The sequence below is a fragment of the Harpia harpyja genome, chromosome 22, assembly GCF_026419915.1.
Source record: "Harpia harpyja isolate bHarHar1 chromosome 22, bHarHar1 primary haplotype, whole genome shotgun sequence".
Taxonomy (NCBI): Eukaryota; Metazoa; Chordata; class Aves; order Accipitriformes; family Accipitridae; genus Harpia; species Harpia harpyja.
In genome coordinates, this window is record NC_068961.1 from 15,441,588 (window position 1) to 15,729,309 (window position 287,722).

At 44.3% G+C, this 287,722-nt stretch overlaps 2 protein-coding genes across 13 annotated transcripts; both read left to right on the forward strand.

The window, feature by feature from the left end:
• Window positions 1–39,587: 39,587 nt before the first annotated feature.
• MAP4K4 (mitogen-activated protein kinase kinase kinase kinase 4) lies at window positions 39,588–211,148 on the forward strand. Of its 9 annotated transcripts, none has more exons than XM_052773596.1 (32): window positions 39,588–40,561; window positions 40,959–41,024; window positions 120,626–120,682; window positions 148,504–148,629; window positions 149,431–149,541; window positions 152,411–152,501; window positions 154,048–154,178; window positions 158,365–158,419; window positions 160,840–160,918; window positions 162,884–163,059; window positions 163,746–163,818; window positions 164,286–164,496; window positions 171,848–172,009; window positions 174,133–174,219; window positions 174,889–175,116; window positions 178,492–178,653; window positions 180,682–180,912; window positions 181,838–181,944; window positions 182,903–183,054; window positions 183,758–183,855; window positions 185,170–185,345; window positions 185,760–185,880; window positions 187,062–187,253; window positions 189,653–189,770; window positions 190,039–190,209; window positions 194,293–194,436; window positions 199,933–200,067; window positions 203,023–203,123; window positions 203,874–204,023; window positions 204,837–204,996; window positions 207,002–207,141; window positions 207,893–211,148. In XM_052773596.1, the coding sequence occupies exons 1-32, from the start codon at window positions 40,505–40,507 to the stop codon at window positions 207,974–207,976; spliced, it is 4,152 nt and encodes a 1,383-aa protein (XP_052629556.1). In that variant the 5' UTR covers window positions 39,588–40,504; the 3' UTR covers window positions 207,977–211,148. The 9 variants fall into 9 exon arrangements, with proteins under 9 accessions (XP_052629556.1, XP_052629557.1, XP_052629558.1 ...); XM_052773597.1 differs by having other exon boundaries at window positions 190,042–190,209; XM_052773598.1 differs by having other exon boundaries at window positions 180,688–180,912.
• An 11,859-nt stretch (window positions 211,149–223,007) lies between these two features.
• Window positions 223,008–248,818, forward strand: IL1R2 (interleukin 1 receptor type 2). 4 transcript variants are annotated; one of them, XM_052773511.1, is made up of 10 exons: window positions 223,008–226,029; window positions 226,115–226,274; window positions 236,786–236,916; window positions 237,015–237,273; window positions 239,426–239,600; window positions 241,050–241,224; window positions 241,883–241,948; window positions 243,186–243,321; window positions 245,675–245,820; window positions 247,131–248,818. In XM_052773511.1, the coding sequence occupies exons 2-10, from the start codon at window positions 226,198–226,200 to the stop codon at window positions 247,256–247,258; spliced, it is 1,293 nt and encodes a 430-aa protein (XP_052629471.1). In that variant the 5' UTR covers window positions 223,008–226,029; window positions 226,115–226,197; the 3' UTR covers window positions 247,259–248,818. The 4 variants fall into 4 exon arrangements, with proteins under 4 accessions (XP_052629471.1, XP_052629470.1, XP_052629473.1 ...); XM_052773510.1 differs by having other exon boundaries at window positions 223,008–226,274; XM_052773513.1 differs by having other exon boundaries at window positions 223,013–226,242.
• Window positions 248,819–287,722: the final 38,904 nt, after the last annotated feature.

A 287,722-nucleotide genomic window follows, 5' to 3' on the forward strand; every position in this document is an offset into this window, starting at 1 on the left:
ACGCTTCCCACAGGGCTCTGCCGGTCGCCCTTGGTGCTCCCCGTACAGGCAGTGTCTCTAGGAGGGTGACCATGGACCTGAGGACTGTGGTCTCCACCACGTGCTGATGACACCTGCTCTTTATATTTCTCCCTCTTCAGACCCGCTCAGGGCAGCCAAACAATTTATATGGTGACTCATGAAGATGGAGATATGGATAAAAGCCTATCTGTCCAGAAGTGGCTGAGGTAATGCTTGCAGGAGAAAGCAACTGCTTCATTTCTGCTTGGCAGAAGATGCTGTGTTTGCTCCTCCGAGTCTAAGTAGTATTTTATTGTGCTTCCCCCACTCATTCTTTTTGTGTTTTTTGTTTTGTTTTCTACATCCTGGATGTATACTGAAGTTAACTTTCTGTTTAATAGGACAATCTATTATTAAGGACTCTGCTATAAACTCCGAAATAGTGATGCTGGTTTTGCACATTACAGTAATTTGAACAGAAACAAAATATTTTTTTCTTTACAATAAAAGCAGTGGTGAGTCATACAGAAAAGCTTAATCTGTCTCAGAGGCTGGTGGATCAAACAGCAGCTCTGACATTAGCTCCTGTACCTGATTTGCAGACCACATGCAAACGACCCTTGTCTGTGCATCAGGAATGTTTACACAGTGAATCAATTAGTTTTGATGGAAGGAATGGCATTAAGGGCAGCTTTGAAATATGCTCAAGGTAAAGTCCAGCTACAAAAGTTTTGAAAAGAGAGAAAACACCTCCCTCCTCCCCCAGAATAAACACAGACTTTACTGTGAAAACAGATGCTTTTTTTTTTTTTTTAAACTAAAAATGACAGGTAAAAGTGTTTCACTTAGATAGCTAGATTAAGCAATAACTTTCTTGAAAGTGTTTGTTGAAAGCTTCAGCATAACAAGTTTGACATAATTGAATGACAATGCAGTTAACAGTTAATCTCCTCTGAGAATGATGATTTTTATAACAAATAAAAATCCTGCCTCAATAGTTCTTTGAAGGTAAGGCATGTATTACATCAGTGATGTAGTTTTATCTTCCCACCTTTTGAATGTCTTAGACCAAAGTGGCACATCAAAGAAATATTGTGTGCATGTAGTGTCAGAGGTGATGTGATTAAAACTGTATACAGTTGTATAACTGTTCTCCAAATTTCATATTTGCAAGCCCTTTATTCCTATTATTATTTTACAAATCTTGTTTTATCCTCCAGGCTAGAAAATGTAGCAGGAGATAGCATGATTTATGCCTTGCTTATAGTTACATAAATGATATTTTCAGTTAATACTTGCATCTGAGACTACCAATAAATTAGAGAGAGAGAAAACACCCTAACAGACTTAATAAGCATGACCACATAACCACTGTAGGAACAACAAATCCTGAATGTGCCATCTGAGTTGTTCAGATTCACCAGGACCCCGCTTTGAGCAGGGAGGTGGACGAGACAACCTCCAGACATCCCTGGCAACGTAATTTATTCCATGATTGCTGCACGGTCTCTTTCTTAATTTCATCTGAAGCATTTGTGACTTGTCTATGTTTGGCTTTTGTTCAGATAAGTAGAATATTCATTTACGTTGCTAGCAGTAGCATTGCTGTAGCTGCAGCAGTATAAAGATATAGTCAAGACAAACTTTATAAAGAGAAATAGTATCTTTTTCTTAAGCCAGCTGACGCAGCTAGAATAGATATAGCTATTGTGGGCTCACACAGATTGTGTTGGATCTGAAGCAAGCAGCAAACACGAAGCCGAATAAAGGTTGGGAACAATTCCTCTGGCAGAATGAGAGTGTGTTTCTTTTTCCCAATTTGGCAAATTAGATTAGGCTGATATGGTTTAGGATGAGAAGATGTCTTCTATATTAATTTAGACTCTCTGTTTCCATTGGAATACATTACAGAATCAACCTTTGTGAAACATTTGATATGAAATCCCCCTCTGAGCAGCTTGCCTGTTTATATGCTGGCCCCATAGCTTTGCATCGACATGAAGGAGCTCTGGGGGTGTTGGGGGTATGAGCGGCCGTGGTGGGTCTCTGGACCGGTCCACGTCCTCGATTTATGGTCCTGATTTGTGATCCTGATCTTGAACTGCACTCCATCATTCCTGACACTTACAAATACATTCCTTTATTGCTAAGCGTTCCTCAGATGGCTTACATAAAACATTTCCACCACCGCAAACTTCTTATTTCGACCGTGTGCTGTTTGTAACATGGGACTGGCCCTCTGGTTGGTACTGGTGGAGTTTTGCATGAGCAAGGACTAGAGTTGAGTGAATACGTACCCTAAATATTAATTTGCATTCAAAAGTGAACTTCTAATTAACTGTGGTTGTAAACCTTTCATATTTATTTTCTATGAATATGCGATCATGCGAGCATTACTAGCATAATACTCGTCTGTGAGAATTCCCATGTGACTTACTCATGGGAAACAAACATTTAATTCAAGTGTTGGGTCACCAAAAGGCAGTTCAGAATTTTCTATTGACTTCGTTTTGATTACTTATTCAAATTAAATGTTACGAACCTTGCGGATAAAGCAAAACAAAACTTGGCAACATTACAGTCAGTGGGACAATTAATATTCACATTCTACCTGTTAATTTAAAAAACTGTACCAATATATATCAAAATATGTACGGGGCATAAATTAATGTTACTTGATTTATCGCAGAAAATACATTCCCAGTTGAAAATTTCAATCTGCATTACAAAATTCATAAATGAGATGATCTGCAGACCTACAATTATTCACTGAAGTAATTCATTCACAATTTTATAACAAGCATATTCCAGACGTGAACCGCAGACCTACAACTGATTCAACGTAAAATCTGCCAAAGAAAAACCTCCGGTAAGATTAGCGCATGTGAGTTAGAGATGCAGGATGTAGTTGCTTAATTACTAAGCAGGAGTCCACCTGGAAAGCACGGTACCTCTGCACTTCAGAGTATGGAGAGGGGTTTTGCCCTTTACTTTTGAACGACATTACTGCCGAATGTTAATATCTAAAATGTGGAACCAGGCAACTTTAGTAAATGGCCACTCTGCTCTGGCAGCCTCATTGCAACTGCAGCCAGTGGTAGTGTGATCATCCTTCCATCACGGAAGACAGAGCCATGGGAAAAATAATAGACAAAACTTCATTTTAAGAGGCACCTTAGAGTATGTACCTCCTATGTTTTTCTCTCAAATGCACTCCTCAGATAGACAATTCACAGTGCTTTGTTATCTGTTTTAATATTTTCGATATATCATTAGATTATTTTTTAATAAAATTTTTATAAATTTTTAAAATAAAAAAAATTATAAAATCATTAACCTGTAGTAGCTGAACTTCATTTTCCTTTCAAGCTCAGTCTTGACAGAAACAGTATTTAACAAGTTTCTGCAATTTGCCAAAATTTGCTTATAAAAAAAAATATACGTTCTACTGCTGCTTTCGAGTTCAGACCAGCTTAGTAACTTCCAGAAGATGTGAAAATGGGAAACAGCTAGTATGTGAGGGTGGGACGTCAGATTAATCTTAATAAAATCTTTCTGGGAATGTGAGATGGTTCTTCAGAACTTCTTCGTCTTCAGTATTCCTCATGCAAGTGACAGATATTTAGCCTTGCAGCATGTTTCAAAACCTGCAGTAATGCTTACTGTTTTCCCAAAAGGCAGCCTTTTTCTTTTGAGAAAATAATTGAATCATGTTTGCTGAAATAAAAATGTGGAGATAAATATTTAAGAGCAAAAGCATACCACTGATGGATTTTTTTTCTGTTTTGCTGGAATGAGTTTTTACACAACTATACCTAGGACCAAATAATTTCTCTCATTACTTGTCTTAATTTACCTTTTTGTGAATGAAGAAATGTTGTAAACTTCAATCCGTACAAAATAATTTGGTTCTGAATTTGAAACTTTTTAAGTTTTGAAACTTTTAGAACTGATTAGAATAAACTTTTAGGATACAGTGCAAGTCAAGTCATGCCTCTTCGTCATCCTCCTATTTGTCACCTTTAACAAGTTTAAAATTTCAAATGGGGAATCTAGCCTGCTGTACAAAAGAAACTTCTTTTTCCAAATATGCTGTATATAAAAAAAACCAACCTAGTCAACGTTTAAAGATTTTTTCACTTTTAAGCTACAGAGGCCAGTATCTTGTGGATACATGCCTCACAATTTCAAATATGATAAAATAAAATCTCTCTTGTAATTCCAAAATGTTTTTGACAGATGAGGAAAATCAGTTGAAAAACCTCAGCTATACAACTTTCAAGATGAAATGATAATTTATCTGTGAAGTTCTTTTTTATGTTATGCAGTGAATTGGGTAATTACTCATCCATTAGAGTTTCCTATTATTGCGTAGCATAGCCTCTAAATTAAAATTCATAAACTATGTTATATTTTAAAAATTCAAATGTTCAGTTTTAGTATATCTTTAAAATTTTCAAATATTTATAATGGATTTTCACTGCTGTCTTGAAAATAATCAAAAAGACAATGGATTATTTCCCTTTCAACTGTGCAACAATAAGTTAGAATCAGAAATATTTCCATCATTTGAAGCCTTAGGGGCCACAGAGAAAAATAGTTTATAATCAAATCTTTAATTGTTTTCTTAATTGAAAGAGATGCTAAAATATTGTTGGCGATGCACAAAGCTTTTGTTTTGGAAGATACACAATTTTAACTGTGAGTCACTCTTGGAAAACAGCATGATTTAATTTGCCATCACAGTCAAGTAATCTGTATGACTGACTTCAGATAATCTTATGGCATTCTTTTTTATGCTTCTGCAGCTTTCATCTTGTCTTTTTCTAATTTTCATACTTCTTAGCTTTAAAACAGATTTCAAATATTTTGTAGAAGTTACGGTGCAATTATTTTATCACTCGCCATTTATACGCATTGGTGTATTTAAGCATTCAAGTAGTTAAGAAACTTCTGCACAAACTGCAGTAAGTACTGTACTGATCTATGCACAGTAATTTCTTAACAAATTCTAGAAAGGACAGAACATCATCTTTTTAGAGGTTGCATCTTAATGGTGGGTTACCATCACGGTTATGACCACAGTCTGTGTAGAAATGTAGCTTGACCGAGTAGAAATACATCAATAATACGTAGAGCCAACCTTACTGTGGTATTACTTGCCTACGAACACCCATTTCATACCTAAAACACTGTTTTCCACGCAGCTAATATTTACCCACGTGAAATGCATGGGAAGGAGCTCCAGCCGTAGTCGGACTCCGTTCTGGCACGAGACGCGGAGGGGTGCACCAGCGTCCCCCCCGTTCCTCCCCGCCGCGGGGAGCGGACGGAGGCTGGCCGGGAGCGGTGCACGCCGGCAGCTGAACCATTAAGGGACCGCAAAGTCCCTTGCAGGTGAGCCTCGGTGGCTCCAGAGGGGTGAAAATGCACAAGTTTGGCTCGTTCTCATGGGTTCTTTAATTTTAATTTTAATTGGAGGCCACGGTGAAGGGGGATATCCAGCCCACTTTTTCTGAAGGAATCTCTCGTCTCTGAAACCCTCAACCACCCCTTGCCATTCAAATGACTTTTTTCCCCCCTCTTTCCCATTCCATCTTGGGGCTTCCTTCAGCTGCCCTCCTTCATTAACAAGTCCTAGCACACGAGCAGTATGATACAACAAAACCATATCAAGATGAAGCCTCCTTTCCCACAGGTTTCAGAAGCCTGGCTGGGAATTACCAAGCACCTCCAGTAAGGGTTCTCCTGAGCAACTCCTATAAATGGTGGACTACCCGTCTCAGTCGAGACACTAAAACATCACAGTAAAAAACACCAGAAGCCACTGGCAAAGTTTTGTAGTGTTATTCCTTGTACGTCACCTCCTTAGCTGGGTTAAAAGTGTACAAGCGGTGGCCGGGGTAATGTCATATTTTAACAGGCAAAAAACAAAGCCACATCTACAGCTTTTATTTCAGGTGAGCCATTCAGTGCAGTCTTAGAGCTACATAAAAAGACAAGCTGGTTTTTTTAATGCTGTGATTAATTATTATTGAAATGATAACTTTCTTTGGGCCGAATTCTACTCTGAAAATGAGGTTTAATCAAGAGTTACTGTGCTTAGTGTTGCTTTGCACAGGTTTGATTGATTGATTCAGTTTTCTTCTTGCTTATGCAAAAATGAATGCAGTAAGAAAGACAGGACTCTTAAATTAAAGAGTGGATTATCACCTTCAGGGAGAAGTCAAAGGAATTAGGAAGAACCTCAAATAAGGGATGGATGAACACATTAATGACAGAGGGGTTAGTGTTCACTGTCTGCTAGTTTGAAAGAAAGGAAGATCATCTGAGCGTATGCATGACAAAGCTTTTTCAGTCTCCTGAAGCCCAATTTGTTAACTATTAGTGCATGCTAAAAACCCTTAGCCCTTTGATAAAAGGTTGGGAAATAAGATGTGCATGGTTAAATCTAAAGTAATTTTTCATTATTAGTAATATTATTAAATGTGGTATTTTGCCCTATCAGTTTTTGTTGGGTAGGCAGCCACTCATGTTCTGCCAGTTAATCCTGTTCCTTTGTGTATTTGAATTATGAAACACCCAATAATGTGGATGGCTGCTTCTAATAAACTAAAAATATGTGGATAAATAGAGAGGTGGTGGTGCCTATTAGGTGCAATATCCAGGTTTGGTTAAAAACAGGAAAGTCTGCTGGAGCTCTTAAAGTAGAAAGACTTTTCTGCAGTTTAACTCAGATTTAAAAGACTTGCTCTCAACTCTAGCAGAGATGCCTGAAGCATAAGGGCCTGGGAAGTTTTGTTCAAGGGCAGAAATAACCAGCGCACACAACATCAGATTTTGCCTGTTCAGCCCTCCTCATAAACACTCTTGCTAATTCTACATGTGACAGTGAAAAGCATTTTGCAGGCTTGTGAGATTTTTACCTTTTCAGCTCAGTGTGGTTTAACCACAAGCTTTGTAGCTCGGAGAAAAACCACCTATTTGTGCGTTTCCCCAAAAGCAATGGTTCATATGCCTCTGAAGCAGAGAGGGTAAAATGCCTGTGCTGTGACCAGTTTCAATGCTTGCCTCATCGGTGGTGCTGCTAGTCATCCTGCAAAGCCAACGTAGCTTTTAATCACAGTTGCCTTACACTAACTTCTGGTAGTCTGAAACAACTGGGACTTGCCATGTTTTTTTAATCAGGCCCTTCTAGTTGTCCTTTTGTTAGTACACAGAACTTGGCAACTCTTAGAGACTGGGTTTAGCCAGTGTTTCTGGGTGAGGTCTCAGCAAAATTTGGATTGTTTCATGTATGAGTCCATACGGAAACTGAGCTCTTTGGAAAGCTTCATCATCCTTATCTAAGTGTGACTTTATCACTCTACATCAGCGTAACTTTTCTCGGAACCTCACCATGGGTGAAAGTACTGAGCTGAGGAGAAAAACCAATCAGGAGAAAACGTACTACAGTAACCCCTTATTAATGAATGAAAGCATACTCACACATACTTCAGCTATCTGCTTTGATATCCAAATACATTATCAGTATTGTAGACTAGGCTCACAATTCGACCTTCAGTATCTTACCGCCAGGGCATTTATTTGTCAACTGGTTTCTTTAGGCTTAGGTTGTTTTCCTAACCTGTGCTAAGTAGTGAAGGAGCCTGTTAACCCCTGCTGTGCTGGAGAAGATTGTCCCCAGCCAGCGACGATGGTATAAGACCGGCAAACCTGAGCCTGACACGTGGCGACATTTCCTGCCAATCCTTCTTCATCAACAGAATTCAAGCTTTACTAAACAGCTTTAGTTATGGGATAATGTAACTTCTGTCTGTTAAGGCCTCTTTTTCAATGGAGGTACGGGAGGGATCTGAATAAAATCTAGCCCCTCTTGGTCAAGAAATACTACGTCATGTTGTGAAGCACAGGTTGTACAGCTGAGAGTATAACAATTTGTGGATAGAACTACCCCTGGAAAAGCCATTTCTGCTGCTCTTCTGCATGTCCCTATCTGCCTTTTATATCACTGTTTATCTTTTATATTATGAAATATATCTTCCTGCATGGTGCTCATAGTTCAAAGATTATTTGCAGGGAGTGACACTTGACTGCTATTTTGCTTGCTCAAGCCTACAAAGCTCTTAAAATGCAAAGATTTATTTTTTTTTGGCTCTGTTTGTCTCTCACACACACATGTATGTATCAAATTGGCTGATTAAAGTAACTAGTAGGGAGGAATCCCCATCCTAAGAACAGTACCTTCAGCTACACTTGTGGCTTCAGTCAACGTTTGTCTTTTGAGACTGTGGAGGAAAAATACACAATACAAACACAAAATCAAGGAGCAGGAAGTATTTTTTTTCGTTGATCAAAATTGTGCTGACCTTTATTCCTTTGCTACATATTAAAAGCCCGTCCACTGATAGAACATGATACTATAGCTTTAACTAGGGGAAATTAATTCAGCAAACACAAGGCCCTGATGACTCTATGATCAATTCTCAGAACTGCCCCTTCCCCTTTAATAGTAGGGATAATATGAGGACATATTTTGGGAGTCTCCATAGGACTGGGCCATATATTCATGGTTTTAGAAAGAGAAAAGAGCACTTCCCTTTTAGGTAACAATCTAAAACTCTTTTAACATGCCTGAATGGGTTCTCCTTCTTGCGGCAAACAATTTTCAGATTGTAAAAGTGCTTACCTTTGCTTGTGCCTTTCGGTCATAGCTGCATTGACATATGCAGGAGCACACACGAAAAAAGCTTTGTGACCACACTTTAACATTACAAGTACTTGAGTATGGATCAGAATAGCCGGGGTCTAAATCAGAAGGGTTGCTACCACTTATGAACAAAGGAAGTTAACACCATGCTCTTACTTGCTTTTAATCCATGGAGAGGCTGCTGGATACTGGAGGTCTGCTGACTTCTGACTGCCTGAGCCCTGCTTGGAACAACACTGACCACTGCTAAGGTTAGCTTTCCATGTAGATAAGGCTGCTGTGCATTTACCTACAGCAGATGAAGGCAGGGAGGACCCCCTTGGCTTACCAAAATAATTGTTCGACCTTCAAGCATTCTCATATCAAGCTCACGAGAGGCAATGTGATAACCACGAATGCTTATAAACAGCAAAAACTAGGCTCTTATAAACAGCAAAGCATAGGCTGCATGGGCACCCGCTGTGCTCTCTAGCGTGTTTTATTGAGAGGGCAGTTTGGTAGTGTGCTGGTCTTGGCTGGGGTAGTGTTAATTTTCTTCATAGTAGCTGGTATGGGGCTATGTTTTGGATTTGTACTGGAAACAGTGTTGGTAATTCAGGGATGTTTTCGTCACTGCTGAGCAGTGCTTACACTGAGTCAAGGCCTTTTCTGCTTCTCAGCCCACCCCACCAGCAAGTAAGTAGCCTGGGGGTGCACAAGAAGTTGGGAGGGGACAGAGCTGGGACTGTGACCAAAGGGATATTCCAGACCATATGATGTCATGCTCAGTGTATAAAGCTGGGGGAAGAAGAAGAGGGGGGGGATGTTTGGAGTGATGGCATTTGTCTTCCCAAGCCACCGTTAGGCGTGATGGAGCCCTGCTTTCCTGGAGATGGCTGAACACCTGCCTGCCCATGGGAAGTGGTGAATGAATTCCTTGTTTTGCTTTGCTTCACTTATTAAACTGTCTTCATCTCAATCCACAAGTTTTCTCACTTTTACCCTTCCACCTCTCTCCCCCATCCCACTGTGGGGGGAGTGGGCAAGCGGCTGCGTGGGGCTGAGCTGCCGGCTGGGGTTAAACCACGACAGGTAGTCGTGGGCTTTCCAGCCACGCGCTGAACATCGTGACAACCGCACCATGAGTGACGTGCTCTCTCTCCTGTCCCTTCCCCAAGGTGAGAGTTACACCTGCAGTGCACTACTTTGTTTTGGCAGAAGTTTTGTTTTAAATGCACGTGCTGCTGTTTGCGTACAGTAGAAAAAGTAAAGCTTAAAGCAGAGGTCTTGTGCTTGGCACAAAAGATGCAGGCTTGTACTGTTCATAGTTTCTGGGGGAGTTCATTCCCCCTAAGGTGAAGTTTGTCATTATGGGAAGTTCTCTTTCAAGTGAGGAGCAAAGCTGGTTGTCACAGCCTTTACACAGGAATTTTAGGTGAATTTGGGACCCAGGCCACTGAGCGCTTTGGAGACGAGAGACTTGGGCTGGACTCAGCATTGTATGAAAACACTAAAAGAAGGTGCTTGTCCTAGTCTGTGCTGGTGAGGAGTGTCACAGCCTTCTGTACTTGCTAGACTTTCCTAAGGGCTCATAACTTCTTACTCATATACACGGCATTGCTCTAGTTTAGAAAAGAGTTGACAAAAATTTGTATGATGAGGAACAGGTCATCATCTGTCAGAAGAGGGAGGAGATGCCCTGGAAGCGGAACCGGTGGGGTGTGGTAGGAAGCGAGAGTTTGGCATCTGCCAGGAGCCCCTGCAGCTCTGCAAGCGGCTGACCCAGTGTGCCAGTTGTGGTTTGGTAACTTCAACCAAAGTCTACGGGCAGGTCCCTGGAGTTCTTCCCTTCATGCAATAGCATAACATCTTTCTGTTGTAGGACTCACTTGTAACTATCTCCATCTGCTCTTCTGAAGACTCGGGAATAAGCTGATGGCAATGATACTGTTGTAGCGAGTTAGAATTATTTTATGTAAATGCGCTGCTGACATACAAGTCCAATTTGGTAATATCCACATATGGAGCTGGATAAAGCTGTAAAGTGCACCGGCTTTTGGCAGAACGCAAGAAAATGGAGGGCCGAATGACAGAAGTGTGGTTTCACACCAATACGCAGTTGATGCATCTCGCAGGGAACAGCTTACACTATTTTGGTGCAACCAGGACTCTTGCTACTTCCCTGAGTAACAGCATCTCATTGCTGACAGTATCAGCACAGACTCCTCGAGGAGGGGGATGAATGTCTGCTCAAAAGGCACTGATGGAAACCGATGTATCTAAGCCGAGGTGGCCAGCCTGTGACTCTTGTGAACAGCCTGACACTGTTCCAGTGCTGGGCTATATCATATGACAGACTTCAAGGCTGCTGAGTAATTGACTCCTCAGCTGCAGGAGGAATGCTGCTAGCTGGGGCTTCTTAGGTTATGCTGACTTAAAATCTAAACTGTTTCTATCCTATGTCTTGTCCTGAATCCAGATTGGGACACAGTTAGGATCCAGCTTCTATTAGATGAGCCTGTAGATGGCTTCTGACTAACTTCTTTAATTCTTTCATGTGTGAAACTCTTGATGCTCTGCATTAGCTGGATAGAAAGCATGTACCCAGAGCTGACTACATTACTATGTGCTTGAAGGGCAAAGGCAAGATTTCTTCTCCAATACCGCATTGCCAGTCTTGGTTGTCAGTAATGTCAGTTCTCCTTCACCCGTGGGAAGAAGAGACAGGGACAAGGACCAAAGCTTTGCAAAACTACCAGGCTTCACTACTGCTTCCAGGTGGGGCTGGTGGTGTGCAAGGCTGGCCAGAATTGGTTCCCGTAGCTCCAGTACCCCGAGGAGCAGGGCAAGAGAAAAGCTGGTCCTAAAAAGAAGTCACACAAAGAGAGCAAATCAGTAGGAGCCACACAATGACTGCTACTACAAAGTAGAAAGTTTTGAAAGCAAACTTCAGCAGGCTTGTTGTGCCTGGGAGCCATCCTTGAGGGAAAAAATGCATTCACACATTATATTGAACATTTTCAAGCTGGATTTGTCACTGCACCCATAAAGTAAAGTGGCACTGCTTGTCGAACATGTCCCTCCCCTTCCCCACACATCAGAAATATAACGGATAAGCAATCAAAACTCGTGCGGCATACAGAAAAATGCATTAGTTAAGCTGTGCTTTCTGAAGGAATCAAATGATCATGTGGTTACAACACGAGGGTGTAATCAAAGGGGTACAAATGGTGGTACTGCTACACAGCCATCTTCAGAGAGAGCTTTTTCGGCTGGGATTTCAACCTCAGTCTCAACTTTTATTACTTCCCCAAAGGGATGACAGCTAATAGCAGCACTGCAGGATGCTGAGTGATGTCCTGTGACCATTAAATGCCATTATTTTTTCTGATACTTATCATAAATAACATTTATTATTAAAACACAGGACAAAATCTCTATTACGATTTTTGTTCTGTTTTGAAAGAAATGAATTGCTATAATTCACGATCAAATCTGGCTAAAAGATTCTGGGATGGAACCTTTGTGATCAGACTGTTTTGCTGTAAACAAAAAAGAAGTAAAACTTCTTTGTCAAGGGGGTTTAAAGTTGCTCCAATCAAAAGTTAAAACTTCCACATAATCTGAAATGAACAAGAATATTTTTACAATGTAATGTCTGGTGATAAAAGCACTTCAGAAAAGTCATGTCACCAGACAAAATTAATTCAAAAGTGATCACGTCATAATTTTTCTTTTATTCTAGATGTCAGCATCTCTCATAAATAAACAAATATGTAACTTGCTGGATGAATACACCAAGTCCTGCAAGTTCTAAAAATAGGCAGTAAATCAATGAAGTAAAGATTTAAAAAAAAAAAATACAATATTTGGCTGACACTGTGTAATTTGCCCCTCTGCTTCAGCCCTCACCTGCACCACCACACTTCAGGTCACTGCCCTCTGGGGTGTGCCATCACATGTGCTTATTGTGATCAGTGCTGGCCAGTGAAATGATCCAATTTAGACCCCAAACGGTGTCAGCAATTGAACTGGCGCAGAGGAGAAGGCGCTAACCTGTAAGGAAGGGATGAGAACAAGCCCCGTGCACATATATAACGTTGTATAACGCCCCAGCCCAGTGCACGGTTGAGGCTGGTGTTTTGTGGAATTCCCCCCTCCTCCTGTATTAATTAATTAGATGGTGACAAGGACACTCCCAGCCGCTGGCTCCTGGTCATCAACACTGCTCGCTCGTTAAACGGTGCCTGGCCCAAGGGTTTGGCCCAGGGTGACTAACGCTCTTCCAAGGGATTTGGGAGCTAGCACAGTCGAGGTCCGCTTCCCAGTAGACACCCTGCTTTAGAAGTTAAGAGGGTTTGAATACGATGGGTGTGGGCTGCTCCGTCCCAGCTGGCCTTACTGACAGAGAATGGTCCTGGGGGGTGCTCATTTGTGAGGATGTCTGCCTACATACTCGCTCATCCATCTGTTGCCCATACCACGTGGTTTATAAAGGCAAAAACTATTATCCCCTGACCTTCTGCATACTGTCACTGGAGCTTGATCACCTCTGGAGAGGACATGGAAGCCCTCAGCAGCCCTAATAGGTTTAAATTTGGTCACTCTTCAGCATCAGGCTGAATTTGACCCTCAGCCATTGAATGCAATTGAAATGGAAGCTGCAAAATAATCAGTTCTGGGGTTGGAAAAAGATTTTCTGGGCAGTATTTCTGAATCATTTTGATGCAGTATTGCCATCTTTGTTAGTTAATACTGCTTTTAGCAATGAAACTGCTTTGCTTTGGGTAGAACTCAGAACTTCTCCGCTTTCTTAGAAAAACAAAATTGTGCTGATTTGTATTTTTTCCTTATGCAGGCTGCATTTGTTTGCACACAAGATGTGAGTAATGAAGGAGTCTACAAAATTCAGTTGGTGAAATTCTATTGGAATTTGCAAGAAACAAAACAAACACAAAAACAGCCCATCAAGTAAAAATGGCTGATTGATGCAAAAGGCAACACAGATGGAGGTAATGGGGTTTCAAAAGAGGAATTAGAGAAGATCTGAACAGAGCCTCATAAATCTGCCACGATTCAGTTTTGCCAAGAATTGCAGTAGGAAATCCTCATTACGGGAGATATTTCTGCACTGTACTCACCCGTGAGAGCTTTGCTAGGGCAACCACGGGGAAAGCATGATCTAGTGGTGACGGCAAGACCCAGCAATCAGCATTCCTGAGCCCTGCCAGGCTGCGCTGCTGACTCACGCGGCAGCCTTGAGTTAGTCACTCATCGCCAGATGCTTCGACCTGACCTTGTCAAGGTGCCGCAAACAAGGAAGCAAAACAGACTTACCTTTGGCAACTCCGGCAAACAAGTTTTATCGTGTCGTACTTCGGCTTCCCCCCCCGCCACCAGACGAGCAGCGTGGCCAAGGAAGAAGCTTTGGGCCACACCAGGCCGTTTTTGGGGCTGGGGGCTGTCGCCCCGGTGTGGCAGAGCCCCAAAGCTGTCGTTTGTAGCAGAGGAGGACGAGGGAGGCTCGACTGTCGCAAAGGAAACATGAAGACTGGTGGAAAGCTCTTTGTACGTAGGCAGTGGAAAGCCTGGTTGGTGGAAAGCTCTTTGTACGTAGGTAGTGGAGAAGTTGGTGGCTCAGCAGATCCCGTGGGAAAGACCGATGAGAGAGGAGGATGCAGAGCCCCAGGGAGGGAGTGACGTGGACATACGAAATAGCCTTGTGCCACGCCAGCTCAGCTGAAGGGCTTGTCTCCCTCTAGGTAGAGGCTGGCCTTAAGTCTTCCACCAAATGGGAAGAAGATCACTGGTCCTAACAGTGGGCTGATGAATCTGGGAAGCCTGCAAAATTTGGGGATTTTTCTGTTTTATTCCACCAGTTTCTCACCAGAGCTCAGGTCGCATTGCTAGTCTGGGAATGGCTGTCCTTGTGACAGTGTCTCTGTCGAGGCAATTGCTGTGACATCCTCTTTCTCTGCTATGGGATCAGATGTGAGGAGCCTGATCTATGTCAGAAAAAGTTCATCAGGAGTTTCTGAAACCCTTCACTTGGAGTTAGGTTATTCCTGAGTGTTTCTCTCTGTAGTGCCTCTCCGTAGCCTCTCTTGTACCACCACCTCCAACCACTAACGCTGGGCTGGACTAACAGAGATTTGACTTAAACCTGACTGGCAAAGCCTAAAAAAAGAGCTGAGTGGTGCTTGGTCAGACCTGCAAGCTCAGAAGAGAAGAAGCCGTAGTCACCCTTCTCCCTGCCTGAGCTTCAGCTCCCCTCACCTCCCAGCGCTGGCTCTGGACCAAACTTTCCTGTTTCAACACAGGAGATAACTTTGTCATTAATCACATTGCTGCATCCAGTATTTATACATAGAAAACTCAGTCTGTATTCCAAATTATTGAAAATTCCTCCTAAGTGCCAGCAGAGGGTTAGTTTTTGGCTGCAGCTGCCCAGATCCCATTGCGATCCTTACCTATCAGCTGTGGGGGAAGATTTTCAAGGAGGGGCAAATGAGAGGCTACGCTGCGGAGCTGTAATGTGGGGTTTGGAGTCAGCCCACATCTCGTACAGAGCCATACGTAAGTGCCATTAAAGTCAGTCCAGGAGGTCCTGGGGTGACAAGCTGTGTCCTGAGCCCCCCCCCCCCCGCCCAGCTCCCCCCAGGCTCTATGAGGGCTGTGAAATGCTGGAGGGTTTTGGGGGGGTCTCAGCTCTGCTCTTCTGGGCTGAGGAGGGTAAGCTGTTGTGAGTAAGCCATGTGGTCCCTATTTTCTGTTACCGTGACCCTTCAGTGACATCCAGAAATCTTCAGGGAGTGATTCATAAAACTGCATTTACAACACATTAGCTGCGCTAATGGGGCTGTAAGAAGAGGTGGCTAGAAATCTTTGTAGGTGCGGGCTAAGCCTGGCTACCTACGACAGGCAACACAGAAAGCTGTCCTGAACCGTTTGTACTAACCCACAAGTCAGGTTTTATTTTAGGAGGTAGGTCTCTACCAGACCGTAGAGCCTCCTGGGCACTCTGGCAGCCGCCCAGGGAGGTGGTGGATGTCCCTCTACGGGAGAGCTCACCCCGACACCACGAAGCACCCTGTAAGGAGCAAGCCTTCATTCAGAGAGGGAGATACCTCGATGCAGTAAGTGCCTCTTTTGTTTCTGCTCTGTGACTGTTGGAAAAGCGGGCTAGTGAAACACGTTTGCCAATTTTAATCCCCAGATAGCACAGCAAAGCCTTATGTCCTTTGTGCTGCTTCCAGCTACAGCATTGCTTTGCTAAACATATTAAGTGTTAGAATTTTTGTACTCTCTTGGTAGAAACAGATAAAAATAATACTTATGCTGGAGCTGGCCCATTTGAGCTAGTGAAATGTCGAAAACTCCCAGTTGTCTTTGAATAGATACATTTCAAAGTATTGCCCAAATACTTTGGAACAATATTCAAACTACATTTTTGTTTTTGAAATATTTTATTTGATGTTTGCAAAATATTTGATATCTGCAAGCTATTGGATTTGACTCTCAGCTCATGTTGAGAGCTAAGCAACATGCTTCACGACTGCAGGACTAAAGCTTCCCTCCTGATAACCGGTGACTTGCACATTACTGTGCTGCTTTTTTGACTTTTCTGCAGGTAATTCATGCTAAATTCATGAAGCATTTGCAGAATGGCTTCTAATCACCAACAGATAGACCATTATGTTATCACAGAGGTTGCAGTAAATGAAATTATGAGGTTTTATTTGCTGTGCACCTAAATGTTTTGTTTACTTTTTGAAAAGGGCTATAAGCTAATTTCCTCTTTCTGAAACTATTAACAGGTATATTTTCTGTCACAGCCGGAGCTGCATCTGTATTACATGACAAGCTGTCTTGTTGAATTCCTTTGAGCAAATCTTCATTTAGTACCGCACGTGCAAATTCTTCTGGAGCCAGTGGGAGCCATGAGTGCATACCCGAAAGCTGCATTTGCTCTGTTGAATCAAATTGCCCAGACCGTCAGGTGACCAAAGGGGATGAGGAGAACGATGCGAGTGATAAATTGCGGTACTAGTAATGCACTGGTGTGCTGGAAGGATATAAAGGCACATGCCTTTCTGGACACATAACCACTTTCCAGTGATGAGGAAAGCTGGGAAAAGTGAGGACATTTGAGAAGCTGGGAAAGAGATGTAGCAACTGAAGCTAGTGGGAGAGCATGACTGTACCCACTGTCAGAGTTTCAGTGCACCAAAGCCAGGGTGCCTCACCCCATAATGACACAGCTAAATGGAAAGATTTTGTTTCTTTTGTGCCTCCACCCAGTTAGATAAAAGTATAGCTAACGAAAGCCAGGTCACACCTGTCTACTGGCACCTTTTCCTCTCTCATTACGCGTGTTACCTTCACAGATAGATTTATCTCGGAATAGAGATAAAGGGGGTTCTTTTTGTTTGTTTTCTGTTTTCTTTTTAATTTCAGAGGAAGTGTTTCATATCTGAAAGGTACAGATTACAGCTGCTTTTACTTTCTCTAAGCTTGACTCCGGTAGCAGGATGGGAGCTGCTGAATCTGTTATGTTTGATCAACTAGAGAATAAATATGTAAATAAAAGTTGGGGCTGCACAGATTATAGCCCTCTGACAATAGTCCATTAAAAGCCATGAAGTAAAACCACGGATATTTTAAGTGATTTCATGGAATGAAAAAGATATATGCTTTTGTTTTTAATATTTTCACATATCTTTTTATCTTTTTGCATATCATGATTTGAAGGAATTTTGATTCACCTCAATGCAATGGAAACACTTCATTGTCTAGTGTAGTTGGTTCTAGACCTGCATCTTTCATCAATACCTTCTCTGGGGAAATTCTCCTTGTTTCTAGCAGACAACCCAAATCAGGATAACAGAATTTGACCTACAGTGAATTAGGGATGCAGACATGGCTCAGCTGAGAAAGCACAGGCTTCAATTAATCATGGAATTATCTGTCCTGAAGCAAAAATCCTCCTTGAATGTACTGTGCATTCTGGTGATAGAATATTTTCTCAACTTCAAGCCTCTAGCAGAATGATAAAAGTCCTCATGTTGAAACTTTTACAGGTGCTTCATGCAACTCCGGAGTGAGTTTGGCTGAGGAGAAGTGACAGTACTTTTATTCATTGCACAAGCACCTCAGTCAGTCTGTCTGCTCAGGTTTCTGGAAACCTCTGTGGTCTGATTCACTATTTCCTTACTGTTTGTTTCGGGACTGGGAGTAACTATGCAAACATGATGTTGATGCAATATTGTAGGGAGTATCTAGGCTAATCCCTGCATTCAGCTTTTGAACATATTTGTTGAGAGCGAGGGGTTGGATTCCTTACTGTCTTCTAGCCTGTGCTGTCTGTAAGCCTATGGAGCTATAGCCACACACAAAAGAGTTTTACACTTACTTTCTAACTGTAAATGACCATGTGCAAGCCAGTGAAAGAGACCATTTCTAGTATACAGCGGACATGTTCTGACAGTTGGCATAAGGACATAGCTAGCACAAGAAATGTATTACCACACTCAAAACCTTTTTACAAATTGTCGGTTTCTGAGAAATCATCTTTGTCTTCAAAAACATCTAAGGTAGTCAAGTTAACACCTTGGTTTTGGTATTGATGGCTAGGCACTTTCAGGGAACAATTAGAATTTGCTTCCCTCCAGATTTGCTCAAATACATCCAAAGATTTAGTTGTTCTACCAGGACTCTTCTGGTGACTCAGAGTTCAGCTGGAGGGCCAGTATAGGAGCCAGGAACATGCTTTTAGAGATCTGTGCCACTTTTTAATATGCATTTCAGGCAGCATCCATCTCAACTAACACTGACCACCTTCAGTGTAGACATCTACAGCTGAGCTGGTCCTGTATGTCCCATTCCAGTAACTGTGAGAAACATCTGAACTGTTTTAGATATCTACCTTATGAGGAAAGGTAGGAAAGCCTGCTTCCCTCCATCAGCTGTGAAGGGATCCATGCAACGCACTCAGATGTGGAAGTCTGCAGCCACTTTGGCCACGGGACATCCCACCCTTTGCAGCTGAGCAAGAAGCAGGATTTGATACAAGGGGTAGCTTATTTACAGTAGCAGAATGTGTGAAGGAAGAAAAACCAGCACACCTTCCAGACCTGCTTTCCAGTTCCTGATTCTCCAGGGAGTGTTGTGTTGTTTTTGGAGACATTTATGAGGGAGGAGGATTTAACTTTTCCTTTAAGGACTGCAAAGTTTCTAAGAGCAGGGTGGATGGTGGTTGCAAGCCTTTTTAGGAAAGAAAAGCTAGACTTCTGTCTCTCTGCAGACACTCCCACTTTTAGTTGCAAAGCAGTGGTACAGAGATCAGAAAGGTTTTCTGTTTAATCTCCCAGCCGGAACTACAAAGATGTGAATGATTCTCTAGAAAAACACAGCTAGAAGGTTGCGCTTCTTGGCACTGGCTGCATAGCATCGAATTGTAGGTGGACATGGTGTTTTGATATTGTAAAGTGTGTGTGGCCTGCAGACAGGTAGGACAGAAGTCCATGGGACTTGGGATGCATCCAAGGGTGCTGAGGGAGACAGCTATGGCTTTCTGCCATCTTTGAAAGGCTGTGGTCATCGGGGAAGATCTCCAATGACTGGAAAAAGGCAAATATCACATCTGAAGGGTGATAAAGGATCCAGGGAACTGCAGGCTGGTTGGCCTAACCTGGAAAGGTTATGAGCATATCTTCTGGAAGCTGTGACTGGACGCATGAAGAATAGGCAGGTAACTGGGAACAGCCAGCATGGGCTTAGCAAGGACAAATCACGCCAGACCACCATACCTGCCTTCTGTGCTGAGATGACTGGCTCTGTGAACAAGGGGAGAGCAATGCTCATTAACAAAGATGTTAAGAAGTGGTACTGGCCTCAGTACTGACCCCTGGGGAAGACCACTAGCAACCAGCTGCCAGTGGGGCTTTGTATCTCTGACCACAAACCTTTAAGCCCACCGATCCAGCCAGCTTTCCACCCACCATACAGTCCACTCATCTGTTTCAGCAGTTTGGCTCTAAGGATGCTATGAGAGGCTACAGTGAAAGCCAAGCTCAAGTCAAGAGGCAACTGGCACAGGTTGCAACAAAGGTAATCCCGATCAGATAAAGGAAAACCAAACCTCACGGGGGTGAGGGGGAGACTCTGGAACCCCCATCCTTGGAGATGCTCACAACACAGCTACCCAAGGCCCTGAGCAACCTGACCTGAGAAAGCCCTGTTCTAGTGAAGGGATGGACCTGATGGATGAGAGGCACCCAGACATGTCCCTTCCAAAGCGAGTTCTTCTACGATCTATTCTGTGGTGTATGTGTTTATACGTAGGTGTGCAGGAGACTTTCAGCACCATCCTTGGCCTTCTGTGGGAGGCTGTTTTGTACCTTAATTCAAAACAGTCATGTCTAGCTTTCTCCGAGAGAAGACACAACCTTCTGAGAGCTGATATTTTTGTTTTCGCTTCTGTTATGGAGGTGTCAGGATCACCAAAGCTACCACTGTGTGCAGGACTAATTACCGCCTATTTGAGAAAAGGAATATGGGGCTGTATTGCCCTCTTACCAGTTGAGCTGTGGAAGCTGTCTGGGCAATGGGAGGGGGCCTGGGCTATCCGACAGAGGAAGGGCTCCAGGACAGAGCTGTCAGTCTACTGCTTATCACCCCCAGCACACGTTTTGTGTGCGAGTTTGTTGTTTGTTCCCCACTGCTCTAAAATTAAAGGTATTAGAAATCTGTAACAATATTTCAACACGGCCTTGCCACGCAGAGGCAGCTAAAGAGAAATAGCAGCAAGGATAGACCCAAGGGAACAGTGGTGAGGGGCAGTACGTACGTTCTCTGTCCTCTGGATAGGAAACGGAATAACCTTTAAGGGCTCAGCCAACAGTAACCATTTCCATGACATCATCAGTGTTTATTCTAAGAAATTTATGTTAATATTGCCTCCAGTATCATGATAGAGATAATGCCTGTGAATGGATAGGAAGGCTCCACACCACGGGGCTACATCCATCTATACTTACTGACATCTGTGCTCATTCTGGATCTTCTCAAAGGTATATCAGGCAGGACTCCTCTGACTCATTCTACAGCAAACCCATCTACACTGAGATTCCCCTGCTTAGAGGAGAGATATAGGTATTTCCAGGGAGTAATTTCTGTCTTTCGATAGCATATCTTCAGAATAGATGATAGACCTTCCTGGCAGCACCTGCTTCTTTCCAGCTACTGGAGAGGAAGCGTGGGTGACGGGCTCAAATGCAGATATCTGCACTGTAAACATCAAGGGCGAGGATTCAGCTCACCTTGATTTTAAGGTGTTAGGGTCCCAGATGCACTATAGGAGGTTTTAATTGCCCTGAGCAGCCTCCCACAGGACCCCCAGCCATGCACCCTGTACCCCTTGTGCCGGGAGCTGCACGTGAGCTCCGAGCCTGGTGCCCAGTCCTTGCTCCAGCTATGTTGCAGGTGTACTTTTGCTGATCCTGACTTGCTCCTTGGACTCCCAAATTGACTTCACACCTGACTCCTTGCCTGCTGCTCCCCTCCGAAGGGCACGGTTCGCTCACCTCAGCTCCGCTGCCGTTTGGTGTTGGATAGCCCGTTTAGTCTTGAGCTGCTGCTCCAGGAGTCTCCCGCAGGTCCTCCGCCAGTCCCGTGGGGATGTCACAGCCCCCCAAAGGGGTCTGAAACGGTGTCAGACACCGATGGGCAGGCAGCTGGACTGGGCCTCAGGTGTCTAAAGCATAAGTGTCTGCATGGGAGCAAGGTGTCTCAGCTCTTGGTACAGTCAGTAAGGGTCTAGACCATATAGTTAGAAGAGTCTGGAGAGCAATTTGGCTGACCAAGTGTTGGGGTCTACTTAGGCTCCACTGACCGCATGGGCTCAGTGTTCCTTGGCTGCTGTGGGAGTTCAGGCTGTATCTCACAACCAGCCACTACAATTTAGGCAAGCTAAATCCCACCCATGGTGACTAAAAAGAGAAGAAATAAATATATTTATGAGAAAAATATGAAAATGACCACTCTTTATGTTAAACATTATGATTTTCATCTGAGAAGTATAGAAAAGCAAAAGCTTTGTGGATATTTAAGGTTCAGTCGCTGTGTCTGTACATGCAATCACACATTCCCAGTATGCTGTATTATACACACTCTCACAAAACATATCCTTTGTTTATAGTCATATGGATTTACAAACACTCCCTGGAAGCACAAAGATACACTCATTGTATACAATATATTTTTTGCTTCTGTAAACTGTAAATGTGGAATGATAAATAATAATTTTGGATATTTTGCATATGGTTTCCTGCATTTTGTGATTTTATCTCTACAACGAGTAAATGAAAATATTGGTAGTATATAATGATGATCTCTTTTTTTCCCAGTTTCCTCTGCTCAGTTCTACAGTATTGTTATAACCTCCTCTGTTGCCATAGAAATGATTGATATGTCCAATCACAGCATTCTTGCCATACCCTTGCCTCTACATATTATGTATCTTGCTCTTCAAACCAGACTCTCACTTGGCTTTTTGATATTTTGGGTTATGTTCTGCAGAGAAAAAAAAAAAAAAAAAGGAAGGAACCTTTGGCTTTCAGAATGCTGAAACTAATCCAAAAGACAAAGTTACATATATTAATATTGTGAATCTCCATGATTTTACTGTAAGCCTTGTGACATTTGGTGCTTTTATTAACCCTTGACTCTGGCAAGAGATGACTTTGTGAGAATCTTAGCATCTTCTGATGCAAAACAAGTATTTGCATTGTTTAAAGCTTCCTAGCTATGGAACTTGAAAATGCAAAAGCCAATTTAAAGAGCTGCCTTTTTGGGGGTGTGCTGATTTTAGGGGGGAATGAATTATGATTTTTGCAGATTTGGGTTTCCCTCTCGAGAAAGCAGGAGGGAAAAATAACTACTCAAGCTATTCTTTGACATGATGCAATGAGTAGCGGTCAGACTGACCAATTTAATTTTGCTTCACATGTTTCAAAACTTAGTAATGCAGGCCGGTTACATCCAGACTCGGATGTCCATTCCACAGCAGTTTATCACCCTAAGAAATACCCTGGGGCTGCCTGGGCTTCCTTTCCGCTGGCTTCCCCCTCCCCGGCAGCAGTGCCTGGAGGGATATGGCACCAGACAGACCTCCCCTTCCCCTGCCTCTGGACAATAAGCCTTTTTTTTTTTTTTCCCCCCTATTCCTTTGCCCAGAGCCCCATGAAGGCCCCTACGCAGTCCCCCATACATCCTCTATACAGGAGAGAGGGCTTTCTGTTCATCTAAGGCAACACGTAAGTGCTTTCCGCTCGCAGCAAAGGAAACCAGTGCAAAGGAACCCAACACAAACCAGGTCTTGGGAAAGGGGGTGCATAGCTTTGCACCCCCTGCTACCTCCCACCGAGATACTCAGCGTTTGGTCCATCCCCCAAAGGATCCTCTAGGAACAGGGTGGCCCAGCAGCAACAAAAAGGGCTTTCAGAGCAATTTGGGCAAGGCATGGGTGGACCACAGAGCTGCCACTAACCTTCTTTCTCAACCTCTTGCCTTTTTGGGGGGCTCTGTAGCCTGCTGTTGCCTGGAATACCGATTTCTAGCAAATGCCACTAGGTGGCTCAAGATGGAATCCGCTCCAGGCAGCAGCTCTCAGTGGGTCCTGCTGAGGGGGGGAAGGAATTTGGGAATTATCCTTGGGCGGTGAGCACCACCCTCATCGCTTCTGTAATTTTCAGATCTTGGTTGCAGATGCTGGAGGAGGGAAAGGGGCATCCCAGCAAACCTTCTGAAATGGGAACCAGCTCATGCTTATTTCTCACGTGAAACAATGAAACAATGAAACACCGGGAGTTTTCTCTTGATTTATTCCTTGAGAATCAGGACAAGTCATAGCCTGGAGCCTAGTAGTCCCCCCTGGAATACCAGCCACGCTCCCCCCCGCCCCCCCCCCCCCGTAAAAGAAAAATGTGTATTATTCTTCTCTTTTAAGCTTTATCAAAAAGGCAATCGTTACCATCATCGAGGGCTTCTTTTGACCTGAGTTTGCCTTGAGAACACACCATGGATGAGAGGACCGAGTCCAATATACTGAAGGTGAGAATGGCTTTCGCAGGCCCCGCACATGGCAAGGATGATCCCCACAAGGATCACGTTTATGACTGTCACCCTTCTGACCTCTTTCCCAGGGGTGCCTTGAAGGAATTGATTACTCCCCGTTTCTTGCTTCCCTCCATACCAAACCTCTGTGTTTTCTGCCCATTCCTGTTCACTCTTATTCCAGGATGCTCCTTGGGTCGCCCTTCCCTCCGCGCGCAGGGCTTTACGTGTTCTCCTGCAGCAGGAGCTCTGCCGGCATCTCTTTTCCTCCTCTCCCAGGCAGTGCAATTCCACATCCCAGGAGGGCTGTATCCCCTCTCCCCTTTCCCTCACTGACATTTATCCAGGCATCAAACCTGCGGTTTGGCGCAGAGCCCCTGCGACGGCGGTGGTGGCATCCCGGGCATCTCCCGCTGCTCTGTCCCACCTGCCGCCCTGAGCTGCTCCAGCTGCCTGGGGGGGGACATGGGAGAGGATGCTGGGGGGCAAGGGCTGGGAGGAGCAGGGAAGCTGGGATACACAGCTAAACCCTCCCTGGAAACCTAAACCCTCCCTGGGGAGGCCAGGGCTGAATTTGTCAGGGTGTCAACACCTCAAAGGCAAGGAGGAGGAGGGGAGAAGAGGAGGTAGAGGCATTGTTGAGCAAGAAGGTGCAAGTGGGTGCCATCAGCCCGTTGTTTGAACTATAAACAACTGCAGAGATGCTGGAAGCTGTAGCTATGCTAAACAGTTGGCCCATCCCCCCCCGTGGTGTTTCCATTCCCCTTTCCCTCCCCCCCAGTCAACAGGGTTTTGGCCAGCGATACCTTCCCTGACATTTTGCATTTGTTTAGAATGCAACATATATCCTATGACATGCAGGCGGGCGAGCGCTGAAATGCTATCGAGTCAAGTGTGTGGTCTCACAAGCCCCGACAGCAAGTCAAATATCCCCCCTGCCCCCTTATGGGCCTTAAAAATTCCTCATTTAAGGGCCTGAGACAGCAAAGGTGAGTAACACCAAAGCGCTCGCCCAGCTCTGCAGTAAAGCGTGGGGAGATTTCATTTGGCTTCTGGACAGCAGCTACTGGAGCTCCCGCTAACCATCGACAAATTAGATGCTTGTTTTCAAGTGTAATAATATATTTCTTCTGAACTTTGCTTTTATTGAGAGAAAAGGGATGAAAAATGAATTCATAAGCCCCACCTAAAGCCTCTTCCCCAGAGTTGGCTCTGCCTCAGCTTCTCTCCCCACAAACACTACCTGCCTCCCCCCAAAGGGCTCCTCTTGTCTTCCTCGTTTTTAGGGTGGAGGCTAATAAGCCTCCCCAACCCTCATAAGTCAGGATTAATTAACCTGCAGATCCCTGCAGGCTTCCAACACCTGCTAACTGAGAGAATCCAGCCAGTCTCTCACGGTGCTTTTTTTGCACACAGCAAGCTTTAGCACCTGGAATAAGGGAAGGAAGGTTACAAGCTCTCGCTTTGCCTGGGTGGTTTACAATGAAGGGGGAGGAAAAAAGAAAAAAATACTTTGTACAGTCTGTTTTCTTTCTTTTTTTTTTTTTTTTAATTTAGACCAGCAACCTCTTTTGCATGGGAGGGGCATCTGCTAGCAAGCAACTCTGTTTCATGCCATTATCACCTTTCCGAGGCTGAGGGAAGCCCTTTTAGCTGAGTTCTGCCTCTCAGCTAATGGGCACCCCTCTCTCCTGGCTGGTGGCTGCCATCTGTGGCAAATGTTGTAGAGCGAGTAGTCAGCCACTGCGGGATGCAGTTATCTGATGCAACGGCTCTCTAGGGACTGATTTAGGACCACTATAGTAAGGACAGTTGGAACTAATTGGATTTTTTTCTTTCCCCAACCTGGGTTTCCAGATGTGACAGGGCAGCATTGCTTTATTAACCCAGCCGTGTTCATCCACGGTCCCTGTTACAGAGGAAGGGTTTTCTTTTTTTTCCTCTTGGTGTTGAATCACAGCTTAGTGGGGGTTGTTTCCTGATGGTTCCTGAACAAGAGCCAAGCGGCCTTCCTTGCCTGCTGGAATTTTACAGCATGCACTGAGCAGGGGTGCCACCCTGCTGAATGCTGGCATTTGTTATTTCAGTGAACGCTTTTCGTTATCTCCACCAGTTCCTGACTCATTTCAGTGGACCGGGCAAACCAGGAAAAAAAAAAAATCCCTTCCCGCCCCCACAACGTTCTTCAGTGACTCATTCAGGTGGATAAAGCTTTTACAAATGTCCCCACATAGCTAACAGGACACTGGCAATCAGCTTGTGTGCAGAATTAAGACGGTGTTTTGCTGGCTCCTCTCCCGCCAGAGCTTTGGCCACTTTGCCCGTGAATTGCCACCACCCAGCCCGTCGCTGCCCAGGCACTCGGCTCTGTCGGTGCCAGCTCTGGTGCTTTTTGGATCCTCTCTGCAGCCATCGCATCACCCTCACCGGATGAAAACACCGGGCTGTCTTCTGCTAGTGCTTCGGCCCAACACCCACCAGGCCATGAATGAGGAGATGGACCCACCTGGTTGGGAAGACGTTGGATCGCTGTGGAGCAGCAGCCTCGGTTCATCTGCCCGTGCCGCTCACCGGCCGTGCGTTCCCTTCCACAGTGCCTTTCTGACAGAGATGAGAAATAAAGGCCCAAGGGGAGATGAAATGACCTGCTGAAGGTCGCAATACAACAAACCTAGCTTCTCTCACAAGTTTTGCTGGAGTGTTGTACCAAGGCATCAAAAAAATTACTCGTATGCTGTATTTGTTTAGATAATCCTGTGCTTTAGATAATGGACAGCTTGGCCCCTATGAACTGTAGTCCCCTCATAGGGCAAAGGAGTGTGTTTCACGGTGTCATGGCCATTGATCCTTTATATTCTGCAGTTTTTCCCTGAGGATCTCTGCAGGAATAAGTGCTCCATCTTTATCTGTCCTGAAGATCTTTAAGAGAGGCTGAAGGGTTGCTAGTACCGTGCACAATATCACTTCAAAGCCAGAATGGAGCACACCCTTCAGATCAGCATGGTAAATCTGTGTTCTTCACAGTCCAGGCAAGGGTGGTGGGCACCCAAGTGCCTCCGGCAGGATCCTGTGCTTGAAAGGACTCTCCAGCCACCTGCAAACAGCCATGGCAGCAGCCTTGATAAATGTGGCTCTGGGTCAAGAGGGACCACAGGCAATGCCATGTGCATAAAAGTCAGAGGCTTCATGCCCTTGGACACCCTATACCTGTGGACATACCTGCCTGGGCCTGGCCACCACCTTCTCCCCTCTTCACAGTTTACCTCTCTTCTTTTTTTTGTACCCCATCTCCCAGCAACAGGGCAAAATCTCCTTTTGGAGATGGAGAGCAGCTGCCCCTTCCTTACCACCCACCCATCCACCACAAGATCTTTTCCAACCTAAATGATTCTATGATTCTATATAGCTCTTCTTTCAGTAGCAACTGAAGGCTAGCACCAGAACAGTGGTTCTCCTTATGAACTCCCTACCTGCCCTCCCACACATACGGTTTCTCCATGAAGCATTCTCCCTAGCGTGCTGTACTTGGCTTGCCTAAAGGCTGCAGCTCTTTAACTAGAAGACATGCTCCTGGCATTCCTGGGAAGTGAATTACAGTCAGGCTGGCAGCTGCCCTCTGCCCTTGTCTACTGCAATAGCTCAAGATGATGCCAGCAGCCCCTGGGCTGCATTAGGAAGAGGGTCACCAGCAGGTCGAGGGAGGCGATTATTCCCAGCTGTTCAGCACTGGTAGACATATCAGGGGTGCTGGGTCCAGTTCTGGGCTCCCCAGTACAACACAGACAGGAGCTTACTGCAGCAAGTCAGTGAAGGGCCATGAAGATGATGAAGGGACTGGAGCGTCTGACATACGAAGAAAGGCTGAGAGAGATGGGATTATTCAGCCTGGAGACGAGAAGGCTCGGGTGGGATCTGATCCATGTGTATGAACACCCAATGGGGCGGCTAAAGAAGATGAAGTCAGACTCTAAGTGGTGTCCAGTAAAAGGACAAGAGGCATTTGGCATAAATGGAAATACAAGAAATACCATTTCAACATTAAAAAACCCCACACTTCTTTACTAAAAGGGTGACCACCCAGACAGGTTGTGGAGTCTCCATCCTTGGAGATACTCAAAACCCGACTGTATGTGGTCCTGAGCAACCTGCACTAGCTGACCCTACTCTAAGCAGGGGTCAGACTAGACCATTCCCAGAGGTGCCTCCCAGCCTTAACCATTCTGTGATCCTACTTGCTGATCCTGCAGTCAAGTCCCACTACCCTTATTTGTATTTTCCCTCAACCACTTCGATGGAGTGGCGTTTGGCACTCCTGGGTGAAGGGACAAATTAGCTCATCTGCAGCATTATTCAGAGACACCTGAGCAGCTGACAAATGCACACCTGATAGGGGAGTAGATGAGGAAAAAAGTCTTTCCATAGGGTGTTAAGTCCAGACAAGGCATGTGGGATTCATCCCATCTAACTCTGGACATTTGCAATATAACCATTTATGCCTGAGTTATGTGTCTAGCCTCCCTTCAGAGTCAATAGAGAGAAATAGGCATTTCTAGAAAGTGATTCATGTGACCTATTTTACATGAGATGAATCATGCCCAAGAAGTGCCTCTCTTTCTCTGCTGACTATCATGAAGAAAGAGAGATGTGAAGAAGTCAGGTGTGGACTTCTACACTGTAGACATCTTACGGCATTTAGGATGATTCCCACCTCTGATACTTGTGCAGAAGTCTATCTGTTATTGCCTAGAGTAAATTCTTACACACCATAAAATGCAGTCAAATTTGATGAACGTCTCTTCGCCTACAAATAGGACTAAACAAACAGACAACTGAAAAGGACGGGCAAACCCCAGAGCGCTGGAGATTAAAAATTCATACAAACAATCTAGGGGCAGCTTTATTATTCCAACAGCGCGTATTCTAGGGGTACAGCTCAGGGACACTTTGAGTAATGTATTACACTGGCCCAAAGTCAAGGGCCCCAAACCCTACAGAGTCCTTGTGTGGCTGGGCTCCTCAGCCCTGAGCCCAGGGGAGTCCAGGGAACTGGTGGCTTGATCAGTCCATGCTACCATCTCTGGGGTGAACAGAGGAGAGCTGTGGAAAACTGCAGTCAGGACAAGATGGCTCAGAAAGGAGATACCTCAGATCCTCCGTTGCAGTTGTTAGTCCAGAATCCTTTGCATACATCCATCAACAGGATCTTACCGGGGCAGAAGATCTTCACCTCATCACGCTGTTGATTGAACTTTCTTACTCACAAATGATCCTTGGCCTGCAATGACAAGCAGCAAGGAGGTAATGTACGTCCTTGGCGGTGATAGGCCCTATGCTGGCGTGTCAAATGCTTGAAGGGCACCGCAGGATGACACGACCTGTCTTGTTTTGTCTTTTGAAATATGATTAGGCAACATAGCATAAAACTGTTATCCCTTTTTGCACTGGCTGGTACACATCTGGACAGCATCTGGACAGAAGACTGATCAAACTTGGCAGAGGTGGTTTGGCTATGCACCATGATGCCTGCACATGCTCTAGGAAGCCAGAAGGCATAACCACACTATGGTGGTATGGGTGTTGGGGTGCAGTGTGGTCCTCGATGCCTTAGACAGTCAGTCTAGGAGCTTGACCCTAATGTTGCTGCGAGGGTTCTGTGAAAAGGCAGTATAGCCGCAGATTTCATCAGGCGAGTCATCTTTGGGCAAGATGCTTAGCTCCAGGATTTTTCAAGGGAAGCCACAACTTTTAGAGATCTGCAGGCATTTGGGGACATTAGGATTGTAGAAAAAGAAAGGATTGAGGAAGAGTATATAAAGTCAACTGCCAAGAAAAATGATGTGTAAAGTGTGAATGAAAATAGTTTGTCTCAAGTTAGGTACCCCAAATCCCAAATTAATTCCTGGTATAAAAGAACTTGTGACCTCCAATTTCTCAGCATTTTGATAAAGACAATAATCTTTTTTTCTCTAAAGTGCTCAGACATGTCAGATAACTATATAAGATTTAAGTGATATTAAGTGTAGATATTAGCTATTGTCCTGGAAAATGTAGTATGCAAACGTGTTGGAAACTGCTGTGTGAGGCAGGGAGAAAGTTGATACTCTACACCTTGCCAGTGTAAAATTTCATCATCAAAAAATCGTAAAATGTTTCCATCCTATGATATTTTGGTGGTGAGAGGAAAGTGACTAACTCTTACCAAATGCTTGGAATGCCTGATGCTAAGGTGACTGGCCCTTATTTAAAACTCAGTAATATTTCACCCACTTGGTATTGCATTTTCAATGGTATGAAAACATATCTACATGTTATTTCCCAGCAGAGCTGAGTGAACACCAAGACTGGGCCTTTTTTTCTCTGCTGCACAAGTGTCCACATCATGTACCTCCACCACTTGTTGTGCTGGCGTGATTCCACAGAGGTCCAGAGCGTTCCAGCTGCAGAGGTTTTTACCCCCAACCTTGTCAAGCTTCAAGTGCAAGGGAAAACTAGTATGGTGGGCTCACATCCTCAGTGAGAAGAATTTCAGATCCCGACACTAGTGTAAAGATATCCTTTCTCTCCTGGAGGAAATCTTGATCAGCAAGGGAACTGCAGGCAGGGTTTGAGTGCAGCTGGCAGCGTCCTGGGGAACTCTGCAAAGCGCTCTTGCCAAGTACTTAGGATCTGCTCTGGGGGAACGCCCTTATTCAGAAGCGCACATTTGCATGCCATTAACGTCCCACCGCCTTCAGTACTTAGGCTGTCTTCTGAACTTGGACTTTATCATGTGGCGTACACCTTCATCTCATCATTTGTCCCTATGCACTTACACCTAGCCCAAGTAACGGCTCCAGTCTGGGCTTGTGAGAGAAGGGAACAATAACAATCAAAGCAGCAGAAAAAGTTTTCAAGTGCTGTTGGGAAATCATGTTCTGTTTTTCTATTCTTTGTATAAATTTCCTGCTTTTTCCATTTCAGAGCTAATGGCAAATTGCCTATTCACCATTGCCTAACGGCATACTTGTTTCTGATGATGACTGCTTATAGTAAATACTCTAGTCTTAAATGGGAGAAGTTGGTCAGCAGAGCTTCTGTTCAGTTTCACAAGAAGAGTTACACTAATTCACAGTAGTTAAATATCTGTCCCTTTATCTTCACTTTGCTAGTCAAATGGGTAAACAACTTCCGAAGCATGCAGGACTGCACAGCTGAAAATCTTAAAAACTGGCATTGCATGAAAGAGCATTGACCGGCTGCATGGGATTCATCGCACCAGCACGAGATGGCTTCAGCGTCCAAACTCACCATGTCTTCTTCGTAGTCAGTGCTAAGGGACCGTTCCTCTGAGCCACTTCAGCTGTCTCAGGATGAGATGAGCTGTACCCTGGAGGTGCTTACTTCTTTCACTCAGCTGTTAAAGGAAGCTTAGGTGATCAGTTTAGGTACAGGCATGCAAAATGGACAGGTGAATCCCGCATGTTTTATCTGGAGATGATAGCTCTCTGTAGACCCTCTTTATTCAAAGTGTTTCTGGTATGACCAGAAGACCCCTAAAAGCCTCCACATTTCAGAAGATAAAATAATTGTATTGATTAGGAAATTCTTCACTGACAGTTACACTGAGGACCTTTACCAAACTGCTGTGTCACAGCAGCCCTGATATTTGGCTTACTTAAAACCAGATCACAGAGGGTAAATGTATCATACAGAAGAGCCACCTGGTATATCAACAAGATCTAGAAGAAAAGCACAGCACAGAAAATGCCCTTTCAAGCCAAACCGTAGCTAAAACACTTTGCCTCACATCAAAACCCAGCGATGCCTCATAACATTCAACCTTTTACTATATTTTGATGGCAACGTTTTGTTTAAAAAAACAATACCTGGAGGATTACATTGTGTCAATCACCGGCCCAAGGGTGACTAATACTTTTCATTTCAACCATCTATTATGACCAGTGGGTGTCTTTCGTTAAATTATATGCTGCATGGTGATGCCTAAAGGCTTTGTCTCTTCCCACGGACCTTTCCCTGGCATTTCTATTGACGTGTCAGCAGCAGCTCCGTGAGATCTTGGCTTTGCTGTCGGAGCTAACTTGAGTTGCCAATGCCATTCCACCATTTCGGTCTCCCCTGCGCTCCTCTTTGCCAGCACGGCCTCCTTGGGGATGCCACTGCCAGAAATCAGAACCCATTCACTTCTTCTGGGGGAATGTTATTTTTAACCTGGTGTGCGGCTCAGCCCTGCAAACCCTCGTTCTGGCAACAGGAGCTGCCCGTGGAGAGGGCAGTGCGCTGCGGTGTGAAACCAGGTACGAGGCGCCGGGGAAGGGAGGAGAGGGAACACTGTAAGTTAGCTTCACTGACAAAGCCAGAGTTTCATGAAATTATGGCCTCTGTGGACTTCATGCTGGATAAAATGAAAAGGAAACTTAAACCAATTAAGCCTGTGTATTAATTGTGGAAATCCTGACGTGGTTCTACATTTCCTTCAACAGCACTGGGGTTCTAATTTTTCATTTGAAAGGGCAGTTAATTCTCACCTATGCTTTTTTTCCCCCTTTCTTTTGCATTTTGGTGATAATTCACTCTTCAGTTTTAGAGTTACTTTCAAAACATAACTCCCTACTCATTGTAAAATATAACACAAAATGAAAATCCCTTCAACATTCAAATAAAAGTAATTTGGAGACTGAAGAAGAAAGCTTTCAAAGGGCAGACTTCAGTGGCCTTAATGTTTGTTTAAAATATATGCCTTACACTTTAATTTTGATTTCTGTAATTTACCTCACTTAAGCCACAGTCCTCAAAGATTTATGAATTCACAGGGAGTTTGCACAATGCATGAAGTTCAACACGGGGATAAATTTGCAGGATTAAAGGCAGCTGTACTCAGACCAGGGGCACTGGGGGAATTTATGCTCTCACAGCTTTCTTGCAGAATCCACTGTTGGTAGAAGTGCATTGGCTTCATTCTGGTAACTCGATGACTTCTGTAGCAACTCAGGCCATGGTTACAGGTTGGTTATTACCAGATCTGTGGGCTTTTTGGGATCAGCTTGCTCTGGATCAGATGTGAGCACACAACAACCTTCTTTTCGTTCAGTTAGCCCAAGCATACAGAACTATTTCTGTGCCGGCTTTATGCTCTTTTACCAGGTTTAAGCTGGCTACAGTACCTGCTCTGTTGGATGTTCTGGGACAAAATGACTCCTTCAGAATATTTTGAACACATTTGAATTGACGGAGTAATTTCATACAGTTTCAGTGCTTTGCCTCCTGTCGTTGTGGCACTTCTCATTCAGTACATGGCACATCAAGACTATGTTCAGGGCTATGCCAAAACAAGGCCTAAGTTCTTGAGAACTAATCCCCGCCTATCTCCTCAAGAGCCTGGTAGGCTTGCAGACTCAACTTGAACTGTGTTTATATAAGCTGGAGGCCTATGGAAGAGCAACCCAACCACCTCTGTGCTCACTGCTTTGCTTGTTTCTGCTCTTTCGCCACACTGTGAGCGCAACTGAGCTGGACAAAACAAAACAAACCCAAATCTGAAAACAGGGGTTATTTCCAATGCTGATCTGTTTGATCACATGGCCCTGCAACTAAAGGCACCAGCACAACAACAAGGACAGTGCAGTGACAGGAACCAAAGACGAGGAGGAAAAGCGTAGGATACATGCCCATGTGCTTGGTGGAGAAGGCTTGGGGGATCCTTACACAAGCACTGCCTGTAGAGAAGTGCCTGCAGAGCCACAGCCATCACCACCACGTTGGTAGAGCAGCTTTTCTTATTCCAGAGCATAAATGTGGCGTGAGCAGGTTGTCTCTCTGCCTTGCTCATCATCCCAAAGCACGGATCTCAGAAACTCCAGGTGAGCATCCCCAGGTGCTGCCGGGTGAGATAAGGCACATCAAGACAAACGTGAGGAGGGACAATACTCCCCAAGGAGTTCTGACTCAGGCGGGGAGGAAAAAAGTTTGCTCATAGCCACTACAGATATGGCTCAGGGCCCCGTATAAGAGGTGAAATAAGCGTCACATTGGGTCATGGGAAGATAACTACAAGCCAGCCTAGCTGCAAGCAGAGATAGCCTGTGACAGCCAGCCACGCTCGGTAATTGCATGCTTTGTGTGATAGATAGCAGGACCAGAAACAGCCAGCTTGTTAAAACTTAGAGCATGGGCAGTGTCTGAAAATATACCCGGGATCTTCTCAATTAGCCCAAGCATGCAACAGTATTTTTAGGTCAGGTTTATGCATTTTTGCCAACTTTAAGCCTGGCTGCAGGACTGACAATTTCCAGTCTGATGTGAAGTGCGAGATCCTGGGCTGTGCTGTGAATTCAGTCTGGGTAGATCAATTAGGGATGTGGAGTCAGTGAAAGACTGTGGCAGCATGAAATCACCCTTCTTGTCCTGTTCTGTTCCAGGGACGGGAGCATCCATGGATGTAAACCCTGCGTGGGCACATTCAGAACCAGATTCAAAATGCCCCAGCTAGGTGATGCAAATTGCTGAACTTCACTCTGCTGATTTGGATTTGTTCACAGATTTCTCTGGGAGCACTTCATCCTGGCAAACTTCATACCATTTCAGCTATCAGCTTCTCATGTCCTACAGCTTTAGACGGACCAGGTACCATCTTTCTTCACCACATCCAGCATAAAAGCATAAAGATGATATAAACACCCTATTATGTTATTTTCTTAAGAACATTGTCATATGCTCATTTGTGATCTGGATAAAGTTAGAACTGCTGGGTGCTCCGGAACTGCACAGGTGTGGTATTAATTATTACAGGACTAAGGTTAATTTGTCATCTTAGGCTATACTGCAATGCCATTTGAGGTAACTCTTTTACCCCCAAACGACTTTTAGGACAGTTTTCATGCTACCTAGATCTCTGTGCAATAACAACTTGAATTCCTGCTCTCACATTACTGCCCACCACTCCTTCAAAGCTGGGCGTTAATAAGAGGTAAAGCAAAGCCTGCAAACACTAAAGAAAAAAGGCGTTTTCTTTTTTGCTAAGATCAGCCCAGCTACCTGACCACAACACAGGGGAGCTGTACTGGCACAGCTGAAAGAACAGCAAAGATGTGGAGCCTGGCAAGGGATGGGGAAAAGTGGGCACCTCTGCAGTGCTGACAGCACTGTGCCTTCCCGCTTGGTACCGAGCAGCCGTGGAAAGTGCTCTGCCACTCTTCCTGCGCTAGCGGGATTGCTATATTTAGGCAGCCCCTGTGTTTCAGGAGTCCTTTCAATCCAGTCCCTGATCTGCTAACAGATGAAGCCGGGGGTGGACAGTGATGGCCTTGAAGCGTGCAGCTGGTGGAAAGCTGTTCCTTTTGGGCCCTGCGCGACTCGGTGTCACCTACGCTGACATCTATGCGTGCTTCCCTGGGCTCGGGTCCAGCTAGGTGCCTGAGCCTTGCCTGCATGTCAGGATGAGGGTAACCCATCGGTCCGGGAGGCAATGCAGTATCCTGGGGAGGGGGGAAGCAGCAGGATGTCACCAGCAGCAGTGCGTGCACAACTAACTGGGCAACCAGAGCTGCAGGAACATGCCCACCCATACGACATTCAGATGCAGCATATAAGAACCTGGGTGTGCCGGCAGTGCTCACACGGCGCGGTCCTCACGTGGAGGTGTGAGGTAGCGGTGGTGGAAGCAGCAGAGGAGGAGAGGAGCGTAAGCTGGAGGAAGGCTGACTGCGTGGCATCCTTCTGTATACGGTCTGCTCCCAGCGTGTGGTGTAATCACCAGCACGAGGAGAACTCACCAGCATGGGGAGAACAGGCAGTCTTTAAAGCCTCCTGACCTCCCTCTGGTCTTGGGAGCCCACTTGCAGCAGGAGAGCTGAACTGTGCAAAGCCTCACTCAGCCTCGCTCGCTACTCTGTCCCCTGGTATTTCTCACCCCAGCGTGAGCCTCCCTCATGGACTTTCCTGGCCAAGGCGAGAACCATTTCCCCAGACAGTACAACCCGGCACATGTCTAACACTTCACACTATCAAGTAGGTCAAAATCTACTCCCATTTTCCACATTGGGAACGGGAGTGGAGGCAGGAAATGTGATGCCCCAAGGCTACGGGATGAATCACTAGCAGGAACAAAATGAAAATTCAGAACTTCCTGTCTCTTTACTCATCTCCTTGAATACTGTTGATGATTAAGCTATTAAAAAGTTAGTGCAGTTGATGACCTCTACATCTCTGGTCAGTGACTAGGGCCCCAGCGTATTAAATGCGGAAAAGAATAAAACAAAGACAATTTCAAAGAACTGGGAAAAAAAAAAAAAAAGACGGCAAGGAATTTCTTTTGTGGCTGGAACATAAATGTTGGGTTCCCATACTCCCACAGTGCCTCTTCCAGTAAGGAAGGAAGTTTCTCTAGTTCTAACCCTGCGGGTCCACCGAGAGTTGAAATTGGCTTAAGCCACAGCTACCACCAAGAGGCAATGCTATGGTGACACTTCCTCCCCTGCACGCAGTTTCTGACCCCCCTCCCTCTTGTCAACACAACCGCTCATGCAGGCACACGATGAACCAGCCCAGGGAACTGCAACCGTAACAATTCTTTTCCTTTCCTGCGCTAGCTTTGCTACGAGTCCTGGCTCACTGCACAGCTGTAGGAACCGCTCATGCTGACACAAGGGACGGGGTGCCGGAGGATAGGAACAAATGGCCGGAGGAAGGGAGGCTCAGCCTCCCTCCTTCAGGGATGCTGAAACTGCTCAGGAAACTACAGCTCCTCTGTTCCCTCCGCTGCTGCGAGCAGAGCGAGCAGGAACGGGTACAACTGTGTCTGAGGGTGACAGAAAGCAGCACGCTGGCCCTGCAGCTTTCTCCTCCTTTGTTCCCGAACAGATGGAGCTGACTCAGATTTTTTGATGCTTGTACTTAGTTTGTCATTAGAAGACACAGTCATTTACTGCTCTGCGTGTGGGGTGACTATCCACAGGGCTGAAATTGCTTTTCCTTGCATTTCATCTGCATTATGATTCCCGATGGCCGTCTCACTCCGTCTCCTTCAGGGGTGCTGGTTTCACCCTGTGAGGAAGAGTTCAAACAGACCGCTCATCATCTTCCCAGTGGTTTTAGGTTTGGTCTTTTAACCTTTAGACTTTCCAAACTGGGTAAGTATGCTGCGCTGGTGAAGAGCATGATGAACATGTGAACAGAGTGGTTTTGGCCGCAGCCAGAGAGACTTCTTCCTCAAGAAAGCAACCCTTTCATCCCTCCGCTTGTGTAGGAAGGAAAAGGACGGTGAGGCGGTGCGGTGCTTCACCCCGGGGACTAGCAGGAAGCTCTCCTGTGGCATTTACTGCTTTATGAAAACTATTTTTTCCCCTAAAGTTAAGGGATGTGCCAATTTTCAAGGATTTACAATCTTGTCCTTAGCATTTTTGCTTCTTTAGTGGCCTTCTGGTATAATACTAAAACAAACCAAAGAACAAAACTCACTATAATAAAATACAAGCTCAAAGCAGAAAGGGGACACTACGGTGGAGCCACATCAGAGCTATAATGGTAAAAATGTATTTGGGCTCAGAGCCCCAGCTCTATAAAACTCAGACTGTATTTTTTAGGGGCACAAGAAAGGTGTTACATACAGGGTTTGGAAAACTTGCAGTTCAGGGTTTGGGCTTGAAAATCTCTGCAGCATCCAGAAGCACACAGCAACAGTCTCTGAGGTAGTATTACCACTATGGAAAGGGACTGTGGAGTTATAATAGTCATGTTCCACAGAAATGGCATTTTCATACTCAACAACAGTGAAAAAAGGGAGTATCAGGAGAGGACTGGAAACCAGGATATCGCCATGACGCTGCATGGGGAACCCATTGTGAACACGATATGGAAATCCATTCCCCTGTCTTAAAAAAAAAGGCCTTAGAAGCAGAAATGGTTCAATGAAGGGCAAGTATGGAATGGCTTCCATTCCTGGTATCACTAAAAAGACTCGCTAGCTGGCAAAACTGAGGGGCAACACAACAGAAGTCTATAAAAAAAATGAATGTAATGGAGAAAATGAATATGAAAGGATTATTGTCTCTTCCAACACGAGACCCGGCAAACGGTTCTTGCAATCTAGCAGATGTTGGTTCAAAGCCAATGAACAAAGGTGGGCTCCACATGACAAGCAGCTAGTTCATCTTTGGAACTCCCTGCCACAGGACACTGTAAGAGCCAGAAGCATGTACGAGTCCACAAAGTAAACGGGCAATCTAATGGAAGGAAAAAATCATCAGAGACCATGAAATGCAGTGACACCAAGCGCTGCTGAAGAACCCCCTGAGCTGCAGAGAGCTGGGAGGATGCCGCAGGGAAGTATCACTGGGTGGTTAAAGTATCCCTGTGCTCTTCCCTCAGCATGCACCACTGGCTGCATCTGGAGATGGGACACTGGGCTAGATGGGCAACGGGTCTGACCCACCAAGGCTGCTCTTCTGCATAAAAAGGCAGAGTTAAATAAGCCACGTAATGCAAACCAGGCCGTTGATAATAAATCTTTGCGGAAATCCACTTTTCAAAACTTATTGCGTCTAGACCTGATCCTACTACTGTGTGCATGCACTCAGGTGGACCCAGCACTGAGCCCATTTGAAATCATTTGCCTTCTTACAACTATAGGTTCCTGTACAGAGAAAAACAGTTGCCTGGTCGAGGCCCCAGTTTCCTTTCTTTGTAACTACACTTTAAGTGAAAATGAAGTACACCATTAAACTGTTATGGTAATTTATCCTTACACTTTCTGCTCAACAGGTTTGCTTTGTTTTAAAAGTATGTTTCTGCGATACTTATAGCTATGTATATGTAATTTTGTGGTTCAAGTAGAAGAAACAGGAAAACCTTGGTTCCCACAGGAAACGTAACTCGACCTCTTGCAGGCAGGTAACATTTTTGCCATATCAGTGTGATAAAGAACTTCAATGAGAGACAAATCCTGCCAAGGTTTACACCTGCGTGCAACTGCCTGACGTGACTAGCTCGAGAGAGGTTAATGAGATTTTTCCACGGTTCAGATTCTGCTGGAGGATGCTTCTGGGCGGGAACGGGGCCTGAGACAGTTCTGGCTGTCAGCAAACGATGAGTTAAAATGCCACCTTATGAGCGTTGGATCTGGTTCTGGAGGCTAGGATTTGTCTCCGTTTCTGCGAAGGTCTCCCATGGGGCAGGAACGTTTTTCCTGTGGGCCTGGGGTCTTGGCAAGGGGGGGAAGAGAAAATCAGATTTTGCTGATCATCTCACCGGGGACGGGAAGGGAATATACCCTACCCCCCCCCCGGGTAGCACCAACCACCCTTGTGCACCTTTTGTTGTTATTATTTCCAACAAGTGCCTCGCAATACCGGTGGCGACAGTCTAACACTGACCGTGCTGTGTCCCCCCCCACCCGCGTCGCGGTGGGAGCAGCAGGGCGGCAAGCAGCCCCCCCCCCCCCTTGCCCACCCCGCGGGGCAGAGGCAGGGTGGGCTCCCCACAGAGCACAACCCACCCCGTCCAGCCGCCTAACCCCACGGCCCCACCGCGGACACGCGTGGGCCTCCCCACCGGCCGGGCCCGGGCGCGTTGGCGGCGGCGGCGGGGGGGGGGGGAGACGACCACCCTCGCCCCGTCGGGGCTATTGTTGGGCGGCGGGGGGGCGGGCAGGGCTGCCGGGGCCGCCCCCCTCCCCGTCCTCCCTCGCTCGTTCTCTCCCCCGCGAGTTTACCCAGCAGTGCTTTGGGGCGGGCGCGTTTCCGCCGGTTTTTCCTGTTGGAGAAGGGAAGGGGGAGCTGTTTTCTCTCTCTCTCTCTTTCTCTCCCCCCCCCCCCCCCCTTGCTCGCAGTATATTTTGTATCCCTTTTCTCCTCCTCCTCCTCCTCCTCCTCCCCGGCTATCTTTGTCTGGCTCGCAGCACCCCGCTCCAGCCCCGCCGCCGGGACGCGCAGCCCCGACCCGCCGGTGCCCGGGGCCGTTTCATGCGAGGGCAGCGCCGCGGGAAGGGCTCGGAGGCGGCGGGGGCTCCGCCGCGGCGCTGGGCGTGAACCCCCCTTTCCCCCCCACCCCTTCTCCCTTCCCTTCCCTCCCTCCCTCCCTCCATGCGAGAGCGGGGCCGCGGTTGCCGTTGCCGGCTCCCGGCGTGATCGCCGGGCCGTGCCGTGCCATGCCCGGGCGAGGGGAGCACCGAGAGGCTGCCAGAGGCTGCCGGCCCCGGCGCCGCTCCTGCCGCCGCCGCCGCGACATGGTGTGAGCCCGCTGCCGCCGGGGACGCGCGGGCACCCACCCACCCATCCATCCATCCACCCACCCACCCACCCACCCACCCATCGACCGGCCGGCCAGGGCACCGCCGCCCGCCTCGGGGAGGGGGGTTCCAGCCCCGCACTGCACCGCGGGGAGACAGACGGACCGCAGCACCCCCTCTCCTTCCTTCCTTCCTTCCTTCCTCCTTCCCTTCCTTCACCTCCCTCTCCCCCCTCCTCCTCCTCCCACCATCCATCTATCTATCCATCATCCCCCCCCCCCCCCGCCAACCCCTCCCAATGCTGAAGAGTTTCAACCCGGCGGGGCTGGAGTGAAGAAGGGAAGGGCGGAAGGGAGCAGAGGAGCGGAGCTCCGCGCAATTCACAGCTGCTTCGGGGAGCGGGGGGGCGGCCTCGCTATTATTTAACAGAGAAGAAAAAATACAAAAAAAAGGAAGAAAAAAAAACAAAACCCGACGGGAAAATGGCGAACGATTCTCCTGCAAAAAGTCTGGTGGATATCGACCTTTCCTCCCTGCGGGTGAGTGCCGGGGCGGCGGGCACCCCCCACCCCGTTCCTTCTCCGGGGGCGGGCGCGCCCCTTGCCGGGGCTGCCGGGGGTGGGAGCGGCCGGGCCGGGGCCGGAGCCGGGGCCGGGGCCGTTGTCGGGGTGCGGGGGACCGGTGGGGGCGTGGGGGGAGCCCCCGCGGGGGCGGGCGGGGGGGAGCGCGGCCCTGGGCTGCTTTTTCCTTTGTTTGCATGTATTGGCATGTGCGTGGAAAAACAGGGCGCAACAGCTGCACGCCGCCAGCAGCCGGGCTCGTTCGCTGGGCTCTGCCAGCAGCCATCGCCTGACAAAAATGTAACCCCCCCTTCTCTTCTTCCCCCCCCCCCCCCGCCCCTTTTGCCCCTTCTTCCTCCCCCCTCCCCTTCCCCAGGACCCCGCTGGGATTTTTGAGCTGGTGGAAGTGGTTGGCAATGGCACGTACGGGCAAGTCTACAAGGTTTGTGGCAGAATTTCTTCTCCTTTTATTATTGCCATTTTTCTAGAGGTGTAGCCGGTGTCTCTGCCGGGCTGAGCGCAGGGCTGAAGGCGAGTCACCCGCTGTGGCAGGCGGAACAGTTAGGGATGATAAAAACGTTGTCCTTGTCATTGTTGCTGCCCGTGACAAGTTTGTCAGCCTCTTGGCTTCTCTTTTTCCAGAGGGGCATAAATTACTCTCCCAAGTACCCCTCCTGAAATGATGAAATAGTGCCTTATCGTCCTTTTTGCCCCCTACTCCCCCCCCTCCAGTGAAATGACCAAACCGAGCGGACCCTGTCAGAGGGTGTCCGGGCTGTACAAATAGGTCCACGGGCTTATTCAAAATTGCTGCTGGAAGTCCTCATGGAAGTTACTGCTGCTGCTGCTGCGGTGACTTTAGACAAAGGCATTGGCCTTCATTAAAATTGTCACCCGGTTTCCTTGTTGGAAAACCTTCAAAGTGCTGAAGCTGTCGAGTCGGGGGTGAGTGGTGCTGCATCCGATCCCACTGCGCTGTGCAGCGCAGCGATGGGGCGGGCAGACTGACAATAATAAGCGATCGAAGCAGGGAAGCTTATTTTGTGAAAATCAGAATTCCCAGAATAACCTGTTTGACAAGTGTATGACTTTAAAAAAAATAGAAATCAGAGAGTGCCCATGTGGGTGTGAAACTAGCCTACTTTTTTTTTTTTTTTTTCCCCTCCAGTGTGCAGTCAGTGGAACAAACAAATCTTGAGATTGCATGACTTTGCAGTGAGTGCTAGCTACCAGGATGACTAATTATTCACACAGTCTTAATACTTGGCTAAAGACTGAAGGCTCTAGCCTTAAACTGTGTAGAAATGCGAGGCACATTTGCAGAAGGAAGGAGAGATAACTGAAAGTAAGCGAGTATGCCTTGTTGCTTGGGGTTTTTTGTTGGGTTGGGGGTTTTTTTTTTTTTTTTTTTTTTTTTGCTTATAAACAAGGCAGTATAGTTGGTGAGTTTCCCTGATGACAAGATGCTGCTGCTTGCAGCTCCAGTAACTAAATAAAGCACTTTGGTGCCTCTTCTGCAAATGAAACACATGTCGGTTTGTTTTGAGGGCGTGAACCTCAGCCTTCGTGGTGGTGAAGTACTCTGTCTGCGCAGCGTGCGGGTTGCATTTTTAGACCAGAAGTGGAATAACCAGGCTGCTGCTGTTGGCAGAAAGCTGGAAAAAAGGATGTGGGTCAAAAAGCCGAGGGGGGGGGGGATGAGTGAGAAGCTGCACTTTGACACCACCTTGACCATTTAATTTTTTTCTGACATTTTTTTCTGACAAATTAAATGACACCATTTAGTTTTTTTCTGTAATCCTTCTGCTCCCAGAGCTTGCATCACCTGAACCCTTCTTACAAAAAAAAAAAAGTAGGGCGTGAATGTGTGACTTGAAACTCTCCTGTTAATTATTGCAATTTGGTGCATTGTTTCTCGGCTTACTTGTTAATGCTTTGACTTAATGAGCGAAGTCGTCGGTGGTTTAACAGTCTTGACAGTAGAAATTTTAGATTTAATTTTCCTTAAGGATGCTAGAACTCTCCTGGAATAGTTAGCGTTAGAGATGAAACTCAGCATGTGCATTTATTGTCTTGGGAGAGTGGACGAACACCTGAGGTCTAAGGGCATCGGTGTCACTCTGTAAGAGGGGGAGCAGCAGGCAGTTTCTGTCAGGGCACTAGGTTTAGTGTGTCTGACGAGATTTCCCCTGCCCTTCCTCACTGGTTAGACAACGGTGGCCTGCCTGGTAACAGAGGGCATGGTGGTTTGGGTGCCAGGAATAAAAGAAATAGGTAAATGCTGCTTTGCTATAGAGCCTGTCAGTAGTAGTTTGACAGGTGTGTAAGTTTGGATTGGCACTGCTACTTCTTAAGCATTTGTCCACATTTGTGTACATAGTCTTATAATGTGGATGCCTAACAGGGTTGTATGTAAACAAAAAATATCAAAACAAAAAACTTCCTTGCTGTGATTAAACCTCGGGATTCTTTTTAAAAGAATGCAGTAATGTTAAAAAAAAAAAATCAGTGCAATAGCAGTGCAGTAGTATCTAACTTTTCTCAGCTGCTTTTTTTGTTAGGAAAAATGCTCTCGGGACACCCAAAGATGAAGCTGTGTGTGTATGTTTTGAGGGCGTTTGAAGGAACTGCATAACCGAGGGAAAAACGTGGTTACGCTGTGTTTGCTTGTCGCCTTCCGCTTTCCTCCTACCCAGCAACCTCTCCTTGAAATCCCTCTTCCCAGACGGTTTTATTTCCCTTTTAACCAGTCTGTCATCCCAAGGGACTGGCAGGGGTTAGGTTGTCTTTGAAGAGCCATGTCCCGGAGATCTCTGGGGTACTGCTAGTTTGATGTACTTCCACATTTGTGTATCGGCATCAGCGATGATGTCACCGGGACGCGGGGAGTGGGATTGGCTGGCTACCTGCCACTGCGGGGAGGACGGAGGGAGCGGGAGAGGGCATGACGTTATCTCTTTGTCTAGCTCATACACCCCGGCGATGATACCCCGGCGATGATACCGAAGGTCGTTTGCCTCGCTGGGGAGTCTGCTTTCCAGCGGTGGTGGGAAGGAGACCGCGCCGACCTGTTGAAAAGCAGGAAAGAGTCCTGGTTTTCTCCTCTTTGCCTTCGCTGAGCTTGCTGGAAATAGCTTTGAGCCATCCAGCTAGTGATATTTCTATAGATAGTTCTGCCTTAGGTATTTATTTAGCTATATATAGGTGCAGAGATGAATATAAGCTCATGAAATAGGAGGGCAGCCCTTAGTTGTTTGGCACCTAAATGCAAGTGAAGTTACTCCCTGTCACAGAGCAGTGTGGATCCTCCTGGGATTTTATGCCATTAAATGGGTTGGCTGATGTGGAGCGTACCGGGGGCCTGGGACCTCGGCGGTGAAGTGTTAAAAATACAAAGTTTTCAGCCGCTCTGCTTAAAGCCTATAGAGTTTACATTATTTTCATCTTCACAACCTCGCTTACGCCTCTCCTGTGTGAAGGAGCCTCGTGTTTCAAGAGGAGCTTGTTACACAGCAGTGCATCGGGGAAAAAACTGAGCCCCGGGTTCCCCGGCCCTGGGTGCCCAAAAGGAATGGGCTGTTTTGGGGAAGTCTTTGCCCGGCGCAGGGGAAGGAGCAGCGGTGGGGCTGGCTCGTTCGTCCTGGGGTAAAGCAGAGCTCCTCTGCTGCTTATCTGAAATCCTGGGGAATGAAAGGCCAGCCTGGAAGTTGTTCGCCCTTTGGTAGTTAGTTCGAAATCCAAGGATGATGGCACGGAAGGAAGAAGGAAGCTTCTGCAAGTTAGAAAGCAAAGGGTTAAACGTCGCAAAGTACAGCAAGCGGAGTTCCCTCCGAGCCGGTGCAGAAATGACTGGCCGAGGAACCCCCTCAGCCTCTAGCTTAACACTTTTAAGGAGCCCCACGCCTCTGCTGGAGTTTGGGAAGAGAAATTTCCCTTCCACCAGGTTGGTATCAGCTGCTGGGAGCCGAGAGGCGAGTGCGGGCTTGCCCGCAGCAGGCAGAGCTGGCAGAGGAGCCCACCCGCCCCTAAGCCCTCTTGTAAGCCCGGGAGTAGCGATGTACCACCTTTAAGCAGCAGAGGTGCGAGCAGGGGATGATGGGGATGGCACAGAATTCAGCAGAAAAGTGGTGTGAGCCTGTAGGTGTGCTTTTTGTGCCCTGCTGCTGTGTTGTGGGATGGCTGTGCCGCTGCTCTCCTTTCCTCCTGAGCTCAGTCCCGCTTTATCAGAGCACTTCAGCGTAACTGGAACTTGTAGCCGGCTTACCAAATGATTAGCTGCCTTAAGGACTTTTTTTTGATCTTTTGCAAATAGTGGAGAAGCATTTTTAGCATTGCTGCGGTTAGATTTTAGTTTTTCGCATCCAGTAGTAAGCTTAATTTGAAGTTTGGCTCACATGAAATGAAAACACTCTCGAAATTTGCCTCGAGATAAGATTCGAACTGGGTGTTTGTTCCCTTCTTGTTTTAATGCAAAAATGACCTGTGAACTAAAGGCATTGGTTAATATTTTGCAGATTTTAAAATCGCTACCGTCTGATCGTTCATAGAGGCATAAGGCTTATTAATTTTGCTCTTGAGACTGAACTGTTAACTTGCTTAGTCACTTTCTCTTTTTTTTTTTGTGTGTGTGTACGTGTTTTTAAAGACAGGTAACACTTTAAAATAGCTGTTGTGAGTGTGCTGTTACCTCTCACAGATAGACATCGTAATTCTCTTGTAGCAGCAATGACTGGGGGGAAGGATGTTTTTGTGTGAGTTCTGAGGCATAACAGGAGTGCACCAGAAAGCTGAGAATTAGGGATGATACTGCTAATTGCCCTCAACGCAGGCTGGTGTGGCTTTCTAAGAGCCTTGTAATAGTTAATTCATAGTGAAGGCTTCTTTTGTTGATTTATGTTGCAGCCTTCCAAAACTGCATGTAAATGATGTGTATTGTCTAACTGCTGGCTCATAAAAGGAAATGATGTAAGATGTGATCGTTTAAATGCTGATTTGAAAATAAATTAAAACTTGGATAAATGTTTTCCCACGCTAAGGATACTCTATTTTTGTCTTAATGGACTTTCTATTTTACAAGGTGACTGTTAGGGGGTAGGAAGAGAGGACAGTGCTTGGTATTCTCTACTAACTCAGTTGAATTTTTTTTTCCCCTCCCTCTCCCCTTTCTTTCTCTCGCTGCTAAAGGGACATCATTGTGGATTCAAATGATTTTGTTAAACATGAATACATTTCTAGTCTTATCGCTATAAAGACAAACTGTACTGAGGATCAGTGAGGTCACTGGCTTTCAGGAACTAGTCCAGACCAGCTCTCTTAAGTATGAACTGCCCTTCTTCCCTTCCTCCTCTGATTTTTCATGGATTGTGTTGCAAAGGGAGAGTTTGGCGTTGGAGAAATCGGGAAGGACCAGGCAGCAGCTGGAGTACTGGCATTTCTCTGGGTCCTGCGGCTAGATGTTTGCCCCCCTGTCCTCCCCCAAATTGGCTGAACTTTTGACCAGTTCTCCATCACCCAAATCCTTCTTAATTAAATATACAAAAGCTAGGCAGGTGGCCAGTGGGGATTACTGATATTTATTTTTATTAAAAAAAAAAAAAAGAAAAAGAGAAAAGAAAGCAACCTGCCAATTGTGGGTAACCACATGTCCCTTTTGTTCTTCCTCCCCAAGTCCATCTGTCTGTCTGTCAAAACGTCTTTTTTTTTTGTATCTTGTCTTAAATCAAATTGCAGGCTGCTGGGGCAGGGACTCCTTATTCCTGGAGTAACGAGAAGAGGGCCTGGCGCTCTGGGACCTGGCTGTGTGCAGGGCTTCGAGGTGATGGATGTAACAAAATACAGTCCAGACTCTTATGCTGACTCTTAGGAAATTTTTTCAGCTTTCTGTAGGAAGATTTTTCAACTGATGTGGATAAAATTTCAGTTGAAATCGTCTTGTACTCTCTCCTTGCTTTTTGTGCACGTGTGCTCTCTCCCCGTTGGCAATGGCAGGGGTCATTTCCCCTGGTTTGCGAAGGCTGATGGTTTTCCCCATGAAGGTCTCTGCACCTTGCTCCAGGCATGGGGAAGGTGAGCTTTATTCATACAGCCTGGGATAGGGATTTTTATTAGTTTAGGGATATTAAAGAAAGAAGGGGAGAAAAAGAGGAACGTGCACCTTCCATTTCCTTGCTTTCTTTTTGCTCTCTCCTGGTAATGGAAATTTTGGTGACATGTTATCAACTTCCAGGCACCAAAGCCTCAGCGGCAGTGTGCAGAAATGCTTTTTTTGGCCTCTGTGATGATGGCAGGTCCGCACCTCCCACCCTAGGGGATGATGTAGAGGAATGTCCCCAAAGGGAATCCAGCATTACAAGAGGTGTTCACCCTTTGCATTTCCCTGCCTTCAGCGTATACATTTTTTAGTATAAATTTTTGGACTAGAATGCTAGCTGACTTTTCTCATGTGGTCTAGCGTGTGTTTGTGTATACACATTATGTTCTAGTCATCTTCTTTTCAAGTGGTACTTTCTGTTGCAAGAGTGATTTCAGCCGGGTAGGTTGTGTACCTACCTTCTCAAGTTCTGTTTTCCTTGGAGGAAGGGGGTATTTTTGTTTTTTCCCGTTTCACATTTCTGACTGTACACTCTGGCTCCGCCAGAAGTATTTCTGCCTGCCTTTGGATGACGTTGATATCTAAGCTCAATAGCATTGACTTGCACAATGTGAGCTTGACTGTTCAAAAGTTACAGTAAGATCCTTATCTGCGGCGTTATTTTAGGTCCCAGTCCAACTCCCACTGGAGCTGGTGGAAAGAATTCAACTTGCTTGAACGAGAGGTGTGTTTGGGAGGCGATCTCATAGCTTTGTATGAGAGTTTTCTTATCACATACCTTGCATTTGTAGCATTATGGGTCCCTGATTGTTTCTCAGGTCAGCACAGGCTCAAGAAAAGAGACCGTTGGCTCTAAAATTGGGCAACTATGGGAAGGGGGAGGAAAAAACCCACAACTGTGCATGCTTCTTGGGAACCTTGAGGAGCTTTGAATGTAGAGGACTTGGAGATTTTGACACTGCGTCTCAGTATTACTTTCGAAGTGTATTTTCTGCCTTGGACATGGTGTGAAACACTTGCATAGAGGCACAAAATGACACTGATTATGAACTGCAGAGTGCTGCCAAATGGTCAATACGCTGTTGTGAAGTTCATGATGCCTCCACCTAACCCTCATTCCTGGTCCCCTGTCCTGTCCCGAGCAAGGCTTGATGTATCTCCTCCTGGATGGCCACCGCGCTCAGCAGTCCTAACTTCTGTGGGATGTATTTCAGTGTTAGAAAAAGGACAGAGCAGCTTTCTCAAAGAGAAGCGAGTACAGACTGGAGACACAATAGTCCTGCAGGCAGAGCAGTCCCTTGCTGTGCTGGGCTTTGCTGTCCTGCAGCAGAGTGAAATCTGCTGTTCTGAATGTAATGAAGAGCTACAATTTGACCTCAGTGGTGTTGGTTTTAATTTGCTGCTGATTGGGAAACCTGTGAGAAGCACCACTGAAGAAGGATGAAATCCCAGAGACTGGGGAATGGAGGTGCTCAGCCTTGCAGAGGTCTTGCACTTCTGAGGCACATAGAGACCAGATGGATGTATGAATGCAATAGGCTTCTCTTCACTTGAGAAATTGGTGCTACGATCTCCTATCTCAAGTGCCCTGTGCAGCTCACTGTGGCAGGCATGAAGGGTGTTGACTTCTCCCTGGGGTTTTCCCATGCCGCCCTCCTTCTCAGTCTTGCATCATACTGACAAGTGCAGGACCAAGTCTACAGGAAGATATGGAGTTAGAACGAGAGTAGGACAGCTCAGAGAGAAGCAGTCTACTGAAGGTGAATTTACAGTGGGAATCAGAGGGTGAAGAAGGGGAAGCTGGCTTAAAGGTTGAAGATGAATTAGTGGGCTACTCATAGTTGTGGGAGACAAAAAGTAGTGTGGAGTCGGGGAAGTGCTTAATATAAGAAAAAGTAAGGGACAGCTTAATTGTCAGTAGAAATACATTAGCATATATAGTTTATATTAAAAAAAATATATATTTATATATTATGAAAGAGATTAGCTTTTACCCGTGGCAGTTCGCTAGCTTTCACTAGCCAGCCAAGCTTTGGGCTTATGCACACCAGGGGAAGGTTTATTGACACAGGGTTTTGTGCTGATTTCAGAATGGCTGGGGTTGACAAGACCTCCCTCAGCCCACCTAGCTGTGTTATGACCATGTGCCAGAATAAGTGATGTCTTTTGAGGGAGATTGTTTAACACTCCTGGCAAAATGCTTCTTTGCCACTGAAGCTGCGCCTCCCTGGGTTGCTCTGCCACTGTAGCTGTCATTATCGCTATACAAACAGGACACTGCAAGTGCCAACAGGTCCTGATCAGCCTGTCTAGTAATAAAACAGCTAATGTGGTAAAACTCCCAACGTGGATGCAGTTATACTGGTATTGTAGTGCTTATCTGGTATGTCTCCGTCCCCTCCCTTTGGAGCTGTCCCATGGCGCGTAGGTAAGAGCTCTCTGTGCAGGCATCACAGTGACTCACGGGTTTGTACCTGTGGCTGAAGGAGCTACATGGGCTGTAGGCACACTCTCCCTGGAGCAGAGCAGCACTGCCCCTGGAGAAGGTCTGCTGTGGGCTGCGATCAGCAATGTGGCTGCTGGGGCTTTGGTGGTACACCACGGCCCCTCGTCTGCTTCCCCCCCTGCCCCTGTGTGCCTCGAGAGCCCCAGCAACTCCCTGGCTTTGGGGCTGCTGGTGAGGTCCGCTTGCTTAATGCTTTTCCCACCACCCTGGCCGGGGAAGTCCTAAAAGATCCCTGTGGGCACTTTGTATTTGCAGCTTTGGAGGCATGGGTGCTGCCCTGCTCCTTACCTCCTTCCGAAGGCTTTGCTTCTTCCAGTGCCGCTCTCCGCATGGAAATGCTGGTCCTCACGTCCATGCGTAACACCCGTCTGCCTGGTCTTTGGCTCCTCACTCTGTGTTGTATTATCCCCAAAAGTGGCTTTCTTTTCAGTGTGCCTGTGGAGTTCACCTTAGCTTCACTGGACGTTTTAGGGCTCTGAAAATTGGACTCATTTTAGGTTTGAATGTTTGGGTTATCATCTTCTTATGTTGTACCAGTCCATGCTATGGACTTGTTGGCTCTGGTTCCTGCACCTGGCAGCTTCACCAGAGGACAGGGGTGAAATGGGAGGACATTACTTAGGTAGGTGAAAGAACGGCAGCAGCTTGAAACACTCAGTTGCACCAAATCTGAGTTTTTATTAACTTCCCGAGGACTAGCAAGGCAATAGTTTACTCCTGCTGGTTTACCTCAAAGCTGATGCACTTTTTTGGAGATTTTTGCATTTGAAACTGTTAAAAATTACTTGAAGTCTTAAAAATACAGCAGTCAATTCCAGTTAAGCTCTGGTAGTTTCAGTTGCTTCTTCCCAGGATTTTGTGAGAGTAGCTGTAGGGGATGACAGTGGGCAAGAGTTCATGGTTCTAATTTAGGCAGTAAGCTCAAACCAAAATAAACTTGTCTCAAAACCTGCCCCCTACACTTCGAGCTATCTAATGGTATTAGGTTGTTTTGTTTTCAAACCCAGGAAAGAAAAGCTTAAGGTCCATGGGCCTTAATGTGTTATAGTAAAGTATACTGTGGCGTACTTGGGTTTATGTATCTTAAAGTCTGGTGGCCCCCCAACCTTATTGGAATTCATTATTTTTCTTCATTTTTGTGCTTCATAAGGAAAATTCAATAGAATACCTAAAAGGTAGCACAACTGTACCCATCTTGCAAGGCTGTTGTAAAGAGAGAATACTTGTAGCTGAATTATAAACCCTTGCAGTAGGGGTACATAAAGAAAATCAAAATGCTGATGGACCCTTAGCTGTAGTCCACTAGCCTGTGCTACTGCAACAATCAAAATAATTCTTGGGGGAACTGGCACAGCAGTGTTTGCCTATAATGATGAGTTGTTTGCTGACTGGAAGCCCTAACTGAGTTTCTTTTGTGCTTCTCCAAAAAACTGATAGTGCTGTGTATCTCCAGTTTTTTTATGGTGGCCTGATAGGTGAAAAATGCATTTTGTAGTGAGAGCTGCAGATATGCACGTCTTGGTCAGTAATTTACAGCTTGTTTCTGCGCAGTGGGCTTGGCTAGTACTTCTGAAAGGTGCTTAAGTAGGTGGGCAGCCTACTGTCCTTTCACTGTCTAAATCTGAGCTATGTGCTCTAGGACTCACAGTGGAGAGAAATAGGACAGGGAATGGCCTCTGGAGATAACTACCCTAGGATGAGATAAATTGCTCTTTACCTGAGTCTTTGTCTGTTAATTATAATGGGAACTTAGGATGAATGTCTCAATTGTATGTCTTCTAGATGTCTAAGGTTGGACAGGTTGACCCCACTCTGTACCATGCATGTAGTAGGTCCTACAGTCCATCTTCTTTGTGGGATATATAGTAGGAGTGAAGATGCCTTTGTAAGTGGATGTGTGAATGACATGTAAAACCCCTCTTGCCCATCACTGGAAGGGAAGCATCCCTTTTCCGAGAAGACTCATAAATAAGTGACCTGGTTTTGCCTGCGTTTTCCAAGAGGTGAGTGTGTTTGCCCTCAGCTAGTATCTCTGCACTCTTATGTGAAGGCTGGGAAATTAGATATAGACAAATTTTATTTCTGCAGAACTTCTGAGGGATCTGGTTGAGAAGAACTATCAGTGTGAAAAGCAGTCAATGCCTTGTGTCTCCTCTCTGTGCCCTCACCAGTAAGCGCTGGGGTCTTTCCTGTTCAGATAAATTATACTTCTACAGAGAACGTGTTTATTCTAGGTTACTGTTTTTCAGGAGAGAACTATAGAAATACTTTAACTCTTTTGATGATGCTGATAAGGGTTGTAATTAAGTGCCTGACATTCAAGCTGTTTTTTCAAAGGTGTGCTTCTCTGCAAGGTATCCTTTCCCATCAAACCTGTTTGGGGTTTTTGTTTTGTTTTTCTTTTTTTCCCCCAGCCATGTCATTATATTGCTTCTCCGTAGCTGTAAGCTCAGCTAGTAGAATTCAATCTGGTTGTGAATCTTATTTTTAAATCTCAATCTGTTGTAAATCTGAGTATCTTTTCTCTAATTAACACTTGGGTTTTTTTGAGGCAATATACTGCATGTTCCTTCAGCAGCTACAGCGGACATTCCTGAAGTACTTGAAGTTTCATATTCCACAGCATTTGTTAAACTGAACTGTCAATTGCATGGAAATCTCCCGTATAAACACAGAAGGAAGGGGAGCTCTGGTGTGCTTCTCCTCCGATACTCAAGTTATCCACTGTGCTTTACTTCAGGGTGAGGATATGGGAGGGAAGTACAGCGGGGAACTGGAATTTATTCCCAGCCACCCAGGAAATATGTGACAAAAGTACAATCCAAATCTCTGGACGCAAAGTTCTGTGCTTTAATCAAAAGAGATCCCTTCTTTGCCTTAGTGATAGCTGGGATCAGCTGTCACGCTTACCCAAGCCAAAGAGGAGGACGAGTTTGCATATTGACCCTCCGGTCTCTTAAGAGCTGTCCAAAGGAAAGGGCTAAATTTCTTGGGTGACTGGGCAGGTGGGTGTTGTAGGACGAGCCTTGTGGTACCCCTCCTTGTTTTACTTGTGTTTGCGGTGGAGTTGTTGTGTGCTGTCTTGCAGTTGGTGAGGTTTCTGTTCAAATGAGTTTTGCAGAAAGGCCTGCACTGTATTGCTCACGTTTAACTGTCTTGCTCTCTGTAGCAGAGGTGAGGCAGGTATTAGGATATTTTACCATGACTAAACAGCAGCGTTAATACCTTTAAAATTGGTATATTGACGTTTATGGGCAGATATCACATTACAGTGATAGCTTCAGGGGCCTTCTGCTGCATATGAGAGGTCTTGGTTGATTTAGAAAGCAAATAAATAAAATTTTAAAGCTACCCTAACACCATCAAGCATGTTAAACCGAAAATGCAAGGTGATGCTACATCCTTAGCTTACCCTGCAATCCGCTGTTATTTCAGCAGATCAAGTTAACGATGTACTGTCGCAGGAGAAGGAACAAAAGGCACAGCGTTGAGAACTATGGGGAAGTCTCGGATGTAAAGGACCTCCCTGATTTCAGGGCAGGTGTTTTGTACACCAGCGCCATACCTCACACCTGATGCGCTCGTCCCGGGGCGCGTTCGGAGGAGTCCCTGTGCCGCAGGGGTTGGGGCTTTGGCTTTGGCAGAGCTGGCACACCTCCAGGCTTCCTTAAATTGTCGCCTTCGCCTGTGTTTCTGGTGTGGTCTCGCGGGGGAAGAAAGAATGTCAGCCTATTAATAGTGACAGCACAGGCTTTCTCCTCTGCATCTGTTAAAAATCGCTGGAATGCTTTGAATAACAAATTACCGAAAAATCTTTTTTTTTTTTTTTTTTAATCTGAGTGTTAGGAAAGGTGCGCTTTGGTCCTTTCTTTCCCCCATGTGAAATGCAATGAAATTCTCTGATCTGACTTGTCCTTGGGGGCTATGGAGAATGCTTTATGCAGCTCCCTCTGCATGTTTTAGGTTCTCGCCAAGAGTTAAATTCTGGAGCGATGACAAGTGAATATGGAGAAAATGTTTCAAGTCATGTGAAAGAAATGTTACTTGCTAAATAACTTGAGTGTTAAAAGAAGGGATGGGAAAACCTTTTCTTAGCCTTTGTGGAAGTCTTATATGGCAAGGAATGAAAATCTTTAATATTGACCTAATTTTATTTGTATTTAAGATCAAAGAGCTCTTGTGAATGAGTTGCTTGTCTTATATGTCACTGGCTTTATGGTTCTCTGAATGGCTTGAGGCAGTAAATCAGTCCTGAGTAATGCTACCTTTCCTTAGGTTTCCTCTGAGGTAATGGAAGAGTGCTCTGGTTTCCTCTTCAGGAATAAAAATATATTAGTTATTGAGCAGACTTCTTTCCAGCTGAGTTGCTGAGTTTGGAGGTGCCTTCTCATGGACCGAGTGTTGGGGCAGTGCTTGTGTTGGGTTTTGGGGAAGGAAGAGAGAAAGGGGCAATGAAACCGCTGTAAGTGACACTGCTGCTTTGGTCACAGATCAAGTCCTTGCTGCGATCGGGGTTTGACTTTGGAGCGTCTTCTTCTGCTGCTGCTCTGCACCTCTTAGTTTTTTGATAACAAAGCATGTAGTCAGCATGTGCTGTTGTTGTAAGGAAATATGTTTTGTATACATACGGTGCGGTTGCACTGGGCTGTATGGGAAAGGGGAAGGTTTTATTTTGTGTTCCCCACCAGTAGGATTTCCTATTGCAGAAAGGAGAAGGGAAGGTTAAGCAGGCAGCTGAAATGCCTTGGGTGGTATCTGGTTACTTTATTCCAGCAGGGACAGGGGTCCTGCTTGCTTGTACGGTACAGGGCTGTGCTGAAAGCACCGGGTCTTGGAGATACCTCGACTCGCTGGAGAATCTACTGAGCTGGTAGCACCATAACGTGGGTTTTAGTCTGTCTCTGTAACTCAGATTGGAGAAGATGGGAAAAGGCAATGCGAACAGCATTTCAAATCTGTAAAGATGTCATCAACTTAGTTTGTAGATCCTTGGGAGTTTGGAAACAAAGCCAGTAGCCTTGGGTATTGAAGTGTAGCGTTACTGTTAATATCTGTTCATGCCGCAGGATCAGTACGCTTCGGAGAAGAGGAGATGAAGTTCTTTTTGCGGGTGCCATCATCTGAACTGTTGACTGATGTGAAATGGCACATGTACATGAAAACCCACTGAAGAGGGTGTGGGTGGTACAGTACCTCTGAGGTGGTAGTTTGGTCTGGTGAGCTTTGACTGCTGTGGGTCTGTGTCAGTGGTGGTGCATGGTGCTGACTCGGCAGAGCCTCTTCTCACCCCCTCTGCTCGGAGCCGGTGGTTGTTGTGAGAGTGAGAGGTGCCCAATAAACAGGGAATCTCATAAAGCCACTTCTGTTGCTGAACTTTACCAAAACCTGGCTTTTTGTCAAGGTTAGCTGAAAAGTTGGGAGTGCGTTTTCCTTCCAAGAACTCTTGGTTTAAAGCTCCATTAATTGTGTGTCAGTTACCATATGTGTTATGATAATAACCGAGAGTGGAAAGGACTAGATTTATTTTGGTAAACATTTCGCCTAGCAAAAATTTAATAGCTTGTCTGCCTTCAAAGGCCATTCCTTTTTTTCCTGTGCAGATTGTGCACCGTGCACCCAGCAGCAGTACAGAGTGTTTCCCAGAGAGCCGTGCTTATAACCTGACCTTGAGATGCTGCGCTTCCCCGGAGAAGGACGGGGCTGTTCCGAGGATGCTCAGTCCTAGGTTTTCTTTGCAGGGTGCAGATTGGGTTCGCCTCTGCTGCGCTGAATTCTGCGGGTTTCTTTTAATAGTGACTATGGACAGCTTTGAAAGATGATAAAAACAACACGCTGAAATGACTAGGGACTTGCGTCTGAATCACAGTCGTCAGCAAAACCACCTAGTTTCGGGAACCGTTCTGTGTGACGGCAGAAAAAGTCTTGTGAGCGCCCGAGCCAAACTTCTCTTCAACAGATACATGATTTCATGATTTGAATGTTGCGAGGGAAATGTTTTGAATGTCGTTGCTGTCTTAGGCTGGCAGGAATAATATCCTTAACAGATTATGCAGAATGCCTGTATATTTATAATTTGAGGCGTAAATGTCATTTGAGAGAAGAAGTGCGGTGGAATAAGAGCATGGTAGAGGTAGTCCTTCTTACTGCAGTGTTCAGGTGTATATTGGTTTAGTTTAGGTTATTTTTCTAAAGCTAGAAGTACTTTGCCTGTCCAGGATCCAGGCCCCATCTGCTGAAGTCAGTGGAAGTAAACTGAGTATCAGCTTGGCTCTGCAGCTTGGGGTTACCGCCATGGGCAAAGGCTTGCACATTTTTGGTTCGAGACAATGTTCCCTCGTCAGACTTGAGAGAAAAAAGTATTGTTTCTAGAAATACCACTTTTTGGAAGTGCCTTACATCTTAAACTTCTTTGACTTATTCTTTAATCTTTTCTCATAGAAAGAATTTTCTATTTTTGCCCTTTTTTTTAGTGGTGGCAGGTTTTTCTCCCTTTCTGTGGTTTGTTTTGTCCTTCTTGCTCTCTTCCCTCATACTCATCTGATGTGGGTGAATTTCTCCTGCCGCTCTCCCTTCCTCTAAACTCTACACTCATCATCCTTTGCATTTCTTCCTCTAGGCTTGTCTGTGGCTTTTTTTCTTTTTTTGGTATAAAAGTAAGTAACAAATAGAAAGGATATGGTTAAATCCGCATGACCTCTGGTATTGGCTGTAGTTCTGCCAAGGTGAGTGAGGTTTGTTTGTTTGTTTTTTCATTAATGTGTTTCTCCATGCGCGTTCTGTACCTTCTTTAGATCTTTTTTTGTGGTCTCTTTTTAGCCTGGCTTTCTGAAGAAATGAGGCTCCGTCCGTTTTACCCTGTCTTCAACACTTTTTCAACCTCAGGGCCGACTTCAGCTGTGTTTTGGTTTGGGGTATGGATCTAAAATCCTTACAAGTTTCGTGAAAAATAAATGACTAGGTAGATGGAGTGAGAGAACCTGTCTGCTATTCTCCTCCTAGCCCCTGCTTCCCCGTGGAGAAAGCCTATTAAACCCCCTCTTTATTGGGCATTGAGAAGATCTGTGCCCAAGATGAAGGCTTCAGGCTTACCTCTGCTTGCAGTGCTGTCTGTTTGGAACGTGGAGGCAGAGGGGTCACAGTTGTTACCTGTCAGCAGAGCAAAAAAGAGAAGGAAAATGGTCTCGGGTCTGTCTTTTGCTCCACTGGGGTAATTTATTATTCTTTTTCCCCATCTTTTGGACGAAACTGTGGTGCCGTCTCCCAAAGTTAGGGGGTTCGCTGCCGGGGGAGGCAGCAGTCGGAGGAGCTCTGCAGGGATGCTCTCTCCCAGGGCTCCTCTCTCTGCTGGGATTGAAGGTGTGAGGTTTGTATATGCTAACTAAAGCGCATCGAAAGTCTTTGTCTAGACAAGGCACGCTGCCCTTGACACATGCTAAGTCTGTATGTTTAAAGCCTCGGGTACTTGGTGTGTGCTAACCTCGGGTGGTAAATCCAGGGCTAGACAAGCCCCCTGAGGAGGTGGGGTGGACAAGGTGGGGATTTCTTTGCATTAGTCTTTGCTGCAACCTCAGCTGGTGCCTGAATGCAAAACTGCTAATAAACAGTCATAAACCCTGGATGCTTTTTCTCTTGTCAGCTCCTGTCTGAATAGGGGCTTTTTCATGACACATGCTTGTTTGCTCATGTTTCTCTTTTAAGGAAAGCAGTTAAACTAGGCAATAACCACCAGTAATTCAGTGCTCTGTTAAGCATGTAATAAACCAAGCCCCAGATCCCTCAGTCTCGAGCCATTAGAGACTGCTGCCCTTTGTTTCTCTCTTTGGGGGGAGGAGGGAAGAAATGGGGCACAACTGACTTGTTTGGTGTGGGAAGGATAAAAGGGTGGCCAGACAGGGGAGAGGTGCGATGGTGTGGTGCTCCCAGGACAGGCATCGCCATCCTTCCCAAAAAGAGCAAGATCAAAACCCAGCCTTTGCTCTGTGCCTGTGATGGCAAACCATCGTGGATGCTGCTGCAAATTTGGTTAAAAAAAGAATTGCAGCTCCTCGGGGTTGGTGCTGGACGAAGCGCCGGGTCTCAGCTCATCCTCCTGTGCAAAGCTGGCACCTCTTGTTGACTACAAGGCTTGGAATCGTTTTCTGACTTTTGGTTAATCCAGGTGCAGCCCAGCTGTGGGATAGGCAGTAGCTGATTCAAATCTGCACTGTTTGTATCCGTTGCTGAAATACAGCCTTCTACTGAGTTACCAAGTGGACTTTGTTGGGATTTTTTTTGTTTGGGATTGTTTTTTTTTGTTTGTTTTTTTTTTTTCACAAAGCTACTTGATGCAAGTGTTGGTGCAGAGTGGAAACAAAGCAAAGGCTTTAACCAATGTGTAGATAAATGTTTAGGACAGGTGTCTTAACAGAGTTCTGGGAAACTCTTCATGTAAAAACACAATTGAAGTGCCGCCTTATCTCTGAATTGCCCCTTTAAGCCTCAAACCCAGCCTCTGCAAATCAGTTTGCTCTTTTACAAAGAGAATGGCTTCATGCTATTTCTCTGCATGATTTTGCGAAATGCATTTCCAGAGGGGAGCTTTCTTACACATATGCAGAACAAATTTTAGCAAAACATTTCACTTTCTTCTGTCTTCCGACTTATGAAAATGAACTCCGTCATGACTTTTCAAAGTGTGGGTTTAAGCAGAAACTCTCAAGGCATTTCAGTGCTGATTCTGATGCAGCTGTTAGTTTAAGGAATCTCTTTTTAAACTGGAGGTGGCTGTTAATTATATTCGGGAGAGGAAAATGCAGTACTGAGCTGGATAAACTGTAGTTTAGCTGATACTTATTTTGAGGTTGGGTGTGGCAGGTAAAAAAGACATTCCCTCAGAAAGATAAAAGGAGAAGAACTGGTTTAAATTTTAATACAACCTTTTCTAAAAATTTCTCCTTCTGCAACATAATTTACCAGCATTGCCATCTGGGAAAGCACCATCGCTCCCTGCCACCCCGCTTCAACTGCTTCGTTGCAATGCTTCTGGTTTTTCAGAATTTGATGCGACTTTTAGATGCTCACTGCAATTCACTGTAGAACATTTAGTATACATGAATTTTGTTTCCTGGTCCTTTAGGTATAAGGAGGTGCCTAGTGGCTCTGTAAACACAGTGTGTAAGACTGTAAGTGTTAGGCAACTGGTGGAGAGGGAGGGGGGGAATCAAGAATGGAGAGCAGGTCGTCCCTGTGGGTCTGACTTCAGCTTGTTGGCTTGCAGCTTCCACGTGGACTGTCACCGCATCCCGTCTCTGGTTCTGTGGCTTAGCCTGGGCGATTGTCCCCCTGAGACTGTGTGGGCAACACGGCCTTAAGAGATGGTTCATTTAATTCGTCAGGATGGTAATAACATTTGGTGGGGGAAGCTTTAAGTGTGGAGTGACTGCCCTTGGAGCCTGGAGCTTAGTCACTGTTTTCCTTGCCGCTTGCACTTCTCCTCCCTGAATGCGGCCGGGGCCATCCGCCCCCTATGCAGGAGGGATGCTCTCCCCTTGGGAGCTGCCTGCCCTCTGCTTCGATTGGGACCGTATTGCCCAGGAACTGCTTTTCCTGCCCTCCCCGGGAGTGGAGTGGGTGGGAGAGCTGCGGGACACACCGGGCTTATTATACTCACGGTTTCCAAGCCTGCCAGGTTTACCAGGTGAAGTAAAATTAGTTATCTATTCAGATTTTTCTCACCTTGTGGGTGAATTGAGGCATGCGTAAGGGTGTCTGTGGCCTTATGCCATATTGGGAGCAGCGGGGGATGAAGAAGAAGCTGACGTACATCTCCTCTCCAGCATTATGCACGCTGGTTGCCGCTGTATCCTTATTCAGTCTTTCAGGTGCTGGATAATGATGCAGTAGTCTCTCTGGTAGTGGCAGGCAACAAATAATAAAGACCAAAGCTCTTCCACTTAGATATCTGGAATTTTGAATGTACTCACTCAGCCTTTCTTCCAGGAAAACCACAACTGCATCTATCGCTCAAGCTGTTTTTTAAGATTCCCTCCTTCCCCCTCCCCCGACTACCCTTGATCTGCAAGGAGCTGACAGTTGCAGAAGGATTGAGCCAAGTCTGTTTTTTAGGTATTAGGAGGTACTTGAGTTTCTGTTGAGACCACCATCTGGTCAGAGATTCATTTGCTGAGGAGCTGCGCTGGTTCCAGGGGAAAACTGTTCAGATGTGGTGTGTACGTGTAAGGTACTAGCAGGCTGAAAAGGCATTAAGGGAAGGTATAGGCTGCTGTATGGTTACTTCAGGACTGTGTATTTCTTGAAGATTTAACTGGACGAAAAATAGCAGCAAGTCCAGGCAAATGGGCAGATCTGTTTCTTAGAGGGATTGGTGCCGACCTCTGTAATGCACTGGGTAGGCAAAGGGCTCTAATCATTGTTACTTGCTCCTATATGGCAAATTCAATAATAATATAGGTGCCTGAGTACTTGGGAATCGCTTACTTCCCTCCATTGATCTGGACCCATCCCATGCAGGAATTGCTGAAAGTGGGTTACGTTCTTGGGAAGAGTTTAAATTGCAGCAGATTTCCAGCTAGACCCCTTGAAGTGTTCAGATTGCTAGAACAAACTCAGGAGAGAGATGCTCTTGCCCTCGGACATGGATTCTGTTTGTTCTGCTCTGCTGAATTTAACCTGTTGTGTTTCATGCTCTCCTTCCTGGAATTGATTGAAGATTAGAGCCAGGGGGACACGACACACACGTCCTGCTCTGGGGGCATTGCACTGCTGGAGCTTCACATTTAGGCACCAGAAGGATTAAAGGGCGCACTTTGAAAAGATACTCCTTCATCTCACTGATAAGCGGCACTGAACAGGCGGAGGGAGAGGAGGTTAATGCCCCTTTTACCCAGGGTCTGTTTAAAGAAAGGCAGTCGTTTAGCTAAAATATACATCCACAGTTCATTTCTGTTTAAACTGAAATTACTGAGTAAAGAAATGCATCCTGGGAACAGATTAAGCCATATGCTAGGAAAGGAGCACATTTCTCTCAAGCTGAGTTGACAGCAGCATGCTTAAGGGTTTTCTGTATTAAATATTTGATAAATCTGTAGTAGACTTGAATTCTGTGTGGTTTTAATTACTTCTGATTTTTTTAAGCCTGCAGGATTCTGACATTTTTCTTCATCTTCCCTTTTTTCTGCCCCTCCCTGGCCCCCCCCAATGATCCTGTTTCATTGTGGAATGAGCACTTGGGTATAATTGGCCATAGCTATGTCCTGGTGATGAGCAGAGCGATCCCTGCGGAGCTGGCCATAAGGCTACGTTTCCAACTCTGGGAGGTCCAGGAAGCTCTGGTCCTGAAATTTGTTGCTTCAGAAAGATTTGATTATTGTATTAGCATGAGGTTGGTTTTATTGCTACTTTCTATACTTTATTAAAAATCTATTATTAAAAGTGCAAGCATGTGTATTTGTTTCTAATGAACTCTTTCTCTGCTATTGGCAGCAATTTGCTATAGTGTTGTTAGCAGCCGGTGCTTCCAGGGATGGTGGGGTGGGGAGGGAGGAGTGGTAGGGAGGCATTCGCTCCTCCTATTTTCTTTGAAATATTTTATTTTATTTTATTTTATGTCAGAAAATACTTAGGTTTTTTTTTTTTTTCAGGCTGGAGAGAGGCTGATTCTCCCTGTGCATTTTAAAGCAGGGTTCTGGATCTTCCTCTCCCGTTGAGTTATATTTGGAGGATATTTGCCCGTCTGTGGGCTGTAAGCATGTAAGTGCCACTGGCTGCCGTGCCTGTTTGCTTTCTTCCCCCCACTCCCAGCTGAGCAAAGGTTGGACCTTTCACCTGATCCCCGCTTTGCATTTCCAGCGTTTGGGTAAACTTGTCTTGCCGGGGAGCCATGGGCACAGGTGATTTCTGCTGAGCAGATGCACCCGCATTATCTCCCCATGCGATTTATGTCGGACAGTGTGGTGGTGTTCTCAAAACACTGACTGGAGAAGCAGGTCAAGGGGAAAAAAAACCCGAGCCATAAGCAGTTGCTTGTAGCTGTTTCAGACAGTCTATTCTTGCTGCTGCTTTATCACTCACGTGCTTTGGGACGGCAGACTCTGGACTGCAGAGGGTAAGAAAAAAAAAAAATAAATCCACCCCAGAGAGAACTTGGTTTGCTTATTCACAGTGCGGGTATCTTTCCTAGCAAGAACCCAAATTTTTAAGGGAAAAGCACTGATCCCACGTGAGCAATTGTGATGTTTTGTTGTGAGGAATCAACACATTCCTGTGCAATGCAGGGCTGTTAAAAATACTTTCACCAGGGTAGGGGTGCAGGCCGGTGGCTAAGTTGTCAGTCTTTCCCCATTTCTCCTTATTTTGACCAGGTCTGTGGCTGTTTGTCTCTTGAGAGACCCTTTCCAGAGACATTTTCTGTGATTTTTATAGGTGTTTTTTTTTTTTTTTCCCCCTCCCCTAATGGTATCTTCTTGGTCTCTGAGTTTTGCATTCTCCATCCTTCAGAATATTCAATACTTGGGAAATTAATCTTTCTTCAGTCTGTTTTCCATAAGGTTGTAGGTATTTAAGAAATGCTGGAGACAGCTAAAACAAAAGACCTTCCCAGACAAAAAATATAATACAAGCCACCTGAGTAGCTTGGCCTTCTCCCGCCGCCTGCCAGCAGCCCTCCTTCTCCCTCAGCCTCAGGGCCTCCGCGAAGTCCCTCCCCTCCGGATTTGCCAAGCGCTCAGTTGCGTGTTAATCACCGGTAATAAAAAGCATGTTTAAGATCAGACGAGTGTCTAACGATACTTGTGAAGACTACATGTCTCCTCAGTCTCTGCAGCTCTTCCCGACAGCGAGCGTGGAGGGAGTGATTCATAGCCCTCAGCCGCAGCTGAGCGAGTGGCTCACCTGAGGGCACTGGCTCCGCCATTTCCCTCTCACCTCCCGCCTCAGGCCGAGACAGGTATGGGGCAGATCCTCATTTCTCAGGAAACATCAGGCGGGTTATGTGTGACTGGGTAGAGGATGTGTTTGCTGTGTGCAAAACACTGGTAAAACTCCTACTGAAGGGCTCCGGCTCGCCCTGCTCCTTACTCTGAGACCAGGTGTGTTTTAAGAGGACTCTGCTACTATGGACAGCCGTGGTAAAGATGCTCCCAGTGTGGGTACGGGTCACAGGGGCTGATGAGGGCTGATCTGCGTCAGGGCTTGTGTTAGCCACGGATGACCCTCTGGCTGACTGCAGGTTTGAAAGCTTAAGCTCAGGCGGGAGAGCCCAGTGGTGCCACCTTCCTCCGTCACCCGCCTCTGCCGATGCTCGTCAGCACCTTGGCGTTTCCCAATGCCGGTTTAACTCCTTGTCAATTCATCTCTGTTATACAAGTCATCTGCTGACAAAACAAAGATCTGGGTCACTGCTCTTAAAATAGATTCAGCATTAGGCAAATTGCTCAAGCAAGCTCTCCTTTCCTCTGAGAAGGCAATGTCAACCCAACCTCATAGGGATACCCCTAACAAGCACAGCATCCTTCCGCAGAGGCCCCGTCAATTTAGCGACGCGGCTTTTAAAATGCAATGTCCAGCTGTTTGCACAATGTTTGACTTGTGCTTGAGGGAATAAGGGGTTTTTTTCTTTATATTAATGCATATATATGCATCAATATGAACTTTTTTTGAGGTGGGCTTTGCAAGTCTTCTCTTTCTTTGTGCTTTGGTGCCTGGAAGTGTCAGTTGGCACGTTAACTTTCATCCATAAGACCTATGATAAATGATATCTGTACAAGCTGATTGTTGCCCTTGCTTATAGGCAGAGTTTAGTGCTGCCAGTTTCATCTTGATAATAGTCTTCTAGTAACTGCCTTGAACACACTGTGCCAAGCCCACATATGGGTGTGCAACCGGTCAAGGTTGAATTACTCATGAAATTCATTTTTAAGGTCACGGCTGGGCCTCTGCGGACTCTGATCCCAAGCTTACAGGACTTGCTGCACCATGTGCCCTTCTGCCAAAGTCCTGCGGACTTCCAGGGCCTGGGCTGCAAAATGTGCTGCCGGGCGGTTTCTTCTGCTTGTCCAGGGGATTTCTTCTACTCTGAAGAGGGCTACTGTCACTGGGCACGGGGCTGGAAAACACACTGGTTGAAAAAGGGGAACTGGAAAGTAGGATGCTGGTTCTTCTTGTTCATTGGAGTCCACCTCTCCCTGTGTGTATTGACTTTACTGTGGGCATGGAAAGCACGGTAGCCAGTGATTTGATAAATTGGGAAGTCTGGGTGGAGTTTCCAGTTATGAAGCAAATGGAGTGAAATATGGTTTGGCATCCCATGAATGGGTTCCCCACTTGACCCCATACCAACCTGGGTCGGCAGTAGCAGAGAAGTCCCTCTAATGATAGGGGAGGTGGCAGTTTTCTACTAATTATGCCATAGAAAACATGGTATGTTTTTAAGAGAGGGGTGGTTGGGCAACTTGAGCCCTCATAGTTCTTTCCCCACCCTTTTCCTAATGTTATGTTCATAATACCTGCTCCATTTTTGGGTTATACCCTAAGTAGACTCCAGGCAAGGTTGTGGGCAATGCCTTGCTATCGTGTGAAACCATGAGCACAAATTGTGTACCCCCACAAGGCTCTGGGAGAGCAGATGCCTTATAGATGGAGCTAACAAAACCAGCCTGCTGACCTTTTAATTATTTAATTAATTTAATTTTAATACTTTACATGAATAAATGTTTGATTGGTTTGGGAGGGAGATGATACGATGCATACGGCTTTGTGTGAGATGTCATCACATACAGTGCTTTCTAAGAAGTCCTAAATCTGCACGTCTAAGAATATGGAAGTACTGTTTGCGTGAAAGAGAGGATGAAGGGTTGGTTGTTAATGGTAGTTCTTCCACCTGGAAGAGGGGAGTCGGGGGTGCTAGTACCCACTCCAGTCCCCTCCCAACAGTGTACTTTCAGAAGAAAAGAGTGCCTAAGCACTGCCAAGGGGTGAGAGGGGAGGGCAGACTGAACGGAGGAGCTGCTGTTGATAGGTGCCAGTTTTACTCCCAGTGAGGGACTGAGGAATGGAGGGAGTCGATTACTTCTGTAGATACTGTGCTCCATGGGAACAGAAAGCTCCCTCCTTTATCAGGCCTGTACGTCGCCAGTGGTTTGTAAGTCCAAACCATCTCTTGCCTGTCAGCTAAGAACAAACCATTTCCTTTCATGGACTAGAGGAAAAATCAAGGAACACTGTGGTAACTATTAATAATGTTTCTCTACTTTCCCGTGATGAAGTGTTGCTTTCTTTTTTCCTTGATGATGAGAAAGCAGAAGTGCCAGGCAGTGATTTTAAACTGCCTGCTCCAAGGGACATCGCTACTTTGGAAATTAACTCCTTTACCTTGCCGCGCTGCCATTGGGGTTAATCCTGACCTGGAGCCTAGCGTTTGCCTTTTCATTTTGGATGCTTCTCACTCCCAAATCACAAATCTAATCAACTTAAAAAGAAATTAAAGATGCTAAACTGGGAGAAGGCTTTGTAACTGTTTTCCGAAGGAGACTGGTGCTTGCCCCAGCATAGCCTTTGTCGGTGATGCGTTGGGAGCAGAAAACTGTTAGTTGTTGTTTGCCCCAAAGCACTATGTCAGGAAGATGGACTGAATGAGGACCAAAAATTGTTTTAGGTGATTGCCACTCTTTTTATTTCAGCTGTTCTCAAGTTTTGCTGTACTGAGCCCAGCACTAAACCAGAGTGACCTTCAGCTGCTGCTAAACCTTCATTGGGGAGCTGAACTCTGGGCTTGACTTTACGCTTGAACGTTTGGTTCAGAAAGGTTGAGGGTTTGGACATAGAACGGTTTGCTGGCACGTGGGTGTACTTATGAGGTCAGGCCCAAAGTCATTCACGTGACTGTTGAAGTACTAGGATGCACAGAGTAGGATTTTTCAGCAGGGCGATGCTGAGTTGCTGTACACTTCAGTTTCTTGCTGTATCTTTAGAAAATAATTATCTATATCTATCTAGCTATCTATCAATCTCTGTTCAGCATTGCTTTTGAAAAATTACAGTACAGTTGGGCCCAGAACTATTTCTTTCTATATCTGGGGGTGAAGTATTCATGTGGGCTGGAAAATAGCATAAAGCAAATAGAATTTTGCTGGAATGGTCTTGTAGCTTGTGCTGTGCTTTTAGCTATTCTTCTCTATGCTGGAAACGGTGAGCTTAATCTTAACCAGAGTTTGAATGGTGAAACCACATTAAGTGCTAATTTTGACTCAAAAGGTAAGACAACAAAAGGAAGATGAATAGAAGGGTGGATGTAATGCAAAGAGGTTGAATTAGTATGTTGAGTTAAAGTCATGTGTGGAATATTCCTATTCAAGCGTTTCATGCGACTTCTGACGAAGAGCTCTCACTGCTGTGTTGTTGCTTGGTCTCCTCTGTGTCGTTACCATGAATTTTTCAGTGTATGAGAGAACTGTGTGTGTACTGCACATCAGAATAATATAAATCATGCATGTTAACATACTAAAGAGATAATGTAACTGCTGTGGCAGGCTGCCAGCATCTTTAAAATCAGGACTTCTAAATCAATGCCCTCCCCTCAATGTATGGAGCTGTGAGAGCTGTCCCTTGGACGTACATGTACATATATTAATTTTTAGTTCCTATATCAATCAGTAGCTTTATGCAAGGCTTGATCAGATTGATAAAAGGCAGAAACGGATCCTGTCTAATACAGTTTACAGTGAAAGTGGCACAGTAAGTTCCTCCTGCATGAACAGTAGTCCCCTGATGTATCAAGGAGACCTGATTATACAACAGGACTAATCAGCTCTGGATGCTGCCATGAATTATGGGTTGGCTTAAGTGCTGCGATACACATTTCTGCCTTAAATTGACAGCAGAAGCAAAACAGAAAACCAGAACAGAAAGCCCAAATGTCGACAAGGCTTATCTTCTTTAGGTCTCTATCAGGGTTAAAGAAGAAGTTTCTTAATGTAATTATAACCTGTCTCTTCTATCCAGGCTAGCAAGAATAAACCAGGTTATATTGGAACTTTACTGCATAATGTTACACAACTGTGCTTATTTAAATGTGGCTATTTTTGTAATATGCACTGTGCCTTAATGGGAGTCATGGATAAAGAGTGTTGACCCACAGAAACATAGCTGAATATAGAGGTACAACGTTTATAGAAGTTACAGTGAAATCTGGCAATTTTCTGGTGTGTTTGCACTTAGGGCAGAAAGAAAAGTGGAAAAATAATGAGTATTAAAAAAACCCCAAAACATATCTGCCTGGTGTATTTGTATGCCTTTTCATCCTATGAAAAGCCAATGCGTTATTTCCCCCTCTCTTTCTTTCTTTGACCGCTTTCCATTTTTATTTTGCTAAATACGGTGGTGTAATTTTGGCACCTTACGCACAGAGCCTCCTCACTTTTGAATTTCGGACACTTGCAATTAATGTCTAAGGCTTACCTATTTACTCAGACTTGGTTGCATCTATGGTTGAGAGAGAAGTAGGCACTTCCAGGTGATTCATCTGACCTGTCTTAGACCCTGATCAAAAGGTGACTAGCTGAAACTAGCAGTTAGTTGCCCTGAATTAGGACAGATGTGTTCCTTCCCTCCACCCCCAGATCGCTTTGTGAAGAGGATGAGGAGGGTGACTTTGGTCTACCCCTGGTAATTCCTGAACCAAATCCACAGCTGTTAGGTGAGTTTGGAGGGGAACTGTGCTCGGGAGGTGGTGGTTCAGACCAAGTGGCTTTCGGAAATGTGGTACAATACTGGCTCTTGAGTACTCAGCTGTTTCTCAGATATGCAAATCCGCTCCCTCTGATTTGGCTGGGAGAGCTGGGTGTCTGCGTCTCCTCATGATGAGATTGTTTGTTTGTTTATCTGTATGGGGTTTTCAACATTACAAATTCCGAGTATAATTATAATAATAGATGGCATGGTTATTTCACAAACAGTGTGCCCTCTGCTGTGATCAGCTACTGCATTCGAGAGCCTACGTGCCCATCCACAGCTTCCTGCCCTCTCACCATCTTTGTATTCCAGTTGTTCCAGCTTTCCCCTCCTTGGAAACAGCAGAAGTTTTCAAACATGAAAAAAAACCAAAGGAACACTAAGAACATGATATAGTAAGGAGGAAATTATCAACACATTCGTAAGAAGGAGCACTCTGTTGCCTTATTTTTGTGCAGGCTGGGAGTAGTGAGTGACACAGCCCCTGTGACGTGCTAGGTGCGTCTGTGGAGGAAAGCTGGCACTTACCTTGCAAATAATTACAGTCTAAGCAAGCTTAGAAAAGGGGCGGAGTGCAGGGAGTAGTTCAGTTTGTGAGGGATTTATTGTACAACGAGGTTGGTTTCACTTGGGTTCACATTTAGTTTTTCTAGTTCTAGGGTTTTCCCCTTGCAGCATTCAAGTCACAAAGTAAGGGGATGCTGCCACCCTTATGCTCTTCTTTGGAGAGGAGTCTCAAAATTTAACCCCCCAAATTTAAATGCAGCTGTTTCTCAGGCATCTCTTTCAGCAGAAGCATCAGCTGGGAAAGCTCGGCCCTTCCCCGCCGCCGTCCCCGCAGCCGGGCTGCAACCTGAACGGCAGCTGCGCAAAGCAGCACCAGCCGGAGCGGCAGGGAGGGAAGGAGGGAGGGCAGGAGGGAGGAGGGATGCTGGGCTTGGCCCCGCTGTCGAAACGAGCATTTGGGAAACTGTGGCTGGAGATTGACAGTTTGCAAAAGCTGGTTTTAGGGCCTTTTAATGACAGATCAGAAGTGCTGAATCCTCACAATGCAAACTCTGCTGGTGCAAATATGTTTGCATTTGTTTATTTATTTATTTAAAACAGGTTATCTTCCCACTGATGGGGCTTTGTGCCGGTTTGGGTATCCCTCTCCTCCTGCAGCCAGCACAAAGCTGGCAGGGAGTCCAAACTCTGGCTAATGCAAGAGAAACGTGGCCGGCTGGCCACCGGCTTCTCGCCGGCATTTTGGGGCGGGGAGGCGGCAGGCTTTGCCTGCCCCACGGGTGCCTGCTGGCTGGTTTGTGCTGGCAGGCCTGTGGGGGAAAAGGTACGGTCCCCAGCTGGCACGGGCGTGCTGGCAAAGCCTCTGCCACGTAGCACTGCTTGCACGGCTCGCCTTGCCCGGGGACAGCCGCGATGGTGTGTACCCAGCTGAAAAAGGGTTTTACCCGCCTCGGCGAGCGTGCTGGGGGTGCGGCGTGTGGGGCTGGCTGCCCTGGCAAAATGCTGCTTGGGCAGATGGGGCCCCTATCATCCTCACCGGGGCTCCTGGTCGGCTGGAAACTGTTAGCTTTGGAGTCAGAGCGCTTGCAGGTACACAAAACCTGGACTAAAAATGTCAGGCTGCAGTGTTGAAGGGAGGTCCCTCAAGTCTCACCTATGCCATGAAGATAAAACATCTAGGCCACTTTTCCCTGGAGTACGCCTCAGCCTGAATAAATGGTTCTTGATATTGCTGATCAGGAACACCCCGCAGCCATCTTGTCTGCCTCGAATGGGCTCGTGGGGCTGCGCTCACAGACGCTTTCAGCTTTGTCTTGAAAAGCTTCAGTTGTATGCTGCTGCTCCTGAGGAAATGTCGCATGGGCCCTGTCAGAGTGAGGCAAACCCAAAATCCTGTGTAGTTGGTAGCTTCTCTAGCTCCTGCCCAAAGAACAGTAGGAAAACCTGCTACCCCTTCTCTTCCTTCTTCCTCCCATTCCCTGTGTCTGTGGGGGAGTGGATGTACAGGCCAGTGCAATACCAAATTCACTTTTCTTCATTTGTTACTGTTGTTGCATCTTGATGGGAGATTAAATCAAGATGCAAACCCCACATCAGAAAACTGATACATCGTTTAGTTTTACCCAGAGGCTATAGTAAGGGTGTGCAACTTTCTTGATAGGTTTTTCCCTGAGATTGTATTTTGGCTGCGCAGCCCATTTATTTGTTTGAACCAGGGATCCTCCATCCTTATGTTTGCTGTTTTTTCCCTTTGCCAGCCAAACGTCCCTCAGGTGCGCAGCTGAGCCAGCCTCAGGTGGGTGGGACTGAAGGCAAGAGGAGGACAAGCGTATGCAGGAAAAGACATATTCTGGATTCCTGCTGTGGAGATGAGTAATCGCTGGAGGTTAAAGCAAAACAGGGGAGTTACAGATACGGTTTTGTCTTTTCCTCATCCCTTTTCCCCACCCGAGAGCTACGTACCTTTTCGTGATTAAGGTCTAAACAGCTGAGCCCCAGGAGTGCAGAAAAAGATGTGGGCTGTCATTTTTGATGGTATTGGAAAAACCTTGCAAATTATCTTATTCTTTTTTTCTTTTTGCTGTGAACTTTGAAAAGATGATGTATAGCCAAATGTCAAATACTGGATTATCTACGAAAGGGATTGTGTAACTGTTACACAGGAGGTGAGGGTACTTGTGTACCATCTAATCATTATTTGTTTTTGTAGAACTAAGTTTGACTATATAGTGCTTTGGGGAACACAAGGCAGAACTGGACCCTACCGGCACAATTGCCCAGCCTGGCAGTGGTAAAGGTTTTGTGTACAACACCGTGAACAATGGCTCTAAATGTGATGCTATTGATTTCCTTCCCCGCAGTGTTTCATAAATACTGTGCAGTTTAACTCAGCTTTTAACCTTGCACGCAGGTTGAAGCGTGAGGCTTCTCACCCGGTGTCAGATAGCTCACCCAGTGAAAAATAACAAATCCTGTCGGTATGTGAAAATGTGCCCATTTTGCTGTCCGATTCCCAGCGAAAGCGCCTGAGTGGTGCCAGCCTTCCAGGGTGGTCCCTGGGAGGTCTTGCACAGCTCACCGAGAAGCAGCACAAACGCTGCAGGCTCGGCGCTGCGTGGAGCCTCAGGCTGCGATCTTAGATGCCTTAGTTTCTTGCCTGGATCAGTATAGCATCTGTTTGGACCTAACAGGGCTTTGTGGTATGGCCTGACTCTGCTTGCTGAGTTTTAGACTGCATGTGGTACTCAGCGCTGGCCTTGAAAAGGTGGCCGTAGAGTGCTCTAAATAGAAATCTTACAGCCAACCAAAACTTGGTTTTCACCAAGTGGTTATTCTTTCACTGAATACTGCATTGCATATTCACTAAAAAAAACTTCAAAATTCCAGTGGGGGAGCTTCATACTTTCTCCATATTTTTGTAATGTTCCCATTTTTCTGAATGCGCAGGTGTCTCATTTACATTCCTAGAAACACAGCCTTCATGTTTCCTTTAAAGTCAAGGTTTCTGATCTGTTGTACTTAGTTAGCTTAAGGCATCCTTGGCATTGCTCAGTAACACCTTTGAGAGGGGATTGTTTCACAACACAGTAACTGCAGGCGGTGATGTCATAGCGATACGAGCAAAAGAACGATCAGAAGTGTCACCATGTGAGTTGGGTTTCTCCTATGCTGTGTCATCTGTTAATGTGTTTTCTTGTATGTTGAGTTTCTGTCACAGCATGTCTTGATTTGCGCCCACGTGTTGTACTGTGCCTCTTGTACAGCCAACCTTTTGTGGAGGTTATTGTGCAGTTTCTGCTCCCAGTTGCACAGATCTGGATTTGGTTAGTGCTGCACTCCCCTGTCTGTCTTATTAATTGCTGTTTCATATGGTCGATCAGTGAATACTGTTAAAAGACGAGCTTGATAGCAATAGTAGGAGAAAAGCCAGCGCCGATCTTGTCTGTAGGTGGAGTGACTACCCCTCGTAAATAAGATGATTAACACGCACGCACACACCGGAAAAAAGCCCCAACCACAAAAAAGGTCTTGAAATGTTTCCTTTTTCCTTTAGACATCACTTTTGACTTGCTTGGGGCGATGACCCTGTGCTGCGAGTCTCAGATGGTGACTTGGAAGGAGAGCTGAAGACAAAACACCTGCTTGGAGTTTCTGGTTACCAGAGGAGCATCCTGGCTGCTTCTCGCCTGCCTAGCCATCCGGCAGCTGGAGATGTTGCGTGTATCTGCTCTAATAAATGCTCTGAAGTTACCCTAAAAATGAATTTTGTGCTGGACAAGCAGGGGAAATGTAAATGTAGTTTTTATTTCCTGGAGTAGCCCTCTTTCAACTTCGGTGAAGAAGAAGGAGTAGTGGAAAAGGGACTGGAGGCTCTCACAGAGGTAATACAGGGAAGGTTTCACTGTAGGATCAGCTGAAGGTGGAAAGGTCTGACCTATAGCTGGTTGAAATGAATGTTGGCTAAAATTAATGGCTGGAGGTTTGCTTTGCTGTGTTTGGTAATAACTGGCCCCAGTGCAGCATTGGAAGAGATAACATTTTTTAAAGAAAAGTTTTGGGTTGCTGAATCCTCAGCTGATCTGTAATTAGAGGTATCTCAGAATGGTACACCTCAAAGTGTAATCGGTGTGTGTATGTGTGGGGGGCAGTTGGGACATATGGGACCTGAATGCTCTGTGGATTGACCCACATAAAACAGAGCTACAAAAAAATCCACCATGCGCAATTTTATGTCTTCGTGTTTTACGCCTCTGCCTGTTTATACTTCTGCTTAAGCTCAAGTTATCAACGAAAGTGTCTAATTGCAAGCATTGTGAAAAGATTCTGATATTGAATGTGGCTTTTAATGTTGAACTCCTCCAGGAAGCAAACTCTTTTATTTTATAATGGAAAGATTTTAAACAAGGGCAAGTGCCTAGGTATCTCTGTGTCTTTTTTTTTTTTTTTTTTTTTTTTTAAGGGAGCATTTAAAAAGAAAAAAATTAGTGCTATGGTAAGTTAATTGCAGCCATTAGGATGCTGGTAGGTTGCTCCTGTGCTTCCAGGCAGCGTAGCCATGGTCCAGCTGTTGCACTTGAATTCTTTGCATTCTGACAGCACTTGCAGTTTAGATGTTGGGATCCTTCGGTGTGCAGAAATCCCCATGGCGGGAAGACATGCATGTGGGCTCACTGCTGAAAAATCATTTGACTGAACCCCCCGTGGAAAAGTACAAACATGCACGTGCACTTTTGATGGCTGTTTATTTGCCTTGCAGAGGGTCGACTGCAAAATCCTTTCTGAAATTATGCTCCTTGAAAGCCTCCTGAAGAATGGTGGGCTCAAGCCAGAAAGGTCTTGTTTTACAGCCCTGCTGCCATGAAAGAAATCTAAGTGTAGAAAAAATACAGCTTAAATGCCTCAGATATTTATTTTGCCCTTTCATTACCCAAGCTTCCCCTCCCTCCTAAGGCTGGGAGGTCAGGGCATGTGTGTGGGGGGCTGTGCTTTAGGGGGGAACCCTGCTGCACAGGCACTTGTGGGCCTCCTCTGGGCTCTGGCCCCTTTATTGTTTTAACAATTAATCTTTCACCCATTTGTAATTTAAAACACTAATAAATACACCCTTCTCTCCCCCCAAATTCTCAGGAATCTCTGCAGTCCCCTTCTTGATTACATATCTCCAAGCTTGCACAAATAAGTCCTCCAGTGGTATCTAGCCAAATGAAACCTTGGAGAGATGTGTTTGACCTTGGTTTGTGCAGTGACTGTACCTTACCCACTTGTCCTGAAGACTGAATACAATGTTGACATTCACAATGTGAAAATAAATATTTGAAGATAGGTTTTGGTCTGCTCAATTTGCTCTGTCAGCATAAACAAAATCCTTCTCTTATTTGCGTTTTAAGGGTCTGTATTGTAGCCTTCACAATACTTGCCTGTATAATCCGAAAGCCTTTCATAGGAGGCATTTTAAATTGAAAGTTAAAACCAGAAAACAAACCAGAAGTGAAAATCCCGCACTCCTATTATTGCTTATATTCCTTTCTTCCTCCTAAATTCCGTATATATTTTTTCCTTTTATGTTTTTGCATATCCCCACAACGAATGGGATGTTTGCTAAACCACTCGCTAGCTCACACCCATGTCCCAGCCCTTGCTTTCTTGGGAGGCCTTAATTTGAAATCAAATTTGAGAATTTCTGTAGGCTGCTAAAGAAAAGTTGGAAGGCTTGCTTCATGTTGGAGCTCCCACCTTCCTTCTTAGCTGTGGAAAGAAATGGAAGACTTGTTTTGGTGACCTCGTGTATTTGCCTGAATGCCTTCCTTTTCACTGGTGGATGGAGGGACAGGCTTGTAGCTCTGTGTAACCATGTGTGGGCCATGGGAACACTACTTCCCAGAGCAGGACTTGTAATGGCAGGAAAGGAATAAAAGCCCAAATATCTACTTTTAATTCCATGTGTGTGCATCTGCTCCAGGAAACTTCAAGATGGGAAAAATTTAAGATTCAAGGATACCTGGTTGGTAGCTTTGTTCTTGCATGATCCTAGGTGTGGTTCAGCCTTCCTATCCTTCCTTTCTCTGCATTGTGGAAAGAGTGTAAGCCCTTGTCTTAGACTGTTCCCCATCCATTAGGAGCACCTAAGAAAGTAAGGAGTGACATGTTGAATTTGGACTGGACCAGGTTTGTTTGCCTGAGGCCAAACAGGGAATCGTGTAGTAGGCTCTAGAGGAGTAGCCTCTTGCAAAGAAAATGGTTCCTCAAAGGGTGGTACTCAGCTTGCATGAGACGAGGATGTCCATACCACTGAGGTGCAGTGTCTCCCAGGCATCCTGGGAGAGGTGTGCCGTTGGGAATGGACTCCTACTGATAGAGGTGAGACAGTGCCTCCCAAAACTCTCCAACTAATATTGCAAAATTTCTTCTGGAGTTTTGCTTTGAAGACTACAGGGGACCAGAAATGTTTGGCATTGGGTCAAAATGCTGAGATTATTGTTTTTCTACTTGCTGTGCTTTTATATTTCTAAAGCCAAGGTGAGATTGGTAGCAATCTGTAGTATGTTTTCACTTGTTTTTGAGGTGCTTCCAATGGTACTGTACCTGCTAGCACTGATGCAGACCGTCAGGATTTTGTTAACTCCAGGGAAGACCATAAAAGAGCAATTGTTGGTATCAATTTCTGCATTGAGAGTTCTCTGACACTCTGTGATGTGTTCAGCGACCAGATCTGGTTTTGATCTGATTAGCTTGATTACAGCTTGAGGTAGAAGAGCTGGAAACTGCCTGGAAGCTGCTTTGCCATCCTTTGTTTTCCCTGGCTGCTTCAAAATACTGTTGCTTTTTCTTGGAGTTTTTCTCCTTATTGGGCACCCTTTCCTGCCCCATTTAAAAGGGACTGCTGTGTTTGGTGCAGTATTTGTAGAAAATCTGATGTTGACAAGCAGTAATATATTTAAACGACTTTCCTTGAAACCTCTTTGTCATCATTGGACTTTCTGGCAGGCTGATTGTATTCTGCAGAGCAGACGCGTGGAGTCAGATTTCATGTTTTGGTTAATTTGCAGGTCATTTAGAGCTAAGGGTATTGCAGGGAGAAGGCAGAAGAGCTGTGTGAAAAACATGGGGTTTACCACTTGCCTCTTTTTTTTTTTTGTTGTGTTTTGTTTTTTTTTTTTTAGCTTACTTGGAGAAACTAGTTTTCCTGCCTTTACAGTTCATGCCCTAAAAATCACTGAACTTTCAATGTAGAGGTGAACTTGAAGTCAACAGATCGGCTTCCTTGTTTGTGTTTGTTTGTTTGAAAGAAAGTTTAAATTTTTTAAGGTTTAAGAGGTGGAACTGTAACCAACCCTCACTGACTTCCAGCTCCTCACTGGTGGCCTTTGCTCAGTGGTGTCCTACCTGGAGGTGGTGCCCTGATGTGACTGAGACCTTGGCGGTGGTCCTTAAGATGAAGAAGACTCCGTGTAGGGCTACGTCTGTCCTATAGCTTTTATGGTCTCTGCTCTAGGTCTGTTCTGGCAATAGTAAATGACAAACGTGATCCTTGATGGTGTGGGAGGCCAAAGAGGGCTCCAGCTACTTTCTGTTCAGCGTACAGATCACCTAGCTCCTGAGGCATATACACCTTCACATGGTAGCTCTTTAAACTCACACCTTGTCTTTTTTGCTTATTCTTCTCACTGTCGAGGTGGAAGTAAGGCACAAAAAGTAAGCATAGAGTAAAGTTAGAGTTGTGATTCAGGAGAGGTTCTCTGCTCCTTCCAGTGCAATATTAACCTTGTCACGGTGTTTCGGATAAACAAGTGCTGGGAACGGTTCAGGAGTCTGAAGTCTGATCGCTTTAGCCAAATCCGTGCTTGAAAACAATGACAGACAAGAGGACGGAGCTGGGCCTTGCTAAGCTGCTTTGCTTTCCTGGAGAAAGCCGCCTGGTTAATCTGTCACTGCTGTGGGGTGCCTGGGTGTCTGTCCCCCAGTGGGACTGCGGATGAGGTGCAGAGAGTGTGCCTGGATCACCAGGCAGCAGGGCTAAAGCAGGACGGGTCTGAAGCAGGAAAGTCCCTGCTCGGTACAGACAGCTTCTGAAACAGTGACATCAGGGCGTCAGCACCTGGTCAGAGCCGCATTGGTATCTTACTGATGTAGAACATGCTTCCTTTGAGAAGGGGCAAGGGGAGGCTTATGTGACAGAGGGCTAGAGGCAGCTGTTAAGAAGGAAAGACTGACAAATTTGCTTTTGGTCAGCCAGTGAGGGGAAAAGCCCTCATTAATTAACAGAGAGAGAAGCAACTGGTTCTGAACTGCGTCCATGGTGTAGACCTTATCTCAGGCATTGGCAACTCAGCCTGCTGGCAATGGGAGATTGCGTCTCACTTCAGCACTGATGGGCTGCAATCCATTTTCCTACCAATTGTTGGCCTGTGAGATCTTACTGGTGCCATTTGTGCTAGTGGCTTTCATCTGCATGGGTTTTGGGGCTCTGATTAGACCCAGGGAAGACGAATTGAATCGGCCTATGTGCCGCTTAAAGCGCTTTTGTGTGTGCTTGTAATTTGCTTTACCAGAAGAATAAGCGTTTGTCCTTTTTAGCCTGCTAATTTTTTTCCTTTAGTATAGCGATGGCTTGCATTTTCCAGAACTGGTCTGCTGAGAGGGAAAAAAAAAAAGGATGCATTTAGGGAAATGAAGGCTTCAGCAGCTTAGTGCTTGTCTACATGGGGAAGTTAGTGCGCAGTAAGCTAGGGTGTGAATTTACAGCACGCTAGCTGCTCTGCACTAACTCCCCCTGTGGATGCTGAGTGTGCACTAAGAGCGCCTGTTGTACAGGTTAATTTAGTCCACTGAAAGAAAGTGTGCTGAAAATTCACACTGTTGCTTCCTTCACCCTGACTTTCCCATGTAGACAAGCCCTTAGTAAGTGTAGGATAACAAGTCCTTATTCAGAGGTCTGGCTTAAATTCTTTCTTTTTCCCCCTTTCTTTTTCCCCCTTTCTTTTTCCCCCTTTCTTTTTCCCCCTTTCTTTTTCCCCCTTTCTTTTTCCCCCTTTCTTTTTCCCCCTTTCTTTTTCCCCCTTTCTTTTTCCCCCTTTCTTTTTCCCCCTTTCTTTTTCCCCCTTTCTTTTTCCCCCTTTCTTTTTCCCCCTTTCTTTTTCCCCCTTTCTTTTTCCCCCTTTCTTTTTCCCCCTTTCTTTTTCCCCCTTTCTTTTTCCCCCTTTCTTTTTCCCCCTTTCTTTTTCCCCCTTTCTTTTTCCCCCTTTCTTTTTCCCCCTTTCTTTTTCCCCCTTTCTTTTTCCCCCTTTCTTTTTCCCCCTTTCTTTTTCCCCCTTTCTTTTTCCCCCTTTCTTTTTCCCCCTTTCTTTTTCCCCCTTTCTTTTTCCCCCTTTCTTTTTCCCCCTTTCTTTTTCCCCCTTTCTTTTTCCCCCTTTCTTTTTCCCCCTTTCTTTTTCCCCCTTTCTTTTTCCCCCTTTCTTTTTCCCCCTTTTCTCACTTTTCTCTCTTCAGTGCAGAGTAAATGTTACCGGGGCTTTGTCATCCTGGTGAAGACTCTCTTTACATGTAAATTTGGGGTGAAGGAGGGAATGACTCCAGAGTGAGGCCTGAAGGTGTATCATGTGCAAGTGTAAAATGCTTCTGGACCAGATGCAGAAAGGGTCATGTCCTCCAAAGCAGAAGTTGGGCTTGACTCAGCCTGAACAGCGTAACTAAAAGCTAGAAGAGCATTGTGATTTGGAGGAATGTACTTCCCCTTCCTTAGAAGGTGAGGAGCTATTTATGCATGAAACTGTAGGTTTTGTAGATGTATTATTAAATATGTTTAATCTTCAACAGTTAGGGACCCCATTAAAAATATTCTTGAACAAGTCGAGGCAGTAATTCTTTTACTGATTCCTGAGATATCAGGGTAGGTTAGTGTTGTGGAAATAATGGAAGCAAATTAATTTCTTTATAGGTTGTGCTCACTGATGGTTATTTCCCTCATCACATCTCACTGCCTATTATCTCTGTTTATTTCCTCTTAGGAGGCAGGAAATCTGAGAAGGAAAATTGTACGGTCTGGTACAAAACGCAAAGCCCCCAGTCATTTTGGTTTTAGATATGGTCTAGCATATGAAATTCTGTCTGTGTCTTACTGATTTTTTCAGTTTAGATTTTGGAGAAATAGGTGGTTCTGGTGACTTAAGCGATGGAACAAAAATTTGCGTTTTTTTCCGCTTAATTGGGAGGGTGAGAAGGCATGGTTACATACATGTGTGAAAAAGAACAACTCTTTTTCAGCTCATCTCACTGTGCTAAAATAAGCCCGGTGAAATGGGTCAGGAACAGTGTTATGCCATACTGGCTCTTTGGACGTGTATCCTGGTTCACAGTGGAGTTTCACAGAAAGCTTTTCCAATTTGCCTGCCCCAGCCCTGATGAGGAGGGAGATACAGGCTCTTGCCTCTTTTCTCTCTACTGTACGTGCACACTCACATAAAATTCATGCGCGTGTGGTTATGCTGGATGCAGTCCACTTCATCCAGTATTTCCAAATGCAAAGCAGGATATGCAATTTGGGGGTAAAAGAGTAACTCCAGGGCTGTCTTAATGTAGAGATCTTGGTTTAGGGATGCGCACAAACACCCGCTGAACTACAGTAAACATAGGCTGGGTTCAGGGCTTGGTTGTGTGTTACAGATCCTCCCCATAGGCCCCATCTATGCTGTCTTAATGGTCCACCACTGTCTTAATGGTCCACCTTTGTAATGGCTTAGAGGCACCGCCACAGGGGATTGGGGATTTGTGTTGCTCATCTTCCCCATCCCTTTTTGTGCAGTGCTTAAAATCAAAGCAATAATTATCATCCTCCTCTTTTCAATAGAGCATGTGTTGTTGTTGATGTAGTTTGTCTTTAAAGCACAGAAATTACAGCAGTGACTTCTGCTCGGTGTCCTGGCTGATGCGGCAATGAGTTTCTGAAGCGTTCCTTGGCCTCCTGTAGCAGAGATCATGAGCAGTAAATGTGGATATGCTACTGCTTTGGGGTGTTTTGACTTGATTCTTCCTATTGCTGTTTCTCGTCTGCTGCAGTATATCAGCTGGTAGTTTGTCAGCCTGTAAACATGTATTTCTTTATTTTATAGAGAGTTTATAAAACACAGGAAAAAATTCCTGTAGGGTTTGGGAAGAATAAATAAATCCCCAACGTATCCGTGCAAAGGAGCAGGAGTTGTGCCTTATATTATAAATGTAACATTGTTGATGGATGTCTTTTATTTAAACGAGCTTAAAAAAAAATTGCAACCTGGTAGGTACTCTTGCTGCAATTTCCATTCCAAATTAAACTGATATATGCCGTTTTTTTCTTGCCTGGTGTAACCTCAATTAAATTGCTTTGAGCAAAAATTTTTTTTTTTTTTTTTAATCTGTCTGGTCATTTCCTTTCTTTTCTGGCATCCGTGGTGGGAATATGTCTCTGTTTAGCTGCTCCTCCTCTCCTTTCCATTTTTGGGAGACCCTTCTCCTATAAATGTTACCAGTGCCGGCCTCCCTGGGCTGCCGCTCCTGGCCGTGCCAAGCAGCGAACAAAGCTGAACTTTAGCAGTCTCTTGGCTTTCCAGTCGCCTGCCAGCTTCTGAATAGCGGCCGGGGAGACTGACGAGGCACTGTTCGCCTCCTGCTTTGCTGCTCTTTGGCAAGGCAAGGCCGGCCACTGGGACCGTGCCCTCGCGGGCTTATGAAGACATTACTCGCCTTCTTTTAGCCTGGGTTTGAGTGACTCCCTTCATAGCTAGCGGGGCACAGAGGTGGGATTGTGCCGTGGCTGAAAGCTCAGGCTCTGCCGAGGTTGGGGCACTTGCATCGGGGTCCTTCCTGTTTTTTATGGGCAAGAAGAGTCATTCAGAGCGTCGCTTTTTCCCTTTGAGCATCAAACGCCTGAACACAATTAAGCAGGGCGAGAGAAGGGAGAAGGGACCCTCGGCTTCCACGGTTTTCCTGCGTGGAGCTGGGAGGTGCAGGGGATGGACATGGTGCAGCGGGAGCCATGGCAAAGCCTCGCTGTGCGGGGGGCGGCCGGCTCTGCATGCCGGCTGGCTGGCGCGCTGGGGAGGACTCGAAGGTGACAGAGATAAGGCTTGGATCCTAGTAACCCGACTAATAAAAGACTTATTCCAGCCTTAATAAGCTCCTTGGACAGATGGATTCTGTTGGACAGATGGATTTAATCTGGGAAAATGATTACATGGCTTTTGTACTCATTAGTATTTTTGGTCATGGTATTTATGCATTAATATTCTTGTAGTAGGCTGGGGAAAATAGGGTTGTGTAAACCTGCGCTGCTTTCTGCTTGCAGCAGTGGGGCAAGATGCCTTTACGCTTGTCTTCCCACCCAGTACGTGGTGAACATGTGTGCTTGTCTACATAGACTCTCTGTATTCCCAAGATTCTTGCATGACCGGGATGCAAACTTTTATTTTGATATGACTGTGAAACCCTGTGTCCCCTGAAGGTGCGGCTGTAAGTGATTTTCCAAGCAGGAATATTCTGCCCACAGCTAATGTGCAGCAGCCACCTTTCTCAAGGAGACTTGGCAGCTTTTTGAGATGGTGAGGGAGATCAAAGCTAGGACTGTCCGGTTGTCCTCATGTCCCTGATAACATAATAGACAGCAGGGTGGACCTGAGGGTAGCTAAATAGCTTCACAGTTTTCATATAACAGAGGAAAGCACTTGCACTGGAGTGGGTGCTTGATAGAAGGTGGTTTGAGAATAATTAACGTTAGGACAGAGGACGCTAATAAGCATCATCTCTTCCTAAGGTTCGTTGAAAGCAAGAAGCTGTAGAAGCACAGAGTGAGAAAGAACATGCTAAACATTTTGTGTTTGGACTTTTTATTTTCATTGACCTAAGTGAGAGGTACTTAATTTTAAGCACTTAATTTTCCCGTTATGGACGAGTGTCATTTGCAGCTCTGGACTGGCTGGGGATGTTTGAAATAGCTGGAGCATGATGAAATTTTAAATGAAGTCAGAAACCGAAACTTACAGTGGAAACTTTCTTCATATATTTAATTTACTACCTCCAGAGCTAGTGGAAAAGGGCTGGGGGCAGAGGGAAAGGGAAGAATGATATTCGTGAATTGTTCCGCGAGTGTGTGAGTGGGTGTTTTAATGGAAAAAACTAAACAAAAAAAGTTAATTTCACAGGTTTTATAAACCTACTCCACTATAAACTGAAGCGATGTTTGCCAAATATTTATTTTCTTCCTTTTCAGCACTTCGTTTTCCTTTAAGTGCCTCACCAACGCTACCTCTCATGGAGGATTAGCTTGGCGGTTGTGACCCCTGTTTCGCAGACTTTGGAGGAACGGCCATTCGCAGCAGCAGGCAGCGGCGTTGGGGAGGTGGCGAGTTCTGTGACCTGCCGTGGAAGTCTGGGCTGGGTCGCTGGCAGTGTGAGGATGCGGGGTCCGGTGATGCCCACCCTGTCGCCTCCCTGATGCAGGGTTCCCCCACGGGATGGGCAGCCTCCCGCTTCTGGCGGTTTTCATCGGGAGTGTGCTAAGGCTAAAGTATTAGTATTTAAAATGTTTCTGTGCTGTCTCAGATGTAGCACGTCCCTTGTCGTTTCCCACGAGTAGACAGGAATAGGTGAGCTGGCTTCTATTTCTGCTGGTGCCTGGAAACCCTGGGTAGGGGTGTCAGAGGTCCCTCATTCAGCCCGTTCCTCCTGCTCCCCGCAAGCCACGGGGTGCGAAGCACAGACGGGGCTCTGGCAGCGCCGGGTGCGTGGCCTGGCAGAGCTGGGTGCTCTGCGACTGAAGCACAGGGTGCAGGTTGTGCTGGTGCTTGCCTGGCTTCCCTGCCCCTCCTTGTCATACTAATGCGAATTAGTATTAAAATAACATAGGCTTTTGGGTGGAGGGTGTGAATATTCTATGTTCTGATTTTTTGGGGGGTGTCTCTGATGACTTGTTCAGTACTTATATGTCTAGACTTTCTTGATGCTGGAAAAAAAAAAATCAGAATAAAAGACTCCAGAAATTATGTGCTCGTGTTTCAGGGACCTCAGGGCTGTTGTGGTGAGATGCTCAAGACCCGGTTGCTGTGAGAGAGGGATGGGGTTGTCAAGCAAAGAGCAATTAAAGAGTTCTTCAGGGAACTGATGATCCCAGCTGTGTAATTAAAAATAGTGGCCTGCTGCTGTCAGTGCTGTTTGGGTTTGCAGTTAGAAGCAGAGCTGAGGAGGGCAGCAGGCTGCTGCCCCTCCCAGAGCCCAGCTGTAGGATGCAAAGGCCCCTACTTCAAAGCACCGGGCATCCTTGTGCATAGAAAAACTTGGTCTCTCTGTGTTTGATTAGATGCTTCATGGGTTTCTCTGAAAAAAAAGTGCTAATACAAGTCTTTAGTTGGAAACAAAAAACAACAGTAAAACAATGGCTGTGGAGCAGCATCATTTATACTGGCCGGCAGTGAGTCTCAGAAACTGATTTCCCCCCAAGTTACGGAGTTTACTTTTCTTTTTTGCCTTTTTCGTTCACTGCTGTGGGTCTGTCCACCATGCAAGTGGTTTTCCACACTTATATATACTGCATTATATATTGTATTAATAAAGCGCCTCCCAGATAAATCCCTTTATTTAGGGGAACTGTCCCCTTGGCTTCTCTCCTTTATCTTTTTAATGATGGTTTTGCTCTGCTTTCTGACTGGTGCCATGAATCATGTGGCTGTTAATAGATCTCTGTCAAGGTCTGCTTGCTCACAGAATTCAGAAAGGGAAAAAATGATTAGATGTCTCGTAGACGAAGAACTGCCATAGCTGTATTACAGGTTGAAAAACAAAAAAAAACCCCAAACCTGCTAACATGAGGTTATTTTTCTGTGAAGAAAGGTGATTGAAAAGACAATAGAAAAGCAAGTCCAGCATAACTGCAACCCTCCAATTCTTTTAGTCTCATCCAAGTGTGTAAAGGAGTGCAGATGGCATTGGCCTTTCTGACTAACCTTTTCTTTGCTTGCTTGTGGTTCTTCGGGGATATTTACATCCTTTGCCTACAGCAAACCAGAATTTGCTTTTCTGGTCAGATTTGAATGACACAAGGGAATTTCTGCCATAGCTTTATTTAAATTCAAAACACCTTCCAATTAGTTGCATGAAGAGGGATCATGTGACTAGTATCCTCTGTTTTGATAGGAAAATTAATGTGCTTCCCATATTCAACTTGCAAGGAGCAGTTGCTGGTGTGTTGAGTTGCTGGTACTCAGCTGTGATAGATGGTTCAGGGTTGCAGGATAAAGACCTTTGGACTCCTGACTGAATTCCTGCGCTCAACTCGTTGGCAAAGCAACTAACTGAGCTAGCATTTGTGGTTGCCTTTTTAATTCACTTAATGATGCACAAGCAAACTGAAACATGAGGGGCAGCCAGGCACCTCCATGAGTGCTTCCAGATGAGCCATGAGGGGTGATGGTGTGCTGCTGGAAGCACTTTCTTGGTGGCAGCTGGGAAGAGGGGAAGGAGTGCCTGCCCCGCAGTGCTCTAGTTTTATTATCACACAGCTGTGGACGGAGGCAGCTGGAGCTCAGATGCCACTCTGATGCGGAGCAGGGCAAAGCATGCATGTTAGGTGGGTTTCAGTGGGTGAATTTTGCTGCAGAAGTGGGGATGGATGGCAGACACCTCGGATGAGAAAGACCTTCAGCTACCACAGTACAACCAGCCAGAGCTCCTCTGTCTTGACTTCATTAATAAGTGCGTTTGGGTAATGTTGGTGGAAATGAGAAATTATCCTCCACCCCACAAAAATACACAAAACCCAAGTTAGTATGTTGAGTTTCTTTGCTCAGAAGTTATGAATCAGTAGATGCGCAATTATTCTTGCAACAGCTCCTTTTTTGCATCCTCCCTTTGTGTAGCCTAAAACATGGGCAAGCGGAGTGTGATGGTACTTTATCATAACGCCTCTTTGTAGGGAGACTGAATGAAAGCTTGTGTGGGTAAAAGAATAGTCTCAGCGGGGCCAAAATTTGGGTCCGAACATTGGATAGCTCCAGCAAAAAGAAAAAGGTTTCTGCTGTAGGTTTAGGGTAGGGGGGTGGCGAGGGTTTTTCATTTTTCAGTGATTGTAAATCTGTCTGTCTTTGGCACTCCTTGAAAAGTACTGTTTTTTCACAGCATAGCTGTCATACACTTCTGTTTTCTTCTGGTCTTTTAGAAATAATAATTCTTTAGGCTAATCTTGCTCTGAAGGGTAGGTGTGCATTTACTATCCAACTCTGCTCTGGACTGTACTGGCCAAATCCAAATAATTCCCAGATTTAGTGAGATCAGAATCCCAGCCCTGGGATTCAGCAGTGGGTTACAGGTCATGTGTAAACGTGCCATATATTGGATGGAGCTGGAAGGTGCTCTTTTTGAGATGCCTGTGCTTGACATTGGTAAACTCTTTGCCCCCCGACCCCTGTTTGCTGTTTCAGAGATGACTCTACATTATCGCTCTCCTTGGAGATTATTTACAGTGGTTTAAGCTATGCTGATGGCCACAAGTTGAGGCTGTCAGTAAAGTGTATTATTTGGGGTGCCTTTGTAGCTTAAAAATAAAAAAAAATAAATATTTTTTGTCGTAGCCTGTATTCTTGGGAACTGCATGCACACTTTAACCAGTGCTTGGAAACACCTTGTGGCAGGCACTACTGAGTAAATACTATAATCTGTGTTAAAAAGTAGCAATTTTAGTCTCTTATTCCTTCTCCCTTATATTTCTCCTCCCAATGTCCATTCAGCTTGGTTGCTTGGGAGCATGCCTTTAGGATGGTATATGTAGAAGGCTGCTGTATGAAGAGTTATCTTTAGTTTTAGCTGGATGTGCTAGGGCATTGATGTGAAGGAAAATACAGGCGTGCTCTCAAGTTTACATTCACAAATCGTTTCATTGACTAGGGGCCTAAAGGGACAAATTATTCCAATTTATTTATTACATATTTGTAATCCTAGATTTGAAGATTTTCCTGTTTAAATTAGATGCATCGCAAATGAGAGAAACCTGCATGCGGTTTATTTTACGTACCGAAGAACTAGAAATGGTTGGGTTTGGATTAATTAGAGCTAGCAGTAATAAATTGTTTTACCCATAGCTCTCAGACTTCGTCTTGAAGAGCAGATTCATCACTGTGATTGAAGGTGACATGAGAACTGAGTCATATACTCAGCCCCATCCAATACTTGTGTATAATACATTTTAATTACTTTTATATTTGGAATAAAAGCCCATCTTATGAAGACCTTTATTTTTATCCTAAGAGCATGTTTTGTGTTTTTATAGTAAGACTGCATTTTGGGTGATTGCTGCATGGCATTTTAAGGTAGTTTTTAATGAGGATTTTTTTCGACAGAAGCTTTGCTTTATATTTTTATTTTAAAAATTTAGTGTCTTTTACTTGTAGACTAACCTAAGAAATATTAAACTGAGAGATAATTTGCCTTGTCTTTTTTATGCGGTGTCCTTATGCCCTATCTCGGTTTTGAACAATGTTACCTTTGGGTACACGATGAAGTCGATGACAGGTTGATGAAGTATGACGACAAAGTCAGGCTTAATTTTAGTATATTTTATACTCAGAAAGTTCACTAAGTTCTTTTACAGTCTGATTTAAATGCATCTGTTAGTTGCTTAACCCATGTTTGAAATGGAAGGAGGAAACGTTTGAGCGGGGCAGAACGTGTAATCATGGAAAGGGAATAACAGCTTGTGATTATGGAATTGAAACTACTGGTGAGAATTTTTATAGTGGCATGCAGTTTATATAACTAGCTGAATTAAAATTTAACCATGTGTGAATATCTTTCCTCTTATGGAATACGTTTACTTAAAAAAAAGAAAACAAAACCCAAGGAATCTAGCAATTACATGGAGTGCATTGCATTTGATATCTCACCAGTCTTTTGCTAACAGTATTTTAAAATATGAATTTAATCTTAATGCATACATAATTCTCTCCTATTTCCACTTGTTTGATTTGGACTGCAAGAACAGACCAGCAGCTAATATCTGTGTTTATCAATACTCGCTTCCACATCGGCACCTCCTCAGGGAAGAGCTTTTGCTTTCAGAGCAATGTTTCAAAAGAACTTTTCTAAGCTCAGAGCTGAGCTCTGCTCCCAGAAGCTGGCAGGCTGGCTGGTCCTGAGGGGGATGGAGGACCGTTTTAATTTACCTGCTGCTTCTTCCATAAGGAAGAAGATATCTGAAAAGCGGAGGGGAGTGTCGGGGGGCGGGAGGGGGAATCTGCTTTTTCCATTGAGCTGTACAACTCCACTTAGCCACCTTGATACTAAATCCCGATAAAGAGAAACCAGGAACTTTTTCCTTTGCTTAGTTGCTTTCTGTCAGCATTATATCTTCTCAGCTGCACTTAGTGCTGGGTCCTACTTTATAAGATGCCAGTGAGCTGCCACTCTTGATGTAAAAGCTTGTTTCCAAGAACTTAAGCTTTTTCTACACAAAAATCTAAGTATATTTGGACTAGCCTAAGAGCTTCCATGTGGGATCAGACTAGAGGTCTGTAATGCCTAGGCTGCTGTCTCCGATACTTGGCAGTGATGGAGAAAAGGATTAAAAATATATATACAGACAAAGAGAGAGACCTCCCATAGGATATACCAACCTTTGGCAGCTGATGGTGTGTGTGGGGGGTGGGCGCCGCCTTTTTTTTTTTTTTTTGACCAAGCTTGCACCCAGTTCATCCATGCTTAATAGCCCTTATGGTATAAACCATGTTTCCACCTTTGGCTTCAGTGGCATCCTGTGTGAAGGAGTCTGGCTGTGTGAAAAAGTACTGGTTGAACTTGCTGCTTGATAAACAGTGGTAGAAGCACAGTGGTGTGGCTCTTCTGGGTGGATTTCTCCGCCTGGGGAGGAGCACCCAAGAGCCATCTGCAGCTGGCACAGCCTCATCTTTCCTGCCGTTCATCTCCCCTCATTTCGAGATAGCAAAGTTACACCTACACCTCGGCAGCTTGGTGACCTGTGGGTTGCGTTGCAGGCGCTCGCAGCCCGCTTCCATCTGCCAGGTGTAATTAATGATACATGTGTGTCTGTCTATTATATCAGGCTAGTGTAAACAGTTCTTTTTCCTTTGGAAACACGGCTGCTCAAAAGCATGCTATCACCAAATTGGTATTTGTTTTAATCTACAAGTTGGAGAAATATGTTTTTCTGCTTTAGTAGGCTGTCATGAGGGCTCTGTAAGTCAGGCCCGAAGCTTGCTGTCTCCTTGCAGTCTCAGCTGGGACTGCTTTCCAAAACCGCTACAAATCCCATTTTTGCTGAAACACTTACACGTGTTCTGCAGTTAGAAGAAGAGTACTTTAGGTGAAAATTTGTCTGTTAACAGCGAATTTGGGGCTTAAGTAAATAAGTTATTTCAGCTTTAAAAATGTTCTTTTTAGCTATGAAAGAGATTGCGTTCCTGAATTTCTGCAGTTCCTTTTGCACTTCTCAACGAAGCATAGGACGAGTTTTATGAAGAATCAAAGCAAGTTTTAGGCATTGCTTGCCACATAGTGTTTGTTGGGTATAGTTTCTCAGCTGTAGGGTTTGTCTGCTGTAATTTTCTAATTTGGCTCTCCAGCCTGTATTCTAAGTTTGCTTGTAGATCTACTTTCAAATTTTCATGGATGGAGTTTGGTGCTTTAAACCATTCTTACCCTTTGTTATATATAGAAGGAGGGAAGAACGAAGCAAAAATTGCACAAAGAAACATTTCATGGTATGTTCTTATATATGCAAACTCAGATGTTCATCAGATCAGTAGGAGCAGGACTTTTTCTAATTATGGTGTCCACCAAGAAATAGCTCAGCAATTTTGAATAGCCCAGGAAGACAGGAACAAAAGGATGTGACTCATGCAGTGTATGTCTTCCAGGGAGACCAATGAAAATGTGAAGAAAGACTGTGAAATTTTGTGTATGTTGTTTTTGGCATCTGTTTGGACCTGCAAAACCCTCCCATTTTTATAAGGAAAAATGCTTTCGGATATCTGCTTCTGTCTTTAAATATTTCCAGCAGCTTCAGAAACCAGCATTTTGCTGAAAAAAAGTTTGGATTATGACTTCTTTGTTGGTAAAGAGTGAGAATTATTATGATTTATGGTAATAAATATTTTCAGAATATAATAATCTGAAATGAAATATGGGATGCATTGAAGATTTCCCAAAATATGGAATACATTTTTCATATTTTGCAGAGAGTACGTAATCTTTTTTTTTTTTTTTTCCCCAGGATGGAGATTATTAAAAAAAGGCTTTTTTTCCACACCAGCAGTTGGTGACATAGTTTGCCGAGCATGCAGTATATAAACAGATGAAAGCTATTTTTGATGTGTCATTGTCTCAGCAAGATGGGAATTGGCAGCACCGATGAAATGACAAGTACTTGGCGATGTCGACTTTACCACATGGCTGTCAGTCTAGCGATTAAAAAGAACTGGCAGGCGAGGATTGCTGTGGTTTAAGCAGAGGAGCTGATTTTCTACTTTAGAGCCTGATTCTGCACATTTTGACTCATTTTGTAGTTCTGAAATCAGGTGACTTGGCTCAAGTGAGGCAGGGGTTGCTTGAGCATCTTGCAGGATCGAGCTCCTCAGGACCAGGTCTGCTCCGCTGCAGACCCTCCTGTTGCACTGCAGGGCTTGCTAGCACACACGCACGCACGGATGCACGGACACACGGACAGACATGCGCATGCTCGCTGTCAGGGTGTTGCTCTTTGAGCCAGAAAGGTTCAGGCCTTGTATTGATCCTTGTGCAAAAATCCTCTGTGCACCTTTCAGCTCTGAACTCTGCGTTGAAGTCGTATTTGCTTTTCAAAGCGTTGCTTCTAGTTAGTGTTGGAGTAAGAAGGATAAGTTGTTTTTTGCTGTTTTCTCTGAAATGGGGATCTAAAATAACTGACTGTCCTCTTCAAGGAGAGATTTCATCCCTTAAATTAGCAAGTTAGCTGAACACCATTAATGAAGGGCTTGATCAGTTGATTGATACAGGGGGGCAGACAACGTGCCTAAATTTAGGCATTTTCTCTCGCGGTGGGTGGGGGGTGTACGTGCCCCAGCCTCGTCACTTTTTGTGGCATGAAGGGGTAACATTGTTGCATAAAAGGTTTGGTCTTTTTTTTTACTTTAGTGTCACAGTTTAAAGGCTAATTGGAAGGATACTTGTAGGCTGTGAGAAATGCTTAAAGGGCTCCTTGTGGATGGCCCAGCAAAGGCCCTTTGTTCGGTGTGCAGGCTCCGGCTCGCCTCACGTGACGGCAGCAAGGGGATAAATAACGACAAGACATGTGCAAAGCAAAGGATTAACTTATCTTTACAGCCCCCACCCTCATCCTGCTGTGGGCCCTTGGCTCATTTTTGTTGTTGAGTGGGATCCAGTTCTCTCTTCTGCAGTTAAATTCGGCGCGGGGCAGGGGGGAAGGAGAAGGGAGGAATCTCCATCCCAGTTAAGATGAAGTTGCCAATGACTTAATGCTGCAGAAAGGGCAGTTCTCCAGACATCTTTAGGAGTTTAATGAGCGTAGCTGATGGTTTGGTTAGGGCTTTTCTTCCCTTTTTTGACAGATTGCTGATACCCATCCAGGAAACCTAAATGCAAAAATCATTCATGGCCGCAGCGTTGTCCTCCTCTGTCTCCCTGGGTCCAGGCATGGGGGCAGCCATGGGTGGGCTGTCAGCAGAGGTTGGTGGGAACTGGGTTTTCTGTCCCAGCAAGGTGCTGCACGCCGGTCCTGGTCACAGCCCTGCTTTCTGTTGACGGGGATCTACCTCTGCCAGCAGATACCTGGGTGATTGATGCTGGTGCCTAGGTTTCAGAGGAGCGTGCTCCTACCTCCGCATGAGCCATCTGTCTTTAATGACCTCTCCAGTGGGGTTGGGTGTTTCTCTCCCCCCCCCCCCCCAGCAGACAGGAAAATTTTCAGTATTGGGCCTGGCGGTTTCACATTACAAATCCTCTCAGCTGGCTACTCATTTTATTGGCCATTTTTCTGACCACCTTGTACCGGCTGTAGGGAAGGGGAGAGAGCCGCTCTCGGGGGCTGAGGCTCGACTGCTGCCTCTGCATTTTTATCCTTTCCTACTTCTCCTCCTGTTTTTCAAGCTCAGTTTTAAGTCTCAGTTGCCAAATGCATGAAACGAGATGGCTAGACCTATTAAAACTTGAACTCCTTTTAACATTTTAAACTTCGCAGAACTGTATTACGGGATTTAAAGCCTCATGGCCATTTCAGAAGTGCAGCAGGTATTAATTCCATGAGCTCCATCATTAATCTTTACGGAGGGAGCTAGACCACTGTACATTTTTGACCCACATTCCCTATATCTGATGAAAGGAAGAGGACGTAAAATAGAACTTAACAGTTGTTTAATGCAGATTTTTTTGACTTTGTTTTGTGGGGGCATCGGGAAAGAAATGGGGGGTGGCACAGAGTTACCAAAAGCTTTTGAACTCTTTTGGAGGCCGGGAACAATACGTATGTGAAGGGAGTGCGAATTCTTGGCATTGCTGGTCTCAGGCTGGCGATCGGCAGAGCTTACAGTGCCTTCAAAAAGCTGTGAAAACACATGCTTTAGGTTATGCATGTTTTTTGTTGTTTTTTTTTTAATCCTTTTTCTAGGAGTTTAGGACATGTCTTTGCTTTGTTTTAAGGAAAAAATGAGTAGGCAGCAGTGATTAGCCTTTCCCGTGTTGCATACTTAACCAGATATTATGTAAAGCTCCTAGTTACTGCCTTTTTATTCAAATGCGAGATCCAACCTCTCCTGCCTCTGGCCTACAAGTTTTCCAGGCCTTTGAAAGGTAGCACTATTTCAGGTACAAGTTGGACTTTCTGCCATGCTCCCTTGTGGAGAATTGTGGTTATTTTGCTCGGCACATCCATCTTCTCCGGGTCGCTGGGCTTCAGGGAGGTCCTGAGCTCGCGCAGCTCTGCGCATCCTCACAACGGGTTAGGTCTGCCACCGGTTTTGAGGAAAACAGGCCTCTTTCACAGCTTTTTTTATACTGAAGTTTAGGCAGAACTTCTTGCAACTTAGGCTTTCAAAGCTTTCGGTTCTTATGGGAAGGTTTGTGTTGGGGAAGAAAGTAGGCTGCCGACCCTGGATGTTTTATAGGAGTGCCATCAGAAGAGAAAATCCTCTGTGCAGTCGTTAGCATCTGATGTTGCCAGTTGTTACAAATGCAATATTACACATTATTATCCCTTGGTGCCCTGTAGCTGTTACCGAAAAATGCCACTGTTTGGTCCCTGACACCGGTGGGGGGCTTGAAATAGCTCCTGGTGGTCCTTCCCCCCCTCTTCCATCTATTGTCCCCACCGCAGAGCACTGCCGAGTTCGGCAGCTGTGTGGTTGCCTGCGTCTAGAGGAGGTCTGGAGAGGCAGCTGTGTTCAGGGCTGGACCCCGAGGGGTAGCAGCAAGCTGTGTTTTCTCCTCCGGCTGCCCCAAGCCGGTGTTAGGGAGACCTTGGCTTTCATTATGGGTGAATTGCAGTAAACGTGCTCTTTTCACCGCTGCCCTCATGTTGTTAGAGGAGCACATTTGTGCCAGATAAAATACCTGGTTTTGGAGGGGCGTGGAGGAGGCAGACTGAAGGAAGGGATTTTTTGTGTGTGTGCGTGGCTTGGACAAGAAATCTTTGAGTCTCTCATGTAGGTTTCTAAATTAATTCCCGGGGGTGTGAGGCCTGCAGCTGAAACTTTCAGGCGTGAGAAGTGTGACTATTCACGTGCCCTCTTTTTTTGGGAGGGCTTAAAGAAACTTGTCTTTTTGGAGCACACACAGTATCTTCTGTCTTCTGAAAATCACTGACAGCTGCTTTTTTTTTTTTTTTTTTTAACCTTTGAAGTAACATTGAGTGTTACCATTTAATCTTCTGCAGTGCTGATGCTGACAAAATGCCATTGCTAGTGTGATACCATTTCCACTGCTGCACACAGAGGCAGTGAGGTTTTGGGGGGTCCTCAAGGTGAGGGCAGCACCTTGCTCTCTAAGTTTCCCACCCTTCCCACTGTGCTCTTGCTGGGGGACGTGGCTTGTCTTTCTGGGCTTTACCCCTCCTGCCACGGAGAGGCCCCTTCGCTCCGGGCCCTTAGGAAGATGAAGCTGGCAGAGGTTTTGGGATGCCCTGAAGGGCAGCAGAAGCCGGGAGGGGTGGGTAGCAAAAAGCAGACACATACGGTTTGCTCCTGGGTACCCACCTGGTAGTCCCAAGGCCCTGGTGTCCTGCGATGCTCTGGCATCGCCTCCAGCAAGGTTGCTGATGGTGCTGTGATATCAACACATCTCCCATTGGGTGTCTCCCATTGCGCTTGCAGTCACTGCTCCGTCTTGAAAATACCAGACTTCTTCCCTGACTTAAGCAAATGTCAGGCCTTGTTACTAATCAGTTTATTCTCCCCCCCCGCCCCCGCCGTGAGAAGTCCCTGTGCTAGCTTTAAGAAGTGGATCAACACTTGAATTTTCATTCCTGTAAACATGGTACTCCCATGTACTGACTTACAAATCCCATTGAAGCTCTTTATGCTGTTATTTGGTCTTGGAATATTTCAGATAGGTTCCCATTGTCTGTGGCAGCATGCTTATTTATTTACTTACTTATGCAGGGTGCCCTTTGGCCGGCTGAAGGGCTTCAGTAATTTTTGGCTGCACTTTGGTAGGTCTTTTAAGTGTGGTTAGCAAGCATGCTTAAGCATGGTTTAAAATTCTTACGGCTGAGCAAAATTACAGCATGCTTCTGCCAGCATTGTGGTGGGAGCCAACCGGTGGCCGGGCTGTCTGAAAAAACATGCTTTGAGATGAGGGAGAGCTGCGGCAGAGACAGGGATGCTCAGCCGGGCTGACCTGTGTTACAACCTGGGTTGGCCGCAGCCACATCCAAGCCCTGCTTGAGCCTGCCGGCCTTTTGCGCCATCGATAGTTGCCAAGAGCTGCCTTGCCTTCCTTCACGGGGAAGGAGGCTTTGGAGATGAGACGCAAGTTGATGGAGGTTGATGGTCGATGGAGAAGAGGCAGGAGAAAGGAGCACAGGGGCTTTGGCATTGCCGAGCGGAGTGTGATTCACAGCGCTGGGTGCAAGCTGGGGCAGGAATAATCTGTATTTGTCTCTGTCATCCTGTGCTTTCAGTAGGCGCTTTCCATAAGTGTTTTTTATAATAGCAGGTTAACCTTCCTGAGGGGAAAAAAATTGCTTAGCGGTTTAAGAGTAAAAGTCTGGCTATTGTAAAAGAAAATATGTTTGTAGCGCAAATGGGTAATTATCTCCCAGAGTGTGGTCTTATCTATTCTCTATTCTCAAAGGATCTGGTGATACCATCTCAGTGGCATTTCCTCAGGAAAGTTTGTCGCTCAGATCCCCGACGCCACCCTGGCCCTGCTGGTAACACCAGCCCTGAGCCGCTGGGAAGGGAGGGGGAGAAGGGAGGGCCAAAGGGGCATGTTTTCCGAGGGAGACAGGAGACAAAACAGGATTCGTTGCCCCCTTTACCTCCACCTCGCTCCATTGAGCCAGTCAGGCGTAATAGGGTATAAGCGGAGGTTTGCGCACGCCTCTGCCAGGGCAGCGAGCCGTCGCGTTCATGCGTATGCAGCGTGCTAATCTAATGCATGTGATCACGTCTCCTTTCAGTATCTGGCCTAAGTTACTTAACAACCAGCGGATTAACCTTAGGAAGATTTCCTTTGGCTTGAGGGGGAAGCCTGTTCTTTTCTCCCTGAACAGGGGACTCAAGCCTTACGTAAGAGACCAAAGGTATTGACCACAGTCCTTAAGTGTGGGATGCATGGCACTGTCTTGTGTTGCTGGGATTTTTTTAAAGTGTAAGTCATTTGAAGGGGTTTTGGACTTTTTTTTCTTTTCCTCCCAGGCAAGATGGGTCAGCTGCAAACTGTATTAAGGAGATTACGCATGACATCTTCCCTTGCCCCCACATCAGCAATTTATATGTACGTGTTTGCGTATATACATATATATATATGCACACATATATGCATATACAGATGTACAATCCATTCATATAAGTCAATCCACTCATATAAAAGAGTCTCAGGAGATCATCCAGTCCGGTGCCCCAAGACTGGATCACTTTGGTCTGTCAGGCTGTTCCTGATGGGTATTTTGTGTAGCCCGTGGTCTCATGGTGCTGCATCCTCAGGCAACCTATTTCCATGTGCCACTAGCTCTCACTGTTGAGGGTTTTCCTAGTGCCAAACCTGAATCTTTCCTGGTCAGTCCTTGATTTCTGGAGTTATCCATTGTCAATAAGGAGGACCCTGTAGTCTGTAGCAGCAGGCCTCCTGATCTCCAGCTGCTAAATGAAAACCAGTAGGAGTTCATGTTTTATCCTCAGAAGAGACACTGGTTTTGGTAGAAATGCCGCCCTCATTCACCCCCTTTTCAGAAAGCCCTGACCCTGCCCGCTTGCTTGCTGACAGCAGGCGCTCCGCCTCCCAGCACAGCAACGCTGGTTTTGCCTCCGAGCAGTGGATGCTCATTTTCTTTTCCTTCACCCTCTCCTTGATGCTGCAAAGAAGCGATTGGAGTTTTCTGCCGATTTAGCTCTCCGAACTGGCGGCTGCTGCTGCTGCTCTGTCTGAGCCTGGGGGCCAGAGGTGCGGGGAGGGGAGCCGTCAGGCGCCTGCTCCGGGCGGCAGCAGCTCATCCTTAGATTGGTTTTTAGCCATATCCCCAAGTCACATCCACAGACATCTGCTCAGGTCTCGTCTGAGTGAGGTGTTAACCGCTGGCACAGTGGCGGTGGGGCGAAACACAAGTATAAGCTGTGACTTGCAGCAGTATGGTCTGCCCAAGGTAGATGGGCTTATAAAATCGTAGAGTGGTTTGGCTTGGAAGGGACCTTGAAGATCATCGAGTTCCAACCCCCCCGCCATGGGCAGGGACACCTTCCACTAGGTCAGCGAGGGACTCGCGAGGTGTTGGTGCACATATGTGGGCTTCCCATCCCACCTGCTTCCACACCGTGCTTTCTACATACATTCTCAGATGCTTTCTTCCCTTTGGCTTTTGCCCATTTTTTGCCTGTTCCCTCTTGCTCATGTAGTGGCTTCCCTGCTTTGCCTCCTTTACCTCCAAACAGGGATGGGAATTAATTTCGTGCAGCTTGGCTGAAGCTGCAAACAAAACAACCTTCTCCTAAACACCCACTTTTTTTTGGTGGGCGAGGCAGTAAACGTCTTTGAAAGAGCATTTTCACCACTCTTGCTTTCCTCTCTGGGGATCAATACTTTTTTTTTTTCAAATCTGCTTTTGATAATTACTGAAAGTGATCAAATGACCCATGACTTTTCACAAGTGATCCTGTATGTTTAGAGAAGTAACTCCTGGCAAACTAGACCTTTTGGTTTCCTTATGCATTAAAAAAGGTGACTTGCTCTTCCCATAAACAGCACCAACCTTTCTATTTCCCCAGCTTTAGCTGAAAGCATGAAGTCAAGCTAGGAAAAATAGTCCTGCATTCATCTGGCTAATGTGAGAGAGCCTGCTTTCATAGAGGCATGTTTTGAAAAGGCTTAAGTTACTCTTATGTTGTCCTCAAAAAACAGAATTTGTTTTCATAGCTGAGGACATAATAAATGGATTTCTTTAAATGACAGTATTTTTAGTAAAAATGTGGGGAGTAGAGTAGTATTAAAATTGTTTGCAGCTGAGATAACATTTTATTTTATTTACTTATCTGGTTTTTTTACTGGTCGAGAGCTAGCACAAGGCATTGTCATTGTATGAGCACAGCAAAGAGGCAAGGTGCTCATTGCTGTTCTCCAGGAAAGGGACAAGAGCTGGAGAATCTCCACTTTGCTGGTGAGCTCCTGTTCTGTATTAGCAGCCTGTGATCTAATCTGCTCGCTCTTCTTGGTGGCATGGTTTTCTTTCTCCTTACCTTGTTACAAGATCAGCAGTCCATCCATCCATCCATCCATCCATCCATCCATCCATCCATCCATCTTTGAAGTCCATAGATGTGGTAACAGAAGCAAAAGTCATGGGACCAGGAGTCTGCCTCAGCCTTTCCAAATTACTTCTCAGTTCCTTGGCACCTCACTGAATAACCTCTGAGACATGCCTGGGGAAAGGTAGATATTTTTCTCCTCCTGACAGGGTTCATCACAGCTCCAGTCACACAGCACAGTGGTAGTTAATTGTGAAGCCGTGCTGAAAGTGATGTCCTTGGCAGCACTAAGTTTTTCTTGTTGAACTCCTTGGCATGGAAGTGGCTTTTAGCAACCCAGTACTCATGATCCTACTTCCTTAATTTATAAATATTAAATTAGAAGAATTAAATGTCTTCTGATTTTAGTCTTTAAGCTAATGAAAGTGAAGTAAATCATGGTTATGGATGAACTGCTATGTAAACTTGCTGCTGTAAAATACCCTGCCAAGTGGAATACTATAACAAAGTAAATCCTCTAAGCCCAAAGCTTAATTATTGATTTGATTTAGGCATATATACAAATGCTAAGAAAATACTATAAATTTAGGTTCTAGTGTAAGTTGTAATTCAAGTTGTAAAACAGTTTCCATTATGAGCCTCAGATTGGAGACCCTCAAACTAACTGATTTTTTTTTTTTTTTTCTTTCTTCCCTGTTTTGGCTGAAAGTTTGCATCTGGCTCATTCTCCCTAGAGATTGCTTTGAATGTTTGTGCTCTGTGGTTTTGTTTGGGCCTTGGAAATCAGGAGGGTGATGGGAGGAATTAGTTCCCCTCATCTGATTAAATTCTGTCATTTCTTTTATAGTGGACTGTAGCAAATGCTTGAAACTAGAGGAGAAATTGGCATTAGGGAGATATTGATGGCTCTTGAGACGTTGAAACATTTCTGTATTGGTAGAGCAGTCCTTCAGTGGCAGAGTGCCCTGAGAAACTGCCTCCAACAGAACCTCACAATATTTTCTTAAAACCAAGAGTGTAAATAGTATCATAGACCCTATAGGTTAGAACTGTGGCAATTCTGACAAAATCACATTTATAGGGAGACATGGCGTGGTTGATAAACGTGGTCAAAATTTGGGCACAAAAAACCTCCTTTGAGCTCTGAAACAGGAGGACCAAACTTCAAGCTAGATGCAAGTCGAGTTGTTTCAATATAAATTTCTGTCTAAGAAGTGAGCTTTTTGGTTTTGGTGTATTTTGGCGGGGGTGTGTGTTTTGTTTTTGTGGTTTTTAATACATTTTTTTAATTGCGTGGCCTCTTTTTGAATACCACAGCTGCATTTTGACCACTTTAGAGAACTTTTTAGTAATCCTTAGCAGCACCCTAGGGTTTTCCCTTCCAGCTTACCAAGTGGCTGGGAACTTGGAGGGCCTGAGCGTTAGACACAATGCAGCCAGGTGAAAGAGCTGCATTTGCCGCAGTCGTCGTTCAGGCAGGCCTTTTCCATACCTAATTGGAACAGGATTAAACTCTTGGAGTATTTGCTGTCCAGGATAGCCTGGGTGCACATGCTTTCCTGAATGAGGACATCAGCTCGTAAGCCGTTTGGGCTAAGCGGTTTGCCTATGTGGGTGTTTGAACAGTATCTAACACAATGCCACTTTGGTCACGATTTGAGGCCACTGAGTGGTACTGCGGTATAAATGAGAAATAAATTGTCGCTGAGCCGCACTCCCACGCTGAGCCTGTGTAAATCCATTCAGTCCCAACAGGCTGTTGTTGCAACTTTAATTAGTGTTCGGCGTGAGCATCCCCCAGTACCCAGACCACGTCGGTAGCTGGTGGAGAGGCTGCAGCCTTATCTCTTCCCACTTTCTTTGCAGAATTAGCTCTCCATTTTCCTCATGCTCTTAACTGAAGAGTTCCCGTTGAGTTCCCATTGCATTTGGTCCCTGTGTACTCCCCCCCCGCACATCAATGTATGCCTGCCCGAGCTCTGGGGACGCTGGGAGCTCCTCTGATCCACCTGGAGCATGGGTCCTTAGGGAAGGGCTTCGGCTTCTTGTGCTTCACGCCAGGTCGGGTCCTCAGGACGTGGCTGCTGGGGAAGTTGTGTGGGCTGCAGGCTTCCTTCTTCCCCGCTGCCTGGATGACACTGTCCCTGTCTGATTTCGTCTCTTTCCCCTTGGGAGCTGGTGACATCCTGTATGTTTTTGGTGATGCAGAAAAACTGGCTGGCAAACCCAGCCTTGTTCATTTATTCCTATGGACAGCTTGTACCTTGAAAATAACCTGCAGAACACCTGCGTGCAGGGGTGTATTTACTCATGCTATAGACACCAGCTATGAAGTTTCTCCCATCTGTGCCTCTGCCTAGATGGCTTAATTTAATTTCTAGCTTGCTGCAGCCATACCTGTGGATGTCGGAGTCTGTCAGTTCTACCCATAGACCCAGGGCAGGCTCTTGCTTAACCTCTGCTCCTTTTCCCAGCATTTTTTTGAGGTTTAGGATCCTCTTTGATCCTCGACTTGCCTAGGAAAGAGTGAACTGTGTAAACCTGAAGGTAGCTGGTTGTTGTACTCAACAAAAAAAACCTCTCTGCTTTTTTTTTTTTTCTTTTTTTAAAGTAGCTTTATTTTATTTTTGCCGTGAGTTTTCCCCTTGCTCTGCTTTAACTGTTGGCATTTGGACATATTAATATCAAACAGATAACCTGAGGGGTATAAAATAGTTATTTATAAATACTGCATGTGTAACTTCCGCATTCTCCAAAACATCTTGCTGTAAGCTTGGTCTTCTTTTAAAATGCAGGAAACCTAATAGTTTAAGAGAAATGGGATAAAGCAGGTTGTTGGTATCAAACCCAGCTTCAGAAAGAGACAGGAGGAGGAGCACAGGGAGGAATTACACTTGGACTTCACATTTGCATGTGACGTGAGGTCAGGTATGCATTTGCGCTGGATGGTGCTTTGGTGACCTTCGTCATTCTGTTGAATGACTAATCAAACAGATAGTTAAATGCCTTCCAGTCCAAGTTGTTAGTCCTCCTTTCCCCAACAAAGAGAAGAATAACACAATTTTAGCCCACTGTGCTGCTCCCTACTGTGCTATAGTGTTGGCCTGGCAGAGGGCTTTATTTGAACCTTGGCGTAGGGAGAAGATAATTGGACTGTTGCTCTTTTTTTTTTTTTTACTGTTCTGTTAAATTCATGATGCACTTCCCTCTAACCGATGCTCATTATATGTAATCTTGTAAACTGCCCTGCTAACACTGCTAATGGCATGATTATCTCCAAATATAACTTAGTAATATTCTAATGAATCAGAGGCGCACAAAGGCACCAGGCAGAGGGTGAGTTTAGGACCTAATTAATGATGTGCTGAATGTCTGCCGCTCCTAGAGGAGGTGGGAAGGAGGGTGACAAGTCCTCGGTGTTCAATGTGTGGTGCAGTTTCTTTAAATAGCTGTAACTCTTGCAGCTGAGCGAGGAAGGAGGACGAGGACGTTTGCCTACTGAAGGGTAAGAGGAGTGGTCGGCTAACCCAAAGTGCTTGGTGGTCCTCCATCGTGTCTAATGAATCATGACCCAGGGATTTGAGGATCTTTTACTTCGAAGGAGTTCCTCGGAGGTGCCACCTTGCCCTGCAAAAATTGTTGTTTAAGAGGAGGGTTTAAACCTGCTTCAAACGCCGGGTGGATTGTGGGGTGCAGGAGAGGGTCCTTGTGGGTGGAGGGTGCTGCATGGCCCCGGGCTGCTCCTCGTTTCTGGAACCTTCTTCCTTGAATTTTGCAGAATTTTAAAATAATTTGGCATAGAGTGAGCCATCAGTTGAGAAGTGTGGGAGGAGTTGGCCTGCGTTAAAGGCAGTCTTTTCTCACCACCCCTGAAACATGGAGCCTTTGGAGGATCTAGTGACTTTTAAATTTGGAAACGAGAACACCTTAGGTTTGAAAGCACACCAGCAGCTCCAGCTCTGAGCCAGGCAAGGTGCAGAAGTGACAGCGCTGAAGCAGCGGAGTTTTGTCCTGAAGGACAAAATGTCTCTACAGAGAAGGAATTCAGAAATTTATTTCATTTTGCTTTGCTTTCAGGCTTATAGATAAAGATCTGCATTTCCTCTACATCAGCAAATCTTGGATTTACAGTCTCTTGAAGACATCCAAATGATGCTGTTAATGTTTGTTCAACAGATCTTTCTTTAATAAAATATCTACTTCTTCTAGAGACTGTCTTAACCTGCTCATTCCCTTTTGCTGTACTGAAGAGCAGTGAAAGAATTAAGAATAATCCTTCCCGTAACCTCTTTCTGCCTTTCCAGATTTAACGTGGAAAGCATTTAATACTCAGAAGCTGAAAGTTATAATGCATATAGTTCTTGAACAAATCACACCACCTTTTCAGGAATGGGAGATTTAAAAATTTTTTTTGATGTATGGGATTAAAAGTGAAAAATTAAAAAAGGTGGAGGGATCTCATCTCCTGTGAAGCAATAGTAAATAGTAGCCTTTTTGAATAGACACTCCTCTTCTGTTTCATCGTGCCTGCCAAATTGCAGCGTTGTTTGCAGCATGCCTTTTTACGAAGGCTGGGAAGCTGTGCCTGCTGTTAAGCTGCTCGTGCGTGCTTTGTTCCAGCCATGTCGAGACACTTCCTCAAAGTCAAAGGGATTCCTCCCACTTCCAGGGGCCACTGCAGCCCAGGTGCCTTCAAAACCTGGGTGCACACAGCTGGGACACTGCCTTTGAGCTGCTGGACCAGGGGACAGCTGGTGGTGGCATCGCACCTCACAGGCGGTGGGATGGGACCCGTGTCCCACTCTCCTCCCCTCCACCCTCGTCCCCTCTGCTCCTCTCCCCCAGGGAAAGGTATGCTGGAGCATCCTGCCTAGCCCTCAGCATCTGCTCCAAAAGGACATAGATCTCAAATAGGTCTCATGCTGTTTTCTGCCTGCCTTGGGATGTCCCAAAAGGCATCAATCACCCATATTTAGACCGCACAAATTGAACTGCAGGATGCCGGCAGTCCAGGCTCAGCCGCTCACTGGAGGAAGGGGAAGTCTGACTCTGTTTCCTTGGTTTTCCCTCAGCACCCATGATCTCTTATTGCTTTGCTTTTGTGGTGTCGGCTGCTCTCCTCCGGATCTGGCGAGGCACTCAGTGTGCCTGGCACTTCTGCTGGAAGTGTCGGCTGCTGTTTCCTGGTCTCAAATGGCTGCTCAGTACAGAGGAACTGCAAATACTTGTGTAACGCACCAGTCCTGGTAATATTTAGCTGTTCTTTAATATGTGATCTCTCTGTAGCGGCTTTTACCCAGGAACATCAAAGCACTTTTTTTAATAAACATTAATGAATTATGCCTGACAACACAACTATTTAGTTAGTTAGTATTTTTATGGATTAAAAAAAAAAAAAAAAACAGAGGAAATTGAGTTAGATGTTCAAAATTGCACAGGAAGTCTATGGCTGGAGTGGAAATGTGTCATCTCCTTCCAGACCTCTCTTCTTGACATGCATTCTCCCATCTCACACTATCTCGTGGGGACAAACACCCCAGATTTGAGTGTGTTCATGTGTCTCCTTCAATATGCCTGAAGTTGCTCAAGATAGTAATCCCCTTGTGAACTTCTGATGCTTCTGTGTTCTCTTGTAAGCAGAAGGTTAGAGCTACCTACTGGATTTAGCAGGAAAGAGAGATAGTTGGCATGTTTTTATCTTTCAGAGCAAAGACAAGATGCAAGTGCGTGCTATTTAGCTACTGGATGCTAAGGCTGTTTCCTCTGAGGAAGTGGAAGGTGGTACAAGGAAACCATCATTTAGTTTCTGTAGTAGCTGACTTTGCAGGATATGCCTCGAAAAGAGTAGAAAGAAACATTTGCAGACTGAGAAGATTTAGGGAAGTGGTCATAAGGGTAGAAATACAGGTGCTGTTTGGGTCAGACTGTCACCGCATGCTTGAATTGAAGGAAAAATGGTAGCAATGCTAACATCTAAATGCATATAGAAGTTTCTCCACAAATAATTTATATGTGCAGAGGTCCTCTGGCACAGCTGCTAGTTTCAGAAGTAGTTTGGCTGACAGCTTACGGTCTGCTAAAGAGCTTTGCAAAAACATTTAATAGATATTAGTTTCTTAAGTTTTAAAATTTTTGTTACTGTACCTTTTCATTTCAGGGGCCTTAACTATCTCGGTTTTGTAGATTTGGGAAGCATCTTGCATGTTTTGGATATTGCAGCAGACAAACAATACCAAAATTTGGGTTTTTTCCCCTGTCTTTGAACGTCAGGCCATTTTTTTTCCACCACACCGAATTTGTGGTACCTGTATTTGAATGTTGACCTTTTAGTCATGGCCGAAGTGGTGGGAAGGACAAGTAGAGTCCAGTCCTGGAAGTGCTGGTGTCTAGCTGTGGTGGAAAGAAGCAGCCTTACCTCTCATTAACGGTATCATTAAATGGATAAGCCTTCTTTAAATCTAGCTTTGAGGAACCACATTCTCTTAATCTTGTATTGGCACTAAGTCACTGACACTGTTGAGGTAACTTTTTTTTTTTTCCATTAGGAATGAAATTTGGTGCTCTAAAGGGAGACTCTCTTGTGTAAAGAGCACATAGGCAGGTTGTAGTGGTAGCTGGGATTGCTAAATGCTGGAATTCCCTCATCCTTATAACCTCTTGTGTGCACACTTGTTTCCTGGGATTGCCTGCTATAATGGCCTGCCGTCACGTGTTGGCTTCCTAGTAGTGGCTAGGCAGGGGTCCCTTGTGAGGGGTAATGGTGCTGGAAGCAGTCCCTTTCTCTTGTTCTTCCTCCCCCTTGCTTTTTATTTGGCTCTTTCTTCCAGCTTTCTGGAGTTAGTGCTACCTCTTTATGTCACGGTATATCCACGAAACAGATTTCTTTGTCTCAGTTCGGATGTTTAAAGCGAGCAGAGATGCTAGGAAAGAAGCTCTGTTGGTTCTCCCCCCCCCCGCAGCTCATTTTTGATGGCTTGTCACTTGCCTGGGCCATAGCTCTGCGAGTGTCACGTGCGATCCAGTATCAGGTAATCTTGATTGAAGAAAGGCAGGCTTTGCTCATCATTCACGAGGTGATGCTAGCTGGGGGAAATGAAATTCTAACAATACTTGAATTTATTAGGTATTCTCGCTTGAGATCCTGTTTTCTGAGATGAATGGAGTCGTCATCGCTGGGAGTGCTGAAGATCTGATGTGGAGGAAGAGATGAAAGATAAGGCTGTACTTGCACCTACATGCCATATCTTCAGCTCCCTTGCCATTGACCCATCCACCAGTAAAAACACTCTCTTGTTTGTTTGCAGTTGTTACCTCCTATCTCCCAGGGCTCTGCCAAAGCCGTAGCATGGCATGGTTCCCCAGGGCGGCCACGCCAAGCCAGACATGCAGACCTCCATCCTGGTTCCTTGGCGGGGCTCATCTGTCTGTCCTCTGCCGTGTTTCTGACCAGCTGTCTTTCAAGTCTCTTCCACAGGGCAGCCTGGAGAAACGTAGCCCGAAGGCCTCCTTTTTAAGTGAATTTCCTTGAAGAAATCAGACTTGATTTAAGCATATCATGTATCTTCTAGTTTGTTTGCTTGGAACATACTGGCACAGACTCGCCTATGCTTTGAATGATTTCTATCTCGAGGCAGAGCTAGAACTTGTCACTAGTAAGTGTGTACTTATCGTTGAGTGTGTGACACATTCATGGGAGTCATAAAAGTAAAACAAATGAACTTCTGCCTGCAATGAACATGAAAATGAAGACTGGAAAGCTGGAGTGATGTACTTTGAATTCACACTAGTAGGTTTTCCTGATCATTTTCAATTGCTTTTACTGAAGCTAAGGATGGTTCTTGAAGATTTTCATGTAGTAGTCAACTAGACTGTTTGCTTTTTCTCGCTTGCTGCTTCTTGTTGGATTTCACCCGCTGATTTCAATGCTAACTATAAATGCAAGTGGCAAACAGTATAATTAGGTAGATTAAATCTCTCTTAGCTACAGGCTTATTCACATAATGGAGAAATGTTGGTTTTCTTCTTTTTTTTTTCCCTTTTGCTTTGGAATAGTGTCTCCTGAAATTCTAAAAATTAATGAGCAGACTAAATGGGAGCTGTGTATTATCCATTTTTAAATGTGTACAGACGATGGGTTGTTAGCTACTGAAGCATTAGTAAAAAAAAAGTAAATAAAAAGTGGAGGCATCAAAATCAATTAAAATAAAATCAAGCACTTGCTAATTTTGCTAAAATGGAGTGCTGGCATTTGCCAGTAACTTGCATTTGCTTGTCTTCTCGCCCCAACTGTTTGGTTGCATATTGAGGAACCCTTGCTCTGTGCTCCCTGCAGAAACTTGGACGTTACAGCTCCTCAGTTTTAATTTTTCGAATCTCAGATGATTTTACATCTGATCCTCTTAACTTTGCTTCTTTCTTGGTTGCACTTAGGGTTTGTGGCAAAAATCAGAAAAGGAAGCCCCTGTAGCTTTCCGCTGGTGGAAGGTACCAGCTCCTTCCCTTCTTTCTCCAGTACTGGTCATCTTTCGTGCTTCCAGCTTTGAATTCTCATGTTTATTTGAACTGAAGCCCAGTGTAATATCGAATTAAGCTTTTGGGGTTTTCTTCATGGTTCAGATGGAAATTCATTGGAGACTTTGAGCCTGGTTTTGTTTGTTTATTTTCTTTCCAGGCATCTCTGAGATGTGCTGTAGTTAGACAAGGAATAAGAGTAGCACAAGAACCCTGTTCTTTTTACTTGTTTTTGACTAAAACATCCGCCCAGGCCCTCCCACGCTCCCCTACTCTACAAAGGTAGAGTAAGACCTTTGGGACAGACCTGTGTGTCTGTGGGGACACCGTTGCCCTCGGTCAGGCTGTGCGTAGCTGCAGCGGGTGCCCCCGTGGTGTTTTTGGGAGGGTCAGAAAGCCACCAGCTTTCCCTTGGAAAGAGCCGGTTGTAGGAGCCTACCTCCCTGCCAGAGACAGAGTCAGGCAGAGGTGAGTGCTGATGGAAAACGTCTTTTGGGGTGTACGTGTGTGTCTTGCGTGTGTGTTTTTCACTTTCAGCGAGAGTGGAGCAGCATTTCAGCACAACTTTGCCAGAGGTGGGGCTGCCGGGGGTCACACAGGACTGCATCTTGGTGGCTGCCCCCGACCTTCCTTCCCTTGATGCCCCATAGTTTCTGAATGTGGGTAGTTTCCCTGGGTGGTGAAGCACCCTCACCTCCTGGGCTGGTGGGTGGGATGGGATTCTGACTTTTGTCAGGGTCTTGTCACCCAGGGTAGGTGATGCGGGTGGTGAAGCGGTGGCTGGTGCTCAGGTTTAGAGCATCGTGCCATAGTCAGCCCAGAATTCAGCTGTGTGTTTGGTGGGGCTGCCCCACGCTTGGCATAACTATGCATTTGTGCGTGTGCGTGTCTTCAAACACGGCCTATAATTGACAGCACATTGCGCTAAGTCTTGTCTTGTATGGGCTTCTCCTGGTGATCCATTGGTTCAGTGAAATTGCTTTTAAGTGTTAAGCATTACTCTTGCTCGTGTTTTGAAAGACAAGCCCTTGGACTTGTTATGAATTCTACTTTGACAGCGGTTGCAATAGCTGTGCATTGTATAATTGAGCAATCAATTCCAGCATGCTATATTGATGTTTTCAGTGCAGACACATGATTATAATAAACTGTAATGCTCTTTCAGTAATTAGACAAGTGGCTGTAAATTTAAAAGGGAAACTTTAAAAGCATTGGAACTTTTGGAAATCCAGTTTTATTACAATTTAAAAGATAATTACTTTGTTTTAGCTCTCCTCAGAGTGCTGTAATTTGGGACAGGCACAGCTGGCGTACGTAGACCCCTCCCCAGCATCTTGGAAATCCAGTCCTGCTGGTGATACAGCATTCAGACTGGTGAAAAGGATTTTGTTTTCTTTCCCTGATGTGGGGAGAAGGGAGTAGAAGTAGTCAGGCAGCATCACAGCTGATTTAATTTTGTTTTCAGTGCATGACACTTAATTGGAAGATTGCTTAATTCTAGGAACTGCTGTTCTGCACCACTGTACCACATAATGTATTTAGGTCATGGCTATAGCATTTGGTCAGAGTACCTGATTGTATTTAACACGACTGTTTTCCAGATTCAAGTAGTGATTTGTGTAAATGGTAGATAGCTTTTGAGGCAGCGTTGCTCAAACTTTCCTCTATAGGTAGGTTTGCATACATCCTAGGAAGGTGTGACTGAGCAAATACCTTAAAACAAGTAGAAGGCTTCTAGTTTTTTAAAAATTTATTTATTTCCAGTTCCCTTCTCCACTCCTTTTAGCAAGATTGAAAGTGGTGGAAAGGAACGGTAAGAGATTAAATTTGGCTACAGCTTTAGCATTATGTGTATCTGTGTTTGTAGGATTACAAATTTTTAAGTTTAAATTCTGAGTGGGATTAAGCAGTGTTTTCACTTGTGAATCCCCAACCAGAAACTGCTCCCTCTTACTGGACGTTTCTGGGTTGTTCCACACCTGGGTCTGTCTCTGAGCCGCAGTGGCTGAGGCAACCAGTTATTTTAAAAAGACCCACATGGCAGGAGGCTGAGTGCTGGCTCCAGCTGTGCTGCGATCTAGATGTGACTGGGTGCATCCCTCACAGTCAGCTGTGTCTGCTCGTGGAGACATCAGTGTATGGGCTGATATGTGGGATCTTTCACAACTGCCTCTTTGGAAAACACCCAGCTGAGGATGGAAACTTTGGGCGTGTAGGGCGCTCCTGAGTCGGGGCTGAATGATTGCTGGAGCAGTTTTTTTGGTTTGCCAGGGGCTGGGACTTCAGTCTGAACTGTTTACAGGCTCCCATTTCCACATCTATATTTAGGGGAGATGAGCTGATGGGCCAGGAGATGGTCAGCCTGCTGTAGTCATCGGGAGGGCTGGCCCGTTGCCTGCTTCCTTTATGTTGTGCATCTGCCCTCAGCAAGACGGGACTCTGTCCAGGCTCACGTCGTGTCCCCGCTGCCTCTCCCCTCCATGTGAGTGCGGCTGCCAGGACACTTGCAGGGCCAGAGGGACGGCTTTGCTGCCTCTGATGGGGGGTTGTTTGGGGTTGAGGTGCCCGCCACCCCCTTCTTCCTTCCCCTTCGCTGCCTGGGAAGCGTGCCGTGATAGAGAGGTTTCATGGATGGTGATGCTGGGATAAGCTGCCCGGCTATGAGCGGTTACAAAATGTATTAGTTGTCCTCCGCAGCTGAATTTTGGTCGTCACTCCTCTTTTGCAGTCTAGGGCAATGCTAAGTTGTCCTATTTGTTCCAGTTTGCTGAATGATTTACAACCAAAAGCTTGGCCTTTCCGACTACCAATTTTTATATTACAGCTAATGACAGTTGTGCTCCAGAGTAGTGACTTGTGGTCTGCAGGAATAGCTGGTGTTGGATCGTGAGCTGAATAATACTTCTGTGTAGTATCAAGAGAAAAGAGGTTTCCCCCCGCTGTCAAGTCCAATTGTTATTAGAAATACTAAAAAAACCCAAGTCTGCAGTTCATCAGTATCCTACCTACGGTTACAGAAGGCGTGTGTGTTGGGGACTAAAATCATAGAATCTTAGAATCATGGAATCTTTTAGGTTGGAAAAGACCTTTAAGATCATCAAGTCCAACCCTTAAATTAACACTGCCAAGTCCACCACTAAACCGTGTCCCTAAGTGCCACATCTACACATCTTTTAAATACCTCCAGGGATGGTGACTCACCCACTTCTCTGGGCAGCCTGTTCTAATGCTTGACAACCCTTGCAGTGAAGAAATTTTTCCTAATATCCAATCTAAACTTCCCCTAGCGCAACTTGAGGCCGTTTCCTCTTGTTCTATCGCTTGTTACTTGGGAGAAGAGGCCGACACACACCTCACTACAACCTCCTTTCAGGTAGCTGAGGTCTCCTCTTAGCCTCCTTTTCTCCAGGTTAAACAACCCCAGTTCCCTCAGCCGCTCCTCATAAGACTCGTGTGCTAGACCCTTCACCAGCTTCGTTGCTCTTCTCTGGACACGCTTCGGCACCTCAATGTCTTTCTTGTAGTGAGGGGCCCAAAACTGAACACAGTGTTCGAGGTCCAGCCTCACCAGTGCTGAGTACAGGGGGACAATCACCTCCCTGCTCCTGCTGGCCACACCATTTCTGATACAGGCCAGGATGCTGTTGGCCTTCTTGCCCACCTGGGCACACTGCCGGCTCATATCCAGCCGGCTGTCGACCAACACCCCCAGGTCTTTCTCTGCCGGGCAGCTTTCCAGCCCCTCTTCCCCAAGCCTGTAGCGCTGCATGGGGTTGTTGTGACCCAAGTGCAGGACCCGGCACTTGGCCTTGTTGAACCTCGTACGATTGGCCTCGGCCCATGGATCCAGCCTGTCCAGGTCCCTCTGTAGAGCCTTCCTACCCTCCAGCAGATCAACACTCCCGCCCAACTTGGTGTCATCTGCAAACTTACTGAGGGTGCACTCGATCCCCTCGTCCAGATCATTGATAAAGGTACTAAACACAACTGGCCCCAATACTGAGCCCTGGGGAACACCACTGGTGACCGGCCGCCAACTGGATTTAACTCCATTCACCACAAATCTTGGGGCCTGGCCATCCAGCCAGTTTTTTACCCAACAAACAGTACGCCCATCCAAGCCATGAACAGCCAGTTTCTCCAGGAGAATGCTGTGGGAAATGGTGTCTAAGGCTTTACTAAAGTCCAGGTAGATATCCACAGCCTTTCCCTTATCCACTAAGCAGGTCACCTTGTCATAGAAGGAGATCAGGTTAGTCAAGCAGGACCTGCCTTTCATAAACCCATGCTGACTTGGCCTGATCACCTGGTTGTCCTGTTCATGTCATGTGATGGCACTCAAGATGATCTGCTCCATAACTTTCCCTGGTACCGAGGTCAGACTGACAGGCCTGTAGTTCCCCGGATCTTCCTTCTGGCCCTTCCTGTAGATGGGCATCACATTTGCTAACGTCCAGTCAACTGGGACCTCCTCGGTTAGCCAGGACTGCTGATAAATGATGGAAAGTGGCTTGATGAGCACCAGTGCCAGCTCCCTCAGTACCCTTGGGTGGATCCCATCTGGCCCCATAGACTTGTGTGTGTCTAAGTGGTGTAGCAGGTCACTAATCATTTCCCCTTGGATTATGGGGGCTTCATTCTGCTCCCCACCCCTGTCTTCCAGCTCAGGGGGCCAGGTACCCTGAGAACAACTGGTCTTACTATTAAAGACTGAGGCAAAGAAGGCATTGAGTACCTCAGCCTTTTCCTCATCCTTTGTCACTATGTTTCCCTCCGCATCCAATAAAGGATGGAGATTCTCCTTAGCCCTCCTTTTGTTGCTAATGTATGTATAGAAATATTTTTTATTATCTTTTACAGCAGTAGCCAGATTAAGTTCTAGTTGGGACCTTCTCATTTTCTCCCTGCATAACCTCATGACATCCTTGTAGTCCTCCTGAGTTGCCTGCCCCTTCTTCCAAAGGTCATAAACTCTCTTTTTTTCCCTGAGTTCCAGCCAAAGCTCTCTGTTCAGCCAAGCCGGTCTTCTTCCCTGCCGGCTCGTCTTTCAGCAGATGGGGATGGCCTGCTGCTGTGCCTATAAGATTTCCTTCCTTCTTGAAGAATGTCCAGCCTTCCTGGACTCCTTTGCCCTTCAGGACTGCCTCCCAAGGGACTCTGTCAACCAGTCTGCTAAACGGGCCAAAGTCTGCCCTCAGGAAGTCCAAGGTAGCAGTTCTGCTAACCCCTCTGCTTACTTCACCAAGAGTCAAAAACTATCGTTTCGTGATCACTATGCCCAAGATGGCCTCCAACCATCACATCACCCACAAGTCCTTCTCTGTTCGCAAACAACGGGTCCAGCAGGGTGCCTTCCCTAGTTAGCTCCCTCACCAGCTGTGTCATGAAGTTATCTTCCACACACTCCAGGAACCTCCTGGACTGTTTCCTCTCCGCTGTATTGTATTTCCAGCAGACGTCTGGTAAGTTGAAGTCCTCTATGAGAACAAGGGCTAGTGATTGTGAGACTTCTTCCAGCTGCGTATAGAATATTTTGTCTGCCTCTTCATCCTGGTTGCCCATAGCAGACTCCCACCATATCTGCCTTGTTGGCCTTCCCCCTGATTCTTACCCATAAACAATCCTATCGTCACCATCATTAAGCTCTAGACAGTCAAAACACTCCCTAACATACAGAGCTACCCCACCGCCTCTCCTTCCTTGCCTCTCCCTTCTGAAGAGTTTATCGCCATCCATTGCAGCACTCCAGTTGTGCGAGTCATCCTACCATGTTTCCGTGATGGCAACTATATCATAGTTTTCCTGCTGCACAGTGGGTTCCAGCTCCTCCTGTTTGTTACCCATGCTGCACGCACTTCAGCTGAGCTATTGATCCCGCCACCTTTTTGGGGGAAGAAGCCCTAAATCCTACGTGACCATTCTCAGGCGCTTCTGTTGTTTCTAACACATCAATAACCCTTGCATCTTTGCTGTTGCATGGATCTCCATCCCCTACCTCCACTGAGATGGCAGACCAAAGGACCTCGCTAGCACAGTGTCCCTCAAACGCTGGCATGCTGCCCCCAGGCTTATCTCTAGCAAGTCTGGTTTTATCCCTTTCCCCCTTCAAATCTGGTTTAAAGCTCTTTCAATGAGCCCTGCTAACTCCTGTGAAAAAATCCTTTTCCCCCTTTGAGACACATGTACCCCGTCTGTTGCCAGCAGGGCTGGTGTTGTGTAGACGAACCCATGACCAAAAACCCCAAAATTCTGCCGGTGACACCGGGCTCGGAGCCAGGTATTGATCTGCTGGCTCTTCCTGTAGAAAGAAATCTCACAAATCCTTTTGCACTGAAATAACTTTTGCTTAATCTGCATTATATTTGTACCCTGACTGCACAGCAGGGCAGGTGGGGACCGGCTGCAATGGCAGCAGCACCGTGGGCTTGCTTACAAGTCCTCCCGAGGAATTTCTTTCCCTTTTTGTTTGCCACAACTTGGTCTGCGAAGGCCTGTAGTGAGTTATTTAAAAGCAGTGAACGTGTTTTGACTAGTTTTTGTGAGGCACTTGGTGTGTTCTTGAGTACTCGGTAAAAAGTAATAATCGGAGAACGCGCAGGCTCCATTTCCTTAATGAATGCTGTTCTTTTCCGTGGATTAACCTGCGAGCCGAGTATGTTGCATAATGGCTTTTCTGTTGTGTGGCCCTTTCACATAATAAACACATTGGCCACAGGCTTTGGGAATGCAGCTTAAATACTACCCAGGTAGCAACCAAGAGGAAATTGTGTTCATTTTGGTCCTTCTTTTGCTAAATAAATAAATAAATAAATAAAGGGCCTGGCGACCTCTGAGGTTGGGGCTTTGTTGTTGGCAAGTCTGGTACAGAAAGGGTTGTTAGTACAGGCTTGGATTTCTGAGTCAGGCTCCCGTGCTGACGAAGCAGAAATAGTTTGAGGTCTGAAAATACTGCCTGAGTATTTGAAAATAGTTCGTGTGGACACAAAGCTGTTTACAGATCACTCGCTGGCCATGTGCCAGTTTCTCAAGGACAAGGTGGGGTTTTTTTTTCCTTTAGAATCACAGATGTAGTTGGCAGAGCGTCAAAAGATAAAAATGCTGGAAAGAGTCTTCTGGTTTGAGTCCTCGTTTAATTAAAATGCATATAACTTTATGCTAAATGTGTGGTTTGCATCTTGCAAACAAGTTGGTAAAATATTTCTTTATTTGCTGTTACCTACAGGGTCCTAGTATAAAACAGGGTCCCCGTTCTTTTTAAGAAAGCCTCCTCTTGTAGTACTCCATCAGCATATCTGGTGCCGTCGAAGATGCATTTTAGTTTCATCAGCTGCTGCCTAGTAAATTATGGTTCCCTAGTCTACAATGGCAAGGAGATGGGACTAACTGGAAGTGGCACTGCTGGTGTTTGTAAAGGCTAAAGGAAGGAGAAGCCAACCAGCGTCTGCCCTCAGTAGGAAAAGCGAAAAGCCCTAAAACACACAGTTCCAGCCCTTCTTTGTTGTGTGTTGTAGCACTGGAGGAGTATTGAGAGTTGGACTGGAATTTAATTTTGTTTTTTTTATATATATATAAATGCATATTTAAGAGTTCATTAACTTTTCTTCTTTACTGCTAATGTTCTGGAATTTTTTAAAGGTAGCGGATGTGAAATCTTTCATTGTAACCATGTTGAAATAAAACTCACTATGCAGCCTGACTTCCCTGCTCTGCTCGGTTGTATTGTTCCACGGGGATGGTATAAATGAAAATAGTTCTCCTTCTCCTTGCCCCTCATTAATATTAAACTGTCCCATGACAGCCTCAGATCCTCCCCACACAGTGTGTTTGTTAGCATCTTGTGGTACAGCTAGACAGAAGGTCGGACTCTCTTGGTGAGGACAGCCGAATGTGGCAGTGTGTGTGTTGGGCTCCTCCTTGTCCAGAGGGCTGAATCAACAACAGCAAACCCCAAATGTATTAAAAAGGGAAATAAAAGCAGTGGAGCCAATCATTCTCCTTTTCCCTTCCCCTCCCACCATGTCTTTTGCATTTACAATGAGGTTTCGTACCTTCCAAAATAATTCCCTCATCTGTTTAGTGTACTTGAAATTAAAGAAAAAGTTGATTTTTATTTAATACTCCTCCCAGTGCTCTCTGGGAGGCTGCTGGATGTTTCAGGATGGTGCCTTGGCCAGCCAGGCCCCCGAAGCAGCGTAGCCGACCGTGTGCTGTCTGTGTCTACTAAATGCCGTCCGGTGAGGAACACCGTCCCCTCACTGCCTGGGGGTGGCCGTCGCCCGTTTCTCAGAGCCGCTGTTTTTGGCAGTAGACTGAACGCAACAAGGCTGGTAGGGTGTGCATGGGCTTGGTTTTCCTTCTCTTGTGGCATATGACCTCTGACAACGTCCCCCAAGAGAGTGCGGGCTGCTGACAGCAGTGTTGGTGCGTGGAGGGGCAGGGACTAACTATGGTTTTGATTTTTTTTTTTATATTTTTTTATTTCCCCTCAAAGAAAAGTATGTCTTTTGCGGCACTTCTATGTACCCAATGCTTAAATACTTAAATTCGTCAGGGGCATCTCTCCCTTCTCTTTCAGAAGGTGCATGCCTAGCACCGAGGTGGTTTCTCAGCAGCTTCTCGGTGGTGAGCAGAGTGAAATGGGCCCAGGCTTGCCTGGGTTTGGAGAGGGCCTTGGTCACAAGGTGTAAATTGCTCCATTCGGTCGGAAAGCTCAGGTTTTGCACGTCCAGGGGTGATGAGTTAAATGTCAGTATGAATTCATTTAAAAAGCAAACAAACAAAGAGAAGCAGCCCCGGGCTCTTTTCATCCAGGCTTACTTCGATGTCACTCTGGAGAAGCAGTCAGGAGACTCTGCCCTTTATCTGCCATCTCTCAGCTAAGGAGGCACCTGCGTTGTTTCGAAGCCCCTGTCCACCCACGCCGGGACCTCGGTGGGTCAGTTTGGGCCACGCTTGGTCTGAGGTAGAAGCAGCGTGTGGTGCGTGATGTCTCTCTGAAGTGGCACTGGGTGGTTGTGATGGTGGGGTGGTACCTGGCGAGCACAGGGCTCGCTCTGGTGACCTGCGGTGGTCCCCTTCAACCTGATTAATGCCAACCCTGCTGCCAGGTACCCTATGGCCATGCCACCACACCAGGCCTGTCTCTCTTTGAGTTGGTGGGCGAGATCCAGCGGAGGGTGTTTGGTGGTGAAAGTGGCTGCTGTGGTGTAAAATGAGAAGTCATCTGTATCTGTAGCCCATGCCATTTTGTATCTTTAAGTATGTGTTCTATCATTTTGGTCTAAATTCTTCTCTTGATGGTCTCCATCTGGCTTGTTTTTAATTATAGTTGCCAGAAAGAAATTGTTCTGCATAAAAGAGACCATTGCAGGGGGTGCGAAGAGACAAATCAGTGTTAGGGGGGGTGGATTTAATGACTGGTAAAGCTGTTAACTTAGGGTGAAAAACTGATCTGAATGAGAGCCGGACACGGCAGATTTTAGCTGATGTTTCCGGAGGAAGCCAAATGTACTCTGAGCCAACTGTGTCCACATGGGAGGTATGCCTCTACTCTGGTTTCATTCTTTTCTTTTGTTTTTAGTTTGGGGTTTTTTTTGGTGTCTTTCAGTAGCGTCCCAACTAAATTACCTAGCTATGTTTAAAACCAGAAAAAAGTACAAGAAATAATAAGGTTAGAGGCCCTTCTCTTTTTGGAGAGGGCTGAGGGTAGAGACTCTATTATAAGAGAAAATGAGTGACGGTGTGTTTAGTGAAGGTCACTAAATCTGGGCATAGCCTGGTGATGGATGGAAGGACGGGGTGATGACTTTGAGGATGTTTTCCAGGCTGAGGACTCAAGCTCAGGCGTCCCTGTAGAAGAAGCATCGAGTCTGGGGGAGGAAGCTCTGAGCAGCCACCTACAGAGCAGCAAAGCTTGATCCAGCAGCCAGCTGATGGCTCGGGTGTCTGGCGAAGGGGCAGCACTCAGCAAGGCATCTCTTTCAAAAACTTCTCAGTGGCCTGAAGTTGAGGCCTTGTGGAAAAACACATCGCAGCCTTGCTGCCAGTGTTGCCAGTGGACCCTAAGTCATCGACCTTTCCTGCTCGGTTTTTGGGAGGGAGAAGGAAGAGGGAGGGAATCTGTAAGTGCCACTTGATAAGGGAATGTTTTGTGCCATCTGAGCCAGGAAATGTGTAGCCTTGGGGGATCCCACTTGGCTGAATGGACTGGGATTGGCATGACTGGGTAACGAAGGGCCAGCTATAGTCTTAAACTGCACCACTGGTAGACCTTTTACCCTACCCTTCCCCTGCAACATCCCCCTATTGTGCCAGCTTTTTTTCATCTATTGTCCAGACAAATGTCTCAGTGGCTGTGAATTGAAATGGGCATGATCACCAGGCCTTGCTTAGGCAAATCTGTCAAAGGTCCTATGGGGGACTGGTGGTGTTTTCCAGGTGAAGTGGCGAGAGAGCTGTCTGCCATTGCAGTTCTCTTCTTGTACTCTCCCGTCAGACAAAAACATCTCCTGCTGATCGGTACGGCAAGGTGGACCACTGGGCAGGGTGCTGGGAGTTGGCAGAGACGCCTCCTAACTCTGAGCTCTGCCGTTGACCTGTTGCAATCCTGGGAAAGTTAGATTGTGGCTTTCTGCCATGGTTTTCCCACCATCTTTCCCCCCCCTTTTCTTTCCTTTTTCCTATTTAGGCAATGAGCTGTTTGGGAGAAGGAAATGCCTCTGGTAATGTATATCCAGCATCTTTCGGAGTGGGATAGCCACCACAAAACTAGCAATCAAAGTAAAAAATCGGTGCATAGAACTCTCTTTTTCCTTACTAGGGGTAACATCTTTTCACTCTGTCCCTGGAAGTACAGGACTGATAATAACTCTGCATCTTTCATACTTCACAGAATGCAGTACTATGCATGAGTAAATTGTCATTATTATTTCTTCAATAGACAGCTAGTGAGCGTGTGGATATCTAAAGCAGGATAGAGTGTATGTTGTTTTCTGTTTTGCTTTCCAGGCATTTGATGTCAAGAGTTAGACAGAGGGAAAACACAGAACCCTGTCCTGTCTTTGGCTTAAACAGTGGGAGTCTTTAATAGCTTCTGGTTGGTTTGGGTTTAGAAATCATCTAACAGGAAGAAAGAACATTAATGTTGGCCTTTTTTTGTTCTCGTGCGTTTCTTCGGTGATTTGCCAGGCTTTTGTACTGAGGTTGTTTGCTGATTTTTATTCTAGAAGGAGGTTCCATGCCAGACAAACATTATCCCTTTTTTACAGATTTATCTCCATCGCTGGAGCCTATGATTATTTAGCTTACAGAATGCTGTATCAGTAGGAACGACATTATTTTGGCTACAAATGCAACTAGGTAGACTTTTTGCTTAAGAACATTTTATATTATTTGGTTTTAACTGGGGAGGTTGCTTTCACTTTGTGCCATTCTGTCTTTTTGCCTGTTAAAAGTGCGTGTTCTGTTTCCTCCGCAAGCATTACTCCCATCACTTTTCACAGGATAGGCCTAGTCTTTCTGGGGAGCAGGAAAAAATGTCTTGTAGAGTCCAAGTATTCGCAGTGCGAAGTTGGTTGGTCTGCAACTTTTTGTGTTGGCGAGCGACAAAAAGAGCTGATGGTAAACATGCGTTGGAATAATGAGGTATCATTTATTGCACTGGTGTGTGCAACCTAATAGCAGAGTATTGCTCCATGGCCTATTGCCTCAGGCTGGAAGGAGTTTAGAGTCAACTAAATGAGAAGCAAATTGAAAAGTTAATTTTGGCATGGGGGCATTGTACAGCACTACTAGGAGGTGGCACCGTGGTGAGTTTTCACTTGATAGCATGTTTAAATCTAGCCTGCTGCTTCTGTGGATCTTGTAGCAACTGAAATTTGAATTCGTAGATTTTTTTTTTTTCAACTTAGTTGCTCTTCTTTCCACAACTGTCAACATAGGATACTGAGAGGTTGGAGAAGTTTTCCAGAGACTTCATTGTGTACAGTACACAGGATAATCCAAGCTTGCAAGTCATGAGTCACACATACTGCCTTCCTTCCTTAATGTGTGATGTTGCCCCATATTCTACTTCCATGCCATTTAGCTGGGGAGCAAGCTTCCAGAAACTGTCCCCCAAAAGGCATGTTAATACACAGGCCAGAAACTGTGTTAGTAGGAGAATTACATTACTGTGGAATACATATCTTGGATAATTTGGGGGAGGTAGGAGGTAAATGAGCTTATAATATTTCTTTTGCATTTAATTTGCATAGTTCTTTGATAACATTAAGGCGTCCTAGGGAAAAAAAACACCATGAAAAACAGCACATAACACCACTTGCCTTTGAACCTTTCCAAAACAAAAATTTTACAGTACTAATGTGTGCAGAGGAAGAAAGAGGCAAGAAGTAGGTGTATTAAGTGACTTGGAGAGTGTGGGTAGGCTTGAAATTTATAATGTTCTGCAGATCTTGGCAGTCTACCAAGGATTCCCCTTGTCCCCTCTGCTTTTCAACATGCATAAAGCCCACCAAGATGAGAAATAAACAGCATATTGCTATCAGACATGACTGGGAATATGCTTAAGTAGTGGCTTCAGTTTAAGATCCAGTTAAAAGCTGCAGTGTTGCTGAGTTGATGAGAAGAGCTGTAATTTAAACCCCTCCATATGTAAATGTAAATGAACTTTCTGTCATCCACATGAGAAGAAACAGGACAAGATTTGGGGTCAGCAGGCTCAACTCCATTGACTTGCTCATCCCAACAGGCCATTTAAAAATAGAATGGCGCAGTAGCATATTCTTACATTGCTTCCTTGGTAGGATAAACAAGTGCTTTAATATGAATAGATTCATGAAAAGAGGGAAAGAAAGGCGGGGAGCGTGCGTAAGACATGACAAGTATGTTGGAAATTTTGGTCGATAAAATCTTAACATGGTCTAAATGAAGGGAATGTGTTGGTGGGCTTTCTTCCATGGGGCTGGGAGCCAGGCTCAGCTGACAGTGCCGATGTTTTGTTGTGGCCCCCAGCCCGAGACCTGGTAAGGGGCAAACTCTTGCTCCTGGGATGATGTAGCCTTTACTACCTGTTGCTGCTACTATGCAGTGTGACCTCTGCAGCCTCCTCAGTCTGTTGTCTCTGGAGACGGTCATCTTACGCTTAACAAGATGCATCTAGGTTGCTGTCTTCTTCATTGCATATTTCATATCCATACTTAACTTTTGGCTAGGGGACAGTTATCCTGTGATCCCCAGCCTCTGATATTTGGTATCTAGCAATATTTTAAGAAACTGCTGTTTTCAGTTAATGTGGGTCGTGTTTTGCAATCTCATGGCGTTTTTCAGATACTCGGGTGGTAATTGCTGGCAATTTGCTGGGAGAAACAAAGCTGCAAGAACCTCTGCTGTGCCCTGGGGATGAGGGAGCCTGGGTCACCCCGAGAGGCCGCGACTCCAGACAGCACTAAAGCAGGGGCCTCATTCTGCAAGAAAAATGCTGTCCCGCTGGAGTGTTAGCCAGTGGTGTTGCTGAGATGGTGTCTGGATGGGGCCTTAATGGTTACCACATTTATGAAGTGCCCTGGGAGTTGAATTTGAATAAATTTTAATCCCAGGAGATTGAGTTCAGAGGGTTTCTCCCATCTACAACTTCTGTAGTTCTTTTGTCGCGTTCAACCACTTTGCGATTTTGTTATTATTATTTTTAATGCAGGCACATTTTTCCAAAGCAAAAGCTGTCTATGAAAATCTGAAGATTGATTTCCGAAACAGGAATGCTTAGCCATTTCATGTTGCAAGCAAAATTATACCAGCATGCTAATAGTTTGACAAGTCTGTTCTTGAGCGGAGCTGTTAAGCAGATAAACAAACAAACAAAAACTCTGCTCATGCTTATATGTTGTGCTTGCGATGTTTGCTTTTTCCCTCCCTCTAAAAATGTTTTTAATGAAAAGAATGTGCCTTCAAAATGCCCTTTTACTTCTCTCATCTAAATCAATGTCATGCAACACCCCCTCTCCCCCCATATATGTTGTAGATGCTTGGAATATGAATGCTCCATACATTATGAAAAGGGTATTTGGAGTAATTTTTAACAATATTCTGAAATGACCAGGGTTTAAATTTGGCCTGGGATACTGAGCAGCCCACACTTCCCACAGTCTGTAGTTCCCTTGCTTTCCAGTCCCTTAGGAGGGTTATGGGAGAAGCTTTTCCCATCCCTGCTGCAGAAACAGCAAAGCGGAACGCGAGCAATCGCCGCGCTCTGCTGTAGCTGTCGTGGCCCAGGTTCTCGTAGGGACTAGTGGAGGCACCAGCAGGATCCCGTGAAGCTGCAGGGGAGGGACGGTTGGGCTGGTGCACGTTAGTCATCTCGAGTGGGCCAGTCTCACAGGGAGGCATGTTGTCTTGAGAAAAGCTGTGAAGCTGAGCCCTGGGAAATTTCAGGCTTCTCTATGGAAATAGCAAGCCCACCAGTAGTTCATGGATTTAAAAAGGCTAATAGAACAAACTTTCCATAAAATATGTGGCATCCCGTGGATGTCTCGCTACTTCGCTCTTCCGTGTGCCACTTTTTCTGCTTGGAGTATGTTCTGCCACCATTTTAGCATCCCCGCTTTGCTGCAGAATGAATGGTGAACCATATTTCACTGTTTTTTAAAAAGTTTTTTCTTCGTCAGTCCTCCTTAGTGCTGTGAGCTTTTTTCCTCTGAGATGTCCTTGTTCCTCTCTTATCTTTAGCATATTCTTTTGTACCTCAAACTGTGCTTCCCAACGTCCTTGGGCCTTTTAGTTCCTTCCACAGAGCTGTGGAAAATAAGGGCAGAGCTGAGAGGAGGCATTTTTCCACCTCGGTGTAAAACATTTTCCCCTCCTCCCTTGGTGGGATGGTAAGTCTTGAGGAGAAGCCCACAGGCTTTTGTCATTAGGCAGAGGTCCAGGGTGGGAAACTGGAGTTGCATCTCTCCTGGGCTTGCTGAAGGGCTTTGGTTCAAGAAGTAGTAAGGTCAAGATGAGGTCAATCTTGGCCACTGCACACATGTTACGACCCTAACTTTGTTTCAAAATCGAAACCAGCTTGAGACCAAGCTGTAAAAAGAAATGCATGCAATAAAGAGAGTTTACAGAGCCGGCAGAAGCCCGAGTACAGTAATTTATTTATAGAAAGCATGTGGATTGGTTAATAAGGGGAGAGCGCAGCACAATAAGAGTTGTTAAAGAAAGCGGAGGCTGTGAATTCTGCAGCATTTCGTCCTTTCTAATGCACCAGCAATGCCTGGCCGTTACCTCCATGAAGGGCATCATAAGGTGTGAAGGGGTCAAGATTTCTCCAAAGAGACTAGTGGTTTGGGGTGCTTCAGTTCTAGGGTGCCAGTCTCGAAAGAATCTGGAAAGAGATTAAGAAGTTAGTCCAGGAAAAAAAAAATACTATTGATGTCCATCAGCTATAGTGGTTGCTACGTATAGGTTTCTGCCTAGGAAACTTAGAAGTTGGTGATGAGAAAGGTAAAGGAACTGTGACTTTAGTGATATGCTTTGTTGTGGTTTTTATCATTATTTGTGTTAAAGGTGAAGAAGTGTAGTGGGCATAACTCTTGTTGAAGAGCTTGACTGATTCAGAGAAGAGCCTTTGGGATAATGCTTGGGAAGGGCGTTGGGAGACCAGGCTGTTTGACTGGAAGTCTTGGGGCAGACTGCAGGGTGTTAAGCGGAGAGCTGGAAAATACCAATACTAGGACCATTTCTAAGTGCCTGTTCAGAAAAAAAATAGAGAACAGCTAATTGATATGGCCCCACCTCGTGCAAAAATATACCGGAGAGAAAAGGGGTTTTGTCAGAAGTCAGCTGAGGCGAGTTACAGCCCACCGAGGCTGCGGAGGCCGTCGGGCTGCCTGCCTCCCTCCCAGCCCTGCGATCCGCCTCCTGCCAGCTCTGGCTCTGCTCTGACTGCAGAGCAAACCACTTTAATTTCCTGATCTGCAATCCCCTGCCCCACCCCGCAGTTTGCTTTTTCTCGGCTAACTTTCTGCCATTTTAGTGATCTCAATCAGCTTATCATATGATCCGAGGAGTGCCAGAAGGAGCTCAGTGCTCCCGGGAGAAATGTGTGACAGGAGGCTGGAGGGAGGCAGGGGAAGGAAGGGTAGGAGCTCCCTGCTGCAGGAGCTGGGATCTATTAATTCAGCTCCAGCTGTACTGAGAAACCATACCCTTATGGTGGCGTAGCTGAAGGGAGACGACGTCTTGTTCTTGTCTAGCTATCGTGAGACAGGCAAAGAGAGCGATTGCAGGTCTTCTGCATCACTTGAAGAAACTTCACTTTTTTTTTTACTAGTGAAGACAAAACCAAAGAGAAATGTCCTTTTGCAACCCCCTAAGCATGCTTGCGTTTACCTAGTAATATGTCACCCAGGTACCAGGCACTGGTGCATAGACATAAAATATGCAATATGTGGAGTTTAACTGTTCTGGCATGTTAATAAACTATCATTACTGACTATGAGATTTGCTAAAGTAAACAGAAGGGAAGCTGTGAATGTGATCCGTCTGTGCTTAATCTTGATAATCATCCTTTTAATGTGGAGAAAAAGAAATGGATTCTAAGATTTGTAGAAGAACATTTTAAAAAGAAACTTTTTTTCTTTTAGCCATCTAGAGTATTTGTTGTTTTTTCATATGAAGCATCAGAAGAGTCCAGCACAGTTGGGGCAAAACCCAGTGGCTGGAGCTCTGGTCTGAATGTTTTGCTCTGTGTATGCTGAAGGGATGGGTGAGATGCCGGTGCTGACGGTTCTCTCTTTTTGCAGGGTCGGCATGTCAAAACAGGTCAGCTGGCAGCCATCAAAGTCATGGATGTTACTGAGGTGAGTAGAGGAACATTCTGCTTTATTAGCAATATGGCTAAAATTTAATAATGAGAGATGGCATATGTCTTACCTTGTATTTCTGTTGAAGGGCATGGTCCTTGCTTGTGAACGTTTGCTTTCTGTTTGCAGGACCTGACCTCTTGAGCCCATCTGCCCTTTACGAGATTTCTGGGCCCTTGTGTGCAGGGGCCTCCGGCCTTCACAAATTGCTTTGACTGGTCCCAGGGTGTATGAGCACATGTAGCACTCCCTTTTCAGAAACTTCTCAGAAGAGGGGAAAAAAAGTCAGATGCCCTGCTTCCCATTTTTTTCTCTTAAGTGTAGTATCTTGCTTTTACTGAAAAAGAAGGCGACGAGGCTGCTTGACGTAGAGGGCACTAGTTTCCCTGGTACATTTGCAGCCTACAAAGGGTATACGTTTATTCAAAGGAATGGGTCCAATAAAGTTCCAAGAAGCCTGAAAGCAGAAACATCTGCAGGAACATTATGCAGATTGCTGGCAGAATTCAGCATTGTAAAGTAGTAGTTGTAACTGACCCAGGGGGATTTACTGTGGAGCTTTAGATGGGAAAGATGGGAAATTAGCCCAGCCAAAGAAATAAAAAAATATATGCCTATATTTGAATCCTTAGATGTCTTGCAGTTTATGCTGTTCAAAAAGCAATCAGTTTAAATTAAGTCTTCAAAACAGATCAGGAAAAGCATGGGTTTTTCCCTGTTGATTCCATTTGTATTTTATAGAGTTACATCCGCAAATTAACAAAACAGCTTCAGATTTAAAATCAAATGAGATCCTCCTGTGTGATATCTGCAACGCTTGACTGATATTGCACTTCTGAAGAGAGGTTATGCCTCTTCAAACCAAGCGTCTTTATTTTTCTGAACTCCTCAATTTTATATAGGTATTAGGGGAAAAATTATGTTAATGCATGTGCGTTGTACAGAGCAGGGGGGGTCCTTGGCAAGCTGGTTATATTAAACAAAACTCCTACAAGGGTGTTGCTGCAAAATGTTTTATATTTTTATGTGTGCGTATAAGTTCCAACAAGTAAAAATGGCCTTGGACACAAGCTCCTAGGCGAGTGGCTGGGGTGTAATGGGTAAACAGGCAGGAGAGGGAGGAAAACAAGAAGGCAGGGTTAGGTCGACTGATAGGACTTCAGTCATATCTCTGAATCTCCTTGTGATCGATGGGCAGTGTGACTGCCACTCTCTAACTTAAGCTGTTGTGTCTGCCAAGAGCTAGACATTCTTGCTTTGTAAGATGGCCTGATAAAAATCAATTTTCAGCTAGAGATTTTCAAAGGCTGCCTTCATGAGGAGACAGTGCTTTTTTGCTGCAGTTAACAAGCAGACAAACCAGAGAAGAATGAAGGTGCATTGACACACAGTGAATGTTCTTTGCACAGCAAACCTTTCCATTTGTGCAGCGTTTTTTCACAGGACAGCTTGCTGGACTGTGCACAGTGAAGGCTTCTTCCATAACATTAAGATTGGCTGTACTGCACACTCCCTCTGTTTTTAATAGCATATATTAATCACAAACAGTTGTAATGGAGAGGTTGCACAGCATAAGGAAAACAATTGAAAAATGCTGTCTATAGTATGGCTGAGCTCATGTTGCGGGAGATGGCTTATGTTTTGAAACTTTCAGTGATTTTTGGCTGGTTTTGAAAAGCTAGTTGTATATTGGCACTGTCTATCTTTTATCTCACAAGCTCATGCTTTTTTAGGGGATGAAGGGCAGTCAGAGGAAGGAGTTTGGAGATGTTAGCCCCATGCAGCTTAAAAGTGTTGTTCCTACCATTGGACCTCATGTGTTTTTGCTTCGAAGTAATGAGCCTGCGGAGGCTAAAAAAGCGGTGTAAATTCTTCCAAGTCGTGCTAAGTCAGCTCCACTTTTTAACACCAGGCATGGGTGATAACATTGCATGTACCATTTTCTTAGTGGCAGATGTGGCCGTAGGTTATTCCTGTCCACTCTTGCTCGCTGGTTCCTTGCCTGTTTCCCAACACTTGTGCCGGCACAACTGCCCTGGGGCCAGATGGTGACCTGGATCAGTGAACAGGCCCCATTTCCAGGTTAAAAATACCCTCACTCCTCTCTTTCTCCTGGTTATTTATAACCTGGATCGGTTCGTTGATCTAGTTTAGCGCATGACATTACAAACAGTTGTGCCGTCGCTATGAAGAAGGTGGCATGAGACTGGAAAACAGCCGCCGACGGCCATGGGGGAGAAGGGGCAGTAGCTCAAATGGACGTTGCTGTCAGAGATGGCCGAGTCATCAAGCCATGCCTTCAGTTCTGCAAGGGATGGTTTCATGATGAACGCCTCCTTTTGCTGGTGGATCGTGCAGCTCCATCCTGGTTCTAGCTCACCACAGCTTATGGGGATGGTGGGAGGAGAGAAGGTCGGGACAGAAGGGGCAGTGACGGCCACCCTCAGCACTGCCCCAAAAGAAATGCTGAAGGAACCACAGCCTCAACTTTGCCTTCTCCGCCTGCTTCAAGAGCTACAGTTAGATGAACTACTCTTGTAGGCTAATGGTAACACTAACTGTGTCCATGCCTATGGGGAAAGAGGCTTGAGTGGAAACTTCCACAAAACTGAAATTGTGAGGTTTTGGATGAGCGGCTACTGAAGCTCTAGGTGATTTGTGCCTGTGTGTGTGTTTTACTGGCAGTATTATGCCTTTCTGCTTAAATATAAGCAGTGCTGTGGAGGATATCTGTTTGTCTAACCTGCGTTGAGAACAGACACAAGACTTTGTTTCTTCTGGGATATCTCTGATCCACTGCTTGCTTTGCCAAATGCTTAACAAATTAGAAAGCCTAATGTGTTGGCACGCGCTGTGGGCACACCCCAAATTTTCAGTTTTCAAGGCCCTAATTCTGCAATTCAAACATTGCTCAGGATCAGCGAGGTTACATCAGTTCTGGGCTGTAAAGCTTTGATCATCCGAACAGGAGGGATGTCAAAGTCAGTGAAGGCTTTCCTTAAAAAGTTTGGGTTGGCACGAAGAAAACGAGGTAGTATAACTGCCGACTAGAGATGTTGGAAGAAACATTACAGCTCTGTAATGTACATGGCACTGTGGAAATGCTCTTCATCCTTCTCAGCTTTTCTTGTGGTTTTCTCTTCAGATTTTAATTTTGAAAAGAATGGTGGTAAGGATGAGAAAAGAGGAGGTGGGCTGAAGATATCAGCTTGATCTTTGAATATATTATGACTAGTTAGTACTGCTGCCTGAAACGTTGGGGGGGTGTTGATGTGCATAAAACTTTCCTGTCTCTTCCACTTTCCTCCTCTCTAAACAAATTAAGAAAAGATCTAGAAGATTTTGTGGATCTTTATAGATCTTTAAATCTACAGCACTAAAGCAAGCACTAAAGGATCTGTAAGATGTAAAGATCTGTAAGTCTTCCTACAGAATGGTGCATATGTAGGTCCTATTTTCACTTTCAGGGGGTGAAGCTGGAGCGCATGTAGGGTGAAAAAATTTCACTGGAGCATAGAACAAATAAAAACAAAAACCCACCAGTCCTCATCAATTAAAAGCTATTCTGTTGTTGGAATGAGCCCAATGACCGTAAAAGGGGAACAATACGAGCTATCAGCGTATACATGCTTTAAAAATCATTTTCCAAAATGTACATATGTAGGATGAATCTCAGGCTGCACACATGTTGTGGGGGGAGGTGTTCTTTGAGAGATTCCTCTAGCCTGTCTTTAATCTTTTTATTGTAGGATCTCTGTTCCTTTTGGGGCATTGTTTTGGAGAAGGTGGTGTTCAGTCCATGTTGACCCCTTCCACTCACTGACCATGCTGTTAGGTTTCCATGAGCTCCTTGCTGCCTACTGGTGTGCAGCACTGTAGCATACCAAGTGAGCCATGACTGATGTTATCAGATGCAACACAAGTATGCTGTAAGATTTGGCAGTCACCGTTTAGTTAGAAGAATCCATTTTCTTGTGAAGCAAATAACATTTAAAACCTTAGCAAAGCTTATTTGGCAAATCTGTCTGCATCTAAGCTGTTAACTTGCATTACACCCTAAACAGATGGCTTGACTCTGCTTAACTCTTTTGGAGGTTTTCTTTGCAGCTGCATGGTTGTTTCCAGTGTCACTCCTGTGTTCCCCTTCCAGCGATGCTTTTCTCTTTGAAAGGTTTAGTAACTGATCTTGATGGAAAAACATAATCGCTTCTTTTCTGTTTGTTATAACCCCTGACGCTGCTGCTTCTTCCTCCTACCTCTTCCCACACACACTCTTGGCATCCCTTGGGAAAGTTTTCCGCATGCCTTTTTAATAGCAGCATTTCTCAGCTCTTCTGCCCAGTGTTTCATGACTTGTCCAGTCTAGTCTGTGTAAAATTATGCTAAGTAAACAACTGGATACTGTATCCTGCTGATTTATGAAAGAAGCTGGATTGCTTTTAGTGCTTGCCTGTCTTGCCCTTTCTGTATGTGCTCTGCAGAAAAATTAACAACCCCAAACCAAAACCTCCAGGCCTGCAGAGAAACGTGGCACATCTCCCGTACCTAGACAGGAAAGGTTACCCGAATTATTCATTGCCATCTTTCCGACTCTGCTGACTGCTTTTTTCTGTTGCAGTAGGCAAATCACTTTGATTCTTGTGAGTCTGTATCGTATGGCTTATGTGGTGTTAGAAACTGCGATCATGTGGATGATCTATCCATCGTCCGTAAGACATCCCAAAAGCAGTCTGCAGAAAGACTGCAGATAAATAAAAATGTGTGTGTGTTCCCATACATGCAGCCAGACAAAATGAGGGGAAAAGAAAAAATACAAAGCACCAGAATTTTGCCCTAACTTTTATGTGCTTTTTCTTTTTCTCATGAAAACCCAAAGACAGTCTGTGGATTTTGATCTGTTTGGAGGGAAAAAATTTAAAAAGTTGATGCCTCACTCTAGAATACTGGGAAATGCAGATCCTCCCTGCACTGTGCAACAAAACTGAGCCAAGCCAGTCTCGAGAAGCTGAAGATGGGCTGGCCTTTTAGTGTGAAGACATGAATGCACTGTTTTACCTGGCTTTATCTGGCTTAGTGCAGCTGCCTGGTAAAGGGCTTACATACCAGTCCACGGCTGTCCTTACTGCGAAGTTAGCCAAAGCAAACCTGAAGCCAGTAGAGTTACCAAAAGCCTTTGCCATGTCCCTTCCTCTTGATACGAATTGGGGAAGATCGATCAGGGATCTAAAAATCCAGATTGTTCCCATGGGGAGTACTGGCACCCTGCTTGCTTGTCCCTCAAATGTGAGGTTGCTTACTACTAGTCTACAAAATTTTGTAGTCTTTTGTTAAACAGTTACCTGGCAAAACAAAGAATTGTTCTGTGGAAAAGAAATAAATAGGAAAGGTATTTACAATGTGGACAGCCCTGCTGTCTGGTCTCTTCTGAAGCTGATTAACATCTGATCTCTTCCAGGTATTAGGTCAAAAACAAAGAAAAAAGAAAAAAAGGCTGCTAGGAACTTTCTATTACAGTTCAGGGGAAAACAGAGCTGGACAGAGTGGTCTCTTGAGCTGTAACGTCTGGTTTGGGAGGAGGTCAAAAAGAGCTGCAATAGTCTTGCAGCCAGCAGGGCAGCCTTTTTTGAGCTGCAGAGCATTTGTATAATTGACTGTTTCCCTCCTTAATTTGAGATTCTGCACTACCTCTGCTGCATGCCCTCGCCCAGCAGCCTGGCACAGTTCCTCCCCAGGCTTTACCATGGCCCCGACGCTGGGAGGCTCAGCCCTGCAGTGCTGGCAGGGTTGGCGGTGCTGGCTGACATCTGTGTGGGACCGGGCTCTACTGCAGCCCCCATCAGCTTTGCTGCCCGTTTTTCTGCAAGACACCCATTCGGGTTGGGCGGAGGTGGTCCTGTCCATCTTCAGGGTGAGGGCTGTGCATAGGGCCTTGCAGGGGAGCTCACGGTGTCAGACATGTCGCAAGACCCCTGCCCTTGGGTGGCACAGCAGTGCTTAGCCTGCCAGCACATCGTCCTCAAAGAGTAGAGCGACATTTAACTCTGGAGAGCCTTTTGTCCTTACAGCCATACAAGGAGCAGTGACTTTATCTCCCAGCAAGGAAAATACATCTAACACCCGGCCTGAGTCAGATCTGCGATTTTTGGATGTGATTCAAGAAACTTTCCTGGAGCAGTGCTGGCACCAGTTTGGATAAAGGGCAAACTTTCACTCTGCATCCAAGTCCTGGGGGTGGTTAGCAAGACTGTCAGGCTGGAAAAGCTTATTTGGGAAGGGGAGGATGTCAGGTTTGATGCGGCTGCAAGAGGGAGGTTGAATAGGGAGCTCCGCATGCGGTTTGAGGTCAGGGCAGAAAGCTGTGGCTGTTACCAAGCAGCTTTGGAAATAATATGCAACATGGATTGACTGGAGAGAGCTGGTGTCAAGCACCACGGACGGCTCTGTGTTGCTATGTCCCAGCAAAGAGCAACTTCACGCTGATACTGTGTGGTTGGGGGAAAATTGGCAACGAGGAGAGAAAAAAAGAGATGTAAAACATTCATACATCCTTGCTTCTCTGTCTGCTTTTTTCAGCATACGGTTTCTTCTTAGTGCAAGATTTCCACCTGAATGGAAGACTGTTTGCATGCACAGCCTATTGTCAGTTGTCCTTGCGGGTATAGCTCTCTATATATTTTAACATGCTTGTTTCGGAACCTGACTGTTTCAAGGCTTGAAGAAACAGATGTTTTCCTTTTGCCATGAAGATCCTTGAGGGCACCATTGCTGCTTCACCAGCATCTATTATCTGTCAACAGCAAAAGAGCTTTGACTGTGAAGGCTTCGTGATGCTCGTTTAGTAGTATTCCTGTTGCATGGCTTTTCAGCTGAGGCCAGGAGATGGCTTCATACTCAAGGCTGATCGTGGATCACTGTGTTAAGAAAGTGCAAAGAAAGCTGTGTTGCCTCTGCCTTCTCCTCATCTGTGTGCTTATGCCGGGTCTGATGGGCAACATTTTTGTCCTGTTTAGCAGAAAATGTTTTGCCAGTGCTCTGTAAATTGTAATGCAGTTTAGATTACACAAGCTGAATTTATGGCCACATGAAGGGAACTTTGCTGTAGTTTGGAGCGCAGAAGAATGTCCTTGTTTTAGGGAGGCAGCTTTAAAATTTTGCCTACCTGGCTGTAAGAGAACCAGGTAACACTCCACTGTAGCACAACAGATGATGCTCAGGATATGCTCCTCAGCTGTGGCACTGAGATCTGTTACTGCTCGTCAGTATGGGAGAGCACATGTTTAGTACTGGAGCATAATGGAAACTAGAAGGCTGTGTAGGCTATACCTGACTTCCATTGGTGGAAGGACAGGATTGCATATTAAGAAGATTTCTCTGCAAGTCTTGAGCTCTTTGGACAAGTCTGGACTTTTTCTTTAAAAATTTCTTTCCTTCAGTCTGGTGGTGCAACTGCATTGACACACTCAGAAGGAAAGGATAAGTCATCTAGGTGAGCTACTGATGTCTGTTACCATTGTTGTAATGAGTAAGACAGGTGCTTGAATTCCAGCTTTTGGGCATTGTTTATCAGTCCAAATGGGCAATAGTTTTGCATTTAACTGTAATCCTGTGCCTATTTTTCTTCAGTCCTTAGACTTGGTACCTGCAGTCATCTGGAGGCCTGCTGTTAGCATTGACTAGGAAGTCACTAATGACAATGTGATTTCATATGTATATGAGTGACTGCGAGCGTCTTTAGGGAAATCTGCACTCTAATACTAGCAGTGGTGAAGGCTCAGTGTGGGTAGTGTGCTGATGCTTTCACAATCATGATATTTAACCTACTGGTCATAGCTGCACCGACGCAAATTTGAGCAATAATGGCCGGCGCAAGTTCTAGTGATGGAGCATTTCTTCCGAGCTGAGCGGAGTGTTTGTGCAGGTGCCTTCCTGAGTGCTGAGCTCTGTTTGTTCCGAGCTGTCTGAGGAGATTGGAGTTCTGTTGGGAAACAGAAATGTTTGTGTGCCGGTAATAGCAAAAAGTATGGGGCTGTATTTTGTATCATTTTGGTCGGACACAGAGCACAGCTCAATTTACCCCTGGTGAATCAGACATACCATCTACTCAAGGAAAACAAGGCAACCCTGTCAATACAGTGTTAGAGCATGTGTGCTCTTGCCAGTTTAGGCAGAGTAAAACCAACGAGGATTGTGACAGAGCATTGTGCTTTCATTTTAGCAAGTATCTAGGCTGAACCCAGGTCTGCGGTTGTATTCCTCCTGCCTGAATAGGCAAGCAAGAGATCCCAGGTCCAGTATGAGCTGCTGTCTTTCAGAGGTGTACTTTAAAATCTGGCTCAGGCATTAGGATCAAAGACAGGAGAATTAATTTTCTGTTTATGTTAAGGGGGATATATCTGCTTGAAATGTAATCATTCTTGACTGTGTTTAATTGTAGTTTCATAAACCGCACCTGCCTGTGGGCTACTCCTGTCTTTGCTGCAACATTGCGTATTTTTATCTTGACTTCCTAAGGAAATGAGGCTTCTTGGCGATAGTGCATGTGTCCTGCCTTCTTTTCCACCAAATACCTTTTGGATCTGCTGGCCAACTTTGGCCAAGTTTAATGAGGAGGAGAAATTCCAAAGATACAAAGTCCCGACAAGTTATGTGCAAACTGGCAGGCTGTGCGGAGAAGGGAGAGGCTGAAATTTGTAGCCTCTGCTTTGGGAATGGTAGGCAGACCTTAGCCACTGTCCGTTATCAATCAGCTGGCCACTGTTTTGCAGTAAATGAGGAGGGGGAAGTAGATTAGTCTGTTTTTTGGTGGTTTGTTTTTTTTTTTTTAAAGAAAAAGTTCTGATGCTTGACTTTCAAGTGAGTGCTGCAGCTATAGGAATGTGTGCAGGGTAGCACATGCAAACTACTTCTAAGCATTTTAAAATCTCCCTCTGGTTCTTTCTTTAGTTTACAGGTCCACAAATAGTATTGTACATTTGAGATTATCCTGCGTGATGTCTCTCTGCCTCTTTCTCTTTCTTAAGATGTGCATATGTCTATATAAATATAAAATAACAACGTTATTCGCCAACATTTAATGAGACAAAAATGTTTGCTCTAAGTCCCTCAACAGTGCTCCTTCTGCAACAGGCAGCTTGAGTGATTGCATAGGGAGTTGTTGGCTAAAATACAGTCTTAAAGCCCAGCTCCTAAATCTAGAGATTATGGCCGCAAGTGCTAATGCTCAAGGACTTGGGAATTCGTTGTACTCTAAGCTGACTTGTAACCACAACGAACACTCCCCTTGTGCCTAACAGGAAAGCGTTCTTCTCCCCCTGTGCCCAATCTCTTAAATATGCAATGGGAAGCACACGGCTGAGCTAAGTGTTAAAAGAGCCTTGAAGATGCTGTGCAAACTAGTGCAGTTGATCAATGTAGGAGAAGATGCTGCCTGTCTCTTGAGCCTAGAAGCATCTCAAGTCCTTTCCAACAAGGGGCCTGTGTACATTCCTCTAGATAGGTTTAATCCAAAAGGGATTAAAGCCCACTGAATGTGCTCTGTCTAGCCTCTCTGGCAGAGAACATTTTCTACTGCTAAATAAAAGTGCAAAGGTGTTGTCATTAAATTGCAAAGATTGGTGCTTCATAATAAGCACAGTTTAGTTTTGTTCTCCTGTCCTTGCTGTCTGTCTTAGTAAGAACCTGCTTCAAGCATGATTAGACAGATGGGAGTCTGGCCAAGGAGGCATCTTTTTGTTCTGATGATTCCCTGTTCATTTTTTTCATGTCAGGCTTTATTTCTCAAATGTTTTGATCTGAAAGGTGTGTCTGTGAGAAGTAAGCGAGTTAGTAGCAGAAGCAGCTACTGTTCCTGTGTGGAGGGCAAGCACATTGGTGTTGTGTTTTGCCTCGCGTCCACCAGGTAGAATGGTAGTTTCTTTACCCAGCACATCACTGGTGCAAAAGGTGTGGTGAGAATTCAACATCCTGCTCGTTTTTGCACCTAGTTCTGCAGTATGGTGGGGGCCTTCACAAGTGTCCCTCTCTCTGCCTAGTGGAGCGGTCAGTTCCAGAAATGAACTTTCAGTTTTTTGCATGTTGGTTGGTGTATGAGGTGTTTCTGCAGTGTTTCACCAGAGCAGGGATATTTTCCACTGTAGCTCCTTCTCCCTGAACTGAATTTTAGTGTTTGATTCTAGAGCTGGTAAGAACTAAGTGGAAATCTTAGTGTAAATGCAGCAGCCCACAGACCTTCAGATAGCTGTTACCAGCCTGGCAAAACACCTTGGCTCTGCGTCCAAGAGCAAGAAAGGAGAGTGTCCATGATTCCTGAAAATCATTTTCTTATGTGGAATATTTTACCGAATGGAAATGTAATTGGACAAAGAGACCACAGGCAGCAGGGAGAGCGAGCATCCCTGTGGCTGGCTGCTTGGCTCCCCTTGCACTAACCTGTCCTCCCGGCTAGGGCTGCGGGCGGCCAGGCAGCCGTGAGTCACTGCTGTGGAAACAGTGATGCAAAGGCAGCACCATTAAGGAGGGTTTTATTTGTCTCTTGCATATTTTACCTCGGCGGCCTTTTCTCTAGCATTTATTGGCGTTTCCTCTCTTTGAGCCTGGGAGACAAACCCGTTTTTATAAATGAGTTAGTTGTTTTTCACTCTGAATTTTTCTTTTTGCTTCTCTGGCTATGCCGCTTTGCAACAATTTGTTTAAATGTAAAGCCTTGAGTCAATTATAAAATGATAGAGTTGCACTGATTTATAGATCAGAGGGGGCTGCATCGTCAAACAAGTCTCCACTCAAATTTGAGTCCCCGAGGGTGATGTCGGTTCCTGTCTCGGAATTGCTGCTGCTCCTCAATTCTGGTTAAAAGAGTTTGGGAAATGTACCTAGCCTAGTCTTGAATTGCAACACCAATTGTTAGAGTTTGCACTGTTCTTGTAAAAATGGATGGATCAGCACGTAAATGCAAACTTGTTCTCTTTCCCATGCCTGCAAATGTAAACAAACAAATAAACACGCATGTAAATTCAGGAAAGGAGTTCTCCCACTGGCAGGAAAGAAAGGAGGTGGCATCCTGTTGTGATAGCAGTGCTTCTTCATGATATAGGTGTCTGCAGGTTTTCCCTATTTTCTATTTACTTCTCCCTTGAGATGTGGTTTTACAGTACAGCAAAGCCAATTTGATGTCTGGCTGCTACTGCAGGGGCAGCCCTGCCTCTCTTCCTCCCCTTTCCCAACGGTGCTTGTACCAGCATCTGTCTGGTCCCATCCTTCAGAGCACTCTGCTGGCAAAGAAGTATTTTCTTTTTTTTTTTTTTTTTTTTTTTTTTTTTTTTTTTTAAATTCAGATTAGCTTTCTACTGTTTTTGCCCCAGCTAAAGCTGGCTGGGGAGAGGGGTCGGGCAGGGCAAGGAGTGGGAGAGGCAGCAGCCAGGAGCGGGCCCGCATCATCATCATCATCATCATCTCCTCAGGGTTAGAGCCGTGAGGCTGCCTGGGGAACCGCACCCCCGCAGCCATCCCTTTGCAGCTTGAACCCTGGAGGAAGGCCAGCTGCGATGCTTTTCCAACAGCCTGGCCACATCTTCCTCGGCCACCTGCGATGGCCACTGCGGGACTGTTTGTAGTGCCCCACACCTGCAGATTTAGGAATAAAGAACGGAGTGTAAAGGTCTTCTGCAGGGATTCCCCCACCCTCTGATTCTTTCCACTGTGCAGCAGGCTATTTTTAGTCTGCTTGCTTGCCTCAGAAATTACTTCACTTTCTGCTTTGGACCATTTCCATAACATTTGTTGTGATTCTGAATTCCAGTGTTCAGGATAATGTCAGAGCAAAGAATCGCTGGGTGGTGAGCTCAGTTCCAATGGTGGAGGCAAAAAACCTGTGCTGAGGATGCGTGATGCCGGCTGCCTCTCATCTGGTGACCCGTGGGAGACTGGCTTAGGTGAACCACATCTTGGACCGTGCCCTGTATTTGCAGGCAGAGAACCTTGCTAATCCTGAGTTTCATGGTGCTTTGGTTAGTGAATGGCAAAAGAAAACAACCCTTTAGTGGGCTAATCCAGGTAGCCAAAGTAGATCTGCCTCTGAAAGACATCTGTTTGCTTTAAGTGAAGTCCAGAATCAAAAGCCCAGCCTGCCCTTGCTCTGTATGCTTGTGTGGTACCATTGCTAATTCACTGGATATCACTCTTTCTTCCTCCAAATATTACTTAGGTATGATTTAAGTCAGCAGTTTCTTTGGCAATGAAGTGGTCTTAAGATACATAAGGTGTTAGAGCAGACTTTACTGTGGGAAACAATGCTCATTTTAACATTGTTGCATATGATGCATGTAATGATTTACCATTTTGAGACATAAATAATATATAGCTAGTTCTGTAATACATGAATTTCATACAGCTGGCCGATAAAGCAGAAGAATGCAAATCAGTGGGCTTGGGCAGAGTGTTGTAGTTTCATAGGAAAGACCTTCCGACACAGTAGCATCCCTGAGGCAGTGCTGGATACGGAGGGGTTGAAGACTGGCTGGCAGTTAAAAGGAGTTTTTCTTAGAAAAAAAATGAAGATGTTTCTTCTACTGGTTTCTCTGCAGCTCCATAATGCATGGGATGAATATAGTTGTGGAAACTCAAGTATTCAGGAGCTGTATATTCGGTGGACAGCAGAGATTGTGCCTATTGCTAAGGCACAATATAGATCAAAAAGTTGGATTTCAGTGTTTGAGATTTGAAAAAAAAAAAAAGTGATATTTAGTATAAAGCCTACATTCTTGTGAATTTTCCACATTTTTTTCCTGAGTCTTGATTAAGATCCGCTCATGATAGATTGATGCCTGTTTTGGATTAGGGGTGTAATGCATGATTGTTCACAAAATACCCACATTCATCAGCCTTTGGAGGACAAATAGCTACTTAGAGTGTGGATAAACAGTCGCCAAAGCTCTGCTTAGCATGGCTCCACGAGCTGTTACGTGCTCCTTGAGATACGGCCATCTAGACCTGGCACAGCTGATGAGCAGTGATCTCTTGTGCAAGGGTTTGTCTAAATTTTTCCTCCTGGTTGCACTCAAAGCAGGTACTTCTGTGAGTGCTGTGCTTTTGGCCATCACTAGAGGGCTTCAGAGTGAGAAACCTTCTTGCCTTCCACATGATGTCAAAAGCCAGAAGTTTCTTCTGAAACCTGATACACAGCAACATAACAGAGACCTTTGAGTTATGCTGTTAGGAGCTTACTGGTGTTTAGCATTTTTTTGCATCTTCCATTCAGAGAACTTGTTTCATCCTTATTTTTTTTTCCTTTTTAACCTTCTCTTTTAATCTTCTTTACAAGATGAATGGTAGAATAAGGCCTTACCCAGCCCTCCAGGTGTGAGGTGAGTAGGGCTGGTGGGCAGCTAACAGCAGATAAAGGGTTTTGCGGTGTCCTGCACTTCCCGAAGGGAAGAATCCGGGCCGTGCAGGTTGTCGGTGTGCACGGGCACGTGTCCGCTCTCCAGGCCAGCACTGCAGTGCCGGTGTTGGGGAGAGGTGGCCAAAACTGGATTGTAACTGTTGCATGGCTGTACGTGCTATGGCTCCTGGGGAAAAGTGTCTACTCACGAACCGAAGGCGTGAGGGAATAAGGGCTGTATTGTATGAAAGACAACCTTAGCTGGATGTCTCGCTTTGAAGAGGTTTGCCAATGAGTTGGAGAGCTGCCCTCAGCCAAGCCCGCTTTCAGTGAGGAAGTTTTATAGGTCATGAAAAGCAGCAATGTCCTTTTTTCCACCGTGCCTTGCCTTTATATGAAGCAGCGCACATGCACTGCCGTCATCCCTTGTGCTTTGGATCAGCGGCTCGGCGTTAGCCCAGGGAGAATTGTGAGTGCCTCCGATTTCTCTCCGTGGTGTGGGAACGCTGGAACACATAATGGCTGCAATTCAAAGACAAATGCTAGCTCTTTGCTACTGATCACTTTGGCAGAAACCCCCAGATGCTCAAAGACTACAGATGGAGCTGGTTTGGGGAGAGTTTTTTTAAAAGAAAAAAGCACCCACAACCTTAGAACCTCCTTTTTTATTATTATTATGTTTTGTTATCTTTATAATAGCCTCCGTGTTCTTCCTTTTCCTATTCTGCACCCCCTGCCCCTTGCTTTTTAATTCATGCCAGCCAGAGTGCAACTACAGGCTTTTCCTAGCGGAGCATCATTTGTTAGTAAACTGGCAAAGACAAGCTTAACCAATTTAACCAGCAATTTCTGTGAGGCTTTCCTTTTTGACTGGGCTTTGGGATTTCTCCATGTGCCTGTTGGAGGGACAAGGCTTCAGGAAACCGCAGGAGAGGAGCCTCCAGCCGTGACGGGCTTTGTTCAGATGCCTGTAGTCTGGCAGAAGCTGACCTCCACAACACATGGTCTTTCACTTAGCTGCCTGTCTCCAGCTATTGGAGAGGTTCGATTTGCTGTGTGTGGGATTTCTGCTGCTTCCATGCTGCTTGGTAGTGTTTCCAAACCGACCAGCGGATCCTTGCCTTGGTGGTGGAGCTGGAGCTGGCAGGGTTGCTGCAGCCTGTCCCTTTGTGCATGGCTTCATTGTCACACAGCTCCGCTCTGAGCAAATCCGGTGCCTTAAAGCATATCCTCCTGAATTCTGAAGCTCTCCAAACAATCCAGGTTTTCTCCTTTGGATATAAATGCCCCCCCTCTACCCCCCACATTTTGGCTAGGCTAATTGCTCTTTCTTTGGTTTCTAATCAGTGTGATTAACGGAAAATTTTTTCAGACTGTCACTTTGTCACGTTATGGGACTAGCATAGTAAAAAGTTGTAGTATCTGTTGGGGTGAATACCCCGAGCACAGAATTGCAGGCTTTTTCTTGCTCGTGAATCATCTTCCCCTGAGACCCTGTAGTGATAGCATTACTTTTGTCTTAAGAGAAAAAGCCCCTGACAGGAAGACCATTTATTTATCTGGACGAGAGAGGCCATCTGTTTTGTTTTTTTTTTTAAAACACGTAATATTTTAATTTATCCTTAAGGAAGGTGCTGCTCTGGGTGTCAGGCGCTGGCTGGTGGGTGTAGCGAGGCGGGCTGGGGCTACATTTGGCGCAGGAGATGTGGTGGCTACTGGAGGCTGAGGAAACCAAAATGATTCTCTTTCTGAGGGTGAGCAGATCATTCCCATATAGGAGGATTTCAGTAAAACACATTACGCCTGTGTTTATTTTACAGCCAAGTTGCCGAGCGTCGCTTTTTAACAGTGGCTTGCGGTACGGGAGAGGGCTTTGCCTGTCTGAGAAAAGAGACCCCAAAGCAGCTCCCAGCAGGCTCACAACACCCCCCCCCCCCCTCTTTCTGCCGCCTTTCGCTTTGAACACGTGTGATGCCCGGCGAGTGGAATAAACAAAGAAGCCACAAAACCCAAAGGAGCGGCGTTGCCCTTCGCCGTCCCGGGAGGGCTGCAGCCTGGATGGGGAGGCGGGTGTTCTTCTACCTCTTCCCTGCCTGGTGCAGGGCTTTTTCTTTCTGGGCGAGGTAGCCTGGCCTCTCAGGTTTCTCTTACAGACTTTGTGGTTGATTTAGGCCTGTCAAGGGAGAGTTTTGGACCGAGTAAACCTTGTTTTCTCCTTATCAGCACCCGGGTGTCGGTGCCTGGCTCCCTTGTTCCTGATCGGACTGCTTTCTGCCTGCTGTGCGTACACATCCACAGTTTTAAGCAGCTGTCTGACGATTTATTATTTCTGTTCCTCTAGGCCCACGGGTCCCCTCTGCTAGTCGTGGTGGAGTTGTGACAGGCAAGGCGAGGCCGGCAGGTCGGGGCTGGCGGGAGCCCCTGCTTTGCAGCACGGGGACAGCAGGGCGAAGAGCAGCTGAGCCTCACCGGGAGCTGGTGTTGGGCTTGGGAAGGGGATTCCTGTCCCCAAACTCCTGCCGGTGCTTCCAGGGTTACAGCTCACGAGTGAGAGACTTGTGCTGGGATCTGAGCTGTTTGTTCTTAAACTGGAGAGTGAGATGCCATAGCGGCTCTGATTTTTGAGGTGAAATACCATTTAATAAATGCAAGCTTGTTCACAGCCCTACAGCAAAAACAAACATGTACTGCAGTATTAGGACCATTTATATTTTCTCCAGTCCTATTTTCTTGGCTGTTAATCATGGTCTCTTTGTCACCTTCCCAGCTAAGGGTAAATGCAGCTGGGGTGTAATGTTTTCTGCAAGTATTTGTTGCTGTTGTTTATCCCGATGGAGGCAGAAGGGCTTTTCTTCTTGGGCAGGTAAATAATCAGCTGGCTATCGGCAGCTTCCTTGCTCGGAGAGGGGGAGGAAGGGAGAGAGGAGATCTTGATGCCCCGTCTGATAGATGGACACGAGCATCTTGTGGCTCTGTTCATTGTTAATTCACTCCTGCAGCACTGCTCAGCTGTGAGGTTTCCAGGCGTGCTTGGCAGTGCCGACAACAAAAACATCTGGTCCAAGAATATAGCTCCCTTCTGCTGGCAGCTGCGTGAAAATGATTTTGTACATAGTGGCGCAACGCCAAATGCACTTACTTGTACACTAAAGTGCACAGCCTTTACAGAGCTTTGGCAGTGCAGGGCGATTTTAAATGCTGTGCATAAGTCAGCATTAATCTACCAAAGAAAATTAAAACCTCAGCAACCGATTTTATAAAGAACTCACTTATCACGCGTGCCCAGACGTGGCCGTACCTTTGTACCTGTTTAACAGCTGTTCCTGTCTGAATACAAAGGAAAAGCCTTGTGGTTGCAGCCCTCTGGTTGTCATCTGTCCTCTGGAAGGGTTTGGCACAAACACGAAGGGAAATTTGCCCCTCGCAGACATCCCTGAATTCCTCTGGTCAGCAGACGCATTTGTCTGTTACTGATCTAGGTTGTCTGTCTCCCCTCTTGTTTTAGGATGGACCTAGTGTGTGCTGAAGAAAATGTTAGCTGTGAATCAAGTAGTTTGTGTGTCTGCTGGTAAATTGTAATTTGAGTGATTGGACCTGATAATTACAGAGTCATCATCATCATCTTGTCAGTCAGTTGTAAATCATTCTGTAATGGATTTCCTTTTTAAAAAAGGGTTGTATTTCTGAGTGCAAGTGTATTTTAGAGCTAAAATATAATACCCGTATTCCTTCCTGCTTTGAAAACCCTTAGGGTTGTAAGCATGGGTCTTGTTCTTAAGCGAAGAAGCAAATTGAAGGAGCTCGTTGCTCCAGCGAAGCTGCTCTCAGCCCATATATTTCTAGTTCCTTCTTTTCTGTTTATTCCCACAGAGCAGCTGAGCTTGGTGGTGCTTTTTCACCCCCAAAGCTGCCGTTGGGTTGTGGGCTTCAGGAATGCTGCTGAAGAGCCTGAGGAGCAGAAACCCCGGGTCTGGTCTGGCATCAGCCATGGGCCTGGGTTTGCCCTTTGCGGAAGGAGCCCGTTCCTGCCCAGGAAGAAGCAGGCGGTTTGAGGCCTTGGACAGGGTATTTCTACGGGTGTGTGTGGGGCTGACTGTCTCACAGCTACCAGCCTGATGTTAATCCTCCGCTCTGTTGCTGCTGGGGTGAGCAGTTCTCGCCAAACCAGAGAGAGAAGGAAAAGAAAGGTGGAGATGGTGGCAATGGGAGGAGGAGCAAGCTTCCTCCTGCTGGCTTTCGAAGCAGTCTTTGCTTGCGATGTCTGTGAAAGAAACTGAAGGTATTTTCTGGGGTAGTTTTAAAATTGAAAATAAAATTTGACAAGCCTGTAGGGCTTGGTCAGGTCTCCTCCCTTCTCACCCCAGCCACCCACGCTCTGTGCGGACAGTATATATTCAGCCTGTTTCTCAAACACACAATGGTGGGCTGGTGTCACTGCTTTCCTTGCGATCCCTTCTGCCCCTCGTCTGGTGAGAGGAACGGGCCTTTGAACCTTTTGGGTCCTCCCTGTTCGCGCCTGGCGTTTTGCATTTGCAGTGCTTTCTTTGCGTAAGGCAGGGGAGAAGGTTGCGAATCACGGACAGAGGTTGAGCAGTGACTAATATTGGACCAGAGAAGCTAAAGCGTTTAGCCTTTAGGCAAAGATTACCTGAAATTAAAACTTGTAAGGACTTGTGCATTCGCACTGTGTCATTCAATCATGTTTGTAAGACACATGTACAGATCGGACGATTCCTTTTATTCCTGAGTAATTTACATATTTTGGCTGCTTCACAAAAGAAACCTTGTGTTGAATAAGTCAGATCATGATCTCACACTAGTCCTTGCTTACAAGGAGTTTTTTGGAGGCTGTAGCATAGCCCAAAATTTGAAGTTTTCCTTTTGTGGGTGTAAAACAGTGTAGGTTACCGACAGCACGTACAATGGGCGTTAAACATGGGTATTAACTCCTAAGCCAACGTATTACCTTCGATGTTGGGGGATGTGATGGCTGTCTGTTAGGTGTCATTTCATCTGGCAGATCACCTCTGTCTGAGGTACAGCACTTTAGAAAAGAAGCATTGAATCTATTTGTTCATAGTAACAGGATAAGTGAAGTATGTAACTTTATAGAAATGTATTGGTGGGCTGCAAAGAAAATGCGGTAATTTTGTTTTCAGGGCTTTTCTTAGTACTCATTTTCAGACAAAATGCAGGGCTTTGTAAGTGTTGCAGACGGAGTTTTAAATATTTGGAAGGAAAAATTGCAGCACTCGGCAACATTTTAATGAGGAAGGTTTGCTTAATTAAAGCCTAGAAGACTTGGGGAATGTGGACAGCTGAGGAATTAGCAATGTGTTACAAAGTTCTCCTTCCACCTACCAGTTGATTAAGGTTCAGAAGCTGAAGTCGATAATAAAACTTGTAGTCTTCCAGCGGCCGTTTGCTGGCCTTAACTGTTGATGCTACCAATGACCAAAGCCTGGGTTCATTCTGTCTAATTTTAGGCAGGTAGTGGTTGTGCTGAAGCTGGAATGTAGCTGCCCTAGGCACCCACAATTCAGCACGGGGGGAAAGGTGCCCATAAAGGGACAGGTCTGTCCACCTGAGGTGGGACTCGTCCCATGGAGGGGTGAAGGTCACTGGTGGGACTGTGTCTCCTGGAAGTGCGAGGTACTTGCTTCGTGGCTGCCAGCTGCTCGCTGCTGGCAATTGTGGTGGTGCTTGTTCGTGCTCCCCCATATTTTTAAAAATTTTTTATTTTATTTTTTAATATATGACTGAATTTGGAGTACTATTGTCAGTCTGCTGCCCCAGCTTCACAAATCTGTGTGTTTGCTTTTGGCCTAAATAATACTATGTACTGAGCAGCACCAAGCCCTCCATCACTGTCGGGTGAAGAAATGGTGGCATGTGATGGAGCTTCTGAATTTCTCTTGTCAGCTACTTCTCCAGTCCTATCTCTTTTTAATAAAGGATCGTATGTGAAACAGCCCCGAGGAAGTGCCAAAGTGGGATTACTTTTCCTTCCTCTCCTTTGTTCTGATGTTGTTCAGGTGTGTGTGGTTACAGCTTTTGGGTTCATGATCGTGAACTGTTGGGGTATTTTGTTTGTTTTTTAGCATTTGGGTTTCATTCAATGTACAAAATGAAAGAGGGGTTGTAAATAAATCCCTCTTCCCTGTTCATCTACAGGACTTGTTGGTCAGTGTGGGTGTGAGGCTGTATACTGAACAAATCTGTCCTGTAAGGGAATCAGTGGCTTCATGTAATTATAGGTTTTCATGATGTATGTACTGGAATAACATTCGTGTTACGCCAGAACTGCCATTTTTAATGTATTTTACCTTCCCAGCTTAAATTTCTGCTCATATAGCTTCTGTGTGGCATTTGGTACATAGGAAATCCACTTTCAGTCATTTCAGCCTTTTGTTTTCTCTCCTCTCTCCAATGTTTGCCTTCTGCCCAACCTCCCTCAAAGTTAAAGCTGAGTTTCAAACTAGAACTTTAGTTTCTTGTTGAATCTCTCCAGCTGCATCAAACCTGCAGGACTCAGGAGCTTTTTCCATCTCCCAGGTCCAAACTGTGGCCCAGCAGTGTCTGGACTGCACATGCAGGGAGGGACCCATGTGTTGATCCCCTTTGGGAAGGAGGTCTGCCCTCCGGGTGGGAATAGTGGAGCTTCACACTGCCTGGGGAGAGCAGGGGCCAAGCGGTGGGCAAACACCTCCCCTGGCTCTGTGTCCCCCCCCGAGATGCTGCTTTGCTTGGCATCAAATGCGCACTGAGATTGGAAGTAGAAAAGCTGTGCAACTTTTTGGCTTTGTGCATAAGCCTGTTTTCTCTCCAGCATCTATGTCTCCTCTTATTGTCTGAGCCCAGAGCTTTGCATAAAGGAAATTGTTTTAATTTCTTTCCTTCACACACAGACTTATTTTTCATATCTGCTAGCAAGGGCTTGTTCTGATCACAAAAAACTGAGACTGAATGTAGAATTGTATAGCAACAGGCGTTTTTAGTGTGAATAATTAATAGTAATGGAAGTAGGGTACTAAACCTTCCCTCTTTTATGAGAGCTCTGAAGATGTCAGCACAAGGCTAGCTTGTTGCATAACTTGTAAATAATTTAGGCTTGATGAGGATGGACAGTTGAATTGTATAGCTGGGATAAACATGCAGTCTGAGCAGAAAACTCTTTTAAGTAATCATGACCAGGATCAAGGGACTAGCCTTGGCAATGGTTGAAGGGATTTGCCCTTAGGAGGTTTCTCTCTTGGTTGTCTTCAGAAAAGCCCATGTCATCCTGGGGTTTTACTGGGGGAGGTCAGCAGCGGTGCAGTCTCTGTGCCTTCAGCGCAGCTCATTCAGTGACCAGCAAAGGCATCGGGGGCACATCAGGCAAGAAAGAAAATATTGTTGTCAGGGTGATTGGCAGAGGAGGTGGTTTGGGGGGAGACAACAGACAAGTATTGTCTTCACGTGGTTTTTGGCTCCTTCCTGCCTGCACGTGATTCCATCTCCTGTGCCTGCACAATGCTTCTACACAGGCTCCTTCGGGCAGCGCTGGGACCCTGCTTAAGAGCTAGCCCTCCCTCGTGCTTTTTTGTCCAGTTAATTTAATTGTTGCTTTATGGCTGCAGCCTCAGCGATGGCACTGTTGCGAACAATTTGGCTCATTTTCTCTCTTGTTTCAGATGGTGCCTTTAGCATGCAGTAGAGAGGGTGTTGTGCCAAGGGGAGACAAAGCAGCCTCTGTTTTGCATGCGTTGGGAAGTGTGTTTCTAACCTGCTTGATGAAATCTTGCCACTGAAGGTAACCAAACGTGGTCATAAGGACAGCACTGTTCTGCCAGCCAGTTCTCACAAAACTAAGATTTTTTTGACCCTTGAAAAAGCATCACAGCCGTCTTCTGCGATCGCTCTGCCTGAGCAGTGTTGCTGGTTTGCTGCTTCTGGCAGCGTGGCTCTGTGCCGATGGCGGAAGCTGCTCGGAGGCTGGTGAGCAGCTCGAAGTGACAAGATGGGCTCCAGAAAGCTTGCAAATGGTAAAGCCCGTGAAGGGCTTTCTCTGCATGGCCTGCATATGTGGGCAAGGGGCAAAGTTGGAGAAGCACCCACACAGCGATGGTGGGGCGATGCTCAGCACCCACGCCACTGCTTGCTGGATGTCTAGTGCTCCTTCAGTGTCACTGAGGGCTTGGCATGACGGACGCATTTTCTTAAGGGCAAACGGTCTGGAAGCCTTTGAACAAGTGCATGTTTGGGAAGGACTTGAAGGATGGTGCAGAGAAATGAACGTGCTGATGCCAAGGTGGGAAGAGTCTGTGGGTAAGGGGTCCATGAAAGAGACACCTTGCACGTGAAGTGGGACAGGCACAGTCAATGCTGGGGGTGAGACGGTAACAGAGGAGAGAGACAGAAGGGAAATAAACTTGCATGAGGTCTTTAGCTTGAGGGTAACAAAGCTCAAAGGCTCTGTAAAAGACTCTCAAGAAAGATGGGATGTAATAAGAAAGTTGGAGACTCTTGTATGGTAAGATTTAGGAGGGACTGTATATGGACTTGTTAAATGTTTACTGCACGTCTTGATTAAAGTCTTTTCTTTTAAACAATTTAAGCTTTCCCTCCTAAGAAGCCTGTGTTTGGTATTTTCTTTTAAGAACTATTTTATGTCATGTTCCCAATTCCGACACCCATAGTGGTGTTGGAGAGGATCGCGTTTCTCCACATTGCGCTCCCCACACTGCAAGCTGCTCTGCTTTACACAAACTTCCTACCTTGTCAGGCACTGGCAGGGACTTGCCCAGCACTTGGAGTCTCATTGCTCTTGTGGTTAGGTTCCTCCCAAAATTACAATCTCCGTCCCGGTTCGGAGGCAGCGCCACAGCTCCCAGTTCAAATACCGTGCTGTGTGCAATACTGACCCAACTCTTCTCGCCAAAACATCTCCCTCGTGTGTGAGAGCTTTATTAACGAGTGTATATATTATGGATTCCAGCACCAGAAAAGGTCACCTATTGTGCTAGGCACTATTCAGACTTCCCCTGTCCTGGACAGATTCTGCTCTGAATGGATGCCAGCCAGGTCTGGGGTGCAGGGAGGAGGGGGGATGTGACACACAAGCAGAATGGTGGTTTGCAAAAGTTGGTGTCATGATTTATCCAGGAAGATTTTTGTTTGCATTTGGTGCCTTTTATGACTTTTTTTTTTTTGTGTGTGTGGGTGTGGGTGGAGAGCAGAAATGAAAAGTGAGAGGAAGCAGAAAGGAAAATAAACTGGGTTTCTTGTGGGCTTCTCCTGTTTTTCTTCAACTTGCGTGTCGGGGGGAGATGATGAAAGAAAGGCCAAGTCGTCATCATTTTGGTGCCTCTGAAGGCAAACTAGTTTCTTCTCCACCACTCTGAGCGTCCGTGGGTTAGCAGTCCCTTTCCCCTCCCAGTGCCGGGCTGAGGCTGCTGCCTGCCCCTCCACACAGATCCCAACTCTCCCGTGATTTAAAGATTTCCAAATCCCACAAGCCACCGCTGGAGCTCGTGATCCTCAGCAGCTCAGCTCCCTCTGAAACCCCAGGCAGAGCATTGCCAGCTTCCATTCTCCAGGCAGTGCAGCTCCCTGGGCATAGGCAGGCAGGGCTTTGAGAGCAGCATTGGGAAAGCAAAGGAAAGGGGACTTGGAGGCTTCCCTTTCCCCACCCCCCTTTGCCTGCGTGTTCGGCTTTCCACTGTTGGGGAGTGGTGTTAATTCTTAAAACACTTGGTTGTAGCTTAAAATGACGGGATGCCATTTGTGCAGGGAGAGCTGAGATTTGTCACTGTCTCATTTCTTAAATCAAAAAGGAAAGTTACTGAAGGGACCGATTTGTATTCCTCTGCAAACTGATTTAGGGCAGGATATAAATCATCTGGCGGGATAGGTAAACTTGCTCTTACCTTCATCACAGAACATTGTCTTGCTTTATCCTTGCTTGGCTGTGTTTTGTCATTCATATTTCCCCTCATTGTACTACTAGGATAAATAAAATCTTCTGAAATTGTCCTGAGTTTCTTCTCCGCGAGCTGTGCCATCCCTTGAGAGGGCAGGATCAACAGCTAGCAAAGAGCAGTGGTCAGGCAGCATTTTTGCCCGGGGGAGTGTGGGTGGAAAGTCACCACTTACATGCCTGGGGATACTTGCTTGCTGTACCTTTAGGTGTTTTGGGGTTTTTTTTGGTTTTTTTTGTTTGTTTGTTTTTGTTTTTTAATTCAGCTCCTGAAATAATTTCCTTGTGCTATAGAGCTTGGGAAACAGTGTTATTCCCCCCTTAGTCCCCCGGATGTGTTTCTCAGAGACAGATTCTAGTAGGGGTCTCGTACCAGTTGCAGTGCTGGGGCAGGTCGGGACTGTTTTGCTTGGTCTCCTGAGGCACCTAGACAATGATGTTTAGGGAAGTATATAAAAACAGGGCAGGCATGAAGTGATTTTTCTTTTCCTCTGGTTATGTCCTCCCTGCTTCTGGCACTTCCAGAGCTGTAGTTCCCTTCTTCTCCTACCACGATGTCCAGCAAAGCACTTCTGAATTCCTCCTCTTCTAAGAATTTGTATAAATAAGCAGGATTTTCTTGCAATAATGATGCAGGGGGGGTTACCTTTGGAAAACGTGCTGAAATGGCATAATTGAGCTGTCCAGATTAATATTCCTTACATGGATCTGCTCTAGTAGCTTTTATTTGACTGGGAGTTACTCTAGCGGCAACCATGGTCAGATACTTAAATCATTCAGATACTTAAATCATCACAGTTTTGTAAATGGTGATGTAATGAAAATAACATGTCATTGATTTGCCGTCTGTGTACAAAAAAAATAATCTGATACTTGGTGTGCAATGATGAATGGAAGAGCAAGCGGCGTTGAGGTTTTGTGCTACAGCTGTAAGCAAGCTGATAGGGTGCTGCTAGGTGGCATGCTGGGGGGTAACATGCCTGGTTTTATTTTTAATGTGTTAATTCAAATGGTTAGAAATGGTCTTAGTGTACATAGGTGGATTTCTGTGCGGGCGTCGTATGCGGGTTTTTAATCTTACAGGCAAAGTCATTTTGATAAAACAGCATTGTGGCTAGAAATCCCTAGACATGCTGACATGTCCATTTAATCTCTGAAGGGAGTCGCATGGAAAGGGAGAGGAAAGCTGCTCCAAGCTTGATTCAACCATGTGAGTCTTGCAAAAGTACAGCTTACTGCAAAAATTACTGGTAATCAGACGTGCTGTCACAGACAGCGAATGTGTAAGTATAAAACACTTACACCAGCCCCGGCACAGGCCAGACAAAGAAGGTTTCAATGGGAGTTTGTATCCACAGATAATGGCTTAAAGTGGTAATTGATGCCAGCTGCATAAAATCACTAGGAAGGGCTCACCAGCTGCCCCTCTCATCCAAGAAAAAAAGGATGTACTTTTGTGTTCCTTCATGAGAATGACAGTCTCTCGCCTCAATCGGTTTTAATTTTCCCCTTTTGTGATCCTGGTGCCTCTGCAAACAGAGGGGCTGTTAGTGGTGGTGGTGCAGCGCCTGTGTTGTAGGGACGAGGTGAGAGACCTTCCATCCCTGAGGCCGGCTTGCATGACCAAATGCCGAAACGGCTGCCAAAACACCTTCCTCTGCACAGGAGGATCCCTGTGGCACACGTGTCAATAAGGAGACCTGTGCGGAAACGGTCTTATACGGTGAGATTTTTGGGTGGGATTCATCTCACCCTGATGTGAGACATCTGCAAGATTGGTGTCTGGATCTTGGCTAATGACCTCATCCTCCTTTTGTAGTTAGTGGGGAGAAGTAAACACCGGTAGGGCGCACATTGTTTGGCCTCTTTCAACTGTCCACGTTGGGATGAAATCAATTATAGCCTGGAAAAATAAGTTCCTGATCTGAAAAAGAACAATTTTGGTCTGGCCACCTTTTTTTTTAATTTTTTTTTTTTTTTTTTTTTTTTTTTTTAATCTTACACCAATTGCTGTACCACAGCGGTACTGCAGCCTTCCACATGCTGATTAATTCTCATGATAGTTCCTGTCGCCACAAAGTCTTCAGGTCTCGGTGCCAGGGAGTTATTGATCTGCACTAAGTAAGTGGAGTGCTTCAAAGCCTGGCAAGAATTACTGAATCCATTTATTTTTGTAGGCTGGAATTTGGACTGGATTGAACTGTAGGTGAGACGCTATTTGTGTTGTGGACAAATGCTCAGTGGCAGCTGAAATAGGAGTTTAGGACCGTTATTAGCCTTAGTTAAGGGAGATGCTTGGGGTTGCTGCAGGCCCTTGAGCAGTGCTTTGACACAGCCACAAGTTAAAACTGAAAGAGCAGTAACTGCCTGCAGTCTGCTGGGTCTGTGTGCACCTTTTTTTGTTGTTGTTTGTTCTTTGGGTTTTTTATTGGGGTGGGTTTTTTTATTATTTTATTTTTCAGAAATAGATCCTGTCTAAGCATTGTCCTTTTGGCTGTTGTTACAGTAGATAAACATGAATAACCTTTAGGACATCCTGCCCATTGTATTGTAAAAGCTATTGTGTTCACGTGCTGAGGGTAGGAAATAATTTTTATATAAAAAGTCCGTACAAAATAGCAGATTAATCCAATTATACATATTAACCTATCAGCAATTAAGTCCCAAACCATGAAGTTTAACAAAGCTCCTATTACAGTTTTTTTGCCTAAATTCAAAGTTCAGTGTGGTGGTTTCTAGTATAAGCACGTATTCTTCTTTTTTTGCATATGGTCTAAATAAATAAAAAAAATCACACAACAGCAAGGACAACAGAAGCAGCTGAGGAAGCACTGAGTTAGCTTTTGGCTCAAAAAGCTGTTCTGATAACACTTTCTCCCAGGGCTGCTGTTCACTGGGAACTTTGATTTACAAGATTATTTTACTATTTTGTTCAGTGTTCCAGAAATACATGGTGTTTTACTTCAAAGATGCATCATGAGAAGATTTAAGAATAGTTCATCCCTGGTGCGTTTTGGGAATTCTCTCATAATAGTTTACGAGTAAGCACTGCATCCCACTATCGGTGTATTTGAAATAATTGTTTGCCTTGTACCATAGGGTGGTTTCTTTTGCTAAAGCTATGCATACGAGTGTGTAAAAATAGTTAACATGTACTTAGTATTAGGATCTGCATATGTCATGAATAGGATATTTGATTGCTAGCATGGTACAAATTGCAAGGAAGTTTAAGGCTTAAAATTTTCTCATGTAATCAGTTTTGACATTACAGGATAATCAAAATACGTGCTACTGTTTCCATCAGCCAGCCACCCTAGGGAACAGAGGTTTCGGTTTCTTCCCGGAATCAATTTAAGGTAGACATTTTCCCCCTGGATATCTAAGGCTAGAAAATTGTAGAGCGAATAAAGATTGTGCCTAAAGGGGTAAACCAGCTGCCTTTTCATTTGTTGCCTGGAGAGGTGATAGATGAAGACTCCCACTGTCTAGGTGTGGTAAGAGAGAGCTGGGGGTGGGATGGTGTCTGCTCCTTCTTCTTCTGTATCTGCTGGCTGCCTGCTCAGACATCACCTCAAAGCGTGCACGGATCCTTCCATGCAACGCGTCCCGCTGTCACTTCAAAAACGGGTTGTGGGTGTTTTTAAGGAGTGGTTGCATAGTGTTACCCATTTCAGCTCTTTGAAGGCATGACCTCCCTTCACCTGAGCTGCTCTCTGCTTGGCACCTTGCTGAGGCGGGGGCAGCCGGGGAAAATCCTTCCCCTGCCTTTGTGTCCCAGCATCCTGTTTACCGCCCGGGCTCCCGGCCTTCTCTTCCTGATGCACTTGCTCTTCCTCCGCGGAGGCAGATGGAGGAGGAGGAAACCTGTGCACGAGGCGAACGCCTGGTCCGTGCAGCGCGGGGAATTCCTGATCTCCACCTCTGCTTTCCTGCGCCAGCCCCGTGCTGGCACTGAGATGGGACCCTGTGGTCCCCACTGTGGGGGGACCCGCCTCGGAGGGCCAGCTTTGGCAGCTGGCTGCGCTGAGCCGCTGTCTGGCATTTAAATAGGACTGGTTGCAATTTTCAAAATTAAAGGAAAAAAACCGAGGAAGGTGGAAATGATACTCCTCTATCATAAATTCATAGATTTTTCCGGTTTTCTAGTTTTCTGGGTTACGCAGAATAAAAGCCTGCTAGCTATGTATTTGCTTAAGGTATTATAAGCATAGAGTTTTTACACAGATCCTGTCCTGCTCCATCATTGGATGAAGTCCAGTGCATCCCTCGTTTGCTTTTTTGCACTGCTGAAAACTTGGGAAAGTAAAGGTCTGTTTTAGACCATCTCAATAAACAGGATTTTGATGGCATGAACGTAGGATGTGTTTACTGAGCATGATGCTGATATAACTTGAACTTTTAAAAAATCTACTTGTGTGAAAGAGAAGAGGAAATAAATAATGCACATGGTGTATTAAATGTATGGGTTTTGGTTTTTTTCCAAAGGACGAAGAAGAAGAAATCAAACTGGAGATTAATATGCTAAAGAAATATTCTCATCATAGAAATATTGCGACTTACTATGGTGCTTTCATTAAGAAAAGTCCTCCAGGACATGACGACCAACTGTGGGTAAGCAGATATTTCTCAAACAGGTTCATAAGTCCTTCCCTTTTGGATATAGTTTGAGGATGACAGAAATACCACATTATGGAAAGACAAACTAATGGAATTGGTGCTTGCCTGAACAGATAGGTAAGTGAATCACGTAGGCTAATCATGCATCCCTAAGAGGATGGCTGAACCAAGATTTGCTATTAGCAATGGATTTGCTCTTTAAGTGACTTTTTTCCCCCATTTCCCTGATGGATAGTAACATGTTTCATGGGAACAAAGCAGATGAGCTGAGCAGTAAGAATGTGTGACTGTAAAAAGAAAGCTGCACTTGAGAATTGTACCCATTACATTTCTCATCCCACCTCATCTACACCCTCTAGAGGACTGAAGTTTGGGTTCGAAATGGCAGAGTACAGACATCAGTGCATGTTCTTCCATAAATAAACAGGAGTTAAAGAGTAAGATGTGTTGCAATGGTGTGATCAGTTTGATTCCTTCAGCATTGGATGTGCTCTTGCTCCTGTTGCTGCTAATGCATTTTGCATAGCTGAGCAAATCCAGATTCCCAGCATTCAATGACAGTGATTAAATCAGTCCTTGAAAATGTAGTAACTAATGTGATATATATTCCATATATGTCTGACACACATTGGAGACATTTGGTTTGAATCCGTTTTCCAGGCAGAGATGTAAAATAAATGATATTCTCTGCTTCACGAGGGTTTCCCAAATCAATGCTACAACCCGATTATTTTGCTTCGCTAGACAGCTGGGAACTGCATTTAATGTGGTTGTGTGCTGATACTTGTTTTGCAGCTTGTTATGGAGTTTTGTGGAGCAGGGTCTATCACAGACCTTGTGAAGAACACGAAAGGGAATACTCTGAAAGAAGACTGGATAGCATATATCTCCAGAGAGATTCTCCGGGTAAGGAAAATAGTCTGCTCCACTTGAAAACACAGAAACAGTCTTACAAGATGTAGCCTAGCTTGAGGTTCTGCAAGAAGCTGTTTCTGATGAATCCCCTTAGCCATGTCATCGCTTTGGAGAGTGCGTAGGAGCAGATAGATGTCTGCTCCACATCATTTAACTCTGTGTGAGTTGTACTGTATTGTAACAGCAGCCTTGCAGAAAACAGCGATTTTTAGTCATGAGAAGCCAGCGGAAGAACCACTGACCTTACCTATTGTAGAAGCTGTGAAACAGTGTCAATAAGACACTGGTTTTGAGAAGCCTGAGGTTCTAACAGTGTCATAACACAACAGGGTGCAGAATGGGCTTTTCCAAATGTGCTTGCAGCTGTCTTTTCTCTGCTCCTAATCCAATCTGTGAAGGAAGGGAGTTGTTGGCTCAGGCCAGCAGTCAGGACTTCTGTGCTGCGATGTGCTCGCATATTGTATATTCCTGCAGTCTATCTAGAGCAAGCAGCTACGTCATATGTGGCTGGGCGCTGTGGAGTGCTAGCAGACGGTGCTGCAAAAGTTTCTCAGGAAGAGGGATGCCACTTACCAGTTTTTCTAAAACTGAAGCTTTAACTAATTACTCTTCATATTTAATTTCCAGTTGGTACAGTTTAAATGCTTTTTGAATTGGCATTTGTTTGCTGCGCTAAGTAAATCTGGTATGGTTTTCCTCGTGCTTCTTTGTAAAACAAATTGCCTCCTACCCATACCACTACACAGTATGTTTGTTCAATTGCCTCATCATAAATGAAGTTCTGAAGGGCTTTATGTTAAAGGAAACCACCACTAGCTCTTGCATAAATCAATGCTGCTGTTGGCTGTGTTACACATTTGCTCTGCCTTGGCGATTTTTAAGATGGTGAGGGAGGGAGATGTACGATTCTGGTCTCTTGCTCTAATTCCAAATGCTAGGAGAGAGTCTGGCTGCTGGCGTTTGGGCTGGCACATTTTAAGTTGTTCGTGAGGGAGAACAAAAGTTGAATACCCACCGATGGTTGTATTTCAAATCAAATGGATATAGCATGCTTTAATATGAGGAAAGCTAACTTCTGCAGGACTGAGCTTATGCTTGATTTGAGAACTGTGTGACCTTGGAGGTATTGTCTGCTATGTTGCATTCGTCCTAGGTTCTCCTTAGGTTAAGTAGTCATGCTCGCTGAGAAAAGGAAAAAAATGATTTACCTCAGAAAAGAGTTAGGTGAAAGCTATTTTCTCATTCCTGTGAGAGATTTGCAAAAGCAGCCTTAATTGCTTGCTAGCAGGAACTGGAATATCTGGAAAAAAGGAATGCTAAACTCACATTGCTATGAGACATTGCGAAACCTGATTAGACACCGAGTTTGTCAGAGATGGAGGAGAGAGGCTGTGCAAGAGAAAGTTAAAATGAGCTAAAGTGCCAAAGATAGGTGCAGGTGGAGACACAGGTGAGGGTCGACCCAGTGAACCCCTGTGTGGTTGGAGGGGTCTGGCGACTGCAGGAGAATGGAGACATGCCCCCCTGTCTCCTCCCAGCCCTTCGCAAACCCAAATGTGTTTTTTCAGTAAGGTTAGACGGTACTCTGGAGAGAACAGACGATTATCTCTCTGGCTGGGTCAGCATAGCAGAAGGCTTTAAAAAGTATCCCGTGTGAAGCTGTGGAAAAGCCTTCATTCCTGTGAAAAATAAGACCACACTTAGCATTAGCAGCTAACGAAGGGTCTTGGGGACATCAGCCATTCAATTGATTCACTTGTGACATGTGTGGGGAGGAGCTGTGGATGGTGGGTTTTTTTGTCATGCTCATTAACTGTTTAAAAAAAAAAAAATAGCCCAATGGTTATGTAGGCAAACTGGTAAATGATCATTTAATGAAGAACATGTGTTAGGAAATATTTCTCTACAGCAACCACTACTCTCTTAACCTCTTACAGCTGTAAAGGTTCTATTTCTTTATTTTTCATAAAACATTAAAAGCCTATGAGGGCAACACGAACAGGCAAGACGATCCCACCGGAGACTACAATTTTCTGAGCAGAGAGCTGAGGAGAAACCAAAATACAGGCAGTTGCTAAGAGGGTTGCCTGTTGTTCTCCCAATTACATTAGAGAGTAAAATGCAACATATGTCTTCCTCAGCCCTCCCTTCACATGGCTAACGCTTTGGGGCATGCATCCAGGTGCTGTCTCAACAAAAAGCACCGTATGCCAGGAGGTTTTGTTTCCTTTGGAAAGTATAATGCTCATGAGCTTTTTTTTTTTTGTCTTTTGCATGTTGTTTTTTTCTGAGGAACAATTATCTGGCTTCATATTTATGGAGGCTAGAGAAGAGAACTTCAGCTTTGCAACAGAGCTTTTGTTTATCAACAGTTGTCCCTCGCCCTCAAACATAACTGCCAGTCCATCACCCTCCCACCCCCTTCTCGAGGGTGCATATATGCATGCTGATGCTTCCCCCTTTCTCCCTGCACCCCCTTCCTCGGACTAAATTCTGAGTGACCCTGTGTGTGTCAGATGTCAGTGACGTTCACTGATGCTGATGTCATTTACAGTGTCATTGCATGGAGACTTTCTGGGAGCTGAACTTTCTTCACGCGACAGCTGAGAGGTGTTTGCACAGTGCAGATGTTGGGCTGTGTTTAGGTACAGCGTGTGCATGACCTGGGGGCTGTGTCTCTGCTCCGTTACCAAAAGCTGTGCGGGCGGTGTGCCGCTACAAGGTTCCCGTGGGTCCCATTGCACCCAGAGCGCGAGGCCCAGTGCTATGGGCTTTGGGGGTGCTGGGTACGGCTACTCTGTTGCTAAGCCCAGAGCCTAACTCTGAACATCTTCTCCTTCCTCTCCTCTTCTTCATGCAGGGGTTGGCCCATCTTCATGCCCATCATGTGATTCACAGGGATATCAAAGGGCAAAATGTGTTGTTAACGGAGAACGCAGAAGTGAAGCTCGGTAAGTAGGCGCGCACATCCACTTTCTCATTCGTTCAGCCTTTGGTTTTGTGATGTTCCCAAATGAATTTCATCCTTTAAGAGCCCTGCAACATGTTCTGTAGCATGAGCACTCTGTCACTGCTCCCATGTGGATCGAGGTCCTGCACATATTTCCTCCTGCTTCGGGAGGATGGTGTGCAGGTTGTTGTTGCATTTCTTCAGAAGATGTGGGCTTTCATGCCAGAATCAGTGAGGGGATCGTTTTGTTTCCCCCACCGAGCTGTGCGTGACTTGGGTTCATTCTGATTCCCTTTATTCTGGACTCAGGCAGTGGCAGGAGTCTCTCCTGTATTTGGCTTTAATTAAAATAGCACCTGCTGTTCACGTTCTGGACACAAAAATACGATCTGGACGGCACTCTCGAGGGAGCTGTGGCATCAAGTTCAAAATGCAGTTCTAGCTCTGGCATGCCTGCCGAAAAACATGCTCATCCCTGGCTGCTTCTCTCCTTCCAAGTGGACATACTCTTTTTTTCTTCCTCTAATCTGTCTCTTCCAGTTACTGCACACTTTAACCTTCTGTGTTTGTATCACGCTACACTCGCCACCTTTTTTTGGTTAAATATAGAGCCATGCTGAAGCCCTCCCACCCAGCCCACATCCCTTCTGTTTTGCATTACACCTTCCTGCAGCACGAGGCATGGGAAAATGTCCTGGCTGCTGGAGGAGGAAGCTCTCAGGAGAGCTTTCCTCCGTTTTGTCCAAAGTAGAGCACAGTAGCCCCCAAACCATTGCTCCCACCGAGCTCATCTACACCAGTTTGTCAGTGTTGCTCAGATGATGGATGCAGTGAAGCTGACACAGTGCTCCTAGAGCAGATGCAGTTACTGGTATAGAAAGACATATATCACTGTTGTTGTGAGCAGGGAGAACTGAAGGGAAGAAAACACTCTTGTAATGTAATTGCCTTGTAATGAAATGGGCATCTCTTTTGCAGCCTGTGTGTGTGCTCAAAGTTAGCACCTCTTGAATAATCCTCATCTTTCGCTCCTATCGACGCATCTGCTCTGTGCATTAAAGCAGAGAACAATTCCCTGAGCAACAGATTATTTTTGCTGTCCGATTTTAGAGCAGAAAAGGTGGACAGCCAAAAGGGAGACATGTTTCATGCATGTGGTTTTCCCATGGCATGAGAGGTACCTTTGGGAAGTGGCTCCTTCTGTACAGGCAAAGGTGCTTGGCTTCACCATTTGGGAAGGGAATAGCCCTTCCTCAGCCTCCCAGGCCGTATTTTTGCAGCTGTACGTTCCCTTCTGTACAGGCAGGCCGGTGAGAGGTGCAGGAGAGGTGGTTGTACGCTGCTGTGTCCCTTGACACTTGTGGCCCAAGCACGTTGCATATGAACCACAAGGGCTCGGCTGCCTAAGTATTAATCATCATATTTCTCCTCAGCGTGGTCCTCCCACGTGGAACATCCACAGGGTTTTATTTCCAAATCACCTTACAGAAGTAATCGCTGCATTATTTTTCCCCTCTTATTTTATTTTACTCTTTTCCCACCCGCAGTGGATTTCGGTGTGAGTGCTCAGCTGGACAGGACAGTTGGCAGGAGAAACACTTTTATTGGAACTCCGTACTGGATGGCTCCAGAAGTTATTGCCTGTGATGAAAATCCAGATGCTACGTATGATTACAGAGTAAGAGAGTCCTGTTCACAGAAAAAAACCAAACCCCAACATGCAAATAACATATACTTGCAGTATGAACGTCCATGAATGATGGCAGGTTTTGAGACTTCTTGTGCTTTGTAGAGGAATATGCTATTTTGTGTAGGTACATTCTTATTACAGGAGTACAAGGTATGGGTCACCGTCAAATTGCGACCTTTAACAGTTGCCATTACTTGTATTATCATAGCTTTGAGACGTGAGGAGTATAGGACTTCAGTGTGCTGTAGGTGCTCAGAGAAGGCAAAAAAGGGTTTAACTGGAAACACTTGTGTTCTCAATTTGTATAATGATTGACTTTAAATTGTGTTAGACTATGTCCCAGTTATTGTGGTAACCCAGAACAATGCATTTTAGGTGTTGCCTTAAATAGAAGCACCGTCTGGAGAGCCAGTGAAGTACAGAAGGAGCTCTTTAAACCGTGCCTATTCGTGATTTCAAGATACATATACATGTTGATAAAAAATTATCCATCGCAACATTCCTTAACAAAGATCATTTTTTACATAGTTTGCTGCAAATCAGAGATTTAATTACTGCAAAACCATAATTGGCTTGATGGTATTTGTACTACCCTTAAGAATATTATGTATGTGTATTTAAAGTTAAATTTCTTTAGTGAAAGCATACTGTAATCTTAAAAGTTCTTCTCAGCTTGCTTTAATGAAAGCACAAGGAAAGAAAAAATGTGAAAATATGCTTTTTAAAAAATCTTCACTTAGACTGATGCAGTTGTTCTAACTTTTAACCAAGAAGGGCAACAAAGATATCAGAAAGCCTGTGATTAAGGCCTCACAGTGAATTTTAGGGCCTGAATATCAGTTATATCAATTTGCTGAGATTGATAGCAGTGTTAGCTATCAGTATGTTTGTGAATGTCTAAATCTATTTAAAAAAACCAGTTTATTTGAATTGGTATTTTTGTACTGTTCGACTAAGATTGATCAGATTGATCCTATTTCTCTTGATTTAATAGCTTTTTACATCCATCAGCTCATTGAACTAAAGATAATGCTTTACGTTTTTGCAGATGGAGTTATTATGAAGGGTGGCTATTAAATGATCTAATAAAGGAGAAAAACTCTGCAATATTTGTTAATGCGGTAGTGATGAGAAAAATAACTCCTTCTGCCTTTGAAAACACCTGTTTATTGTTCCTGGTGGAGCCTGTAGGGTGCTCTTCCCCCCAAAAATTCATGGTTGAAAGGTTTTGTAAGATAATGAGGCTGTGCAGTTTAGCTTAAATGGCTGGATTGGACCAAGAGAAAAGGTTGCCTTGCTGGGTCTGAAAATGCGATCATTAGAAATGTTTCTCTGCTTGTAGTACAAGAAGAGCTTATTTGCTCATTAGTTTTGACTAATTTTTTTTAAAAATAACTTTTATGACCAGAAATTAAGACTGCTTTGCTCAAGAATAGCTCTTTCAGCAGCCTCCTCCAGTGTTTTGCCCCCTTAAGCTTTGGCAGTCTCTGGAGTTGGTTTCTCACCAGGACTCTTCCAGGTCTTGCCTGTGTTTGACCCTCCTGGCTCTCGCTCTCACTCAGGCTCTCCCTAGTCAGGGGCACTGGCTGGAGGTGGCACCTTGAAAGGCTCCCACTGAAGGACTCTTGTTCTGTAATGTTTCAGGCAAAGCTGAGATGGTGGGGAAGGAGCATTCTCTTTGACTGCAAGCAATGTGTCCAACAGAGGCTTCTTGTGGTTTTAGCAGGATGGCTATTCCCCTAGATAAAGCTGTTAATTGATTATTGAGACTAGAAAAAGTTCAGGACTGGGTATATTCCATTAATCTGTATTTTTTTTTGTTTATTTTCTGGTTTAGACACTGAAAAAGACCTGCCAGGTTTGGGGGTTTTTGCCCCGTAGTCTTCATAGTCTTTAATTTTTTCCATCTTTTGTTTGGGGGAACAGGTATGGTGTTTTCTGTGAATCTACTATAGGGAAATCATAGAATACCAGGTTGGAAGGGACCTCAAGGATCATCTGGTCCAACCTTTCTTGGCAAAAGCACGGTCTACACAAGATGGCCTAGCACCCTGTCTAGCTGAATCTTGAACGTGTCCAATGTTGGGGAATCCACCTCTTCCCTGGGGAGATTATTCCAATGGCTGATTGTTCTCATTGTGAAAAATTTTCCTCTTGTGTCCAATTGGAATCTCCCCGGGAGTAACATGTACCCATTACCTCTCCTCTTTTCCATGTGACTCCTTGTGAAAAGGGAGTCTCCGTCTTCTTTGTAGCCACCCTTTAAATACTGGAACATGATAATAAGGTCTCCCCTAAGCCTTCTTTTCTCAAGGCTGAACAAACCCAGTTCTCTCAGCCTATCTTCACATGGCAGGCTTCCCAGTCCTTTGATCATCTTTGTGGCCCTTCTCTGGACCCTCTCCAGCCTGTCCACATCAGTTTTGTATAGCAGGGACCAAAACTGAACACGGTATTCCAGGTATGGCCTGACAAGTGCTGAGCAGAGTGGGATAATGACTTCTTTATCTCTGCTGGTGATGCCCTTGTTGATGCAACCCATCATCCTGTTGGCTTTCTTTGCCGCAGCAGCACACTGTTCGCTCATATTGAGCTGCTTGTCCACCAGGACCCCTAGGTCCATTTCCACGGAGCTGCTCCCCAGCTGGGTAGATCCCAGCCTTTGCTGCACTCCTGGATTATGTTTTCCCAGGTGCAAGACCTTACATTTGTCTTTGCTGAACTTCGTAAGGTTCTTGTTAGCCCACTCTTCCAGCCTATCCAGGTCTTCCCGCAGGGTGGCTCTCCCTTCTGAAGCGTCCACTTCCCCACTCAGTTTGGTATCATCGGCAAACTTCTTCATCAGGCTACACTTGATCCATCATCCAGATCACTTTTGAAGGTATTAAACAGCGTTGGGCTCAATATTGATCCCCAGGGGACCCCACTTGTGACAGCTTGCCAGTTTGAAAAGGAGCTATTTACCACCACCCTCGGGGTGCAGCCTGCCAGCCAGTTCCCCACCCACCGCACGGACCACTTGTCTAGACCATAACGCATCAGTTTCTCTAGGAGGAGGCTGTGGGAAACCATATCAAAAGCCTTGGAGAAATCCCAGTAGACCATGTCCACCACTCGCCCCGCATCAACTGAGCAGGTTACTTTGTCGTAGAAGGCGATCGGGTTTGTCAAGCACAATTTGCCCTTGGTGAATCTGTGCTGGCTTTTCCCAGTCATGTGCTTCATTTGACTTGTGATTGCCCCCGGGAGGATTCGTTCTGTAACTTTGCCAGGGACTGAAGTAAGACTGATGGGCCTATAATTTCCTGGATCCTCCTTTAAGCCCTTCTTGTAGATGTGGGTGACATTAGCCTTCTTCCAGTCTTCTGGGATGTCCCCTGATCTCCACAACTTCTCAAAGATTATGGAGAGCAGCCTCGCAAGGATGTCAGCCAGCTCTCTTAACACCCTCGGGTGGATATGGTCAGGCCCATCGATTTGTAGGGGTCAAGCTCCTGTAATAGTTCACATACCAACTCTTCCTTCACCGATGGTGGATCTGTGTTTGCATCAGCCTGGATTTCTGTTCCCAAGGCCTGGGGCCCAACAGCGCTGGTAAAGACAGAGGTGAAGAAAGTGTTGAGAGCCTCTGCCTTTTCAGCGTTGTTGGTGACTAATTCACCTCTCCTGTTTAACAGTGGGCCAGTATTTTCCTTCTGTTTCTGCTTGTTGTTTATGTACCTGAAGAACCCTTTCTTGTAGTTTTTGACATCTCTGGCCAATTTCAATTCGAGCTGAGTTTTTGCTTTTCTAACTGCATCTCTGCATGCCCTGGCATGCCCTTGTTCAGTCCTTTGTAAACAAGGGAATACTGAAAATTCTGTTGTTTCATAGACTTGGATTTCAGGCAAATGTATTTTTCATTGTCATAATGTGAATATATTTTTATATGTTACTAGAAAGGATTGTTTGCATACTCTGTATGAATACATGTGTGCATTTCTGCGTATATATATGTATTATATGATAAGTAGGTTTTTATGATGCTGTTACAAGAAAAAAGTAGCTTATATTATTTTAATAGCCGTGGTATTTGGTTTCAGTCTCACCTACAGGGCCTCTGTAAATAGTACTGTCTTACTGTCTGAATGGGTAAATCCACCTACTAACATATGGTCTCTCTCTTTTTATGCAGAGTGACCTTTGGTCATGCGGCATTACAGCCATAGAGATGGCAGAAGGAGCTCCCCGTAAGTGATACGTGTGCTTCTCCAGTGGGCTGATTAAGACTGAAACGTATACTTGGGAGATGCTGGTTGTAATCTGAGCCTAGTTTTGAGGTTTCTGAAAGTATCCTCATGTTATTTCTGTTCTCTTTGGTTTTGCCTGCCCTATAAATATAAAATTCCATAAATAGCAGTGCTTTTGATAAAGATAGGATTGTGTTTAAACACTACAGTGCAGACTGCAGTAATTTCATTTCTATAGCAGGAATATTTGGAAGCTAATCGAGTGTCAGACTTCCTTCCTATGGGTAGTATATTGTGTTTTGGAGTTGCGTCCCAAGTTGTGCATGGCCTGGCCTGGGATGCTGAAACCTCAGCCAGGGAGAGGGCCACTGGGGTCTGGAGAAAACCGACTTTAATGAAAAAAGCATCTGTAGCAATTGTTTCTGTGTTGGCTTTCTGTCGGTCTGGGTAATGCTAACATTGCTTTTCCTTTTGTTTCCATTCGTCAGTGGGTGGTGTTGATCTTCCTTAGTAGTGACATGACTTAAACTATAAATTTGTCTTCAACACAAAGTATTGAACTTAATGCTCCCTGCTTGAGAATGCTTATCAGTTGATACTTCTGAGAGAGAAACCTGGAAACCAAAAATGCACAACTTTTTATAGCTTATTTTCCCCTCACATAGTTATTCTTTCTTAGTATCAAGGTAGACAGCAGATATGTGCAAGGAGGACAGAAGGATTTAAAAAGAAAAGAAATTAGGCATGATGTTTTGGCTTTTAATGATAATTTTTATGAAAGTCCTTACTGAACTAGCAAATATGCTTACCCTCACCCCCAACTGGAGCTCTGTATTTAAAAAATAATAGCCCAAGGTACCTAAGAGTGAGGTAATTAATTTTTTTTACGCATAAACAACCACCACATCACAGCCCAGTTTGAAACCTCTGTCTTTGAAATAATCATGTTGAAATAAAGTATTGATATTTTTCTAGCTAAAAAATGGTCATTTCATTATAGCCGCTGCCTGATTTTTTTGTCGTCGTTGTTAATAATGTAAAATTTATAAATTGAATCACAACGCTCTTGTTTTGATTCATGTTTTAGGAGGTCTTATGGTTTGAGGTTTTTTTTTTTCCTTCCTAATTGCATGTTTGCATGAATGCCCACGTGAGAGCTGCTCCCAGGACACCTCAGCCAGCGCTTTATCAACAGTGTTTGAGCTGCCACTTGACCTCCTTTTTGCTGTACCTTTTTGTTCAGTGCATTGGGTTGCCTGGATGGCTTTCAATTAAAAGCTGTGTCTATGAGTTTTGTAAGCCTGGAATTGGACAATAATATTTTTTCATTTCCAAACCGAAGCAAAGCTTGGCCCCTCTTTGTGTAAAAGCACAAGAGGGGCATTTGAGAAGTAAGCAAAGATCCAATGTAAATGCTGAACAGGTCTTGCCTTGGTCCGTCCTCTGGCATGTGGGCTCTGCCTCCTCCTCCAGTGGTGGCTGAAGAATCCACCTCTAAGCTTGGTGGTCTGATGGGATCCACAGGCATCCAAAAGGCTTCTCTGACAAGGTTGTGGCCCCCTATTTCTGAATCCAGAATCCTCTCCGCATCAGTCTTGTTTCTCCTGAATTTCTGTTGTGTGGAAAACATTACCTGTTCCTGCAGTGACCATTCAGGCTGAGACTGATGGTGCAAGAGGTCAAGCATAGGAAGACGGCTAAAACAGAGGATTTGCTTCTGGTGACCTTGCTTGGACAGCCTCTCTCCCTGCCTCCCTTGTTTCCCTGCGTTGGCTCTGCCTTGATGCTTTGTTATGGAACAGGAGGAAAGGCTGTCTGGCAGAGATCCTGGACTCCCACTAAGTGTCAGCTGAAACCAACGGGACTTTTTTTGACAAAAGTCATGGGTTTGCTTTCCAGTTCTGCAGGGAATCCTTTTTTTTGATACAGACCCTTCCATGCATCAAAACTGTCAGGCCTTAGAATAAAGAAAATCTCCAAATCTGGAGAGTAAAAATGAGGCGTCCTCCATAATGGGAGAGAAGGGCAGGTGGAGGGAAGTTTGTATGAAATAGTAGCTGTGTCATTCTTCCCTTCTGCCATCATCATCTCCCAATATTTTATTGGCCAGAATGTAAGTTAGGTGATTTGGGGCTGGAGGAGGGCCATGCACAGATGTTGCCATCACGATTGATTCTGAAGGTTAATCCATGCCTTGATCTCTCTCTTTTTGGGGTCGCCCTTGGCACATTGAGCTGTGGAATTGTTGTCATTTCAGGCTAATTCCGTTTAGCTGTGTTGCTGTCTGCGTGTGTGGTCAGGATGGTGGGAATAGTTGTGGAAGCTGAAGCCATGGTATTGACAGAGAACAACTAAGCCAACGTCTGTATGTTTCTTTTGTTTTTTTTTTTTCTTTTTTTCTTTTGTTTTCTTTCCTTCAGCACTTTGTGACATGCATCCCATGAGGGCACTCTTTCTGATACCCAGGAACCCTCCCCCACGGTTAAAATCCAAGAAATGGTATGTATCAGTTCTATCTGGTTTGTAGCCCTTTTTGTAGCATGATGTTTTCTTGTGTCTCATCGCATGCTGTTTTGTTACTGCTTCCACAGAACTGTAAAGCAGTTTAAGTTAGCAAATATCACCCTGTTATCTTCTGTGCCACTGAATCAAAACATGAAATGGAAAGTGTGTGTTGTTTATTTAGTTGTGCTTGTCCCAAAGAAATTTTGTCTCAAATTGTGTGAAAACAAAAACCAACCTTTTTTTCTTGACAGAGCAGCATCTGTATTAAGGTGACAAATGGATCCATATTTTAAAAAATAAACTCCCACAGCACTCTTAATATGCAGTATGTTTTCTCAGATGGATCGTAACACAGAAACAGAACAGTACTATAGTGTTCTAGTTGCTAAGTTGAAAGGAGCTATTAAAACTAATGAAGGCTTTTACTATAATTATTGTAAACGATTGGAATTGAGCGTGCGCTTCTTGCCAGCTGAGAAGAATCCATTAGTATCGGAGGATTTCCTCCCAGTTACTGGTTACAACTGGCACATATGAAACAATACTCCCTAGAAAGAGGTTTCGTATAGATTGAATGTGATCACAGGATGCTGTGATCCTGTCAAAATAATGAAGTGATTTGACTGCCTATTCAATATCAACATAATATAAACTTGGCTTGCTTGCTGGGCTTGGTCTTTGCCTGGATTGACTTATTTATGCACTTGTACTGTCAAGGCATTCCTCTCCCTCTCTCATACTTGCTTTCGGCATATGTTAAAGGAATAGAGATGCATATACAGTATTTGCATAAGCCTTTCATTAACCTTTTTGTTTAGAATAATAGCACTTAAGGCATGAGGAATAAAAAAAACCCTCAACGAAGTTACCTTGAATTCAGCCTCCTAGATTACAGTAGGAAAGTGAAGCAATGGATGGAAACTGTTGTTTTTACACTTAACCATGTAGTAGAGGTGTTTGCTGCCCAAGCACAGGAGCAGGTTGAGAGCACCTAGCAATCAAAAGGTGACTCTGGCCAAAGCCGGTGCTGCTGTGGCTCAACTGTTTTGATAGCGTGCTCAGTGGCAGGTTATGAGAACATAGGCCAAATGATGAAAAAATGCAGTTTTGAATATTTGCATTATTGGCTTTTTGCAAGGCGGCTTGTTTGGTGACTTATATCTGGAGAGGTCCTCTTTCAAGAGTTCAAATGAAGTGCAAATTTAGGAAGGTGGTGCTCCAGCTTAGCTAACTCCCATACTCTGTCACTTCATGTGGTGTGCAGGAGGAGCTCAGTTCAGTTCCTGCCTTTTAATTATGTCGGTGAGAATTTGACCCCAAGTGCCTGTGTTGAACAGACAACACTGTTCAACACCCACCTATTGTTCTACGAGGATTTTTTGTGTGTGGCTCTTCAGGTAAAAAATAAAATAATCTTAAATTCTCGCAGACCTTTCAGTGAGCCCAGGTGCGTACAAAGGCAGCGCGGTGCTGCTTGTGTCAGGGGAATGTTGGCCGCACTTCTTGCGGCTTTCGGTACGGCTGTTCTGAAGTAGACGTGCCCTTAGATAGCATGGGCAGGTGGAGACACACCAGAGCTGCCCTGCCTGTGCTCCAGGCAAGGTGGATGCTACCCAGCTCTGGTCCAGAAGTAGCAGAGCTGAGTTTGCATGATTTGCCTTCGCTAATAGATCCTGCCTTTCAGGGCAATTATGCCTGTGAAAGAGGGGACATAAGCACTGTGGCATAAGGCTGTGCCCAAGCACTGCAGGTATGTTGGTATCGCCCTGTGTCCATCCAGCCCGGTGCTCAGCTCTGTTTGGGAGGCACACTTGCAGGCAGCACTTGTACCATCCTCTGGGACGTGATGCTCTTTGAGGAAAGTAATTAGACTTTGACAAAGAACAGAAAAAATGTTTGAGCTGAGTTTTACCTGTGATCTTGTTTTGTTTTGTTTTTTTTCTCTCCCTGCTTTCTCAGGTCAAAAAAGTTTTTCAGCTTTATAGAAGGTTGTCTAGTGAAGAATTACATGCAGCGACCTTCTACAGAACAACTCTTGAAACATCCCTTTATACGTGACCAACCAAATGAAAGGCAAGTCCGAATCCAGCTTAAGGACCATATAGACAGGACCAGGAAGAAGAGAGGAGAGAAAGGTATGCAGCTTCTAAAAATCAAGTATTGCAGCTTGTTAAAAATACATATTTTTGTCCCGGTTTACATTCTAAATCCCCTCTCCTAGAAAAGCTCCCAACAACCCAAACCCTTGAAAGGTTCTTTTTTAATTCATGTTTTGACTATCAGTAGGCTTTTAGGTTTTGTTCTGTCCTCTACAGAGAAAGTATCAGTTTCAAGTGTCTTATTTTCAGATAAGTTAAATTTACTCGCTTCTGGGCCACTGCCTCTTCCATACAAGCATTAAACAGTATTTAGGAGGATATTGGCATATATGCCTTTCCATTTTTTGGTCTGTGGTAGGTTCATTCCTGGAATGGTGCCATAAATCAGACTCACAGGAAATAACCTATCACAAAAGCTATGGAGCAAATGTCTTGGGCAGCCTGTTCTCTTTATTCAGGTGGTGCCGAGGTTCTCCAGGTGTCTTGTCTTACATATAAAACCTGGTGTCATTCAGGGAATTTGCTGAAAGTCTGCTGCAAAGCACTGGGCTGCTTTACAAGTTGGGAAGATGGGCTTGCATATGTAGAATGAGTTCTAGGGTCTGCGATAGATCTTCTCACTGAAGGGGATAGGAACTGCTTCACTAAGGCGCTACTGCGGCTCCTCATTGTCCTAAAATTGAAGATAAGCACTATCTACACCTTTGTTTCCTTCCCGTTAGATGAGACAGAGTATGAATATAGTGGAAGTGAGGAAGAAGAGGAGGAAGTGCCTGAACAAGAAGGAGAGCCAAGGTAATAATTGCTTTTGGGAGGGCTCTGGGCAGTCCATGCCAAGTGAGTCTAAAGGTCTATGACTATAAATCAGGAGCATGCTAAATTTCTCTCTTATTAAGTGCATGCGCAAGCCACACAAACCACCCAAAGGGTTTGAATACCTATTCTGTGACTGCTAAAGGTTTTAAAGCTCCCCCTCATATGGCTTAGAGCCAGCGAGCTGTGGATGGAGGGAGATTTATGGCAAATACGATTGGTCAGGGGCTCCACAATGTCAGAGTTGGTCCTTATTTTCCTTGGCCTCATTTCACGCCTTCCACTGAGAGCGTGTATTTGACATGCATCCAGTGTCTTCGCTCTGAAAGAAACGAGATTAAAATTTAACATCATGCTATATTTTATTAATGTCCCCCTGCTTTGGAAAAGGTATTTAATGGCCCATCAGGCTTTATTGTACAGGAGGCTTTAACTTCCTCTTGTTGCAGTTCCATTGTCAATGTGCCTGGAGAATCAACCCTCCGACGTGATTTCCTGAGACTGCAGCAGGAAAACAAGGAACGGTCCGAGGCCCTTCGGAGACAGCAGCTGCTGCAGGAGCAGCAGCTCCGCGAGCAGGAGGAGTACAAGAGGCAGCTGCTGGCAGAGAGGCAGAAGCGCATCGAGCAGCAGAAGGAGCAGAGGCGGCGGCTAGAAGAGGTAGAGACAGGAGGCTGGAGCTCAGGGAGCTAAAAAGCCCCTTTTCAGCTTGTGTTTCCCATTCCCATGCCCGTTTAAAAAGAGTTCCCTGTAGCCCCAGCACATCTCAGCAAAGAAAACAACATGTGCAAATCCACTGGCAAATGTAGAGCAAAGCACTTAAATGCATGTCTGGCTACTTGAATGTGAGCCATCTTCCAAAGCATTTGAATATCCACCACCTCCGATGGAGGCAACAGGAGCCAAAGCGGGGTTGTTTGAAGGTATTTGGGGGAGGCTGTGTCTTGGTCTCTGTTCCAAAGAAGAGGCAACATGTCTAGACTTTAGGTAGCTGTAGAGAAGGGGAGACATTAATTATTCCCAGATGGATTTTTTTTTAATTTTTTTTTTTTTTTAAATGGGCAGTTCCTCAAGATTACTTTTTTGGGGGCCATGACATGCTTCAAATTTCCCTTTAAAGCTTTCTCAAATATCTGTGTTTGGCATTCATTCATGGTTAGGTAGAAGCCTATTTTTTTAATGTACTACTCTCTCATGCTTAGTAGCCTGATGACTGAAAGCCACCTGGATTTATAAAGATGATGTATAAATCAGTGTTAAAATTACAGTTCTGCAAAAATTACAAATATTTAAATCATACTTTTGTGATATGGTAAGTATGCAATTTGCATACACTTACCTGCAGTTAAAAGAAAATGAATGTGCATGTACAATATTGTTCTGTCATACTTTTCACCTCCAAAGATCTCGTGTTCGTTTATGTATATGTAGATGGAATATGCAGTGCAAGCTTCAGAGGTGGGAGGATTTCAAAACAGTTTTTCAGAGCTGGGTATGACACAGAGCTGAAGCGAAACCAATCCTCTGGCTCCTCAGGAAGTGCAGGGTCAAATTCCAGTCGTCCTTAAATGACCTGTTGCTTGAGTCGCTGTTTCAACCGTTCACTGAGCAATGATGGAAAAACTACACCCAGTCTGCTTTTCCAAATCCTGGTAATGTTTAACAAGGATGCAACCAGGACCAAATGTTGATTTGCATCCCGTGACGTGTTTACATAACAAATCATCAAAGTTCCAAATAGCTTTCCAGGTCACATTATGCTCCTTATCCCTCTTTTTCAATGTGCAAGTGAGTTTAGTGCTCCTGTAAGGAGGGATTGGTAGCAAAGACTCAGCCACACGTGAAGCTAGGAGGAGGGACGAGGGGGAGGCGTATAAACTCCATTTCTCTTCTGTTTCTTCCCCACCCTTCTGAGATTGCCAAGATAAATATTGTAGTGCTTCCAACTGTTTTTAGACTGACTCTGTAGCGATTTTGTGGGGGGAGCAAATAATAAAAAGAGGCTAGGAAAAGATGAAAATAAAATATTTTATTGATGGGCAAAAGTTGAGATATCGCTTAGCCTCTAAAATTTTTCTTAGTATGGGAGTCAGTGCTTTCTTTTAAATGCCCCTTTAATCTCTAAGGTTCTGCAGGAGGTACTTTTTTGGTGAGGAAGGGGATTACGATGAAATTATCTAGGTCATTTAACTTTAGTAATCAGTGCAACTCTTAAAATCTGTAATTTCTTTTTAAAGAAATCTGTAAATTCTTTTTAAAATAAAGGAGGTGCTGCTGCTAATAGTGGAAACAAAGCAATGCACCTTTTTACTGTACAGGGTTGAACTTTTTGGGGATGTTGCAGAAATCATAATTTAATGAGCAATTAAAAAAAAACGGCAGTTACCTGAAAGTTATGTTTAATCAGTCCTGCTTTAGAAAATACAAAACAAAACTAGCAACTTCCGCAACCACAAGATGGCATGTAATGTCGGTTGATGTATTACTGAATAAGGTTACACAGTAAACCATGTAAAGTTTGTAAGAGAAAAGGTTTTACCTTTTATTGAGTCTATACACTCTGCCTGGTTCCGTTGGAGACATAAATATGAATGATGAGCAATAAAGGTTTTCTTTTGCAGGTGATGGGGCAGGCGTATTATTATTAAAATGAATTAAAAAAAAGGCTCATATTTAGCTTTCAGAAAAACCCACTTAGTTCATTGGATCTTGCGTTGGAAAAATGTATGATCCCAAGTGATTTTTAACAAAACAACAGCCAAAACAAGCTCTTTAAGATGGGGGAAGGGTGGTAGACACATATTTAGATAAACATCAGTGTTGTGACACAATTGAAGGCCAAAATATTGAAATGTTGTCACTTTGTCCTTAACTCACCCCCCCCGTTTTGATGAAGCCAGTAAACAATGAAGAGCTTGGTAATGTAAGTTAAGATTAGTGTCAGGCATTGTGTCTCTGGGCTTCCATTGCTTTGTTGATATTTTTACCAAACCTTGCTTTCTTGTAATTTTTGCTTGTGTAAAGTAAGTGTATGTTTGGATATACCTGTTTAACATTCTTTGCGAAGAATTTTATGCATTAGATAATCTCCCTGGACAAGTTGCTTGTACTTGCCCCCTCCTTCTCCCCTCCCTCCCCCCTGCTTCCTAAATTAAAATCGAGGGCTTGTTCTTACAATGCTGGCACAGAGCCTAGACAGTTTTGACCAAGACTGCAACAGGAACGGTGTTTAGGACATCTGCCAAAAACTGTAATTCTCAGCAGTATTAGAGAAAAGATTACTTTTTAAAAGGCATATAGGTGACTTCTAAAACTCATTGTTGCAGGAACCTTATAATTTGCGTATTACTGAGGAGGTGGAAATGATAACGTTGTCAAAGTACAGAAAATTACCTGAAACATTTTGGGAAGGGAATTATTTGTCCTTCCCCCAGCGCCCCTTTAAAAATCATATGAAGACTAGTTGCATAAATATCAGCTATATGACATATAATTGTTTAGATAGTTAAAACAAGAAATCTGAGCTGTTCCTGGCTGTTCTAACATGTGTCTATGTTTCTGTTCAGCAACGTGGAGACACTGGTGCTCGGTGTGATGGGTGTCAAAAGCCATTTGAATTTGTACTTTGCAAAACTGAGTCCGGTTTGGTTAAATTCAGAATTAGCTGTGGTGGAATCCCATTCTGGGTGGACCTCCGCAGTTCAGGATGACTTCATTAAATGGTGTCTCTGTCCCTGGTTATGAGAACCCAAGATGGATGTTTTCGAAGTGGTAGGTTATAGCTCCATTGGCAAGTCATATAGTCCTGTAGAAGCAGATTTGTGGAGCACAATAATTAAAGTGCTGAGGACCCAAAGACTTCACTCCACATGTTTAAAGACAGGAGGAGTTTCTTTGGATTAGCTGAGGTCTAGACTGTGTGCCTGCTTGTGGTTGGAGTGCATCTGCCTTTTTAATTTCATCCAAAAGGAGTGGTTGGCACTCCAAGACATCTTCAAAATATGAAACAAAACTGGGTAAGTGGAGATGATTGGATGATTCACTTCAAAAGAGCACTCCTGATCTAAACAAAGATGCTAATGTTGGGGTACCTGCAGGCGATTTTTGCCAGGGCTTCGTTTCTTTTACAGAAGGGGAGATTGTTCGTATCTACTTCATTTGAATTGCTTGCACTTTGGATTGGTACTGAGTAAGAAGTTCTACTTCTGGTTTCTCTCTACTGTGGGCAAAGCAAAAGTCTCTTTATTAATCTTTCCAATCCTCTTCCTAAACTGATACCAGGCTACCTAATTCTTTGTGAAAGAAATCATTAATATATGTATTTATCAACCTTCATCTGAATATAAGGAATAATATTTTATGAATATACAATTAGAGGATCTATATTTATTTTCAGCGTTTCGCTGTATGAATGAGGTCCTGAATTTGTTGGTATACACCAACTGCATGTGTAGTTGCATTGCCCCCTCCTGGTAAATCGTGCTCTACTGCATCATTTTCCAGTTTGGAGATGTTGGCTTCCATTATGAGGTGGTCATTAATGTACCCTAAAACTGGACAAGGAACCAGAGTATTGACACTGTATTTTCTGCATGTTTTTTTTTGTTGTTGGCATAGTAAATGCCAATTTTGTGAAATGGAGTACTTTGAGGCAGTATGGGCTCTGTCAAAATTCTGGTTTGGCATCTCTGAAATTTCTTTGAAGAGTTCCTGCCCTTACCTTCTGGTTAACAGTTAGCTCCTTGAAAATAAGCTTATCATCTGACATGTACGAGAAAGTTGGTAATGCCATATCCAACTAAAGAAGATCTGGATATGCATCCATAATTTCAGTGAATCCAGATCTCTACCTGCTGTCTATTGGGCAACAGTGTTTTATATCAGACCTTTTTTGTAGTGCATGATAAAAATTACATTATCTAAAAATCACACTTACTAAAGTCAGAGGCACAAGTTTTATAATCAGAACTGACATTGGTTTTAGCTAATGTTTTCCCTGTCCCTCTCCTCTCCTTTGGGCAAGCCTGAGGAACACGGTGACCAGGGCATTGGTGTGTCCTCGTGGAAGAGTTGCTAGAGGCAGTCAGGAAGGCAACCTTGTGCCGACGGAAGGATGGTAGGAAGTCAGCTAAAGGGATGCTTCCGAAGACAGCTTGGGGGTCAGTGACAGCTTGCCACCAACCAGCTTTGCTATCGCTTTGACAAGATGTAGACTAGGACCCAAGAGATGCTTGTCACTGTAGGTTTCTTTTCCCTGGGCTTGTTAAAAGTAAATTCCACTTTGTTAGCGGCCAGTAGTTCGATGCTCAGGTTTCAAAGGCCACATGCAAAGGAAGCAAAACCTTTCTCTTACGGCTAGGGCTGGGAATAAGCAGATCGTGCGGGGTGTTTGTGCGGGCTCCTGCAGTGCCAGGTGCCTCCCTTGCCACCCGCCTGACGAGGGGCTGAGGCAGCGTCTGATGGGAAGGCAGAAGCGATGCCGAGAAACCCCATCTCTCTGTGTACTTTGGCGCGCAGACAATAGCACATTTGTGCTTTGGAAATTTGACTTAAATGCACGCTGGTGGCAGAGAATCCTTTTTTATTTTTTTTCTGCTTTTGCTGGGTAATAAATATCTACTGTTGGTGCTGAGCTAGCAATCTGGCTCAAGGTTTGCTTAAAAATCTCATCTTTTAACAACTGATTTTGTTTATTTCATGGTGCCATGGGAAATCAGCTCTCAGTCAATTTGTAACTTATTTTTCTCATATTAAGTTCAGTTATTTCTAATTACTGCTGAATACTTCTGCGTTGATTGAAGAAGCAATGAATTTGTTTCATCCGAAAGACCTAAGCTCTGCACATCTTTCTTGTAGTGGGAATGATGCCGTCCCAAGATCTGCAATATATCTACTTAACAATGTCAACACAATATTGTTAGACAGACAGGTTTCGTATGTTTTAAGAAGTGTTTGAGTTGATAAATGTGGCTATTAACCAGTCAGCAGTGTGCTGTCTCTTGCATCCTCAGGGCAACAAAATTGTTGTACTTCACATCTTAGTTTTCTTAAACAAAGAGCCTGTCAGACTTGATTAGCCAAGAAGCATCTGAATATATTGACTTAAATATCAAAATTGTTTGACACAGATGCCTATATTCAGAAATAAAAGTGCCTACTTAATCCTTTTACAGTGCTTAAAAAATGAAGGAGGGGAAGCAGCGAAACCTATGAAATGCACCGTGTGCCATAGCTGCCTTGCAGCACTTTTGCTATTTTTCTATCTACATTCATTGAAGAGAGCTTGCTTAAGTAAGAGAGAAAAGGCTGGTAGATGGATTTAGTTAGGAGAGGAGATGCAAGAGCAAGGCAGCTGTGTTTTCTGAGAAGATACAGAAAACGTGGGGGTGAAAAGAGCTTATGTCTTGTGGCATGGGAAGCTGGTAGTGAACCCAGGATGACGCTATGGGCCAGGAAGGAAGGTGTCACAGTGGGTGTGTTTGAACAGAGGTCTTCAAGAAAGTTGCATCTTTCCCAAAACTGCAGCTAGTTAAAAAGAATTGGAAAGCAGCCTGTTTTATTTAAGTACTACTAATTCTTAACCATCTTTTTTTTTTCCCCCAGTGTTTTTTCTCCACTGTCATGTCAGTATTGATTCCAGAAGATGGAAAAGGCTGTTGAGCTTTCAGTTACTTCATAGTCACGCAGGGTAATGGGCCAAACAGAGAAAGCTCATCCTGTGAAGTAACACAGGGAGTGTAGATTGGCCTTTGCTTGTTCAGCTGAGCACAGCTATCAAACGCTCACCAGTAACTAGATTCGGGAACCCAAATAAAAGCTTAGTCTGAGTGCTCTTGCAAGAGTACTTGGAGTGCCTTAGGACTGGCAAATCTGTGGCAGCTTTGCTTCAACAGAAATTGGTGATAGTATTAATCTTAACCTAAATGTGAAAAGGAATAAACAATGTAGGTTTTCATTTTGTTCTTGGGATTAAATCTGAGTGTGCTTCTTTGGTTAAAATTTCTTCTATAATTTTTCAGCATATTATAGAAATCTATAATGGAAGTAAATGTTGTAGAGATATTCCCAGTTGATGGTTGAACAGGAGACAGCTGGGTCTTTTGACGCTTAGGCAGTTGTGGGAGGCTGCCTGGGATTTCGAGGTAGGTGGAGTAACTGGATGCTTCTGTAGAAGTGCGGGAAGAGTTGGTCACGACTGTACGGGCATTTAAAATGTCTCCTCTGAAGTCATACGTAGTGCTCTGTAGACAGAAATGAGTCAGTTCATGCTTTCTAGAGCTGTTTTCCAGGTTCTTTTCAGACTTGAGCAGACTTATCAGCATCAGTTTGTATTTGGGTCATGCATGGAAGCTTATCTGTGTAAGTGTAAAAGCTTAGCTCAGCTGGTTTTCCGCTTTTACATACAGGTGCTTTTGATGTTCTGGGAGGGGCTAAGGTGCTGTTGGTCAGCCTTCCTTCTCTCTTAGGCAAAGTTTTGGGCAGTGCGTTAAATTGAGCTTGGTTGTTGGGCCAACACCACCAAACTCTTAGCAGATCATGAATTGTGTTAAGAGAGAAGCTGCTTACCGAAAGCTCAGATAGTTGTCATTTGAGTTTTAGCTGATTCAGTGGGGCTGATAATTCCCTTTTGGCAACATTTAGATAATGTGTTGAAGTCAAGGAAGTTGTCACTCTGACTGAGTTCAGCTGTTGTTCAGAGATTGAGATTTCAGTGTGAGCATCTCTTGAAGAGCAGCAGTGAGCTTCCACACCTCGGTTGTCAGGAATATGGTACGTGACTTTGTGTGTGTGCGTGAAGAAACCAGAGAGTAAGCAAGGCTGCTCTTAGGGATAGTTGTGTGCTGGGTATGAGTTAGTTTCCTGGTGGAACACTTGCATAAAATGTTTTGTCACTCAGTTGCAGAGCTTGCCAGTCCTGGTAAATCCCTCTCTTCACAGCAGAAAACAACCCCACCTCTTTCTTTGATAACAACAAAAGTAAAACTTTGTGGTTTCTTTTCCCTTTTTGTAGCAACAAAGAAGAGAACGGGAAGCTCGAAGGCAACAAGAGCGTGAGCAAAGGCGGAGAGAACAGGAAGAAAAAAGACGTCTGGAAGAAATGGAGAGGAGGCGTAAGGAAGAGGAAGAGAGAAGAAGAGCAGAGGAGGAAAAGAGGAGAGTAGAAAGGGAGCAGGTGAGTCCATGATACAGATATATGCACAATAGGTTTGTTTCTTCTAAATTCTAATTTAATTTTTTAAAAATTAGTAAGCCTAAAGCAGCTTAGAGGCAACCTAACGCTGACCCTTTCATCTTTGTTGTCTCTGACAGCAAACGCACTAACGTAGATCATAGGGCTTTATGGAAAATTCTGGCAGCCTCAATATTCCCTCAAAAAAAGAAGTCTTGTTGCGGTACTCATTCTAAATTCAGCTCATGCCCCTGGGCTTGACTAAAAACCATCAGAATTGGCAAAATCATCACTGGGGCTGAAAATAATTTCTAGGCTTGTCTTGCTGGATCAGTGGTTCTTGCAGGACATGCCCTGTTCAGAAGGCCTCCCAGAGAAGGGCAGCTCTGTTGTGTGTCAGCTTCTGGCACCCAGAATTGGTCAGAGGCACGTCATAAACTTTGAATATGCTGAATTTGAGATGGAACCTTTGAGCTGCAGAGGGTTTTCCTTCCTAAAACTTAAATAACGCAATCTCCCTCTCTTACTCTCTATTTAAAATCAGCTCTAATAATATATGCCAGTTCAGGCAGCAAGTATTTCTTAAGTTGTGTCAGTGTGCCCTTAATACATTGAAAACACAGGTGAGAAACCTTTTAAACTCTGAAATTCAGCTGCTATATTTATGCATGAAATCTGCATGTTTTAAAATCCTTTAGAAACTTTGATCAGCGTGATAATCAGGGTAATAATTACTGTGCATGTACTGCAAAATACTGATCCCAAATAAAGGGCCAAAACTACTGTCCTAGAGGCTGATTGTAAACTTCCCATTAACTTCAGGAATGCTGGTTTTGGCCTGATATACCTTAATTTTTTCTTATGTAAAGTCACTGTATTTGAGATCATTGGTAATTGTGTTACTGGGGAATTCTATTGTGTTTGTATATATTTCAAAGATTTTTGAGTCAAAAGGAGAAAAGACTAACCAATGGGAATAAATATATAGAAAATCTCTAATTACAGAATAGCAATTTGCTTTTGGGCAGACACCGGGTATTCCCCCAGCTGCTTTTTAAACTGTTGAAATGCTAATTACGCACAGTGCCAATAATGACAAATGGTTAATTGATGTGGCCAAGCTGAACCACTCTGAATTGTTTTGGTTTTTTTTTTTTTTAGAAGAAAAGACATGCCCCCTCTTAGAATTTTTGTTAACCCAAACTATGGCTCAGCCAATGTGCGTAACAACAGTATAGTGTATCTCATCAGTCTGTCACAAGACTTTCTATAGCTCCCATCGCTGTATCACTGATCCATTAATTTCTTTATACATACACTGTAAATGTGTGCGTGTGTGCGCGTGCTTGTGTGTGTGCGCATGCACATGTTACATACTTCCATTAATTGCATGATAGGACGTTACCAGCTTGGGTTTGGTGCTTCAGAGTTTGAGTTCTTCCAGGGGGTCAGGCGAAGCAGCGGATAAACCTCTCGACCTGCTGAGGCTGCAGGTGAAGAGATGGCTAGATCGCAAGAGCGAGCGAGTTTGGTCTAATATCTGTTTTCCTGGTGGATGTTTGTTTGTGTCATAACCATCGCATAATTCAGCAAGGCTGGCGGCGTCTGCTCAGGAGAAGCTTCTGGTGAGGGCGGCAGGGGAGACGGCAGGGCAGGTCCCGACCGCACTTGGCGGAGCCCCTCTGGGGGAGCTTGCTCCAGGTCTGCCTACACTACGCCTGGCTCTAGCTGTTGCTAACAGTTCATCGCACCAGTGCAACAAACTAATGTTTAATACAACTTGCATGTGACTTTGTATTGGCTGTGTTGAGTCAGACTTGCTGTGTTTTAACTTTCCAAAACCTTCAAGTGCATTTTGCTGCTTCTTGAAACCACTTCCAAAATACGTAAACGAGCTCTGGCCCGTGCCGGCAATGTTTGCAGGAGTGCAAATTTCAGAACAGAAGGGGCCAAAATCCGATGCTCAGGAGGCAGGGCTTCCTAAATTGTTCTGCAGGCACTAATCCATCCTGAAGTGCGTTTCTCGTTAAAGCTGAACTGGGGAAGTAGCGTGTGGTGTTCCACCCAGGGGGTTCTGATGCATTCCTTTTGAATAAATTTATTGCTGGGTAATTTCTATGTGACAGGAGTATATCAGGCGACAGCTAGAAGAGGAGCAGCGGCACTTGGAAATTCTACAGCAGCAGCTGCTCCAGGAGCAGGCCATGTTACTGGTAAAGCACTGTATCTGTTTTGTTCAGTAGCTATAGGATCCATTTATCTGGCCAGTCCTAGGCTTCCCTCAGTCGGGCACAGCTGCACTGACAGTATGACAACAAAGGAGCTTGATTAAAAGGCCATTTATGCTAGCGTCGTGGGCTGACAGGCACATATGAGAAGTGCTGTATGGTCACACTGCTTTCTGGGCAGTAAGAGGAGGCTTTATGTTAAAGTGGAACAGTTCTGGTGTGGTGGTCGAGTTTCTGAACAGACCTTGGCATTCAGTGAAGAACTAGAGTGCTTATGTTGCAGATCAAAAGCACACATGATATGTAAATCCACCCCAGGATACAATGGCCTAGTGTTGGTCTAAATCACTGTTTTATGAACTTTACACTGGATTTAGTATAGATAACTCTTTTTTTTCCTTTAATAAAACTCAGTTTTGACATAACTCTCCGATCATGTCAAGCTTAGCAGTACACTCTCAACTTTCCCAACATAAGACACATGCCATATTGGTCTAACTTAGCTCTTGGTTACACTTTAACAATGAAATAAATAAATAATAATGAAAAAAAAGCAACAACAACCAGAAAGGTGCATTTTTAACGGGATGGATAGGGACACGTCCGCCGTACAGTCAGTGTCATGTCTTGAATTACTCACGTGTTCTCTCAAAGGAATACAGATGGCGAGAGATGGAGGAACACCGACAGGCGGAGCGACTCCAGCGCCAGTTGCAGCAGGAGCAAGCCTACCTCCTGTCGCTGCAGCATGATCACAGGCGGCAGCAGCAGCAGCAGCAACAGCAGCAGCAGCAGCAGCAGCAGCAGCAAGAAAGAAATAAACAGAGCTATCATACCCCTGAGCCAAAATCCCACTATGAGCCTGCTGAAAGAGCGCGTGAGGTAAGTCCTGCTTGCGGGCAGGAATCTGCTACCTGCTCCTCTGCCCCTGCCTGTTGGCATCATCGTGACTGCAGTTCTGCTATAGTACAGTTGGAGGCCAAAGTGTCACTCATAAGGGGCAGGATATTTTAAAATGTTCACCGCTGGTTTCCAAACCTGAGGGCTACTTCTGAGTACTTCTGCTGCAATCATTGGAGGTCACAGTTTTGAGGTATAAAGGGTGGAAAGAAATTCTGGCAGGCTGCAGACTGAGGGGACCTGGTTTTGGAAGCATCGTGTCAGGAAGTTAATCTCATCTGCACTTCATCAGGCATGTTTTCATAGGAAGCATTGGTGCAGTTGGTGATCTGTGTCTCTGGCAAGTACTGGCGATTGGAAATTGGGAGGCAATTGGAAAGCACGAACCTATGAGGGATGCTTGCACACAGCACCGCTTTACATGTGGTGCTTTAGCTCTTGGAAATTTCCTTCTTGTGAACACAAACCTGGTTTTAATTAGTTTCAATTTTGAAGTGTTAAGTATTCTCTTCTGAGATCACGTCCTGCTCTTATGGAACTCTGTGGTGCTGCCTTCTTGGACTCTGGGCACTCACAGGTCGATCTGAAATCATCAGAGTGCTGTTTGTTTCAGTGAATGGTCCCCTGTCTTCACTGGTCCATGGGTAACATTGCTAAGCAAGTAATTGCCTCTCTGATGCATACTTGGCTCTCTTTCAGCGGTCTTATTCTTATATTTCCCTTGAGCATCATACTGCCCACAAACCACTGGACTGGGTAATACTGGTCAAAGCTCTTAATGGCATTCATCACCAGCATGTGAGAACTAGGTAATCACATTTTGGAATGAGAACAAAAAAAATCCTTGGAGCTGTTGAACAGCTTTCAGTCCACCTTCGTCCAGTAGTGCTTCATTGCCTTTGAAGTATTGCTGTTGGCGCTTGGTGAGCCCAAACTCATTTTCTTGTAGATGCTGTCGTCCACGTTGGTCATAAACCATGTTTGTGCTATCTCATCCATTCCTCTTGGTGGTTGAAGTATCTGGTACGTCTCTATCTCTCTCTCAGAAGAAGTTCAGACTTGTCCAGTATGTGGTGGTGCAGACATGGAACCAGCCCTCCTGACCTTGTTGCACGTTCCTCGCCCACCTCAGTGGAAGCATAGTGCCAGTCCAGCACTACTGTCCAGCCTGGAGGCTGGCTTTGGAGGGATACAGAACTGTATCTGCTCCTTGTCTCCCATTTTCCTTTCGGAGTTGAAAAGAAGAGAAACTCCTGAAGATTCAAAGTGTTATATCCTTTAGCAGAACCACTGACTCAGCTATTTTTCTGTCATAGTCTTTTTCTTTTGTGATTGCTCTAGCTAGAAAGGAGTAAAGCGAAGGCACAGAAAAATTTTGTTAGTAGTCAGATCTTCCCAGAGATTGCTGTGTAATAGTCTTTTTAAAAAGTGTGGTAGAATTATAGCCATAATATCTCGGTGCCTGGCAGTGGGAGCAACACCAGTTAATCTTAACAGCAGGCATTAACTCTGATGTCATTCTTGACATAAAGTAGTGAATTGGAGTGAGTGTTCTGTGCTTCATACTTGGGGGGCATACTGCTTTCCAGAGAGTCTCCATCTACGGAGATGCTGACCATCAGGATGATAAACTGAAGTGGACTAACTTTCCTGTTCTGGCAAAGTCTAATGCCGATTAGGTGTTTTTTTCCCATTGCAGTAGCAATGAGGATATAAGGAAAAGGACTTCTAAGATTGGCTCTGGGAAACAGCAGGGAGCTTAGAGCAAGAAATGAGACTTAATACCGTTTTCTGGTCCAGACAGTCAGATGACTGGAACAGGGCCTGTTTTTATCCAGCAATGCACTCGCTATCTCCTTCCCACTTCTTGCCTGGTTTTAAGGACATGTGGCTCATGCAGTTCATGTGCTTTGTGGAAGAAACCTCCTATCATCTACAGCTCGAGACAAGAAAGCCTGTTCCTTCAGACAGAAGGACTTGGGGCTTTTCCTTGTTCTATTCATAACAAGGAGTCTGGCCTGTTTTTTAAACTTTAAAGGATGGCTCTGTGAAGTTGAACATGGTGGTGAAAATGATTGTATGGTGAAGATGCTTGCCTCCATTATTGTTGTACTTCCCAAGACATGGTGTATTTTGTGTAGACCTGGCAGAAGCTTGTCTGCTTGTTCCCACAGGCAAACTGTTACTGTCCTCAAATTTTGGAAAGCAGAAGCAGGTTGGGTTTGTAAAGCAGCCCAGCTGAGGAGTCCTGGAAACTTGCCTCTGTCTTTTGACGTGGGTATATGAACAGCCAGTCTCTCCAGACCATCACTGCTAGGGAACAATTAGGAAACCACCCCAATACTGGTTTTGTGCTCCAGGCACAAGGGTTAAAGCAAATCTTGTGAGCAGAATCTCAACAAATGAAATCAGCCCAAGCTGCCAGTTTGATCTTTCTTTGACGCTTTGATAAAGTGCTGGGAGTTCAGCATTCCTCAGAGGCAGCTCCCCTGGCAGAAACACACATGCTGCCCTGGCTCCAGCAACAGGCTGTCTTAGGAAATGGAAGGATATTTCCTTTCTGCCTGGAGCCTCCGTCTGTCTCTTGCCCTTCATACCTCTCACTTTGTTTGCAATGCTGCGGCCTTGGAAGAGGCAGCATTTCTGCATGGGGGCCTCGCTTGATGTTCTCTTGAGGACTGAGCACTTTCTGACTTAGTCTTCCCCTCGACAAGCTCTCGAAGTTAGTGTATGATCACTTCTACACCTCCCTGAGAACACGAAACAAGCTACTGGGATGTTCACTGCAGCCCGTGAGGTCCTGTTGGGTCTATCTCATAAGAGAGAGGATGACCAGTCCTACAGTTTTGTACCTAAAGCCGAATGGCCTCCAGTATTACCGGGTAGAGAAGCATATCCTATCTCTTCTTGTATTGCCAAAGAGACAAATACAGGAAAGCAGATAATCAAATACCATTGGTTGAGTAAGGTGGGTAACTACAGTAAGGGATAGCAATGGGAAATTTACTTTTATATTGTAAAGTTGTTTCTGTTTTCATATATCCTTTTTATTGTCTGTGAGGAAAATACTGATGGATAATAACTGGTCTAGGCAGAAAGAAGCCCCATAATGACCTTTCACATCTTACTGCCTGCTGTATCCTCTCTTCCTGATGTTTCCATATTGGCGTACTTGCCACTTTGGTGCAGTTCACTCTGTGTTTTACAGTGCTGGTGAAAGCGGTAGGGAAAAAATCCTGCCAAGCCCCAAATGTATTTGGTTTCTTTATGGTAAAGAGAAGGTGGTATTCATCTTCATATTTCTAGTGTAGTTGGTTTTATTGACTCCAGGCTTAACCTCCATTTATTTTGGCTTAGGTGGAGGAGAGATTTAGAAAAACTAATCAGGGCTCCCCTGAAGCACAGTCTAAACAGATGGGCAAAGTGTTGGAGCCACCAGTGCCTTCAAGATCAGAGTCCTTTTCCAACGGAAACTCAGAACCTGCTCAGCCTGCCCTGCAGAGGCCGATGGAGCCCCAGGTAAGTGCCCAGGAAAATCTTGGTGAGCCTGGAGGAAATGCAGAAGTCCCAGCGTGTTTCCTTCAAATTTGCAGATCTTGGCGCTTAGCCTTATGTAAGGGGTAGCGCTGTTACACAAAGCAGCTTATTCAGTAGATTTGCTCTTTGTCTGTTTTTGCTTATTTTATTGATAAACTGATGGATTTGTGGTTTTGGTGGTGGTGTTTGGTGGTTGGTTTTTTTTTTGGTATTAGATCTAGATTTGAACTGTTGCATTTCGTTATTATCTGTGCAACAGAGGAATGGTGGGCTAAACACTCGTGACAGTTGCAGTACACTTCTACAATTCAGAATTTGATCTGTGCAAGATATTTACTACCAAAAAGGATGCTCAGGAAAGAAGTGAGCTTGCTTGGTTTTTTAAATTCTTGCAGAAAAAGCTAACTAAACAAGTGGCTTTTAATAGTATGAGCGCTGCTTCAAAGAGATTTACAAAACATGACTAAGAAAAGCAAGTTTGTTGTCAGTAGGCCTGTTGCTAAATAGAGCTCGGTACCACCCCTGGAAAATCAAAAAGAGGCTGAAACCACTGAGCTGCGTGGCTGCCATCGTTCTGTTGTTTCCTAATGAAGAGCCTCCAGATCTTGGTATCTGTATCTCTTAGGAATTACAGCATAAATTTAAAAAGTAACCTTTGTCTAAAACTTAGACATAGCCCATAAATTCTGAGTTATTTAGATGTGCTAAATTAAACAGTATAGTTCTGCATTCAATTCCTCAGTTTCCATGCAGAATTTTCTTCTCCCAAATTAAGGCTGTTGATGACAGTGCAAGCTAAAACCATCCCTGATTGTGACTAGGTATTGCAACTCTTTTGGGCAGCAGGAGAGTTTGAACAGACGGGAGAGTGGGAGAAATCGGGACAGAACTTCATCTCTTACTCATTAATTCCTGGCTTTTATTCAAACCTCTCTGACTATTTCAAAATATTGGACTTGCATCTTCATGCTCTCTGTGCCAGTTACTTTTAAAGTCTGGGTCTTCCACTCACATTAATGATAGTCAGGCTCTTCAACAGCTGTGTGTATTAAAATTGAGGAAATAATAATCATATAAAAACAAATACAACCAGCCTACTGAAACTGGGATTGAAAGCAAAGTTTTGCTTAATTATTGGGTGTGAAAATAGTGTGTTCCTCAGTTATGACCCTTCCTCCTCCATAGTTTCAGAAATTAACTCTGAAATGCAGGTTTCTGCACAAGGAGGGAGTAGGCTGAAGGGTCAGTATGGATTTCAGTGGAAATCCCAATGGAGGTCCAACTCTGGAGTCACTGTTGTGCCTTCTCAGTACGTGTAATTGAATATGTGTGTGTGTACATGTGTGCTTAGTTTGTGTATAAATATGTGTATATGTACAGTATATGGTACATATATGGTGTAAGTATAATATGCATTGTACATATGTATACTATATACAATATATATTATGGGGTTTTTTATATATATTGCAATGACTGTAAAGGAATAAAGGCTTTTGTGTTATGGTCTTTCTCCAAAAGTTTGGAACTGTATCTAGTTCCTAAATTTATTAGGTAACGTAAATGTCTGTCGGTTTGCACATTTTACAGCATTCTTTAATTTTGTACATTTCTTCAATTGAATATCTGCTTCAAATTTCCCAGCCCACCAGTGCTACCATGAGACCTGACCAAAGCCCACTGAAGACCGGGGAATGGATGGCAACTTCTGTCTTTAGTGGCCTTTGGACTCAGGCTCACGGTGCAGATATTAGGTCCCCTTTTTTACTGGGCACCAGTGTATGTGTATGTGGAGAGCGTATCTCACAAAAAATGCATATGTGCTGTATTTTCAGTCTGTTACGTTCTTTGGGCGCTTGCCTTGCTTTTAAGTGCATTGATTCCACCCCACGCTTACCTAATGCCATAACCAATTTGTCTCTGCCCGCCCCACCTGCCTTTATTCTGTGTTAATTGGAAAGCCAGTTATACTGAGCGCATTGAATGTTTTATGTTTTGTTTTCTTGTAAGGTACAGTGGTCCCATCTGGCATCTCTCAAGAACAATGTTTCCCCTGTCTCGCGATCCCATTCCTTCAGTGACCCTTCTCCCAAATTTGCTCATCACCATCTTCGTTCCCAGGACCCATATCCACCTTCACGCAGTGAAGTGCTAAATCAGAGTTCTGACTCTAAGTCGGAGGTACCCGACCCCACCCAAAAGGCTTGGGCTAGATCAGACAGTGACGAGGTGCCTCCAAGGGTAAGAAGTAGAAAGACAGATGTGTGCTATTTTTTTTTATTATTAATTATTATTTTTTTAAGGATGTGATACCCTGGGCACTGGGAAGACTGTGCCTTGTGCCAGCATTGGTAACAGTATTTTGAAAGGCAGACCATAATGTAGGTGTTCAGTCAATGGGTTAATGGTAATCAACCTTAAGTACAATATTGAAGCTTAATATAAAATTGGCAGTTATTTACAGAATGCAGCTATTTCAGAGAGACAATTTATTATGCAAAGTTAAAAAATCATTACCATATTCAGGAAAGAATTTAAAATATCCCTGAGGTTATTGCTCAGAGTTAATTTTCCTCTTCATCTGTTAGCAACCCAAACTATGAATCATACACATACTTAAAATTGAGATGGAACTGAACAAAAAGGAAACATTCAATATATTTCCTCCTCCTCTCCCCCTCCCACCCCCTTCCCATCCACTGGGATTTGCTTCTTCTGAGTATATTCTTGCTCCCCCACCAGTCTTTGCCTTCTGCTGATCCATTCCCGGGCATTTGTTTGGTTCCCCTGAGCTTATTCTCCTAATTCTCATGCTGTTTCAGCAAATTGCTTTGTGCCTCCCCTGCTTCAGTCAAAATGCCATATTCTTTTTAAATGTCTCAGTAGTTGGAGGGTAGCGGGGTGTGTATGTGTTTGTGTGGTAACTATTAAACACTACTTAATGTTAAGGCTAAACTTTGAGTTCTCTTCAAAATCCGAACAGCATCCCAACTAAGACTCTTGGTTTTGTGGGTGTTTGTTTATTGCTTTTGGTCATTGATGCTAGCTTGGACTTAGAATTAAGCGTTGTTAAAATCTTAAGAATATATTCTGTAGCAGGAGATGTTTAATCTTCCTCTTCTGTCTCTCCTCTTCATGGGTTTAACACAACTTTTTTTCTCCCAAGGTACCTGTGAGAACAACATCCCGATCACCAGTCCTGTCCCGCCGCGATTCTCCACTGCAGGGTAGTGGACAGCAAAATAACCAAGCAGGTCAAAGAAACTCCACGAGGTTTGTAAGCGTACATGTCCTCGCTTTTCTCGAATTGGAAGGAAAAGGCTCATGGGAAGCCAGGCATTTCCAGAGAGCTTTTGGCATTGTCTGTTGGATGTGAAAGGAAGATGAATTTGGATGCCTTTTCAGTAATGATAAATACTAATTTCCCCTGCTGCAGCACACGTGCCAACAAACACTGGCAAAATTTCTTCTTCCCTCTCCTGCTTTGAGTTGCCTGTCCCGTAATGTTAGCAATAATTTCAAAATACCCTTAAGATTTCTGAAAAAATGTGGCCATTCATGAACATCTTGCCTTTTGGTGCAACAGGTCATCGTGGGCGTACTGTGGGGCTTACTGGTAGCAGAATTGTTCGTAACATCTAAAAGCGAAGAGATCTCAGAAACTTTCTGGCCTCTCAGCCAGACCCAGCCTTTAAGAGGGGGAGAAGCATCCGTGAGCTGTGACACAGCGCATCTGAGGTCAGGAAGGAGGAGGAAGGGGCTGCCTCCAGAGCTCAGCAGAGCAACATGGACAGGCCACCCTGGAATTGGCTCACTGGACAGGGGTGAGGGTATACTGAGAAGGACAGGCAGTGATGTCTTTTTGGCTTGTGCTTGGGTGGCCAGGGCAATTCTGAGCCAATTTTAAACCTGCTGCATGCAGGCTGAGAGAACTGTCCACTTTAGGTTAGATAAGTAAGAATGACAGGTAGACAGTTCCAAATAAAAAGAATACCCTACACCCACCTAAACTTTTTTTTTTTTTTTTTTACCATCGTAAATAAGGTAATAGATATTTCAAGGGGAGCCGCTGCCTGGGTTGTGAAGCATCACTGATGCCCTCAGCTCAGTGTTAAGTGCTCTTTCAGATGAGTTATTAGCAAAACACTGAAGAGGAGTGATGTTTGAGTTTAGAAACAGGAATCTGAAACTGAAGCGTGTGACAAAGACTTTCCTCCCTCCCCTGATACAGCAATATAGAGCCTCGTCTGCTGTGGGAAAGGGTGGAGAAGCTCGTACCAAGGCCGGGCAGTGGCAGTTCTTCGGGTTCAAGCAACTCTGGCTCACAGCCTGGCTCCCACCCCGGCTCTCAGAGTGGGTCTGGAGAGCGGTTCCGGGTGAGATGTAAGTTCTTCCCCCACCCTTCATAATGTTGCATTTCTAAATTAATTAAGTTGTGAAACACTCAGTAATGAAGGATGATAACCCTCACTGGGAAAGATCTTTGAGCATGCAGTATCAAAGATGGGTTAGCTTCCAGTACCCCCCCACTGGCTGTGTGTCCTTGCTTGGGAAAGACGGTAGGCGCAGAAGTCATCGTGAAAGTGTTTCATTATTCTTGATTCACACCCAGTCACTGCAGCATTTTCCTATGTGCAAACAGCCCAGTCTCCATGCTCTCATAGCTCCTGTCCTCATGTGTGCCAGGGCACATTTTGATGCTTGTTGCCTATCACCTTGGCAGTTATTGACGGGATGCAGACTGCTACAGCTACGTCTCAGCTGGGGTATGCTGGATGCTGATGCAGTTTTTCCAGCTTGTGGCCACACTCGAGTTACCCTCTTTGATTTACAAGTGTGTGACAGTTTACTTTGGCTTCAGTCATAGGTCAGCTGCACCTATACAGATCACAGCTTCTGATGTTTTTTGGTATAGTCCTTCGGGGACAATGTAACAGTGAACCAGTGAAACTTACGTCTTGCTGTCAGGCACTGCCTGATAGCCTTCTCACCTCTCTTCCCCACTCCAAAGTGAAGTAAGAAAACATTATTTTAGCTTCCTGCTAAATCGTTGTTCTGTGTTCTTTCGGGGCCTTGACATGTGCAGCATCATCCAAATCAGAGGGTTCGCCATCGCAGCGTCACGAAAGTGCACCTAAAAAGCCTGAAGAGAAAAAGGAAGTCTTCAGACCTATCAAGCCTGCTGTAAGTTGCATCCACTTTCCCCTGTCCCACCTCTCTTTCAGGTAGGCTTACAAGAAGTGCAGTGTGAGCTTCCATTCATGGTGCCATTGGGGGTGAACTTCAGGGAGTTGGAGTTTGTATCTGTGGGCCTAGCAGCATGTCCTGGGCTCTGCAACTGCCTGCACACATCACAGTACTTTAAACATTAGAATTTGCTCTGCTTCTGGGATTGATTTCTGCTCTCTGGTCTTCTTCCTTCCTAACCTTTGCCTTTCTCTCTTTCAATCCTGTGCTTCCTTCCTGGGGCTGGACCAATGATCGTGCATTTGACCTGAATGTGCCAATGCTGGGCTGAATGGTGCAGGGAGAAGTGGTAAGACCTTAAATTGTTGCTATTTTCTGGGGAAGATTTCTGACATTTTCTTTATCTGGCTGCTGTTATAGTTGATTATGGCTCCATGTCCAGTTGTATCTGAGGATCACAGTGGGTTTTCACAGTATTTCCAACTTTCCTTAAAACTTTTTTCTCTTGCTATTATGATACTGCACTAGCACCCAAATCTGTCAAAGCTGCTTTCTTAAAGAAACATAGAGGTTGGTCCTTCAGTTCTCATAGTATAATGGGTGAAGTATTTGCCATAAACTGTATTCAGCTACATAAAGCATAGCTACACAACTGAGAGCAGATTGCACTGACTGCAAACCTGGTTTGCTCACACTCCAGGCTGCAGACAGAAAAGCAGCTTACGTCCCATACTGTTTGACAGTTGTGTGCGACTGAGATGGTGCTAATGAATCTGACTTCTCAGGTGAACTCCTTAGCATGGATCCACGCAACTGGAGATGGATCAAAAGGTTTCAAGATCAGCTCTCTGTGACTGTGCCTTGGTTGGCTCAATAAGTCTTAGGATCTTTCTGCTACCTTGCTGCCTAGATTTCTTGTGCTGGATGCTATTAACCTGCAAAGTTTAGGAAAATGAACTGTGACGGTCAACCACTGTGTGAGAGTGGGTCTGGGTGCTTGTATATGTCCCTCAGATGGTATAATGGGATAAACTGAAGTCATAATCAGATAGTTTGGATTCAGAGTATGCACATTTTTCTATAAGATGGCAAGGCCTCCTTAGGTTGACTCTTTTGGTGCTTTAATTTATCAGAAAATGCGTTTTGGTAACTATGAGGAATGAATAAATCAAAGGAAACAATACTGCTGGGGCTATGGAAACACAGCAGTGGACAAGTGAGCAAACTCAGGCACTAATCCTGTGGGTTTGTCTTGCAAACTCTTCTCCTCTCTTCCTTGCAACATCATTTTTTTCCTCCCTCTCCCATCAGGATTTAACTGCATTGGCAAAGGAATTGCGAGCAGTAGAGGATGTGCGACCTCCACATAAAGTAACAGATTATTCATCCTCAAGTGAGGAGTCAGGGACGACAGATGAGGAAGATGATGATATGGAACAAGAAGGAGCAGATGAATCTACATCTGGACCAGATGATGTCCGAGCAGTGTTAGTTCTTGTAACAGTGTTTTGCTTCTGTTTTCCCTCTTAGGGGGTTGAAGGAAAAGGACCTTGGGTATTTTGGCTTGTATGTTAGTTCTTTCAGCTGACAACAATCTTATGAGCAAGACATAGCCTTGTATGTTCACGTTTTCAAACACTGAGGGTAACCTTTTCAAAAAGCAGGCTTTTATAAATTGCATCCTTTCCCTCTTCTTCCTTGATTTGTTATAAAACAAGAAGCGTTGTTTAACAAAGTCCTGACTTTTTTTTTTAATAGAGAAACTTTTCTAGGCAGGTTATGTAAATATTCCACTCTAGTCCCAATATAAATCAATTTTGAGTGTGCCTTGGTGTGGGGCAGCAAAAGCTGGGGCACAAGTGCTATTATCTCAGTCCAGTTATTTCTTGTCCGGCAAATAGGTCAACGTTGAACTTGAGCAATGGTGAAACAGAGTCAGTGAAAACGATGATCGTCCATGACGATGTGGAGAGTGAACCTGCCTTGACTCCTTCTAAGGAGGGCACCTTAATTGTCCGACAGGTATTGCTTTTCCTTCCCTGTGCAGTGCTGCACCTTTTCTGTGCTCATTAACCCACTCGCTCATTCACCCATGCTGTTTCTACATTATATTTGTTGTTCGTATTATCAAGACACAGCTGTAGTGAATTTCAGATGAGCAAGATGTTTGATGCATGCAAAGAGGAGAGTAGCCCTTCACCCCTTGCTTCTGTTTTGCATGCTTTCCAGTGACACCCATGGCAGCACCATGCAGAGTACCTCAAAGTCTGTGGGAGAGAAGGGTAGAAAAGCTGCAGGTGTATGGAGCAAGTACCTGGAGCAAGAACTTAGTTTAGTTTTACCATAGAACCAAACGTGGCTCTCAGGAGTGGGGCTGGGAGGGAGGCTGGGGGGGAGCGTTCAGGGTTTTTAAATTGTTTTGAACCTGTAGTTGAGGGCATACAGACCAACCAGATGACATACACACACACGTACATACAAATTCATGCAACAGTTAGCGTGGGGAACAGAGAAGCAAAATAGGTGGCGAGGCAGAGAACGTGGACAGAGCTGGAGTGCTGTGTTGTTGCCTTTGATTCTGAAAATACTGCATTCGTGTGCCTCTGAAAGATAATGATTCCCTGCTTTAAATGAGCTCATGTGTTAATGAGCCTGCTAGCTTATAGGAGTTTCCTCGGTAATCACATTTCTGAATTTCACAACTGAATGCCAATTTCTTAATTTGAGCCCTCTGGTTTGAAAATTAAGATTTCATGCTTATTGTTTTAAATAGTTAGCTGAAGGCATTCACCAGACAGTCCAAGCTCATATCTGTATAGGATTTAAGTTAGTTTTAAACAAAACAATAGGGGAAGAAATCCTCCCCCCACCCCCCAAAATGTGCTTGTCCGCATTGTGGTGAAAGACTTACCAGTGCAGTTACTCTTCTGTTAATTAGTGTAACTGGCTGTGCAAGTCAACCACATGAACTAAGCTTTTGCCTGCCGGAACAGGTGGGAATTTGTTGAATTCTAGTAGCTCTGCCTGCTTCCCCTTTCCATCCAGGCATCAAGGCATGTATTATCAGCTTATTTTTAAAAATAAATTAAAAAATAAATGTAAAAAGGTAGGAAGCGAGTGAGGGAGAGAAGGAGAGAGGTTGTTAGGGATATAGACCTTTAAGCAGCACTTGAGCAAGACAAGTGTGCCTGTTTTTTCTACAGAGTACAGTTGACAAAAAGCGTGCCAGCCATCATGAGAGCAATGGCTTTGCCGGTCGCATTCACCTCTTGCCAGATCTCTTACAGCAAAGCCATTCCTCCTCCACTTCCTCCACCTCCTCCTCCCCATCCTCCAGCCAGCCGACACCCACCATGTCCCCACAGACACCCCAGGACAAGCTAACTACTAATGAGGTATGTCTTACACCACAGCTGGCTGCTTTTGTAGGGTTATAGCAGCATTGCCTAGTAGCTAGTTTGCAAAGGAACTCCAGCCAATCTCCCCTGCTTTTTTTTTCTGTCACCTTTGTTCCCACCTCCCAAATAACACATTTCAGTTCTGTGTAAGAAGCCCTTAACTCTAGAGCAGTCCCACGCCAAACTTGCCAGTTTACTATTTTTGCTTCTTCTTAGTGAGTCATTAATTGCATGGCATTCGTTTTAAACTAAACTTGACTACTGCATTTTCAAGCCAGTACTCTTTTTTTAATTCTGTTTTATTCCGGGAGCAGGCTAATTGCAAGCAGTGTGCCTCTTAAAAATTAGCGGTTACTTTTGGCTTTGTCAGTAAAGGCTGGGCTAGTAACTCCGCACGTATGAGGAGCTGCTTGTGGAAACTCACCCTTTGGGAGAGGAAGCGGCCGTGGAGGGATTTTGCTCTGTAAAGCTTGCCACATGGGCTGGGTGAACAAATCAGGTGTTGCCCGGGAGGGTTGTAAAAGCCTGGGATATTGTGTTTTCAAATAACAAATGGGGGGAAATCTTTGGGTTTTTTCCAAGTATGTGTGTAGTCTCAAAAGCAGCTGTGTAAAGATGACCGTTCTCCACCCGCACTGGTTGCGTCCAGGTGGAGAAGCAAGGCTTCGCCACTGGGGAAGCTCCCTCTTGTGCTGTCCTGGGCTGATCCCGGGATGGTGCCTTCCCTTACTCACCCAGTGCTGGTGGGCAAGACCAGTGCTTCACGTGTGTGTAACCCCTGGCAGCAGAGGAGTGTGAACGAAGGGCGTTATTTGCCCCTTACCAACCCTAGCAGTGAGCGAGGAGCCTGGCACGGTGGCTCTGCTCCCGGCTGGGTGGCCAGCCTGGCTTTCGGGGAGAGCCTCTTTCTGTACGCAAGCAGGAGTGGTACAGGGGGAGCAAAACTTGGTGAAAAGAAGTTGTTGCTTCTCAGGGCCGTCCTGCCAGGTAGGCGTGCAAGTGCTGTGACGAGAAGGAGAGGTTGCTGTGAGCTGGGTAGGCTGATGGCAATGCACGTGTTTACCGCAGGATCAAAAATGCTTCTGAACCACGTAGCAGGAGGGTGAGTGGGAGGGTTTTCTCCTGGAAATTCGGTTAGCATACTTAATTTTCAGCTATGCTTCATTGGTCTTTGATCTTTCTAAAACCACACTCTTGTAGGTTATAGAGATCAGTTGATTGATGCAGAGATACGCTTGCTCATTACTTTGATCTAAGCAATAAATAAGCAGGGCTCAGTTAACTCCGCTTGGGAAGTGAAGGCTGTGGCAGTGGCTGGTGGCGAAGGAGTCTTTCGGTATTGAGCTGTGCAGGGGAGTGATACGCTCCTAAGACCCGTTGCTATTTTTTCTGCAGAGAGTAGAGGCTTAGAAAGATCAGAGTTTGATTAGTTGATGATAAAGAAGTGTCTCTAACTACATTTGCATAAGGCTGAACAAAAACCCAGTACTGCTTGGTATAATTTACCCACATGCATGTCCTTTATCTATGTATATACTTTTTTTTTTTTTTTTTACTTGTCCCATTCTGCTTCAGTATGCAATGTTGTGACTATAATACTAAACTGGCAAGGGTTTTTAAGTTGTTCCATTTCCACTTTTAACAGTTCATTGTTTCACTTGTCTTCTTCCTTTCTTTATGTTTTTTCATGTTTAGACCACATAACTCAGCAAGCACCAGTGATTTTATCCACTACATATTCATAGCTTCATATCACCGTTTGCTACACCTTCCACACTAATGAGCCCCTTTGTTCGATACAGGTTTAATATGTTGCTTTGTCAAATAAAGGTGGAAGAACCTGCTGCAGCTTTCTGGCAAGAGGCTCAGTTTAAACAAAATAGGGAGAATGAACAGTAGTGGACATTGAAACATAATCCATTGTAGAAGTGAATGCTTGATCCCAGATGGTTCTGATTTTGTTGCACAAGCCAAGAGATCAAACTTCATAATTTATTAAACTAGCTCACTTTAGGACATGCTTTATAAATTCAAAAGTTGTAGGTAGTGGACAGTTTGCAGATAAGATAGTATACATACATTTAAGCAGATTTTTAAAAAAAGAAACATTCCCTCGCTTTGTGCCTGACTGTAGTGGCCAATCCTGAAAATCTTCGCTAGCAGCTGAGCTGACAGGGACGACAATTTAGCTAATTACATTTTGCTGTAACATGTGCAGTGTGCATATGTATCTAGTTCAGGTGTGGTGCCTGCAGTGCATTGTGTATCTGTAAAGGAAGTATGAACGCTTGGGGAGGCTCTGTAGCATAATTCTGTAGTGACTTAAAAATGTTGGTTGTTGTTATCCGTGCTTTTTATTGTCATTAATATTAATAAAGTTGAAATTTACATTGCAGACTCAGTCCGCTAGTAACACACTCCAGAAACACAAATCTTCCTCCTCCTTTACACCTTTTATAGACCCCAGATTACTACAGATTTCTCCATCTAGTGGGACAACTGTGACTTCTGTGGGTAAGTAAAGTAGCTGAAGACGACAATTGAAAAAGGGTTCAGTGACTTCAGTGGCTCTTTAAAATACTTATGAATGTTACCATCATGCTTTTTATTTGATTTGCAAGGGATTGCATAGTTTATTTCTTTTTCCATTTACATTTCTTACAAAAAGAAAGACTTGCTCAGTTTTCTCAGTTACTGATTTGGGTTGTATGGTGTAAAGAATATATGGCCAGAATTTAGCACTTGAGGGATATTACATGCACTTTACTTTTCTCTTTTTCAGTAGGATTTTCTAGTGAAGCAATGAGATCAGAGGCAATAAGGCAAGACCCTACGCGGAAAGGATCAGTTGTCAATGTGAATCCCACGAATACGCGGCCACAGAGTGATACCCCAGAGATTCGCAAATACAAGAAGAGATTCAATTCTGAGATACTGTGTGCTGCCTTATGGGGTAATGCAAACCTGTTCCTCCCTTGCCTCCTGCACTTCTGAAGTGCTGATGTGCCACTATGAGCTTACAGTCTTTGAGAACGTGTCTCTGAAACCATAGCTGTTTTCTCTGTGTTTATTCAGTGCTTGTTTACATCTTTTTCTTGCAAAAGCTGATTATATTATTATATTTTTTACAGTATGTTGCTTCTGCTTTGATATAATTTCCCACTGCTGTATACATGCTTCTGATGGCACAGTTCAGACTTCATTCAGCCTATCAGGATGTCCTTTTCAGCTCTCTCTAACCCCTGCTAGTACATCTCTTGCAGCTTTTGGGAGCTTGTAGTCATTTTTGCATTGTATACCTGGTGCACACAGGGTATTTCTTTTGAAAAATAATCAACTTCTTGAGCCTTTTGCTAGAGTGTTGTTGCGGACCTTGATTAAGATGTGTTTTGTCAGATGACTTTCCACCTCAGTCATCAGTTTATGTAGGAAGGAAGAGGGAAAAGAGAAGGGTAGGAGGGATGTTTTACAGTGTGAGACTGTGGCTTGGTTTCGTTAAGAGTGGTTAGTGCAGAGAGAAGCTGGGTATGGGATGTCAGCTGACCAAGCGTGTCTGGCCTTCTTGTCACAAGGGATAATTTATGTCGGTGTCAGACAGTCAGGATCCTACTCTGGTGGAAGGCTTAGAGCAGTGCTTGTTGCCTGCTACAATGTGGAATCACTGCTGCAACACCCAACGAAAGCTCTTCTCTGCTGTGTCATTTCTTTCTTGGCCAGAACCTATGGGGCCACCTGAATTTTTTCATTATCTAGATGTTAATAGATGATGCTTGTGTGTTACGTACATATTTATCTAGTATTCCTGAACTTAACAGACTGTAAGTGCACATGCATGTCATTTTAAAAACCATGAAGAAGAGAGTTGGCCATTCCCCTGAGTCACATGATGATTTTATAGGTAACACAGTGTACTTCTCTTGTTTACATTTTCACAGCTCTTTCCAAGGCTTTAGTTCTCTTTTGGGGTTATTTCCAGCATTTCTTGTTTCTCAGAAGAGCACTGTGGTCCTATCCTTCTAGCCATGTCAATTAAATAGCTCTCCTTACACCTTATCTTCCTATCTGCTGTTTTCTTTATTTCCAGAATTTACTGGTGGGAATTTTTACCCCAGTGCTATTTCTGCATGTATTCCTATGAATAATTATCTGATAAAATGAAGACTTGTGCAAATGTAAACTTTCAGGCTGTGATAGGGCGAAGACAGAGAGAAATCGTATGGGATCAGTAAAGATGACTCATGATTTCTCTGATCTGCCTTGTTTTGCCAGTAGCAATTTGTGTTAATGGTTTTATATTTCTTTGATCTATTTATCTGACTGTTATGGTGATTTAAAGTACAGATGTAAAATCCTAGAGGTGTTTTACAGCTGTAACAAAGCGTTTCATTGTTAAACATTTAAGGCCAAGCTGATGGTGATGCAAGCTGGTACACATGCTTATTTCTTGATAAGGTTTAGCTTCCTTTACCTTTAAGCAAATTAAGCCATTTCATGGTGATGTTTCTTATTCAAAAAGAGGGGGGGCTTGCTTTGCTTTGTTTTGCTTTGCCTTTATCAGTGCTAATGCCATAGTATCTGGCAGGTTGCTGATTGCATTAGGTCTGTGATGCTGTTCCTTCTAGTTCTGAGTGGTGAAAGTCAATGTTAATGACACGGATGCAGTAGCATAGGTTTTTACACCCAGCCTCCGCAGAGTGCGTTTACTTTTTCAGGAAGCATTTCCATTTGTTTGAAAAACCAGAACTGCTTAATTGTAGGGTGGCAGTAGAAGAGCTCTGCTGGCTGTGAATAAAGACAGTGCCTGCATTTTAAAATACAGGCACTGCTTGCCACCAACATAGTACCTCATTAGTTTCATCTCAAAATGCATATAGCTAAGGAAGGGGGTTGGGGACGGGTGTGCCTGTAAACTTGAAGCAGAAGCAACTGCACCACAAAGGCAGCAGAGGAAGAGATGAGGGTGGAGGTGGGAGCAACTGAGCGCCGATGTGCAAACAGGGGAAGGGACCCTGAGGGAGCAGTTTGCATGTGGCTTGCTTTGAATTGTAATCCACGCTGGAAAAAATACAAAAATACATGTTGAAGCTGAATCACTTCCAGCTTTCGTCAATGGGTCCTGGAGCTGCAGGAAGGAGACCGACTACTGGACACTTCCTTGGCTGGTTTGGTGCTGCTGCAGCCTGTGCCGAGCCCTGACTCAGTGCGTGCCTCGCTGTCCCTGCTTCCTTCTGCTGCTTCCCAGTTTGAGGATGTCTCCCAGTACGGGAGATGGACCGTGTGAAACTCCCCCAGGGTGAAATGCCCCTGGGGGCTGTGGGATAGGATCCAGTGGGTGCAGACCCATGTGGGGGATGCAGAGGGAGGAGGAGGGCAGGCAGGGGACGGAGGAGATGTCCGCAGGGGAAGGAGAGCCTGGGAGAGCAGCAGACCCTCTCCCAAGACAGGCTCTGTGCCTGCCGGCATCTGTGGGCTCTCCTGCCTGGAGGAGGCAGAGGAGTAGCAGAGCAGCAAATCTGAGCAAAGAGATGTGGTGGTTTCTGGGGACTGCTAGGACCTCTGAAGTTTCCTTACTTGAAAAGGCAAGAGAGAGGAGAACGGAGATGTGCGATGGTTTCCAACCTCTCCATGGGCTACATCTGTTTTTCTCATCTATCCAGAGGCTTTTCAGAGTGGCCCAGCACCAGCAGCTCAGGCCCCTTCCCCATCATTACCTCCTGCTGGCTGCCGCTCTGCTCCCCCCTAACACCCTGTCCCCTTGGGGAGACACCTCGTGCCCCCGGCTCAGGGTGAACGTGTCCTCCCTTTTGCAAACCGCTCCCATGCCTGGTAGCCACGGTGTTGTTTAGGTAGCGTTCCTCATCCTTCTTCAATACTGTGAGAAGGCATGTCACTGCTATAGATGCAGACCGCACCGAGACACAGACTCGTGTGTACTGAGCCCACGTGCCGCCTTAGAAAAGGTTCATCATGGGATCAGTCCAGATGATACATCCATTGGCACTGGTATAGTTGTATCTGGGGATTAATTGTCTGACTAGGGATTAAGGCCGTTAAGCAACATAGCTATGATCATCTTGTGTGAGTTTTGCTTTTCTCATTTCGTTATTTTATTATGCTTAAGGATGACAAGTTTTACTTTGGGATTGCAACACAGAAGTCTAATAAAGCGAGTCATATGTTTGGTTTGATTTCCATTCCCTGTACTGTATCTGACCTTTCTCTGCACAATTTGTGAGCTCCTGGACTGAAACGCTATTGCAAGTAAATAGCTACAAAGTTTAAGAGTAATAATATATTAATAGATTTTTAAAACCTAGTCTCATATATGTACACATATTTATTGCTAAAAAAATGTAATTGATTTTAAATACTAAGGTTTTGTGGACTCTTGGAAAGTGTGCCAGTGGATGTTTGGACTTTTGCATGAAGAAACTGGCCTACTGACTTTTCTCATCTGTATTTGCTTGATCTTTAGGAGAAGTCTGTGGAAACACAAAATTACTATAATTCCTCTAGTTTTAACATTCAGATGGAAAAGGTTGTTGGGTAGCTGAGGACCAACCCTGTGCCTATCCTTTTACAGGAGAACTGCACCACAATCTCTTTCTTCCAGTGGGGACCAAGCCCTTACCACTGCTTTTTTGCAATGTCCTTGTCAAGAGCATCTGGTTACCAACCCCCCTACCAAGAGCTAATACATCTTTGGAATACATAAGCTTGGGTACCACTTTGTGCCTCAGCCCTTCTCCAACATTAGGGTGCCTTTTTGTTTGGGAACTGGTGCTCTAGAAAGCTTTCCATGGTCTACCAGTTTTTCACCCTCTTGAATGCTGCAATTTGGTGTCAGTAGTCACTGTGGGCAGGCAATGTAGAGAGCCTCTACACCATGAGATCTTTTAGGCTGCAGGCAGCTGAGACCCAACCAGCAGTGGTTAGACCTGCTTGAAACAAGACAGTTGCTATATCAAGCATCAGTTGATCAGAATATGTGGGAAATCTGCGTACTAACTTGGATCTTTGGTTTTGTTTCTTCTAGGAGTGAACTTGTTAGTGGGCACTGAAAGTGGTCTGATGCTGCTAGACAGAAGTGGTCAGGGGAAGGTTTATCCGCTCATCAATCGAAGACGATTCCAGCAAATGGATGTACTTGAAGGGCTGAATGTCTTGGTGACAATTTCTGGTAAAGTTAACTGTTCAACATGATTTTTTTTCCCCATCTGGCATGGCATGGCTGAAAGCTTTTCTTGGCAGCCTGTGTGTTGAGGGGGAAGTCCTGACGTGACTGAAGTCAGTGGGTTTTCCATCATTTCACCTCTCTGAGTCTACAGTTTGTTTCTGCAAGTGAATCATTTTCCACACAACACCCTGTGCCTACTTGCTCTCTGTCCTTCCTCCTGTGGGGCGGCCTTTAAAAATGCTGCATGCGTAAGTTAATGCTTTGTGAAGTTTGTAAAAATGGCATTCTTTCCCTCTGTCGTGATTACTTTCAAGCTGGCATCTTTCTAACCAAAACATGATTTGCTACTTGGTTTTAAAGACATCTTGTGTGTTAAAATCTGTAGAATGGGAAATGCTGTTGCGAAGTAGGAAAAGAAGAGTGATGTGCAGCGAGTGTGTGTGTGTGTTTGCGAGAGGGGAGTGCAGTGTGTACGTGACGTGGAAATTACCAGTGTGAGAAGGCAGATTGGTGCAGCTTTTGGCCTTGTCTCTCACTGGGTGCAACTGCAGATGGCAAAGCAACGGGAGATGAAGGGTGGTGGTGATTGTTGTGTTTGTTTTGTGCACGCTGATGAAAAATGTGTTTTATGAAGCTTGAGGTTCCAGACTCTTTGGCTCCAGAGAGTTATTGCATAAGGTTATCCTGCTGTTAAGCAACTTGATGTGGTGCACTGTTAATCTTTCTTCACAGGTGTCATTCAGCCATTTACCTTCCTTTTGTTTTGGTTTCTTTGTGAAATCAGCCTTTGCTATGCTGCGCATGTGTGACAGGGAGAGGATGTTAAATGAGGTTTCTCACAGTGGCCCCTGTGTCGTGGTTCAGAGCTACCCAAATTTTTTTTGAGGCTCCAGAACCCCTCTGACTCCACTGGAGGAGTTCTCTGACTCTCCCAACACTTGTGCAAAAGGACACGCACCTAGACAATTTAATGCAATTTTATGCATTAGTGGTGTTATGCTGCTACAGGTCCAAAGAACTGTGCCCATGCTGGTGTCGTCAACACGGGACTTCGTTTCTGTCTCGAACAACAGTATTTTATTGGCTTGTCGCTTGCTGTGTCCTCAGCTACAGCTATGCTGTGAAATCTTTAAAAAGAAAAGATGAATCAAAGAGGGTTTAAAAAAAACACAACCTGCTGTGTCCTTTTGATGTCTAATGCTGTACGTTAAAATGTAAGCTGTTTGAAAAGCACCATTTGATAGGGTTTATTCTATAGTAGACCTTATAAACAAAAATATTGTATAATCCAACTTGTGTAAAAGCTGTTGGTTTGAAGCATACCCTACACAGACGACAAGTGTCTGTGATTCAGTGTTGCATGTAATTGTTTTAGGTTTATTTACGTTTGCGTCGGTCATGATCGGAGTACCCTGACACATCCGTTTTCTTTGTTTCCTTCGAAACTATTGCTTCCTCTGTGGAGACATGATACATTAACCCTTAAGAAATCAGCAGATCTTTGGCTGGTTTATGCCTTTGGCTCTGTCCCATCTCCTGTGTTTTATGGGAGGTTACTGGAGTACGAGGCAGGAAAGAGGCATCCCTGCCCACCAAGAGGTAGGGCTGGGGGAGCGTATTTGGCAAAACCGTGATGCTGTTATGCCCAGGCTCCCCCTTACGTCCCTCTTTTGGCTTCCGCACTGCAGTTCTCAATTTAAGCTACTCTCATGCTGGACTTCCCTTAGTGTCTTTTTATTTGCGGTGAGTTGCTCCACCTCTCCAGGCAAACTAGGAATGCTGAAATGAGGTCATGTTTCTGCAAACAGTCCATTTTGGCAGATTGGTTAAGGAGCTGCCTCTGAGCTTTGTCCCAGGACTGCTGCCGCTTCGCTGGGAGCGTTGTTCAGCTCCCTATGGTACGTTCTCTCAACTTTTGCAGGAAGTGATGGGCTGACGGTGGTGAGGTTTGAAAGGTGTCGCCACATTTGTGCGGTGAAGTTGCAGTGCATTAAGATTTCGAGGGGATTGTCACCTAAAATTGATTTTAATATACACTCTCGAGTCTGAAAACCTGAAATCAATTCTTTCCCCAATTTATATCTGCAATACAAAACTTTTTGACAGCAAAGCTTTTGATACTGAGATACTGATACTGCTACAGCTGGTGCAAGAAAGCTTTGCAGGTCAAAGCAGAGTAGTTGATCGTGTTCTTCAGTTCATACTGTTGGGAGGCAAAAACATAGTTTCGACTGCTAAGGTAATACTAATACAGTGCTGAGAGTCATAAAAATGCTGGAGGAGAGAGCAGCGACGTGCATACAGAACATGCTCTGTTTGTGGCTCCCCAAGGGTTTTGCCAGCCCAACTGGCTGATGGTGGCACTCGGGAAGGTAGGAAGGGATGACAGAGCAGAAGAACTGGTTGGAATCTGCCTGCTTAATAATTAAAAACCACAGCAACAGTAAAAACAAAAACTCTATATAGGAAACGGGACTTTGCATTTGAAACGATATCTGTGGGAGAATCGGAGCTGGGAGTTCTCATACAAGTCACTGGCTGATCAGTTTGTTTGATGGCTGGAGCAGACTTTTCTTTCTTATTTCGTGACCAGAACAATTAGACAAAGGAAAAAAAAAAAAAAGAGACCAGATTTTTGAGACCTGTTTAAACTGGCTGGTAGAGATTTACAAGCAGAAAGATGTAATCCCCCACTCCCAATATGAACATTAAGAGCAGCATAACTTGTTGAAATACATGCATAGCCACGTTTATATAACTAACCAGTGCTGCTCTTTTCACGTCAGGCTGCTGAAAGGCAGAGGAATTTCCTGTCTTGTGACTTTCCTTGTGGTCTAGACACTAAAACACAATGGGAACGCACTTGTGATATTTCTCTGTTGTTGTTTTGAAAAATGTTTCTGGCTGGAGAGAAGTACCCTGGTGCACATCATGTGAACCAAAAAAAAAAAAAAATTAGCCACGTGCTGGGAAGTTCCCGTGTGTGCTGTTTGTTCTGAGTCTTCAAGTTTGACTAAGCTACCGGGGAGGCTAAAGCTGTGGAAATATCTGAGAGAGAATTTGTCTCCTGGTGGACAGGGACTTGTGATGGTTTTAAAAACATTCGGTGCATTGTACTGACCTTGAGCCTTCCGAACTCTTGTTGCCCAGAACTGCAGTGCCTTCTGGTCTGGACGATGTTCCCTATTTTTCAGTGTTTCTAAAAGGGCTCTTGTGGCTATTGTTTGCAGTATTTTCTTGGGAGGACCTTTCCTTGGTCAGATGTGGGACTTCTGGGAATATTGTTTCCTGCTCTAGTCCCTTTTCCAAATCTTTAGAAAACTTTGGGAGTGATGGGGCTTTATCCCTTTATGAAATGTGGCTTAATAAATATGAAGGCAGGCGGTAAATCCGGATGCTCATTTACTGCCAAATCTGCTGTCACATTTGTAGTGGGGATAAACAAAGGACAGTGCAATGTTACTTCCCATTTCATTTCGTGCCATCAGAGCAGAGGGGCTTTTAAAATTAAATACCAGGTCTAGTATTTGAAAACAGGTGTCCAATTCCGCTTTAAATTTAAGCTCAGTGAACAGATTTTTGACTGTGAAACTGCCTCCTCTTTTCCTCCTGCCCTTCCCCATCCAAGTAATCATAAAAGGATCTTTTAAACTGTGCATCTTCATAATGGAACGGCTTGTGGTGCTGGAGTCCACGGAGCAGCCTGTTTGCAAGCTGTGCTTCCCCACGTGCTGCCCCAGCCCCTGCAGCTGCTTTTCCTGAGGAGCCCGGCTCTGTTAGGGGATCCCCTGCCATCGGGGTAGGGGCTCTGTGCCAGCTCCAGGACCCCAGTGTGGAGCTGGCCGGGCGCAGCGAGATGGTCTCGATGCTCGGGCTTCGTGTCCTGCTGCAACCGGTATCCCCTGATGCTGTATGCCCATCCCTGTCTCGGAAAGGAGCAGTCAGCTGTGAACTGATCCATCGGTAGGCATCATGTGAAAACTTAAAAAGACAAATTAAAGACGTTAGCTAAACTCTATAGCTGGATCTGGCTGGCAGGCTGGCAGGTCATGGCTTTCTGCAGTGTGGACCAGTACGGTGTCACTTGGCCAGCCCAGCACTGACTGCAGGACAGGTCAGCTGTCTTCTTCTTAGCTCCAAGGGCCGTGAAACACTGTCCACAGTCACCCGGCTGCCTCATCGTGGCTCATGAAGCACTAGCATGGAGCTACTCCACTGACAAGTTGCATCCCTGAGAGCTTCTCCGATTTCCTTTCCTTGCGCAGAGACCTCGTGGAGCCTTATTAAATGGCTCCTAGTCAAAGCAGGGATCATCTCTCTTCCTCGCTTCCAGCTTCATCTGTAGGACTGCAATGGCTTTGGGCAGCGAAGCAGCTGGAGGAAGGAGGATGCAAACTTTGAGTATATGCATTTAGGGCCACCTTCTCGCTAGTTCAGCAAATGCTTTGTAGGCCATTAGTTGTTGAAGAATCACTGATAAAGTTTATCATGAACCTTGCTCTGCATTCAAAGAGGCCTTCTCGTATTGAGAGTTAAGAGTCTGAGCTGTATTTTGATGACTGTGGCAGATGTGTTGTCAGCTGAAGATAGGGCAGCCTGGACAAGTAGCTTCTCTCGCCTGTGGAGAAGAAAAACCTCTTGCAGTTTCTGTGTGCAGGCTGATAAGTATTACACCCCTTGCAGCACAAGGGAAGGGCTGCTGACAAAGCAGTCGTCAGCTTTTAGCAAGCGGATGAAGTTTGCATGGGCTGTGTGAAATTCTCTCACTGTAATTTCAGGTATTGTACATTTTTCCTTACAACAGAACTGGTGTAAAGTGGTTCGGTAATGAAATTGTTTAGTGCTGCTGTTTGGTGTGCTTTTCTACCAGGGGAATAATGAACATTCTTAATAAAACTTGACCAGTTTGTGTCTCTGAGCATGATACAAGGGATGGAAATGTCCTGGTAACTAACTGGGAAGAATTTATAAAATACGTTTCATCACCATATTCTTCTTCACTTTCGCTTCCTCCTTTCAAACCAGTCCTACTCTCTTCTAATAGCTGTATAGATAATTTTGGGCCTCAAATTCCATCCTGCTGCTATCCTACAGTTTTGTGCAAAAAAGAGCCATTCTGACTTAGCTATGTATTTTTTTTTTATCTTGGTGCATGACTCTCTGGTGCTTTTGTTGTGGGACTATAAGGCTTTTCTAATAAAAGTTGTTTGCATCCTAAGAATCAGACAACTGAAGAGCTGTTCCCTTGAGTTTGTCATTTTATGTTCATGTGGTATTACCATGTGTCTCTGTCATTGACTATCGGGAAAGCGTGTGTTTGGGTGGAGTCTGGAGTAAAGCTGTTGTGGACTTAAAAACTGAGGGAGATTTCTGTGGTTGCATAGCTTCTCCTTCATTGTTATTTTGGTTTGCTCTGCAGGGCTTTCTGTTTGCTTGGGCAGGGTTTTTTGCACTTATCTTCCTATGGAGATAAACCAAACTTTTTCATTTTGTGGCCAGGTAAGAAGAACAAGTTGCGAGTTTACTATTTGTCCTGGTTAAGAAATAAAATCCTTCACAATGACCCTGAAGTAGAAAAGAAACAGGGCTGGACAACGGTGGGCGACTTGGAAGGCTGTGTGCACTATAAAGTTGGTGAGTAGCAAATGCGATTATCAAATCATCAGGATAAAAGCTGGCTCAGAAAGGGAACTGCAGTGCGTGTAGCTGCTGGGTTTAAGGTTTGGGTTTATTTCTAGCTGTCTTCCCTATCCCTCAGGGTGAACTTTTCTGGCAAAGGACCAGAATAGATGGCAAGTTACTGAGTTAAACTGAATATGAGAGAGGTTTTGCAGTGGGATGCTGGGCTGTGAACTGGAGCGGGCACAAACCCCCATCTGTCTCCTTCCCGTAGTGGATGCAACTACCAGGAGAGTGCTAATAAGGCCAGTTAGGGCTGGTAACGTTTCGCCACCTCTGTTAGACCCATTAGGTAACAGAGGGACTCTTGTCAACCAGCAGCTGTTCTCTTCACCAACGGGGTTCCCTAATCTTTTACCACGATGAAATCACATGCTGGAACGGAGTGAAAAAAGTCTCTCTCTTTAATGTAGATTTTAAAGACTGGGCAAAAAAAAAAAGAAAAGGAAAAAAAAGAGAGTGGGAGGAGAAAGCAAGTGCAGCTAGTGCACGAGCTTTGGGGAGGCATCTGGGAACAGAAGCATATGTTTAACTTCAAGATGATTCATTGATTCCCCTTAGCTCACGAAATTTCTTAATGCCGTCTCAGATCAACTGCAGTACAGTTATGGGATGAAGTGTGTTTTCACTAGGCAGGTGCCTTTTGAGTGGTATTAAGTAATTTAAATGGATTTGGCTGTAGAAACTTCCACCAGAACTAGTGAAAGACATGTAGCATTCAGTCAGCAGAGTATGCAGTGAGCCTGCTGCCCTGCAGATGGGGATATGAACCAAGAGCTCTTTCTCCTGCTTGGGTTTCATGATGCATCTTAATGGGCACTGGATGTTGCCTTTGATTTGGTTTTCTCCTAAGAGCCAGCTCAGTTCCTTTCCAGCTGTGTCAGTCAATGTGGAGCAGCAGCAATCAGCCTGAGCTCAGTCTCCTCCTGTCATGCGTGTGCTCTTGGAAAAACCTGCTGGTGGGGCGTAATCAATAACGATGGCAGTAAGTGACTGCTGAACCAGGAGCTTGACCCCAAAAACAATTAATAATGTACTTCTCTGGTATCATACCCCGGGGTGTCAGCAGCATAATGAAGTGGCCTGTTAACAATACATTAACAGCTATTGAAAGGAGGCTTTCCAGCAGGGAAGCATCTGAAACAAAGAGCATTCTCTTCCAGATGAAGAGGGGTTTGTTACCCTGGGCTGCAGGTAACTGCTCTGAACCATAGATATACTGTAGACTTCTTCAGGTAGTGAGAGGCCGCTTTGACAGCTGCGCTTCAGTTCCCAAGGATGAGCTCTGCCAATAGTTGGGCTCACGCTCTGGAGGCTGCCATCGAGGCAGCTGGCACTGATTTGCTTCCTTGTCTCTTTGATGCAACAGGGGTCTGGGACGTCAGGGTGAAGTGGTATTTATGGATCTCGGTTGCTTCAGGCAACTTTTGGCTTCTCTAAATGATAAATTGCTCTTTTGAAACTTAAGATTTGGGTGAGTTCCCAGATAGCACCCAGAGCAAAGTATGAGGATTATCAAAGGTCCCCTTTCACAGATGAGGTGGTTTTGTTTAACACCCCCCGCTTCCCCAAGAAAAAATTCCAAGAAGTCTTGTAAGCTAGACAAGACTGAACAAAAGCTCTGTTTTTTAGTCAGTACAGCTGTGGAGGTTGAGAGATTTTTTTTAATTTTTTTTTTCTTTTGAAAAACCGTCAAGTCCTTTAACACTTATAGTTTGTTAGTCTTGCTTTCCTGCAGAGTAAAAAGAGAGCAAGTACTAGCTTTGTCTCCCTGTTGCCTACCAAGAGACAGCAACTGCAGGCTTGTACAATAGTAAGATATCTAAAAGACCTTAAAATAGTGTTTATTAAAGAAGTGTTCTTCTCACAAGTCTGAGATTTTCACTCCTGCCATGTTTCAAAATCAGTTTTGGTTGGGAGATATAATGGCAGAAGGTGAACGTGCATGGAATTACTCATTGTTTTGGAAAAGTGTCGTATTCCCCTAAAAATCAGGGTGAAGAGGTTGCAGAAACCTCCAGAAGTTTCTCAGTGTCATCTAAATAATGTTAATTTTTTTTTTCTCCCCCTAAAAAGAGTGCTGGAGACAGGTTTAACAAACCTCAGTGTTTCGAAGTCCCCATGATCTGTTCCTTCCCAAATCCAGATGGCAGCTGGAGCTGCAGATCCAGCAACACTTCTGGAATGGCCATTCCTAGTCTTCATCAGTCTTCTCCTGAGAACAGCAGTAGTGAACAGAGCTTTTTCTGATGGTTCATTTAGCCAGCTGTTTGAATATGGCAACGGAGATATATTCGAGCATCTGTGGATCAGCTATGTAACGACACTTTATTTCTGATAAATTCTGTGGACTTTTTTTTTTTTTTTCAAGTGAGTTGTCTCAGACTTTAGGGACAAAGGAAAATGCTCCGCTATCAAACTTGCCTTTTGCTTTTGAAATGGACTTGTTTCTTAACTTTTTATTTTAGTTCCTTTTTTCCCTCCTTTCCTCTGGGGAATTTTGCCATCAGTGCAAAATACCGCTGCCAGTGCTGACTGGAACTGCCAACACGTTCTGCCACAGTCATAGCCTTCTTTTATTGGAAATGTCCCTGTCTGAAAACCGATTTTCTTGTCTTGATGAGTAAGCACTGTCTAATGTGGAAAAAAATAAGCGTAAATAAGTGTGTACCGACTAGGTAATTCGAAACATGGTGGCAGGTTCGGTTACTGATAAGAGTAATGATTTTTGTGGCAGAAATGTGTCAAAATACTTAACTACATAGAATTAGCAATCCTAAAATGCAGTGTTACTAAAAACCTCCAAATGTATGTAAGTATGGAGAAATATTGTCATTTTCTGCTTTCCTGAAGTAACTGGAATGACTTTGGAATTACTGCTGAATTCTTTTTTGTTTTGTTTAATTTCAGTAAAATATGAAAGAATCAAGTTCTTGGTAATTGCATTGAAGAGTTCTGTGGAAGTCTATGCATGGGCACCAAAGCCATACCATAAATTTATGGCCTTTAAGGTAACAGTATATTTCAGCTGTATGTAGGATTTTCTCATAGACACTCACAGTTACCCCTTTTACAAAAATGTTCTGACATTTTATCATGGTCATATTACAAGTTCTTTGGTAAATCTCCCACAAACTTTGTATTTTATTTTAATTTATGAGGTTTTTTAGTTCTAAGAGGCAGTACGCTTAAAATTCTAAATTGTAACTGAGCATAAACTAATAATCAAAATGACACAATATCACAAGTTTGTTTGTTTCATCTCTCTATAAATAAAACATGAGGCAGAGAGAAGTGAACTGAGTCTAAACATCTTAATCTGAGCAGAAGAAGTCATTAAGCGATACTCAGCATTGTTATTTTTTATGAATGCTGCAAGAATGAAGTTAGCTGGCTTGGTATAATTACCAGACTGATTTACAGACAAATCAGTTACTGTCGGTTGTGCAGATTGAACTAAACACTATGGGAGCGTCAAATTGCCCTGAACTTCGGGGAAAACAATTCTTACTAAAAAACAAACTGACCAACTAAAGTAAACCCCACAGAAAACAGCTTACAATATTATGTGATGGAAACGCAACAGATTGTAGAGTAATCTGTCCCTGTCCATGAGAGATGTGTTAGCCTAACTGGTCTGGTGGATGGGGGCTGGAGGGACATGGGAGGAATAAACCCATAATATATGCATTAGAGCATGTTTTTATAAAACCCACTGGTTCTAAGCAGAAAAGTAAATCTCACTGATGGTTGTCTCACAGTCGTTTGGAGAATTGGTACATAAGCCATTGCTGGTGGATCTAACCGTAGAAGAGGGTCAGAGACTAAAAGTGATCTATGGCTCCTGCGCTGGCTTCCATGCCGTTGATGTGGATTCAGGATCGGTCTATGATATTTATCTACCAACACATGTAAGAGCTGCTGCCGGGGTCGGGTTTTTTCTTTCTTTCTGGTTGCCCCTGCCCCTTCCTTTCCTCAGATGACCATCACTCCAGGCTGTCCCTATGGATCACTGCCAGATGCTGGCAGCGGTCAATTGGGTGGAGAGGTCCGAGCAGATGCGGCCACCTGTGCTCAGGGGCTTGCACCTCACTCTCTGTCTTCTCCTTGTGGTCAGTATGTCTCCATGGTTGGGAGCTGCCCACTCAGATCTGACGTGGGCCAACGTGACGGTTTCAGGGGTAGCAGCTAAATGGCCGAGTGCGTTGCAAATGCCCGGCAGAGGCTGCAGGGAAGGTGGCAGTGCAAATGACACGACAGCCCACTGATGAAAGTCAACAGGGTTGGCAAAGGCCAGGTGGCTTTAGCTACCAAGGTTTCCTGTTGTTTATTGTACACAGAGCTGTCAGATGGGCCTGCAGTGTGGGATGTACCTCCCCAAGCACTACTCACTACAGTGCAGGGGTCTGAGGTCTGCATCTGAGCTGCTTGCCCCAGGCTCCCTTTCCGCCTATGGAAAGAAATGGGCACTCGTACAGAGAAGTTAATCCTTCCTGGTTTTAGATGTCTGCCTTGAGATGAGAGGATTTGTGCCCCAAGGGTTTACAGGTCTTTGTTGTCACTGTGTAGGGTGGCTAGCTAGGGGGGAGCAGAGCTAGCACTTCTAAAGTGAGTAAATCCCCGATCTGCTGTCAGCCAAAATCAAAATTCACCCAGCCCTTTCTCCCAGCACAGGCTCTGCGGCATTAAAACAAAAGGCTTCCTCTTCTCTCCTGTCTCTGTAGATCCAGAGCAGTATCCAACCTCACGCAATCATCATTCTCCCAAACACGGATGGCATGGAGCTACTGGTCTGCTATGAGGATGAAGGAGTTTACGTCAACACGTACGGAAGGATAACCAAGGATGTGGTTCTGCAGTGGGGAGAAATGCCAACTTCAGTTGGTAAGTGCCTCTGGCGAATCATATACAACGTGCCGTTAGGGAGCGTGAGTGTGTGCACGCGGGCAGAAGGAAGGTGCATCAGGTTCGACTTCAGATTCAGAAGCAGCAATGTTGTAGTATTCCTGGAAAACAGCTGCGCAAAGTGGAGAGTAATCATACGGATCTGTTTTGTGCTGAGTTTTTAAGAACAAAATCCAAACAAGTTGTGGAGTTCAGGAGTAAAAAACTCACCAGGGCCTCTGTAGGCTGCTGCAGAATTTTGCTAGACAGCCACAAAGTTGTGGAAACCTTTCAGTATAAAGACATGTAAGGTGGCAGATGGGTAAGATATTATGGGTAATTCTTTTTAGATAACAGTCAGTATATCTGATTTGATGTGTTTAATTCACCTGCAGATTGCTCATCTATCCTAGCATGATAATTCTCCCACATCTCTCCAGCTCAAAATAAGGTAGTTTTGAGAGTGGGAGCAACGAGTGTAGTAAAATGGGCGCAGATTTGTTACGGACACAAGTACGCACCAAGATCGCTCTTACTGCCTGTGCTGCTATATTTCAGTGCTGAGCGTAGCATGGGCTGCGGTCACACCTTCCTTTTGTTGGGCAAGCACATTGTATTTTACGTGCTTCGGAATGAATGCATGTATTGCAACATGACTGCTGATAGCTGTTCGAGCAACGCGAACAATAATGGAGGAGGAAATTTAAAGAAGTGTCATGCACTGCATGTTCACTCCTGCGGTGATTAACTCTTGACTAGATCTAAAAGCAAGCAGATCAGCTGGCAAATTGCAGGGCCTTTGGGGACTGGAGTGCCTGTGAAGTAAATGGCACTGAGGCAGCTGACACCATCTGAACATCTCATCTGACAATTTTTAGAAGCTGTTTGGCCCAGTTACCACGAGTGACATGCTTAAATAGATTTCCAGCATGATGGTATATGCAGTGTTATAGGTATACATTATACTGTAGTAATTTGATTTCACTGAAAATTAATACGAAAAAATTCTATAAAAGGGAAGTACTGCAAAATTAAATATTTTTTAATTTTGCTTGCTAAGAGCTATTGTTCTTCTTTTTAGTTTTCTGTTAAGTATGCATGCAAATCAGAGGCAACAGCTTATTCTTCATTAAGTTCCCATATGTTATTCTTGGCAGCATTCCTAAGACTATCCATCAAATTGCTTTTTGAATATACCTTTTCATAATGCTGGTGACTTTCTCCTTTATTTGATTTTTTTACTGCTATCAAGAACAGATTTCTTCCCTCATGCTACTACTAATCTGTTTTCCCCCAGTGACACTCTAAGGAAAAATGCTTGATTTTTTGCTTTATTTGTGCACAAAGGAAAGCAGTATGACAAATAATACTATTTCCACTTGGAGAGCTTAACATGAACCCCTTTTGAGATACACTGAATGCTTTTCAGACCAATTGGCTTTCTCAAGGAGATCAGTTTTTTGAAGTATTACTCCTATTAAAGGAGGCTAGCTCATTTTTTTCTAGTGTTCCCTTTCCCTCTCCTCTTTCTCTGATTTTGCTGACAAACTCCTTCAAGGAAGGGAAGTAACACAGAGCTGGTGCTGAGGACATACTGGAGTGGATGGGTTTAGTCTATTTAAACCTTGGGTTCTGCTTTCTCCTTGTCAACACCTCATTAGCCTGTCTCTTTGCCAAACTTGGGAGAAAAAGCCTGTGTAAAAACTCGACGTTCCTTCCATTTAATTGAAGGTTGTAAAGTTCCCTTTGTGACATGAATGCTCAGGGAGGAAGTATATAACTGACATAGAAAACCCATGGGGAAATTTAAGAAAAAAAAGGTATTTTTAGGCATCATGAAGGTGCTGAGGACAGAAATAGCACTCTGAACATGTGTGTAGTTATAATATGCACATGCAGGTAATTTTTAACTAGAGTGCATCAGTATATTCCTCTGCTTTTTCAGTTCCTCCATGTTGCCTGCTACCTGTCCTAATGGGCTGTGTGCTGTGTTTTCTTTCCAAAGCGTACATCCGATCCAACCAGATTATGGGCTGGGGAGAAAAAGCTATCGAAATACGATCAGTGGAAACTGGACACTTGGACGGTGTGTTCATGCACAAAAGGGCACAAAGACTCAAGTTCTTATGTGAACGCAATGACAAGGTATAATTCCGCCCCTGACACCACCCCCCCACCCCCAGCTTGGCCAAGATGATAAACATGTACTTTAACTGGGTACTTGGGTTGGGTTGGCCCTGACCAGCAGCCAAACACCCACCCAGCCTCTCGCTCACTCCCCTCTCCTTTGGGATATGGAGAAAATAGAAGGAAGGCAAAAAGACTCGTAGATCAAAATAAAGACGGTTTAATAAGGACAGCAAAAGCTGCACACGCAAGCCAGGCAAAATAAGGAATTCATTCACAACCTCCCATTGGCAGGCGGGTGTCCAGCTGCTTCCCAAGAAGCAGTGCTTCAGCGTGCGTAACGCTTGGGAAGACAAATGTCATCACCACAACGTCCCCCCCGGCCTCTCTCTTCCCCTGAGCTTTTATCGCTGAGCATGATGTTATACGTTATGGGACATCCTTTTGGTCAGTTTGGGTCGGCTGTCCCAGCATTGTCCCCTCCCAGCCCCAGCCCACTGGCCTTTGAGGGGTGAGGGGGCCGGAGAGAGCGCCTTGATGCTGTGCAAGCGTTGTTCTAGCGGTAGCCAAAACACTGGTGTGTTAACAACACTGTTTAGACAAAAATGCAAAGCCCAGCACCACGCGGGCTGTTACGAAGAACGTCAACTCCATCCCCACCAGACCCAGCTCAGCACTGCGATTGCGCTGTAAATATCAGGGACAGTGAAGGCAAATTAGAGCCACTGCTGTCCTACCTGTGGAATTCACCAATTTCTTTTCTTCACAGGTTTTCTTTGCCTCCGTACGGTCGGGTGGAAGCAGTCAAGTCTATTTCATGACCCTTGGCAGGACTTCTCTTCTGAGCTGGTAGAAGCGGTGGGATTTGGCGAGGAATTGCTGACATCCAGAGTCTGAGATCTTCATAACTTGGAATTATTTTCAACTGGAGTACAGACCTGCACTAATGCAGCACTCTGTGTAAATGTGTGTGCAGGCATCACTGGTGTTAGGTTTCTTTTTGTTTTTCAACTGAGGCTGCGACGCAGCTGGTGCTGTAAAGATATTGCCATCAGGTGCTAAAATGTCTTTGAGATTTGGGATCACGCTAGAAAGCTATAGGTCTTCTTTTCCCTTCAGCTCCAGGATTCCTAGGCTTTGAAGGACTCTGTTTGTTAGTGTTAAAACAGAGGGGGGAAAAAAGGAAAAAAAACCCAGACTTACCATGAACATGCTGTTGAGTGGACAGGAGGCAGGCAAGAGAAGGTGAGAAGTGGTGTAGAGAGTCAGACTGGCTGAAACAGAGGGCAGATCTAGTCTAGTAATGTTAACAATGTATTTAATTGACATTTCTTTTTTGTAATGTGACAATATGTGGACAAAGAGGAAGGTGCAGGTTTTAAGAAGTTAATATTTATAAAATGTGAAAGACACAGTGACTAGGATAACTTCTTCTTGGGGACAGGGAGGGTGGGAAGGGGCTCGGGGTGGAATTCTTCAGTTTTTTTGTTTCTGCAGTTTTATTTTGGCCTGGCCAATAACTTTAGTCATTTTCTGTGTACCAGGTATTGCCTGAAACATGTGCAGATGATAAAAAGAAAAAAAAAATAAAAAAAAAAGAAAAAAGGAAAAAAAAATTCATTTTCTATAATGATTCTGTGTTAGGCCAGAACTTGGTTATGTCACAGTATTAGCACTGCCTCAGTTAAAGGTTTAATTTTTGTTTAAACCTAGAAGTGCAACAACAGTTTTACCACAGTCTGCACTCGCAGAACTTAAAAAAAAAAAAAAAACACAAAAAAAACAAAAACAAAAAAAGGAGAAATAAAATCCAAACTACATATGTTTATTTTTTGTGCCTACCTCATTGTTTTTAATGCATAAAATAAAAGAGGTGGTTTAGTTTATACGTTTTTAGATGAAAACCATTAATGTCTAATTTAATCTTAATACCAAAACTACCAGATTGAAAGGTTTCTGACTGTTATTGCATAGCAAGTTTCAGCAGGAGGAGAGAGTGGTCCGTTGGGGCAATAATGGTAGCGGTATGGCAGTGAGACACTGATTAATGTAATTTGCTTACAAAATTTGATGAAGCAAGCATTTTTTTAAACCAGTTTCATCCTGAATAGAAGTCTGAATTTAGCCTAAACCCAGAGGTTTCACTCTTCTAACACGTGGGCTTAGTAACAGGCAGGTAAAAATAACTAGGCTAGTTCTATAAACTGTTAAATGTTGTAGGAAACATTTTGGGGCGGTGATGTTTTTCTTTTTTAAGAATGCAATGCACTAAAACTCTTCTAAGAATGTAGTTAATACTGCTTATTCATAAAAACAGCGTATACCTGTGTTTAGATGTAAGATCCCAGCTCTGGCTTTTTTTCTTTCTTTTTTTTTTTTTTTTTTAAAGTCAGTTTTATTTTATGAATAAGTTCTGACATTTGTAATAAATGTCTTGAGAGTAATAATTTGTTTAATGGCTACATGTTCATTACTTGAGAAACCTTGAGTGTATAATAATCTGTTGGTGTTGTAATAATGCACAGTGTCACAATTCAGCCATTTGTTTCATCCTTTTTGTTTTCACTTCTTTTTTTGTTTTGTTTTGGTTTTTTTTTAATTCCTTTGGTGGGGTACTTTGTTGACAGCTGCCTTAAGCTGTTCATTCAGTGAACAGGCTCCCAGTGTTTCATGGGCTTTGTCTTCTGCTGTGGTTAACTTTCCTTCATGGCATGACAGGTAGGGCTTTTTAAACACGTATTCTTCAATTCAGTCAAGCCGATGGCTCGAGTGACTGGTCACACAATCAATTAAGAGCCAAGAGCACCGAGTGTGCAAAGCTCAGACTCAACAGACCCTTCTTTTGGTGTCAAATCTGACTGCTGTAAATCCTTCAACCCCAAACAGCATTGCTGCTGAAGACTCTCCTTCGAACATCGTAGACGGTTGAAAAGCGAGCGGTAAATGCGTACCGCCAGCACACGTGTGTGCACACACACCCCACACCCCCCTCAAAAGAATCAAAACTCAAGAAAGCCTTACATTTGCTGGCGGAGGAGTACCTAGAACTATTTTTTTTTAATTGTATGACTTTTGGATAGCGTTGAAGGTGAAGGATGTGTTCTTTTCAGGCCCGGTGTGGTCAGCCAGAAGAATGATCAACCTTTTGTACTATAATGAACTAAAGGGGACTCGGAAACACAACGTGATGGTAGACGTGGGTGTAATCACACAGCTGCCCTGTAGTGTAGTTTGCCGAAGCTGATTCGATCGAATGTCAGTCTGCGTGATTTAAATCTTCCAGCGCTATGTGGTCAAAAATTAATCTAGTCCTTGAAAGTTGATGCTATTCACCTAGAGGAAGATGCTCCAGTACTGTAGGGATGCCCAGGTCACGGATATGTGCTGTTGAAGTTTTGAGGCTCCGGGGGGGGAATCTCCTTCCTTCGGTGGGGCTGCCCGCCTGGCAGCTTCTGCCTCCACAGAAGTGCCAACACGGCAAGGCAAAAACAGTATTACAAAACCACTACGTATACCAACATCGAACTCTTCAAACAGTGCTTTTGTAAGCGAAGAAGAAAAGAAAAGCTCCTAGGTTTAGTTTTAAGCTTTAATAAGTAATAATTTTCTGTATCTTTAAGTCAAAGTAACCCTAACTTGTATGACTGCAGTGTTTTTATTTTTTATCTTATGCACATGTTATGTTGGAGAAAATGTTTACAAAAATGGTTTTGTTACACTAATGTGCATCACATATTTATGGTTTATTTGAAAGTGATTTTTGTGGGTTTTTTAGTTTTTCATAGTAGTAGTAGTACACTTTTTGTGATTTATAACCCCAAACTCTGCTGATTATAAAGATGCTAAACAATAATACAAAATGACAAACTGCATTAAAATTACTAATCGTAGAGCTGCAAAGCAGACTGGTGACAAGTAAAACACTCAGCCTTTTTTTTGCAGTGCTATCTAACTTGTCTTCTGTGTATTATGGAAATTACTGTTTTTTCCCCGTTTTTCCTTAAATAAAGTCAAATTGACACCTATTGTATGTGGAAAGTATTTTGAATATCTGCTGGCTGCAGAAATCAAGCTGCATGTTGCCTAGTTGCGTGTATCGTAAGAACAAAAGCCTTATTGTCAAATCTCATCATTTTAGAGATTTTGACAATAAATGCGGGCTTTTGAGGGCTTTTTTGTTGTTGCTCTTTTTTTTCCTTAAAGCCCTTTCTCCTGGTGCAGTTGCTCTTCTGAGAATTACAGTTTTCCTATTGAAGAAAAAAAGCGAAAAGCTTAGAAACATTAGTGAGCGCTGGGTCATTTGGAAAGAAGAAGTTGCACAAAGGAGAGCCCGGGTGTGTTGCGAACGTGCCCTCCCGCCACACTGCTTTCAGGCATATGATTTTTGCGAGCTGGCATTACGTCTTGCCGAGAGAGCGCGATGAACGGGAGTCTCGAGCCAGATTCTCACACGACATAAAAGCACAGCTCCAAAAAACTCAGGCTTTCCGAGTCGTAAGCCGTGAGTACTGAGCAGGTTTGATGCAAAGCCGCTGTTTGTGCCCCCAGGGTTCTTGTTGGCCTTTGCCCATGTTTTTCCACCACGGGCTGTGTCTTGTTTTGTGAAGTGGAGATAAGCAGTAGATGTTTCCTTCCGACTAGGCTGGTCTCTGCGAGAGGAGGAGGAAGTCTGCGTTCCGGGCTCCTGCCTTTCCGTGCGCTTTTATCTGCAGAAGGCATGGGATGTGGTGTAAGTTGAAAAATGTTTCAGGGTTTCACTTGCTTCCTATGGACAAAGGTATCTGAAATCCTGGAGCCCCACAGCTTTTCCGTTTCTCCAAGTGTAGGTACTGACTGAGCTTAAAAAGCTAGCAGGACCGGCCAACTGCTGGCCAGGCTCCTGTCGGCTCCACTCCAGTTGCTGCTCCAGAGCTGCTGGTTTTCTTCAGTCGTTCTTGACCTGTTGAAGACTTTCCTCAGTTAAACACACCAAGCATAGTCGAGCATCTTAGCTAGTCGTGAAGACGGGTATGAGCTGTTGCTCTTTACAGTATGTGGTAAGTAACCGAAAGCAGCAACCCCAGGTGTGAGCTTCACAGTGGGTGCTGGCAGAGGCAATAGAGAACACACAAAACCATCAAGCTCCTGTGAAGAAAGGCACAATTGCAGTGATTACAGGAAGAAGGAAATAAAAAAACTGAGACCATTGGAAACTGAGCAGCGGATCTCACTGCTCTGTGGGACTTGTGTAGGTAGCAGTGGCAAGAGAGGCCCAAATTTGTACCTCGTGAGGGGAGGAGGGATGTACACAGGACAGAGGAGGGCAAATAGGGCAGCAAAAGAACATGTGTCTTTGAAATTTAACAACTGCAGAGAAGGAAATGATCAAACATCAAAAGGAGCATTTGAAACAATTTTTTTACAAGGCTTTTAAATATGCAAGTTAAACATTAGTAATGAAGAATGCAGAACATTTACCCATGAGATGGAAGTTAAAACCCTGCAAATTAGAAAAGATACAACAGGCAGCCCTTTTTGGGGGGTCGCTTTGCTGAAAGACACGTGCTAGAGCATTAGGATAGTATAGGACCTTGTATGAAAGGGGGAAAGTCTAGTTTTGTGGGCTGCCACCTTTGGTGCAGAGAGCTTGTTAATTCTTCTGCTTGTATCTATATTGTGGTCTGGGATGAGGACTGAAATATTGCTAACAAGAGACTGAAGTTGTTGGAGAAACTTCTTCAAATGCAAGAACAGAGCCTATGGTGGAGAGGGGACTCTACCATGCGTTCAACACGGGACTCTGCTGTATCAAAATGGTCCGAGGCAACAAATTTGCTAATAGCAATGTGAATGCATTTCCACCTCAGTGTCCGGTGCCCTGTTGCCCACCCATAAGCTCCAGCATCTTGGCCCAAACCTCTTTCTCTCCTTCCAACATCACTAAAGAAGTATCAGCACTGAGTTGTGCCAAGTTGCTTGTGCAGGATTCCGTAAGCGCTAGTCATGGCCAGCCTGGTTTACTTGCTGCTGGTTCTTACTTTGCCCTTAAATCCCAAGCAGTCCAGCAGGGAAGCAATCCCAGGAACTTAACTGTGAGGTTTCTTTTGCCACAGGAGGAACGTGCTTTATGGCCAGGATTTCAGCTGCACGTGAGGGGTGTCCCTTGCTTGCCAGGCTATTTTGGTGCACGTAAGGGACACGAGCGTGCGCCCAGCAGCTGTAAAAATGTGGGCTGCAGCTCTCTTCCAGTATGCGCAAATTCACTGCTGAGCTCCAGCACCCAGCTGTTGGCCTATTTCCAACCCATTAAAGACGGGAAGGCTGGTAACAACTGTCTTCTTTTGACTTAACCTCCTTTTTTAAAAGGTTTTTTAACACACTGTGGTGTTGATGCTGCTTGGGGAGCTGTGGCAATGCAGGGTCAGGCGCCGGTATTGCTGCGTGGACTGCTGTGGAGATTACTGGTTGCGGGAATTAAAGGAGAACATCAGGTAATTGCAGTCACTTAATTTTCACTCCGTAATCCTGTGGCTCCACGCAGCATACGCTCTGATAAAGGGTAAAAACTCTGTTCTAGAAATACTTACTCCTCCTTTTCTCTCTGGTTTATCCCACTCATGTTCTAAACAATAATAAACCAGGGAGAGAAGGAGGGAGGAAGGTGTTTTGTTGTTTAAGAAAATAAATCTCTGACTCAATAAAAGTATACCCATTCCAGCTGAGGAAATGACAGGTTTTTTTCCTTTGTTAAATTAAAAGAGGAAATTCACTTTAACGTGTCATTCTCAGGCTCTCGTGGTTCTATGGGGTGAATATGTGGCATGGGAAAGTCAGAATAATTTGTTCCAACTGCTGCACATAGCTCAAATTTTACTTGCTCTCCGTGTGAAATTTTTATTGCACAACCTCGTATTTGTCACTCAGCGTAATTTGTCCATTAAAAGGCATTGCCACACTTCCATTTTATTTTAATATTTGCATCTCCTAAGCAATTTTGCCCACACCATGTTAGCCATGGAAAAATTGCTTTTCTGGCTGTGAAACAACTGTTGGAGTGAAGGGATTGTAAAATACTGTTAGCCTTGGCTCTTGTCACGGGGAGGTTACAGACAATTTTCGGTAGAGTCCTGTCGGTATAGTTGGCAAGACTCTAGTCTTACAAAGAGGCAAAGCTGAAAGACTGAACAGAGTAAATGATGTGTTTGGGAGCTTTTAGTGAGTCAGAGAGATAGTAAGAAAGCAGAAGTTTTAGTTTGAGACCTTTCCCCTCAACCATTAAACCATCTTAGCCCCTTGGGCTACCAGTGTCTCCCTTGGTGTTTGATGAAGGCAATAGAGTGTAACCCACACGGTTGCTTTCCTGGGCCAGATACTTCCTAACCTTTGGCAATTAAGACAGAAAGCCGTTAGCAAGGCTAGACCTGTGAGAAAGCAAAGCACAAAGGGCATTCATGTTTTCCTCTTCTGTTTTGCTGCAATGATTTTACCAAATTTTTCCCCGGTGCTAAGCGTACACATGCATGTAGATGGCACAGAGCGTGCTTACTTGCAGCAAGGAGGGGGCCTGGCTTTTGGTAACCCTGTGTCTCTACTGGTGGTGCCACGAGGCAGAAAGTGGACCTGGGTCCTCTTAGAAGAGCCTTGCCAAGAGCCTTGTCAACCCCACTGCAGGCTTAAGCATTTGTTTAACTTCAAACTTAACACAGATGTAATCTAACCTCCTTTCTCCCGAGCCCCTAGTTGTGTCCTAACTTCCACCATTTAATGCTTAAATGTAGTCCCAAACCTAAAGGCAGACTTCCTAGCAATAGATCCTACCACGGTGCAGACGACACAGAGCAGCTGGCAGAGCCAGACTTGTGTGCACGTATAGAAGCTTTGTCCTAAGAACTGGCTCACTGGGCTTCATTAAGTCCTAAACCTACCCCAATCAAATCACAAGAAAATTTGTATGGAAATTTTCTTGATGTTTCGGTAATGAAATTAACTAAAAGATAAGAAGAGAGCACAAACTGGCATAGAATGTTAAAATGCAAAGTATGTAATTACAGACTCACAGTTGTAATGACTCTAATGGATATCAGAGACAAGTATAAAAGGAGAATAAATTATTTCAGGGCATAAAGAATCAGTTATGGGTAATTAAGCTGCAATTATCATTACTGTGCTGCTATGATAGGGTTTTTTTAAACTAATTTTTCTAAAATGGAATAATGCAAGTTAAGCATGAATTCATCTATTATCTGCCATTCAGATAAAAACATTTTTCTAGTGCTTTTCAAACTGTGCCAGCGGGACAGATCTCAGTTTTACACTAGTGAAAACACCAGGGATTTTTACGAAGCGATTTATTTCACGTCACACAGCTGTTCAGTGGCATCGTTTAAACTCATGTTCAGTGAAGTGCATAAACCCACGGCTACTGCCAATCATGTAAGCCAGCAATCAGGTTCAACAGAGTTCTTCACATGCTTAAGATGAAGTGATTTGGTAAATTGGTAATCCAGGCCTCTAATTCAGAGCAAGGATGGCACAGCTGAGAGCGGCCAACAGCGTTCTTGGTTCGATCCACAGTGCTGAGAGGGCTGAACCTGGAAATCGGCTGTTGAAAAGTTGCGGTTTACAATATTGACATGAACGGGTCATGGATGTCACCTTGCCTTCAGAGGCCCTTTGTAAAACGTTTCGGGTGAGCAGCTGATCCCTGAGCGGGTGCGGTGTGTGAAGGACCAGTAGTTCTGCTCGTGAAATCAGGGACCTGAGGTGGCAGTGGCATACGAACGAGGAGCCGGAAAGGCAGCGGGCCACCTTCTCTCCGTTTTAAGGCACAGAAGAGTTTGCAGCTGGAGAGTAACCAATGTACAAACTCGGACGTTAGAAGCGACAACACAAAATTCAGACAGAGGTTAACTTTGCCTATATGGCATGGTAACCCGCACAAAGGAGCGAGGAAATGAATTCTAGGTTTGCTCCCAGCACTGTCTCTCTACAGATGACCCAAGGTAATTAGGGGTATTTGCAGAGGGATTACTCGGAGTCCCTAAAACATGGGTGCCCTTTGGTATCCTGGCTGGCTTCCAGCTGCTGCTGCGGAAATGTTGGGGTTCCTGGGGTGACGGGGGTGTCTCAAATACCTTGGACATCTGGAAGGGAACTGCATGCTTGGGCTTAGGTACCTAAAGCCCATCAGAGGTTTTAACACGTTTGGCATGATGCTGAGCTCCTCAGTGCAGGGCTTGTCATCCACTGCATGTGTTTGTGTACTGCCTTGCGTAACTTAACCAGTTGATGCTGTAATACAAACCTTTAGAAAAAGGCCTTAAAAAAAAAAGCTGAAAAATTGGAAAATACCAGGGTTTAATTCCTAACTTAACCCAGACACCTTTTACTACTGCTCAGCATCTACGTACATTTATAGACTTTTCTTGAAGTGCCGTACTCAGTCTACAACAGATGGTCCTCATGGGAGGGGTAAGTGTTCAAAAACTCTCTTTATCTTCATTAATTAGTTTGGAGCCTTATGTATATCTTACTTGGTGTCATCCAAAGTGCTCATTTTCTCATAAATTATATCAACTTAGTATGGTTCACAAATACTAATGAACTTCTCTACATTCCTGTAAAGTGAGGGAGGGTTATCATTAGAAGCTTTTTTTTTTTTTTTATTCTGTATCCTAACTTGAAATAAGGAACAAAAGGTTGGATTTTGTCATGGAAGAGAATTTAAAAAGCAAAATGCTGATAGGTGCTGATAGGTAAACGCTTTATAAATTTTATGGCATCGATTAAGTATTTCAGAGTGTACCAATTAAACAAAATACTCTGTCTCGGTCAAACTGACCTCAGACAAAATTTACCTCTCGCCTTCCTTGATCAGAGTGCCTGTATTTCACAAGACTAGCGTTTTTTCCCATGGGAAGTATCAGTTAAATGGCATATTAACTTTCTGATTAAAAAGGAAAAGATTGAGATGGAGAATGCATAGCCCCCTGTGTTATTTATATATGAAGCACTGAAGCAATGTTTTGTCCACTCGGCCAAAGTTTTCACTCGTGAGGTGCCGAATGCCTCGCTACCTGCCCCAGGTGAGAAGCTCCTCGTTGCCTTCAGGCCACGGCACCCACAGCTCTCAGCCGCAGACTCGGGGACAAACAAGTGCCAGTCACACCTATTTTGGGTAGGTGCTTCGGAGTGGTGGGTTTTGTTAGAATAACTAAGATTTGGCGGCAACAACATGAGTGACATGAACAACAACAACTCGGAGGCTCTCCCAAGCCCCTAAGCCCTTCCTCAGGTACGCGAAACACAAGCGGAGAACAAGTCCTTTGAGTTCAGCCGACCCTGTCTCCAACTCACAGAGGGAAAAGAGAGCTTGCGGTAAATGACTGTTAATTAGAGAGGAGATAAGCTGGTTGTTTCCTAAGGAAAAACATGTGCCCAGTAGAACAAAGGGAGGTTTAGGCTGAAAAGGATGAAAAAGGGTGGTTGGGCTATGCTATAAAACCAGTGTCTACAATGGGGCCCTGATTTCTGGTGCCTGTTTCTCAAGCTTGTCTTTGGACGATGATTTATTCACTGCCTTTAAACACGTGTCTTCTGCCTGAAAGTGCAAGGTGCATGCCTTGATCCTTCTTTTGTGAAGACAGCGCAAAATAGATTTTTCCACAAATTCTGCTTGGGGGCTTTTAAAGAGCAATTCATTGCATCACTGATGACATGGGAGGTGGGCACAACCCCTCACGCCGCAGCGTGCGGGCAAAAGGAGTAGATCCCCTTGTGTTCCTTGTTGCACATGCGCGTGTGCCTACAAATCAGAGTGTTATTGATCACTGTTGTTCACATTTCCACAGAGAATGTCTCACAATTGTGTTGCTTAACTGAGATTGATCTGATATATTGATCCCCCGGGATCAGTTTGCAGCTGAGATTCATTGCAGCAGAATATTTGTTCCTAAAAGACCAGTCAGAATGGAGGGTCTAGAGAGTGACTAACAGTTAAAACATTCCCTTTTATGGGTTTCTCCCAGTCAGAAATATTGTCTGGAAGTGAAATCTGCGAATCTGGATTCTGCAGGAACTTGGATGGAGTGTAAACCAGAAGATATCTGGAAATCTCTGCTCCTCTCAAGTCAACCGCACTCCGGGTACCTCAGGACAATGAAAGTTAATTCAGGTGAACTGTGAGGAAACGGGCAATGGAGAGAGCTGCCTTCTGCTGGTGGAAGGCGGTGAACTCCATCTTCTGCTCTCCGATTTTTACGCACCCAGTGACCACAGTACAGCCAGAGATTGCACCGCAGCTACTTCCAAACCTGTCTGTAAGTTCCTGCGCACACCAAGGCAGGGGAGCGAACGGCCCCCCCAGACATCCCTGTGCCTGGGACCTGCTGATTTCTGCTCCTGCAGGACAGATGACGCTCCTTCACCAGACCCTTTGGAGCCATTGCTGATGGGGGGGGGCTGGCCGGCCCCTGGCCACAGAGTGACACCAGCAAACCCACCCAGCCCTTTGCTGGCCCTCTTCGTGGAAGGTGGTGACGTGCTCTTAGACCCCATGGGTTTTGGGGGTCTCCTTAGGTGGGACTGCCAGAGTGGGTGGCCTAGGCTGGGGTGAGGGATCTGCTTTTGCTACTCAGTGCCCCGGGGACTCCGAGGGCCAGCTGCAGTGAGTTGTTCGCCCCGGCAGCTTCGCCACAGAGAGTAGGAAGAAGAGCGAGAGGTCACGAAAACGAACACAGTGAAGTTGTTGATCTGTTTTTGCCCCACTTCTATAAATAGAACCACCCCTTTCGGTTTCGGTTTTATTTCTAGACATAGAGAGCATCGTGTTCTCATTCCCATTGCTGAAATGGCTAAAATGGCTCCTGGGTCTTCTTCCCATTCCTTTGCAATAATGGCACCAGGTGGAAGAAGACGTGATTTCCCACTGTCTGGGAGATGTTTGCGTGGCGAGGCCAAGTACACAAGAGCTCAAGTTCCTCTCTCGACACCCCTGGGAGAGGGTGCGGAGAGGCCAGGGACTGCACGCCAGCGGAGCTGAGGGCGGATGCTGCCCACAGATGTGGTCCACAGCTGGAGGATGCAGAGGCTGGAGAGGCTTTACACCTGGTCCTGCACCCTGGGGCTTGCCAAGGTGGGTGCCACCAGCTGGGGGAAGCTCCCTGCAGCAGATCCCACGGCTCGGTGAGATCTCTTGTTTTGGATCATCCCACACCTGGCTGCATCTGCAGATTTCTTCCCTCTGGCAACCATGCCTTTAGGGCCTGCAGGACTCGTTAACTTCTCAGAAGTTTGAGGGGCTTGTATTTTTGCAGCAGCTGTAAATTCAGTCTTATTTGGAGAAGTGTTATTGGTCCCACTCCCTCCTCCTTTTCTCTGCTCCTTTTTTTCTGCTGCCTGTCCTTCCTTCCTTTCTTATCTAGCTATCACGCTTCTGTTCCTGCCCAAAGCAATGTTTGTCTTGCACTGTAATGGGTTGAAGCAACACACAGGAGATATTGTTTCAGTGGATGCAGCTATTGCTACTTCTAGCAAAGAGGTGACTGTGTGATACTGGGATTGCTTTTCTGCACTGTATAACTGTGCATGTATCCCGGTGCAAACTGTCCCAAGATGGGGAGATGCTCTAGGTTTTAATCAAACAGCTTTGGGCTAATATGTAAATTTGTGCAAGTAATAGAGCATTTGCACGAAGGGGTGAAGCTGCAGAAGAGGTTTTGAACAGGCCAAATCCAAATCTTGCTTCTAAATTGGCCATCTGTTTGCAAAACGTGTATCAGCAAATGCTGTATTTTCACGTACGTGACTTGGTTTCAAGTTGACTGTGGTAACTGAGGCTTGACTAATGAAGTTTTGTAATAGTCGTCTTCACTACTTAGTCTGGAAAGTGTTGTCTGTGCCGACATTTCTCAAACACCAAATGCAAAGGCCTAGAAGTTCCTTTTGGATTTGAAATATGGTGCTATTAAGCAAGCCCATTTTGCAAGTTCTAATCTCACTTCAGGAAACACCATTCTTATGAAGAGGTGACCATTAGCAAAGTGCATCCAGTTTCCTTCCAGTAAGATCTGGGCTGAGTTTGTATCTCTCAACACGGATGCTGAGCGCTTGCTGGCACACAGAATAGGTTCTCGTGGGAGTTTTGTGCAATGAGAATAGATTGGGAGATGCTCAAAGGTGGGAAGTTTGCAGAGGCAGTGCCGGTAAATATTTTAGGGAGGTTGTAATGGGTCAGAGATAAAAGACCAAAGTGTGTCTTTGTCAAATGAGTAACATCGAAGCTGTGCATGTAAATACTTGAAATCATGATGCACAAATTCTGCTTCCTGCAGCATCTTGACCAGTCTGCATGTTGCAAATATTTCACGTTCTTTTTTTCACTTTTTTTTGATGAGCACATTAAGATAGCCAACTTCGAGCCACAGTCTAGAGAGGTTCACATCTCACGTAAAGAAGGTTTCATTGCTTACTGTGAGATAGAGTTTTCATACAGGCCATGGAGACTTGAGACTTGCTTGGGGCTGGTGGTTTTGTTATCAGTGTGTGTGGTGTTTGTAGCATGCAGGTATGAAGAGGCTGTGAATCTCATCTTGGAAAGTTTTAATGATGACTGTATTTATTCTCAGATTCATAAGATTTTAACATTTAAGCCTATTCTCAAAAGGCCTCCAAGAAAAACAGAATTTCATTTACCCACAGTCAAAAAGCAGTTCAATTACTTCTAGCACTTAGGATTTCTGTTACGCTTTTCCTAAAGTAGGGAGGCTTTTCCTGGAAGGACCTTTGAGGTCACTGCTATACTGCTGCTTTGATGATTAGTTCAGGTAAATTCTGAGTAACGGATAGCAGGGAACAATCCTTTTCCAGTAGAAATACAGTACATTTTAAATGTACAGTCTTAGCCCCTTTGATGGAATGTAGTCATCTCCTTACTATATATTTTTAAGATGTATTGTGGCAGGAAATTTCAAGAGAGCGAGCTGTTAACCACGCAAACTCACTTGTGGCTCCTTGTTATTTTCCCTTTCATACTTGTCTGAGGTTGGTGGGACAACACTGCCTGCAGAAGCAGGTGGGGATCAGTCTTTAAAAGGAACATTGGGTAAGACTGGAGACATCTTAATTTCTCCTTTAGATTCTTCTTTCTGTCCCTTCAAAAAAACCCAAACCACCAAAACCCCCAAAGTTTTTGTCTAAGTGCTATCATTTACATGTGTTAGGGACCCATTTAGGTGTCTGCATCTGTTAAGAGATTAAAATTCTCACCACTACACTTTAAAGCTTCAGCCTACTTCAGCTGAGTTATGATTTGAGTGTCAGATCCATCCAGTTTGGAAAGGCATGGTGCCTAATTTTGCTGAGGAGAGCAGGCGAGCTCTTGACGTATTGACTCGATGCGCTGTTCACAGCGTACTACAGCACCCAAACGCTGGCTAACCCTTTCTGCTTTCAGCAGAATGCATTGGTAGTTGGATTTCTTCATGATTTGAAACAGATGGTTTGTAGTCCATTTTGCTATCATTTACCAGAGGGGTCCCCTTGAGCCACAATGAACTTGTATTCTGTTCCCTGCTAAGTCTCTGATCCCCAGGTGTAGTAACTAGCATGTCTGTTATTTCTCAAGTGCTGTAAAAATGCGAGTGTATGATTTCACAAGTTAATCTTAAAATAGCACAAGTGTAAATGTCAGTAGCTTTTCACATAGATACATTGCACTTTTTATATTGCTTTACTTTTTATATTTTTATATTGCTTTTTTATTGCAGAAAACCACCCGATACTAAGCTTACTTATGATATTTAAAAGATACTGCAGGGAAATTAAAATGCCACCTAAAAAAAACCCCGTCTAGAGACCTAGACTCTTACTCACTGAGAGAATACGTCCGAATTGTTTAGGCTGCACAACAAGAGCTGGCAAGACTTGAGCAAACCCGTTCGGTCATGGTTGACTGAGGTTTCCCCCTTTGGCTGGTGCAGTGCTGAGACAGGGTTAGATTTTGTCAGTCCCCAGGTTTAAGGTTGTTTAGGCCAAATGTCTCAGTTTGGGTCATCTCTATTTAACCTTTTTGCATAAGGTTGTGTGAGTCTGTGGATGGATGAATGGACTTATTTTCCTCCTCAAGTCTGTGCTGGTGTGTTGGGACTTTAAACTGATGGACCGAAACATATTTGTTTCATCACTGTTGGGAATTATTTTTAAAAAGTGATGTATTTGAGACATAGTTAAAAAAAGTATGGCATCCTTGAAGTGAACAGTGTGTGATATGTGAAAGGAGAGGAGGGAACAAGCAGCTAAAAACAGAGCTAATTAAGTTAGCAGTGTAAGTGCCATTGTGCACAGACAGATGGGTACCAGCTGTCTTTTTGGTAGATACTAAGATATACTATACGAACTGAGGAAGAAGAATGTACTTTAACTGAACACTGCTAACCTTGTAGAATAAAAAAGATCTGTAAAAACCTTCATGAAACCTAGATTTTTTTCTTTTTTTTTTCCTGAAATAAGTAGGGCCATATTTGGTGTAAAGTGTATGTTTTTCTTTAATATTCAAATGGGAAAATATTTCAAGTTGTTTCAGTCTCTAGTGCACCTGAAAAACCTCTGGATACATGATAAAATGAATATTTTTTGTGTATCATCACAGATGGGGAAGGGAACTGCTATTTTTGGAGCCAGGCTTCTTTTTGTTGAAATGTTGATTAAATTTTTCACAAAAAGAAAACTGGCAGCAGACCAAAAAAGTACAAGACCACCCATTAGAAAAACATTACTTTTGTATCACATATTCAAACTCGACAAATTGGAGAGAACAGTCCATTAAAAAAACAAAGAAACGGAAGAGTGAAGAGCCAGTTCTGAAAGGAGAGGTAAGTGAAATACCAATGTGACAAACCGCACTGTGTGTCCACTCCTGCAGCTGCCTTCCCTGCTGTACTGGCGTTCATAACACAGATTTGGATGGATGCACAGCCACGGATTCAATATTCATAACCTTACCAGCAGGAATCTTTATAGAACAGTATATTCCTTCAACTCCAGCTGCTGGAAGGAAATGTCATATAGGAAACTCGGTGTATAATTTTTGTAAACAAACCAACATTCTGCCTTGATACCTTGTTGTGTTGAGCAGGTCATGCTACCACCCAGCCTAGCTAACAAGAGCTCTGGGTCATGTTTAGGGCAATATTGATGTGCCTGCCATTCACATTAACCGCCGTGTCGTGGCTCTCCGTACTTTTGTGTGGAGGGCAGTGATGACTGAGGCCATCAAAAGGAAACACTTCCCACATCCAACAAAATTGGAGAAATGTAGCTTGGAAGCATCCCACAATGTGGAACAAATTCCTTGTCATACTTGACAGGAGAAAAAACATGCAGGTAATGTTAGTTGTAACGGATGTCCTGCAGAATGTTATAATTAGTAATTTGAGCCAGGATTCCCAAACTCCTATATCCTAGGGACTGCAGAAAGATTTGAAAACATACAGCAGCAGGCCACATTAAACTTTAAGACATGAGTGATTAGAATGGCCATTTGGCTTGGTATCTTCCAGGACGTATTTCCAGAAGAGAATTCTAATTGTTCTCTGGTGCTTTCCTCTCATCTCGATCCCCAGCATTGCTGACTTGCTCCAGCTGAAAACTGGACCAGTTCAACCAGGGTGAACTTTTTATTGTCAAGTGAACAGTAAACTTATCAAAGTTGTAAAGAGGAAGCAAGTTGAAGCCTCTCGATGTGTGGCAATTCTTCCGGAACAGGGCAGGCGACACGCAATCTGGGACGGCCCCTGGGGACAACAGATCAATGAATACTTGCACGAAGATGTTGCCTAAGTAAACACAGTCACAGGGTCTTATTTCACAAGCGTGTCTTCCTATTACTGGAGTAGTAATAAGATGCTTTTTGTACAGTGAACTCTGGGTACCTTACGGCTACCTCACTCACCTAGAAAACCTGAGATCTACAACTTCATGAGCCAGAGTGCAAAGCATGAGGTTTGGCATCAAACGGATGCAAGGGCTGAATTGTTTTCAAACATGAGGTTGCTCCTGGGGGCATATCTACATTTCCAGCTGCTTATTTGTGCTGGAGCTCCATATGGTTGCGTGAGTAGTGCCCGTACGGTACATTTTGTTCTGCAATCAGTGTCCATAGGTTTCATTTCACTATGTCCTGCATGAATACAGATTGCCAGTAAGTGTTGTGTGTTCTGGTCAGCTGTCCCATCAAGCGTTGCTCCACTGCCATCCTGGGTGTTTTCAGGAAACCTGTGCATGTTCTGCACCGTGCCCTAGAAAGCACAGGACATCTTGGGCCCACCAGTGTCATTCCTGCAACTCCACCGGTCCTGCAAATGGGTGCCTTTTTCAAATTCTGCCTTTTTGCATGGAGAAAGCCTTGATATACTTCATGGTCTTTGCAGTCAGGCATATAAATGGGGGACTGGCAAGTAGCTGAATCTGAAGGTAATGAGAAAGATAGAAGCAATCAGCTAGTCCTATCGCTGGAGACGGGTCAACCAAAAGCAGGCACAGGGGTGCAGTGCTGGGAGTCGGAGGGATGGGATGGCAGGGAAAGACCTCCATTACATCAGAAGCCACTTGCCTCGGGCTTTGGGAAGAGCTTGCTGCAATGGCCTGCCAAAGTGAGAACGCCTGCATGTAGACTTTGCTCTTTGGAAATTTGCTGTCTGTTGTTTGCTAACTCACTTGGTAGCTGATGATGATACGTGACAGGAGAATGTGCAATGCCACCGTAACGTGCCTTTGCCCAGCACTAAGCTGAAGTGGCAAATGAGAAGTTGTTTGTGACTAGGGACAGCTGGACTTCTGGGCCTGCATGGTCCTGGATTCAGCCGATAGGAAGAGAATAAAGGGCAGAACAGAAAATATTGTTACAGAACTTTTAAAGTTCATAGTACTCATATGTGTGGTTCTGGCTGTCCTACCTTAAGTGGGGTATAAAATTACAAAATGTACACACGTGGGCAGCAAGAATGACAGAAGACCTGGAATTGCATCCCCTACAGCAAGGTTAGCTACTTGATAACACAGAGAATAGTTGGCAGTTGGAGGATACGGTCAGGGCTAGAGGCTGGAGGTATTCCAGATTCCTGAAAGCCAGGTGGTGTTGGGCTCAATCCTTTCTGGAGGCTCTGAAAGACGTTAATTGCTGGTTGCCAGAAAATAGAAGGGGGGAAAAGTCACACTACGTGTGTCATGTTCTTATGTCTCCTTAAACATCGGCTGCAGGTTACTGTTAAGACCAGATATGGGGCTACACGGACTTTCGGTCTGACCTACTGTGACTGCTCCGATGTTCTTATGGTTTCAGATGCGCCAGCTGTCCTGGATATTTCTCTGTGATGCTGCAAGCCCCGATACCTGACTGTTGGATGGCGTCTGAAGGGTCACAGAGTCTTTAGAAGATCTGGAGGTCTTTTCCACTACTTTGTTTATTAAGAAGATTTTTCCCATACATATATGTGTTGCTTTTTCTCCTGATGTCCCAAAGGTCCAGAACACCTTCTGTTCTTGCCTTACAAAGCCTTTTGCTAGCAAAAGAGTAAACTATTTCCTGAATAAGCTGCGGTGGGTACATAGGTGTGTATATGCACACAATGAAGCATGCATTGGCAGGACAGAAAAGTAAAGAGAGGGTCTTGTGATCAAGGCTGAACATTGCTGAGAAACATCTTCATATCATGAGAGCTGCTGGCTGTGATGTGGGCAGCTTTCATGAATGAACCAGGTACGTGGCTGAGGCCTCTCTACAGCGGTGCAAAGGTGGAGAATGATCCAGTTGAATTCCTTATGGTAACAACAGTCTCTCCTGCATTCGTACCACTCTGTGCACGGTCCATCTTCTGTGTCCTGGCCCTACTTCTGCTCATGACCTACCTTTTACTGTGGCTGAATCAGCAGGTAAGTTATGTCTGTACAGAATAAAGCTTCTTTTAATAGCAAAGGATAATAAAGTCCCCCATCTAAACATGTGATCTGGTTACAGCAGCCTGGGCATGACTGATAAGGGCGCTGGGAGGACAGAGGTCTGCAGAGAGGTGAGGGTTTTGGAGGAGAACAGGTTAAGAGATGGACAAGAACACGCATCAGAGGCACAGCAGAACTTGGCTCCAGGTGCAGATGAATTTACATCCACTTTGCTGCAGGTAAACTTGTCCCCTGTCTAGGAAGATCTGTTTCTGAAAGGGGCTTGATAACGTGCATGAAATGCTACAGGGTTTGCAAACCCTGCATTTTGTTTATTGAACATGAAACAGCTGAACCCGAAGCAACTTGAATTTACCCATGACAAATCCTGAGTCAGGCATAAGCCCTGCTGAAAGCACAGACTCTTTAGTTCATTATTCCTCCTGTGCACCAACTTCTGATGAAAACCACTCTTACAAAAACATCAAAGTTGGCACAGTAACAGAATCCTTTCCTCAAGGTGCTGTTTCTTCATCTTCTCAGAAAGCGCAGCCTCAAGGAACAGTTCTGCCAGGCACTTTTGTTCATTACAACATTACAAGGTTTTGAAACGCTCATTTAAGTAGAGTGTTAACACCGGGGGCTGCTTACATTGTTAAGAAAATACTGCATATCTCCCTTTGGCAGAATGCAGTGCAAGAAAATTTCAGACCTTTCCTCTGTTCCACCAAGCCTTCAGAAATAATTTGATGATTTGAGGATATACTAGAAAAATCATTCTCTTCTATTATAGCAGTGATTCTGGAAAGTGAAGAAGTAAATTTATCCTAAGACAAAGAGACAAGTGGTCTGAGCAAGCTCTGGAGAGTGGCATCCTAGTTCTGATGGCTCTGAGAATGCCTAGCTGCAGGGGCCCCGCAAGATGCTGTCAGCCTCTAATAAACATGGTATCACCAGCAAACTCATTAATGGATTTTTGAACTAAAATGGCACAGCTTTGCTGCTACTGAATTTTTTAATGTTGTAGAACTACACAAAGTAAATACCTTTTAATGTAGGCTTCGGGTTCTCGCTATACGTGTAAGCTTCACTAAAATGCTATTAGCAGTGTTATTAATAAGTAAACTTTTTCTGGCTGGTGTTTTGCTGTAACATAGTTTTGAGTTTCCACAAACATTTGCCAGTTTACACTAAGCAGTTTTGGCCAGATTACTCTGCTGTCCCCTGGCGAGCACAGCCAGCATCCTGTAGCTGTTCCTCATTGCATGGGGCAATGAAAAAACCAGACAGCAGAGCAGGAACAGAAACCCTGCAGGGCTTTCATTTCTACCCTTCTTTTGGGGACTTTTGCAATTGGAATACAACCCTTTCCTCTCAGCAGGTGGCAGCCTCTATATTTCTCTGTGTATGGATACCTGTATGTCTCTAATATTTTTTTTCTTTCTCTTTGTCTCAATCTACATACCAAAAGAGAGTTTCTAATGAGTCTAAAAATTACTATTGGAGTGCCAAGGAGTATGTCCCTTCTTACTTATCTCTTATCTCCAGGATTTCCCTTAGCTATTTTAAAATCCAGCAAAAGATCCTGGGACTTCTGCATGGGACATGCAATTACAACCCTCTCATCTCAGGCCAGTTTCATAAACATGTCATATGAAACAGGCAGCAGCTCTGAACCACCGAGGAGCAGCAAGATACCCTATTGCTGAGTGCCGTGTCCTTGCTGCGCAGAGCTGGCCAGTTGCAACTTCAAGGGAGCCAACGATGGTTAAAGGTTCCAAACAATGCTGCCATACCGTGATGGTATTAAATGGTTAAATTCAGTTCCCCATTTTTTCTTTTGTTCCCGTAACTATGGTATGAAGCCAAGGGCCGTATCAATTATTCATACATCCTGCCGAAACCACTCTCCCCAGCAAGCCTATGCACAAGAACTTGTACGTTAATCAAAATAGTAACTTGTAAAGGTCCTGAGATCTTTCAGCTTTCCGTGAAGACAAGGGGAATGGCTCAGCACTTATGAGAATCATCAGATTTTATGAGCTGTCCTTAAAGTAAGTGCAGGGCTCTTCTGGGTCCCCAGTGAAATAAATGCCCCAAATAACAGATCCTGGAAGCTACAGCCAGAAGGACCAACAGGGATGTCAGTTTTGTTGGGAAGGGAGCTTTCAATCCAGGGGTGTTCAGAAGGCAAACCCCACCACTTCCTTGCAATCTTTCACTAAAGTTAACCAAATTTTCCTGTAAATGGTAAACCCTCATGTTGGGTTCTCCCTACTTCCAATTAACTAAGTCCAAATAAACACTCTTCCAGCTTGTGATTAAGGAAAATTTGCATAGCAAACCAATATTGTTGATAAAATCCCTTCTTTTTCTTTTCAAAATAGAATTGATAGCAATGATTTAAACAAATAACATTAAATATTGTCTTGACTTCCCATCACATGTAAAATCCTCCCCAGATCTTTAAAAACCAGTTGCTGAAATGATGAGTTCCCTTTTCAGCTGGTACAGAACATCATGTGCTGGAGAAGGGCTTAGCTCAGTGCATTTGGAGGCTGAAATCCTCCTAAGATTAGTTTTGCTGCCCTGTGTGTATTTGTACTCCTGTTACGTGGTCAGCCAGTATGAATATAACAGAACTCTCCAAGCTCTGCTGACAGTAACTGTTTTTATTAAACTGAATGTGTTCATTAACCTGAATGAATGGTACAAAATTTTACTTTCTTCAGTGCTTCACAGTGTATATGCACCAACCGAAGAGGTAAGTAGAAGATAAAGAGAAAGACTAAGCCTACCTCATCTTTATTGCAAGCAAATGTGATCTTGCAGCATCACTTTAGGTTGCTTTAGGAGGACAACAATGATGTTGATATTGATTCTTTTTCTTCTGAACTGACTTGATTTCTCCTAATTTCTGTTTTCAGATACACTGATTTTTTTCCCCCATTGAGGAGCAGTATCTGTTGCATCTATTTATTTGTTATTCATTTATTTGTAACCCCCTCTTCCATTATGTCACTGATCTAGAACAAGTCTACCTTGTCTTATTTTTTTTCTCAAGCAACTCCTGACACCAGTCAGAATTGCTGACCATTGTGACACTAAACACAGGACAAGTACTAAGGAAGAATGCTAAGTACAACTGAAACTTTGGTGTCTTTATTTCTATACCATATGCACTTTCATATGTTTTGCACTGTGTCCTCCACCCCAGCCCCCCACAACTCCTGTGATAATGAATTACACATCAGGGAAGTGGCGTAGGAAAGAAATACCTTGGGTAACTGTATCCACTAAGTGTATTTCATACTCCTGCTTCTTAAAACAAGTGCGTGAAATATACTTGTGTGTCAGAAGGATAGTAAAACTAAGATAAATGAGAAGATTTACTGCCTGCATTAAATAAATGACTTCATCTTCTTGGTGAGATAATGATTTCATTCAGGAACATGTAATAAAAATGAACAGTTAATATTACCCTCCCAGTACACCTACAGTAACGTATGATCCATACCAGCTCAATTTTTCCCTAATCATAAGACATATATTTGTCACTGTTTTTCATAGCTATGAAGTTACTTTTTATCAATTAAATTTAAGTTCAGCTAACAAAAAGGCAATTGTGAACAAAAATCTTTGTCATCTGTTTTTCTCTTTGCTTCTGGAACTCCCTGTTTGCTGTGTTGGCTGCTTAAGCCAAGCACCATAACCGATTTAGACATCTTTTGTTGTCCCTGTTGTTCTGCCTCATGTAACTCTATATGACTTCATGCTCCTCAGCTGGACACAGTTCCTCCCCTGTCTACTGTTACCGTGGGCTTTTTGTAATTACTGCTGTGTTTTTAAATCCCTCTACACTTTTCACGTGCAAGGCCTCAGAGCAAATTATGTTGCTTCATATATAAAAAGACTGATCATGATTGCAAGCAAAGACTGTGATTTTGGAAGTGGAGGGAAAAAAAAGGCTACTCAGCAGTCTCAGGTTTGCTTTTTTCTAGCATGTCTGAGTGCCCCGACTGACTCACCACCGGCGGTCTGAGAAGATGCCGCAGCTGTGGGAAATGATGGCTCGCTGTTCTCCTTGGCATCGTTAGCTCCCAGTCAGCCCCACCGGTCCGGCGTGACATGGTGAGTGACCATTTGGGTGCTACAGCTTTGCCTAAAGCCCTGCATTGAGGCATGGTAGATAATGTATGCTGTAGGCTTACTCCATCCAAGCAGGAGGGATGGCTGGTAGCTTGGGGAAGTCCTCAAGCTGAGCTGCAAGTTGTGGTCCACTGGCCTTGTCAGTCATCATCTGCAGATCTGCAAAGAAGACACATGCATCTGTGCTTGTATTTCAGCAGTGACCCTATGGATTTCCCTTGCAGCATGTTAATTATCAACATCTGAGGCTTTACACTAGTGAAGCCGCTGTTTGACACACCATGACCAAGATTCAGCGTATCGGTACATAATTTTGTCCATGGGAGAAGGAAGGGCAGTAAGAGGGGTTTTTTTCACTTTTAGTGTAATTTTAGAGAGGCATTTGGATGTGGTGATGGTGAGACTGTCACTGTTTAGCAATTTAGATTACTCTCTCCAGTTCAGTGTATAGGGACAGACATAGCACTTTACCTCTACAGCTTTCAACAAACTCAGCTTTGCAGCAATCCTCCTTCACTGCTTGTCTTCATCACATCATATGTCATGTAGACTGTGCCCAAGGATGGTTTTCTCCCTTAAATAAAAATCCAGAAAATGTCACTTTTTTAGAAATCATTTATTTCACCAGTCTATGGCTGCGTGTCTGTGCACCGACAATTAAATCTGCTGCTAGCAGTCTGTGTGCAGCACTAGTGAGCAAGATAAAGACCTTCCAGCGTTCCAGGCAGGTATTGCAAACATGGGTGTGATGTTTACATCACGGATGACCAACGCAGGGAGAGTCCCCTTGGGCAACCCAAACGCCATTTGTGGTGAGGTTCCTTTTGTTGCTTGAAGTGCTTCTGGCCTCATTGCTGCTGGCTCTGGGCCTTTCTGGCTGTTACTTTGTCCCTTGCTGCCTATTGACTTCTACAATGAGGGTCTCCTCCTCCCTGCCCCTTCCAGCTCTTGACGTGGTAGTTATTCTTCACAGACTGCCTGGGGTTTTTTTTGCAGGGAAAGGGTTTATGGAAATCCCAGGAGCCCATAGTGGGGAGGCAATCTGTAAGCTAGCTGTCACTGCTCTGGCCAAACAAGCGCTCCCTCATGACAGAGTCTATGTCTCTTGGCCCATCTCCTCCTGTTTCTCCCAGCCGGTTATATACAACTGGTGTATGACAGCACTTATTCTTCTGGATAAGCATGCAAATTCCTGTATTCTTGGCATCTGTTGTGCATTGTGCTAATTCCTCTGTTTAGTCTTTCTCTTTCTGTCCCATCTATTTGGTGATTCTCAGAGTTGGATAGCTTCTTTTCTTCCCTCTCCATTTCTGTGGTCCCCAAGAGCCCATCTGGGAACTGTGCACAGGGACATTATAAATCATTAAAACCAGATTTGCCCATATCAATAAGCCCAAGAACATGTGTTGGTGCAATAGTTGTGGTTTACTTTGCATCTGCTTGCCAGTCAGCTTTCAACATTCAATATTTCTTAATGCCTCGCCACCTTATTCTTATGTGAACCAGAGAAATTTTCTCCTATTTTTAATTACGTGAAGCTGGGTCCGCCAAACCGAATAACAGAATAAATAGCCAAGTCCATGGGAGTGCAGTTCCTGGATGCCAAACATCATCAGCCACAGAGCCACTTGGATGACTTCCTCCAGGACAGACAGCAGAACCAGACTCTCTAGAAAAAGCTGGCACCTTAACTGTCCCTTATAGAAATGGTCTTATCCCCATTCCATGATGCCTGAATTTCCATTTCCCCTTCCATGGACTAGGGATAATGAACAGACACACCTTGCTTGTGGAGGCCTTTTCAAAGCCTCTGTTGCAAGGAACTGCCAGAACGCTAAATAATACTTGAGATTTTGGTTATTTTATTGGGATGTCCTAGGAGAGCAAAATCCACCCAAACGTGACCAGGCAGCTGCTTGTACCCCTGGTGTGGGAAACAGAGATTTAGCGAGATGAGCAATGAGTGAGACATATGGAGAATAGACTGGTCTTCAAGTTAGGAATTTCACAGCTATGCTCCAGCATCTTGAGCTGTATAAATGAATCATCAGCACAGCGAAACCACAGAATGACACCAGCTTCCCTAAAAGAGTGTCTCTATATATATAGCTGCTACACTTGCATATTGCTGTTTATAAATACTCAGTAATAACTGACCACAAAGTGACATGGCCTTCTCAGCAGACAGCTCCTTAGAAAAATATTTGTTCTATCTTTCATTTCTTCCTGAGTTATTTTAAACCAGACTTTTGCACCTCCAGATATACTATTTTAACTTAAGGTCCTGGTACTGGTGCATGTGATCAGAACACTTTCTGGGTAAAAAGACAGCCAGGAGAGAGCTCTTCTGAAGAAAGTTGATTAAAAGTGTTGATCCTTGTTAGGTGTATCTGAGAACATTAGGCTATGTGGGAACTGCACTGATATTCTGTAGTTATTTGGTTTTAGTTTAGTTTTCTAAGGCAGGACAGCATATGTTACTGCACTATAAACTCACTCTGAAGCCTTTAGCCTGCTTCATCTGTATTTTCCAAGGGGCTGTGTTTTCCAAGAACCTGGATTTGTAAAAGTGTGATGAAAATTGGTCACTGGTGGTGTGTACAGATGGGAAACCCAAAGCATTGCCTCATGGAGGGAAGGTCGGGCAGAGCCCCGTCCTTACACGTGCTGATGGGCAATGACAAGTTGACCAGTTAGCATCGGTGTAGTTGCGAGCGAGCCCAAGGATGTGCTGCAGCTGGCCCAGACAAACGACTCCTGGGTGAGGTGGGAGCAGAGGACACGAATTGGGGGGAAGGAAAGGGCTGGAGCGTGGTGGGGAAAGGCCACGAGGGGAGAGCTGACGGGGCTGCAGTGGGAGGGGGGTGTGGGTGTTAAGGGCATGGGGCTCAGATCTCCAGAAAAGCAAGCGATGCTAGTTCTGCCGCTCATTGAACAGCTTGCAGTCGCGTGGCTTTACTCCGTGAATGCAATGAATGCGTTTGCAGCAGTTGGTAGGTACAATCTTTTCAAAGACGTCAAACCTCATTTCCTACAGTTTTGCTCTCCTTGAGTCTGGTAAACGTCTGGGTTATTTGCTGGGAACTTGTCTGGCTCTTGTGACTGGGGTTACCATTAGAGACTCCCACCTCTGTTGCCTAAAAGTCAGTCGTATAGTAATAGCCTGAACTTAGACTTAATATAACACAGGTCACCCAACCCAACAGTCCTTCTGCCTGGTTGCCATACAGTGAACTGGAAAAGGAAGGACTGAAATAATTTTATAATTCATGAGGTCAGATTCTCAGAATGAAGTGTGGGGGCTCCAGAAGACCAGTGGTTTCATAGCCCAAATGTGGGAGTTTAGCATCAGTAGAGATGAGAACATATAGTTCTCATAGAACGTATAGTTCTTTTCGCTGAGAAGATGGAGCACCACAGGGCAATAACTAACTTTGGTTGCATTATCAGCTTTTCATCTTCACAGATAACAGAACTGCTTAAGGAAAACCAGGCAGCCATGCATGGGGCTGATAGCTTGCCATGACTGTGTTGATCAGGATATAGAACCTGTAAAGACCATTACAGATTGAAATATGGGGCTTACTGATTTTTTTTTTTTTTTAGTTTACTGAAGTTGTAATGTAGTGGATTTTGCCTGCTCAAAAGAATATGTGCAACCCAAGCATATGACACAACTCCAAAGATTTCAGTATATAATAGATGTCATCATCTATATGTTTCTTCTCTCCATAGTAGATGGCAGCATGGTCTCAAAACCTGCTAAATTTTCATCTCAAACAATATTCTGGGGTCTCTAGTATTACTGATATTAGTTAAAGAAAAAGTTCATGAATTATGTCATGGTTAAATAAGACCCTTACATGCTTACTGCAATAAACAGCTATGTTGTTTTTATTACTCGGTCATTATTTGGTTAGTAAGAGCACCATAAAGCCTGAGCCTTAGGCTAAGACCTCAGTGCTCCAGACCAGGGCTGCTCAGCTGAGGTTTACGAAGTCCGGGGAGGGGAAGGTATTTTACTGAGGTCTGCCAGCAGAGACCTGTGTGCTGACTCCAGCTGTGGCAGGTCGGTCGGACACCGCACGCTGCCTTCCCGGGCGAGCAATGGGCCGGTGCAGGACAGCGGCTCTCGGAGGGATCAAGAGGCTGTAAGAAATGCAGGGTTGCCTGCAGAAGGCATCACGTGTCGGGACAAGGCACAGGAAAAATTGGCTTGTGGTCCGGTTCAAGACTGAAGCCCGCCACTCGATTGCCCTCTTCTAAACAGGTGGAGGCCAACACTGCCACAATTCATAACCCATTTCTTACCCCTTCTGCTCATGAGCCCGGATGCCATAATCTGCTTATATCTGTTAATTCTTAATACTCCACTGCAAAGAAAGCCTTAATGTAAGCTGTGATGCTAAGATGGATGTTATGGAAGGAAAGGGGAATCAACCCATTTGTGATTCACAAGCCATCTGGGAAATCACAAAAGGTTTATGTTGTCCATGCAGAACTTGCTAAACCACATTATGTGAAGATTGCAATTATTTAGCTGCTGACTGTGCTGCAGGACACCTTTTGTTACCCATGAGAATTTTTTATTTGAGGTAGAGCGTGAAATAGTCATGTGAAGATGCGAGTGCATGCAAACTACCGTTCGTCAGAAAAAAGGGAAATTTAGTCATATATTTAGCAGTCATTTCCCCTTTTTTGGGAAATCCAAATACATATTTTCTCTCTCTCTGTGTCTCTGTTTCTCTCATCCTCACTCTACGGAAGGAAAGAAAGTTGGGTCTAAAATGTCGTTTGGTTCTGACACAAATCTGATTGGGCAATGAGAGATTTCCGCTGTGTGTTGAGCTACCCTATATAAGGTCCTCACTAGCAATTTTCAGTGTTATCTTTTCATTAGAAGATAATGGCTGAAAGACTGCAGAAGCACAGGTAAGTGAATCTGATGAAAAGTTGGGAATTTAAACCTCCCCTAAACCCTCAGATTGTGTAGGGCTTATGGAGATTGCTAGATGCTAAACCAAAGGGACTGGAAAGCACTGAACAAAATAACCAAGTATTTTCATCAGGCAAAGGATCTAGTGAGAAAGAAACTCCCCTGTTACAGGGTATTACATGTGAGCCCTGGGGCTTGTTAATGCCACAGACTAAGCCACTGGCACCTAGTCCAGGTGTCGCCGAGAGGGGCTACAGCTCCATGCCAATGCCCTGGAAAACCTTTCAGATGTAGCGGTAGGGGAGACCAGCTGCGGTTAGGAAACAGTATTATTGAGCAAGAGGTTGGCTTTGTGGTGTTGTAGAGATGACAATAAGCTGGAAATAGTTTATTATAGTCAAACTATCAGATGTCAGATAAATATAGCTACTAGAACAGGGAGAAATTTGAATCAAAACCACATTATAAATATGACCGTGATGGGATACACAGAAGATGCCTGAAGGTGAGTACTTACGAATACAATGGTGTTATATTGGTAGAAATATGTTTTTCTTTTGGATACAATTCGAAGTAGTTGTCCAGTCATTTAATAGTCAGCCTATAGGACAATCATAGTATTAGGCTAATGTTAAATGCATGCAATTTACATTTCTGTATATAAAATGGAAATAGCATGTATCATGTGCATACATGTATTGCTCATAAATACCTTACATAGAGCATAAAGCGGTGCCTATATATAGCATGTTTTATGTATTTTTGCCTGAGGTACACTGAGATAGCACATAATGAATCAACAGAGTAGCAGCCGCTGAAACCTTGTGCAAACCAGAAAGCATTTGGTGATGTACGCAGAAGCTGCTTTGCCCATGCCAGGTCAATACAGATGACAATTAATGAATGACTGGCAGCGGATAGTTTTGTTTTCCCTTAGTGTCACCGTATCTCATTTTTAGGACAAGTTGCTCAGGGTTTTCCTCATCTCTTTTTAGATGGTAATAACGTCCACGCTGAAAACTCACTTGCGCACCAACTGCAAGGTGGGTGTGCATGCCCTGGGAGTCAAAGTTTTTTGTCCCAAGAGAAACATTTATTGGAGACTTTGAAAGCTTGGCTCTGGTTATAGCAGGAAGCTTGCCTGCAGCCTGATCTATTCTAGCTGGCCTGCTGTGGTAGCCACAGTGGATATGATAAAGTGACACAGGATTTAATGAGGTCCACGCAACCTGAAATGACTGCTTAAGACAGCTGAAGTCTATTTTGCTGCATCTTTGCTCCTGTGTTCACCCAAGCTACTACACTACAGCTGACTGGAAGCAGCTGAGCCGTGCCTCAGTCACATCTTATTGCAAAATAAGCAGAGCTAGATTTTTCCGCCTGTGGCTGTTGCACTGAAAAGCCGTGGGGACAGCAGCATCTTGTGGTATGTTGTTTGCATCTCCTGGAGTGGAAGGAAAGGGACAGAAGTGATGCGTTTGTGCCAAGCCAGATGCTCTTGTTCCACAAGTCAGGCCCCATAAACTAGGGAGGAAAAAGCCTTTCTGCTCACTAAGGGCGAACCAAAGCTCGCCAGGTCCTGAGTGAGGAAAAGCGCAGTTAACTCTTAAGTTAACTTTGAGTATTTTCATCGTATCTTCTGTCTTGTAATAAACTTCCCTGTAGATTTCAAGACACTTTCTCTCGATCTTCTCCTTCCCATTTCCTCTGGGAAAAAATGCGTGGGCTCTTCTTTGTCCTGGTGACGTGCACAGTGAGCGCCTCGGCTTTCAGACTCCGGCAAGGCAAAAGCACAGGTAAAATCATGGGGTTTTTTTTTTCCTTCTGTCTCCCTCTCCCTTCTTTTTAATGTGCCTGGCTGACAGTAATGTAAAAATATCTCTGATTTATATAGAAAACTGCCCAGATCACACCGTGTTTTTCAAACACTACTATGAACTGCATGGAGAACCTGTGGTTCTGAAATGCCCTTCCCCCAGATACAAACATTTGGATATTTCTGCCTTGACCCCTAATATCACATGGTATAAAAATGGTTCAAAACCCATGATATCAGGAAGAGATGAAGATCCAAGAGTCTGGGCAAAAGGAGATGCACTCTGGTTTTTACCAGCAATGCTAGAAGACTCAGGAGTATATATCTGCACCAGAAGGTGGGTATTTAAAAGAAAATCCAGTGTGCTAACAAGACGACTATGTCTAAAATACATTAGCTTGATTCTAAACTCCCGTTGTGTTCAGAGCATGTCTGGATAAGAGAATTTCTTTATTAGAGAAAAAAATGTGGAAAGTCAGAACTCCTAAATGTATTGTGTGTCTCCTATAGATACATATACGGAAATCTGGATAAATCGTGACACAGTATTGCCACTCTGGCTACGATCTCACGAGGGACGTGAGAGTAAGCGTTTGTTCTAGCTTATTTATGAGCCAGTCAGGTCTGTGGCAAGCAGGGACATGCTGCAGGCAGGGGATTCTGCAGAACGCAACCGTCCTGTTACAGCTCCAGAGAAGCAAGTAGCCTTGCTTGCACTCCAGACTGCCTTACGAAGCATATACCAAGGCTCTGGAGTGCCTGCCTTCTTCCCTCTTCCTTATCCCTGGTGTTTACTTTTCTTCTGCTTCACATTTTAAACAAGACTTTGATTGCCTTGGTTTTGCTGGAAGACCTGTCATGAGACCTGACGTGTACTTACTAGGCTGGGAACAGACTTGTGATACTGCAGTGGGTTGAGACCTGACCATGTTTTTCTGAGTATCTGACAAGTTTCAAAAGAGGTACCAGGGTCTGGATTTGTAGGGGAATGAGGAAAGCAAAAACGCCTGTCACCATTAGAGCCTGAATTCCAGAAGGTGTCCCAGCTCCTTGTCCTCTGCCAGCTCCTCCTTCCAGTCAGCCTCCCAGTACACCCCTGGCAACTGGCACATTGCTCTGGAGTCTATAGTGGAAAACATATCTATATATCCCTGGACCTGCCTGTGTAGAGTGCAATTTCCTTGCTGGCACACCTTGTGAGTGACGTGTGTCAGCAGTAGAAGAGGTGGACAGGCAGAACTCAAGTTAATAAATCACGCTCAGCGTATTGGGTCGGCATTTCCACGTATCTCAGCAGCGATTGCAGTGGTGGGGCAGAAAAGAAGACTTTGATAGTGAGGCCAGAATAACAAAAAGTGGCAAATATTGTCCTAGAGCAGAGAGTAGTTGCCTGAGACACTGAAGGGTGTTTTTTTAATCTCCTTTCTGGACTATTCTGCCTCAGTTCCTCAACCTATAACACTGCAGCAGTGTTATTGACAGCTATAGTAAAATGCTGTGAAATCTGTCTGAAAAAGATATGCAAGAGCTGAGTGCATAGCTTCGTTACTAACATTATTACAGGATTGATAAAGTACAAACAAATTGTATTTCCTTTGCAAATCATCCCACAGGGAAGCCACCAGATTTTTTTCAACACTCTGTAAAATGAGGGTAGAAGCAAATTATCACAGATCTCTGCTTCTGCTGAGCAAATATTTTGGATTTAGGCATCTGACCTGTAGGTGACAGCTGGTCACAGTGCCCTAGCAGTAGTGTGAGCTCTTCAGGAGGTTGCAGCCCAGACCCCCTGGCTTTGCTGGTCCCCGCAGGGGTCAGGATCAGGCACTGCCCTGGGTGAAGGCATCTCCAAGACAGGCTTTCAGAGGTCAGAAAAGACATAGTTTAAGCACTTATCTCCTCCAGTTTGGTCCTCCTTGGGACTGGAAGTGATTGTCACTTGGGGCCAGAAAGTTAAAATTTGTTAAATATTGCAAAACTTTCAAAGCAGGAATGCCTTCTTTTCTGTGCAAAATAATATGTACCCACAGAAATGCCTACTTGTTGTTCAATAGTAACTGCAGATGTATTTTTATACGTGCTTTAAGTTTTTTATTTCATCCTTAGGTCCCAACCATTAGGGTTTTCATAGTCAAGACCTCTTTCAAGGAAATGACGGAGGGGTCATGACACACCTGCTACTGTTCAGATGCATTTGTTCCCCCTCCTTGCAAAATTAAAATCATGCCGTAGCCTAAGGGTCCACAGCAAACTTGGTGTACAAAAACGAAAAGAAAAGACTGAAGCTCCGAGGCAGACATGTGTCAGCATGTTTAGATTGTGCCAAAAAACCAGTACCAGTGATTTTCCAGCATCCCTCCCGCTCTGATCTCAGTCTTGGCCTCTTAGAAACTGCCAAGGAGGGAAACAGAGCCAGGAGGAAACCAAAGGTGTCACTCGAGTTCCCCTTGTCGCTGGTGGGTGCTCACCTCTCCCCGCTCTGTCTATAGAAACTCCTCCTACTGCGCCGAGGTCTCCATCCACCTCACGGTCGTGGAGAAGACAGCTGCTCGGGACATTGCCTATCCCCAGGTCCTCTTCACTTTCACCTCTGGAAAGATCGTTTGCCCTGACCTGTGGGATTTTACACCAAATGGGACAAGCCTGGAGCTCAAGTGGTACAAGGTAGAACTTTCACCTCCTCTTTGGGCAAAGCCTAATCCCAACCTGTTTGTAAAGGCACATATATCTCCACTTTCTGTTTCTCCTGTCCATCATGTTGTTAAAGGCATGAGCACAGCATAATATACTGGGAATTTGGGGGCAGATGAATATATTTTAAGAAAGGTTCTCTGGGGTGGACTCAGCACAGGGTGAAGGGCCCCATGTGTTATATGCTCTCACAGGCAGTGTAACTATTTTTAAGGCTAGATTACCTACCCTGACTCCAGGGTTTGCCACTTCAGATTAGGTCCTTCTCTTCAGTGCTATGCTTCTTTTCATGGCCCCTCTAGTGAATCCCATAAAGTAGGACTGCCCAGTGATGCTTCCACCGCGTGAGCTGTTCAGATGGGGGTAGCATTCATTAATCAACTGGAATACAGCATTTGGAAATACTAGATTCATCACACAATGCTTATAGTGTTCTCTTGCCTGTCCATGGCTTTTCAAGTAGGCAAGCCTGGTTTTGCCTGTAAGGTCTCAAATATTCTTCACTTGATCATCCTTAGCCGTATAATGTCGCACTGGACAGCGCGGGATTCTTCTTCTATTTTCATAATACCTTGTTTCAGCTTTTATTTACACTCTCACTATGATCATATGCTCTGCCTCCTGCAGCTATCCTTCTTACCATAGGATGCAATACCTAGGCTGGCTTCATACAGCAGTGCCTATGTTGTGATTGGTATCATACCAGCAAAATGTCTCTGCTCAGGATTCCCTTCAGAAGCAGGCTATTACCCACTTAGATAAGTAAAAGGCTGCCTTCCCACCCCAATATGGTTCTTGTTACAACCGTCAGAAAGAGCTAGCCTGCCTTCATGGAGAAGGAACTTCATTGCTCCTAGCAGGGCTCCAACCTGTGTGTGAACAGAGCCTGAGCGATACAGAGCAGGAATTTATCACAGTTTATGAGATCATGTAGGGTAGGTAATATTTTTTGTGAAAACCTGCATGATTACTAGTATCTGTCTTTGAAGAATGCCTTAGAATATTACTCTTACGAGGCCATGTATGGAAAGTAATAGTGTTGTGAAAACCTTCATGGTTACTAAGATGGTTTTGTCTTGGAAGAATGTCTTGGATGATTACTCTTGAGAGGACTCAGGAAAGAGGCTGTTATATTTTTTTCCATCTTAAAATATGTACTTTATTGAAAAGCTATACACTCACACTGTAGATAGATTAAAATAGCAATTCTTCACACTTCATATAGTGCCTCAGAGCATTTTAAAGATGGATGCACATTTGAAGAACTTGCCCTTTGGTGGGAAAGTGGAACTGCTCAGATTTCCCAGTGATAAGTGAACTTTTAACAACAGAGAGACAGGGATAGGTACTTTTGTCTGGAAGTTACATGGGGTGTAACTACACGTATCTGAGCCGTAACACCAGCTGCTGTCCTTTCTCCAGGATGCTCTGCCTTTGGAAGACGACCATGAAAAATTCGTAATTCTGAAAGGTTCGACTTCTCTGACCATGACTTCTGTACTACCAACAGACGCTGGCTATTACACCTGCAAGATGCCATTTCCATTCGAAGGTGTAACGCATGAAATCACCAGAACAATTCGGCTGGAGACCGTTGGTAAATATTAACCCCTTAAAACATTACAGCACTTAAGAAAAATCTCTTTTTTTAACACAACTCCGGGGACGAACTCCTGCTTGGCCTCGCAGCCCTGCCAAGACAAGCGGGATGCTGTGGGTGCTTGCTTTGGCACCGACGAGTTTCCCACAGCCCCTGGCAGGGTTTCCTCCAGCTGGGCACTGGTGTCCGCTAGTGGAAGTGACTTTGGAAACGTGAACGCCTTGCTGGCGTGGGAGTGTAATTGTGGGTCCCCCACAGAGCCATTCTCCGGTTAAGTTTGTGGCTTTTCTGGTTTTTTGCAAGTGTGAAATGGGTGTGCAAGGATCTCGGCACTCACTGTGCATAAAAAGAGCCGTGCTTAGTGCCTAATGTTGCTGTTGCTTCCCAAAGACCCTCACTCACCTGCCGTGAATGCCTCACGGTGCAGGTTTCAGGATGGAGATGTCAGCTTGATCCTATCTATCTCCACAAACACAGGCCTCAGGGCTTGAAATTGGAATTTCTCTCTTTGCCAGTGGGTTTAATAATCAAATGGTTTCCTGGGAGATGAAAGATGTTGAGCAAAGTGGCACGTTTCTGTCCATAGTTGTTCCGGAGCAATGCCCAAATTTTCTGTCGTGCTGGCACTGACTCTCTGTTCTCTTTCTCTCTCCAGAACAAGAAAAGAGAATTACCCCAATAATTGTGTATCCAACACAAAAGACGACATCAGCTGCTCTTGGTAAGGCCCAACACTATTTTTGGAAACATCTAACCAGGCAAAAATGAGAGCAGGTCCTCTTATGGTGTAATTTGTTGGCATAAATTGTTGTAGTTCTTTCGATCTCGATTATATTAGCTGAGGGTCGGTGCTGGAGTAGTTTTTGCATCTTACTGTCTACAACTAGACGCTGTCTTCCACGTAGGAGAAGCTGTAGAAATGCAGTAGATTTTAGTCACTAACAAAGCAAGAAAAGCATGTTTGTACCCTTAGATCAGCTGCTCAGAGTCCCCCTTCCCTAAGAACTATTCATTTTCAGTATTCCCTCAAACTGGTCTAGGTTATCTGGTAGTTTTAAATGAGCCATCTAGCTCTTTTGGGAGGAGACATTTTTTCACTGCTTTTTACTGTTTGAATTAGACAGTTGTTGTTAGTTAGAAAGTACCTTGACAGGATCTCTGTTTGTCTTTGATTATATTATGACAATAAATTTCTGTTGCATTTCCTCTTAGAAAATGCCCGATGTATTTTACACTAAGCTTTTTTAACTTGGATACTATACACACAGCTGTGTCCTACGGTGTCTTAGTTTCGCCTGCCACTTTTCCTTCCATCAGCACAGGACTACCAAGTCTTTTTTTTTGCCTGTCTAGCTCCATGGAGTGTTTTGTATCCCTTTTATCACCATCTGCATGGATATAGTAATAAAACTGTATGCATTATTGAGGCCTGCATTTTCCATATAATATAGATACACACCAGTCTGAAGGCTCTTTATCCTTAGCTCTGAGTTACAGTAATTATAGCAAAATTTCTGAATTTTTGCACGATCACTTTATCTCTGGAGGTCCCACCTTGAGCCGAATGCCCTTTCCCAAAGCACCTCTGAGTGACGCTACACTGCTGGTTAAGCTCCAGAGTGGTAAATCACACCATGCCCTTTGGGCTGCAGTATGTCAGAATGAGCAAGGCCACAAGAACACAGCTTTGCCTCCTGAGGAATGTGTCTAGTGCAAGAGTTGCTAACTGTTGCAATGGGAAAATAATTTGGTTAGCAGCGGGAAGGACTGCCAAACTGAAGGGTCTTGCTGCCAAGGAGTAGGGGATCAAAAATGACCTGGGACTTCATTTTTGGATGCAGTGGTGCTTGGAGTGTGTGGGAGCGTGATCTCCCACCGGAGATGTTGGTTTTCACCAAGGGAAAGAGTAGTTCTTCATATGTATCCAAATGGCTTTTTAATCTTTCTTTTACCAACAGGCTCCAGGATGACTCTGTCATGCAAAGTGTTTGTTGGACTGAGCAGCCACGTCAATACCGATGTGGAATGGCTAGCAAATGACACCGCCGTCGATGTGGTTTACAAGCAAAGCAGAATTACAGAGGGAGAACGACAGTAAGTCTGGCTGGAAGTGTTTCCTTGTGGTTGTTGGGTTAGCCTGCAGTGTTACAGGGGCTCTCAGTGCAGCTGAATGCCAGGTAATGAAATGGGATATGGACAGATCTGAAGTAAAGGTGAGAGCTGAAAAAAAAAACCAGGCAGGCAAGCAAAAAAAACCCCAAACCCAACCCAGGCAGGGTGAAATAAATTCTTTATCTCTGGTTTTTATTCATGGTATACTGCAAATGAGCCAACTTTGAGGCTTAAACTTGAAGCACATTATCATGGGCAGCTGAGCTGATGTGAGAGCTGACTGCAGTGGAAAACAACAGGGCTTGATCCTTCCCAGTGCTTCTCTTACCGCTCTCTTTGCCCCGTGCCAGTGGAATGGCACCATCCTCTCCCTGACATTCATGAGGTTCTCTGAACACGCTGAGACAACAGAAAACTATCCAGTGGTTTGGTTTTGTTGTTTGTTTTTTTAAAAAATATCATTGTTTTTCCCCTTAGGCTTGTTTTTTTCCACATTAGTGAGTTAAACTGACTCACAGAGACGCCCAGTGAGTGCTAGAGCTGGCGCCAGGGAAGCACTTGGCGGGGGGGAATGCTGGTGGGAGGGAGAAGCAGGATGTTCCACATCCTCTTGCCCCGATCCGTTGTCTCTCCCAGTCTTACGGAGCCTTCTCTCAGCTGCCTCATAGCTGTACGCCTCAAGGCTTTTCCCTCTAGGAAAGGAGGGAAAAGATCTGCTTTCTGTACCTGTGACATGTCACCTGAGCAGCCCTAACTCACTACGTTCAGGCATGCTTCTAGTGCTTCGCTGGTGTGAGGTAAACCTACCGACTGAAATCTCTTCATTGAGGTCCAAGTCGGCGTGTTTTATCTCTCATTTAATGAAGCTGAGAGCGTCCACAAAGATCATCACCCTCACGGGTCACGGTGGCTCTGCCTGTACTGGTGGACAGAGCTGGGAAGGCTCCTGGGCTCTGGGATGCCATTGGCTCTGCTGTTAATGGTTAAACTGGTCACTTACCAGCTAGCACCTTCCCAAAGAGCTCCTGGCTATCAATTAGGATTTAGCATGGGGCAGGCACCAATCCCCACAGAGTTTGGGGATGTGACATCCCTATTTTGAGGGACAAGAGTGTTTAACAGTTACAGATGTGAGCCAGTTTGGGCCATTTGTGGCCATCAGTGCCAGGTAGCAACCTGGCCATATTTAGTTTATTGCACAGCTACAGCCAGAGGTACACGGTAACTCAGCTGTATGCACAAGCCCTTATGTGTTTTCACGTTCCCCACAGCATGATTGAGACCATTAATTTATAATGTTGTTTACATGGATGAGTGACAGCACATTAACCCTGTGGTCAGGAGCCATAAAATGTACGGTGGCTATAGTCTCTGCAGGCTTTAGAGTAGAGCAGCACGTGTACTTTCTTACTTGGACTTTAAAAAATATTTTTATTATTACTGTTATATATTATTATACAATTGCACAAGGACAGGGACCATGCCAGCTAGGGCTCATGCAGAGCCCACAGTGTGTGGGACGCCCCAGTTCTGCTGGAAGCCCTCAGAATGGCAGCAAGGCAAAACAGGCCAAATGCCACCAGGAAAACAAATTCCCTGTAGAAATCTCCAGCAAAGCACCCACCGCTGTGTTGCTGCCTTCCTGCAGTACAGTCCCGGGAGGAGGGCACATGGAATTCCACTGCCGCAGCGCATAGCAGACTCATGAGCAGATCATTAAAGAGCAGCTGGACAACTTCTCCAGCAATGACTAAAAGATATCAAGAGACAATGTTTGACTGCAGCTAGAAAACCACTTTTAAATAGTTGGACTGATGAAACAATCAGATAGATTGATATTAGCTGGAAAGTTCCTAGACAGTTTCTTGTCTTGAGCTCTTGGCTTTGGGCACGTGATAGACAGTTTGCTGAGTGAGCATTTGCAGGGTTATGTTCTTCATATGTCCTCTTCCAGCTGACAGTAAGAATGAATCTTAGAAATGAATAGGTGGTCAGAGAGAAGGAATTCGGTCCTTCCACAATGCTGTGTAGAGAGCTCAAAGATATACAGAATTCTGCTTGCCTTTTTTCCCTCCTTTTTCTTTATTTTTGCAAGACCAATCTAGATCTTTTTTTCCCTGGAAGATTCAAGAAGTTCAGGATGGGTACTGACTTCTGAGACTCAAATAGTTGGCACAACTGGGCTGGAAGATGCAGGTGTCCTCTAATGCTGAGGGGCTAGTTCAGAAATGAGCAAATATCCAATGCATTTTCTTGCAACGTGCTGTTAGAATGAACACATCAAATAGAGAAAAGCCAGCTTATAATAGGATTTAACATTAATTTTTTCTTTCAGAGAAATTGTAGAAAATGGTGAAAACTTCATTGAAGTGCCACTGATTTTTCATTCTGTCGAAGAAGTGGATTTTTACACAGACTTTACGTGTCTGGCACAGAACAGATATGGCTACCAAGTACTGCCAACAAGGGTCAAGCAGGAAGGTAACTAGTTTGACTGCTTATTTGGGATAATTGTTATCATTATTCTAATGCTAAATTATCATCCCAGCCTTTTATACTGTCAGAGCTAGTATTGGGCTGAATTATTGCCTGGGGAAAAACTGGTTGCCTCTTTCACCTGTAGACTTTGGAATAGCCTGTTCACAAATACACTTTCTGTGGGTCAGTCACTGACATTTTCTGCAGGGATAAGGATCTGTGCTGGTATATCTGTTCATTGGATACGGCTCCAATTTAGATACACTTTGTGAAATCATGGCTCCAGTGAGACTACTGGCAAACTCCCATTGGGTGCAGCAGGGCCAGATCTCCTCCAGTCCCTCAACAAGTAGTAAAAAAAAAAAAAAAAAAGACAATAGCAGAATAAAGATCAAAGTGTTCCTTCTCCTCATGCACAGACTGCCACCAAAATAACAAGAAGTGTAAATTATGATGGGTGTTGTTATTTTGGCTCCTAGTGATGGGAAGAGAAGCCCTAAGCTCAGTGCAATTAATATTGCAGTGTGATAGACCATTGGCCAAGAACCAGCTGTAAAAACAATGTGAAGCAATGCTAATTGTTTCTTTGCATGATGTTGATGAATCACCAAAGCTTGCTCACACTGTCTTAGAAAGGCAAATGAACATTTGCAGTCTTCATTATGAGTTATAACTCATGACTCACTCCAGCATCCTATGATGAGGGATTTGTACTCATTTGCTAGATGATGTGCTGCCCTTGTCTTCCGTGAGCTACACAGGTATTACTACAGGGGAGGCAATCCGCGGACCAATATAGGCTGGAATAATGCAAAATGGTCTGGGCAGACACTGGTCTTGGAAATTAGCTGTATTTTGGGAAAAAGCTCAGAGTCTTGGCTTGATCATTAGCAATTTATGGGCTGCTCTGTATGAGAAAATTATTCACAGAGCTTGAGGGTGGACTAGCTGTTATGTACTCCCTCTCCACATGGTGCTTTTATTTCCTGCTTGGAGTGTCTCTGCTCCCACCAAATTAAGACAGAAAGCACATAGTCACTGAGCCAGGGTTGGGAAGAGCCATGTGTGTGCAGAAAGATGGAACTTTAAATTCTCACCCTCTATTGTTTTCCAATTCTTTCTCCCCTCTTCATAAACCCATTTCCCAGAATGCTCAATCAATAGGCCTCTTCCTTTCACAGGTGATCAACCCTGCTGGAAGGTTAACTTGCAGACATCCTTTTTATTGTCATTTCTCCTCTTCCTCCTTGAACTTAGAGAACTATCTTCCTGGGAGGTTTTTTTGAAAATACTTCGTTTCTTTATTTTTCCAGCTGTCGGCTTGTCCTGGTACATTGCAATGATTCCCGTTGCATTGGCCTGCGTGATCATGGGAGGGATATGCATACACAAGTGCTGGAAGCGGAGAGCCGATAAAGGATACACAATAGCAAAGGTTTAAAATCTGCTTTATTTTCCAACCACCAACAGAACAAAAAATCATCCTGGCTATCTTTCACGTGGGACACAGAGAGACATTTCAGACCAGACATACTGCTTTCCCAGCAGATGGATATGTATCAGCTATTTTCCTCTTCTCCAAGTCTTCTACGATCTGATGAAGTTATAAATATAAGTTTGCATTTTTATGCTGCCTAGATGCAGGAAACCTGCTTCTATTATTTTGCGGCTAGGGTGCAATCTGTAGCATTTTGGAACACAGAGTACAGGAACATGCCCTGGATATGGGAAGGGTAGGGAAAGGAAGGTGCTCTCGCCTGTCGTAATTCCAATAGTCTCATTGTTTAAAAAAAAAAGGAAAAGAAAACCCCTAAAATCTAAAAATCAGAAGCTAAGAAAGGTTGCTACAGAAGGACTATTCCACACAAGAGTGAAAATGCAGTTTTCTTATGCATCCAAACCCATTTTATTTTACTTCAGTCTAAAAAGAGCCATTTTTTTCCCTTTTCCAGAGCCAAATACAGTTGTCATGGCAACTGTATATGTACGACCTTCTCCACAGAAAATCTAAATTTTTTCACCATTTAGATTACTCTTTGCTTAAATAGACTGTCTCAGAATATCAGTCCCCAAGAGATAACTACATCAGCATAAGTGGTAATTGTACACTGGAGAATTCAGTTCTGTTTTATCTACCAATATCTCATAGCTAGAGATTCATAGGCAGCTGTAATATGTTGTTATCTTTGCCAAGAAAAGAATGTGGAGGGATGTTTTAGTGTTTTGAGAGTCATTTGACTAATACAAAGTTTTATTCCTGGAAGTGATTTGACAGATTACCAGTAATAATGTACAGTCTTGCCCTTCTGTGCTTCTAACTCTTTCATGACTGGCCTGATTCTCCTCTCTGATATGAGTATAAAAGTCTGCCATAGATTCCCATAACCAATGAGTCTGCACCAGTCTAAAGCTGGTGCAGCTTCAGGAACCTTGTGTCCATTAAACTGAAGTATGCAAATCGATTACTCATGATGCAAAATGCTGCCCATTAAGCTAACTAGATTCCAGTCTTGACATAAATCAGAAGGGAGCAATAAGTAATCAATGACCATGTTGTGCTTCGAGGATCAGAATGAGTAGAATGATTTTGTTACTTCCTCTTCTGAGAGATAACACTTACGATAGCCGAGAAATAGTTCCATCGTGTATAATATGTATTAACTTCATCTGTATGGGAGGGGAAGAGATCCAGCCTTAAGGTCTAGATTTTTACAGACCCATAACTGACACCTCTCACAGACACTGAAGATAAAGCTTTTTGTTCAGGTAAATCAGCCCAGAGTTTTTTCAAACTCTGTAGGATGAAAAATAATCAGCAAAAATGTTGGCTCTGAAGAAACAAATTGTAAAGTAAGAATGTTAGAACTGCGCGTGGTCCCACAAACTAGGGAAATGAACAACTCGCATCCATCTGGGAGAGGCCGTAACCTAATTCCTTTCCACCACCACTTATAGATGGTTCTGAGTTTAGCCCAATAAATATCTGGAAGGATTTTAAAGACTACGATGTGACTTGAATTGAGAAACCCTTCAATCTATTAGCAAGAACCTTCACATTTTATGAGATTTAAGCCAAAGTCTCCCTTTAAGTATTCTGAATGTTTGCTGTGAAGATACAGGCACAGGGATTAGATTTCTGACAGAGTCTGGGTCAATGGCAACCAAAGAAGACCACAGGACTTACTGTTTCCAAGTGCAGGGTGTTAAAGTTGATGATAAAGAATACATATGTTTTATGGGCAGATGGGAAAAAGGTGGCTGCAAGCGTCCACTTGGATATCTGTTCTTTGAAGGAAGAAAACTATAGATGAACTGACCATTGCTGGAAGGAACATAAAAGTTTTAGGTACATCAGGAATGCTCATTTTTATCAAGCAATTCTAGTCTGTAGTGAGAGAACAAATTAGGTTTGCCAATAAGTGTAACCTTTCAAAATATGATTTGTTCTTCCTATCCATCTGTATCCTCCAAGAGTAGTGTGATAACACATCTGGCTGTAGGTGCGGGGCTGGATTTCACTAAGTAGTGGAAAAAGTAGTAGAACTTTTGGTATATGGAGTATCGGTGCCATAAGAAAGTTAAATACCTCAGATCCTCCTCCAAACTAGAGAAGGAGAAAGAAATGCAAAGGTGAGATAAAAATTAGGCACACAGAGAACTGATGTTACATACTCAGTGGCGTCTTGAATGCAAGGGGAGTGTAAAGAAATAAAGGTTTATCTTTTATGAAGTGCTATTTGCTTCTCTGACTACTGGTACAGTAATATTCTGAAGGCTTTCCTCATCGGTAGACTTGTTCAAGTGAACTAGATAGTGTAAATGTTTTACAGGTAGACTTGAACAAGTGACCTACATAATGTAAATATTTTACATTGATTTGTATTGTTATAAACAGGGGTAAGACGGTCTATGTTGGTTTTGAAAATGTTACGTGAAAAAAGGAAAAAAAAAAAAAAGCAAACCAAAGTGCTGGTGCGTGAGTTGGGTGGGAAGGGAGGTGTGAGATGGCTCTTTGGGGGTAGCAGCTCTTTCCCAGAGAGGTGTGATTTTTCCAGCGCTCTGCTGCAGAGGGGCTCGTCCCCTGGCAGCACAGTGACCCCCGCTCTGTCTTCAGCCACTTCTGCTCTCACCCTGTGGCTGTGTCTGGTCACACCAAAGGGGGACCAAATCCTGATGGGCCAAGCTCCTTTCCTGACTGCCACCACGTTCATGGCTGTCCTTGCTCTGCAGTCCCCCGAGCTCACTCTGGGCAGGCGGTACTGGGTGAACTTTGCCTACCAGCTGTTGAAGTATTGTGTTCTCCCACTGACTTCTCTGGGGAGACTTCTGGAACTGTAGGTGAACATGGATTGTCACTGTGGGGATGTGAATTTAGTGTGTGCTCCCCAGGCGGGGAGATCTGTCTTACTCAGCTTCCCAACAGCAAAATTTTTGTCCCCTCCTTTTTTTCAGTCAAAATTAGAGAACTCCAGTTGTCACTGTACTCGAGGTAGGTCCATCCCAGGAAGTTCAGAGTCATTAGCTTCAATGTACTTTGAGGAGAAAATGTCCTGAATCTCAAGGCAAACTGAGACTGAGGACTTGTACTGGTTTATAATCAGGCCTGAAAAGAAATACAGTATCAGGGATTCAGGGCTCTGCACCACAGTGTTTCTCTTCAGAAAAATTAATCATAGAATCATAGAATCGTTTAGGTTGGAAAAGACCTTTAAGATCATCGAGTCCAACTGTCAACCCAACACCACCATGCCCACTAAACCATGTCCTGAAGTGCCACATGTACGCGTTTTTTGAACACCTCCAGGGATGGTGACTCCACCATTTCCCTGGGCAGCCTGTCCCAATGCCCGACAGCCTTTTCAGTAAAGAAATTTTTTCTAATATGCAATCTAATGATGTAAGGAGGACAAGGCCACCTCATTTCTGGGACTGTCTGGGTTTATAGCATTTGCCAGAGAGCTCATCTATCTGCAACAACTTCAAAGGCACACCTACAGAGGGGAGGACACTGGTGTCCCATGATCTTGGCATGAGTTAGCATCCAGGACAGAGGCTGCTCCTGCAAAAGTAGTTCTTTTCAGTAAACATGAGTTCAGATAACAATTATTTTCTTGTTTTACTCAGTGTATGTGAACTTGATGTCAGCTATCCATCTATATAGGCAGCATAAGTAATGTTTGGCCCGAGTAGCACCTGAAAAAAAGTAAATGTATTTTGGAGAGCACAAAATAATTAGATCTGCTGGTTCCCAAACAAAACCTTTAAATAAATGTGGGAGCAAATGGAAATAAGAATTGGATCTGTGCACAGAGCTGATCTTGGCAGACCAAGATAAGAAGGTAAAATTTTTTTTTATTCTAGTAGCTGGGGAGGGAAGTTGCGTGTGCAGGAGGACAAGAAACGTGAAATACCATTGCCAGGAATAATGCTTTAAGTATGAGAATAGCTGGTGAAAGTGTTTGATGATTATTGTGACTCAAGTCTGCAAAGCAAGAGGCCCAGGAGAGCAAAACAAAGTAAGGAATAGGTCTTATGTTTTGGAGCTGAGAACTCCCTGTCCACTCATAACCATGGAAGTGCTAAAGATAGCCTAGGGTGGGGTACCTCTCATCCAGCCTTCACGCAGCCGAAGGGAATGCAGCTGGTCCAAGCTAGCCATTGATGTTTCCGCTCCACTCAGTGGAGAAAGAGTTATCGCTGGTGCCTAAAGTAAATGGGATGAATTGCCCTCTAGGGGTGCTTGTCTTTTTCCACCAGTTGAAGACAAAACAAGATGAATCCACCCTGGATTACAGGAACGATTGGTTGTGGACCACTGGATTTCAGGTTATCGGAGAGGTTATAAAAAGAAAGGGACTTAAGCCCAGAGACACCCTTTCATGTAGTCGAAGCTGCTGGGCTTTCTTGGGAAATTACTTTAATGCCAGCAGCTCCCTGTGCGGAGCAAGGGGACAGGCTCACACTAAATGAAAATACTCGAAGAGGTTGGGAGGCAGGCACAAAGGTATGTATTGTGGAATCCAACACAAGAGGCAGGCTGAAAATATCTGGTGGATGCCTTGGAAAAACGTCCGTGGCTCATGGACCATGCGGTCATGAAGTGCCACAGCTATTACAGGAAGAAAAGAAAGAGCTGCTGTGCGTGCGAGGCTGAAGTACCCAGAACCTCCCAGGGACCAGGAGGAGGTCTGGTGTGTGGCTGCGGGTGAGCTGGGGGCTCTCGGGCATGCACAGGGCAGCAGGGGCTGCCAGCCCTCCCACCGTGCTCGGCCAGCAGACCGGAAAAAATATTGTTATGTAAAAATGAAGTATCATAAAACTAGCCTGCTGCCAGTGGACAAACACAGGCTGTCGAGAAGAAAACCACTAAAAATATATATAACTCATTAGTTTGCTTTAGTGTGTTCATCGCACTGGAAATTATATCAGTCTATGCATTAGCTAGTATACACCATGTAAAGAGTTTAATAAAGCAGACGGAATACAGCACCAGTCAGTTTTCAAGAAGGACATATCATTATCTTCCTGAAGTTCCTCAAGGGAGAGCCGGGCATCTAATAATAACGGGGAAACTTTTAAAAACTCATGTAGATCCAAGCTCACTTATTAGAACTTGGGAAATTCATCCATTACTGAATCTTTAACTGCAAAATGCAGTTTGGTGTAGCCCTCCTACAATTTTAGGTTTTTGCACCAGTTGCCTCACAACCTGACGACAGCTTCAGGTGTTAACAACAAACTCCTTTGTTACGTGTTGAAAAAGTCGATTTCTCAGTCCTGACAAGAAGTGAAGGTCCTCTCTTTCTCAATGTTTTTACTGGTTTGTCATCTGTTGAGTAGTGCCACAGGAACTTCACTTGTATGTACTTAAATTTCATAGAAACGCAAGTCGTGATTTCTTTGTGGACAATGAGGCATTACCAGCATTTCTGTCTCGCAGGGCTTGAATGGTACTGTTCGTTTAAAGCCTTAGAGGTCCTGTTTTGCCTTGGTTATAAAGGATTCATCCATCTGCTAAGCTGTGGGATAAATGAATCATCCTGTTTGCTTGCTTTGGCTCCCAAATATGCTTCATCATAAGTGCTAGGGAGGCCAGACTATGACTGGAAATAGTTGATGCTATGTTTGTTTACTTGCAAAAAAAAAAAGACTCTCAAGTAACTTGTGGCTTTCAAGTTGGAGACACAGCTGAACTAAGTCATTAAAGGGTATCGTTACATGTCCCCTCAATATGTTGCTACCCCTCTTTTCCTTTTGTCTGGGACTTACCATGGCTGGTCTTCAGCCGATTTGAGAACTCTGCAGAGGAGACAGAGAGCAAGCCACGGTGGTTTCTCGAAACGCTCTCATCATCGTAACCGGGTTAGTCTGTGGATGCTGGAGACTAGGGCCTCCGTCTTGTGAGCAGAGAAGAGCTATCAGCTCAGGGGAGAAACAGATGCCCTGCCTTTGATCACAGCTGACGGGTAGTTTACCTGCTGAATCTAAGCCCATAAAATGCAGGAGGAAGCACGGTAGAGAAGGATCAGAGATTCACATCTCCACCCAAGAGTGGCAGAGCTGTATGACTGATTGCTCCTTGCTAGGAAAGAATGTATAAGATTTTTTTTTCATTATCATGCCTATGTGGTGCCATTTAGGAACTACGGATTGCATGGCAGAATGTAAGGATGAGTGGAAGAGGGTGGCTTCCCATGGGGAGAGCTGTGAAGTGCTGGAAGGACACTTGGGGAATGGAGAATTTGTGAGAATAAGCAATACGAGCTTATCTTCTGCCTGGAAAGGCAAACACAGGCCATGGTAACTGTCCGTAAGCACATCCAGTGGGAGAGTAAAAAAGCAAGGGCATGTAATTATTTCCGCTAATGAAGGAGACTGGGATGAAAAATGCATAACCAAAATTAAGTTGGGTGCTAATCACTCCAGCAGTGAGGTCCTGAAAGAGCTTCTCAGCAGGAGTAAGAGCTGGGAAAACAAATTACTTCAACCTGGAGCTGGATAGAGCTATGAAAGGGATTTGATGTGTGTGATAGCAGGGGGTCTTCCTGCAAGGCTGTATCACGTCCTCTGGGTTTGTGCTCTTTGTTTCCATTGAAAAAGGGCTGGACAGCTGAAGATAAAAAATGCAATCTAAGAGTTTAATTATTGTGTTATTATTATTTCTTCAGTTAAATCTCCAGTGCCTGTATTTACAGCCCTTGCAAGCTCGTAAGGGCTGGAAGATCAAAAGAATTAAACACTGAACACAATTGCTGGATATATCTTTGTAGACATGTCCAAAGTCCTAATCTGCTTTAAACTCTGCCGGTAGATGCCAGTTGCCCCGGTAAACAGCCCTTAACGAGATTTGGCTTTCCTACTGGAGGGAGTGATCCAGTCTCTAAACAAAACTGTGTTGTAAGAGATGAGTTAGCTCTTCATATGACCAAGTGCCTGTGTTATGCAAAGAAGAGGAGGAGGAGGAGGCCCTTAAATGCTGCTCTGTCCTTTTTCACTCAGTCTCATGAATATTGCTTTCTGCTTGTTTATTTTACTGTTCAATGGCTGCTCCTGTGGCATTCCCTCTTGGCCGTGCACTGGGAAACACGACGGAGCAACATTGCCCCAGCGAGGGTCCCAGGAGCTTCTCGGCTAAGGCCAGCAGAATCTCTGACTGCAAGCAAGCAGGAGGAGTGAAGTCTTTGTCGGGAATGTCAGGACACTAGAGACAAGGAGCAAAGAGCGCAGTAATGATAAGTGGAGGTGGCATCCAACTCCCAGCCCTTCAAGAGTGCTTTAGGACATAGAAACCAACTGCTGAAACACAACTGCTAGCGGCTTGACAGAAATATTTTATAGCTTATGGGATCACATTTCAGGATTAGTGCCTGTGCCTGGATGTTGGTTTTTTTAAACTTTAATTATAAAAGCAGAATGTTGATTTACCCAAATGCCATCCCCTCACGCCTCCTTCAATCATTAACTTAAGATTTTCATCAACTGTCTGCTCAGTATGGGACACACTGGTTATGCAGAGGCAGTTTGAGACTGAGTATACATCAGTCACCAACTTTGTAGTTTAGATTTAGTGCTTGTAATATTTAACATTGGTGTTCATTCTATTTCTTTTTGATTAAGAAATGCAATTAAATCCTACTTTTTAAAAAGTGGATCATGGGACTTTAGTCTTGTTAGTCTTAAAACCAAATTATTACGATGTAATGCTTTGAGGGGGTCTGAGCATGCCACAGCTTGTTTGCACAGGCAAAACATAATTTACAGAGATTATCCTAGGTCTCTCCAGGCAGTTGGTCCAGTTTCAGCACTTCTTTTTTTTCCATCTTCCTTTCATTTATTATGCTTGTAGCATACATTTCAGCAAAGTGGATGCAAGGGGACCAACTGTACAACAAGCCTGCTCAAGGTGGTGGGATGGGTTCATTTTCTTCAGCTGTGTACCTTTGCTGGTGTTGCAAATCCACACAGCTTTCTGTGCGGGTCATGAAACCTCACCTGGAACTGGTGCGACTCTTATGTGATGACCTATGTGCAGGACTCTTGCAGATGAGGTCAGGAGGGCTGGGAATCCTCTCTGAGTGGATGTTATCCCCATTTACCCACCTTCCACTGAAGAGCAACCATTCAGAAAACCCAGCAGAAGCAGGCAGGGCTCTTTCCTCCTGCTTGGTGGCTGTTTCAGTGCGGAGATGGGGAGGGAGAGCAAAGAGACCAGTCCTGGTGCAGCTCACCTGCGAGCAGTAGTCCTTCTGCTTCCTCTCTTCCCAGGACATCTTGCTTAGGAAAGAGCAAGACACTTTGCTGAATCATTTGCAAGAAATAATTTAATCATCTAGCTGGGTGTCAAAGGATGGATACAGCATTAGTAATGACCCATGCGTATTTGGTTTAAGTAAGTGACTTGTTTATCATTCCACAGGAGCTTTGTGGCAGAGCTAAGGATGAAATCTGATTCTCAAAGGCAACATTCACATCCTTAAAAAAACAATCAGTCTTCTCTTTCTTTTTCTCCAACCACTACTTCATCCCTTACTAGCTTCCAGCTTTTGCAGTGAATAAGAAAGGAATCTTTCCATGAACAGCCTCCTGTATGGCGCAGGCCTGATTCACTTCCATGGCTTGGTCCATCCTGTGCTCTGCAAGGCGGGGAAAAGAATATGATGCATCATGTATTTAAAGAATGTATCTTAATGTGTCTGAATCCTCAATTCTTATATTGCCTAATTTCAGAAAGCTTGATTTTGCATTCTTATTTATGTTCTTCAAGCACTTTTTTGTGTGATTATGTTTTCCTAAAATAGCTTTTTGTTTACTAAAAATCACAGTGGTAAGTTGAATGTTAGTCAAGCCAGGCCTGGCTGGAGTCAAAGGGATGGAGGATGTCAATTAGAAAAATAGTACCGCAATGTATAACACATTTACTGCGGGTGGACACAGAAAAATACTGCCATTCAAAATTAGGGATTATGGTGTTATTTCTACTGTTTGCGTCTTGTGTGACTACTTCTTCCACCGATCCTGACCCCACCACTGCTGTTTGTAACTCCCTGCCTCAGTCCACTGCTGACCACATCCAGTCTCACACTCCACCCTGACATTTTTCATGTTGCTCCTTCCTGTTTTGGGCTAGCTGTCTCTTGCAATTTGGCTACAAAGAGATAAAATATGAAATCATGCCATATGTTCTCACTCAGTATCTCTGTACTGCTTTCCTGGCTTCAGCTGAGAAGGAAAGCTTTTCCACAAACATCTGCCAGCTGATGACTGCTTAAACTGGAAAATAGCTCCTTGGTTCCCATAAAGAGGTACTTTTCTTTCCTTGTCTGGGAACAAACCTACACTTTTTCTAGGAAAGGTGTACGCTAATGCTGAAGGCCATTGGGTTCTTGAGCTGCTTTTTTCAGAAACTATTAAGCACTTTGCATCTTAACTTCCATCCTTCCACACTGCATATACAGCATGCCTCTGCACATACAAAGAGGAGTGATTGTGTTTGGCTTTGAAATATATTGTCTCATCCACATCTCAAGACAGAGGTCATCTGTCATTCTCCATTCTGACTTGCACTAGGCCAACCAGACCTATAGACTGAAATATCATCTTTTTCCTTAAATGTGAACTTTGACTGCCTGAACTTGCAGCATGTCTGAGTTCTGCACATCGTGCACCTTGGTCTGTCGATCCAAGACAGCAGCAACTTCACCTCCTAATTTCTAGCATTTTGTAACCCTCCAGGTTTAATTCTGTTGGGCCTGAAAATTTCCTAAGTGCCTACAGTTGGATGCTGGTATGTGCACAGAAGCGTGTGTTGTAGAGTGATGTGCTATTAGAGCTGTGACAATATTCAGACTTCTGCAGAGAGATATTTGGCACCAAGGGGCAGCCTGAAGAGCTGGACTTTGACACAGCCGTAGGTGTTGGTGGCTCCTGCCTTTGCCTCATACTTAGGATGCACTACTTCCCCTGGAAAGGGCAAAGACCAGATCTAAGATGTTTTTTGAGCGAGAAAACTGAAACTCCATCCCAGAAGAGTGCCACAGCATGCCAGACCGCACGTGCCCGAATGCTGAAACAGTCAGGAGAAAGGGCAGGGAGACACGAGTGTCTGGTCCCTCAACTGTCAATGGTTTTCTTCTGATGAGCAGCTAATGTAGGAGGCAGGCTCATCCCAGGGAGCGGGGAGCGGAGCTCCCCAGCCCTGCCGCTTCCCGGGGAGGTCGCCTGCCTGTTCCCTGGAGTGCAGCGTGGCTCTGCCTCCCTGGAAGGGGGAGGATTTGGGAAGGATGGAGAAGGGGCAGCCCTTCTTAGGTCTCCTTCCCCAGTCCTTCTAGTGAAGGTATAAGCTAGTTGTGCCTCGTTCTGTCTGTTAGCTTTTGGGGTTTTATGAATTCAGACTATTTATTTATAGCCGTGGCTGTTGATCCTAGTTCTCACTTTTTGTACAGTTCCTTTCGCATTTGAAACTCGTGAGAGAGCTCCTTATGCAGCCTTGTTGGTCCTTACCTACCTTAAAACCTTCCTTTACACCGAGCTTGTCCGATGGTTTTGTCAGTTCTGACAGCTCTTCCGTACTCTTTTTTTTTTTTTTTCCCTAGGAAAGCCTTAGATTTCCTTCCAAATGGATACTAGGCTGATCGCATTCTTTTGGATCAAAGATTCTCTCAGTCTCCTGCCACTTGTGGTACTGATTTACTTGTCATTCCTACATAATGACACAATTAGAGAAAATGGAAGAAATGCAAGAAATATACTTTGTGTTAGTTAATTTCCTACTCACAGATTGTCAGACAGCTAAATATGTCCCATATGAGAAAAGTCTTTCAAAAGAAACATTAAAAAAACCCTTTAGTAGTTAATATCTGATTTTAAACAAAGATTTAATGTTCAATTATTTCAAATAAAAGAGATACCCTCTGAATTTATTCTTTTATATATATATACACTTCAGAAACAGTACAGATACATATATTTATGTAAGATATGATTTATCCCTATATGTTTATCCCATATTCTTTTTTACTTTATTCTGCAGTTTCATACAATTCTTCCTCTTCTCCTTTTTCCCAATACACTGTGAGATATTTTATTGCAGTCTGGCCAGTTAATAGCACAGCTAGGTTATACGAGGATGCTAGTATACAAAGGTATGGGAGAGAACAAGAAAGGTGCATGAGAGGTTTTTGGCTGCACAGTCAAATTGTATATGATTTTTCTGAAGTCCAGAAAGAGATTGAAGGCCGACTTCCTCAATGTTTTTAGGTAAATATAAAAAAGGAGAAGAAGAAATTCAGTCTCACAGTCAAGACAGGGTTAATGATTTGCCAGGAGTGGAGATCTGAACTATTCAAATATCAGTTGGGAAAGAAACAGAGGAGGGCACAGATGATCCAGCAAGTTCTGGGAATGTGTTAGTGGCAAGTTTTTATTGTAGAGGCAGAGGAAGTTAATAGATAAGGGACAGTAATTAAATCTGTTTGAAATTCAATTCAGCCAGAGGTCAGACGGTAATGTGAGTTATAGGAGACTACAAAACAATAGCATTTCAAATAAAGGAAGGAAGCCCCGAATCGATGTGAGGCAGACAGGTAGGAGGATATCTTCGGAAGAAATTCCAAGGAGTATCTAAGGAACAAGAACTCATGTAAGAGACAAAAAGCTAATTAAAAACAAGGTGGGTTTGCCAAGAACAAAACACGCCTTAGCAGTTCTGTTTCCTCTTTTCCAGGATAACTGGCTTATTGTTAAAGATGGAGCAGTAGTTGTGGTGTATCTCAGATTTAGTAAAGGTTTTGAGGAGTGCCATAAGTAAGCTAGGGAAATGTGGTGGAGATGATGGGAATGTATGGTTGATGCTCAGCTAGTTGGAAAACTGTTTTCATGGAGTAGTCAACAATGGATTTCTGTGAAACGGGGGATATTTCAGGGCAATGTTGCAAATTTAATTCCTGGAAATGGTTTGACTCTGCCTAATCTAAACATTTAGGTTAACAATGTCGGTGATGGACTAGGGAATAGTTTCATTAATTTATACTTCAAATTACAGTAAGAAAGGGTGGAAGCACTTTGAAGATAAACAGCAAAAGTCAAAGTGAGTCTGGTATGTTGGGGTGATGGTACAAAACTGATGAGCATAAATCCAAGAAAGCAAATACTAGGAAAAAAATTTTAGTGGTATTTGAGGAGCTGATTAGGCAATATCAGTTCTGCAAGGCATATGGAAAACAAAGTCAACCAGAAATTGACTTAGTCAATAATGCAAAGCAGTTGCAACAATTTGTATTGACGTGTACTAACAACAGAGCTCTTTTTCATATAACATGAGAGGTATTTATTCTACTCTATCCTTATTGGGAAGACCTTATCTGGCATTCAAACTTTATCGAGTTTTGAAATCATGTTTTGAGAAAGATGCACATAAATTGGAGACAATCCAGAACAGAGATCCCAGAAGAAGAGTTTTGGAAAATATGATTTATTTGGAACAAATTTAAACCACTGAGTTTGTTTATACAAGAGAAGACTAAGTGAATATTAATAACATGATAACAGACTTCCAAAATAGCAAGAAGATAGCAAACAGTTGTTTTCCATGTTCACAGCATTAGGACAAGCAGTAATCTTTTCAGTTTTGCATGGGAAAAGAAACATTTATGTACTGTATTAGGGAAACCTAGTTCTACATTAGGAAAAACGCTTCAGCTGAAGCAAGTTTTTCTAGTTTAAGCACAGAAATAGACTAGGGGGGGGACACTATGAAATCTTTATGAGTGTGTTAAATACCCATCAGGATGTTGCAGATCTACCAGCCCTACTTCAGGACAAAAGCACAGATTAGGTGACCTTGTGAAATCCTCTCAAGCTACATCCCAGGTTTTTTCCTCCAGGGTCCTGTGCAAGGGTATGTGGAGTCTTTCCCTCTTCCCCCATGCAGCAATGTACCCATGCATCAGTTTAACGTATCAGGTCCTTCTTTAACAGGCTTCTGTCTATAGTTCCAACAGCTTTATCAGCATTTTTGCAGACTACTTCAGAGTTAACCTTTTCTCTGTGTGCACTGAAGTAGAGAAAATTTGGATTCTTTGTTACCCCATTAATCCATAGGAGCTTGTCCTGGAGCTGGCTGGAAACATTCCTTAAAAAGAAAAGCTTAAGTGAGCAAAAAACCAGACTCAACCTGCAAGGGAGAGCCGAGTACCTTCCAGCAGTCCAAGTTTTCCCATCAGTTCTGGCTAGGGACAGATACGTGGTTTAACCTCTTCACGGAAATACCAGATGTACTTTTGGTACTCTGAGGCTGCGTTTCATTGCTGAATGTTTGAACTCGGTATGGCATAAAATCTGAGAGGTTTTCTTTGGAAGCCTTCAGTGACCTTTACAAATAGTGGTATGCAAAATTAACCTTAGCAAACCTCTTCCGCATACTACTTTTCTAAGTCTGTGGACACCAATACACATTTTACATAAACATACAATTCAATTTTAGTTCAGGTTCACCAATCAAATAACAATATAGCTATATAATTAACTTCGTGATTTCACATTTCCAAAAGAACCTTTATTTAACATTTCCTTTCGCCTTTTTTTTTTTTTCTTTCTGTAAAAGCTTCCACCCTATGTTATTTGTTTTATCCAGGGAAACATTGTAGTTTCTTTCCTTCACTATTTGTTTTTTCGGTGATTTACACAATGGCTATTCTGGCTGCAGGAATTTGGACGTCAGCAGCTAGTTAACAAACAGGTTAGTTTATTGACATTGACACTTCTATCGATCATGCAGCCTGCAAAAGTTGCTCAAGGCTTTTGTATTGAGTTTGGTTACTGCTGTCCTCTTGTAATTTTGTAACCAGTCTCAAATAAGCACATTCGCATTTTCAGTTACAAGTACTGTAAATCCCCTGATATTACTTGGAAGAAATGAAAAGAAAAAGCAATTAAAAATGGCTTCAAAAAAATAGACCTGAAATTCATAGTTCAGAACTACAAGGTCACAGCCACTGTGCAGCTTTCTAATGGCTGTATCGCCATAAGAAATATCTTTGCTAATCAGATCACTGCAGGAACTTTTCCTAATAAAGCTAATTGTAAAGTAAACTCCTTTAGTAAAATTCTTTTTTTTTCCCCTTTACATGCCAAAGTTGAAAAGAAGAAACGCAAGTTGTATTCTAGGAATAAACACAATTACAATGTGATAAGGAAGAACTTTTTCTCCCCTTGCCCCCACCCTTGCGCAGAGGGTCAAGTGATAGAGGTTGGCCTGTGGTTATAAACCTGCAGATGGTACAAACGACAAGCTCCCACCTGGATGTGGAGCGAAATGCTGTGTCTACAACTGGCACATCAGACTGAGGGGCCGAAAGAAGCTGTTCTGGAAAAGCCCAGTAATGGGAAAAAAGGAGATGGAGCCTCCGGGGAGAGCAAAACCTCCTCCTGTCTGCATACACATTCCCTGCGTGTCCTCGCTGAACATACCATAAACATACCAGCTGCAAGTACATGGCTTGGCATCCAGCCGCGTTGGGTTACACAGAGCTGAAATGCCTCTAAGGATTAGTCAAACGCTGGTGAAATTTGCAGTGGTTAGCTGCTGAGTGGTGCGATGCCGTCCCCACCAGCAGCAGTGCAAAGAACAAGGTGTGAGAGCACGGAGCAGCTTTTGACTCAGAGATACAGATGACAGCGGAGTTTGCTGGGGAAGATCCCGGAGTTTTCATCAAGTTTTCGCTCAAAAAAAAAATAGAACTGTGACATAAGATATCACGCTGAGAGATTGTTCTGTAGTAATTTGGCTGAAGACTAACTGTTCAGTGGGAATTTGGCCTGAGACTAATTGGCTCAAACGTGAAACACGCTGAGATGAGAAGCTCGCTCTTCATTTCTGACAGCTTGCCTGTATTTCGAAGTGCACACAGCTGCCCTTTCAGTTCGTCCCTAGTCTGCTGATTGCTGGGGACCAAAATGTGCCTGTCGTTCAGGCACTGCTCTACCCCATCCCGGCACAGCTCAGAAGTCTCTTGGGCTGTTTCTTTTCAGAAGCTGCATTACTTTTGAAGGTGCTGTGACAGGATATGCCACGCTGACAGTCTTGGTAGTGGTACCTAATTAAATACTTGTGAGATGGTTCTGTTCAAACTGTGCTAGATGTGGCCAGGCAGAACAAAAACAGCCCTGTCCAAAAGCAAAACAGGATTTAGTGTCATATGCTCTTAGTCATATGATTTAGTTTTAAGTAGTCCTGCGAGGAGCAGGGAGTTGGACTTGATGATCCTTACGGGTCCCTTCCAACTTGAGATATTCTATGATTCTAAAAGTTCAGAAATTTATGCCCAGAGCTGTGACTCTAGGAAGAGGCAATGCCTGGAGGAAAGGCAGACAGGCTGGCAGCAGCATGATCAGAGTATGGATAACTATAGGTGTTCAATTAGCTCCCTAGGGTTTTTTTTTCTTAGTACTGTCCTAGCTTCAATGCCACTTCTCTTCAGATTAAGGACTTGGTGGGTGTATGAGCTCAGTGGATAACTTGAACCCAGAAGTGAAAGGGCTTTATAAGAGCGAAGTCAGGAAAGACATGCAGTGAATAAGGGCTGAAAAATTTGGCTTCTCGAAAACTAATGAAAACGACTTCAGCACAAACTGTGCACGTTTCCAGCTGAGCCTGAGATTCTCAAGAGCAATTGTGGATTGTTGTTGTGGGCTGCAGTTTGCACAAAATCTGTATACACTAGTAATTGCACTCGAGCAGTCTTGCAGTTGCTCATTATTTCTGCTGCATTAGTATCCCAAGCGGGATCAGAGCTGCCTTCTGTACTTCACAGAAAATGAAGCAAAAGAGAAACTTATTTGCCTTTATACAGATGCGCATATTTCTGGGTCTCTTCAAACCTATTTAAAAATCCAGTCATTCTCCAGTTTTCCAATGACATCGGCCTGCAAGTGATGGGAGCCCTTCCAATAACTTTAGTCAGAAGAAGATCAGGTCCATAAGTAAAAGAAGCTTCGCTGGGATACATAGCACTTTCCTGTGCAAAGAGGAGCGTGCAATGAGCCTGGCTTTCAAAAGTGAAGAAAAAAAGCAAATAACATTTTTGGGGGGAATTTTCCTAAAGAGCATTTGGTTGTGACATGACAGCTCTTCCTTTAAACAATGGTTTCAGAGAATTATAAGGAAGCCTTGCAGATGCCTTTTACAGTAAACCCACTTGCCCAAAACTCTTGCACAAAAGGCTCAGAACAAATAGGACTCATGCTGGAGAACAGCTTGCTGAAGCAGTTCTTGTGTAGGAGGGGTCTAAAGGTTTGTCCCAATAGTTAGCACACGCAGTCAGCTACCAGAAAGCAAATCTTGCTCCCAGTCACTGGTATGACACGTGAGCAGATGCCATATTGAACCTGAATGGAGCATACAGTTTTTAGGGATGAATGATACTCGAGGCATACAATGGGCTACGATCCTATTCCTGCTTAAAATAAGGGCTAAGCTCGCACTAACTTCAGGCTCTTATCCCACATGCACATGCACAATGAGAATTGCCCTGCTGGCAGATTATGAGTATGAACAGGATATGTGACAGTAGGATTGCAGACAAGCAAGCCTTCACTTGACTTATGCTCCCATAAATGTGCGTTTGGCAGCTTCCCACTTTTCCTTACAGCCCTTGAAATATTTAACTGTTAAATTCCTACCACATGAAGATTGTAGCAGAGCAAGAGAACGAAAACTTTCTTCCTTAAGGACAGGTGATTGCTGCTCCAGGTAGGCTTTACCTGCCATAACATAGGCTTGCGTACTGCAAACCAGAGCTTTGGCTTTGTTGTGGTTTATTTAAGGTCCTGATATTTCATATTGGAAGGAGCAGATCAGCCCTCAGTACATTTTTTCTCTTTTGTATATCACTGTCAAATGAAATAAATGGTAAAACCTCAGAGAGGACTTTTTGGTTTTGACAGGCTCTGCAAAGTCAGAAGCAGCTGGCGTCAGTGCTTAAGCAGTTAGGATCATTTTTGGCTATGTATGTAGTGCAATGAGTAAATATCGGTACTGTCGGGCTCAAATTAAAGCTGTTCTGTCTGCAATTGCTTTAAAAATAAGAGATAGGAAATTACTTAATTAGGCAACTTCATAAAATAAGATGGTAAGTTTTCCCTCACTATGGGAGAGGCCAGTGTCATTGGAGAAGAACAGAGGTTTCTTGATTAAAACTTTAGTCACTAGAAAATACCAATTTATTGAAACCTAAACTTCTTTAAAAAATGAACTAATTTTCACTGAGTTAATTTCCAGGAAGAACCTTTGCCTGGGACTTGGGAGAGCCAGACTGAATTCTTTGTTCCAAAGCAAGTGAAGCATGAGATTGAATCTCTCTCAACCCTGCAATTTTGTCTTTTCTTCAGGAGTTAGGATGTTCTTTAGGCTTTCTGGTGAAAAACTTGGGAAAAATTAATCTTCAACCCAATGTACTAAGAAAAGAAATACCCAGCTCATTGATATCTTTGCTGAAAGGATGTGGGTTTTTTCCTCATAAATTCTTTGGATTTTGAAGCGAGAGTCCACGGGCATTTTGAACTAATTCAGATAATTCTCTGGTAACCGCTCTCCCAGTTCACGTCCAAGTTTAAGGAATTATTGGAATGTGTGGCTTGCCACACATCTTTTTGGATTTCCTCTCAGTCTGTACTGATAAGGCAATAAGAAAGAGCAATGTTTTCACAGCTCACTTGGCCTCTTCAGTCTGAGAATTCACTCGCAGGTTGTAATAGCTGGAACATCGCTGGCACAGACCAGGAACAGCTTCAGCCTGTCACAGTGTGAAACGCTGGTGCTTCTTACAACATCAGACCTGGCACTTTTATATGCTGCAGGATGAATGGAATTCACACCAGAATGGCTTAATTATTATGTTGATCACTGAGCTCCAGAAACGCCATGGAAATGTGATTTCTGTGATGCTTCCAATATTGCATGTTACCCCCTTTTTATTTCTGTCTAGCAAGAATTTCCTCCATCATTTGTAGAGTAACAGGGGGTTGATCTCCACCTGAACCTGAGACAAGCTGCAAAGTCCTATCACTTCTAGCCTGGAACCACTTTTCTTCTTGAATGATAACACCAGACTCCTACAAGGGAGAGAAGAAACCAGCATCCTCTTTCCCTCCCACTGTTGATAGGAGTACTTTAGTCCGCAATCTCATTTGAGTGCTCTTAAGTAAAAACTGATGGCATATCACACTGCCTGCCTTATTCTGATTCAGGCCACTGGTGCTGCTAACCTGCCAGGAGAGTTCTCAGGGGGATCCTACTGACATCTCTGCTGGGATCTGGGGCTTTTAGGCTTGCTGCTCTCAAAAAGGTGAGGTGACAGATTTTGTGTGTGCTATGGAATTATTTAGCCTAGTGAAACACATTAAAACATGCTGTAAGAGCTACAGAAGGGTCTTATTAAATCTTCTCACAGAACTGTCTGATATAATGAGAGATTTAAATTTAGTGTAGACAAATACAAAGCCTTTTTGTGCCTGTGGAAAAACAGTATTAGCTGTACCAATAGCTGGCTCTTCATTAGCTGTCTGTTTTCAGGAAAGGCGCCTTGATATCACAGTGACTAGTTCTCTGAAAGCAAGATTCAGTGTAGGGTTAGGTACATCGAATAACGTTAAGTGGTTGCAGCAAAGCAAGCATGTTAGCATCTTGGAAAGAGCCTATGGTTCTCATCCTCCCATCACCAACAAAATACAGCACAGAGGAGGGTGTCCCAGATGATCGGTGCTGTGGGGTGGCTTCACTAGAAGGCTCTCCAGCTTGGAAATGCTGAGAGGATCCTCCGAGTTATGAATGGTAATGGAGAAAATGAGCAGGAAAAGATGTGTTCATTCTTTCTCACGTAATCAGAGCAAAGGGTGCCTAGCTAATTTATTGAGTGGCAGGTTAAGAAAAAGCACCAGGGTGTTCCTTTTTAATCACAGCGTGTGGTTAGTGCTTAATGATTAATGCACAAGTCATTTCCATGGGATGTTGTGGAGGCAAGACAGATAAGACTTTTAAAAAGGGACTAGACAGAGCTATGGAGGGAAAGTTAATTAGTAACTACTGAATATGGGCATGACCTTTTGGTGATGGGATGCCTGAAATGCTATTACTGGAAAATAGGAGAGTATAACAAATACAGACAAACTCTCATTAGCCTTGTTCAGCTAATATTTTTACAAGTACTGCAGCTGGCCATAGTCAGAGACAAGAGATTGTCTCTGGGGCTGTATGGCCCCTAGATTTGGCCTTCTATGCCTGTTCTTCTGCCACATTGGCTCTAGCAAGTGACAATTTTTAAATGCTTCTATTTTGTTAACCCATAAGAACCCATACTATGCAGAACAAATGCAGGTCAATGATTTCACTTTAATCAATGACTCCTGGAAAAAAATGAGGATTAGCTTCACTAGAAACAGATACAGAAACAGCATGATGCCCTATCTGTACGTATTAACATAAAGGAAACTGGGAAGGCAGCGCAGTGGAGAGAAGATATGAAACGGTTTCAAATCTACATTAAATATTAATACCATAAGTCTGTGCCTAAAACAGACTCCCGCTCAGTTATTCAGTGGACAAGTAAGAGAATGAGGTAAAAACAATGTAATGTGCTGCTTCCTGGTTATCATAACATAACAAAGTCTTATGTTTTGCTGTCTTCTGGGGCTCCTTAGAGACACGGCTGGCTTAGTTTCCTGTTTGGATTTCCTAAAGGATACAAGCAGTAAATGATGCAGCATAATGAAGGGATTATCACCCGGACAGGGCTTTCTCTTCTGCTTTGGCTCTTCCCCAAACACTTCAATAATTTTTAGGAGTCACAAAAGCGAGACAGAGTGCTGCCTGCGTGCTTCAAGATCTGGACTGCACAAGTTTGTGCACAGAGAATTTTAATCTTTACCAAATGAAAGGGCTTTTGTCATGGATTTGGTCATTACCTTATTTTAAAGGACCAGCCACAGCTCTGCTTTCTTCCCTGGAAGTTAGACCTGTCACACAAGCAAGAAACAATGAAGTGAAGATATAGATCCTGTTCTGCCTGTGATAAAATCATCTTTGCATTAGGTAACATTAGTCGAACATTTGACACTTGTGAGTGTTTCTAAGCTGACAAGCTTTTATGATGTCCTCTGACTCCTGGTTAGGAGCTAAACGGGAGCTGTTGGAAGACAGTAGAGTTCTCCTCCGCACCATAGAATTGGGATGAGGTCTGCGAGCCATAAATATAGATATACAATTGAATTTGTATTCTCCAGTGATTTCTCATCACTGAAGGCATCATACCGGGCATATACAGCTAATTGGCTTAAATGAATATGCATGACTTGTGAATGGGGAAAGGCAGACTAATGATAGTCTACCATACTGAGGTATGCATACCTGATAAATACATGAACAGTGAGAATGATACCAGATATACCCCCGGTACCTGCTGGGGTAAAATTGTCACCTCCAAGTATTGACAGCTGCTTACCAGGACCTTTGCTAAGATCATCACTCCAAACGTACACATGGAAGCTGTTAATGGGGGTTTTGTACATCTGCATAGTGAAAACCAAAGGCGGCATGAGTCAACTCTTCTTTCTAAAATTAGAAGCAGCACCCAAGTGAGCAAAAGATGCCAGAGACCCATGGTCTTTCATAGACGTTGGACAGGCATCCAACGGTTTCTGTAACACCATCCCTGGGTGTTACAGAAACCATTTTATGGGAAAGATTTAACGTTAACTGCACCATTTTAAACCCCAAGTCATGCACCAGATGGGCCAGAGCTGCAGGGCTGCATGACTTCACATAGCTCACCTTCTGTCAGCTCAGATTTACCCTCTGTTTGTTTTCCTTTAACTATAAACACATTACTATGTTTAAATTGTCATTGTGGCATAACCTTGCAGCTGTATTATTAAAATGCACAGAACAGTCCCATGATACTGCCGAGGTGCATTCAAACTCACAGGCAATTAAAACTTTATACTCTGGTTCTTGGTCCCCATCAAATTATCCACAGTAAGGGTGAAAGTGCAAACTACTTCATGTAGTATAATAACCACAATTTGGCCAACTACCAACTTTGGCCAACTAAGAGTTCACTCTTAACTAACCAACCTTTTCAGCCTCCCTCTAGACTCAAAGGAGGCACGTGCTGTGTCACTCCCTTTAGTTCTGGATTTCTAGGCATTCGTATTGTGAATCTGAATAAAGGAAGAGTCTCACTTTAGCCCTCAAAGTGAGGTTTATTTTCCATAGAAAACAAGGGATGGGGGGGGTCCTTACCATGTACTGGGGTGTCTCTCTGATACAGGCTGCAGCCTGCAGCTGGACCACAGGGACGCACTCAGCTCTCAGGTGCTGAAACCTCAGGACTAGAGGCAATAAGCTACAGGGGTCTTCACAAAACCAATGTAAAACAGTAACAGGAGGCTGGGGGGAAGAAAAAAATTTGGAAGCTAGGTTTAAAATAATTTTCACCAGTTGTGGTCGTCTCCACAAGAGTCAGCCCACATTGCTCGGGAAACTTTAAAAGCTTACAGCTATAAGTGCTCTCAGTTGCCACATTGCGCAAAAGAGTTTCTGTTCCAACAAGCCCTTTTTTTTTTTTCTTTCTGTGGCTTATGAGGTCTCATTACTGTAACATGTTTACCTTACAAAATTATACATCTAAAAAGCTATGTGCAGAAAGAAATGCTGCCATCCCCATGGGAATATGCAGCACAGAATGATGGTTGTGTTTGAGCCACCTCATGGGGTTTCCAGTTCCATTTTCCATTCTGGTTTGGGGGGACTTAGAGATCACTTCATCTCTTGAAACTCTAAAAATAACCTGTACAATCTCTCACTTGTGTTGCTTTTTTGACCTACTTGGTTAATCAAAATTCAGCATCCTGTGGGTTGTCTCTATCTGCAGGAGAGATTGATGGTGGACTCAGATATCTTTGATGCACTTCTGTTCGTTCATGTTTTGCAAATAAAGTCTTATTTCCTGACCACAGAGTGCTTTGTGTAGGAAACTGTTCTTACTCACACTTCCAAATCCTCTTTCAGTGAGTTTTATTAGATAGATAGTTTATTAGATTTATTCCTGAACTATAGATTAAATATGGTTGTGCATTCCAGATTTAATTTAATTATATGCTGTGTATCTGCTATATAAGTTCTTAACAATTAGCTGAAATTTGATGGTCACTGTGTTTGAACAGTTTGCAGGAAAGCAGAGCTTTAGGCCAGTCACTACTGATCACTATTTTGACCCAGTATGCTCATAGAAAATTGCATCAAAACAGGAAAGAATCTTTTGCAAGCCTGTAAAATGAGACTGCCCAACTACGTCGCACAACAGCAGGCGCAAGTGCACAGGTTGCCATCTAGTAGTATTTTGTTGAAAGCAGTAAACGAGAATGCCTGCAGCACTGAAACTATTGTCAGAGTCGCCAGGAATTGGCTGCAGAACAGAGAAAAGCCAGAACAAGTGGTCTGCCTTAACCCAGTAGGATTTGGCACCCCAAGACCTATAGGCATTTCCTGCAAATGACGGAGAGGGTATCCATCGCAGGAACCGATGGCTCCAGACAGCAGTGTTGACCTGACTTACTATCCTCTGTTTTTATAGAGGTGACACCTGGCAGGGAGATATATTAGAGAAGGGATACTGAGTTTATCTGTTTGTCCAAGAAAATCTGTACAGTGGCCTGTAGACATCAAACATACCTAAGGCTGACAGCTGATCTTTCCAGACAGACGTTGTCTCCACCTTGGTACCTGCATAGCTTTTGTGGTTGCTTCTTAACAGTCTGAGCTCCATGAGCTATTCCCATGTATTTTACGCCTTGCTGCTTGTGCGACGGTTTCTACACGCTGTGTGGCATATGACCATACAGTTGAAAGCATGACTATAGTGTTTGCTACGTTGTCCTGCAGAGCTCTTCTAAGAGTCCCAGCTCTCTCTTCTGAAGAAGAGACATAACATGGGACACAGAACTGTGGGATGGCAGAAAGTAGTCTTCTTGTGCTCAAGCTCTGCCAAAAATGGGTAAAATACAAGAGCTACCAAAAGGGACAAGGTTGAGTCCCAGAGTCCACCATTCAGTAGGGCTTCCGGGCTTGGGGTGGACAGCTGGCAGGGGTCAGAGATGTTGGGATCTCAGGGACATTCAGCAGACACGGATTTGAGGGCATGGGTTGTTAACAGAACATGGGAGGGCTGCTATGATGCTCTTGCAAGTGTATATATCCTGCTGGAACTGGAGGCAGAATGAAAGAGAGCTCTTATGGACTCCCAAGCACTGAGCGCTCCCACCATGTGGGCTGTGAATGTATTTTTCCTGTGCAGTTCATACACTGCAGAACCAGGATTGTGAAAGAGGGTGGAAGAGCTCCAAGGCTGAATAATCTGAGAACTTCAAGCACATGCTGTCCAACAGGAAACTCCAAATCTGCACCCTGAAAAAAGTCTGGGGGAGGGAGAGACTAAACCCATGAGTTTTTAGCTGGGAGGATAGAAAAAACTATTCAAAGGTGAACTTAAAAAGGGAAAGAAGCTGAACATCATAGCATAAAACCAATTCTCCTTCACCCTCTTCCTCAGTGGGGTCTTCCATGAGCAAAACCCACGTGCGCAGGCTCTAGGGAATCCATGGGCATGGCAGAGTAGCAAGGGCTTCTTTTTGCTGAATGATGCCCCAGTGTTTTCAGAAGGAAAAGCCTGAATCTTTGGATGAAGTTGGAAGAGATCAGATGAAATGTACTAAAGATATGAAAGAAAAGAAATGAGATGGAGTGTTGTGAAATGAAAAGTGAAGTGCCCCATGGGATTCTCTGCTAATTTTCAATAGGGTTTTGATTTGAGGTTTTGTGAGTTCTTCAGTTCACCTGGATTCGCAGGCGTGGGGGTGGAGATGCAGCCCTGCAAGTCCTGAAGTGACTGTACGCTCTGTACTTCCACGTCTTGAGATTACTGTTTTCTTCCAAATGCCAAAAGGCTGCCTGCCTGTGCTCTTTCAAAGCTTCTCTCTCCCCCGTGCAATCAAACAGAGTCTAGTCATCACTTTTTGAGTTATTTTTAACCTTTAGCAAGAAAGCTCCTAAATAAGTTTGAAACACAGTGTCACAGGAAATGGAATAAATGGGGCAGATTTAAAAAAAAAAGTGCTGATACGGTTTTTCCCTCTAAATCTTTCTTAGGCTATATTTAAATACACAGTTCAATATGTAAACTATATATTTTAACCTGCATTATTGCTATAGTTTCTGTTTAGGTATTATAAGCTTTTGTTAAAAATACATCTAATTAGAGAGAGACAGCTTACTTTTTGCAATGTTCAAATCAACTGATGGACTGGAACTCAGAGTCTTTGAAAGACGCTGGAATAGTTTTGTTCTTGGGAAAATGACAATTCTGGCTCAGCCTGTACAGACTTACAAGGAACTACTGCACTTAACGCAGGGGAGTTTGGCCGTGGCAGTAGGCAGCTGAGTTTGCTCTGTGCCTGACTGAGGGCTCTTGCAAATGCACCGGACTCGGAGGAGATGCCGACATCGCTTTTGCATCTTATAAGCACTTTGAACTCAGCCTGAGCTCAGGCTTTGTAGAAATGTTGCACATTTTTATGGAGGGTACCTGGAGGTGCCTGAACCCTTTCCAAAAGGACTTTTCTAGCCAAGAAAGCTGCCAAGCCATACTTTTTGTCTGATTTTAAAACAAAGGCAGATAGAAACCATACACTCTGCATTCTGGGAGGCTTGAGCACTGGTCACACCTGACATTTTCTCTTGAGAATACCAGCAATTTAACTTTAAACCTTCTTGCCTGACATTCATATTATCTTCCTTTCTAAAATTAACATAAAGATGTTTTTAGATGAATACTCAACAAACCTTCACAGTGGTGCACTGCAGGCAATGAACTGGAACTGAAGTCACATTTCAAGTATGGTGTATCACATAAATCCCAATTAAAAGGGTGAGAGGCAAAACCAATGTAAAAATGAATGGTTCACAAGCTTGTCCTGTGTATGCAAAAATTCATATTATAATTTATAATTCATTCATTTATATTGTGATTTGTATTAGCCTCATGTTAATAGAAGTTTCTTTTCAAAACGTAGAAACAAATTTTAAAAGAAGAAAACTTTAAATTCATAGCTATGTATGGGGATGCAATTAAACGCAGATGTTATTTCAGATGAGATGATGCTATTGCTTACGCAATATTGTCCCATGGCTCACATGATTAATGTACAGGATTTCATGATTACCTCTGTAGGTGTTTTAATCAGTGAAGTAAAAAAAGATGACCATAAATTATTTATTATTCCCGACTTTCATTTCCAGACTATTCCTCCATTAAGATGATTCAAAGTTCTCCAACTTTCATTTAACTTGCTGACCTCAAGCAGTAACTCAAGTCAGTCCAGTGACTCATTTTGGATAGCTGTTTCAGCATCTAACTGGGAAAATCAAGGTCAGTCAAGATACAGTATTTCGAGTGCCTCTGTTACATGTTTGGACTTGTTATTTCTGCTGTATGTGCATACCAAATTAAAGTTTTGATATTGCAGCTTTATACATGGCATCTCATTCAAATCTATTAAAATACCAGACTAGTGTACCCTCTGGCTGTGGAAGCAGACCAGGGATGACAACGTTTCTTCCATCTCTTTGATAAAGGGATTCATTGGTTTTGCTTTGGTATTTTTTTTCACAATTTTCACAAGGAAGAAATCAGCTTACTTGGGAATTACATTATGTCACATGCAGAGCAAAAGCAACTGGTGTATTGCTCAGAACTGAACTGATAATGATTTTTTTCTAAATTCCTCCTGTTGAAGAAGTAGAAACAAGTAAGTCTTTTTCATGCTCTGTGTGTGCTTTTTTAAGATGTACAAAGCTCTTGGCACGGGATGAGGAGGACATCAGGAGTTTTATCACTTCCTGACATTTTTCATATTAAACAAAATTACTCCCTTCCTGCTTCATTTTTAAACAGGCTGCAGCATGACCTGACTCCAGGTTCATTACTAGCCTGCAAGAAACACATGGGGGTTATTATTTTGATTTGTGTTTCTTACTGTATTTTGCTGTTCTGTTACTATCTCTACTGGAGCAATACAGAGTGTAATTGCTGCTCATAGCAATAAGGGCATGGCCATAGCTTCAGCTGCTGTGGCTTATCAGCCTCTAAAAATCCTTTTTGACATGCATCGACAAGCTTCAAAAAGAAAACCAGAAACATCTTAAAAATTCAGTACACACCTATTGCTGTTTATTTTTCATTCTGTTGTATATGGAGGAATTTCAGGGAAAAGCCTTTGTTCGAAAGGTTATCTGGTGGTGTTCAGAAATCCCTTTTGAGATAGGGAGCCTACCTATGTGCTCATGAATGAAAGCAGTTCACGACAGAGGCCCAAGTGCTGTCCCACGACCTCTCTTCCACCTGCACGCTCCCTGGCACGCTTCTGCCTTGTGCCAGCTAGCACTCTGCTAGGAAATAGCTGCTCCGGTACAGGGACTTTTCCCAGTCAGAAGTGAAGCTGAGGACACCCCTTTTGAGAAAAGCCTTTGGAGTTTAGTTTAGCTGCATGGAGAGAGACCTCAGCCAACCTGTTCTCTGGCCCTTTCATTTATTTGTGCTAAGATAACTGGGGATTGTCACGGTCCAGCTGGATCTCTCAAATTTACAGGACAACGTGGTCTGTAAATTAAACTTTATTTTATGAGCATTAGGAAAGAAAAGAAACCCAGCAAATGAGCCCCATTCCCCTTTGTGCAGCCTAGTCTACCATGTGAATTCACTAATTCATCACTTAATTCATGACGTTTCTAACTCACAAGTTCTCTAATTCATAACTCTCAACTCGTAACTTGTGCGCCTATGAGCAGAACGGTTACCTAGCTGATGGTGAGAGTGCTCATCCTTCCTCCTCCATGAAAGTGTGGACAACCCCTGTATCACACTGGGAAGCACGAAAGCCTCAGCAGTCCAGCCACTGTTGGAACTGCTTCAAAAGCTTTTCTGGGCTAAGCTGATGTATTTATACCTTCCACCTTGGAAGTTTGGTCTATACAGCTTCCATGAGTTATTGGATTCTGAAGAAACTGCCAGACAATCGATATGCAAGGATGATGGCTGCAGGAAACAGCGAGCTGTAGGTGATAGTGGCTGCGTAATGACCTTTAGCCCTTACTGGACACTGTGTCCTGCCTATGTGTTGCCCGTGCTTTGACCTAGTGGCACTGTTCCCAGCATGTGTCAGGCCTTAGCGTGAGCTGTGTGTTAGCCAAAATCTGAGCAGGAGTTGAGTGAACAGTCACAGAGATGCAGGTCTATGGAGTAGTTTTCAGTTTTGTTGTGTAAGCTGTATTTTATGGCAGAAAAGATAAAGGGCGGGGCAAGAACATGGCAAAAGATAAGAAATGCAGCTTCGAAGCTTGCAACGCAATGCTTCTTCAGCTGGAAAAAGCTGTAACTCCAAAGTAGGGATGCAGAAAAGTTTTTGCATCTAAAAAGAATTTGTGCTGTGTGCTACACTGCTAACGTAGACCCACCCTCAAACTCCACCATTAATTATACCAGCATCTGCCTTGAGCAACATAAAGTGCAGCCTGCATCTCTCATTTACAGTAAGTTCATCCTTTGTAGCCTTCGTAAAGGATGTGATGACCTTATTAGCCAGTCGAGGTGTGGCCAACTTTGCCAGTATTGGGCTATCAAGCAGAGATTTTTGCTTAGCTTCTTAGGGTGTGTACACACCTACCTGCTAGGAGGTGCAAATGCTCTCACCAATTAGATCCGGTATGTTGTAGGCGGTCTCTGTTTCTCTCACAAGGCTGAAGCAGGTTATGGGAAGGGCGAGCTGATGCATGTCCTGATGGAGGCATCTGCACTAAGGACCGAAGACGTGCCTGGGATTGCCACTCAGCTGGCAACTCGGGGACACTTCCAGGCCCCCTCGCTGAGGCAGAGATGCGGAGCATGAGGGGACAAGGAGCACTGAGCCACTTTCCCAATTCTGAAGCTGTAAGAGGACTAAAGAAATACCTGTAAGGGATGTAAATGTTGTGAGAATTTGGGAAATATTTAGGCACACTGGCAGTTTTTTAGGCAGCTAGGGAATTGCTCTCAAGTCGAATTCTATTCTTCAGATTAAAAATATGCAGAACTTGAAAATAGAGGAAGATGGTTTGGCAGCACCTTCTCTTCTTCCCCGCCACACATGAAAGAAGGAGATAAAACAGGAATCTTCAGCACACCCCTTTATTGTTATATGTTTTTCCAATTGCCTGGAAATGAAGGAGAGAAACATAAAGAGGTAGAGCCAACACCATCTCAAGAAACTTCAGAACAATCTTACCTGCTCATAATTTGATATACTCATACAGTGAAAATTACAGTTTCCAACTTCTAAGGGACATTAAAGTATTTCTAAGTTCCAAGTTTCTAAGTTATAAGTATATGGGATAATAAACTCCAAGGCATGAAAGAGTGAGGAAAATGACAAGGTGTGAAAGGAAAAGGTTGCATAAGGGATGGGATGATGACAGACACTTCAGGCACACATTTCAAGGTTTAGTCAAAACTAGTTGAGTACTGGTAACGTCACTGCATGATTTAAGTAGTACCTATCACAGCCCGGACAAAATCCCTCCCTGTTGAACAGCTGGATTTTATATTGTACAAAAATGATCTCATTTAATTATCTAAAAGTATTGTCTAATGTGGTTTGCTGTAATTCTGGAAGAAAATTCTAGATTAAAATGACTGTCATAGTTCATGTTTTAATGGAACTTTGACCTTATGTTCACTAGTACACAAAGGAAGAGCTTTTGAATCTTTTTGAGCAGACCTTTGCTGTCCTCCTGGGTTCAGACTAAGTGATGCCATCCTTCACAGGATTTCTTGTAAAATTAAGGTAAGAAACCATTTGTATTTGAAGTTGGCTCAGCTGTTTATTCAAGACTGACCTACTCAAAATGAACAATGAACAACAAATCTGATCCGTAAGACAAAAGACTTCACAAAGAGTTTCACCTAATGAAACACAGTCTATTATTATTTAAAGACTTTGTGAAGTGAGGACATATGCAAAAATACTGGCTTGCTTAGCACTATGTATAAGAAAAATGCCCCAACGAGCCATCTTCAATAGGAAGCACCATCAAGCATTGAAGAAGTCACAGCTATGTTGTTAAAATGGGTAAAATACCAATTATATTTAAGACAGTGATTTATAAAAGTATATCTCCTGCTTACTAAATCAGGTCAATTTCCATCACTAATTGGGTTAGCTAACCACAAAGGCACATGCCTCACTTCCTCTTCAAGCATGTCCTTTGGTGGCTTCTAAGAAAGTTACAGCTTGTGTACTTTACAGCAATACTTTGAAACACTCCAGAATCATTAATGTTCCTTTTATAGCCATCATCACCTTCCTTCTGTTCTGCTTTCCCCCTCCTTACCTCAGTTATTTCCCCTTTTCTTTTTATCATCTTAAAATAAATTTCCCTTTTTTCATCTTTTATATGTGTTCAGCTGCTACTTTATATGAAATTTTCAGTGTTCGGGTTTGGGGTTTTTTTTATGATACCTTTTTCTGTAACTTCTTTAGAAATTTTTTTGTTTCTATTTTTGTTTATTTCTCTTCTGTGTTTTATTTTTCTACTCTAATAATGCTATGCACACATGGCTTTTCTCCACTCATATCCTCAATTCTTTACTAGTTCAGATATACTTCTTTTCCCCTCTTCCTTTTTACATCAGGTTTGGCTTCCCATTCTCCTTCTCTAATTTGTTTAATTCAGCCCCACTCGTTTTCATCATTATGAGAAATTAGGAACTTTGAAACTAAAATACCATAAACTATTCAGTGTTGATAGCTCATTTATGAAATACATTTGAGAAATACAGTGAGATGATGTCAAATGTTAAATGTCAAATTCCTGCTTTTATAGAAAATGGAAAATTCCATTCCACAATACAGTGTCCAGGACAGTCTTTTGAGATTTAGCAACCTACAACTCTGAAGATATCGGCCTTACTGAACACAGTCCATTGCTTTGCAGCTGTAAGTGCTGAGCAGACAGAACAAGTCTGAAGAGCAATATGACCCTCCAGTCTAGGAATAAAATTGGACATTCCCTGTATTTACTCTACTATCCTGCAATGAAACTGGACACCACTACTGGGAGAGGGAAACATGACTCTCCTTGGCTGTCCATGCCCATCCTGCAGCTGGTAAGCCGGGCAGCAGGAATCAATCTGCACGAGTGCACAGGGGACTACACCTGGGCCAGACGGAAGGAATGGAGTGGAGAAAGAAGTACATGATGCATCTCGGAGAAGAGGTTGAGGGATGCAGCTGGGGAGTGGGAGAACTGGGGCAGGCTGGACATGGAGCATAAGACTGAGAAGCAGACTAACTCCTCTTAGATTAGGAGAAAGCGGTTCATACTCTGGTGAGCAGTTTGAAGGGATAACAGAGAACAGGTAAAGTGGGTAGGAAAGAGGACCTGATAAAGAGAATAAGTTTTTGAAAGAGATGGAGATTGTCTAGACAGGGAGACTGGTATTAGCCACTTTTGTAGGAAGAAAGAAACAATGTGGGGGGAGTTTAACAGGAGATGGGTATACAGGGACTGGGAGACCAATAAATGGGTGCAAGAACTACAGAAGAGGAAACTGGGAACTGGTGAGAATGCAGGAAGGGTGTGGTGGAGATGTTGGTTGAAGGAGGAGGTCAGTGGAGAGACTGGGAATGACAGCCGCTGGGCAGGAGCTCATGGACAGCTGTACTGAGGGAGCCTCCAGAGACAGGGAAATGACGGGGAGACTGGAGGTGTCTGTTTTGGAGGAAAAGGAGGGAGTGAGACTACATATGAAAGGACGCTATGACTGGCGTTAGAGGTCAAAGAAAATAGAGACTGTGACAAGGAACTCCAGGTGCGTCTCACAAGACTGAGAAAGTAGGCAAAAAGGTGGCAGATAAATCTCAGTATAGGCAGATGCAAGGTAATGCATGTAGATAAAAATAATCTAGCCCATGCCCACATGATTCTGAACACAGAACCGGCACTTACAGCTCAAGAAAGAAATCCTGGACTAATCATTGACAGTTCTCTGAAGGAATCACCTCAATGTGCAGTAGAAACCAGAAGACCTAGCTAAATGGATTGAGAAAAAGACAGAAATCATCATTTTGCCAATATATAAAACCTTGGGGCACCTGCGCAGAGTATTGTTTGAACAATCGAGTAACACATGGTACCCTTAATTCAAGATATAGGTGCACTACACAAAATGATGATTAAGGGGATAATGTAACTGTCCCATGAAGGGAGACAAAAGGCTGAAACTTTTCAGTTTACAGAGAAGGTGGCTGGTGGGGGAGAGGAAAGATATCGTTGGCTTCCAAAATTTCAATGGCAACAAGTAAGATGAATGTAGAATTTTTATTCACCAAATCTTATGGTACTAGGATTAGAGGACTGTCATTGCATCTGGTACTTGGCTTAAAAAAAGGCAGTACTTGCACAGTCAGTACCGACCTTCTGGAGATGGTTGCCACAGGTGGTTGTGGAGGCAGCAGGTTCAAAAATGAATTAGACTAACAGTGTAGATACTCTTGGGGAAACACACCAATGTGCCCTCTAACTCCACAGTGGCATTGCCCCCTTGCCTGACTCGTACGCCCAAGGCTGGATCTGCCTGCTGGTCTCTCTTGTGGGTCATGGTCAGGATCCCCTCAGATGTGTTGAGGAGGCTTCTCCCATCAGAGAGGGCCTGAGCCTGTAATTTATGGTTGCCCCAAAGATGGGATTGCACTGCCTGCCAGGGTCTGGGCCAGTAGTCTCAGCTTAGGGGTCCTGGGTGGCAAGACTTGAGGAGGAAAGATCAATGTAGGGAGCCGTCTGCCCTTGTGAGCAGCTTGCTCTCACTTTAGGGTGTCCCTTGTAGCCCCCTCCCCAAGGACCCTGCTTCCCCACCGCAGGTAGTTTCAGTTGAGTTAGCCTGCTCATGCTGATCCCATTACCTGGATAGTGCCACATAGGTGGAGGGGACACCTGGGTGTGAAGGGCCATTGGCAGTGGTGTGTCTGTCTGGGACCTTCTTTTGCCAGTCCTCCTGCCTGCATCAACGGAGAAGCCCAGAGGTGCCATGAAGCCCAGCGGAGGAAGGTGGGCAGGGGTGGTAGCACCCCACCCATGGGCAGGCACCCATTTGCCATGGTGCTGGGAGTGGGGTGATCCCAGGAGAGGGGCAACATCCATGTGCTTTTCCCAAATGACAGGCAGGAAGAAGGGAGGAGATGGGTAGGACGAGGGAGAGCAACTGCCAACAGCTCCCAGCAATTCTGGATGCAAGGTTATATGACAGGAACAGACCGTAGCTAGTGGCCAGATTTGCAAGATGTCCTTTAATAGCATCTCCAACAGCCATTGCTGGAGACGGAGTGCTGGACCAGATGGGACATTTTGGTATGGTTCAGTTGGGCATTGCTTTCATTCTCAGATTATTATCAAGATTTAAATTATCAAGATTGAAAAATGAATGACTGACTTAAAATTATTTGTTGCTTATGCAGTCCCAACATTTTTTTCCTTTTACAGGAGTTACAATTATTTTGTCATATACTATTGTACCTTCTAGGAAGTCTTTGGCTCTATTGGCAATAAAGAAGGTGCTCTCTTTTAATGATCATGTAGTCAGGACATTTTTTTTCTCCCTGGTAATTCAGTGAGCATCCCCATGCCTTATTTCTTGTCTTCTATTCAAGCCCAGCTGAGAAAATATTTGTTTCTACAAGGATTTCTTTTTGGTGCTCACCATTTTTTTCCCAGCACTGACTTTGCAGTCAAGTTCTTTTAAAATAGTGAGTTCATGCTATAAATTCAGTCAGGACAAGACTGTGTGCTGAATGCAATTTTTGCTCTTTATAGCTGCTGACAACGCTGACAAAGCAAAGAAGGGCACACCATAAATCTGCCGGTAAAACTTACATATTTCAGGGATCTTAGTGTCAAAAGACTTATTATCAACTGAACAATAAAAAATAGGAAAGGCCAAGCAAAGGTGAGATGCATGAAACTCAGGGACTACAGGTGGTTTCCATCTCTTCAGAATGGGGGATGCTCAAGAAGTATGACTTTAGGAATGAAAAGGAGCATCTGCCCATGGGTCCCAGCTGCTATTCCTCATGTGTGTCACATTCATATTGCATATGTGGACCCAGAGTTGAGCATACATGTGAACTAACGTGTGTCTATTGTAGACAACCAGGGAATTAGCAGCCTGTTTGACCCAGACTGACAAATATTATCAAATATCTGAAAATGTGGAACAAAAAATATTGATAAAATTAAATCACTTCCTCAATAGAAAACAAACTTGCAACATCTGCAAGTGCTGATGCTACTTTTATTCTTTGTGACTATTACAGTTCTTCCTTTATTGAGTGTTACGGGGAGAGGCAGGAAGCCTGGCAAACCACAGAAGTATAAGCACAGTGTGCTGGTACCTTTTGAGTAATGTTCCAGTTGCAGTGTAAGCTGCTGTAGTGCTGCACTGATTGCTACTATGCCCTACCCTATATTTGATGTAGTAGACATTATTGCCTTTGTGTAACTCCACTTGTGGCTGAAAACCTCTTGAATGAGAAATTCAAAGAGTGCTCTAGTGACCTCTGCAAAATTACTCTTACACTTACAGTGAGGAGCTGGTTTCCCTGTTGTGCTAGTTTTGGCTGGGATAAAGTTAATTTTCTTCATAGTAGCTAGTATGGGGCTATGTTTTGGATTTGTGACCAAAACAGCATTGATGATAATACAGGGATGTTTTCGTTACTGCTAAGCAGTGCTCACACAGAGCCAAGGGCTTTTCTGCTTCTCCCCCCACCCCACCATGAGCAGACTGGGGGGCACAAGGAGTTGGGAGGGGACACAGCCAGGACAGCTGACCCGGACTGACCCAAGGGATGTCCCAGACCATATCACGTCATGCTCAGCATGTAAAGCTGGGGGAAGAAGAAGGAAGGGGGGGACGTTTGGAGTGATGGCGTTTGTCTCCCCAAGTCCCCGTTAGGCGTGATGGAGCCCTGCTGTCCTGGAGATGGCTGAACACCTGCCTGCCCATGGGAAGTGGTGAATGAATTCCTTGTTCTGCTTTGCTTGTGTGCATGGTTTTTGCTTTACCTATTAAACTGCCTTTATCCCAACCCACGAGTTTTCTCACTTTTACCCTTCTGATTCTCTACCCCATCCCACCGGGAATGAGTGAGTGAGCAGCTCTGTAGGGCTTAGTTGCCAGCTGGGGTTAAACCATGACACCTGTAGTCTGCTTTTTTCCTAGGTTTTCAAAAAATATTTGTAATCAATAAACCAGTACTTTTAATCTAATCAATATCTCCTTTGAAAATCATTATTACTGAACAAAATTAGTGGCGACTTCAACATTGCAACAAGTGTAGGTTCCCAATGGCACTGTGGGAGGCTCCTTCAACTACTTGCATTACCAGGATAAAACAACTGGTTTTTAAGGAACAGAATTGTTGTCTAGCTTACTTCAGTGCAGGCTTTTCTAAGAATGTTTTTCAAAGACTGTTTTTCAAGCAGTCATTGCAACCAAAACATATGGAAAAACCCATCAACTTTTCATATGCAACTGATTTGTTGGCCAGTTTTATTTTAAGTTGTTATAACTGGTTGCCATTAGACTTCACAAGGGGAGTTCCAAAAGGAATAGTAATTAACAGGTAGTATCATGGATGGAGTTGATAAAAACACCGTAAGTTTCTGGGTGAGCTCTTTTTAATATTGTTAAAATTATCCCTTTGGACAGAGATTTTCTATGATCCATAGTCATCTAAGGTTGTTTTTAAAAAAGGAAAGTCACTCAAATCTATTCAGAAATTTGGAAAACAAGGTTAAAGAAGAAAAACACTGTGTCTACACTCTTTAAAGCCAGGAACAGGAACACAGTATTTGTCAGGGACGTGTAGCTTGCATTTCTAGGAAGTACTATGTGGATTTGGCAAATTTATAAATCATTGCATACTTCATCTCACACATGCTCATATTTGCTAAGAGTTACCAGCTAAGGCCTTTGAATAGTTTTCTTTTAGGATGTTTTGTCTGATTTCTGTCTATGCTCCGGGAGCTTGGTTTCTGTGCCATGAGAGGAAGCACTACATTATCGCAACATCCTCTTCATAAGTCATTGATGTCGTTCCTTTCCAGAAAACCTAGAAAATTCTGGGTCCTAACTGCTGTAGATACCAGTGCAAGGAAGATGAGGAAACAGCCTGCAACTGCTCTGTCCAAGGCCAGCTGGGGCCACAGGCTAATTTTTCCCACATATTAGGGTGCCTCTGAAAGCTGTAGCTCCTTTGGAGCAGTCTATCAATGCCACTAAGATGATTCTATTTAGTTTACACTTTTTCTTTCCCCTTCTATACTCCAGCTATCCTAATGACTGGATCTCTGAGGTGAACGGCTGGGATGCACAGCAAAGGCCACGGGGCAGTCCAGGGGAGGAACCTACCGGGCACAGAATCCCCCCGGAGGGGCAGGAGACCTCCTCCGAGCGGGGCACAGCCTGCTAGCCATGCTCCTTCCCCTTCCTGCCAGTTGTGTTTGAGCATTGATAAGCAACCTCACCCAGTCAGCATAAAAGTAGGTGTCAGATCTGTAATGTTTACTGAAAACTGAAACATGTCCTTGAAAAGCTGCTCTTGAAGAAAGCAAAACAAGCTTTCAGAAGTTTCTGCTAAGTGAAACAACAAGGGCAAATACTAGTTTTGTAACTTGTTGGACCTGTGCACTTAACTTTCTAAAAATAGAGACAAGGTGTGTTCTACAATGAGATCCATGTCAGAGACAGCTTATCTAAAGTACAGATTTAGCTTCTTTCCTTCAGCTCTGCCCTTTCCCTTGTATCCTTTGCCTATTTGCTCCTTCTCCCAAGTACCCCATCATTCTGAAACTGTTCCCTGCAATGCTGCTGAGCAACACAGCACAAACGCCACACAAATGAAGGGTGGAGAAATAAGGAGAGGACTTACTGTTGAATCATGTGAACAAAAATTATTGTTTCCGGCTTGCCTGCATGTAATGTGAATTTCCACCCTCCACATGTCCTGTTTAAGAAAAAAAAAAAGAAAAAAAAGCATAGTGCTGTGGTCTGGCTTCTCTTCCCTCCTTCAGGCTTCGGCTGAAGAGCAAGAGACAGAACTCAGGAGGGCATGAAGCTTGCTCATCACCTGGCGGCATAAGGGAGACTGAGAGAGTTCAGAGCTCAGAACTGCTTCTTCCATTTGCTCCAGGGATGGAAGAGATGTTTCCTCCCATGGTATCACCTTCCCAGCTCTTCAAAGAGTGGCCAAAGACCCAGAGGGGCCAGAGGGGATGCGTGGGGAGAAACCAGTCATTACAGTAAGTTGAACTTTTTCATGCACCCCAAACAAGCATTAAAAAAGCACTCCTGCTTTGCCAGTTTTAATTCACTTTCAAACTCCATGCTTGGCACTCATGAGAGGTTTATATTACCAGTTTAATAGCTTACACTACCATCACCTCAAACTACCAATGTGATACCAGTTGAATGTTAGTCCCTAATCCAGATTTTGTGCCTTCTCTTGTATCATCCACTTTGTTTAAGCTAACACCCTTTCAGACACTGATTTAGTACGAGTTTTAGGAAACGCCCCAGAGGAGAAAGCCTTGAAGTGGCTTGCGCATTCTCTTCTGTTGTTCTCTTAAACTAGTTATATTGCTCACAGGCCTGGACCTTCCCCATTTCAGTGTGGTTGCTTTGAGCTGGAGAAACATCAAGGTTGCTGTGAGCAATGGTGAATGGGGTGGCTCTGAATTCATTACTGAGTCTTGCAAAAAGAGTTAAATCAGCAAAAGTTGATTTCATAATAGCAGTAAAAGATAGTAATTATTGTTGAATGAAAGCAAGCAACTAGTTGACTGGACGTTAAAAGGTTACATCCTGTCGCAAGCTTTCTTTGCAAAAGGAAAGACAAAAAAACTCCCAAACAAATCCACACCAATGACGATCTCCTTTAAGCTGCTTTGGATCCTGTAAATAAGGTCAGGCCACCTCAAACAATATTTGCTCCCAACTCGGTTCCCCTGATTATTTAACAGCTTTTTGATACTTCACGTAGATGAATAATAACGCCTTGTCCCCCAAATCCAGAGAGCTCAGTCGAAGTGAATAAGAAATGGAAAGAGTAACAAAGGTCAGTGACATGTTTCTCACTCTCCAGCTATGCTCACTTGTAAAACAGTGGTTAACCTCTGAGTCAAAGCTGCAGCTGCTGTTTGTACTGCTCCACCCCCCTGCCACAGCAGCCAGATGACATTTGAATGATGGATTTGAATTAGGATTCCAGTTCAAATATTTGTCACAAACTTGTTCTTAAAACTCTTGGCTGCTCTTCTGCAGGGGATCATGAGGAAACTTTCCTCTACTTGCAAGCACAGCCTTGCTATACCTTGTAATGATATTTCACTTCACTTTTCTTAATCTTTCTTCTTGATGTGGCCCCAGAAATCTGGCCCATCCTCCTGTCTTCCACTCCTTTCTCCCTGCTGATACAAACTCTCTTCTCGCCATTCACTCAGCACCATAATACCATCTTTTTCAAAAGGCTGCCTCTGTCTATGCAGGTCCTGCTGAAATTTTCCTCTTCTTTATACAAATCTGGCTGATTTGATGAACTTCGAAGGTCTAAGACAAAGGTTGAGACGATAATACTTTCTATAGAGTTAAAATTATCAAAACATAAACAGATTTATCTCAGAATGGGGCTTGGAACGAACTGTATTGTCTCCCTTGGAAGACAATAGAGTCCTCATTTATTGTTATTGCCATCTTTGTCCTCCCATATAAAAATTTCCTGGTAACATCCTTTAATTTTACATGTATTCCATGCTCTTTTGGGCAAAGATGTACATCACAACTGTTTGCCCATTGCTTTGCATAATGGACAAGACATGACTGGGATGCAATATTATAAAAATTATGATCATAAGTAATACATACAATGGTAAAGCTCTGTTAAAAAGGCAAAGGGCACTAGAATCAGAAAGCTGTATAATTAAGGGGACTCCAGCACTGGAATCTCTCTTACTTTCTACAGTGTTGACTTAAGTTCTACACTTTGAGTGAGAAAGGTCTGGGTGTTTAAGAGGAAGCTGTTTCCTCCAGTGGGACGCTGGGAGGCAGGAAGGCTGGCAACAGCCTTCTTTCTTACACTATCACCCTCTATTGTGCCTGACATCTCATGAACAAAAAGCTTCAGCTGCAACGGGGACAAGTCAAATTATTTGAAGGATTTTCATGTGTTGTCACTATGAATTATTTGAACACAGGATGCATACGGGATGTATGTTCTCTTTTGCTTCTAAAACCTGTACAATATAGGAACCTGGTACTTTACTTGGGGCATGAACTGACTTGATATACCATGAAGAGAAGAAGAAAATAGTTTAGTATAAGATATGTTCTTAAATTTAACCTTAACTCTAAGTTCACCAACATTAAATATTAAGCTGGTTAGTTGTTTTACTACCTTGAATGCCAGGGCATAGAAATAAACCCACAGATTTGGTATTTAGTCTGATTTACTGTAAAGAGGTAAGAAGCCTCTGTTTGGCTCATTGAAAGAAAAGCTTGTCATTAACAACACAGACTTATTCTGGCTCAGGATGTTTCTTAGGGGATGTGCTTTTTTACAATATAAACCAGCAAAATCAAAGCCAGAACTTCTCAGGAAACCAAAGCCTAAGACAGCCCCAAATGGTTCCCACTTTCCTTACCTCTTTGCTCAACTGAATCATCTTCAGCATTTGCCTTTTTTTAGCCAGATACTATTTATCTATTACATTATTTTTTCTCCTAAAAGCGTTATCAGAAGACATCCATTACAAATAATTTACTCCCATCAGACAATGACTTGTTTAAATCAGGCACATGAGCTGCTGAAAATCATAGAACTACTCTTCATCTGTGTGGACCCACTCTTCACCTGTGTGGACCCTGCTGGTCTGGGAGATGTTTTGGGGGCAAGGTAGCATGGATACTCCTTGTCATTGTTCCCAGCTCTCAGCTGACACCAAAGCCATCCAGGAGATTTTGAAAAGTCACTTTCCATGGGAGAGGATTGAGAAATGTAATGGGACTGTTTGTTGCTGTTGGTATCTACCATAGCACACCACTAGTTTAGGCTGAACTATCTCTGACTGGTTATTAAACACTCTTGAAAAAGAGTGTAATCATTGCTGGCTGGTGGCAAATGATGCTTAGGAAGTGTATTAGCAAAAAGGGTACATTTACAAAGCTCTGAAAGAGGGATATTGGGAAGGGCCATGAGCACAGCACACTCAATTAATTTGTCCTTCATTCTGTCATTCTGGACAGCCCCTAGATATCCCTCTGAGTTTAGCTAGGAGCATCTGAAGGTACTGTGCATACTTGGTCTTGTGTGTGCTGGTTGATGTCCTCCATCTGTGCAAGACACCATGCTTGCCACGGTTATGGTCTCCACAGACTGCAAAACGGGTCTGGAGGATGGTCCTGGCAGGAGCCATAAGATGTAGTATTAGATGTACTCAAAGAAATCTTATCATAGAATCATCGAATAGTTTGGGTTGGAAGGGTCCTTTAAAAGTCATCTAGTCCAACCCTCCTGCAATGACCAGGGACATCTTCAACTCGATCAGGTTGCTCAGAGCCCTGTCCAGCCTGACCTTGAATGTTTCCAGGGATGGGGCATCTGCCACCTCTCTGGGCAACCTGTTCCAGTGTTTCACTACCCTCATTGTAAAAAATTTCTTCCTTATATCTAGTCTGAATCTACTATCTCTTTTAGTTTAAAACCATTACCCCTTGTCCTATCGCAACAGGCCCTACTAAAAAGTCTGTCCCCATCTTTCTTATAAGCCCCCTTTAAGTATTGAAAGGCCACAATAATGTCTCCCTGGAGCTTCTCTTCTCCAGGCTGAACAACCCCAACTCTTTCTTCATAGGGGAGGTGTTCCATCCCTCTGATCATTTTTGTGGCCCTTCTCTGGACTCACTCCAATCCAAATCTTCTAATCTTCTTGCTGGAGAGGCTTTAAAACTGGTTTCATCTCCCTAGTACAAACTAAGTGCCACCTTGTCGCAAGTGAATTAAGAGAAATCATCATTGTGGGGTTAACTAAGAGGGGTTTATTTACGATGACCAAATGATAATTAGTCAATGATTGAATTAAAATTAAATGGCAATCAAATGGTGATTAAGCAATAATTGAATGGTAATTAAACAGTGATTTGGCAAAGATCTGATGATGACTTAAATGATGATTTTAATGATAATTTAGATGGTGGTCAAACACTCTACTACACTT

Coding starts and splice junctions, on each gene's coding strand:
- MAP4K4 (XM_052773596.1), top strand. CDS start 40,505: ATGGCGAACGATTCTCCTGCAAAAAGTCTGGTGGATATCGACCTTTCC. Junction 163,060..163,745: donor GAAGAAGAGAGGAGAGAAAG/GTATGCAGCTTC, acceptor CCTTCCCGTTAG/ATGAGACAGAGTATGAATAT. Junction 172,010..174,132: donor GGAGAGTAGAAAGGGAGCAG/GTGAGTCCATGA, acceptor TCTATGTGACAG/GAGTATATCAGGCGACAGCT.
- IL1R2 (XM_052773510.1), top strand. CDS start 226,198: ATGGACAAGAACACGCATCAGAGGCACAGCAGAACTTGGCTCCAGGTG. Junction 243,322..245,674: donor ATTACAGAGGGAGAACGACA/GTAAGTCTGGCT, acceptor TTTTTCTTTCAG/AGAAATTGTAGAAAATGGTG. Junction 245,821..247,130: donor AACAAGGGTCAAGCAGGAAG/GTAACTAGTTTG, acceptor TTATTTTTCCAG/CTGTCGGCTTGTCCTGGTAC.